The sequence below is a fragment of the Eschrichtius robustus genome, chromosome 3 (genome assembly GCF_028021215.1).
Source record: "Eschrichtius robustus isolate mEscRob2 chromosome 3, mEscRob2.pri, whole genome shotgun sequence".
NCBI lineage: Eukaryota > Metazoa > Chordata > Mammalia > Artiodactyla > Eschrichtiidae > Eschrichtius > Eschrichtius robustus.
Window position 1 is genome coordinate 19,167,537 of NC_090826.1, and position 288,358 is coordinate 19,455,894.

At 45.3% G+C, this 288,358-nt stretch overlaps 6 protein-coding genes, 1 long non-coding RNA gene, 1 other non-coding gene and 1 pseudogene across 14 annotated transcripts in view; 4 read left to right on the plus strand and 5 right to left on the minus strand.

Moving 5' to 3' along the window:
- The first annotated feature begins 30,644 nt into the window (after positions 1 to 30,644).
- On the plus strand, positions 30,645 to 52,815 carry GRHL3 (grainyhead like transcription factor 3). The gene is made up of 15 exons (XM_068537790.1): positions 30,645 to 30,725; positions 33,468 to 33,529; positions 35,557 to 35,902; positions 36,160 to 36,233; positions 36,693 to 36,846; positions 37,052 to 37,163; positions 38,577 to 38,671; positions 40,923 to 41,081; positions 41,668 to 41,746; positions 41,868 to 42,001; positions 43,701 to 43,735; positions 45,093 to 45,181; positions 46,021 to 46,106; positions 48,432 to 48,496; positions 52,701 to 52,815. The coding sequence occupies exons 1-15, from the start codon at positions 30,660 to 30,662 to the stop codon at positions 52,813 to 52,815; spliced, it is 1,671 nt and encodes a 556-aa protein (XP_068393891.1). The 5' UTR covers positions 30,645 to 30,659.
- Positions 52,816 to 58,171: 5,356 nt separating this feature from the next.
- STPG1 (sperm tail PG-rich repeat containing 1) lies at positions 58,172 to 109,034 on the minus strand. The gene is made up of 10 exons (XM_068537791.1): positions 108,952 to 109,034; positions 106,494 to 106,612; positions 99,221 to 99,361; positions 91,324 to 91,442; positions 82,082 to 82,183; positions 77,581 to 77,751; positions 72,948 to 73,056; positions 68,998 to 69,163; positions 60,121 to 60,311; positions 58,172 to 58,326 (listed from the first exon to the last, which is right to left on the minus strand). The coding sequence occupies exons 3-10, from the start codon at positions 99,291 to 99,293 to the stop codon at positions 58,250 to 58,252; spliced, it is 1,008 nt and encodes a 335-aa protein (XP_068393892.1). The 5' UTR covers positions 99,294 to 99,361; positions 106,494 to 106,612; positions 108,952 to 109,034; the 3' UTR covers positions 58,172 to 58,249.
- Positions 109,035 to 110,621: 1,587 nt separating this feature from the next.
- NIPAL3 (NIPA like domain containing 3) lies at positions 110,622 to 160,181 on the plus strand. 5 transcript variants are annotated; one of them, XM_068539166.1, is made up of 13 exons: positions 110,622 to 110,730; positions 111,642 to 111,785; positions 113,610 to 113,942; positions 131,168 to 131,236; positions 132,844 to 133,015; positions 135,584 to 135,643; positions 139,587 to 139,732; positions 143,863 to 143,959; positions 146,354 to 146,489; positions 148,377 to 148,465; positions 150,496 to 150,559; positions 152,330 to 152,424; positions 156,432 to 160,181. In XM_068539166.1, exons 3-13 carry the CDS (start codon positions 113,850 to 113,852, stop codon positions 156,629 to 156,631), a joined length of 1,221 nt encoding a protein of 406 aa, XP_068395267.1. In that variant the 5' UTR covers positions 110,622 to 110,730; positions 111,642 to 111,785; positions 113,610 to 113,849; the 3' UTR covers positions 156,632 to 160,181. The 5 variants fall into 5 exon arrangements, with proteins under 5 accessions (XP_068395267.1, XP_068395271.1, XP_068395269.1 ...); XM_068539170.1 differs by having other exon boundaries at positions 113,610 to 113,915; XM_068539167.1 differs by lacking the exon at positions 110,622 to 110,730 and adding an exon at positions 110,757 to 110,821.
- A 3,194-nt stretch (positions 160,182 to 163,375) lies between these two features.
- Positions 163,376 to 180,224, minus strand: LOC137761967 (uncharacterized). The gene is made up of 4 exons (XR_011073475.1): positions 180,099 to 180,224; positions 165,051 to 165,191; positions 164,343 to 164,461; positions 163,376 to 164,233 (listed from the first exon to the last, which is right to left on the minus strand). It is a non-coding gene; the product is annotated as an uncharacterized lncRNA (long non-coding RNA).
- Positions 180,225 to 180,297: 73 nt separating this feature from the next.
- On the plus strand, positions 180,298 to 212,052 carry RCAN3 (RCAN family member 3). Of its 2 annotated transcripts, none has more exons than XM_068539173.1 (5): positions 180,298 to 180,564; positions 187,702 to 187,953; positions 207,844 to 208,017; positions 209,066 to 209,237; positions 210,225 to 212,052. In XM_068539173.1, the coding sequence occupies exons 2-5, from the start codon at positions 187,759 to 187,761 to the stop codon at positions 210,407 to 210,409; spliced, it is 726 nt and encodes a 241-aa protein (XP_068395274.1). In that variant the 5' UTR covers positions 180,298 to 180,564; positions 187,702 to 187,758; the 3' UTR covers positions 210,410 to 212,052. The 2 variants fall into 2 exon arrangements, with proteins under 2 accessions (XP_068395274.1, XP_068395273.1); XM_068539172.1 differs by having other exon boundaries at positions 180,299 to 180,564; positions 187,699 to 187,953.
- On the minus strand, positions 197,120 to 197,192 carry TRNAS-GCU (transfer RNA serine (anticodon GCU)). The gene has a single exon. It is a non-coding gene; the product is annotated as a tRNA-Ser (tRNA).
- On the minus strand, positions 204,384 to 205,365 carry LOC137761682 (junctional adhesion molecule B pseudogene; annotated as a pseudogene).
- A 35,587-nt stretch (positions 212,053 to 247,639) lies between the features above and the next one.
- On the minus strand, positions 247,640 to 248,254 carry LOC137760530 (WAS/WASL-interacting protein family member 2-like). Its single transcript, XM_068537514.1, has one exon. The coding sequence runs from the start codon at positions 248,252 to 248,254 to the stop codon at positions 247,640 to 247,642; it is 615 nt and encodes a 204-aa protein (XP_068393615.1).
- Positions 248,255 to 281,326: 33,072 nt separating this feature from the next.
- NCMAP (non-compact myelin associated protein) overlaps positions 281,327 to 288,358 on the plus strand; it is a 12,830-nt gene continuing 5,798 nt past the window's right edge. For both annotated transcript variants that reach the window (XR_011073379.1, XM_068537792.1), the window contains exons 1-2: positions 281,327 to 281,441; positions 284,477 to 284,561. Coding sequence is in view for 1 of the 2 variants with exons in the window: in XM_068537792.1 (XP_068393893.1) it covers positions 281,327 to 281,441; positions 284,477 to 284,561 (200 nt within the window). In the remaining variant the exon portion in view is untranslated. The remainder of the gene's footprint in view (positions 281,442 to 284,476; positions 284,562 to 288,358) is intronic.

Below are 288,358 nucleotides of genomic sequence, written 5' to 3' on the forward strand. Positions count from 1 at the left end.
TTCAAGGTTTCCTCATGTACTTTATTCCTTTTTAAGGCTGAATAATACTCCATTGTATGAATATACCACCTTTTGTTAATTCACCAATTGGTGGACATCTAGGTTTTTCCACTTTTTGGCCGTTAGCCCTTGAAAATGTAGCATCCAAATTGAGATGTGTTATAGTATAAAATATATACCAGATTTCAAAGACTTGTACAAAAAAAAGGAATATAAGATCTCCTCATTAATACTTTGTTTATACTGACTACACATTGAAACTATTTTTAATACGTTGGGTTAAATAAAATATATCATTTTTTAAAAAGAGAGCCTAAGAACAAGGCAGGGGAGATGTGAGCTGTTGAGGAGGGGGCGGGGCCTGTCCCCCCAGGATCTCGCCCTTCAGTGCCCCCTGCCCAGTGGTGAGCCTGAATGAGGAGCAGGGTGGGCCAGGCAGCAGCAACAGTCACTCTTGGAGTCACCCTGCCTTGGCACCGAGGGGAGCTGCAGAGAGGACAAGTCCAGGCAGGAGGTGGTGAATGATCTCCCCCCTGGGAGGGGAGCCGGGACTGCAATTATTGGACAAAAGGAGTAATTGGAGCGGCCAGTGACAACAGCGGCTTCTCCTTGCATCTGGCCTGTGCCGGCCCACAGAGTTGCTCAAGTCCCCACGAGCTCCTGGGCTCCTCTCCTCGCCTGGGAGCAAGGGCAGCTATGGGAGAGGCTTTTTTCCTCTGGGCACCAGGTGGCTGGCTCCCGAGCAGCCATTGCGAGGCTGGAGCCCAGGCTCTGCTCTGTCACTACCTTGCTGTGTATCCCTGGGCAAGTCCCTTCCACTCTCTGGGCCTTGTCAGAACTGGATTAGATGATTTGGAAGATGTTTTCCAGCTTTAACTTTTTAGGGTTCTGCAAAAAGTCCTGAGTTAGATGGATGTGAGCTCAGTCCTGGCTTTATCCTTACCAGCTGTGTAACTTCTCTGCTCCTCATTTCCCCGTCTTTAAGATGGAGAAAATAGGGACTTCCCTGGCTGTCCAATGGTTAAGACTCCGCGCTTCCAATGCAGGGGGCGTGGTTTCGATCCCTGGTCGGAGAACTAAGATCCTTCATGCTGCATGGCGTAGCCAAAAAAAAAAAAAAAAAGATGGAGAAAATAATTGATACCTCACAGTAATACTGCAAGTGTTAAATGAAATAGTCATTGCTGACACTTAGCACTCACTATGTACCAAGCACTGTCATAAGTGCTTTGCACGGATGAGTTTATTTAATCTTCCCACCAAACCCTCTAAGGCAGGTCTCATTAGTCCCATTGTCCAAATTCATATAGTGAGGATGCTTCAGAGCAAGGGTTTTGAACCCACAATGCCCAGCTCCAGAGTCTGTTTCCTTATCCGCATGCCAACCTGCCTCCAGCACAGATGGGAAGCATAATAAATCCTCGATAAATGTTGGAAGGGAGAGGAAGGCAGAATCCCATGATTGTTAAAATACCTCTGTTGGAATCACTATTGAGCAGATGAGGACACCAAGCCCCAAAGGATAAGGTGATGTGTCCTGGGCCACCGCCAAAATGGTGACAGTGCGAAACCCGAGTATCCTGGCTCAGAGCTCCCCTAAGTATTTGAAACTGGAGTGGATCTCTAGTTATACATGCAAATCTGCTGGCAGATACAGAGCCCCGGCCCAGGCTGATCTCAGAACTTATCACATGGCTGATTAATATCTGAATATCAGGGCAGTGCTTCCGGAACTGCCTTTGCCTTCCTCTGTGCATAGTCTCTGAATTTCCTCCAGGTACCATTCTTAGTTGTTAGGTTTTGCATTATTAAGAACTGACTGTTCAGGGCACTTAAAGTCACTCTGTCTTCTGAGACTCAGTTCAGATATTTCGTGAGTGTTTATTATGAATAGAGCATGTACTAGGCATGGGAGCTACACATAGAAGGAACTGCCTCCCTGCCCTGCCCTCTGGGAGTTCCCAGTTGAATCAGACAGATAGAAGAAATCTCCTTGCTCAAGAATAATTGCTTATAGATGGACAAAAATGATAAAAGCCAGTGTTGGTGATGGTACAGGGAAACAGTCACTCTCATTCCTTGCTGATGGGGAAGGAACTTGGTGCAAACTTTCTGGAGGGCAGTTTGGTAACAGGCATAAAAAATCATAAAATTGTGCCTACCCTAAAAACCCCTGAAATTCTACTTCTCGAAATTGGCTCCAAGGAAATAATGATGGCTGGGCACAAAGATTTAGCCATAGTTAATTTCACACAGCATTGTTTATAATAATGAAATATTGGATATGACCTAAATATCCATCAGTGGGGGACGGATAAATGAGGTCAGTCTTCCATATAAAGGTCGTCATGGAATATCTGATGTTGGAAAGAGATTCACATTGTTGGCTAGTGGGGGTAAAAAAGCAGGTTACAAACAGTATCTATGGTGTGATGGCACTTTTTTTTTTTTTTTTGGAAGAATACGCATTTGCTATAATAAGAGCTAACTTTTTTTTTTTTTTTTTTAAGAGCTAACATTTGTTGAGTCACTTTTAGGCATTGTTTCAACCGTATAACATAGATTCTCTGTTTAAAATTTAAAACATTTTTTTATATCATAGATGCTCTTTTTATTTTCATTTTACAATTGAGGAAAGGAGGCTCAGAAAGTTCAAGAGACTAGCCCACAGGTATATAGCTAGGATTAGAGTCCAGCCAGAGAGGCTGTGCATTTAATTGTGGGGCGATGGTCTTCCTCTAAACAGAATAAAGGGTAGGAAAGAACAATGGTGGTTCTCTTTGGATGGAAATTTATCAGAATTTAATTTTTTTCTTCATTATATTTACCTGCATTTTCATTTTCTCCCCCTCTCAAAGACCAAGGGTTGCTTTTGAAATGAGAAAAATCATTATTTTATTTCAAAAAACACTGACCTGTTGAATTCTACAAATCAAAGAAACCAAAAGCTTGACCTGTCAAGAGGGTTTTTCCCTGGCAAGTCCTCCACTTGCCAGAGGGTTGTTTCAGGCTGAGGGCAGAAAACCCTAAGTTCTGATCTTTAGAACTGTAATGGGGGAACCTCATCCCCCGCCAGCCCCCCTCAGGCAGAATCCCAAAGGGCAAGGTTCCAGCTGGTGGGTTCCGGTCTTCCCATCAGCCCCTGAATTCCAAGGCCTGGACTTCACCAGCAATTCAAAGGTGGGCACTCAGGTCATAGTGGCCCCATTCTTCATATTGCAAGGCTTCCAACCAATCCATTTCAGAATGAGGTAGGCAAGGAGAAGCCCAAAGCAGGTGGCAAAGATACTTAAAAAACAAAAGAAAGATTTTTTTTGTCCCAGATCAGCTAGGGATCCCCTGGAGTCACCCCCACCAGGGAGTTAGCTGACATTTTTTTCCTCTTGGGCTGACTGGCTGCTGTGATGTGTTTATGATGAAAGTATCTGTCACAACAGCTCTTAGAGGACTGTAGCCTGTGTTTCCACCCTCTGAGGAAGGGAGGGGTTGGGAGCAGGCCAAAGCACTGTTGGGGGAGGGGGAGGAGGAGGCAGGGAGTTGTAATCATAATAAAAACAGCAAAATGATAATAATAATATGCTCAACAAACATTTACTGAGAACTCACACATTCTGAGAGGTTTACATGCATTGTCTCATTGAATGAACCCTCCCTTAAAAGCCATGAGGTAGGCACTGTTATTATATCAGTCTCGAAGGTGGGAGAACCCAGGCTGAGTGATATTAAGTAACTTGCCCATGGTCATGTTGTGCGGCTGATAAATGGTAAAGTTAGGGTTATAAACCCAAGTCCTCCTCTTGTTAAGTACCCACTTCCTGGAGCTGTGGGAGCCCCCCAAAGCCTTTACATTTCCCAGAAAACACATACACACACACACACACACACACACATTTTCAATTTCAGGGAAACTGCTGTTTTCAAGTCTCTTGGCTAGAAAGATGTCACATTTCTCCTGGATTTATGTGATGCCACTTTGGAGACAGTCCAGCTAAATGGCTCTGAGATCAGGCAGTCCTGGGTTTGCATCCTATTTCCAGCACGACACGTTTCTGTGACCTTAGGTCTCAGTATTCTTGGTGTACAATGGAGACTCATAATAATAATACATACACACACACACACACACACGCATACGATCACATAAAGCTTGGAAACAAAGATGCTATTAATTTGCCTGTATTATAATGTAACACAGCTAAACCATTCACATTTGTTATGCATGTTTTTCTGTCTTCAGACTTAATGGCTACTCTGAATTTATCTCATGGGGGTTGTGTGTGTGTGTGTGTGTGTGTGTGTGTGTGTACCTATATATACTTGTGTAAACACATGCATATATATATAATTAAATATATGTGTAAGGAACTTAGCACACAGCTTGGCACACAGTAGGTGCTTAATACATGATAGCCGTTTTTGTTGTTCTTTATTTTTATGAATCTAGCCTCAACTCAATCTCGCAAACATTTGTCAAATACTTGCTGTGTGAGGGCCTTCCATGAATAATTCTCATGGAAGGCTGTCTATGTTGAGTGATGGGCTGCCGGTATAGACAGAGTGCTTTGAGAGAATAACAGACAAAGGAGTGCATTCTTGGCAGGGAGATCTAACTGGTAAGATTTTAATTTTTAGATTAAATTTACAATACAGGGAAATACACAAATCTTAAATGTACAATTCAATGAATTCTGACAAATGTACACACTCATATAACCACCACTGGAGTCAAGATATAGAGTATTTCCATACCTCAAAAGCCCCTTTGCGTCCCTTCCAATCAATCCTACTCCTCAAAGGCAACCACAGCTCTGATTGTTGTTTTCCACAATAGATTAGTTTTGCTTATTTTTGATCTTCGTATAAATGGAATCATTTATAATGTCCTCTTTTTGCGTCTGGCTTTCATTAAACATGGGTGGCAGGTTCTGAACTGAGTCTCGTTGCTAGGATTGAATAAGTATCAGTGGGGGCAGGGGAGGGAATCTGAGGCAAAAAGAATAGCCTGAGAAAAGGCAGGAAGGGAGAAAGACAAACATAATGTGTTTTGGGGGAGGTGCTGTGACTGGAATAAGGGGTACTTAATGGGGAGTAGTAAGAAAGAAGGATGAAAAGGTAGGTTGGAGTTTTATTTTGCAGGGTTTTAAATGCCAGGTCAAGGCATGTGGACTTGATCCTGAAGGAAGCAGGTTGCCACACAGGATTCCTGGACAGAAAAGTGGACTGATGAGATCTGGGTTTTGAGACGATATATACACAGCAGGAAGCATAAAATGGAGTAGGAAGAGTCTGGAGGCCAGGAGACCAATTATTTGATCATTCATTCATTCACCCAAAAAGTATTTATCTGATTCTGGGCTCTGGACTTTGATTATTCTCCAGTACATTCCATCCCTGGCTCTGGTCCTTGGAATAGGAAGTGAATAAGTGTTGTAAACCCTGTCTGCTGGTTGTTTCAAATTCTACTCCTCCTCTTCCCAAATTCTGAAAAATCCCTGATTTTTTTCTGAAAGTTGCATCCTCATCAAATCTTGTTAGCAGAACTTTCATCCCCATTTAGTATGTATTTCTCAAAGACCCTACTGAGCAGACATCACCTTAGCTTATTTTGCATGTTAGACTAGCCCAGAGAAATATGAAGGTCAATTTTCTGCTTTGGTGGTGGGCTGGGGGTAGCATTTCTCTAAGTGTGTTTCACAATGGATCACTGGTTCTATGGGTTTTATAGGCATGTGGTGGAGATGGGGGCAGGGGGAGATGATTTCATGGTCATCTCAGTTTGGGAAACCTTGGGTTGAAAAAATAAACAAAGCAGGATTCCTAACTGCAGAAATTTTCAGAGACTTGACTTGATAGCTGTACATTGTTAATTTCTAATATAAGAGCATCTGGTATGAAGCTTTTCCCAAGTATTTCGATCCCAGAACCTTTTCTGCCTGGAGCACCTTTGGCATTCTTGGGTCTCCCAGAATGCATTTGTAAGATTCCCTGACATGACTTGAGAGGACTCAGAAGCAGTTTGGGTCCAGGAGAGTTACAGAGCAAACTGCCCAGGAAGGTTGAGCCAGAGCAGGGTAGAGCCCATGGCTGTGAAGAAGAGGGAGCTACTTCCTCGGGAAGGCATAGGGAAAGGAGCAAAGGAAGTGGGCTTGAGCTGGGCCTAGCAGTTACACAGAAGTAGGAAGAGGAAAGAAACTTCCAGCTAGAGAAGGAACTGGCTCAGGGCTAGACTGGAGCCTGGAAAGGACATCCACACCGCAGAATTCTTACAGAAACTTTATCTTCAAAACTGGCTGCATCTGGACCCTGCATTTGCTGGACAGGAGGAAAGGGTCCATGGTTACTGGCCATTGGACATGACAGTGATCAGGAAAGAGCGTCCCCCATCGCAATATCTATCCCTAGAACCAGCCTCTTTCCCACAGACAGAGGAGCCCTGAGCTGTCAAAGGACTAAAAGATGATCAGGTGGGTCTTCCCGAAAACAGAGTCTGAGATGTCATAAAAGGTGAGCAGATCTCTGCCTGGGCAGACTTCACCAAGAAAGCTTCACTTAAGTTTGCACACTGAAGTCATGGCTGCAGCAGATGTTCTGCAATAACACAAGTCCCAGCACCACCACTTACTCTAAGCAAATCACTTTACTTCTCTGGACCTCAGTTTTCTCACCTGAAAAATTAAAATAATATTTTTTCCCCACAGTGAAGCCAATATTTTTTTTTAAGTAAGATAATGGGTATAAGATGTCTGGTAGGCTGTTGGGTACACAGGGCTTCATAAAAGATACCTCTGTTTGTTAGTTACCACCAATAAATTCCTCTTAGGCCCACTGTCTCTGTAGAGGGAAATTTGTTACGTTAAAATGGTTAAGTGATGTTTTACTATAGAGGGTAAAAACTGGTAGAACGAGTTGAAACCAATTGCTTTTCATTTTCTGCAAATCCCACACATCTCATCCCCCTGCGGGTTCAAACAGAGCATAAGAATAACTCAGTGGGACTCTGCACTAACGGAGACTCACTGGGGAGGGACTCTTGTTCTTAGGGATGCTGAACGCCTCCTCCATTCCCAGCATCTGTCTCCTGCAGGGGGTGGCTCAGACTGCTTGGGGGGCCAAGAAGGGGGGTAGGGTCAGAGGTCACTAGACCAAAAAGAAAGCGTTCTAGTTCCCTGGCGGGGCCTGTTTTACGACAGATCAGAACATTCCCAGGCTCCAGAGGAAACATCCTTCCCTTGTCATAAACTAATCCATTCTGGTAGAGTGAAGGGTGATGCTTACTCAAGGCACAGAAGGGTAAAATCCCAGGGTATGATGTTGGGGGCTGGCTAGTTCATTGTGACGCTTGCTTTGCTTTCTACACGGAGTCCTGGCTGTGGCTCTAGAAAGCATCTTGTGGTCTTTTTAACAGTTCCTTGGGTCGAGAAGCTTCAGCCTAGAGGCTGCTGGATGGGGTGGCTTTTGAAGATGGTGTCAAGGTCCTGGGATTTGTGAAATGTAGTCTTGGCAGATAAAGTCACCTGGTACTAATTCTTTTTTCCTTTCTTTTTTTTTTTTTTGTACCTTCGAAGTCACAGTTCACAGATCTTACACAGCTAGAAAGAACCCAAGTGACCTTCAAACCCAAAACTTCCATTTCACAGTTGAAGAAACTGTGGCTCAGAGAAGGGAGTTAACTTGCCTAAGGTCAACACAGCCAATGAGCAGCAGAGTTGGAACTCAAACCCCAGTCTCTTGATTCTGGGTCCAGCACTGTCTCCCCCACTGCAAGACAATAGTACTGATAACAACTCTGTGCTGGGCACTATATTAAATGCTTCACATGCATTTAATCCTCATAACCACCCTATGAAGTAAATACTATTATTATTCCCATTTTACAGATGAGGAAACAGACTCCGAGACACAGGTTATGAAGCTCAGGGTCCCAGCTAACAAAAAGCTGAGCCAGGTTTTGAACCTGGGTCTAGGGCTCTAGAGACCTGGAGCTTGTCATCATTAACACTAAACTATCTAATGCACAGTAAGTCTTTAAATTGAGAGCTTTAACTTTCAACACCCCAAGCCACCTCATAGGCTTCAGGGAACCCCCAGGGACTGGAGAGTGGAAGAGAGTGAAACAAAAGCTCCCGAGCTTGTCCCATCCAGACAGGGCTGTGTCTGAGATGCCACTTAGTCCAAATGAAATACTGTGACCCTCTATTGCCTCATCAATCCAGAGGCCACTAGTAGTTTGGAAATATGTACAAACAGCCAAAGCCACTGGCTAGAGAGCCAAGTCACTGTCATCTGCCTATCAAGACTCTTATCTCCATGGAGATTTCCCTAGGGCCCATCAATGGGTAAAACTGTGGGTATCTGCACATGATCTCGGAGGGTACGAATGACTGAGTTTATTGTGAAAGGGCAGTAGGTTGAGGCTGAAGGAAATCTCTCTTTAGGGAGAGCTGTCAAGCCGTGACTCAGATTTCAAAGGCTCCTGGGCAGAGGGGAACACTTATGCTCACGTCCCCTGTGAGGCTGGGGAACCTGGTGACTAAGTTCCATCACCAGGCACACCTGCCCTGGGCTGAGTGGCAGGAGCAAAGGAAGAGGCAAGAGAGGAACTCACTGTTTCACTGGGGAGGCCAGATAGGCCCATCCCTAATGATAGCAACAATAGCTCACTTTATCAGGACTTAGTGTACAAGAGTGGTGTAAATGTTTGGCATGTGTTACCTCATTTAAAACCCTACAGGGGGGCTTCCCTGGTGGCGCAGTGGTTGAGAATCTGCCTGCCAATGCTGGGGACACGGGTTTGAGCCCTGGTCTGGGAGGATCCCACATGCCGCTGAGCAACTGGGCCCATGAGCCACAATTGCTGAGCCAGCGCGTTTGGAGCCTGTGCTCCTCAACAAGAGAGGCCACAGTAGTGAGAGGCCTGCGCACCGCGATGAAGAGTGGCCCCCACTTGCCGCAACTAGAGAAAGCCCTCGCCCAGAAACGACAACCCAACACAGCCATAAATAAATAAATTAAAAAAAAAAAAAAACAAAAAACCCTACAGGGACTTCCCTGGTGGCGCAGTGGTTAAGAATTCACCTGCCAGTGCAGGGGACACGGGTTCGAGCCCTGGTCTGGGAAGATCCCACATGCCGCGGAGCAACTAAGCCCATGCGCCACAACTACTGAGCCTGCGCTCTAGAGCCTGTGAGCCACAACTACTGAGCCCACGTGCCACAACTACTGAAGCCCGTGCGCCTAGTGCCCGTGCTCCACAGAAAGAGAAGCCACCGCAATTGGAAGCCCGTGCACCGCAACCAAGAGTAGCCGCTGCTTGCTGCAACTAGAGAAAGCCTGCGCACAGCAACGAAGACCCAAGGCAACCAAAAAAAAAAAAAAAAACCCTACAAGGTAGGAGTGACTTTAAAGATGAAGAAACTGAGGATCAAAGAGATCAAAGACTTGCCCAAGGTCACACAGGCAGTAAATGGTAGAGTCAAGATTTGAACTCAAGTAGTTCATCTCCAGAATCTAAGCTCTCAACTAGATGTGTTCTACCGTCTGTGCGTGTGTGCGTGCGTGCATGTGCATGCGTGTGTGTGTGCGTGTACATGTGTGTGTGTTGTGTGCTGGGGCAGGTGCTCTGCAGTACAGACTCCTGCATCACCTGGAGGGTGAGATTAGAGAACTCTCGTGGAATCCTCCAACACACATGAATCCGTGAAATTCGATAGCAAAAAAGATTTAGCAAAACTCCAGTTGTAGATAGAGAAACGAGGAAAGGTTTTCCCCAGTAGAGGGATTTGATGAAGGTTCACCCACCAGGCTTCCTTGTGGGCAGAAAGAGACAGTATTCGTTTCTCTCCGCAGCCTGTGGTACACATGCTTGACCAGAGCAGGTCCTCACTAAATTCACTGAATGACTGCTTGTTCAGGCAACAGAAAGTGGTGGTTCGGAAATTGAGCTTTTGAGCCAAACAGCCTGAGTTCAGTTCCCAGCTTGGTCACTCTAGGGCTGCGTGACATGATGAGGTTCCTTCGCCTCTAAGCCTGTTTCCACACCTGTAAGACAGAGGTGATAGCTGTACCTAAACCTTTGGGCGTTTGTGAGGATTGAGTGGAACAGGGTGGGTAACGTGCTGAGTACAGTCTGGCACATCGTTAAGTATTAAAAAAATGAGAGCTACTCATTAAAGAATGCCTTTTTTTTTTTTTAAAGCTTTTAAATTTATTTATTTATTTATTTATTTATTTATTTTTGGCTGCATTGGGTCTTCGTTGCGGCACACAGGCTTTCTCTAGTTGCGGCAAGCGGGGGCCACTGTTTATCGCGGTGTGCGGACCTCTCACTATCGCGGCCTCTCTTGTTGCGGAGCACAGGCTCCAGACGCGCAGGCTCAGTAACTGTGGCTCACAGGCCTAGTTGCTCCGCGGCATGTGGGCTCTTCCCAGACCAGGGCTCGAACCCGTGTCCCCTGCATTGGCAGGCAGATTCTCAACCACTGCGCCACCAAGGAAGCCCAAGAATACCTTTTTAAAATAAGTATTTAAAAAATGAATAATGTGTGAACACAGCTGGGTCAAGAAGTGGAGGAGGTTCCAGAGCAATCGGGGAACGCAAGAGGGGAGGAGATGGAGCCAAATAAATGAGACTGGTCTGGGAGGGAAAGCCGGCCACAGCATGGCACGTGCCCAGGCAGCGTGGGCAGCCTGTCCAGAACACCGGCTGAAAGGTGAGTTGGGGCAAGTGAGGGGCGGTGAATGGCTGGTGACCTGTGAGTGACCACCTTCCCAAGGGAAGATCCCGAGGGGCCTGATCCTGGTGTAAGATATGGCTCTTAGGCCCCTCTAGGCCACAGTTTCTAAATCATTCCCCTTTCCCTTCCCCACTGCTTGACCACCTTACCGCAAACTGAGGGACTTAAAATTCTTCTGGGCAGGCCAGCCATGGATTCAGAAAAACCCTCCCCTGAATGTCCAAGGTCCAAGGTCAAGCACTTAACCTCTGACCACATGGCCTCTGCCTTCCCCAGAAGGTACTGAGCTCAGAAGGCCCTAGCAAATCCCTTCCCCTCCTACCACATCCCCCTCCAGTGAGATCAGATCTAAACAAACACCAGAGGCAGCCTTGGAAGGAAAACCCTTAAGGAAAAGGAAGGGACCTTATGGGTTAATTGTGCCTATTTGAACCTCCCTGAGCCTGAAGCAGGCCACACCCGGCCCATCCGCCCCACCCAGCCCCACCTCACTCTAACCTAGGAAGACAGCCCTGACCCCAGACACTAACTTCTTCCATTCAGCACTGGGGTACCAGGACCCCCTCTGTCCAAGCCAGGCCTTGGACATTTTTCCTCTGTAGTTCCTCAAGGAAATCCTCATCTGAATCCCCAAGTCCCCAGTTTGACCCCTTCAGATAGATGAAAGAGAGGGGGAAATACATTTTTAGCCTTTTTGCCAGGGTGGTAGGGATTAACAGGTGTTTCTCAGCAAACCTCTCTTATTTGGAAGTGGGCAGTATCTTGTTTAATGGCCCTTTTCCGATGCAGGCTGATGATGGCCCACAGTAGCAGGTGGGCTACTAGGGCCCGAGGCCAGGTCCCTGGAAAGAGTGGACCTCAGGGGCTGAGCCAGCTGGGTTCTGTTCTTTCCAGTGGGTCTTCTCCTTCCACGATTGAGGCTACATTCTTCCTGGCACTCCTCTCTCTAGCTGCCTCCTGTTCTGTCTGGTTCCTGGCAACAGAGAAAGAATCTCCAGACAGCACTCTGGCTGCTTCTTCCTTCTCAGCTCAGGGATAAGCCTTCTCTGATTTATTACTCTTTAATAACTGTAAATAGTTTCTCTTTTTTTCTCTATTAACGGAAGAAATAATGTCGACAGATAAGCAAAAAGAATAAGCTATAAATCACCCCTGAGCCTATCACCCATGATACTCTCTGGTGTGTATCTTTCCTCTTCTTTCTCTATTCATGTAAATGGATTTTAAAAATAGGAATGGATTAATTTACTAAAGGTAGAGTAAGTGAAAGACTTAAAGTAGGGAATCAGACCCAGGTTCAAGACCAGCTCAGAGACTCCCTGGAAATGACCTTGGGTAAGTCACTTCACTCCTAGGCCTCACTTTCCTCATCTATAAAATAAGGATAGTAGTACTTACTTCACAGCGTTGTCTTGAGGATTAAATGAGATTAACCAACTAAGCCCGGTGCCTTGCACACAGCAAAAACTCAAAAATGCGAACAATTGTGCTGTAAGTGTAGGAAGTAATTTCCATGGTGCTAAGGGGCCTTCTGTAGCATCCTTTTGAACCATGACTCAGTATCCAACTACAATTCAAGTATCTTAATTTACTTCACTGAGTCTCTGCTGAAGGGTATTTATATTAATTCTGATTTTTCAGGATTGTAACAATGCTCTGATGCATATCCTTGCAGATAACTCTTTGCACACAGATTATTTGCTTAGGCTAAATTCCTATGAGTGAAACTGTTAGATCAAAGGATGGGCTAAAATCTAAAGCCAAAGTTTGGACTGATTCACACTCACTCTAGCAAGCAGAGAGCCTGTTTTCTCTCACCCTTGCCAACACCAGGGTTCAGCATCTTTTCTTTCATCTTTATCAACTTGATAAGTGGAAAAAACAAACAAACAAACCCTACTTGTTTGCTTGTTTCCAGGGTTTTCAGACTTTCTCTTGGTTTTTTTAAGGGGAGCTTTCAGGATGACTTGAGACCCCGTGATTCCTCATGTCCTTCCATTCCTCTAGAAGGAATGTAGGTCATGTTATTGGCAGAACTGTGATAAAAATCTAAAGTACAGAGTGTAAAAGGGCCTAGAGGCTGCCCACTCCTTGTCCTGACTCTTCATGAGCACAACTTCCAGGTCCTTCCAGGCCTTCAAATCAGGGCTATATTCTCTATGTCTGGTGTGTGGCCTATCCCTCCACTTAAGTCCAGGGACAGGGTAGAGAAGAATATTAGGATGAAATAGACCTTTAGGTGAACATCCAGGATGGTACTTATGGGACCCACAGGATCCATAATGGTGTCTATGGTAACGCTTTATCCCAAATTTGAGGTTCCAATCCAAACTCCTTTGCTTAAATAGGGGTGCTTTCTCTGAACCTCAGCTTATGTATCAAATGGGGCCAGTAATACATTCTGCCCCCACCTCTCTGTGGCCTTATCAGAGGAGATAAAGCATAGGAAAACACTTTGTAAACGGAAAAGAGCTTTACACATAGAAGGGGCTATTTCTAAGGGAGGTTGAGTGCTGAGTGCTGTGAACTTAGCTGTGTATTGAGGCTAGAAATGGGTGGTGGCTGGGGACCCCTTCCTAAGCTGGGTGCTCACCTATAATACCAGCTACCTACTCCTTGCCATTGGTTCTACATTGAGATCTTATTTAATCCTCAGGTCAACCCCACTGAGGGATGATGGGGACACTGAAATTTACAGAATTGAGTCACTGGCCCAAAGGTATATGCTAATAAAAGGGAGGACAGGGATTCAAACTTTGGAGGTCTTCCCTGTGGGGTGGGGGTAGAAGGCCACACAGCTGATTTGCCCAGAATGTCAATGATCTTGTGTAAATTATACACATTCACTCATTTTTCATTTATTCAACAAATATTTATTGACCACTTGTTGAGACCTGGGACAGGTGCCATGTGAGATTTATTTTTCCTTGTAGAGTTTCTGCAGTCCAGAAGCTAACAAATCCTTCCCATCTTGCAAGTGTTATCAACTGACCTATCTTTCTTCCCTCCTTCCCTCTTTCCTTCCTTCCTTCCATCCGTCCATCCATCCATCCATCCATACTAGGCTTTGTTCCAAAAAGGAACTCAGGAGGCTGTTTCCATGGCTTTGGGGTCAGGTAGAGGTTGCTTTGATCCTATCTCTGTTACTAAGTAGATAGCCAAGTGACCTTAGATGAGTTACCTCACCTCTCTGATTCTGTTCCTCTTTTGTAAGATGGGGATAATTATGACCACTACTCCATAGGACTCAAGAGAATTACATGATATGCATAAAGCTCCTGGACTGTGCCTGGCATGTACTAAGGACACTGGGTTATCTCCTTTAACCCTCACAGTGATCATTTCACTGAGGAGGAAACATGGGTAATGAGGAGGTGAAGTTGCTTGTCCAAGGTCTCGGGCAGTTGACTCCAGAGTTACTCCTTCAGTAACCTGGCCAGTCTCCAGGAGTTTGCCAATCTCTGTCTGGGATGAATTATGCGATCCCATAATGCAGGGAGGAGTGAGATAAAGCATCTAAAGACAGTATCATAGAGTAAGTGCTCAGTAAATGATAATAATTCTAATTAAGAGCCGATCTGATTCCTGAGCTCACTGCCTAGAGCCTGCAGGTTGGACAGCCCCCCAATCTCTATCCATGGACCTCACAGGGAAGCTCTGGGCAAGGACTGAGTTTTTACTATCTTTATCTCCATCTTTACTCCAGGAAGAATAGGGACAGGATGACCATTTAGTCAAAGGGCATTTATTTTGGTTTAATGACATTTACACTGGGGCTTTGTTTAGAATTTCTAATTACAAAAGCACCATCAATGCAGAAAATTTGGTGGGAGAGGGGAGATAGGGAAACAATTAAAATCCTGTCATTTCGGCACCCACAGAGAAGCACTGTTGACATTTGGGTATTTGTCTGTTCTATATTTTTATATAGGCCAACAAATTTTCATTAAGTTTGGGATAATCATGAAGTGTTTTTTCTTTTTTATAAATTTATTTATTTTTGGCTGCGTTGGGTCTTCGTTGCTGCGTGCCGGCTTTTCTCTAGTTGTGGCGAGCAGCGACTACTCTTCGTAGCGGTGCGTGGGCTTCTCATTGCAGTGGCTTCTCTTGTGGGGCCTGGGCTCTAGGTGTGCAGGCTTCAGCAGCTGTGGCTTGTGGGCTCTAGAGCGCAGGTTCAGTAGCTCTGGCGCATGGGCTTAGTTGCTCCGCGGCATGTGGGATCTTCCCAGACCAGGGCTCGAACCCGCGTCCCCTGCATTGGCAGGCGGATTCTCAACCACTGCGCCACCAGGGAAGCCCAACCATGAAGTTTTAATGTGTTAGAAAAGGAAGGGCTGTTAGCAGGACCATCATGCCCAATAGTGCAGGTCTCCTGCTGTAAACAGCCCTGTGACTGTGCAGTGCACAACCTTCACAGATGTACAAAGCAGCCCTGGCTCTCAGCACTCACTTAACTCATGGTCCTAACCTTTACTCCTCCCCAACATGCCAAGAATGTCACACTCTTTTGGAACAGTGGCTCACGGGCAGTCATGACCCTGGAAAGCAGAGGGAGGAATGAAGGACTGTGCCATCCTCCAGGGGGGCAGATTACGATGTCTGGAGGTGGAATATTTCTTTTACAGAAGTAATCTAGAAAAGAAAACCTAGGTGACAGTATGTACCTCTGCCCTTACAGTGATTCACTCATCTTGTCTTATAGAGAGGGAAACCAAGGCTCTGAGAAAAGAGATTTACCCAGTCACACAAGCTGGCAAGCAGCCAGTGGTTGGGCAGAACTTGAACCCAGGATAATTCCTAACTTAGTCTAGTTCTACAAGAGTGGAGGTAGAAAGATGTGGGTTCAAATCTCAACTCTTTCACTTAATTAGCTTTTGCCTTTTGCCAAATCATTTAACCCCTCTGAGTCTCAGTCTCTCTGCCTGTGAAGTGAGGTAACAGCTTCCTCACTGGGTTTAAATGAGAATTAAATGAGGGAAAAAAAGCTTTCCTAACAATTACTGAGTGCTCTGTGCCAGGCGCTGCACAAGGCACTTCACATACATCATCTCATTTAACTCTCACAATAAGCCTATGAGGGGGATACTATTTTTATAACCATTTACAGGTGAGGAAACAGGCTCAGAAAGCTTAAGTCACTTGCCCAACATCACACAGCCAGTAAGTGGTTGGGCTGGGATTTCAACCCAGGTCTGCCAGTCTCAGAGCAATGCTATCGGATGACAGGTAACTCTTAGCACTGTGTTTGCAAAATACAAACATGAAATAAATAGCAGCCATCATTATTTACTATTATTGTGAATATAATTATTATGTCACATATGATTGGATAGTCTCTGTTTTCAATCTCCTCTGCCAAGAAACCAAGAACTGGGCCAATCTGAGAAGGGGAAGAGATGGCAGCCCAGCCAAGCCCTGGCCACGCCCATGCTACAGAGAAGAAGGAGGGGGGCAAGAGCGGGAGCAAAGCCTGCGTAGTGTCTAAAACCTTGGCGGCTTTCAACGAAGGCCTACAACAGGCAGTACCTCCATATTGGGAGGCTTAGCTCCTGCTGGAGGGGTCTGGTGACCTTATAAACTGGCTCATGGTACCCTGCCTACCTATCCCAGACCACTAGTCCCTCCATCTCATCCAGGGTGCCTTCTGGAGCCTTCCATGTGTGGAGACATAGAAACCCTCTGCCCCATGATTTGGGCCTCTGCTGATCTCTGCAGATGGGTGCGGGTGATTAAAGACGCAAGATCCAGAGGTAGAGGGAAAGGACCCATTTTAAAGATCCCAGCGAGCACAGACACGCTGCCTGGAATCCCAGCCTCCACCTGAGCCCAGCCAGCATGAGTCACCCCCACGGCCCTTTACCTGTGAGTTGCAACACAGCTGACAGAAACTCTACAGCCTTTCAGGAGGTGGGCGGACAGGTACACAGACAAGTGTGCCATCCTTTGGGCTACAGTAAGCTTTGCAGTTACAACTGGCACCAAATGGCCCTCCTGCCACCAATAACCCCTGTAGAGTGCTTGGGTACCCAGGCTCTGCTGTCACATCAGATCCCAGCTCTAGCTCGACCACTCCCAGGCCCTGCAGCTTAAGTAACTTATTTAATCATTTCGTACCTCAGTTTCCTCATCTCTAAAACAAGCATAACAGAAGTGCCCATCGCATAGGGTGGTTGTAAGGATTAGATGAGACAATGTACGCAAAGGCTTAGCACAATGCCTGACGCACACGGTACACTGAGTGCCCACCACGTGCCAGACACTGTGGAAGGCGCTGAAGATACAACAGTGAACAAGACAGACAAGGTCTCTGCTCTTATGGAGTTCACACTCTAGAAGAAGGGGAGAAAGACGATAAACAATTAGAAACATGTCCAAAAGTCATAAGGGATTTGCAGAGAACCAAAATTAAGTGGTGGGATACAGTGACTGAATGTCTACTTTAACAAGGGTGGCAGGAGAGGCCTGCTCTGAGGACGTGGCTGCATTAGCAATTATTATTATTATTTACTATTATTTGTCAGGACCCCCTTGGCTATCCCCAACACAGCCTCCAGTGAGAAACCAACCTCTGACAGTTCTCAAACCCGGTACCCCCTTTCCATAGGCCTGACTGCACCCCAAGGGGGCTCCTCTGGATCCTTACTTTACCTTGAAAACCTCCATCAAATTGGCAGGAGTAGCTGAAACCCCGCCTTTCCCTGAGAGAGGAAGGAGTGGGCCAAGGTGAGGCTCCCAGGAACACAGAGCAAAGAGATAATTTGCCAAAAGGGGGGTGGGGGGTGGGGGGAGAACAGAAAGAGAGAGAGGAGAAACAAAAGATACCAAGATTGGCTTAGATTCAATTTCAAATTAATCCTGGTGGAAGCTCTAAAAAAAAGCTCTAGCATTCTCCTGTTTGTGTTTGTGGATCTTCGGGGTTTACCAACCTTGTTTTTTACAGGAGACAGCTCATGGCAATTATTCCACAATTACTTAGTCTAACGGGCATCTGATTTCTCCTGCGTTTTCAACACAGAACGAAGCACTTATTAGAGTTTGTGAAATGACTGGCGAGCTAAGGCTTTGGAGGTGACCGACTTCGACTTTTCCATCCCTTCTGTGCTGGCCGGAGGTATGTGGTTTGCTCACCCCTCATTCAGATCTGTATCACACCAAATAACAGGCTGCCTCCCACCCTACTGCCCCACCCCCCTGCCACCAACACCCACCCCCCCCAGACTATAAACTCCTCTAAGAGCAGTGACCCTGTCTTTTTGGCCTCTGTCACCTCAGAACCCAGAGTAGGGCCTGGCACACCACAGGTGCTCAATAAATGTCTGCTGAATTGTGGCCACTGACTTCAGCTCAAAGGGAAAGCCAAATTTGCAGTGGGATGACTGAAGATTCAGATCTGGGCTCTGACACTCACTAGCTCATGCCCTTGGGCAAGTCACGTTACCTCTCTGGCTTCCATTTCCTCACCTGTGAAGTGCGTGTATTGGGGAGGAAGAGAGCGTGATAATAACAGCTACCACAGTGGGTCACTGTGAAAGTCAAAAGAAATCACCCGAATAACTGTAGAAGACTATTCAGAAATAAGATGTCGTTATCTTAAAGGGAAGCTTTAGGAAAAAGAAAGGGAACTTCTACAGAGACCCACAGGGGAAGATCTGCTCGCTCCTTTGAGAATTCCCTGGTGGATGTGAAGTAGTTGATGCTGGGTAGCGGAGGGGCCCAAGGAATTAGCAGGGGTGGGGGGATGTTCCGGGGCATCCACGACACTAACTAGAAAGAGGAATCGAGATTTCCTGCAGCCAAGTATCTGTTTGTCCCTGTACTTTTCCTCTGGCTATCTTCTCTCCAACATTTTTTTCTCCTCCCTCCTCCTTAATCTCCACCCCCCACCCCCTCACCAAGGAAGGAATTGGCCAGCTCCACCCATGGCTCCGCCCCCAGCTCGGCAGGCCAAGAGTTAACAGCTGCACCTGTTGAGGTATACCTGCTGTCGCCGGCACCTGTACCTGTAGCCAATCAGCGCCAGAGCTGCCGGGAACCTACCTGTCAGCAGAATCCCGACACTGAAACCTCAACATAAATCAAACACTTCCCTGGGCAGGGAATGTCTGTGTCAGGCAAGAATTAGAGACGAGCGGTCAGCAGAGCCTCGGTGCCCGGTGCCGATCCATCCGTCAAGCCTGGGAGCCTGGGAGCAGGAAGATGTCGAATGAACTTGAGTGAGTAAACACCGGTGGATGCCTGGCGCGCTGTGAGCATGGAGGCTGGATGGGGTTTCTAGAAGGGGAAAGAGCAGGGAGGCTGGCGCCAAGATTCACAGAGCAATTTGTAAGGGTAAATGAATGGGCTGACGATCTCATCTTGGCGTGCTGAGGCAAGCCCCGTCTCAAGCTAGAGCTGAGTGTTTCCCTGGGAAAATAATTTTTTTTCCCCTTTCTCTCTCTGCTGAGCAGTTTCGAGCCAGGTAGGGAAACACAGGACTGAAACTGTGAAGGCTTTCAGCACCACTTTCTGATACTGTGAAGGGGGCCTTGGAAATCAGAGACAGCTCCAATCCCATCTAGGCTTTCTATCTTCTTGCCAAAAGGAACTTCTTTGAGGTGGTTCTAAGAACTGTCTTAGGCAGAGAGTTGGGTTTCTCTAAAGGGACTTGTTTGTTGGGTTGGAACAGTCCCAAGTGGGAAGGTGAAGTTGCTGGTTAAACATGTGCACTCTTTAGTCAGCTTGAACTAGGTTCAAATCCAGGCTCCATTCCTCATGGGCTGTGAGATCTTGATTTGTGCAAGTCATTCAAATGACCTGCGCTTCATTTTCCTCATCTAGAAAATGGGTACAAGAATGTTTTGTAGGATTCTTGAGAGAATTAAGTGTGATAAAGGCTGTAAAATGCTTAGCACAGAGCCAAAGTCTGAAGATGCATTCAATAAAATGTGGTTGATTTCATTCAGAGGCGGTTCTAAGGCTGAGATGTGGTTTTCAGTGAGGTCATCTCTATTGCCTGACAGGACACAGGTGCCTTCCTGCCCATATCTGGGATTTAGAATCCCCGCTGGCTGATGATGACTTTCACCATGGACCCCTGGCTTGGGGTCCAGATCTCAGAGAAGGTGGGATGAGGCTGGGATTCTGGGCTGCTGTAGCCTGGGTTTGGGAAGCTGGCAGAAGCCAGGCTTCTAAAATACAGACTATCCTCTTCCTGCCACCCTCAGAGGTGAGTAGGCAGAGTCAAGGATTGAACAATCTTTTTTTCTAGCTACTCCTTAATAGACTGTTCTAAGAACTTGAAGACCTGAGAGTAGAGCAGTTGGTGGGTCCTGACTGCAGACCAGTTTCCATGATACCAGTCAGCTCTTGGATTCTCTGGGGTTAGCTAACTATGTTCATGGTACAATCACTGGGCATCGGATTTCTCTTGAATGGGCTCCCTGGGGCTGATAACGTGTTAACAACTAGGATAAGAACAGGGCCAGTGGAGCCAACACCTGGGTTCAAGTTCCAGCTGCCACTAATTAGCTGTGTGACCTTGGCCAAGTCACTTCACCTGTCTGAATGTCAGTTTCCTCATCTGTAAATTGTGGCCATATTGGGACCCCCTTAATGGAGCTGTTGGGGTATCCAGTAACTTTAGACAAGCAATTGACTTAAAGGCTGGTAAGGAGCAATCTAAAATAGCCTTGTTACTTCATACAGAAATAACCAATCAATGAGCATTTCTGAACCTCTTGCTTTCTATTTTTCCATACTTTGAAAACAATAAACATCTTCTGATGCGTCTCCATCCCACTCAGATCTGTTAGTTAAAACAGCAGAGGCTGCGGACAGAAATGTATTCATTGGTGCCCCTTAGGGGGTAAATGTCCTGAAGCTGGGTTACTTGAACAAAAAGGTTTCCTGCATTTCTCCTCCTTAATGATTTGAGTTTGAAGTCAGAACTCCTGACAGTAGAGGCTTCTCCGGTTGGGGTGGGGTGAGGGGAACCTGTGCCTGCTGTGTAATTGCTGGCAGACTCTGAAGTCACCACTAAAGATTACAATGACAGCGTCTCAGTGCCTGGGGGCTCAAGTGCCTTTACTGATAAGGGGGGTTGAGGGGTGGAATCCGCTGCTTGGCTTGCAAGTTTTGAGCTCCTGCTGCTGCTGCATTCCCCCCAAACGTGTAGAGTTAAGAGGACTGGTCCTAGCATCCATTCTGATCCCGACAGAATGACCACCTCTTGCTGGGCCTCGGTGTAGTAGGAAAAGCCGGACTTGCACATGACTCTAAATTCTGCCACTTAGCAACGTCAGGATCCTGGTGAATCTGCTTCTCCTCCCTGACCCTCAGTTTCCTCCTCTGTCCAATAAGGACTATAAACACCCACCTGGTCAGGGAAACAGTGAGCTCCCGTATGCAGGCCAGCCGGCCCGGAGGAGCAGCTCCATAAACGTGAGCCCTATTACTAGGCCACTTCGAAGGCCGGCGCTTGAAGAGCATGGAGGCCAAGGTGGTGGAGTTAAAAGCCAGCTCGAGGCAGCTGGCGGGTGGAGCGCCCGGGACTTTAATGTGGTCGGGCTGGGAGCATCTGCCAGCCTCCAGGACTCCGCAAACCTCCGGTGCCTCCATCCCGCTGCTCTCGGCGCCTCGGGGGCTAGAGCCGGTCGCAAGGGATCCTGGGGCGGCGAGGGCGCAGGAAGTCGCTGCCGGACGCCCACTTCTCGCGGGAAAAGAGCTTCCAGAGCGGGCGAGGGGCCGCAGGCCGGCCGCCATGTTTGGAGTCCCATCTTTACAGTGCGCGAGGGCCTGCTGGGTGCCCGGCCAGCCCGCGCTGTCCCGTCCAGCCCGTCGAGGATATGAGGGGATTAAGTGATCAGCACGTAGTAGATCTATCGAATGGAGGAGAGAGAGGGAAGTGAGCGAGGCGCGCCAGGATCCCCCTCTGCAGCCCCGCTCGGGCCGCAGTCTGGGCCCCCAGCCGCCGTCTGGAATCCTCTTCCTCCCCGAAATCTTGGAGAGCCGAAGCGGAGGGTGGGAGGGGGACCCGACCCATCCACCGCTCCACCCAAGCTCCGGGAGCGCTGAGCTGCAGACTGCCTGCAGCGCTGAAAGAGTTAACTAGGAACGCCTCCCGCTGTGGTTTTGTGGTCGAAACCATGATTGCCAGGAGCAAATTTTTGTCGTGCACGAGGTGTGTTATTAAAAGTCGGAGCTACGCTGCTGGTGAATGAAAAGTTAAAAATCCTCGTTAAGGCCGGGCTGTAAAACGGGCGGACTGGACCCACAGTCCGAGAGGCCCCTCGACGACCCAAACGGCGGCTGTCCCTGCCACTTGGCCCGCTACCCTCGCCCAGGAGGCCCGGTCGGTGCCTGGAGCCAAGAGGGTCTTCAGGGCTCCACAAAGAGGAGGAGGAGGGGGAGGAAGGGCCGCAGGGCTGAAAACACAAGTAACATACCCGAAGCGCCCTTCGGTTAAAACAAAAGTAACAGCCAAGCCTTTACTTGAGCGCTGACTCCACATCGGACACAGTGTCCGGTACTTGATAAATACATCATCTCCTGTAACCCTCCCAGCAATCCACTGAAGGATGGGAGTATAAATATAAGGATGAGGGGATTTCAGCTTGCCCCAGGCAATATCTTCCCAACACCTCGCTGAAGAGCTGAGATCTTACCAGGGGCCAAAAGACATCTCGCTGAAGAGCTGAGATCTTACCAGGGGCCAAAAGGATGCCCACACCAATGTGCTACCCTGCTTCCTACCAGCACAGATGTTGAAAAAAGACTAGGAGATATGCCAGACTGCTATCAGTACTTATTTCTGAGCAGAGGAATGCAGGTGAATTCTAGCCTCTGCTTCTAATTTTTCTGTATGTTCCATATTTTATATATTGTGTTTTACAAATCTGTGTTACTTTCGAAATGAGGCAAGGAAGGAAAGAGTCATTATATTTAAAAGAGAGAATTGTTGGTTCCCCTAATTAAAGAAAAAACGGTGTTCTCGAAGTGTGGTCCTTGGACCAGCATCCTCAGCATCATTACCCGGGAACTCCTTAGAAATGCAAATTCTCAGCCCCACCCCAGACCTACTGAATCAGAAACTCTGGGGGTGGGGTTCAGCAATATGTGTTTTAACAGGCCCTCCAGGTGATTCTGATGCATGTTCAAATTTAAGAAACATCGGCCTAGAAGACCTGCCAGAGGATTGGAAGGCAGGAGATTCCCAGATCCACCGCTGACCTACAGTGTAGTAGCTGAGTCAGCAGGCCGAGAGCTTTGCTATGGGGTCACACCTGTGTTTGAGCCCAGCTCTGCCATGTACGGACTGGGTGACTTTTGGATGAGCTCCTTAACTCTGTAAGTGAGCTCTCTGAGCTCTGTAAGTGTCAGTTTCTGCATATGTAAAATGGTGATAACACCCACCTCACGGCATGTATGAGAACGAAAAGGCACAAGGCCTGACACATAAAATAACTTAGCTCCTTTCCTTCCCTTGTCTTCCCTCCCCTTTCTGGAACTCAGCTTTTCCATTTGTAAAATGGAGCAAATAATCCTGGCTGGCTGCCCCCTTCTTCTATTCCTTTTGCCTCCTTAAAAAGGTCAGAGCAACTGATCTAGTGAAAGTCTTGAAGGGAAATTCTCTCACAAACGTTTGATGTTATTTCACTGGGCCTTCCTAGGAGGTCAGCAAGAATTGGGAACTTTTGAGGGTGGGGACAGCATGATATTTACCTTTGTGTCCCAGTACCCAGCACAGGGCCTATTCAGCAGAGTGAATGAATGAATGAAAGGATGTGGTGCCCTGGGTCTAGAGGTAGATTGCAACTTCTTTCACATCTCAATTGAACAATAGAGGAAAAAAATAGGAAAATTGGACAGGAAACCAAGAGGAGAATATAGCATGAAAGAAAAATTCCCATCGAGGAAGGAATTTTCAAAGGGGAGAAAGTGAGTTTCTGGTATAATTAGAAAATGGCATATGATTAATTTACATGCAACTAGAGGCTTTGGCTGGAGCCTGACGCCTCTCAGTTAACTTGCCCACCTGGATCCAGATGATGAAGCTGGCAATGCTTGCCCCTCTTTATCTGGGAATCTCCAAGCATCAGGTCTCCTTCTGCCACTAGTAGAAGGAGAAAGTGAGGCTGTGAGTTGTCATGCAGTTTTCTGGGGGCTACCCCACAAAGTGAGTATTAGTAGTAATAGTTCACGTTATTATGTGCTGGCATTGTGCTCATCACTTTGCCTCCATTATCCCATTGCATTTTCCAACAGTAATACTTCACAAAGTTCTCAAGATTAAACAAAACGATGACTAGAAATTGTTGGGCCAGCACCTGGCACTTAGTAAGCCCTCAGTGAACAATAGCTATCATAATAACTCTGTGAGGTTAGTGCTCTCATCTTCCCCCATTTTTTTATGGGTCAGAAAATTGAGGCACAGAGAGGTCAAGTTGCATAAAGTCATACAGCTAGTAATAGCAGAGCTGAAACTGGAACCCAGATCAGCATAGCTCTGGGGCCCACCCTGTAACTATTAGTTCACACTGCCTCATTCAAACTGGAGTCATTATAGAGCCATGCCCTAGGTGCTGCCATTTCCCAACTGAGGCCCCCAAGTGAGCCCCAGCATGTGATAAGGCACATTTCACAACCTGTGCATCCAGAAACCAGATGGGCCACTGTCAAGCACAACAACCCCGGAGCACTCCTGTCATGCCCAGGGAACACCTTCCATGGGGATGACTGAAAAATGATTCCTCCATGAGCAGCTGTGGCAGGGCCTCCCTGTGGGTAATTAGTGAATGTGATTGATCACTGCTGATGAGGCTGGGTGGCTCACAACAGAGTTTGACAAGTCATTGGGTGTACCTGGGTGTCAACACCCAGCTCAGGCAGCCCCTGGAACTCTTCCTCCTCAGGCTGGAGGGAAGTGGGGCCCAGATCACTGGATCTGTCCTGTGTCAGGCACCTTCTTTGGTGGGGTTTGAGGCTGCCCCCTTGGTGGTGAGTTTTCTTCCCCCATCTGTAAGATTGAGTCAGAGGCTTTACTTTTCCATCTCTGAATTATTGAAATGCCTTTGAGATAAGGTAGTGATTGAGCTGAGTACTGGACAGGAAGCTAGGAGACTTTTGAGTCCCAATCCTGCTCTGTGCTGTGTGTCCTTAGGCAAGTCACACCTGCTCCCAGAGACTAGATTTCTAGGGAATTCTCTGGCAGTCCAGTGGTTAGGACTTGGCTCTTTCAATGCTGAGGGCCTGTGCTCAATCCCTGGTCGGGGAACTAAGAGCCCATAAGCTGCGTGACGCAGCCAAAACAAACAAAACTAAAAAAAAAGAGATAGACTTGATTTCTAAAGTCTCTTTGCACCCTAACTGGAACCCAAAAAATCTCAACTAATGGCTGAGACACATTCACTTACTCTCACTGGGAGTTTTAAGTGGCTCAGCCAGAATGCAGTGAGCATTAGGCTCTGAAAGGACTTGGGATGAAACCCTACTTCACCACTCTAGGCACTTCACCACTCCAGGCTTCTGAGGAGGCAGCCTTGTGAAGCTTCTTGATGATGGAAGACAGAGACCTCTGTTCTAGGCCTGGCACCATGAGATACCAGCTGGGTGGCCTTAGGCAAACCAGTGGCCTTCTCTGTGGCTCATTCTATCCTGCTATCAAACGGGGATAGTCATACCTTCTCTCCCTACCTTACAGGGGCGTTGCAGGATCAGAGGTGATGACAAATGTATGAGAAGCATGTTGAAAAATATAACACGCTATGCAAATGTGAGGGATTATCAAATCTCAGACTTGAGTTTCCTTCTTAATGGGCTGGCCTTCCTTGAAACAAGGCAACATATGCAAAAAACCTGGCTCACACCTGTCACACAGTAGGCAGACAAGCTCTGGGAGCTGTCCCAGGCTTATGCCTTTGTCTTGCCTTTCACCTGGAAAGTCCAAGATCCTCCCCACCCATCTTCACGCCCCTCTCCCCCTCCACCCCTCTTCTCAGCCAACATCTAGCCATTCCCCAAAGTTTAGGCAGGTCAGAAGTCCTCCTGCTTCTTTTCCTTCATAGCTCTCTTCACCTGATAGTAGCTGTCCATTTGTTTTTGTGGTCATGTCTGTCTTGCCTGCCACTAAAATGCAACCTCTATGACAGTAGGGATCTTGTTGCCTTGCCCGCCTAGGACAAAGCCTGGCACATAGTATAATAAATATTGATAAATATTTATTAAAATGAAGCGTAGATGGTTAGGTGGATGGATGCCACCCAGATTTATCGTTTTTTCCCCTCTCTTCTACATCCCTTCTTGGAAACTAGTGGTTGGTGGAAAAGTGACTAGTCATGGAATTAGATTCCAGGAGTCTGGCTTTGTAACTCCCTCAGCCGGTCCCCTGGAACAGGTCACCTAACGTCGCTTTCCCTTGTCTATTTCCTGGTCTGTAAAGTAGAGATAATAACACGTCATATATGTCGGGAGGCTCCAAGAGATAATGAATGTGAAAGTCAAGGCAAGGGGTTATTACACTGTCTCTTTTGTTTTTGATGTGGAACCTGGTTCACAAACAGGAGGCTTGGAGAGGATGTTAGCTTAAGAACCTCAGGCAGAGTCTCCGCTTTACTTTCATTTGGGGGTTCTAAGAAGATGATGATCATGATGGTGATGACGGTGATGATGCCAGTTATTTACTAAGCGATGATTCTCTGGCAGGCTCTGGGCCAAACACATTTCTTATGTTAATGTACTTAATTCTCCCAACAACGCATGAGATTATCCCCACTCTAAAGTAGCCAGCCCTGGTAACTCCATCAGGTGACTGTGCTCTAATTTTCTTCACAGCACTTATCACTAACTAAAATTAACTCATTTATCTACTTGTTTACGGTCAGTCTTCCCCAATTAGATTGCAAATTCCAAAGGGAGAAGAGCCTTATCTGTCTGGTTCTTGGCTGATTCCCCAGTGCCTAGAAGATTCCCTGACTGGCACACAGAAGATGCTCAATAGACCCATTTAACAGATAAGGAAATAGGCTTGGAGGGGCTAAGTACCTTACCCAAGGACACACAGTTACTTGGGTCTGTCAGGCTATGACCCTGTTACTCCTTCCTCCCATGGTGCTACAGATTCTTCTGTGCTGCGGCCTGGTGGAGACCTGATGGCTAGAAGGCTGCCCAGAGCCACTTCCTCTCCCTATACCCTCCTCCCCGGTTCCCCTTTCACCTTCTGATGGCTGAGGAGTTTGGCCTGGGACAGGGACACCAACAGAGAGTTTGTGGAGGCCCTCGGGGAAGGTGACCGCATAGGTTGCAGTCAGCTGGTTTCCCCTCTTTGTTCTGGCTCTGTCTCCCATTAGTAGGGCTCACTCCTTCCTGGAACACTTTCCACATCCTCACCCACTGGGCCCTCAACTCTCAATTCTAATCTTTAAGAGAACAGGGAGCCAAAAGTTTTTGGATCAGTATTTGGCACTGAGTCAATGCTAACTAACCGTATCCATAGCCAAGACTTTCTAGAAGCCAAATGCTTAGTCTTGGAACGTGACACTGATTGGTAGCATACTTGGGAACCAGGACTCTAGAGCTCCCAGCGCCTGGCCAGAAACTCTTCCACTCATCACGCTTCCCCACTTAGTCCCTCTTGACTTGTGTGGGTGGCAAATCCCTTTCTGTCTTGCAGTGGAGGATTGGTTCAGTTTATTCCAGGGGAGGGGAATTGCCAGAATAAAAGAGGCATTTAAAAGGAGACTAGCATGGGGTTAGGAGCTGCATCTTGGAGTCCAACAAGTCCAGGTTCAAGGTGAGCCTCTGCCGCTTACTAGCTGAGTGACCTTGAGCAGGTAATATCGCCTGAGTCTCAACTTCCCCTAAACCTATTGTGCAGAGTAGATATGATGATGCAGAATAATAGGTGGAACAGTATCTGCCTATGGTAAATTCTTGAGGTATGGTAACTGCTGTGTATCAAGGAATCAGACTTTGGGATCCCAACAGGATGGATTGGAGACCACTGTAGACCAGAAGAACCCCCCAAATGAACAGCAAACATTGCCTGTCCTTTCGTTTCTGATGTGACTTTATCATTGTCTTCTAAAAATTAACTTTTGAATAGGGTAAGATAACTGATAGCTCATCAAAGCTGATAATGGTCATTCCACCAGAGTCAGCAAATTGGGGCTCCAGGCCCAGATCTGCCAGTGATTTGCAGGGTGACCATGTCTTGTACCACGTTGCAAGCCTTTGATGTCTAGCTCCAAGCTGGACCGAGAGCATAATTTTTTTTTTTTTGGCATATTACTCCTTTATTAGAAATTATAAATGAGGAATTATTTCAACACCTGAAGACCAAACTACAGCATAAGATTCCATAGGCTCAAGATTTTTGACATTCTGGAAAGAGTGTTCTGTAAAGTATATCCTTTCCGTGGCATGGCAACATCATTCTTTTTGTATTAAGCACTTGTTGTGTGCCAGAGACAGTTTTAAGCATTTTTCCTGTGATGTTGCACTCAATCCTCACATCCTACATGGTGGGTGCTTTTATTAGACACATTTTATAAACAAGGAACGGTGCTAAGCGCTGGGATTCCTTGTTGACCCAGAGAGTGGTCCACCAGGCCTTTCCCTGCTTCTCCTATGCCCCCTTGGCTTAGGAGTTCCGTTTAGGCTGGGACTGGGAGGGGTTGGGGGCAGCCACCTGGGCTTGCTCTGTGAGTTCCTCTAACCCCAGGCCCAGGAGGCAGCTGGGAGGGGCCTTTTCTCACCTCTCCATCTTAAGGCCCTTGATTTATAGAAGCAGAAACTTGAGGTGTGCCTCCCTCTACATGCCCCTGGAGCAGGAAGGTTTCTGTCATCTCTCTTTCCTGTGTGACAGCTCCCTCTCCCTCCCTTTCAGAGCCCAATACCCCACACCCTGGCGCTCAGTGAGATGGGAGACACTGCCCTGGAAGAAGCCCCTGGTTGAGTGCCACCCCCGGCCTGTCTGGCTGTGGCCTGTCTGCTGTTCCCTCTGTGTCTGAGAATGCAGGCTTGAGCCGCGGGGCAGCAGGAGGGCACTTCCTGTGGTGTGATTTGTGACGGTCCTTGCCCACCCACCAGTCTGCCACAGTGCCTGCGATTCCACAACTAGAGCATTTCTCTGTTGTGGTAGGGATTGCCCTCTTGCACTATGGTAAAGCTGTATGGCTTAGTGGAAAATGTGTGGCTTTGGTACTAGACAAGCCTGGGTTTAAATCCTGGTTGTGTCATGGACTAGTTGGGTGATTTGGGGGCATTTTCTTATCTCCTCCGAGTCTTGGGTCTCTCCATCTGTGAACTGCAGCACATGATCCTTACCTCTAAAGTTCTTGTAAGGAGCAGAGCTGATGAGTGGAAAGTGTTCATATATAGTGTAGTAAACGGCAGCTGGCATTACTCCTATGTCTCTAGCATTAGAGAATCTATGAGACTCACCTAGAAAGGGGGGCAGCGGGGCACCAGGACACCAGTCTCAGGAGTTCTCTTTTCTCAGCCTGGCTGTCCCCAGCTTCTCACCTACCAGTATCCTTCACACATTCTTTGCTCTAAAGTGAACATAAGCAGGACTTTCCCACCTCTATGCCCTTGCTCATGATTAAGAGCATGTTCTACACCAGTGATTCACAAAGTGTGGTCCCCAAACCACCAGCATCAGCATTACCAGGGAACTTAGGGGTGGGGCCTGGAAATCTGTGTTTTAACAAGCCTTCCGTGTCATTCTGAGGCAGCGAAAGTTTGAGAACACTATTCTATATTACAGCATCATCCTGCTCAAGCTTGAATCCCCTCTGGGCCACTCACTAACCCACTAACTGGGACCTTGGGCAACTCCCTTAACTTCTCGGAGCTTCAGTTTCCTCATGTATAAAATAGGGAAAATAATACTACATGCCTCACAGTGTTGTGGTGAGAATTAAATGAGATAATCCATGAAGAGTGCTTAGCTCAGTGCCTAAAACATGGTCAGTGTTCAATAAAGATTAGACATTATTTTTATCATCATCATCATTAATCTGTATTATGTTCCTATTCCTGGGACACTCGCCCTACATATCTGAGTGATATAATCCCCGTGCGGAGTGTCCCCAACTAAAATGTCAGCCTCCTCCAAAGAGTCTTTCCTGATCTCTTACCTTTGAGCCTATGTGGCTTGTATTTGTCCAAGTTCTCAGCGCGGTGCCCAGGTTCTGCCTGCCTAGGGGTGCCCTGCAGCATTCCACTCCAGTTCCTGGCATCTGAGCAGCTGCTTGGGCGCTCTACAATAAATGTTGGTCTGAAATGCCATTTCCCAAGACCAGGTTCTGCCTGTGGGCTTCCTTGCTCGGGCTCTTTCTGTCCCTCACCACACTCTCTAAGTTGAAATGATCTCCAGCCTTCTGGGTCTTTCTCGGTCTTGAGGAGAATTTCATCAGAAGAACTCATGCTGAGTTACCTGGAAATTTTATTCTCTGCAGCTTGTCATTGTTACTTCCCATCCTTGTTACACTAATTCCCCTTGAGTAAGTATCTACCATGGAAGCATTTTATTGAATCTTCTCTGAAGCCTTGCGAGGTTGGGATTACAGTCTTCATGTTGTAGATGAGGGAACTGAGGCCCCAGGTCTACAGCTTCTACGTGGTAACATTTGGTGGTGACCCAAAGCATCTGGCTCCAGAGTGTGGATACATTCTACTGCTCCATCTGCCCAGTGATGACAGAAGAAGCAGTTTCAAGTTTTCAAGGCTGGTAACTCTCTGAATTCCTGGGTGTTGCTCTGAGGCTGACCATTCACGGAACTTCTGCTGGGACAGCCTAAATTTGACCTTCCCTACTTGCCTTTCAGTTTCAGATCCGTACGGCTGCTAAAGAACGACCCAGTTAACTTCCAGAAATTCCCCTACACTAACGAGGATGAGGCCTGGAAGACCTACCTTGAAAATCCCTTGACGGCGGCCACGAAGGCCATGATGAGAGTCAATGGAGACGATGAGAGCGTTGCGGCCCTGAGCTTCCTCTACGATTACTACATGGTACGTTCGCCACCTCTGGGCATGCCGCCCTCTAACGGACTGTGTGTCTTCGCTTTCAGGCCTCATGGCTCACTAGCCCACCATGACCACCCCTAACCCCTCACCATGTTCTTTCACACCTCTGGGCCTTTGCACATGCTGTTCCCTCTGCCTGGTACCCTCCCCTTTCCCCTAGCTAAACCGTGCTCTCAGCTTTGGGCCTCAGCTTCAATGTCAGCTCATTCCACCAGAGGCGAGGAAGGCTTTCCGGGGTCTCCCATTCTGTGCCTCCTCTGGGCACCCCCAGCAACCACCATCCTTTTCCTTGAAGCTCTCCTTAGAAACTTGCTGTTTGTGCATTTATTCCTCCATCTCCCCCATGACACTGAGCTCCTGGAGGGCAGGAACCATGCCATGATCATTACTGAGCCCCTAGCACCCCATACTGCCTGCCACACAGTGCTCAATACGTATTGATTGAATGGATCAAGGCCTTGGCCTTACACACCACAGCAATACCCCCAACCTACCATCTTCTTTCTGCCCCTGTACCTTAGGTCATCCCAGTTGCCCTGTCATCCCCACCTGCCTATTCTAACCCCACCACCTAGAACATGCCTTTTCCTCTTGAATCCATTCCCTTCTTTCAGGACCCTTCCCAAGGCCCACCTTCTCTTGGAAGCCATGCTGCCACATCACCTCTCCCTCTCCTGAGTGTCTCACTATCGTTCATACCCTCGCTGCCATTATATGCATTGTAATACCTCCTGACAGACCATCTTTTATTGTTCTCTAATTGTTTCCTGGGCCTTGGCCTTGACTCTGGGAGACTGTCAGTTCCTGAGAACAGGAATTAGGCACTCTCATATATGATAAGTGTGCTTAAAGCTGTCAGTAACCACAAGTACATTACACACGACATCACCCCTCTTCCAGTGCCTGTGCCAGACATTGCTAATGGATTACAAACTGTATTCTCACTGAGGGTATATGAGGACACAAAATCTTTTTCAACCTAGTAGTCCAGGCAGCCACTACCCATCTGTCTGAATTGTCATATGACAGCAAACTTTCTTGCTCTTCCTAGGCTGGGTTATTTCTCCAAGAGACTTTCCCAGATCTGAGGCTGGGGGACATGAATAGCTAAATATTGTGATAACTGAATCTGAACTTGAAGATTTAAAGCCACCTTGTAAATAAGCCCTCAAATTCACAGGCCCAAGAAGTAGTTTACCTATTCTGCTACACAAAGGAAGGTAAACTCTCTGTAAATTCAGAGGCCGAGGGGGGAAGTGGCCTCAGATATGAGAAAGCCCCAAATTATCTCTCTGGCTTTGGTTCTCATCCTGGAGTGGTATGGTTACCCTACCTTACCTTCTCCCCAGCAGACTGATAACATCCTCATAGCATTTGATGGAAAAGAAATTGGAACTAACTGCCTCAGCCTGGCGACATGGTAGGAGCCAGAATTCTAGGTCTGAGCTTAAACTCCAGCCTGGGATATATAGCTTGAGGTTGGGCCGTAAAATAAAATCTAGCATCATCTCCCCTGGGAAAGAGGCCGTTCCCCGGGCCAGAGTGGTGGGGACAGGCTCTGAAGGTGACGCTTGCAGTGGTTTATTGCAATATAGTGTTCCGGTGAGATACACCTACCCCCCTCTTCCCATCCCAGAGCATGTTAGATTCAGAGCAGCACTATGTATAGTAAAGACATGATCTAATGGTGTGGAAAGAGCACCAAGTTGGGAGTTCGAGACCTGTTCCTACCACAAGCTGGCAATGTGGCTTTGAGCAATATAGTCCTAGAGGTGACCACTTACCATTTCTTACTGAATGCTGGGCACTGTGCCAGGCACCTTTCCTCATGCTCTTCCACGGGGTGAGACTAAGAACCCAGGCGTTGGAGTCACTAGGCTGGGTCGGAGACCTTGTTCTGGCTTTATTAGCCTTAGGGAGAAATGACCTGGATGCTCTAAGATACAATATTATGACCATAATCATGAAAGGTAACATTTACATAGTCCCCTCCATGTGTCAGGTGCCGGTCTAAACACTCACAACAGTCCCAGGGGTTGGTATCACTATTATTATTCCTGTTTTACAGATGAGGACAACGAGGTGCAGAAAGGTTAAGGGACTTGCGCAAGATCACACAGCCAATACGTGGCAGATCTAGGAACTAAACCCAAGAGGTCCACACTCCTAATCACTAAGATGACGGAGCCTCTCTTGGCTTCAGTTTCCTCATCCATATAATGGGGATAACATTAGTAGACATCATAGAGTTGTTGTAGGGATTAAATTAGAGGACACAGAGAAGGCACATAGCACAGGGTCCAGTGCATAGGAAGTACTCCATTAAAAAACAGTAAACATTATTTTTATTAATAAATCTTCGCAATCCCCTTGAAGTAGAGTTCATGATCCCCCACTTGACATATGAAGAAACTGAATCTCAGAAAAGCACAGTCATTTATCCAGAGTCACACAACACTTTTAAGTGGTAAAGTTAGAACTTAAGCTAGGCCTGCTTGACTCCAAATTCCATGATTCCTAACTGCTAATCTTGGGGTACTGCTCCCCACTCTGTAACTTGGGGCTCAGACTAAATGATGGCCTGACAACTCGAAGGACTGGTGGGTTTTCTCCCAGTGACCAAGATAGCTACCCTGCCTGGCCAAGTTCCCCGGAGGGGGTTGAGGCTCCTAACAGCCAGATCGTACCCAAGAGCCATGCATAAATCCTTCCTTCCTCTCCTCTCAGGGCCCCAAGGAGAAGCGGCTACTGTCCTCCAGCACTGGGGGCCGGAACGACCAAGGAAAGAGGTGAGGCTCGCCGGCGCCACCATCTCTGTCCCTTTGCCCTTCCCCACCCCCACCTCTAGGCCCCTTATCCCCTGGGCACAGGAGGTACAGTCCTTAGGGCCCACCGTACTCTTAGGGGCCCACGAAGGCACTGTAATCTATTTTAAAGTCAGAAGAAAACAATGAATATGATCCAACCTGGGTTATATTTGTATTTATACCAATGCAATTGTAAAAGGTTTTTAAAATATTTTTATGGAGGAAGGGATCTATGAAGGCAAAAGAGACTAGGGCCCACAAAATCATAGTGAGACCTTGCTTGAACACACAGACACACACACACACACACACACACACACACACACACACACACACACACACACACACACACACACACACACACACACACACACACATCCTAGGTGCCTGCAGGCCACGTGAGCTGGAGTTTACTGAAAACAAACTTCAAAGCCATAGTGGTGGAAAAGCCCTGATGGAAGCTTTTCTGTCCTAGCTCCAAAACCCTCCCTGCAGCCTCAAGGGGAGGGGGCACCTATGTTCCCATATTTCTTTCCCTTGGCTCTCTTGGGCCTCTGCCTGGCATTAGTGCCTTGGGGCACTGATGTTCCTTTTCTTGTAGAAAGCAGCCCAGGCCGTGCTCATGGCCAGATGGGCACTGGAAGGACCCTGCCCCCCTTTCTCCACTTTTCCTTTCCCCGCACTGGGCAGGGCTTCTGCTGGGAAACCTTCTGGTCTCCTCTCTGCCTTCGAGAACATCCAAACTGCTAAGGCAGGCATTGCGACTCTTGCGGCTGGCTCAGGGCCCCTGCACTGCTAGAAACAGTGGGCTTCGGTGCAGGAGACTTTTCTCAAAACTAATTTTTTAAAATGTTGTTAGCTTTTCTGATTATAAAATAATACCTACTTGTTATAAAATATTCAAACTCTGTAGAAATGTATAAAGTAAAAAAGGAAGGAAGGGGAGGAGGGAGGAATGAACTGGCGGATTACATAATATATTTGTTCATCTGAAGAAAATTGTTTATAGGTGTATGACAGTTTTAGGGAAATTATGAATAGATACGTAGAAAATTATAAAATGAAAAAACTCATTAATATCATAATTCCAATAACAACAAAAGTTGTTCTAAGAAAAGTTATAGTAAAATATTTGGCCAGCCAGGAAACAATATTTGTATAATTATAATAATTAAACTATTGTTGTAACTATTTTTAAATTTAGTTTACTTTTTAAAAATAAATTTGGTATAGTAACAAAATAAATATCCATACTGGGGCTGGGCATTGAGAAACAGAAGTATGGTGGTGGGAATGGAAGACTGGCACAATTAAAGGAGAGCACCCACTGATAATAGAATCATCTTATTATAAGGTCTGTGTGTTCACTCAGTGTCTCTGATTCTGTGAATCTCTGGGCCTTATGTGTGAAAATAGTCTATCTGGCTCTTTTGACAACCAAGTGAGGACCATATGTAAAAATTCTTTGGATTCTGTAAAATTAAATGCATTAAAGTCACTGTTATTTTTGCTAAAAAAATAAATAAAGTAAAAAAATAAGTTTCTTGTAATCCTACTTCCCTGTCCCCCTTAATAGTTTGGGGTATATCCTTTCAGACCTTTTTCTCAACGTACATTAACTGTACTCACAAATACCCACTCTTGCCCACACCATGGATGACTCAATACGGTTTTTTTAGTGTGGGGACATTTGACTCTGGATAAGAAATAAATAATTAAACTTTCAGTTTTTTTAATTACCAAGTACTGTAATGGATAAAGCAGACATTTGCCCCCTGAACTCTGAGCCTGTACTTGGTTCCATTCTTGACCCCCTCCTCCCTGCTCATCCCTGTGACACACTGGCTTGCTGCAGTATCTTGTTTCACACATGTTGGTAAGACCTAACATTACATTGGATTAAAGGAGGTCAGTATGTCAGTGTGATGGTCACCCTCCAATCCAGCCAAGGAACCCCCGCCCCTCAGAGAGAAGAGGTGCACCCACTTATCCCTCCTGTCTCTCCTCAGGTACTACCATGGCATGGAATATGAGATGGACCTCACTCCCCTTGAAAGTCCCACGCACCTCATGAAATTCCTGACAGAGAATGTGTCTGGAACCCCAGAGCACCCAGATGTGCTCAAGAAGAATAACCTAATGAGCTTGGAGGGGGCTGCACCCACACCGGGCAAGGCAGCTCTCCTCACCCCAGGCCCCAGCAAGCTGGAAGCTGGCTCTGTGGACGGCTACCTGCTGCCCACCAGTGATGTGTATGATAATGGCTCCCTCAGCTCCTTGTTTGAGAGCATTCATGGGGTGCCTCCCACACAGCGCTGGCAGCCTGACAGCACCTTCAAAGATGACCCACAGGAGGTGAGGGCCCACCCCCATATCCCTCACAGCATCCCTGGGTGTAGTCACACGTGTACGGAAGGAGAGGAGACAGTGAGGCGGTCAGAGCTTTGGAATGCATGGGAGAAAGAGTCCTTGAGCTGAGGCAGGGCTGCCATGTACTGTTGTCCAGGTTGTACACTATACAACCTTCACAGTTGTATGCAGTGGCCCTGGGCTGAGGTCCCAGCAGAACTGAATGTGGTCATTTATTTTCTCTGGATTGTGTTTCTCTGCAGTCGCTGCTCTTCCCAGATATCCTGAAATCATCCCCGGAACCCCCGTGTCCAGAGGACTATCCCAGCCCCAAGAGGTAAGTCAGCCTCCCTGGACCCTTGGCCACCTGGGCAGTGGGCTGCAGAAAGACCCTACTGTCCCCAGAACAGGCATCGTCAGTGAATGAAAAGAGGGGAGTGAAGGCACATAAAAGAATAGAGTCATTTCTACATCCCTTTCCTGGGCTGTGACAAGGACCTCAGAGCTCAGCACCCTATTAGAAAACCAAGGTTCTGTTGTCCTAGTCTTCCCTATAACTTTGTCACCCCTCAGGGGTCTCTGGTTTCCACTATTCATTATTCAGGAGGATTGTGGCTCAATAAAGCCATTAAATAGAAACTCTGAAAAAGAGGAAACTGAGTCCCGAGGAAGTAAAGTGATTTACTGAGGTCACATAGTAAGGCCATAGCAGAGCCTCGGGCTTCCTGCCCCACCGCCATTTGGGATACTCCTGCCTGGGAGCCCAGCCTCATTCTCCTCTCCCTCCTCCCCGCAGTGACTTTGAGTACACCCTGGGCTCCCCTAGAGCCATCCACATCAAATCGGGCGAGTCGCCCATGGCCTACCTCAACAAGGGCCAGTTCTACCCTGTCACCCTGCGGACCCCAGCAGGCGGCAAAGGCCTTGCCTTGTCCTCCAGCAAAGTCAAGGTACTTGGGCAGTTGGTGCGGGGGTCGGGTCAGCCCTGCCGGCCAGGGACCCCAGGGAGAGGGTGCTGTTGTGTGACTGCCCATCGCCACGGAGTGGGGGAAACTAAGCCAAAGGGCTGGGCCGCTTGACCCGGGCTCTGGCGAGGGATGAGGCTGCCTGGGCCTCTTCTGAGGCTGGGGGTCACAGTGACTGCTGTGCTTGCAGAGTGTGGTGATGGTGGTCTTCGACAACGAGAAGGGCCCGGTGGAGCAGCTGCGCTTCTGGAAGCACTGGCATTCCCGGCAACCCACCGCCAAGCAGCGGGTCATCGATGTGGGTAAGAGCCCGCCCGAGCCCTCCGTCCCGGTCTCTCTTCCTCTGTCTCACAACAGACACACACACACACACACACGCACACACGCACACACGCACACACACCCCCCCCCCCCACTTAGGCCTTGCTTGCTGTGCCCCTTTTTCCCAGCCCCCTCTGACCTCTGCAGGACTTATTTCTGACTCCAGCCGCCTGCCTGGCCCCTGTCTCCAGGTCAAACGCTGTGGGGTTTGCAGGGATTTGCATCTGTTGGCTGGAAGCAATGACCTCTTTTCTGTGTTGCTTTGGGATAAACAGGACCCTGGGGACCCTAGCAGTGTCAGATAAATACACCCCTGGGATGCTGACCTGCTTGTCCCCATCAGGGGGCTCGGCCAATTGAGACACAAATGCATAACAGTGCAGGCAGTGGGTGATTTGGAAGGCTTGAAGCACAGTGCAAGGGCAGTTCTGCCTTGGAAGCCGGAACCTTTGGGCTTTGTCAGAGGGAAGGGGACAGGGGGAAGGCCTTCTGTGTGTGCCACCTTGTCCCGGGCCCCGCGATGAGCGGGAGGCACTGTCCATCCTCAGATCTCCAGGTTCTGGCTCTATCACTCTCTTCCTGGCTGTGTGGCCTGTGTCACCTCCCCTCCCTGGGCCTTGGTTTCTTCCGCTGTCAACTGGAAAAACGGCAGCTGCCCTGCCTGCCTACAGAGCTGTTTCTGCCTTGGAGCCACGTGTACTAGAGAACATAGTACAAATAGGGATGATTCAGTGACTTATCTGAGAGGCCAGTTAGTAAAGTGGTTAGGAGCCTGGGTTCAGGAGCCAGACAGAGCCGGGCTCCAGTCCTTACTCTACCTTTTATTAGCTGTGTGACCCTGGGCAAGTGACCAAACTTCTCTGAGCTTTGTTTTCCTCATGTGTAAGCTGAATATTCATAATATTGTCGTGAGGATTAACTGAAGGCTTGCCATATTGTAAGTGTTCAATAAATGACAGTAGTACTATCATTTATTTAATATTACTAGTTCAATACTAGTAGTACTGGTACTACGACTTTTACTATGGCTATTACTACCACTATTACTGCGATTATTACTACTACTACTACTGCTTTGTCTGGGAGATGTCCTAAATCACAATCCCATGAAAAGTATAAGCTCCACCACAAAATCATGAGGGCCCTGGCCTAGTTGGCAAAGTTAAGGAGTCCTCTGGAGTTTGGACAGATCTGCTTCTCAGGCTGGACCTCAGTTTTTCCACCTGTAGCCCAGGGCACAATAACTAATTTCCTCCCTGCATTGAAGCATGGTCCTTGGGGGAGAGGATACAAGTCCCTGCCAAGAACAAGGCCCACCCCCTAAGTGACCCCTCCCCATGGGGCCCCCAAATCCCTTCCCTTCTGACTCTCCTTCTGGTCTCCTGTGGTTTCAGCTGACTGCAAAGAAAACTTCAACACTGTGCAACACATTGAGGAGGTGGCCTATAATGCACTGTCCTTTGTGTGGAATGTCAACGAGGAGGCCAAGGTCAGTGCTGGGGGCATGGCCAGAATGGGGCTAGGCTGCCAGGAAGTCCCCATCCTGGGAAAAGGGCTTGCCTGTACCTATGATTGTGGCAGCTGCTCCGATGAGGGCACCAGTGGAGGAGGCAGGATACATAGTGTGGAGAAGCCAGGAACGCTGGGCCCACTTCCCAGCTCTGTGACCTTGGACAGATGTCTTAGCTGAAAATTGGGGTGTAACCATAGCACCAACTGATAGGTTGGCGTGAGGATCAGGTGCGATAAGGAAAAGGTAGAGCACAGCCTGGCACAGAAGCGGTGGCTGTTGTTAATTAATCCGATCCACCTATTTACCAGACAGGAAAACTAAGCCTTGCGCGTGGCCACACAGCAAGCTGCTGCTGACACCGGGTTTCCTGACTTGTGGGCTAGTGCAGAGAGTTGCAGAAGTGCTTTGGAGTCTGGTAGATGAGGGCTTAAACCCATTACCTCACTTCTTGAGCGCATAGGAAGGGAAGAATAATCTGCCTCTGCCTCCTAGAGTTGTGGTGAAGATCCTACGAGATCACGCACGTCAAAGAGACAGGCACGATGCCAGGCCCATCGGAGAGACCTGAGAAATGGCGCCTCTGGTGACTTTTTTTCACACCAGTGATTAAGCCGTTTAGTGCTTGAGACCAGACTTGAACTCACCTGTGCTGCAGTGTCCCTCTGTGTCTTGGTTTTCTGTTTGGACCGGTGGCATCATGGAAAGGGCACTAGTCTGCAAGTTGGGGACTGGGTAACCCCGGGCCTGTCCCTTCACCTACCTGGGCCAGACTTACCCCATCAGACCAAGGTTGGATCCGGCTCTTGGCAAGGGCCTTTCTGGCCTAGAAAAGCTGGGGACCTAATCCCTGTCTCCCTGCCTTGCCTCTTGGGGCGGTCCAGGCTGCCTGGAGAAAATGGAGGTGAAGGGGCTCTGAAAACAACAAAGGGAGGCACAAAGGCGAGGGATTATTATTATTCAAACAGACACCAGGGACTGAGGGAGGAGCTGGGGCCTCCAGTTCAGGGAGGGGGGAATTGAGTTTCGTGGGAAGGGAGAGGTGGGTTTCGGTTGGGATTTTCTCACAGCCTCTTAAGCCCCCAGGCTTGGGTCTTTCTCAGGCGTGAGCTGGGTGGGGGCTGCATTAGGGCTGAGCTGGCTGAGGGGGAGGTATGTCTGGCATGCACCTGTGGGCCTGGCCCCCCCCAGCCAGGGAAGGAAGGGGGTCTGCTCAGGTACCACACCCCACCCCCACTTGTGCAAGTCAGGGTCATTTCCAAGGGAAATGCCGCAAAGAACAGGGGCCAGCCTGGAGTGGGGTCTGGCCTAGTGTCCCACGGAGGAGTCAGCAGTAGGCAATCGCTAGGTGAGCTTGCCAAGAGATGCCAAACTAAGACTGACCCCAGGCTGCCATCAGCTGCACATAGGCACATGGGTTGAGACTCCAACTGTCCCACTTACAACAACAGTTACAAAATATCCAAGCCCCCTAGATTTTCTACCAGCCTCACAGCCACAAGAGGTAGGTTTAATTGTCCCCATTTTGCAGATAAAGAAACTGAGGCCCGTGAGATTAAAGGACTTATCCAAAGCCACATGGCTTGAGAGGCAGAGGTCTAAGTGGCCCGATGTCCAGGCTCATTCCACCATGCCACCCTGCCCAACTCCCTGTGGAAACGTTAACAAGTCACACCCATGCTCAGAGCCTCAATTTCCTCAGCTGTACAATGGGGGTGACTGGTTCAGCTATGGCTAGAGCTGGTGGTTGCCGCGCAAAGGGGCAGTGTCTCACTCTCTGTGGCCCAGGGCCAGCAGGAAAGTGGTCTTCTGGAGCTGGCGGGGAGGGGGATTTGGCCCTTCTCTACCTCCTTGCTCTGAGTTGCAAAAAAATGGGCTCTGGATTTTAAGCTCCTAAAGGACCCTTAGTCTCCCTCCCAGGGCCTTGAGCCTTTGGGCTGCCCTTGGCAATCTAGTGGAAGCTGCATTGTCCACTGATGAAGACCTGAGCTCAAACTCCGGTTCCCTTACACATTCCCTGTGCCGCCTTGGGACAGCTGCCACCCCTCTCTGAGCATCAGTTTCCCCGTCTGTAAAAGAGAGGTGGTGAGGTTTGCCTTCCAGGGGCGTTGTGGAGTTAAGGGTGCCCACCAGGCACACGGTAGGCTCCATAATTACACAGGGTGGTTATGGGACAGCAGGCCTGGTGACCTGGGTCAGCTGTTTAGCTAGCTCCCTCATCTGTCCCCAGGTGTTTATCGGCATCAACTGCCTCAGCACAGACTTCTCCTCGCAGAAGGGGGTGAAGGGTGTCCCCCTGAATCTGCAGATCGACACCTACGACTGTGGCTCAGGCACTGAGCGCCTGGTACACCGAGCTGTCTGCCAGATCAAGATCTTTTGTGACAAGGTGGCTGCGGTGGACCCTCTGCTGGGCCCTGGGAGGGAGAAGGGCCAGCCCCCACCTGTGCATCCTCCCCAGCCATTCTGGGGGTGTCTGTCTCTGTTTCTTGCTCTCTGAATGTCTCTCCCTGTGTGCTTGTCATTTGTCTTGGTTTCTCTATGTATATTTTCCTCTGCTCTCTGCATTTCTGTCTCTCATCCCTTCCTCTTTCTGAAGATCTCTTTCTAGATCTCTGTAAATAGTTCTCCAGGTTTCTTTTTCTCTGTGTCTGTCTGTCTTTTTCACATTTCTCTTTCTTCTTATCTCTCTCCGAGTCCCTTTCTCTTTTCTGTTTCTCTCTCTGTTCCTCTCTCCCCACACCTCTCTGTCTCTCTCAATTTCTTCTTTCTCCGTCTTTCTATTTCTCTGTCTCTCATGGTCTACCTGACCTCAGGGCTGGGCTGCACTGGGCGGGGCCGAGTGCTGGTACCTTCCCGTTTCCTGGTCTCACTCTGGGAAGAAAGCAACACCAGAGGGCTGGCCCACATTTAAGAGGCAAAGCAGCCAGCCCCTCCCGAGACCATTGGTGACCCCTTTCCCTCGTCCCCCACAGGGAGCGGAAAGGAAGATGCGGGATGACGAGCGGAAGCAGTTCCGGAGGAAGGTCAAGTACCCCGACTCCAGCAACAGTGGTCAGTGGGGATGGGTCACAGCGGGGCTGGGCTGGGGTGAAGGGTATCGGAGACTAGAGCGCAGCGGTCGGAGGCGTGAATGGAGGGACCTCAAGGCACAATGCCTTCCTTTTCCCATCAGGCGTCAAGGGCTCCCTGCTGTCCGGCTTCAGGGGCAATGAGACCACCTACCTGCGGCCTGAGGCAGACCTGGAAACCCCGCCGGTGCTGTTCATCCCCAACGTGCACTTCTCTGGCCTGCAGCGCCCTGGAGGGGTGAGTGTCTTGGGCTGAGAGAGGGTTGTGGCCCCTGGGTGGGGCTGTCTTAGCACAGACCTGCTACTCGACCATTACAGGCCAATTTAGATGTTGATAGGTCCTGATATCATCAAATTATCTTTACTGAATCCCAGGGGACTAAAAAAATATATATATGGTCATATAACTTCAGTGACCTTTTCTACTGAAGAGAAGAATGTTAATAAAGAAATGGACTTCATACCCATCGAAATGTTCACTCCTGGAGCACGCACAGGGCAGGTTTCTAATATCTGAGTCCCAAGTTAGACTGTAGCCGCATCAAAGCTGGGTGGCTAATAATCGTCACAGCAACACTTGTGAGCGCTCACTTTACTCCAGGCGCTGCTCTAAGTGCTTTCCATGCGTTATCTCCTTTAGCCCTCACTACCTCCCTGGGAAGTTGATAATATGATTCTCCCTGGATTCATGGCATGGAGATTGAGGCTTTGAGACCAAAATTACATAGGACGTGGCAGAGCCAGGATTGGGACCCAGGCAACCTGGCTTCAGAAACAGTGCCCGTTACCACGAGTTACACCACCTCTCAACACAGGGAGCCATTTACCAAGCACCTTGACCGGCCAGCGGTGCTGGGCCCAGCCTTTTGCTGCATTGTCTCGTTTCCCCCTCACCTCACCTGGGCAGCCCAGCCCAGCCATCCTTTGAGGTAGAGACTGTCATTCCCACTTTCCAGGCAAGGTCACTCAACAAGTCATTGGCAGAATCAAGACCCCAGAGCCTGTCTGTGAGTTTGCTTTCATATTAAACAATCTGACTGTTGCCTTCCACTGAGCTCCCACCGTTTAGGTGGGAATGTTTGCAGAAATGGCCCTCGGTGTACAGATGTGTTCAGTGCAGTGACTTCAAACAATAAGATAGATTATGGTGCTGAAAGAGCAGCCAGTCCTGAGGTCAGCCCTGGCACACATTCAAAGCCTTCTCTGTGTCCGCCACACAGCCTTCACCGCCCTGAAGTAGTTCTGTGGCCCCCGTAGCACAGGAGGCTGCAATAACCCACTCTCTCTCCCCAACCAGAGGCCTCAAGTAGGGAGATGACCACTTGGGCACAAAGCTCCCTTGTGGGAGGAAGAAGTGGGGCACCAGTGCTTGTACCTGTGAACCTGAGAGAGGGGACCAGAGGAGCGGGAAGAGCAGAAAGCCCGATTCTGAATCACAGTTCTGCCTCCTGTGGCGTGTTACCCCGGAGACTCTGCCCTCTCGGGGCCTGGGTGCCTACCTCATAGGACTGGTGATGGCTGCACCAGGTAGCACAGTGCCAGGCGCACATGAGGGTTCAAAAAGACTGCCTCTTCCCCTTCCACTTCTTTTGCCTCAGCTCCAGCTACCTAGTTACCAGCTGCAGGACAGTCTGCAGTTCCAGCCCTTCTGGGCATGCTGGGGCTCAGATGGGACTCACTGATTCTGCCACCCTTTCCTTAGCACCTCATGTGTTCACTGAGTCCCGACTCATCCAACCGGGGCTTGGTGCTTCCTTTCAACTCAAGGTCTCAGCTCACTTGAGGGGACACACCTGCACAGAATGAGCTAGAAAGCCATTGAAACTGCATTCCCCCGTATCTCCCCACAAAGATGGTTCATCCCAGAAACCTCCAGCAGCTGAGGGCTACTCTCATCTTCCTGTATGTGATGGAAAATGTTTTTCTCTCCATTGCAGGCAGTGCCCTCAGCAGGACACGGCACCTCCAACAGGTACGGAGAGAAGCAGCCAAGGGCCTCACCTCCCTGCCTGTCCCCCCTTTACTGCTCGTAAGCTCCCAGCCTGCCCTTCCCTTTGCTGTCCCCCAAGCCAGAGGCCAGGCCCAGAGGAAGCAGCCTTGAGACTCTGCCCCCAACCCCCAAGCTAGACTCATGCTCCTTTCTCACTGAGATTGCCTGAGTTTTTATGGGTTTGTTTTATTTGAAAAGTTGGAGAATCTTTGGCGAGACACCTGCTTGTAAAATGGGAAAGAGAAAGCCTCTGAGATGGTGCAGATTCGGAGAGTAAGGAGGGGCGCTGTGTGGGAGGACTTAGGGGAATCAACCCCGTGTCCCCTCCCCAGACTCCAGGAGGCCAAGGGGGGTGGCCAGGGCCCCTTGGCCCTTCAGCCTAGGATGGACCTCCACGTCCTTCCCTCTGTCAGCCACAGTCCCTTCACCTCCTCAAGCGTCAGCTAGAAATCTGTCAAAGGAGGAAAATGGCCTCCTGAGGATGAGGCAGACATGAGAAGCGGCATGTAATAGAATCTTTGCAGACGGGAAAGCGCTTCATGAAGATCATGTAGTGTTGGTATCAGTCTCCTCCTTTCTTTTTTTTTTTTTAGAAGAATAAACCAAAAATTTAGTAAAAGAATCCCACATGTTAAAAATTGGTAAAATGTAAAGAATAACCAGAGTAGGTCAGCCAGGATGATCAGGAAGTCCTCTCTCAAGAAAGAGTGAATTCGGGAGAGCCCCACAGGTGAGTCAGTCTCCTCCTTATAAACAAGAAGTACTTTTCATAAGGTTCTTTCACACCAAATTATATCACTTATTACCTCACGACAGCCCCAGTGAGTCAGGCAAGTAGGGGTTTTTGCTCTATTTTATAGATGAGGAAACTGAGGCTCTAGAGGAAGTGAAATGACTTGCCCAAGGTCACACAGCTTTTAGGAAGCAGAGGCAGGCTGGAAGCTAAGTCTGACTCACTCTAAAATCCACAAGCCTCCCTCCTCCCACTGACTCACGTCCAACTCGATTCTTTCAAAAAAGAATAATACTGATGATGAAACAATAGTCCATATTTATGGAGGGTCTACTGTGTGTCACACACTGTTCTAAGAGCAGTGTGCATTATCTCCTTCAGCCTCACAACTTTATGCAGCACCCTGCTATAGATGCAGACACTGAGGGGCTGTCCCCCTGCTAGGGAGGGGCAGGGCTGGGATTTAAACCCATGCAGTCCAGCTCCAGAACCTGCTCCTGTAACCTCTGTCCCACTGCTTTGTGCCCACCCTCATAGGGTCTTCTTCACCTCTGGGGCCCCTCCGACCCTGGGTTCCTCACAGGCCTCTCCCTGCCATCCCCACAGGCTGCCTCTGAAGCGTACCTGCTCACCCTTCACCGAGGAGTTTGAGCCTCTGCCCTCCAAACAGGCCAAGGAAGATGACCTACAGAGAGGTAGCCTCACTCCCACCCCATCCCACCCCCAGCCCCCCACGAGGCTTCCCCAAAGCCTCAAACTGATTCTGGTCCAGGCAGCCAGGGCAGCGCCCACCCCAGCGGGGAGAGCACGAAGGGCTGCTTTACTCCCTGGAGTTTGGGGCTGGGCCAGGATTTGAGTGAGGGGGTGGAGCGGGTAAGGAGGGCATCCAGGGTGCTTGGAGAGACAGCCACGGCGCTGGGGGGCTTCTGCCTCTGACCTTGTTTGAACGTGGGCGTCCTGGGGCAGCTGGTAAGGCAACAGGCTCATGATGTTGGGCAGGTCCCCCCCACTTTCTCTAATGGGGGTAGGAGTGGGGTGGGTTTTCAATACCTGGCTTTCTGTCTTTGACACAGTAAGTCTGTGACTTCCTGAGAGAGGGGTGCTGTAGCTGACCATCAGGAAGAAACCAACCAGCAAGTAAGATCAAAAGCTTCCAGCAACCTGGAACTGAGCCTTGCACCCCACTTGGTGTTATATCAATACTGCCCACAACAACTCTGTGAAATAGTGGCTGGAGCTGCCCTCATTTTCCATCTGGAAAAAATGAGGCTCAATGATATTAAAAGAACTTCTTCAGGGTCACAGAGCTGGCAGGTGGCAGAGCAGGGATTCAAACCCACCAAAACCAGCAAAGTCTGAGCAAGTGTGTGGGACCTGCAGAGCCAGGTAGGGTGTTTCCCAGCTGGGTACAGACCCTCATTAAGGATTTGCTCTTTTTGCAGAAATCAATGTTAGGTTACAAATAATGTTTTTTAAGATTCTCCCACCCCCAGATGTTCCCTTGCACCACTAAAAGCCACCCTTTGCTTCTCAGTGCTGTTGTACGTGCGGAGAGAGACCGAGGAGGTGTTTGACGCCCTCATGTTGAAGACCCCGGACCTGAAGGGCCTGAGGAGTGCGGTAAGAGGCCTTGTGGGCCCCGCCCTCCCTGGCCACTGCCGCTCTGCCGCTCCCATCTCCCCCCGACTCTTCGCCGTAGAGTTCCGATTTCCCACAGGAAGACTCTGGGAAGGAATACGCTGGAACGCTGGCTTTCTGGTGGCCCATCCGTCCCACCCATCTGAGGGCGCCTGTGGGGCCCGGCTGGTGGAGGTGTGCCTCTGAGATGTTATCTCCCAGCCAGAACCCGGGCTCCACCCTGGGAGTCGCACACACCATAAATCCTCCTTAATCTGATGGCTGCTGTCTGACAGGCCAGAGCTTTTTGTTGGCTTTGCAAACCTGTTTCTATTTTAATGGGAATGAAACCCCAAAAGGCCAGGCCCCAGAGATACCCTTTTTTCTTTCCCAGAGGGCCTCATTTCAAGGTCGAACCACACAGAAAAGCCAGATGGTTCTAAGATGTCAGGTTGGGGGAGGGAAAATGAATCAAGTAATAACATAGCTACCTTTTATTGAAGACCCACTGTGTGTCAGGCATCTTGTCAGGCATGCTGCATTTGCTAGCTCACCATATTCTCTTAACAACCCTGAAAAGTGGGTACTATTAATGATCTCCTCATTTCCCATAAGGAAATTGCCTCCCAGAGGTCAGGTGACTTGCCAAGGTAACTAGAAGTGACAGAGCTGAGGTTCCAGCCCAAGGTCTCTCCACTCGGCTATGTTATCCTGTTCTCTTCACACAGCATCAGCCCTGCTTGGCACCAGCCCCAGGAAGCCGGGCTCACAAAAGGCCATTAATGAATATAGACTCAGAAATCTTTGGGTTGGACAGTACCTTAGAGGGTCAGCTCCCCAACTGGTGCCCGAGCTCTCTCCTCAGTACCTCTTCCAAGTGGGTGCCCACTCTTGACTTGCATACTTCAGGGATGGAGAGCTCATCGCTTATGGGGCAGCCATACAAAGCAGCTGTCTTTGTACAACATACAGTTAGAAAGCTCCTAAATTCTTGCTTAGACTGACTTGAGATCTTCCTGATAGCCTCTAGCCACATTGCTTGCCATTAAGATAAGTAGTCTAAGAACTTTTCTTGCCTGGAGAGATCTCTGTCAAGGCAGAGACCAGTTGAGGAGATTGATCGGCTCCTCTTCCTGAAAGGCCCAGAGAGGACAACCTCAACCTGAAGCTTGTTGCTTGCGGTTCCCTGCAGCTCCAAGGCAGCCAGTAGTACTAACCAGCAGCTTTCCCCGAGCTTTGACCGAGCTTTCCCCAGGGATGGCGCTGGGCCGGGCCCTTGACATAACCGTCTCAATTCCTGTGCAGAACCACCTGTGTGTACATCCCATCATGACACCCATTTTACAAATGTGGAAACTGAGGCTCCATGAAGTAAGGTGACTTGTTCAGAGTTCTGCAACCCCAGGTGGTGGAACTGGGACCAGACCAGTTCTGTCTGCCCCACAGGAGACTTCAGGAGGTCTGGGGAGAAATGGGCTGACTCTGTGTGAGCTCAGCCAGGTTGCTGAGGCCTCTGAGCTGCAATTTCCTCACTTGTAGACTAAGCTCCAATGTTCTGGGATGTGATGGGGGCAGGAAATCTGGGTTCTAGGCTAGGCCTTGGGTGCGTACCTTATCTTCTTCAATCTCAGCATCCTCACCCATCAAATGGGGTAAATAGTTCCTGCTAGAAAGGGTCAGTGTTTGGGTTATCCACCCCTCCCCCCCTCACAGCAGGACAAGAGCATCCCTGTTGCACCACTTCTGAAGTAATAATGACTATTTATTTGAGTACTGACATTTATTTAGTACATACCAGGAACTGTCCTAAGTGTTTTACATAGACCAATTCATTTAATTCTGTCAACAACCCTATGAGCTAGGCACCGTTTCCATCTCCACGAGTGGTTTGCACAGCTGGTCAGCTAGCTGGTGAGTGGGGAGCCCTCAGCACTGGAACAATCCAAATGTCTGATGATAGGCAAGGATTGAGGGAAATGGCGGATGACCTTTGTAATAGTTTACAACCACTAAACATGCTGTTGGTCAAGAGTTTGTTGTGATATGGGAAGGCTTATAACATACAATGATAAGTAAAACTATCTACGTGGAATATAAAAATACCCGTGTACATGGCCAAAAGACAGGAAGGAATACACTCAGATGTTATTAGTGTTCATCTCTGGGATACAGGATTATGGATGAGTTATAATTTTCTTCACTGTATTTTTCTACAATATGGGTATATATTACTTTTATAATCAGGAAATTAAAAGTCACGATAGAAAAGACTGATATAAACCCAGCTTTGGCAGCACAGATGGTGAATCTCCTGTCATCCTCTTCCAGATCTCTGAGAAGTATGGGTTCCCTGAGGAGAACATTTACAAAGTCTACAAGAAATGCAAGCGGGGGTAAGTGCCCAGCACAACTCTCCCTCCTCACACCCCCACCCTGCCCCTTTCCCTCTAAAACGTTGGCTCAGGGAGCTCCCAGCAGGTTCGCCCTGCCTGGCAGAGGCCTGCTGCTCGGAGCTGAGCTGTGTCTGTACTTGGCCTTGTGGAGAGGTAGAGGCGATGTGGAGTTGGGGTGGAGAGCGCCCTATCAGGCCAAGGCCACCTGCAGAGACCAGACACTGATCGCTGTTGGGAAGGAAAGGAGTGGGAGACAGATGCAAGGGTCTTCATACACCACCTACTCAGGGGGAGAGGGAAGCACAGGGCCACATGTCAGAAATAACCAAGGTAACCAAGTCATTTGACTATAATGGTAATGATGATAGTGACTGTCATCACTTAACCACCTACTACGTGCCACATACTAGGTTAAGCTTATCTCATTTAACCATCACGGCCATACCATGAGGTAGATACCATTACACACATTTTACAGATAGGGGAGTTGAGGCTCAGAGGTGATAAGCAATGTTCAGAGGGGCAGGAACAGTGGAGTAAAGGCACAGAAGCAGAAGGGCCCAGCAAAGTTGCTACCGGCTGAGTCAGAGGGTCCGAGAAAGAAATGGCTGGCGATGAGTCTGGGGAGGGAGTTGTGATTGGACGTCATCTTGAGGGAGCCCAGCCAGGGATGCTGCACAGGCCTCCTCCATCTTCAAGTCTGGATGAGGCAGGAGGGAGTAAAGCTTTACCTTCCGGGGGGCCGGGCAGTGACTGCCACCTGCCACGGGCTCCAGAGGATTAGTGCTAAGGACCACAGTGGCCTTTGCTCTCTGCCCAGGAGATCTCTCCTTGGCAGGGGCGGCATGGGGGGGTGGAGTTGGAGGGCCACGTGGTGACGGCCCTCCCAGGCTACCACCTCCGTCAGAGCCAGTGAGCCGGGCCTCTGCAGCCCTTGCTGCCTAGGTCACTTCACCAGCCCAGCATGGGGGCCCCTGTGCAGTGAGGAATCGTGACTGCCTTTCCCTGCCTAGAGGATCCTGGACTAGGGCCCTGGGAACCACCCCCACCCCCCAGCCCCTCCCCGACCCTGAGCAGCTCGGACTGACCCTCCAGCTCCGGACAGCCTGAGACTGACTCCCGCTACTCTCCGCGGCTCTTCCTGGAAGGTGCTCAGGCTTTGCCCTGTGGCTACTGTCTGTGGCTCTTCTTTCAGGGGACTGCAAAATGAGGCATGTTTTGTGCTCAAGCTGAGGGCCCATCCAGTCAGGCCCAGGGGCCACCTCCTTCCTCGCAGACAGGCCTCCTTCCCTCCCCTTTGGCTCGCACCCAGCCTCCCATAGAAGGGCCGGCGGTGGGGGGAAGGTGCGCAGCCCTGCAGCCCCTGGGAAAGGATCCTTTGGTTTTGGTTGTCTGAATGTCTAGGGCTCTTTGTGTATTTTTTTCCTTCCAAGTTTCGGTTTCAAACTGGGAACTGGAGCTCACATGCTCTGTGGAGCGGAATCCACCTCATAGCGGAGGGCAGGCTCTGCTTTGCCCAGACAAGCCCAGCCCCACTTCCCCTTTGGTGCCAACGTCCACACCCCCTGGCTGCCACCCCACCTACCACCGCCGTCCTCTCTTACAGATCCCACCTCAGGCTGCGCTGAGGGGCTGGGAAACGCCTTGTGTGTGACTGCGTACAAAGATGCCCCATAGCCCCGCTGGCTGAGTTGCAAGTCTTTCCCTTAAGCCCCAGCCAGATATTTCAACTACAATTATACTAACTTGCACTTGTGCAGCGCTTCCTACACGCCAAGCGCTGGGTTAAGTAACTCCCAAGCATCGTCTCGTTGACCATTTGAATTGGGTATGATTATTTCTACAGATGAGGAAACTGGGGTTCGGGATAGTCCCAGGTTACAGAGTTAGTAACTGGCCGGAGGAATCATGGCCTGTCTAAAGCCCATGCCTGCACCCGCTATTTCATCTTGCCTCCTGCTTGTTCCCTTAACCGCTAAGCAGTGTGCAAATAAAGGCTGTGGCCAGGCCAGCAGATTGATATTTGCCCAGCTCCATAGCCCAGGGCATCACCCAGCGGCCCTTCAGAAGCACCCACACCCCATACACACCCCAGCTATGAAACCTCAGGCCTAGGATTGTCTGCGATGCCTAAATGAGAAGAATCCCCAAAAAAACCTGTTGGGAGAGCAGAGGCAGGCTCATGTGCTGCTTCCCTCATCTGAGGAACAGGAAATTGTAATCACTGGCCTCGTTTATTTTCACAGAACCCTCCAGAAAGTCCTCTGGACAAGGTAGATACAATCAGCTTTACAAGCACCACTGAGTATGCTTGAAAGATTAACAAATACATTGTTTTTGCTGGCGGCTGGCCAGGGGTTCTATGCGAACTAGGACAGAAGACAGCCAGAAGCTGGCAAGTGACAGGAGGCCCACATTCTGGGACAGCAGCTCCTGACAAGCCCCTGCCTCTAGGGCCCGGTTGGCATTGACCTCTGAGAGGAAAGGGTCTGTGGGCCTGTCTGGGGTCCCCTGTGCCCCGGCATGCGCTCTGGGCCTTCTGGGAGGCCCTGCCTGAGAGTAGGCCTTCAAGTTAGTGCACGTAGGGCACTTAGTGCCTGGCACCTAAAGCACTCAGTAAATGCCACTATAGGAGACTAAAAAAAGCACCGACACCGACAAAGCGTCCACCCCTCTGCCCCAACCCTGGTCTCCTCTGGTCTGTTCCCAGCCGGCAGCTCCCAGACAAAGATCCCTCTGTGAAATGAAGGAACTGCACACAGGACCCAAGGAAGCAGGATCTTATAATTAGATGCTGGCGGTCAGCACCCAGGCCTCGGAGCCTGAGCCCAGACCTCCTTCCAGAAGGCAGCAGCTGCTTGATGCTACTGCAGAGACAACTGGACATGGGCCGTAGGCTTCAGCCTACTGCTGTCTCCATTATGCCTCCTGATCTGGGGGATTCGGGGTGGGGGGACAAAGCCACTGCCTCTCCTGGGGTCCCCGGGGAAAGCAGACGGCTGGCTACCTGCCAGGAGTAGTAGTCTGGGATTCTCACCGCCCTCCTTCCTGCCCCACTTAAATAATCTTGCCTCATCTTGAACTCTCCCCAAGCCCTGGATTTTGCCTTCCTTTTATATGCCACTTCCTAACTTGTAATTATAGGGTTTTGGGTTTTGTTGTTGTTCTTCTTCTAAAAAAATGATGCAGTGGAAAGAGACAAGAGTCCAGATTCAAATTCCAGTTCTGCCATCTCTTAACGGTGTGATCCCAGGCAAATGACTTTGCTCAGCTACCCCATCTATGAACTGGGGTGATACGGTTATAAGGATCCATTCTCCTGGGCCCTAGTAGATTCAAAACTCCTGGAGGGCGGGACCTAGGATCTCTATGTGGCCCTTGTTTTTGTTTGGAGCAAGGTCTTGAACATGGAAAGACCTCAGCAGATGCTGGTGAAGTGGATGGAGGGGTGGATGGAGGAAAACACCCGCCCCCATTACAAAGAGGAAGCTGCTGTGCTCAGGTCAGGTCACAGCCCGGTGGGTCCTTCACTGGGGAGGCAGCTCCTAGAGGGGTGCCCTTGGCTACACTATGGCTTTGACCCTCTGCAGAGGGCCACACCCACCGAGGCTCTGTCCCTCTCAGGTTGGCCCAGGTCCTTGCCTGAAGACTGTGGGGGGAGAGACAGCCAAGCTCCTCAAGTCCACGATGCCATTGCTGAGATTTCAGCTTCCTGGGGTGAAACTGAGGGGGCCTTGCGTGGCACCTGCTTGTGGATCAGGCAGGCACAGCTGAGTGACACATCGCAGCCTGCTGTTGAACCCAGACCTCACGGGTCCGCCCGCCACACGTCCTGCACTGGAACTCACACGCCGCGTCCGAGGGCTCAGTCTGGCCTGGTGACTAAGGCGCACTGTGCTGGTTGCTCAAAAGTGTCCACACTCGTGTGTGAGGAGAGGCGATCTGGTGCAGTAGGTGGGCGTGGCTGCCAGCAGGCCTGGGTCTGAGTTGGGCTCGGCCACTGGGGAATTGTGTCCTCCCCTGTAAAGTGGGACAGTGAGTGCCCACCTTGTGGGTTGTTTTGAGGGTCAGAGAGAAAGTCCAAGAGGTGCCTGAAGTGCTGGGGACGCCCGATAGGTAGTAACCGTCCCTGTCCCCCTTTACTCAGAGGTCCTGCAGACAAGGGGCCCAGCCCATTCTACGCATGCCTTCTTTTCTCTTCCAGAATCTTGGTCAACATGGACAACAACATCATTCAGCATTACAGCAACCATGTCGCCTTCCTGCTGGACGTGGGGGAGCTTGACGGCAAGATCCAGATCATCCTTCAGGAGCTGTGAGCCCTGAGCCTCCACAGCCGCACACCTCTTGAAGTGGACTCCAGGCGAGGGGCCAGCTGGGAAGTGGCCCCGCGCCACACACAACCTCTCCGCATGCCTCAGTGCTGTTACTTGAATGCCTTCCCTGGGGAAGAGGCCCTCAAGTCACAGACCTACAGACGTCAAGGCCAGGAAGGGACCTGGGAGGTGTCCTGATCCGAACCTTCATCTCGTGCTTGAATCTATTCTCTGAACTTCCGGCCAGAGCCTGCCCAGCCAGAGACAGTGTCATGTTGCTTAACAAGCCCAGCAGGCTCGTTCCTCCTCGGAAGCCCTTCTCTACAGCCCCTCTCCCGCAGGCTGCCGTTCGGATGGGGGAAGTGGACCCTGTCTCCACAAGCTGACTTGACTCTTCCCGTTCTTGACTCTTCCGTCAACTTCAGACCAATGAGTCCTCACCCTTTGGTCAGTTAGTTAACTTGAAAACACTTGATTCTCAGTGCAAATGACTTTTAAAAGACACTGTAGTGGATATACTCTCCTCATAGACGTACTTCCTCAACACTAGACAGCAGCAGAGCCGACCGACTGGAACAAAGTGGCCTCGGTGTAAAACGACCGCCATGCCTGCTCACTACTGTATACATTTCTTATTTACAGTTTTCATTTATGTTTTATATATATATAAGTATATATTGTATATATATGCAACATTTTGTATTTTTCATGGATACGTTTTTATCATTTCAAAAAATGTGTATTTCACATTTCTTGGATTTTTTTTTTAGCTGTTATTCAGTTATGCATTTTGTATACTCGTATGGTATTTAGTAATAAAGTTCTACGTATGTATTACTTCAAATGCTACACTAGTTCCTTTTGTGAAAGTCTTCCAGAAGGAGAGGGTGAAAGTAAACAAGGCCTCTCTCCTTCTCTATCCTGTAAGTGGTTTGCCTCGAACTTGAAGGGTGCTGGTAAGTGCTGGGCCCTGGTGAAGCAGAGGTGCCACCATGGAAGGCGGCTTGTCCTGATGCCCAGCCTGTCCTGTGTGGCCTGTCCTGTGTGGCCTGTCCTGTGTGGTCCCACAGGCCGAACGTTATGACGTCAGGACCACTGACTCTGGAGAGGAAGAAGTCCCAGGATGCCCTTGCCAAGGACCTCACAGCTGGGGCAGTGGGCAGAGCCCAGGGCCGGGCGCCGTGTGACCGCGCTTTCCTGCCAGTTCTGCCCCCATGCTCTCGACCAACTCACTCTTCCTCTTGCCGGCTCCTACCCGCTCACAGACGCGATGCAGCCCTCTCTCCCCGACTCTGAGGTCAGTGACGTCCTGTCGGTAGGTTGGAGGGAGTGTTTACACCGCAGGAATTGACAAATGCTACAAATCACTGCCTTATTGCCCCTAGAGAACAAATGGCAAATCAGAGCTTCCTCCCTCCCTCGTCCCTTCTGGCTGACCAGCACACCACCAGCTCTAGTCCTCAGCTTCTTTGGCTGTAAAATGGGCGCGGTCTACCTGGGTCATCAGGTAGCTGTCATCTTTGGAGCCCCAGGGTTCACCGGTGGGTCTCAAAGGCCCCTACAATGTGGGGGAGGGGACAGCAGGCAGCCCTTGGGTATCCTCCCCAGACTCTGTCATAGCAGCTCTGCTTTCCTTCGTTTACATACTAAGATTTTTCGAATTAACTTTTGTCTGAACTAAACTTAAAAAAAAGAAGTATGAAAACCGTGGATGTCTCCAAGGGCCTTCCGGCTCTGACAGGAGGTCTAGAGTCCTAGTTCCCAAGGCCCTGTAGCCAGGACTCAGGTCAGGCAAGTGAAGCCCTAGCCTCAGGCGCAAAATTAAGAGGAGCCAAAGAGCTCAGTAATCAAGTTAAATCCCAGTCCGATGCAATGCTTTTGAAATTAAGGCCAAAAAAAACCATGATAGAATATCAATACTTTGACGTGAGGGTCAGTATTACTGATGTTTCCTGTGGCCTCTGACTCCCATACAGCTTGCCTGGCACCGCTGGAGCGACCCCATGGAGCACCCAGAGCTGCTCTGCCCACTCCGGGCCTCGCTGCTGCGTCACCCTGGGTGCCGCGTGAGGGTGAAATGGCAGAGCGTATGCAGAGTATCAGCACGTGGCCAGGCACGCAGAGGTGTCCCGCGTCTGTTCGTTTCCTTCCAGAGCCGCCAGAAGCAGGACGGCGGTCTTCTCAACCTTGATTGCACATGGAAATCACCTAGGCAGCTTTTATCCCCACTGCCCAGACCACACCCTGTAGAAATTAAATCAGAATTTCTGGGGTTGGGGCCCAGGCCTCAGTACTTTTAAAGCCCCCCAGGTGATTACGATGTGCACTCAAGGTCGAGAACCACTGCGCTATGGCCGTCATTCCATAGGCCTTGCTGCCTTTGCAACCTGCCAGTGTCTGGCGGGGCTAATGCACACAGGGAACTTTGGGGACCAGTGCAAAGCCTGCTGCCGAGCTCAGGAGTGGGGCCTGCAGCTCCACATCCACCTCCACCCACGGCCTCCAGCCAAGATGCCAAGGCCCATTTCTCTCCCCTCCACACGAACAGACAGCAGATGAGGCCGTCAATGCCTAGGAAGGCCATTTGGACCTCAAGCAAAGAGAGCTCTGAAAGGCTTGAGGAAATTCTGCCCTGCCCTCAGAGAAGGTCGGGGAGCAAAGGGCAGCTCCTGAGCCCGACAGCAGCCATTCCAGGGTTGTCCTTCTCCAAAGAGTGGAAAGGTGAAAGGAGTGAAGGTAAGTCCTTTCTAAACGGGGGTCACTACAAAGGCAGCTGGTGGCTGGAGGAATTGCCATCCCCTGCCTGCAGGTAGCTTTGCACGGTAGACAGCGAGTGAGTGAGGGGAGAAAAGGACGGATGAGGAACGCAGGAGTGAGGGAATGAACAAATAATGAGGAGAAAGAAGGAGGGAGGGAGGGAAGGATAAATAGGTCGACAGGCAGTTGGATGAACACATGGAGGGCCAGATGAAGAGTTCAACAATTAGGTGTATTCACTAGACCTTTGCTGCTCTAAGTGTGGTCCACGGACCAGCAGCGTCGGCATCACCTGGGAGCTCGTTAGAACAACACCTAAAACTAATACAACGTTTTATTTCAATTATATCTCAATTCAAAAGAAAAAAGAAAAAATACGTAGACTCTCGGGCCCCACCCGAGGTCTTTTAATAAGATCTCCAAGTGATTTGCATGCACGTTCAATTTTGGAAAATACTATCAGTACATCCTAACCCTAACTAGACACTTAACAATCACACCAAGAATGTTAATAAAGATACCACTGCCCAGACCCTGCCTCAGATCAGAACTTTGAGGGTCGGGCCTGGGCAGTCTCTATAACAGCTCCCGAAGTGATCCTACCATACAGATGGGGCTTGAGAACCACAGGGCTGGACAGAGCTGTGAGCAGCCTATGACATCTTCAGAGAGGCTGGGTACAACCCAGGCAGACCCTCTGAGCTCAGGGCCTCAGCTCCAGCCGTGTCTTCTATGGAATACCCCGATTCCAACTGGCCAAGAGCAGCCCTGCCATTCTCCTCCCAGAGTCTCCGCTTTCCTGACCCCACTTGGAGGGGTTTCTATAGAGACAGTCCTCACCTGCTGGTGCTCAGCCCAGCTGCCCCAGGGAGGAGCGGCCTGTCTTGTTTTCTATGCAGCCCCTCAAGCATCTGCCTGCAGTGATCCCAGGGCTGGCTGCTTCCAGCCCAGTGGCCTGCTAAGGTCTCCTAGGGTCAGAGGGACCTAAAAGCCAAGGCTTTCAGGTCTGGCCCTATTGTCAAGAGTCTGGGTTCAAAGAAAGGTGCAGCTTCAAGTGTCAGCCTTAAAGGGGTCTTCCAGAATTTCTAGCGCCGAAGTGGACAACTGATGGTTAGCAGAAGAGTTTCCTTTAGCCTGAACAAAAAATTTTTAATTGAAATATGGTTGTTGACATCTCCGATCAAGAAGTTGCACATTTTAAAATTTCCCAGGTTCTTTTGAAAAGTCTGCAGATGTGGCAACAGGTAGCTGGCCTTTAGATGGGCAGCATTCTCAGCTCCTGGACCTCCTCTCGCCTCACCTGTCTTGCTCCCTTGCCTTGCCCACCCAACCCTGCAAGTGCTTGACCTTGAACCTCCAAATTCGGATCCACCTCTTGACCTCTCGGAGAAGCTAAGGACCTGAGCGGACGCAGCACAAGGTGTCCACCTGTAGGTCCAGACCTTGGACGCTCTTGGTGCCGTGCTCCAGGCTGCCTCCCGGTCATCCCAAAGCAGTGGGGCACTTGCGGGAATCTGGTTCACAACAAGGCCAGCTTTGGTGAGAAATGAGAACTCTTTAACTGGACCCGTTGTTCCATCCTTCTCCCTCCCTCTTCCTCACCCGCCCCTCCCTGAAGGGAGAGGCAGTCAGCGGCCAGTTCTGGACTAACAGTCACGGAGGAAAGTCAAAGGAGAAAGCCAAGGGCAAGGGAGGGACACGCGGAGGGGAGGGAGGTGGCACAAGAGGCTTCCACTTACAAAAGCCGAAGACACGTGGATAGTTGGGGAAGGAGGGGATGTGTGGTTAACTCCAGTTCCTCTTGGTTCTTTGAGAATCTTGTCCTCTTGCTGAGGGGGACCGACTTGGCGGGCCAGAAAGGATCCATTAAAGATCATATTGAACTTGAGCACGAGGTGGGAGGGACGGAGACCAGGCCAGGGAAGGGGAGAGGCCGGGCAAAAGTAAGAACCTGCAGGCGCCCCTCAGCCGCTGTGCCCAGGGCTCTGGCCCCAGAGGGTCCTGCCCACATCTGCCCCTTGTGTGCAGAGCCAACAAATGGATGTGGAGGCCTCTCCTGAAAGTGGGTGAAGAGCTCACGTGACCACGGTGACGCTGCCACGCTCTTCCTAGGGCAAGACACGAAGGCTGAGCTGGGGGCGAGGGCCAGGCAACCCCTTCAGGTCCCTGTCACAGCGCCTGTGGGCCTTCCCGGCTCCTGGAACTCCGGGAGGCGTCTGGAGGTCAAGGCCAGAGCGTGGGAGTGTGCCGGGGCCGCGGCCTTGCGCCGCCCACCCTGTGGCCCCGGAGCCCTGGCTCAGCATCGGGCTTCCAGACGGGGCATCTGCCGTCGGCCACCTCCTCCTGGATCCCGAGCTGCATGAGCTCTGAAGGCTGAGGGGAGGCGGGCCAAGCCAGGCCGGAGGGCACGTGGCCAAGTAACCAAGGGGGCTCTGTCAGGTCCTCACTTCTGCTCAGGAATCCACTGGGGTCCGTGGGGTGGGGGTCCACGCTCCAGGGGGCAGCTCAGGACAAGGACAAGCACGGCAGGCCAGCTGTAACACCAGGCTGGGGGCAAGGCCGTCCCAAGTCATCAGCCGTCACACACGAGATGGGCGCTCTCTGAATGACCGTCCGGGGTGCCTGGGGGTAGAGCTGGTGGCCGGGGGGGGGGGGGTCTCCTTGAGCTCGGATGAGGTGACTACAACACTGGGATCCATTTCTTGTCCTCATTGTAGAGAAAGGACTGCTTTCCAGGGAATTCCGGCTTGTATGTGGCTGTGAGAGGAGAAAGAGAGAGTGTTGAGAGGGAAAAGGCCAGTTCTCAAGGTCCTGGCACCCGGCGTCGGAGCGCGTGAGGCCGGCGGGACCCCTGCCCCGGCCCCTGCACCTGACATGTGGGGAGACAGGGAGGGAGGGACTGGCCCTAGGTCGTCCGGCTCTGAACTGGCCCAGGCGGGACTCGAACTCCGGCTCCCCACCTTCTTCAACTCACTAACTTTTTTAACAGAAGAAAATTTACAAAAGAGTTTTGTAGGAAATTTGAAGAGAAATGAATAGAGCAATACTCTTATAGAAGCAAGGTGTCAGCTTAATGCGGTTTTGCTTTGATTTAGTTCAGAAATTTCCGGAAAACTGAAAGCCATCACAATAGCAGCCAGGACCACGCAGGGCTTGGGAACCACAACCCGGCGTGGCTGGAAACTCTCGCGTTGATGCTGATTTGTTCACGAGGGCCGCGCACGGCCTCCGGTACACCCTCAGGAAGCTGCTGAGGGGTCCAGGTAGACCTGCGCCCACTGGAAGCCAAGAAGGCAGATGTTTGCATGCACTTACTCTGGGAGGCCCTCAGGGAAGCCCACCTTGGCCTAGGTGATCACAGCCGCAGGCCCTGGCCTGCACCTGCACTCCAGGTGCCCGCATGGAGAAGATGCTCGGAGAAAGCTCCTAGAGGACTGGGCCAAACAGGGTCAGACGAGGATCCGGCTGGTCTCCGGGGTCCTGGCACCACCACTCCATGGGGCATTCGTACATTTGCGGGACCAAGCTGAGTTCTGCCTGGACTGACCAGATGACCTGTAGGTCAAACCTCTGCCATCTTATCGGCTTATCACTACGTTTCCAAGGACAGAGCCATGAGAATGATATTCTCCCTGTCCCGCCTACCTTACATTTTACTCACCTGTGTGTGTGGAGGGAAGGGGACGCCTCGGGGGGCCAGCGCTGAGCCTCAGTCATCTTTGCCAACGCGGTGTGGGAGCATCCGCGATGCTGATTGAGAGCCTGACTTTCACAGGCCTGGCGGCCACCTCAGCCCTTGCCTTCCCCCTCCCACGCCACCAGCCCATCAGCACACCTGTCATCCCCCAATGCCATAAACCCTGGCCAGTGTCGGGGGTGGTAAATAGCTAGGGGCTCCAAGTAGGCAGGGGAGTGCAGGGACCACCCACTGGAACAAGTCCCTCAGACTATCAGCTCTCAGGCAGGTCCTGGGCGTAACTATATGGCTTGAAAGAGCTGCTCGGGTGGAGCCCTGTTTCATTTCGTGACAGACAAGGCGTCGAGGGGAAAGAGTCTGGGCCTCTGCCCTCCACTCACCCTCCGCAGGGCTATGACACCTTGCTCTCCGGGCCTTTCCCATCTGGGAGGTGACCCCGCCAGACTAGACCCGCGATTTAAACATTCTTAAGAACATGAACTTTTTAGACAAAAGCTATGGCTCTTTTCCCCAGAAAATAATATCTGCGTGCTTCAAATCTGCAGACAATTTCAGGGTCACAGACCCCCTGGAGCCCAGCTTTGTGTCTCTTGAAACAGTCATAGTCCTCGGTTATAAATCCCTGACCTGGATCATCTCTAAGAGCCCTTTCACCTTAAAAAAATAAATTAAAAAAAAAAAACAAAAACCCACCTTTCATACTCTGAAAGTGTAAGCTGAAAAGTCTTCCAGATCCACTCTAACCCCTGTAAACTGTTTGGCAAACAGCCTATAAATCAGTGGTATTTGATGGCCCAGGAATGACAAACAATTCCAGGTTTGGTTTTTACAATCACTGAAAGCAGTCCTCTGACCTGGGCCGGGCAGGCCTGGCTGGGACGGCGCCACTGTCCACCGGCTGGTGTTGGACACGAAGGATGCACTGGAGATGAAGTGCTTGGGGGGCCCCGTGTAGTCCACGATCTCATACTGCCCAGGGCCTGGAAGAGGCGGCTTCGGGGGCAGAGGCAAAGGCTGGGCAGAGAAATTTAGGATGGCGTTTCTCCTTCAGAAAAGACAAAAATGGGAAGATGTCACTAAATCAGTCTATTGGAGAAATGGCAGTTTTTCGACATAGCCAGGACCTGCCCAGCGCCCAGCCATTTGCGAGAGGACTGGATGAGGCACTGGGAGACCCGTTTCTTCTTCCGGCTCCACTGCTGGTGATCTGGGGACCCTGGACCCCAGTCTTCTCGCCTGCACAAGGGCAATCATAACGGTACCTACCCCGTAGGCTTGTTTTCAGGGTTAAAGGAGATGACACACCTAAAACACGGTATTCAGGACAGGGCCCAGCACAAAGTGAGAGCTCAGTACATTTGTCGTTGTGGATGACGGATGTCGTTGAGCTGATCAGGAATGGCAGAAGGCATCGATGCCATGTGCCAACTCTGATCGCTTGGTAGTGCCTGGCTGGAGCTCCATGTAAAGAACTGAGGCCTCCTTTGGACTCTACGGGAAGAGCATTGGTGAGCCACTTATGATGTCTGCCATGGCCAGGAAATGGGAAGAGGCATCCCAGATTCCAAGGATTTGCCATCCCAAGACTAGTAGATCTTTAGAGGCCATTCCAGCACTGACATCTCAGAAACTTATTAAACATCTTTTTGGCAAGGCAGGATGTAGGAGTGGAAAAATACTGGGTTGGAAATCAAGAGACCTCTGAATAACGATCACCACTTAGATTGCAGTTGTTTTCAGGTCTGTCTTCCCCCCTTCAGGAAAGGGAGTCTTTTAAGCCTGTTATTGAGAGAATAAATGAAAGAGAGAACCTGTATTCGAGCCCTCACTCTGTTACTAATTCACTCTGGGACTCAGTCTCCCCATCTGTAAAATGAGGGGGTTGGACATGACGACCTCTGAGGTCCCTTCCAGCTGTGACCTCCCATCTGGCCTTGATTCAGAGAGGTCCACTGGGTTGCCCAGGAATCCTGGGATTGTTAACAGGGAACGCCCTACCCTCCAGGCCATGCAATAGAAGGGCTGCCCATTTCTGCCTCACATCTGAAGCTTCTTCTAAGGTCTCTCACCAAAATGAAAGAGAGATTTCTCAGAGCCTTGAATGGCCCCAGGAGACTCACCACAGCTCAAAGCCAACCCACCCAAACAGAGGAGGGAACTGGGATGCCCAGCCACCGGAACTCTGCTGCCCTTTGGCCAACACCTTCTGAAGCAGAGGCATTCTTAGACTCGGAGAGCTAGAGGAGACCTAGAGATGTCTTACCCAACATCCTTATTTTGCTTAAGAAGTTGGTGCCCAGAGAGAGAAAGTGAGTTACCCAATGTCACAGAGCAGGTTTGTGGTAATGCCAGCACCGGAACTCAAGTCTTGGTGGCTAGCAAGATGGGGAGGGCATTGTGGCAGAGGAGAATTTTCGAGTTTTAGAGCCACACAGACCTGAGTCTGAATATCAGGCAGCCAAGTCCCTGGACCTCTCTGTTCCTGGCAACAAGGAGCAGTAACACTCACTCCTTACATGCGGGTTCATGACTGGAGAAAAGCTATGTAAGGTGCCTAGCAGAGCGTCCGAACACAGTAAGTGCTCAGTAAAAGCAGGTGTGTTATTACGACGATCCCTTGCAGCACCACCATCCGCTGCCTGGACGGGCAACGGAGCCTCAGGAAAGTGAGGTTAGGGGGCCTCTCACCAGAGTTACCTTGGGGCAGGGTGGACACTCCCGCTGCCAGCGGAGGCTGCTGGAGGCTGCCTGCTAGAGGCTCACATCTTGGGATGGAGGAACAGCTGGCTTGGATGTGTATACTTAGGATAAAGGTGTCCACAGGAAAAGGGGGGAAAACGTTGTCTCCTTTCTTTCCCTCCAGTCTGCGTGGAAGAACTGGTTACAGTGTGTGATCCACCACTCTCCCCTTACAAACAGAAGCTGGCGTCTCCTTGTTCCGGCTGCATCACCCCTTCAGAGCACCCTCAGAAATCTGAACATTGAGAGACAGGCTTGATTCCTGGAAGTCAGAGGCGGAATGAGCCAACCACCGCATGAGCTTACTCCATGGGTCCGGGTCGCCCTGAGTCTTTGAGGAAACTGTGAGATGTCTACTCTCCTGACCAGGGGCAGCCTGCAGGGAGCTGGGCAGCGGGGGTCAGCGTCTCACCAGATTCTTGCTGAGAGTGAGTGAGACATGTCCCTTACCCTCCCCTCCATCCACATGCCCAGGAGAGGCTTGGCCCCACCAACTCAGCTCCCTGGATCTTCGGACAGTGCCAGCCCCATGTGCAGCTCTGTGCCAGGCACTCTGGGGGGTCCAGGCTGTTCTGTGCTAAGACACAGACCCTGAATGCCCCGGAAGGCTTGACAATCCACTGCCAGTGACAATCATGACCGGTGACAACTTACAGGCTTTGCACTCAGACAGACGTGAGTTTGAATCTCTGCTTCCCCATCCACTAGCTGTGCATCCTTAGAAAAGTCTCTTAATCTCCCTAAGCCTCAGTTTCTTTGTCTGTAAAACGGTGGATAATAATACCTGCCTTCCAGGGTTGTTATGAAGATTAACGAGTGCTTTACTGGTACCATTTTTTTTTTTTTAACATGAAATGTTAGAATAGAGGTGAGAGAGACTAATTCCAACTGGGTGAATCCAGAAATCTACCCTAGAAGAGGTAACATTTGCTCTGAAAGGTAAGCAGGAATTCTTCGGGTAGAAAAGGTGGAGATGGGGGCATTTCCCACAGAGGAAACAGCAGGGGCAAAAGCCTGGAAGAGGGACAAGCCGTGCTGCATGGGGCCGGGATTGGGGCACAAGGAGCCAGAGGCTAAGCCCCTGGACCGCCTTCAAGCCTCCTTCCACCCGTGAATTCTGGGTTGTTCGTTTGGTTTTCCAACCAACCCCCATTACAGGCCCTGAGGAGGACCTAAAGGAAAACTCCTACCAGTGGCCTCTCAATGCAGCCTAACTCCCAGGTCACCTCCCAGAAACACCCAGCGCAGGAACTTCCCTGGTGGTCCAGTGGTTAGGACTCCGCGCTTTCACTGCTGTGGCCCCGGGTTCGATCCCTGGTTGGGGAACTAAGATCCCACAGGCTACCCTGTGCGGCCAAAAGAAAAAAAAAGAAGTGACCAGAAATACCCAGCACAGCGTTGTCCAACGACTCCATGCCTTTGCCGTGCTGTTCCTTCTGCCAGGAGCACCTCCTTTCCCTGCCAACTCTGATTCCCTCTTTGCTTCTCACCTCCTCCAGGGAAACTCCCCCGGCCACAATCCTCCCCCTTCCCCGCCTCCCTTCCTGGGCTCCATAGAGGAGCACCGGTTTTGGAGTCAGATGAACCTGGATTCCACCCTCTGCTCTACCACCCGGGAGAGTCTGTGTCCCCTGTAAACTCTATGTAACGATCCTGACCCGTGGGAGAGTTGGAAGATGATGCTGTAGAAAGTCTGTGAAAACTCTGAGCTGGGGGAAGCTGGCACCTCAATACACTGTAGCCATTCTTCTCTTCTCTGCACGAGACACATTACTTTTCTATGCTTTTTACTTGCCTAGCTCTTTAATGCAGGGGATGGTGTCTTATCCATCACTGAGGCCCTGGTCCCTATTCCCGAGGACATTTGCCTAACTGCAGAGAGAAGCAGAGGGGTTGAAGCAAGTAGGGGAGCCCAGGCATCTGAACCCCACCTGACAGTTTTATCCTCATCCAGGGCTGGTCCTTCCATGTCATCATGGGGCTGGGCAGATCACTGAGGTCAGACTGAATCAAACCCAGGGCAGCCACAGTGCATTGTAACCAGGGCTTTTATGAGCCTCATCGCCCAGTGTTAAAAGCCAACCTGGTCCTGCCCCGTGGAAAAAAACATCTGTCAAAGGCTCTGAGTTGGCCACAACTGGATTAGGTTGTGTTTGCAGCTTCCAGTGTGAGCTGTTTGCAAATCACCAAAGAATAAAGAATGTCTCCGAGGACTCAGCAGGTCACTTGGGGAGGGCATCCGAGACCCTCGGGACACTCCCAGGCACAGATTCACTCTGCCTCAGGGATTCCCAGGGTCGGGAGGGATAAAGGGGCAATTTTTTTCTCATCATTAAAGGGCAGCCGATTGCCTCTGGGGTGGAATGCGGTATCTGTTTAACAGGGTAGTGGGTGACAGATTACAGCTGCTTGGGAAGAAGCATCCCATATCTAATTGAAAATCCCAGGGGAACTTTAGGTGGGTCCAACGTAATTACCCAAATTGGAGTGGGGCCGACGGGGCTTGATTCTTCGGCTCTGGCTGTGACAGGACAGCGTGTCTGAGCAAAACCAGTGGTTTAAAAACTCCAGGAAGCAGATCAAGGGTTAGAAAGATGTCAGTGGGTGTTTCACCTCCCTGCTGGCGTGAGTTGGAAGGCAGCACCTAGGAGGAAGTATTCTGATCTCCAAAAGCCCTTCCCCTGACTCACCCTGATCCATTGAGTCATCGCTGTGACGGATGCTGAAGACCTACAGAAGTGAAACCCTGGCTGATAGCCTCCCCCAGAGACCCCCTGGAAGCTGGTAAATCCTCTTAGCTTTTGAGTCAGCAACGTGGCCATAACAAAGAGACACTCTGTGACGTGTTCTTCAGCTGAGGAGCCCAGAAATGGCCACGCCAACAACCCCACAGCCCCTCACAGCATCCGTGCTGCGGGGCCACTCAAGAAACATCAGGTGAGTGCAGAGGGCTCGCTCACACGTTTCGATAAAAGTACAAATCACGCACGTCAAAAGCTTACAGTTTGCCAGATCTGGTGAGTTATGCGGGTCGTCTTTTTTTATCCTTGCAAGCCTGTTGTAAAGTGTGCTTGCCCCAACTCACAGAGGATGAATTTGAATTCCCAGGGAGTTAAGTGACCACCCCCCCCCACGCCCCTACCCACAGCCTCCCAGGGCTGGTGAGAGGGGAAGGCGGGAGTTTCAGCGGCCTGACTCCCTGCCTGTGCTAATGCCCTCGGTGCCCCGGCCTCTGCAGCCGGTTCCCAGCTCAGGAGGCCAGCAGGGGTCGGTAACACGGCACCAGCGACCCCAGCGAGAATTAACATCTCCCCCGGTTCTCCCTGCATCCTGAAGAAAGCAGCGCCGAAATATCATTTTTGCAAACTGGAACCCCACCCATGAATGGGGAGCCACACACTTCCAAGCAAGAGAAACAAGGGCAGGCCTCACATCCTGTCACATGCGTGTGACACCTGGGCAGCCCGTGCTTCCACAAAAGAAACACTGTGGTGATTCTCAGATTCTCCACCACTGCCCCATGCAGCCCCCGGAGATCTGAGTATGATTAGGCTTGATGTGGACAAAGTCTCAGCATATCGATGGGGAGGAAACAACGCAGACCTTCTCCGGGGCCTGACAACCCCAGGATGGGCCCTCAGGTGCTCCTGCCCCTCTCTTCCCTCCAGGGTCACAGGAAAGGAAACAGAATTTGAATTTGAGAGACTGGAGTTTGGATACTCCTTCAATACTATCATATTTGGCTGTATCTTTTCTTTATATTACATCCCTTTCTCCATCATCCCACATAAATGGATGGATGCTATTTTGGAATAAACAACAGCACACTTTAGTTTTATCTCTTTGCTTTTAAATGAAATTACAGACTTCTCAACTTCATCCTTTCCATGTCAACTCAACAATATATACTGGACTTCCTCTGTGGGTCCTGGCTGGCCCCATGTTCACTGCCTCCGTACGCTCTCCGAAGTGACATGGTGAGCAAAGCTGGGGTCACAGAGTGTGAGAAATGGAAAGATTTCCCCTCTTTTCACACATGGAGAAACAAAGGCCCAGGGAGGCGCTGAGAGCAGCCCCAGACTGCAGAGCCTGCCGTGGAGGCTGGGGCACTGTCCACTCACCAGGGTGAACCCAAGTTTAAGAGACACTGGGTTTGACAGGTCTCTTTACTGCGGGCCTTCTCAGAGCCTTTAATAAGCTCATGTATACTGTGATGCACCCATGGGCAGAGGGATTGTATGCAGTGCTTCCTAGGTTTATTAACAGAGGATCCACCAATCACGAAGCATCACAGAGAGCCAGTGCGCCCCAGATACCCCCAGACACACCAGCACTACTGCACTGCTCCCACCAGAAAGCTGGCGCCCTTGGGGGGGGTGTGTGGTCATGCAACCTTGGGGCCCACACGATCCGGCGTTTTGTGGCACGTTCCTCTGCCTTGCTCTGGAGTTGTTGCCAGGTGAGCCTGAAGGTATGGATGGTGCTCTGTCCACGTGAGCTCCCCCATAGCCCTCAGCACAGCACCAGAAACCTCCAGGGCCTGCTGACTGACAGATGCAAATGCCATAAAATGAGGCTATTTCAAACCACTGGTCCAAACTCGGATGCAGGCCAAATGACACTGCTCTGGGGAAAGCGGTTAAACACCGAGGGTTCCTCACTCTCCTCTCATCGTTTCCCTGAAGAAGCTTCCAGAGTCAGGGTGGGGGCTTGAGCCTCCATGCCACAAAACAGCTGCATCCGCTATCGTCATATATCCTCTCTAGGATATAGAATAATAGCTGCTGTAATAAGAAGAGTGAGAGCTATTTTCAAGCACTTTCTCATCTAATCCTCACAGAACCCCCATGAGATAAGGTTCTTATCTCCACTTAATACATGGAAACATGGAGGCTCAGGGAAGAGAAGTCTCTGCTAGAGACAGAGCTGTGATTCTCGCTCAGGTCTGCTAACCCCAAAGCCCGTCCTCTCTCCCACTCCATTTGGGGGCAGCATAGGGAAAGGTTGTGCGTAGTGGTGCCCAAGCCAACCCGGAGGCAGGAAGTCCCTGACGTTTGGAGAGAGCCTGTTTCTGGAGACTTTCCCGCCCCGGTCCCGAGTCCTGCAGCCTATGAAGGGTCAAACTGCAGAACCCCAGATCCGAAGGGCAGAAGGGACTCAGCGGGTGGACTCCATCTGAGGTCTGAATCCCTTCCCCAGGTCCTGGGTTGGACTCAGCAGGCTCATGTCCTGCGCCTCTCCCTTACCCCTGACCCCTTGCCCTGGGCTGATGGTCCAAGTAGACCCTGTGTTGCCAGCCTCCCCGGGCCACCCAGGCTTCTGACCCCCCTGTGGCTATGCGCCCAGCCGGCTGCCTGACCTCTCTGGAGGGTCCCAGGTGGCTATACCCTTAGTCCCAGCCCCGCTGGTCAGCCCTCCCAACAGCCAATCCTGTTGACAGTGACAGGACAGCTGACCTTAATGGCACTTAGTTCTAGAAGTTCTAGACCCATTTGAGGAATATTAAGCCCTGTGAATTTTTGAGCCTCTGAGGTGAAAGTAACATTAAATGTACAGGAGATTGAAGAAAGTAACACAAATCCCTGTCTTTTAAAATTTGTGTTATTGACTCACTATTTGTACCTACTATATCAAATATATTATTAAAATCAGAAAGCAACTTTCAGACAAATTATCCCCCCTTTACTTTACAACCAAGGGCATGCAGGCTCAGAGGGGTTAGCACAGTGCTGATGGTCACACAGCATGAATAGAGCAGAGCTGAGGTTAAAATCTAGCAGGTCTGACCAACTCCGAAGTCTAGGCTTTTAACCTATCAGTACAAAGCTATGAGAGTTTCACCACTTTCGTATATCCTGCCACCCCAGTGGAGATTTTATATTATAAAAATAGAATAATATCAGCACCAGGAGAGTACAGCAACATGGGGAATGTTGGAAGATCCAAACAGTCCTGAGCCTGAGTCCCAGGGGCATCTCAGGTTAGCTGTGTGGACTTACGCAAGCCTTTCAGCCTCGCTGAGGCCTGGCTTCCTCCTCTATGAAGTAAGAATAATCATTCCTACAATAGTTGTTATGGGGACTTCCCTGGTGGTGCAGTGGTTGAGAATCCGCCTGCCAATGCAGGGGACACGGGTTCGAGCCCTGGTCTGGGAAGATCCCACATGTCGCGGAGCAACTAAGCCTGTGCGCCACAACTACTGAGCCTGCGCTCTAGAGCCCATGAGCCACAACTACTGAGCCCGCGCGCCTAGAGCCCGTGCTCTGCAACAAAGAGAGGCCACCGCAATGAGAAGCCCATGCACCGCAACAAAGAGTAGCCCCTGCTCGCCACAACTAGAGAAAGCCCACGTGCAGCAACAAAGACTCAATGCAGCCAAAAATAAAATAAATTTAAAAAATAAATTAAAAAAAAAAGTTGTTATGATCATTGAAGAAGATGTTAAGTTCCTGGCATGCAGTAGTTACTCAATAAATACTACGTATCCGGGGCTTCCCTGGTGGTGCAGTGGTTAAGAATCCGCCTGCCAATGCAGGGGTCATGAGTTCAACCCCTGGTCCGGGAAGATCCCACATGCCGCGGAGTAACTAAGCCCGTGTGCCACAACTACTGAGCCTGCGCTCTAGAGCCCGCAAGCCACAACTACTGAGCCTGCGAGCCACAACTACTGAAGCCCGCACGCCTAGAGCCCGTGCTCCACAACAAGAGAAGCCACTGCAGTGAGAAGCCCGTGCACAGCAAGGAAGAGTAGCCCCCGCTTGCCACAACTAAAGAAAGCCTGAGTGCAGCAACGAAGACACACACACACGCAAAAAAAAATACTACGTATTCAACAAGTATTTCTTGAGCACCTGCTATGTGTCAGCAAGGGCCCCAGGAGAGCAACTCGGCCTGTGTCTGCCAAGCTGTGACACCCCTTCTTTTTCTCCCCAGGTTCGGGTCCTTCCCCAGAACCACCTTCCAGGAGAAACATCAGGTTGGTCAGGACTCACCGGATAAGAGGCTTTTTCTGAGCTTTGGTGTGACCTTTCGGGTTGTAATAACCGGGTCCTGGGCCTGTCGATGTCAGTGTTAATCCACGGCCAGTTTTTGATTTAAAACAAGACATTAATATCTTCGGCGACTGCTTCACAAGGGATTCGTTGACATTATAATGCCCTGAGCAGAAAGAAATTTTAACACAGAATAAAGAACTCCTCTCAAATAAATAAAAAGCAGTAAGAATACATTTAATGACTATAAGGCAGTATCACTCCAGGATGGTCAAGTAGAAGGGGCCTGGAATAACTGAAAATAACGCTCACCATTTAGAGAACATGTGTATGTGCATCACATATGTAGCTCATTTAATCCTCACGGCAGCCCTGCAAGGTGGGTATTAGCACCTCCATTCTAAACATGAGGAAATAGACTCAGAGATATTCAGGAATTTGCCAAAGGACATTCATCTAACCAGGGCCTAAGCCCAGCTTCCTCCTCCATAAACTAAGGATAATAATTCTTCTAACAACTGGGAGGCTATGGTAGAAAAAGAACATTTTAGGTTCCTGGCACATGGTAGCTGTTTAGTAACTATTATGCAATCAACAAATATTTATTGAGCACCTACTATGTGGACCCAGAACCACCTTTCTACAAGGTCCATGCTTTCCCACCATGCCTTGTCTCAAGAAACTGTCAGAATATAAGTAATTTGGTTGTGCACAAAGCTTTAAGGAAGAAGAGAATGATCTGAGCTGGGGTAAACAGGGAGAAGTCTCACCCTAAATAATAAGTAACCCTGTAAATGGGGGCAGGCATTTTGGGGTGCAAAGCGGCAGTACTAGGCAAAGGCCTTCAAGATGCTGCACACTTTGACCCTGGCTTCCTATTACTTGGAAATTAAGGAAATTATTCAACATAATGGAAAAGCTCTAAGCCTAAAGATGTACACAACAGCAGTAGCTACAGTGTGAGAAACGATGAATAGCCCAAAGGTCCAAGTACAAGGGCACAGTTATGGGAAAACAGCCTAATCTGGTGGACTATCAGCCCTGAGGGTGGTAAATGCAAAGGCCATGAAGCCTATGGCAATGTTCTCGAAAATAAAGGTGAGCGAGAAAAGTAAAATAGAGCCTAACAGTCTATACTGTATATACTGTGATATCAATGTGCAAATGGATACATGTGAATAAAAATAGGTGGGAACCCAGAAAAGTGGGAAAAACTATATTAATGGTGGTATTGTGGGTGGGAAAAATATTTCAAATTTTCTAAACACTGTAAAGTTAATTTTTTAAAAAATAAAATCGACTTTTTCATTGCAAAAGCACTGAAAACAACAATATGGGACATATTAGCAAGATTTTATTTAAATGGGAATACTCAATGATGGCAAAGGTGAGGGAAAGCATATTTCTCATAGAAGCAGGAGGATAAATTATCTCTGTGCTGAAGGGCAATTTGGTCACAAATATCAAAAACCTTAAATATTTTACATACCTTTTGACTTAGCAATTTCACATTAGGCAATTTATGTAAGGAAATAATCTTGATTGTACACAAGTTGTGAGCTATAAGGATGTTTGCTCCCACTCTATTTATATGAGTGATCCATTTAAAACAATCTAAATGCCAGCAAGAGGGCATTTGTTCCTTAACTGATGGTACCACCAGATAATGGAATACTATGCATCCATTAACAAAAGATGTTCTAGGAGGATTTTTAATAACATGAAAAGATGGTCCCAATATATGCTTAAGTCAAAAAAAACCAAAAAACAGATGTCCAGTCAGCAGAATTTATAATACTGGTATATCTCTCAAATTACCTTTCTGGGTTTTTTACATATACATATACTTATTTTTTATTTTTATTCCCCCTACCAAAAAAAATAGTTTAAAGCAACGCTTGATTATAAAAATGTTAAAAAGCAGAAGCAAGGGGGAAAGGCATTCATGCTCCCACGGCCCAGAATAAACCAGGGTTGAACTCTGTGCTGTATTTACCCTGGTCTTTCCATCGTGCACTGGATGCTGTCTCATGGTGTTGGGCCCACAGCGTGGATTCCATTGTGTCACCCACGTTTTTCAAGTGACACTTTACCGTAGTTGTTTCCCCATGTTCTAATAACTTTTTTTTTTTTAAGGAGAAATAGAGAGGTGGACGTTGGGGAAGTGCTTGGCCTTGTGTTTGATGCAGCCAGACTTTAGAAAATCCAGCCAGCCAATGTGTAAAGGTGAGCATTTTGCTCAGAACTGAAGGCAGACCAGACCTGGCCCTCAGCCCCTGAGCCCGGGGAATTCTGAGCGGGCGGAACACAGCAGGGATGCCAAGCATGGCTCCACATCTGGTTTCTTCCCACAAGGGGGAGAAGCAGAAACCACAGCATTTTTCTGAGAGGTCAAAGCAGATTGTTTCTCTCAGAGAAGCAGATTCCCCAGGCTGTGGCCCCTGGCAAATTTGGGGGATGTGGGGAGAGTTCTGAAGGCACCAGGCATCGAGCTGGATGTAGGGGGGGCCTGGATTCAAATCCAGCAGTGGGACCCTGGACTAGTCACCTGCTTTCTATATGTCATTTTTGCTTGTAAAGTGGGAATATAATAATATTAATAATAACCCACACTCTCTGAGCACATATGTGCCAGGCAACACTCCATGGAGTTTTGAAAGCTCCTGGCACACAGTAGGAGCTTAAAAGATGCTGGTGCCCACCTCTCCCCTTCCTGCTGTGGTACAAGGGGCCCCTCTGGACCCTCCCAGAGGGAGGAGCTGCCCACTTCCCCAGGCTCTCTGGTGGAACCTCTGGCCAAACCCCAGGGATGCCGGCTTTGTTCTCCTGTATAAACAAACAAGGTGGGGTTTTGCCTGTGGTGATGCAAGGCAGGGAGCTTTAGCCAGGCTTAGCCTCCTAATTAGGGCTGGTTTTGTTATTCAGCCTCAGACTGATCTTCTCAACTTCAATCTGGATTTGCTGAAATCTGACATGCGCTGCGATTTTGTCCACACCCCCATCTGAGAAGCATGATTGCAGAGGTAAACCCTCCCTGCTCCTCCTCTGGGCTCTGGGGCCCAGAGCTCCCTCGGGGGTCTTCTGGACCTGTTTGGGAAGGTCTAGTCTAACCAGTGCTCCTGGAGTATGGACTGCTATGTCGCCAGACCCCTCTGGAAAATTTTCACTAAGGCTGGTGCGGGGAGGAGGTCTGAGGGCACAGAACAGGTGCAATGTCTCTCCCCAGCCCAGCGGGGAAAACATCTGCAGGTGAACCCTTGTGTGTTCCTGAATCCCGGAGGCTTCAGAAGTCACACTGGGATGACGGGGTTAAAAGGTTCCTCAGTCAGACACCTCTGGGCTTAGGCCTGCCATTTATCAGCTGTGTGACGCTGAGCAAGTTGCTTCAACTCTCTGGACCTCCATTTCCTCACCTGAAACACAGGACTAAGAGTGTGGCCCTATGAGGACAGATGTGTGAAGACCGCGTGGAAAAACTTAGCACTGAGTAGGTGCTCTGTGAACAGAGCTATTTCCCATCATTTGATGATAGATGATGAAGCCGCTTTGTAGGCATGGGAGGAAAGGAATATTGCAGCCGAGTGTCCAAGGATCAAGACGTACTGTGTGCCCCGCCTCCCCCCAGCGCCTGGGATGGCACCTGGGGTATGCGCACGCGCACACTTCTGGCATGAGAAGCCCCTCCCCAGCTGGCTGCCCAAAGCAGGTGTGCTGGGTCTGGAAGGCAGGCCAATGTGATAGGCCGCCCCGGGGTCCATTTCCAGAGCCAGCCGTTCTTCCTCTGAATGGGGAGCCAGTCTTCTCCTCTCTGTACAATACCTGCCTGCACCCCCTCTTCCCCCAATGCCTAACTCCTTCCAAAGAGACTCCCTGTGAAGGAATGGGTGCCCTGATGATCAGATCTGGTACAGGAAGCCTTAGGTCAAGGCCAGTGAGAGGCAGCTGCTTACCTGGGGCAGGTCCTGTTTTAGTAATAGTGAAAAGTCCTCTCTGGGTTTTGGACATGAACCCGGCTCGGGCACAAACGTTGTTTGTCTGTTTGCAGCAAGAGACAGAGGCCTGGGGGAGAAAATAAGCACGGTGTGCTCAGTGTCTTGCCTTTCTTTGTCCTTGTTGTTGTGTCTGGACGAGGGGCACTTTGGGGTAAAAAAAAAAAAAACAAATTTAAACGTGTCTTCAGAAAATGAGCAGACGTGAGTGGAAAAGGTCACACTGGCTGTGCCTTCACCTTCACCCCAGCTGGAGTGGGGGAAGAGTTTGTCATCACCAGCCAGTGTCTGGTGACCCAACACAACACAGAGGACGGTGCCCTGAACCAGCCGGCGGACCTGACTTCTGGGCTCGCTCCCCGCACACAGGGCAGGGCATCCTGCTCAAACGGATTAATTTCTCTGAATTTGAGTTTTCTCATCTGTAACGTGGATCAGATAATCCCTGCTCGACTAGAGGCAGAGTGCTGTTGGGTTGGGGGTAGGGGACAGCCGGTCAACACAAATCATCTGTTTTTTTTAAAAAAGTGTGTAACGTTACACAGGCAAATTATTTTCATTATTTTTTCTACGATTTTCATTCTTTTCGGAACACTTAGTCCTGCATATCCCCACCCTGATTCCTCACTGCTCAAATAATCCTTCTATACGTGCGGGATTTAGGACGTACAAAGAAATTGTGTAATTTAAGATTATGGTCAGATTTGTAAGCACTGTCTTGACTTTTCTGGGCGGACCAGAAATTTAGAATTTTGGTTGACCCAGGCAATATACATTAGAGAGTGTCCAGTGAGTTCAGAATTCTAAAAATAATTTTGGAAAAAAAAAAAAAAGAACCCTGAGATCATTCTTAAGATGAATCGTAAATATTTTAAAAGCTAATTTGCAGTCAGTCTCCTGTATTCATTAGATAAAAGATGCAATAAAAATTGTGCCTGCAATGGCTGGAATATTTACTGAACGAGTGAAACTATTTGCTGGGGCCAGGATGGCTTGATTTTCTGTGCTACTCCTTTGTCAAAAAAAATGTTTCTCGAGAAATGCAGATGGCATTTTGATTTTGTGTTGACAAAGGCGGAGGAATTTAGTTTTTCCCAGGGTCCTAACGGCCAGACTGCCTGCAGAGAGGGCAAACAAAAAGATCAGATGGACCAGGCTAATTACTGGACACGGGGAGAAGAGCCAGGATGCCAGAGAGGAAGTAATAACAGGTACCAAGGGACAGGCTTCCAATAGAGAAGCGGGGGATCGCAGTAAGCAAAGGTAGAGAGGTCTTGACAGCCTCAAAGCACAGTGTGGCTAACAGGATTACCGCATTTCTGCTCCTCGCCAGTTGACTCAACCATTGTTCTCCAGGTCTGAAAAAAGCCTCCTGTAGACAAAACACTACTTCAGCTTTATTCCTCGCCCAGACAGAAAAGCAACAGGAAAAGGGGACATTTTTGTATACACTGAGTGTGTGTGTCGCTGGAAGATTTCACCATTAGACTAAGAAGAGTCAGCTCCACTGGCAGGTTAAAAAAGAATGAAGCAGATTTATTGTATTGCCATGGGAAAAAACAAATCCCAGATATAATTAAGTAGAAAATGCACGCGTACCGTGGACAGCATAATCCCAAAACCAAGGGAAGGACCAAGGGAGGAAGAGAATATGAACAATATTGCCCCTGGTTTTTGATGTTTGTTTGCAGAGCAGAATGATGAGGGACTTCCACTTTCTGGCTCATGGGTTTCTGTGATGTTTGAAGATATTTTATGATGAGGATGTATTATTTTCAGAGCCACATTAACACAATAATGAACAAAAACCATGCAAACTAAAATTGATCTGGTGGCAGAGTCCTGACGTGGGGAATGGTCATTTCTTGATTAACAAAGGAAGTTATTCCTTTGGAGTCATAAACATTTATTGCATGATTACTGCATGCCAGGACCTGAGCTGGGCCTCGGGGATAGGAAGCCAGGGTGAAGGAGCAGTGCGCTGGGGAGGTGAAGGCGTGAAGCGCTAACACTACAGTGCCCTTCAGCGGCCCCCGGGAGGACGCAGAGGGGGCGCTCACACGGAGACAGCCTGCACTTGGGTCTGTCTCCCAAGGAACCCGGCCCTCTCTCAGGAATGGCAATGGCACAATGGCCAAGCACCTTCATTATCACTTGCCTGGACCAGACCTCGACCTCTCTTTTGTCAGCATGACAGCTTCCTAACTGGTTTTTCAAAATCCACCCTTAACCCACACTGCAGTCCATTCTCCACACAGCAACTGGAGGGGTCTTTTTTAAAAGGTACATCAGAAGACATCACTCCACACCTCCTATCCTCCTTCAAGGAGGGCTTCCCAGCACACAGAGAACAAAATTCGAACTCCCTCCTGGGGTCTTTAGGGCCTTGCATGAACTGGTCCCTGACTATCTGTCTGGCCTCTCCTCGTCCCCTCTCCCCCGAGCCCCCCTAGTTCATTCTACTTTAGATACTTTGGGTTTTTCTGGCTGCGCCACGCGTCTTACAGGATCTTAGTTCCCTGACCAGGGATTGAACAGGGACCCACGGCAGTGAAAGCGCCGAGTCCTAACCACTGGACCACCAGGGAACTCCCTCTAGTTACCTTCTTACAGTTCCCCACGGGCTAAGGTGTTTGCTGTCCCAGGACCTTTGCACATGCTGTTCCCCCAACTCTGGCTCTTCCCTCAATCCTTGAGTCTCAGTCTGAGGACCTTCTCTGACCACCCAGTCTAAAGTACATGGTATTGCCAACCTCCACACCCCACACATACTCTCTTTCTCAGGCTCTAACTGTTTGTCTCCCTCAGAGCTGGCCACAGGAATCGTTTTGTTTGTCTGTCTCCTAGTTCTCATCTTGAGTTCCCCACTGGAATCTAAGCTGTATCACTGGTCTGGCACAAAGCAGCCACAGGATTTATGAAGGGAAGCCCGGCAGGGCTGGAACATGGGGACTCTGCTCACTCCCCAGCTTTATACCTCGGCACCCGCCCGTGCTCACCGATGCGGGAACAGTCCCTTCAAGCTGGGTAACTTTGGGCAAGTCCCTTCCCCTCTCTGAGCCTCAGCTTCCTCTTCTGTAAATTGAGAATAAGAGAATCCACTTCCCGGGTTCTTGTGAGTATGAAATAAGTGAATACACGACTCTCAGAACAGCACATAGGCCATGAAAAATGCTTCATCATATCATCATCATTCTTATTTTCAGGCTCTGATTACCCTAGGGTAAGAGTATCTAGAGCTATACTACCCCAAACAGTAGCCACTGGCCACATGTAGCTATTGAGCTCTGCAAACATGGCTGGTCCACATTCAGGTGTGCTGCAAGTATAAAATATACACTGAATTTTAAGGACTTAATAGGAGGGAAAGAATGTAAAACATCTAATTAATAATTTTTATATTGATTAGATATTGCAATATCTTGAATATATTGGGTTAAATAGAATATATAATTAAAACTAATTTCACCTGTTTCTTTTTACTTTTAAATGTAGCTACTAGGAAAACTTAAATGACGTATGTGGCTCCGGTTATACTGATATTCCTTTTGGACCGTGCTGGCCTAGCAGGCACTTATATTGCTTTGAACATGTTATAATTGATTGGATTCATTGTAGAAGGTAGGCAGGATCTTTGTAGTCAGAAAAATAAATATTATTTATAAATATTATAAAAGAAAAAGGAAATGTAAAACTTAGAAGTATTCTAAGACCAAAATATTCTTAAATATGGTGTAATAATATTACTACCTTACATACAATTCATGTCTTAGGTATTTCAGAGTGTTTTCACATTTGTAGTCTCATATGCTTCTTATAATAACCCTGTAGGGCAAGTATAATTAATTCCCTTTTACAATTGAAACTCAAGAGGTAACGGGGCTTCCCTAAAGACAGTTCTACCAGTTTTCATGTATTGTAGAGTCCTCGTGCACCAGATATTGTGCTAGGTAAGCACTCAGCCTAGACTATCTCATTTAATGTTTGCATTAACACCATGGAGTAGACATATAACCCCACTTTACAGATCAATAAACTGAGTCCTGAAAGGTTAAGAGACTTGCCCAAAGCCATACACAGTTAGAAAATGGCAGAGTTGAGATTTGAACCTAAGTCTGTCTCTTACCTGTTAACCACACCATTCTGCCTCATTGACTACAAAGTGATGGGAAATGGCGAACCACTGCTGTTAAAAAACCCAATTTTCTGATATGGAAAGACAGAAGTTTATTTTCCCTGTAAGACTATAATAGTGTCTGCAGATAAAGTGGTACGTAATATAATCATTGTTACAGATGAGAAAACCGTCCCAGAAAGCTTATGTGATAGGAGTAATTGCAGTAAGTATTTTCCTGGGCAGTGGTCTTCCCACTGTTCCATACTGACCTCTGTGTTGCCCACATTTTTCTCTGGGTTCTGCAAATTCCCTATGAGAGTTTTGCCCAGCCTCATGTAGCCATTGGGTAGTCAGCAAATGCTAACTGGCTTACCAATTGCAGTAAATGCTATTCCCCAAAGCTCCCCCCTTCCTTTCTTTTATTTTAGTAAACCATTAATTCAATATATATTTAAGAAGCATAGGCAGTGTTCTTACATTGTAATGGTTTGGTGCAGGAGTTTCAAATTTGAGAACTTTCACGAAGCTTGGCAACTGGAACATGCTGGAACAGGAATTACTGAAGTCTTTCTTCGAAACAAAACGTGATGGTATAGTGTACGCGTTAGCTGCGGGGTATTTAGAGACGATGGTGTCCAATCGGGCACACTGTGAGGAGAAAGTCAAAGGAATCCACATCATCACGTATCTTATGGCTCCGAAGGACAGATGTCAAAAAGATGGTGCCCAGCACCAGGTCTAAAAACATTTTATAAAAGGTGAAACCCTGGCAGGTAACAATGATAAAATGACCTTGGGCTTTGAGAATTTGCTCTTGGAAAATGCAAGTTCAGACCTGTGTTAACTTCTGTAAACTAACTCTAATTATTCATCTTATGTTTGGGACTTGGCAAAGATAATTCTTCCATAAAAGCATTTCCACCCAATCTCATTTCAGGCCACTTATACTTGACTCATCAGCTGGTGGGTGATTTATATGATGGGACGCTTTAGACTTGCTTCTTCCAACCTTGGTTTTCCTTTGAGTAAAACCCTCACTTTTTGTTTCTAAGTTTAAATAATCCAAATTTCCTAAATGACAAGTTTGCTTCTAACATCTTGAAGGTACAAGGCTCCATAGGGCTTGCCTCCCACCCACACCTCCTATCCACCACCTAATCACTGATTTCATAAAACTCTACGATATTTTTGCTGTTTCAACAGAAACCAATCCTACTCCTTCCAGGAAGCCATGATAAACTATTTTCAGTTAAAAAAACAAACAGAATCAATGTTTGCCAAATGAACAGGGACAAAAGCTATAAAAACTAGGCGATAACATCACCTTACCCTGGGATAGTATGGCAAGTATTGAAGTCTGATAAGACAACAACAAAAAAATCTCATTATTTTATGGTTAAAAGCTTGAGAACATTGCCCTGGGTTTCCTCCACTTGACAGGGGTCAACAAACAAGCACAGAAAGTGGGGGAGGTGTGGGAAGGCATTAGCCCCTCGCCCGACTTCACTCTGTACGAGGCGGCAATGGTTCTCACCATCTGGTTCATGGGCCACCAGTAATGTGGGTGGATGTGCCACCAGAAGCAGGAGTGTTCTTTCCAGAGTCTCAGCTGTCCTGAGTCTAACCTGGGTTCGAGTCCCAGCTCCACCTCCTCCTAACTGTAAGGATTCATTGATGTTCCCAGAAGTAAGGTCACCCCAGTCTTGGACTCACTTTACCTTTGCATTTGGGGCAATAGTTAACCCAGTACTTTGCAGGGGGTGTTGCATTGGATCCTCATGACAACCCTGGGTCGAGGATATTATGATTATCCCCACTTTACAGATGAGGACACTGAACTTCCTCAGCTAGCGAAGTGTTGGAACCAACATTCTCGCCTCCATGAGAGGATATGGATCAGATACCCATTCTGAAGAAGAATGAACCAAGAGGAGTCACAGCAATGTGTTCGCATCTACAAGATGAACAGCTGATAAATGCCTGTGGGAGGTGTTAGTTCTGGAAGAATCACTACCCGAAATCTGCTGTGCCCAACAGGGCAGACACACCTCTGCTCTTTCCTTCTAACTTCCACAGAAGAAGGGTGGCAAGGTCAGACCTTCCTTGGTACTGCCATTTGTAGCGTGTCTATCCTGAGTCACCCAACAGAGTGGGCAAAGCGTGTTCTTCTAAAGCGCTAGTTCCCAAAGTGTGTTCCTCGGCCTTCCAGGTCTGTGAGATAAGGTTGTGTTGGTGGTAGCGGCAGCAGGGAGAGAGTTCCAGGGTCAAATAAATTTGAGAAATTTCACGCCATGTTCCCATTTTGAAGATTCATAACACACGTTGGTGTAGTAAATGCTCTGGGAAGGACTGCGATAAAGAAACCTCTCTAGCTTTGGGTTTTTTTCTTTTAAAAAAAGACTGGGACTTAGTTGCAGCATGCAGGGACTTAGTTGCAGCATGCAGGATCTTCATTGTGGCATGTTTAGTTGCAGTGTGTAAGCTCTTAGTTGCAGCACGTGGACTCCTTAGTTGCAGCATGCATGTGGGATCCAGTTCCCGGACCAGGGATTGAACCCAGGCCCCCTGCATTGGGAGTGCAGAGTCTTACCCACTGGACTACCAGGGAAGTCCCATGTCTAGCTTTGTTTAAACAGCCTTTCCCAACCTTCTTCCATCATAGACTCTTTTGGCTTAAGATACCTACTAACATACTCTTTGGGAAAAACTGTTCTAAAAAATTCCTATTCGAGGCAAAGTTTCATAAAGCATTGCAGTAGAATTAGTCTGAGTCTAGCCGAAGTTGGCAGTCACTCACCAACCCTCCCCGCCCCTTGGCTTTCTTTTCATTGCCAGGCCTCTGGTCTCCAATTTGGCCACATGCTGGCATTTATGAACCTCTCCCCAGCTCTTCCAGAGCCACTGCTGCCACCACACAAATACAGAAAGGCTATGGACACCTCCTCCCACCTGCCCCATTTAACTTCCTAGTCCGTCCCGTGAATAATTCTGGAGCAAAGCTTTGGAATACAGTCGTGAAGCTCTTCAGATGATTTGAATTTAGGCGGATGACAGGTCCTCTCAGAAGGCTGGGTGCTGTCGCTCCAATAGTCATCAGGAAGCTTTTAAAACGTGTTGACCCACAGAGTCTTTTGGTCAGCCTCACCCAGGGAGGCACGCTCCTGCTGGCCGTACTAGCTCCAGTAAGGCAGACCTTTCTCTGATGGGGACTACTTTTAATTCCCTCAGGGAATTGGGATCCGGAAACAAGAGGCACTGAATGTGAAAGGCAGCAAAAGAAGGGGCGGAGGAATGAAATTCTCATCCAATTTGGGAAGGAACTAGGCGAGATGTGGGGATCTCCTGACAGACTTCCACCAACCACTTAAAGTCCCTTCCCAAGGATATAGGAACTTATGTGTTTGTAAACATAAATAGAAACCCCCATATCCATCACAGCGGGGAGAGGAAGACTGAACAACTCATCTTCTGCCTTCTTTTGGGTTTGGTCTGAATTTTTTAAAGACCTGATTAGATCCTGTCATGCACAGAGCTTCCCTTGGACCCCTTCTTCTCCAGGCGGCCCAACCTCGTCATTTGGAAAGTTACTACATGTAAAGCCTAGCAGGGAATTGATGGTGTGCTCTGATTCAGTGCCTTCTCTGGCACCAGGCAGGAATGGGCAGTGCCACTATTTGGCAACGTCTCAGAGAGAAAACCTAGGTGCTGCAGGAAGTCTTGTTTGTGACTCAGATGGTGACAATCATAACATTCAACATGTTTATAATGCTCCGCAGTTTCAAAGACTATTTTACTCATTGCAACGTCAATTTGCCCATCGCCTCCAGGGAGTCTCCACTCGATGAGGCACCTGGGACACGGAGGGTGACGTGCTTGAGGTCACATCGAGAACCCACAGCTGAGTCAAGATTGGGTCTTAAGTCCTGTCTCCTGTGCCAGGCCATCGTGAGACGGCACTTCTTTTGCAGATCGCTTTGGAGTCTCTTTACTCTCAGGGCTTGGGACAGAAGGAGAAGTAGAGGCGTGGTTATTCTGTGAACTCACTGGGGGCATGTGCAGCCTCAACGTCTTTGTTAATAAGGAGTTAACTCCAAAGTCGGTTTTCTCCTTGAGTATTCAACCCTGCCAAGCTTGAATTCCAATAAGTGGCTGCATTCAGTGTGTCTTAAATGGTCTCTTTGTGTGTGGTTTTTAAAAAAAAAAAAAAAATCAATTCCAGTGTCAGGTATCGTAATACATTTTTGCAAGAGATTATTATAACTTTTAAAGGGACAGACGGCATACGTGTTTTGTTAATGCTGGAGTTTGGGTTTGCTTTCTTTTTCACTTTCCTCCCTCAGCTAGTCTTACCCTACTTTGACCCTTTCCCCTTGTTATATCTATTTTTCTTGCCAACTGATAGATGTTCAAATAAAGACTATCCTTGCCCAGGTCTGGTCAGAGACACTGGAACTTCATTTAGCTACTTGACGGTTGTAGCCTTCCATAAAGATAAAGATCCACATCTTACAAAGGAGAGAAATGGGGAGGAGAGGAATATCACTAAATTACCGGCCTGCTGCCTGTTTTCTTTTTGGTCCCATCCGATTTCTCAGTAACTCGAATAACCCAGTTAGATTAAGCAGTGTAAAAAGTCCTATTAGGGCAAGATGTATAATAATAACTTTTTTCCTGGTTTGCCTAAAAATCTCAAGAAAACATTTGTAAGTCCATTCCACACTGACAAAATTGGTTTTGAATGATCAGGTTCTGAATATTCTTCTAGCTTCTCTTCCCACTCTGGCAACGCGTAGCAGTGGGGAAAAAAATTCCTTAAAGACATAGGCTCCAGTTTACCTGCATGAAATTTGAGGAGGCAATTACTCTCCTAATTAGAACCACGGGCCTTTGGAGAGAAGGGACCAGTTGTCCAATGTATGATTATGCAGTGAATGAAGGAAAGTACCGAGCAGTTAATGTTCAGAGAAGGGGTTCTCACCACAGAGGGAAAAGTACACGTCCCTTTCTTAGACAACGACACACTGTCAAACACAGGCGACTGGTGAATGACGTTGTAGAACCCAGGACCTGGGATATCATCCTGAAAGGGAAGAGAACGTAGTGTCATTGGGATACTTTCAATTCCATGGCGCTTTTCTGCAAGCTTTACATCCATTAACACTAAGCCTTACTGTGATCCTCTGGGACAGGCAGGGATGCCACCTCGTGGATGACAGCCTGGCTCCACCAGTTCCTGACCTGCCCAGCCACCATCTCAGTTAGCAAGCGCTGGGGCTGGAATTCCAACCCGGCTCTGGGACCCCCCAGGGCCCTTGCTCTTTCCACAGTGCTGTACTGCATTCCAGGAGAATGCTGTTGTTTCTTTGTGCCATTAGAGATATGAGCAGAAAATGCAATCCTGAGTGTGGCAGCGGCTGTGCAGTGTGTGTGTGCAGTGTGTGTGTCAGTGTGGGTTGACTGGGTTCACCAAACCCACGGCGAGGGAAGGGTGACCGATTTCATGTTCACCACACCCCACCTGACTCAGCTTCCTCCCTAGCCTTTCAGAAGAGAAATCAGGGAGTGTTTCTGTTTATAAAGCAAAATGAAACAAAAACAACCTTCATCCCAAACAAGACCATTTCTAACTCTCAGACAAAAAGAGGCGGGTTCATGGGGCTCAAGTCCTAAGTGATGCAGGTACGTTAGAGAGGAACAAACAAAAGCTTGATTTCTAAGCTCATTTCTGCCGTCGCAGTTAATTGGGCTTGCGTCTCATTTCCCATGCTAGTTGCCAGGGAGAAGTAAATGTTGACAGAAGTTGGCCAGGTAAGTGACATGAAATGATAAGGATGCCCCACCGTCTCGAGAGTTTACTGGGTGCCTCCTTGGTGCCAAGAGCTTTTCAAAGGTTGTCTCGTTTAATCCCCCGGTGAGAAGGGGATGCCCCCATTTTATACATGGAGACACTGAGGCACGTAGAGATGAACTTGCCCAAGGTCCCACTGCTGTCAGTGGCAGCACCTGAATTCAGTGCTACATGATGGTATACACAAGCCTTTTGCAGTGGGGCTATTATCAGGTCCATTTTAAGGAAAGCGAAGCCCGCAGACGTTGGGGCTGCAGCTAGTAAATGGTGAAGTGCAGATTTAAACCCAGGCAGCCAGACTCCAGAGCTTGCTACCTCCAAGATCTGCCACCCAGGCTCCTCCTGTCCCCACCATCCCTACTACCTTCCTCAGAGCAGAGAGAGAGCTCAAGGCACCATCAGGGCCTTCAAGGACTCTCCAGTGTGGCCCAAGCAGTGTGTGATTATGGTTTAATATAAGGGCTATTAACAGGTTCTTCTGTGCTGAATTTTAAATGCAGTGAGCCTTTGAGCCTTGCAGGTGGGGGCAGGGGAGCTGAATCCTGCCTTGTAGGTGATGATGGTCCCTGGTAGACAGAGGGGGAGCTGACTACCAGGAGAGTGAGGCAGGCTGCAGGAGATGCAGCCCAACCAGAAGAACCCTAGCATGTGGGTGCGATTTGAGGTGCTACAGGAAGGAACAAGAAAGAGGTTTTTCTAGGGGGCTGTTTGCAGGACTGGCATATGTTTATTAATGGTCACTGCATGCCGGGCACTGTTCTGAGTACTTTATACACACTAGCTCATTTAATCCCCATTTTAAAGATGAGAAGACAGGGTCCAAAGGGATAAGGACCAAGGTCACGCAGCAAGTAACAGAGCCAGAATTTGAACCCAGGCAGTGTGAGGACAGTCTACTCTTGACCACTAAGCCAAACTAACTCTCAGACGAGTGCAGGATAAAAGGAAAAACAATCCCGCTGAGTTTTGAATTAGGATTCTAGCATCAGTGCTGCTACTAGTTAAGTAACCTTGATCTAGTCACCTCTCTAGACCTCAGTTTCCTCATGTGTAAATCGAAGGTGTTGCACTAAATGCCTTCGGGCACCTTTTAGCTTCCAGAGTCCCTACAGTGAGGGAAAGCTGAAGCAGGAAATGTAACTGCGACTCTTCTAGGTTTAAAGAATAAACAGTCTTGGACATCTCCAGCCCCCAGTCTACTGCCACACTCCCAACACCAGCATCAGCCCACAAGAATTTTCTGGGCACCTATATGTGTCTGAGGATCTAGGGTTGCCAGATAAAACACAAGCCTGCAAGGCGGCTCCATCCCACCCTGCCCAGTTCAATGTGAATTTCAGATAAACAACAAAAAGCTATTTTAGTATAAGTAGGTCCCAATCAATATTTGGGATATACTTATACTAAAGTAGTTTGTTATTTATCTGAAATTCTTTTTTTTTTTTAAGGGGTTGGAAGGAAGGCATGATCTTCTTTTTATTTTAATTAATTAATTAATTTATTTATTTATTTATTTATTTTTGGCTGTGTTGGGTCTTCGTTTCTGTGCGAGGGCTTTCTCTAGTTGCGGGAAGCTGGGGCCACTCCATCGCGGTGCGCGGGCCTCTCACTATCGCGGCCTCTCTTGTTGCAGAGCACAGGCTCCAGAGGCGCAGGCTCAGCAATTGTGGCTCACGGGCCTAGTTGCTCCGCGGCATGTGGGATCTTCCCAGACCAGGGCTCGAACCCGTGTCCCCTGCATTGGCAGGCAGATTCTCAACCACTGCGCCACCAGGGAAGCCCCTATCTGAAATTCTAAATTAAGAATCCTGTATTTTTATCTGCTAAATCTGGCAACCCTACTGGACCTTGATCACATTTTAGTTCTACCACATTGCAAACTGTTTTGACTCCAGGACAAATAGGAAGAGAACTGTCACCTCTTAGCCTGGAGGGAGCGCGTGCTGCCTATTTGCTCTTAATGAATATCCAAGAAGGGTCCTCCAGGCAGCAGGATGCTGGGGCTTGCCAGTGGCGGCTCATGAGGGCAACTGTTAAATATTCAGAAATGTTGCTCGTGGTAGCTTGAAATTGACCAGGGTGGGGGGCGGTATTTACACCACAGAGATTGGCCAATGCTCTACATCAGAACTTTCTTTGTGGAGGGGAGAGCTGGTTTACCAGCACACCACCACCTGCGCTCCACACCAAGTAAGTTTCAAAGCTGCCTAGAGGGAAAGGTCCAGCTGCAGGGAGTTCAAGCTTTCTCCTGCAAAAGCTAGAGGTGGTGGATGGCTCCCTGGGAGGGCAATAAAAGTCCAACCTTTGGCCTCTGGGATAACAGCTCATGTGACTAATGTTACATGAGGCTGATGAGTTCTGGCCTCTCAGCATCTCCCAGAGAGGAGAATCCAAGTCGAAACTGGTGTGAACTCAGCCAGCCCTTGGCTTCTTGGCCAAGACCACCCCAGAAGGCAAAAACCAAATAAACCAACCAAATAAAATGGGTGTGGGGAGGGAGAAGGGAAGAGAACTATTCATTTGAGCTCTGCTGACTGCCTGTTGTGTGTTCCACGGGGAGCTCTGGGCCAGGGCGACACCCGTTGTCCCCTGTGCACGCGAGGACTGAATGAGTCAATGCACGTCCCCTCAGCCACATTACCAGTCCTCAAGTTGCCACAACAGCCTCAAGGGAGCCAGGACCTTCCCTTGGCGGTTAAAGACCCTCAGGGTGAGGTGGAGCAAGAGATGATTGGCTGATGTTGCTGGGCAACATTTGGTGGAAATGCACTTTGAGAGCTCTTTTGAAGGATTAAAGTCCCAAATGGGCAGCACGTGCCAAGGGCGGGACACAGATTGACATTCACTTGACCTTGGGATAGGCTTAGAGAGGTCAGGAGGAGGAGGGGAAGAGAGGGAGCAGGGCATTGACCCCCTCACCCCAGACAGCTCCTTAGGGTAGGGGAGGGCCTGATGTCCACAACCTGGACCCAGTCACATATGCACACAGCCTGGATTTTCTAGTCCCGATTTCATAGATTCTGTCCAATTAAGACTTTCAGGTTTGTCAACCCATTTCCAGGTTGGAAAATGCGGTCTCTGCTGGATCATTGGCCAAAGCCCACAATACTAGAGCTGCCTTTTGACTCTTCAGGGATGTTCCACCCTGCTTTGGTCTATTTTGGGGGTGGCCAGCTGGGGTTCTCAGCAGTGCACAAGATGAATGAAAACTAAGAGTCTGCGGAAGGGCTAGCGGTATATAACAGGAGGAAGACACGCCTGAGGTGGAAACAGAGCCCTGTCTAGTGGTTAACCCACTGGCAAAAGTGCCCAGGAATTTGGGGTTCCTGCGGGAACAATTTCCTTTTACAAATGCCTCTGGTCTGAGGGTCTCAGGACAATGCATCCATCCACCCTTTTGTCAGGCTGATGTGGCCAAAGTGGTGATAGCATGGGCCAGAAGACAGGAGAGCCAGTGTCTGCCCCCAGGGCACGTCCCCTCCCTGGGCCTCAGCCCCCTCATCTGTGAACCTGCAAAGAGGCAAGTGCGGGTGTGGAGATCTATAGTTTTCAACCCCACTCCGGGCCTCCATGAGGAACTCAGGGAAAGGGGGCCCGAGTTGGCAGTGGCTTCGAGCAGCAAGTCCCCTTTACCCGCTCCACCGACGGGCCTCAGCATGGGATGCTGTCACAGATGGGGCCCCTCTGCTGAGCCCAGGGATTTCGGTGTCACTGAAGCCCTTCTGGTTCAAACTGTCTACAACCCTGAGAAGTGCCCCTTGTAAGACGCCCTTCCTCCTTTCTGCTTTCTCCCCTCTCCCCGCCCCAACTCCATACACTAATGTCTGGCATCAAAGTTTCCACGCCTCTGATAGCAGAGGAGAAGGGAGAGGCAGGGAGCGTACTTCAAGCAAGAAAATGACACTTTTTTGTTCAGAATGGGGATCTCAGAGATGAAAGATCCCTGGGTGCCCTCAGGGAGCAACCAGGAAAACTGGGATGAGTTCTCTTGAGGAGATTGTTTCTTAGTGGCCCAGGTGAAGAGCAGGTGTGGGGGAAGCCCAGGGACACTGGCCACCTGGGCAGATGAAAATGGGGACCAGGTCTTTGCCCATCGCTGGCCTGGCTGGGTTGGAAGCACGGTCAGACAAGAGAAGCCAAACCTGCATTTTCAAAGCATCGGTTCACATCAGTATCGTCTCTGAGCACCCGTGCTCCTCTTTTGCAGAGCCCTCCTCTTTGTTAACTCTGGTGTCAGCTCATTAGCAGGCCCTTGAAATCCCCTGAGTGGAATGTGGGCCAAGACTCAATTCAACAAGCACACACTGAAGTCTGCTGTGGGCCAGGGCCCGGGCGGGGGCACCAGGATACAGGTGGTTGGCAGCTTAGATGTTCTAGGAATGGGATGCAGGAGACGCAGCAAAGCAATGCAAGATGGATGGGACAAGTTCTCGTGGCTCGTAGACTTGAGTTGGGATCATTCATTCGACCCACTTTTGAGGGGCTTTGGGGGTCTGGAAAGGACAATGACTGCTGCCCGAGGAGTTCCGGCCGGGTGGAGACAAGATGTGCATGCCCATTACCACCCTGCCAAGCCAAAGGTGCTCGGGCATTCAGGGGAGGGTGTGCTGGCTTCCACCCGCCAGGAAGACGTGTGGACGCCAGGAGACGCCAGGAAGCAGTGTGGGAGCCTGGAGCTGCTGCCAGGTCGTCCTCACTCGGCCTGACCCTGGCTGTGCCACTTACTTAACCCTCTTTGTGTCTCAGAGTCATTATCTGAGAAGTGGGGATAATAACGGGACTTAGCTCCCAGGGTAATCGATTATGGGGATTAAATGAGTTCATAAAGGCAACATCTTCAAGGGGAGCCTGGCACACCGTCTGTGCCAGCCAAGTGTTTGCGATTTCCACCAGCGTGTCCTGCAGACCCCTGAGGATGGGGTGCTGATGACTGATATGGAAGAGGTCAGGCTTCTAGAGCAGGAAGGTCGGGCAGACCCCACTGTGGTTCAAACACGCAGCTGAGTGCACATGTGGGGAAATTATCCCCTTGAACATGGCGGTCTCTGCAAACTGAACTTCCTTTCATTGAAAAATCTCTGACATTAAAAAATTCATGGGCTTCCCTGGTGGCACAGTGGTTGAGAGTCTGCCTGCCAATGCAGGGGACATGGGTTCGGGCCCTGGTCTGGGAAGATCCCACATGCCGCGGAGCAACTAAGCCTGTGAGCCACAACTACTGAGCCTGCGTGTCTGGAGCTTGTGCTCCGCAACAAGAGAGGCCGCGACAGTGAGAGGCCCGCGCACCACGATGCAGAGTGGCCCCCGCTCGCCGCAACTAGAGAAATCCCTCTCACAGAAACGAAGACACAACACAGCCAAAAATAAATCAATTTTTAAAAAATTCATTAAAAAATATCCCTGGTCTGGTGCCTTATCAAGGTAATAAGTGAACCGTATTAACTTTGTAAATTTCACCACAAATTAAACACTGTCCTGCTTACCGCTGGGGAGGGTGGATTTGCTGTCAGGCTATGTCTGAAATTAACATGTATTTTAAAACTGTGCGTCTAGAGGAAAGGGTGTCTGTATCCTACCAGTATCCCTTCATGTGTGCCTGGAAGGGATTAATCAGGTTTAGGATCATGGAATAGTAATCCCTGGCAAGGGCCTACCTATTATAACATCCTTATTTTTAAGATGAGGAAACAGAGATGCAAAGACTTTAAGGGAGTGTCCTTAGTGTTACACAGCTTGGGAAATAGTGACCACAATCCAGGGTGGCATGGGGACAGAATCGGGAGGTGGGGGAGGAAAATATCCCTCGGGTGGCTGGGCTATGCTCGGTACCAGATTAGGCATGTCTCTTCATGCACCCAGTGTCAGCAGCACATCTGTAAATAACTGTAAAATGTTCAGGCAAGCAGACTTCATTTCTAGCAGCCAAAATTGCCAGTCCGGACACCGAGCTCAGTGAAGGATTCCTCGTATGCAGCAGTCAGATTCTCACGGGGAATGTGAGCTGGGCAACGAGGCCCTGAAGTTTCTCTCCAAAGTCAGACTGATAAGGTAAGTGCACATTTCAGAGGGCACTGATTCTCTGTGTTAAAGGTGTGCTAGATGGGTCACAGAACGAATGTGAGGACACAACCAAGTCATGAGATGAGGCACAGGGTGTGTACGATTAATGTGATAAGAAGGGTGGTGAGACACCAGAGTTTTAAAATCTGCTTTTAATTTGTATTGCCTCACTAAATTATTGGGTGATGTTAAACAGAATTCTTAACTTCTCAATGCCCATTTCTCTCAGGAAGAATGAGAATAATGAGCAGGCAATAAGACATTTTCTTCCTGTTTTTATAGCTTGAAGAACCTAAAAATGTATAATAATCCAAACTGTACATTTCAGATGAGGAAACTGAAGCCCAGAAAAGTCAAGCAATTAGTCTAAACCCAGTCAGCTAGTAACAGAGCAGAACCCAGGCGACAGGGTTTATGGATCCCATGCCCATTCCAAAAAATTCCATACTTATTTACAAAATGCTTTCAAATGCTTAGATGAATGTTTTCACATCGTCAAACCAACGCAACCACGTTTGAAAAGTACTAATCAAATTTCTGAGCTATTTCTCTCTATATCGGATGCTGCCTATAGCTTTTGCTGGCTGCCACCTTGGTTCCTTCAGCAGAAAAATTTCTGAAAAGTAATAGTCGTTTAAAATGCAAACTTTAAACGCCAGACCATTCAGTTTCTGGATTTGAGTCTTCAGAACATGATCATGTAGAATGGGGCCTACACACACGACATCTTCCCCTATCTTGAGCTTGGTCTGTTTGGCGGAGGCATTTTCAGAAATGCACTCGCTGACTTTCATAGATGGACTTGATGGGTTTGCGGGCCACAGAGGGAGGTGTGGTGCCATGTGTGGACAGAGCATGAGGCTTAGGAGTGAGCTGGGCCTGGGTTTGAGGTCTAATTCTTTCAACATTGATTCACCAGATAGGCATGTGGGGCCTCTTATGTGTCAAACCGTGCATTGTGAGACCTCGGGTGGGTCATTTAACTTCCCTAAGCCTGGGTTTCCTTTTCTGTTAAATTAAGGTATAAACCCTTCCTCTTAGCATTGTTCAGAGGATTAGAAATATGGTCTAAAACTGGTTTCACGCATAGTAGGGATCGGTAAATGGTGGCTGTCATTATTTTTATTGGAGGTTGGCTGCAGATATCTGAGAGATGGACAGTATATTATCGGTAAATTGACAAATGGAAAACCAGACAAAAAAGAGACAGAGAGACAGATGGACAGTTAAAACATAGAGAGGAAACTCCTGAGCAGATAGCTTATTTATCACTGTTGGAGAAAACCTACAAGTAATTAAAAATATATGTGTGTGTGTACACACACACTATATTCTTTACTATTTGCATTCTTGGAATCCTAAAATATCAGAAGTGGAGGGAACTTAAACATTCTCTAGCTCAGCGCTCTTGTTTACAAAGGAGGAAACAGGCCAAGGGGCACTGGGCTTGTGGAGGAGTCACCTGCGTTCAGGACCCAGATCTCCCCATCCCCTCTCGCCATCTTGGCGAGGGGGTAGGATGAAAAACATTTTTAGAATGCAGCAAAAGGTAACTGACATGATGACTCCTCCAAAAGAATGTTATTCTAAAGGTCCTAGTTAAACGAAAAAAGGAATGAAGATGTTAAAAGACTCTTGCGTCTGCGAGTTGCTTCCGCCCCCTGCTGGTGAGAGGGGAGAACATCAGACCTGGGCTTTCAGCCAGTGAAATTACAGAAGTTAGGTGAGGACCCACCAGGACCCAAGCAGAACGTTCCAGATCAAAGAGAAAAAGAGACACAGATATTTGGGGAAGAGGGTAAGGAAGGGGGAAATGCAGGAACAGTTCTAACACATTGTCAAAGGAAGCTTAAAAAAAGGGGGGGGCTGTCACCACAAAGGTAATTTTACGTTTATTAGACACGTTTATTTTTCCTTTTATGTTATTTGAAGAAAGTCTTGTTCTTCCTGTCATGTTTTGAGTGAGGCTGGGGGGAGGGGGGAGGAAAGGATTTTTATCTTTTACTTCATACGTCTGGGATTTTTGCATTTTTGATTTTTATAGTAATTTTAAAAATACATTTCTTGTTAAAAAATGTTTGGTTTCAGTGTGGCCCCATAAGTCCAGACATGTTTTCCACTGGATTTAATATCTTTCCAGCTCTTTCCTACAGCCCAGTCAGAGCACACAGCTGGAGAGGGTGCTGCAGCTCCTTGGATGACACTGCCCTCTACTGGTCACAGAGACAGACGCACCAGCCAGACTCACGTGTCTGTCCCCTGAGGCTAAAATCCAGACTAAAAGTAAAGCATCTCTAAGACAACGCCATTACCTTTATATGGTAAAACCTCTTGGCTTGACTATTAAATCCTTTTTTTTCTGATTCTGGAATTCTGGAAGGCTGATATTTAAAAGGAATGGAGGATTGTGTTGGATACGCAGCAGTAAAACCTAAACAACAAAAATAGAATAAAAAGTAGCACAAAACACAGAACTGACGAATGCACAAAACACAGAGTTATCTGTTAACATTTTATTTTAAATGGAATAAAAAGAGAAACTTGCCTTTTGACAAGAGATAAACATGAAACTGGATTTTTTTTTTTTTTAAAGACCCTCTTGGTAATTTATTGGTTCCCGCCCCACCATCCCCCACCCCCCCACCATCCCCCCCCACCCCAAGCACCTCCAGCTCTTAAACTAGTGAGACTTGGTCACACAGCTGAAGCATAGTATCAAGGGAAGAAGAAGGATCCGACAGGAAAGGTGTTCTTGCCAAGGAGGAAGGGGACACAAAACCATTTGGAGCAGCCTTGGAAGAGAGCCAGGCAGGGGGACAGAGCAAGAGTCCTCACTCATCCTCAGCCCAGAGTCACAGATCAGCGAAGCACCGTAAAGATACAGAGAGGTCAGGAAATCCCAGAGCAGAGCGGGGCTCGCTCTCATTCTTCAGGACACAGTGCAACACAAGTGTAAGTTTAGGTTTCTGCTTTGAGCATACTTGGGGTGAAAAAGCAGAAGGGGATCATTTATAGAAAATCAAGTTAAAATTTTATATGTCTGGGTTGTGATGTATAAATGATATACAAACTTCCCCTTTTCCTTCCTTCCACTCCCAATGAATGGTGCAGAGAACCAGAGAAGAGAGAGCTATACAGAGAAAGAGTTCCGGAGACCTGCACTAGGTTGCCCTCAAGTAGTTTCCTGAGTATCAATCAGCCCAGGAATGTGGGAAAACTCCCCAAGGCTGGCGAAAGATTTACCTGAAAAAGTTAGGGTAAACAATACCTGAACACTGGGAACAGAAATAGCTCCTGTTCCCACAAGTCAGAGTGGAAAACCTCATAATTCATGGAACACAAGGAGAATATGCAGAAGGGTTTTGCCTCAGAAATAGGGTAACATTACCCTTAGGCTAAATGCTTCTCTGGTTCCAGCTAACAAAGCTTAAAAGCAAGACTTGAAAAGATCAAACTTCCCAAGTAATTTCACTGCATCCCAGAACAAAGCACAAGAATTCATAGGACTACTAAAATATACAGTACCCAACAGGTAAAAATAACTGGCATTTGATAAAAAATTAATGGGCATACAAAGAAGGGAAAAAATACAATTCACAATGAGGAGAAAATAAACAATCAATCAAATCCAACTCAGAAATGATATAGATGACAGAATACAAGAACATTACATTATTACAATAATAATTGCATTTGATATGTTCAAGAAGCTGGAAAAAAGATTGAACTTATTAAGTAGGTACATGGAAGATATAAAGAAGATCCAAATCAAACTTCTACAGACGAAAACTAAAAAGTCTGAGATTAAAAATACACTAGACACTGCAGAAAAAAGACTACTGAACTTGAAGACATTGAAATACAAACTGTTCAAAACAAAACACAGAGAGAAAAAGGAATAAAAAATACAGAGTATCAATGAGCTTTGTGGAAGCTTCAAGGAGCCTAATATACGTTCCAAAGAAGAGAGGTGGGAGAGAGGAAATAGAAAAAAATATTTCAAGAAAAAAGTGGCTGAAATTTTCCAGATTTGATTTAAAAAAACATAAACCTGCAGATCAAAGAAAGGCAGTGAAACTCAAGCACATGAAACAGGAATTTAACTACACCAAGGCACATAATAATCAAATTGCTTTTTGTTTTTTTACTTTTTATTTATTTTTTAAAAGTTTTTGGCCTCACCACGTAGCATGTGGGGATCCCAGTTCCCTGACCAGAGATTGAACCTGTGCCCCCTGCAGTGGAAGCACAGAGTCCTAACCACTTGACCGCCAGGGAAGTCCCCATCAAATTGCCTTTTAAAAGTGATAGGAAATCATAAAATCAGGCAGAGAAAAAAAGACACATTACACACAAAGCAACAAATATAAGAATAACAGCAGATGACCATCAGAAACAACATCTGTTAAGGCACCAGAAGGGAAAAACTATCGCCCTAGAATCCTGTACCCTGTAAAAATATCTCTCAAAGATGAGAGCAAAATAAAGACTTTTGAAGATATACAAAAACTAAAAGAATTAATCACCAGTAACCTGGAACTACAAGAAATGGAGGGAAGTCCTTCAGGCAAGAGAAAAATGATACCGGTTGGAAATCTGGATCTACATAAAGGAATGAAGAGCTCTGGAACTAATAAATATGTAGGTAAATGTAAAACGTAGAACCCTGAGTATAAATTGATGCATTTAGATATAAACATAAAATTTAAATCATTTTTAAAATAATTGACTATTTAAAGCAAAAATAGTAACACTATTGTGACATTTATAACGTATGTAGAAGTAAGATATTTGACAGCAACAGTGCAAAGGCAAGGAAAGAAAAAATTAAAATATACTGTTGTAAGGTTCTTCTACTATGTGTGAAGTGTAATAATATCACTTGATGGTAGAATGTGATAAAACTAAAGATGTATATTATAAACTCTGTAGTACAGATCAGCAAACTTTTTCTACAAAGGGCCATAGCCATAGTAAATATTTAAGGCTTTGCAGGCTATACTGTCTCTGTTGCAACCATTCAGCTCTGCCATTATAGAGTGAAAGAGCCACAGACAACACATAAACAAATAGAGGTAACTATGTTCCAATAAAATTTTATTTATAGAAACAGGCAACAGGTCAGATTAGGCCCAAGGGCCAAAGTTTGCCAACCCTTGCTCTAAAGCAACCACGAAGAAAACACTGCAAAGAGTTATTCCTAAAATGCCAACAAAGTAGACAAAATAGAAATAAAAAAATATTCAATACAAAAGAATCCAGAAAATGTAAATAAAGAACAGATGGGACAAATAGAAAGCAAATAGATAGATGGTAGGCTTAAACTCACACACCAATAATCACATTAAATTTAAATGGTCTAAACATCCCAATTACAAGACAGAGATGGTTGGATTGGATAAAAAAGAAAGACCTAACTACATGATGTCTACAAGAAATATACTCAATATAAACCCATGAATAGGTTAAAAGTAAAAGTATGGGGAAAAGATACACTATGCTATCAAAAGAAAGCTAGGTATTAATATCAGACAAAGCAGATTGCAGAGCAAAAAATATTACCTGCAATAAAGAGGGTAATTTCATAATGATAAAGCGGTCAGTTCCTCAAGAGAATATAAAAATTCTAAGCACTGATATACTCAATAACAAGAAATTCAAAATACAGGAAATAAAAACTGATAGAACTGCCCGAAGAAATAGAAGATTCCACAATAATTGTCAGAGATTTCAAAATCCCTCCCTCAATAATTTAAGCAAGTAGATAGAAGATCAATAGACATACACGACTTGAACAATATTATTACCTAACTTGACCTAACTGATATTTATAGAACACTCCACCTATCAATTCTATACAATCTATCCTAGAAAACTGAAGAGAAAAAGACATTTCCCAAATCATTTTATGAGGCCAGTTACTACCGTGTTACCAAAGCCAGACAGAGTCATTACAGGAGGTGAGAGGGAATCGCTATAGATCATTAACCCTCATAAATATACATGCAGAAATTCTTATAAAAATGTTAGCAAATGAAACTCAACAATATATAAAAAAGATAATACATCATGATCAAATGAGGTTTATCCCAGTGATCCAAAGACAGGTTAACATTTGACGATTAATATAATTCACCATATTGACAAACTAAAAAAGAAAAACTATATGATCATGTCAATAGAGGCAGAATGGAATCATACAATATGTACTCTTTTTTGTCTGGTTTCTTTCACTGAGCACAGTTATTTTGAGATTCATCCATGTTGTTCAAGTATCAATACTTCATTGTTTTTTATTGCTGAGTAGTATTCCATTGTATAGAAATGTGACACTTTTTATCCACTGTTGATGAAAATTTGAATTGTTTCTAGATTGGAAGTATTACAAGTAAAGCTATTAACAACATTCAATCCCAACTCTTAAAACGGACATAAGTTTTCATTTCTCTTGGGTAAATACCTAGGAGAGGAATGGTTGGATCATACTTTAACTTTTTTGAGAAACTGCCAAACCCTTCTCCGAAGTTGTTGTATCTTTGTATATCTCCACTATTAGTGTATGAGAGTTATTGTTACTTCACATCCTCAACAACAATGGGCAGTCTTTTTTTTTTTTTAATAAATTAATTTATTTATTTTTGGCTGTGTTGGGTCTGTTGCTGCGCGCGGGCTTTCTCTAGTTGCGGCAAGCGGGGGCTACTCTTCGTTGGGGTGTGCAGGCTTCTCACTGCGGTGGCTTCTCTTGTTGCGGAGCGTGGACTCTAGGCGTGCGGCCTTCAGTAGTTGTGGCTCATAGGCTCAGTAGTTGTGGCCGCGGGCTCTAGAGCGCAGGCTCAGTAGTTGTGGCGCATGGGCTTATTTGTTCCACGGCATGTGGGATCTTCCCGGACCAGGGCTCGAACCCGTGTTCCCTGCATTGGCAGGCGGATTCTTAACCACTGCGCCACCAGGGAAGTCCCATGGGCAGTCTTTTTAATTCCAGCCATCCCATTAGATGTGTAGTGGTATCTCACTGTGACTTTAATTTGCATATCTCTAGTGACTAATGATGTTGAGCATCTCTTCACATGCTATTTGCTATCTGTTTATCTTTTTTTTTTTTTTTTGGTAAAGTGTCTGTTTAGTAAATGGAGAAAGCACTTTGTAAAATTCAGTGTTCTTTTATGATTAAAAGAAAACCCTAGCAAACTAGAAATAGAAGCAAATTTCCTTAATCTGATAAAAGGTATCTATGACAAAAGCCTACACCAAACATGATACTGAAAGCTTTCTCTTGAGACAGAGAACGAAACCAGGTTGACTGCTTTCATATTTCTGTTCAACATAGTACTGAAGAACTTTAACCAGTACAAAGGCCAAGAAAAATAAATAAAAATACATAGATCAGAAAGGAAGGAAATAAAGCTGCCATTCATAGACAAGACTGTATATGGAGAAATTTCAAAAGAATCTGTAGATAACCTATTAGAGGTAATAACTGAATTTAGCAATGTCAATATACAAAAATCAATTAATTTTATTTCTATACCAGCAGCAAACAATTAGAAAATGAAATTAAAATAGTACCATTTACAAGAGCATAAAAATCAAATGCCTAGAATAGATATATAGAAGATATGCAAGGCCTCTACATAGAAAACTATAAAACATTATTGAGAAAAATTTAAGAAGACTTAAATAAAAGAAAGGATACACATGGATTGGAGAACTCAATATTGTAAAGATGTAAATTATCCCCAAGTTGACTGCTAGAATCAATGCAATCTAAATCAAAATGACAGTAAAGATTTTTTCAGGACATTAATGGGATGATTCTAAAATTTATATGGAAATTCAGTGTGGCCAAGAGTAGCCAAGATAAACATAGTACATAGTTGAAGGACTTATACTAGAAAAGAAAAAAACTTGTTATAAAGTTACAGTAATTAGAGGTGGTATTTGAACAGCATAAAAAAATCCAGAAGCAGACCTGCATATACATAGACATGATTTACAACAATGATAGCACGCGGAGTAGTAGAAAAAGAACACTCTTTCAATAAATGGTGCTGGGCAATTGGATATACATACTGACAACAATAGATTTGGACATCTTCATACCATGCACACAAACAATTCCAAGTGAATCGTAGGTCTAGATGTGAAAGGTAAAATAATACAGTTATTAGAAGAAATTATTTTGGGATAGGCAAAGATTTCTTAAATAGGACAGATGTATACACTAACTATAAGGGAAAATATTGATAAAATGGCCTATAGTAAAATCAAGAGCTTCTCTTCATTAGCACACCATTAAGAGAATGTAAAGGAAAGTTACAGACTGAGGGAAGATATTTACTTTACCTGTAGCCAACAAACGGATACAGTTCTAGAATGTTTTCAAGAACTCCTAAGAAAAGAAAAACCCAATAGAAAAAATGGGTAAAAAACTGGAAGAGTCACTTCTCCAAAGAGGATATCCTAAAAGTCAGCCAACACATGAGAAAGTGCTCAATCTTTTTGATCAAAGGACAATGCAAATTAAAACCCTTATGAGCTGAAAATGTTGGTGAGGATGTGGAGCAACTGGAATGATCATACATTGCTTGTAAGGAAGTAAAATTGGCGCACTCACTTTGGAGAACTGGTGGTATCAACTAAGCTGATCATAAACACACCCTATGACCCAGCAATTCTCCTAGGTATAGACCCAAGGAATATATACATATCTGTCCCAAAAGACATGAACAAGAATAGTCATAAAAGCTTTTAGTCATAGTACCTCAAAACAGGAAACAATCCAGATGTCCTTCAATAGTATAATGGATAAACTAACTGTGGTATATTAGAACAAAGAATGCTATACCATGTTATGGCAATGAAAATGAACTAATCACTGATACATGAAACATGAAGTTAAATCTCTCAAACATAAGAGAAAAAACCTGAGACAAAAGAGTTCAGGGCTTCCCTGGTGGTGCAGTGGTTGAGAATCTGCCTGCCAAAGCAGGGGACACGGGTTCGAGCCCTGGTCTGGGAAGATCCCACATGCCGCGGAGCGGCTGGGCCCGTGAGCCACAACTACTGAGCCTGCGCGTCTGGAGCCTGTGCTCCGCAACAAGAGAGGCCGCGACAGTGAAAGGCCCGCGCACCGCGATGAAGAGTGGCCCCCGCTTGCCACAACTAGAGAAAGCCCTCGCACAGAAACGAAGACCCAACACAGCCTAAATAAATAAATAAATAAATATTAAAAAAAAAAAAGAGTTCATATTGTATGATTCCAATTTATATAAAGTTCAAAACAGACTAAAGTAATTAATGATATTAGAAGTCAGGATAGCCATAGTGTTTACATTTGCAGAGAAGGGGGACAATGCCCAGGAAGGGACAAGACAAGGGCTTCTGGGATGCTATTGTTTATCGCGGGGTCTGAGAAGTGATTCCATAGGTGGTGGTTGCTTTGTGAATATTCATTAAGCTGTACAATTATGATTTGTTTTCTGAATATATATTAAGCTTCAATTTAAAAGTATTCAAGAAAAAGAGAGAGCACTAAATCAAAAGATGGGAGGAAGAAAGAGAGGCCCAGCTGTGGGTTTGAGAGCAGCAGGGACTCCAGAGGCCCACCAGGGAGGTGGTAATACCCCTGAAAGAAAAAGCAGTGGAGTGAGTGAGGATCTTGGAACGAGGTTTCCAGCCTCAGCAATGATTCCGCAAGCCCAGAGGTAGTCCAGGATTAGTGCATACTAACAAAACCAAAGGAATACATGGGCTGAGACAGTGGAGCTCTCATCTGTCTGGATGGATGACCCATGATCTGAGTACCTCTCCCCTCCCTCACCCAGACTCCCATCATCACATCACCTTTTTCCACTGAGAAAGATCCAAAACTTGAAATAAGGAGGAATAGCATTTGTGTCAGTAATGGCTGGAGTTTAACTTTCCAACAACCTGGCAGAATGGGGGCTTGGGTTAAGTTTTAGGAAATAAAGTAAGATCTCTTCCTCCTTCTTGCCCCCCTCATCCTTTCTTCTCATAGTTTCTTCCCAATCATCACCCTAGAGGCAGTGGGAGAATGACCAAAGCAATCTATTTGATATACTTAAGAGTGGCCTTGTGGGTATAACCCAGGATTTACTATATTCCCCTAAAATTTGCTCTTACGTACTAAAATGAACATATGTCAGGAGCTCTCGTCCCCAAAGACCTCTGTTATAAAATTCACTAGACCTTTCTGTACTTTGTCAGCCTTTCTGGAATATTTTTTGCCAGAGTGTTGGTCTTTTTGCATGGAATTGTCCATCTTAGCAAAGTTCTGTGATATATTCCACGTGTTTGATGAAAAACTTGACTGTGTGTTCTTCTAAGCACCTGAAACAGCAAAATACAGCATTTGTAGGGATCACTTCACAATCTTGGTAAGTATGTTGATTGGGTTCTGTTGTATCTGCAGGATAAACTGAGAAATCTTGTGGGTAGAGGCTGAGATTTACCAAGTTCTACGACCCCAAATCCCAAACACATTGCACTGCTTGTAGTAGGAACTCTGTAAGTGTTCTCTGTTGATGTTGCTTACAGAGCTCTTGTAGGTTTGAATTTTATAAATTTATTTCTACTGAGATAATTTACATACAATATAATTCATCGGTTCAAAGTGTACATTTTTAAGTTTTGGCAAGTGTTTACAATTGTGTAAAATACCACAACAATTAAGATATAAATATATCCATCCCCCCCCCCACCCCAAAGCTCCCTATGTCTCTTTGCAGTCAATACCCTCCCAACCCTGGCATCTGGAAACCACTGCTTTTCTTTCTGTCACAATAGTTGCCTTTTCTAGAATGTCATATATGTGTAATCATACAGTATATACTGTTTTGTGTCTATTTTTTTTCACTTCGCACAATGCTTTTGAGATTCTTCCATGCGGTAGCATGTGTCAATAATTTGTTCCAGTTGCTACACATTCTCACAAACACATTTGGTAAGTCTTACTAATTTTAGGCATTCCAGTGATTGTATAGTGGTATCTCATTGTCATTTTAATTTGTATATTTTCATGTGCTTATTTGCCATTTGTTTACCTCCTTTGGTGAAGTGTCTGTTCAAATCTTGACTATTTTTTTAAACAGTTGGGTTATCTCGCTATTGAGTTATAGAAGTTCTTAATATATTCTGGATACAAGCCCTTTATCATATATGTGTTTTAGAAATATCTGCTCCCAGTCTGAGGCTTGCCTTTTCATTTTCTAACAGTGTCTTTTCAAAAGCAAAAGTTTTAATCTTGATCAGGTCGAATTTATCGATTATTTTTTTTATGGTTTGTGATTCTTTTTTGTCTTGTCTAAGAAATCTTTGCCTAACTCAAGGTCACAAATATTTTCTTCTAGAAGTTTTATGCTTTTAGCTATTATGCTTAGGTCTAAGATTCATTCTGAATTAAATTTTATATTTGGCATGAGATATAGGTCAGGTTTGTTTTATTGCATTTAAATATTCAATTGTTCTAACACCATTTGTTGAAAAGAATATCCTTTTCTCTATTGAATTATTTTGGCATAGTCATCAAAAGTCCAAGAATTCTGTTCTTTTGACCTATATGTATACCCTTATACCAACAGCGCACTATCTTGGCTTTATAAGTTTTGAAATCAAGGTAGTTGCAACTTTGTTCTTCACTTTCAAAATTATTTTGACTATACTAGTTCTTTTTAAAGTTATTATTATATAAGTTTCAGGAGTACAGAATTGTAATTTGACACCTGTGTATGCTACAAAATGATCACCACCACAGGTCTAGTTACCATCCATCACCATACAGTTGATGCCCTTCACACATTTCACCCACACCCCCAACACACTTCCCCTCTGGGAACCATTGGTACTAGCCCTTATAAGCTCTTTCGAATTACCATGCAATTTATACAACTAGCAGGTCAATTTCTACCAAAAAACCTCTTTGGATTTGAATTGGGATTGCACTGAACCTATAAAACAATTTAGAGAGAATTAATATCTTAACTTTGTCGAGTGTTATGATCCAGTAACGTGGTATATTTCTCCAATTATTTTCAACATTAAGTATGACGATGTTAATTGTAGGTTTTCTTATAAAAGCATTTTATCACTTCCAATCCTAGTTTCTTCAGAGTTTTTAACAAGAACAGGTGTTGAATTTTATCAAATACATTTTCTGCATCTATGGAAATGATCATATTATTATTCTTTTTGAGTATTCTATGGGATTATATTGATTGATTTTCAAATGTTAAAACAACTTAGTATTTCTGGAATAAATTCTACTTGATCATGATATACTATCAATTTTGTATATTGCTGAATTCAATTTACTAAAGTTTTGTCAAGGATTTTTTTGCATCTGCATTCATGAAAGATATTAGCCTGTAGTTTTCTCTTTTTTGTAATGTCTTTGGTTTTGGTATTAGAGTAATGCTGGCTTCATAAAATGAGTTTCTCTTTTATTTTGTGGAAGAGTTTGTGTAGAATTGGTATTATTTCTTCCTTAACTTTTTTTTTTAATTTTTATTTATTTATATTTTATTTTTGGCTGTGTTGGGTCTTCGTTTCTCTGCGAGGGCTTTCTCTAGTTGTGGCAAGCGGGGGCCACTCTTCATCACGGTGCGCGGGCCTCTCACTGTCGCGGCCTCTCTTGTTGTGGAGCACAAGCTCCAGACGCGCAGGCTCAGTAGTTGTGGCTCACGGGCCTAGTTGCTCCACAGCATGTGGGAACCTCCCAGACCAGGGCTCGAACCCGTGTCCCCTGCATTGGCAGGCAGATTCTCAACCGCTGTGCCACCAGGGAAGCCCTCTTCCTTAACTTTTTGATGGAATTTATGAGTAAAGCCATTTGCGCCAGGAGTTTTTTCAGTGGGAAGGTTTTTATAATGACAAACTCCATTTGCATGTTAGATATAGGGTCTTCAGATTATCTATGTCTTCTTGAATGAGCTTTGGTAATTTGTGTCTTTCAAGGAAGATTTTCCATTTCATCTCTGTCATGTAATTTATTGGCATTAAGTTGTTCATAATAGTCCCTTATTATCCTTTATGTCTGTAAGTTCTGTAGTAATGTCCCTCCTTCATTTCTGATGTTGGTAATTTGCATCTTATATCTTTTTGTTAAAGATATAAACCTCTGGCTAGAGGTTTATGGATCTTTTCAAAAGAAAACAGCAAGGGGTTTCATTGATTTTTTTCCCATTTCTGTTTTCTATTTCATTTACTTCTACTATTACCATTATTATTTCCTTCTTTCTATTTATTTTAGGCTTTATTTGCTCTTCTTTTTCTAGCTTTTTAAGGTGGAAGCTTAAATCATGGAATTTAGACCTTTCTTCTTTCTTAATATAAGCATTTAATACTGTGAATTTTCCTCTAATCCCTGTTTTAACAGCATCTCATGTATGTTGAAATGTTGTGCCTTCATTTTCTTCCTAAACTAGCTTCTATTTTTCTTATAATATCTTTTGACATATGGTTTATTTGGAAGACTGCTGTTTAATTTCCAAGTAGCTGGAGGGATTTTGAGTTTTTCTGCTCTTATTGGATGGAGGTTTTTTAAAATAAATGTCAATTAGGTCAAATTGGTTGATAATTTTGTTCAAGTCTTTTATATCCTTATTGATTTTCTCTTTATTCATTCTATCAATATGGAGAGGAAAGTGTTGAAATCTCCCACATTATATTATTGTGAATTTGTTTATTTCTTTTTTAAGTTTTGTCAGTTTTTGCTCTATGTATTTTAAAGCACTGGTGCATGCACATTTATAATTTTTACCTCTTCTTGGTGAATTGAACCCTTTATCACTGTGAAATGCCCCTTTTTATCCCTGGTAATATTCCTTGTTCTGAAGTCTATTTTTTCTGATATTAATATAGTCACTCCAGTTTTCTTTTGACTACTGTTAGCAAACTGTATCTTTTTGCATCCTTTTACTTTTAACCTATCCGTGTCTTTATATTTAAAGTTGGTTTCTGAAAGGTAACATATAGTTGAGTTGGATCTTGGTTTTTTAAAATCTGTTCTGGTTATCTCTTTTTGATTGGAGTGTTTAAAACTTTTACATTTAATGTAAAAATTTATATGGTTGGATTTAAATCTACCATTCTCCTATTTGATCTTTGTTCCTTTTCTCCTTCATTCTTTTGGATTAAATGAGTATTTCTTATGATTCAATTTTACCTTCATTGCTGATTTATTAGCTATACTTATTTTATTTTTGGCAGTTGCTTTAAGGTTTAGCGTTTACATCTTTATCACAGTAAAAAAAAACACCACTTCACATATAACGTAAGAACTTTACAATAGTATACTTCCATTTCCCACATTCCATACTTTTTGTTATTTTGAGATACATTTTAGTTCTACATGTATTATGAATCTCACGTTATTATTTTTTTTAAAGACTTGTTTTAATTTTATTCATTTTTTGGCTACATTGGGTCTTTGTTGCTATGTGCGGGCTTTCTCTAGTTGTGGCGAACGGGGACTACTTTGTGTTGTGGTGCACGGGCTTCTCACTGTGGTGGCTTCTCTTGTTGCAGAACTCGGGCTCTAGGCGCGCAGGCTTCAGTAATGCAGCTCAGTAGTTGCAACATGCGGGCCCTAGAGTGCGCGGGCTTCAGTAGTTGCGCTGTGTGGGCTCAATAGTTGTGGCGCGCAGTCTCAGTAGTTGTGGCACATGGGCTTAGTTGCTCCACGGCACGTGGGATCTTCCCAGACCAGGGATCGAACTCATGACCCTGCATTGGCTGCCACCAGGGAAGTCCCTCATGTTATTTTTCATTTAAACAGTCAATCATTTTTTAAGGAGATTAAAATAAGAAAAAATGTATTTTATATTTACCATTGTCAGTGTTCTTTAATTCTTTGGGTTTATCTAAGCTTCTGTCTGGTATCATATTCCTCCTGTCTGCAGAACCTATTTTAACATTTCTTGTAGTGCAAGTCTTCTGATAATGCATTCTCTAGGTTTTTGTTTGCCTAAAATAATCTTTTTTTCTTTCATTTTCTTAGTCATTTTTATTGGTAATAGAATTCTGTGTTGACAGTTTCCCTCCTCTCCCCAACTTTAAAATATATTACTCCATTGTCTCCTAACTTGCATAGTTTATGATGAGTGATCCATTGTAATTCTTATCTTATAGTCCTAATATATCTTTTTTACCCACTATTTTTAAGTTTTCTGTTTATCACTTTTATTCAGAAATTTGATTTTGATGATGACTGCATCATTTTATTATTTTCTTTATGTTTTTACTATTTGGGATTCATTGAAATTCCTGAATCTGCAGATTTATAGTTTTCATCAAATTTGGAAACTATTCAGCCATTATTTTTTCAAAAAATTTTCAGCCTTTCCCCACCCCAGTTTCTTTCCTGGAGCTACAAGTATACGTATATAGATTACTTAATATTTTCCCACAATCACTGAGATTCTGTTCTTTCCCCTCCCCACCACTTTCATTTGGGCAGCGTATATTGCCTTCAAGTTCAATGATCTTCTGTAGTTTCTAATCTGTTAATCCCATCTATTATATTTTTATTTCAAATATTGCATGTCTCATCTCTAGAAGTTACATTTGGGTCCTTTTTAAAAATATTTTCCATTTCTATCTTCATTATGTTCATGTTTTCCTTTACATATTTGAGCATGTTTATAATACCTGCTTTAATGTCCTTTTCTACTAATTTTTTAAAAATTTATTTATTTAATTTATTTATTTTTGGCTGCATTGGGTCTTCATTGCTGCACACGGGCTTTCTCTAGTTGCGGTGAGCGGGGGCTACTCTTTATTGCGGTGCGTGGACTTCTCATTGTGGTGGCTTCTCTTGTTACAAAGCACGGGCTCTAGGCGTGCAGGCTTCAGTAGTGGTGGCTCAAGGGCTCTAGAGCGCAGGCTCAGTAGTTGTGGTGCACGGGCTTAGTTGCTCCACGGCATGTAGGATCTTCCCGGACCAGGGCTCGAACCCGTGTCCCCTGCATTGGCAGGCGGATTCTCAACCACTGCACCACCAGGGAAGCCCCTTTTCTACTAATTTTATGATCTCTGTCATTTCTGGGACTGCTAATATTGACTGCTCTTTCTCTTGGATATGTGTCATATTTTCCTGTATTTTTCATGTCCAGTAATTTTGTACTGGACACTGGACATTGTGAGTTTTACACTGTTGGGTACTGGATTTTGAAGTATTTCTGTAGAGTGTTGCATTTTTTTTTTCTGGCACAATTTCCAGTAACTTACAGACCCATATGCTCCTTTCCAGCTTTTTAAGCTTTGTTATAGTGAATCCAGAGCAGCTTTTACTCTAGGAATAATTTATCTCCACTACTAAGACATGATATTTCTATAGACTCTGCCCAATCAATCCTCATCTGATACAGTGTCTCTCTATTCTGGTTTATGGGAACATGAAGTAGTCCCAGTTCTGTGTCAGGCCCAGAAATTGTTCAGCCTACTGCTTTCTGGTGGCTCTTTCCCCAGTCTTAGTTTCTTCTCATGCATGTGCCCATCATTCCTCAGCCAAAGACTTGAGGAGAGCTCTCTTCCTATTTCTGAACTTTTTATGTGCAGGTCCCTCCTTTATGGTGTTCTACCCTGTAAATTCCAGCCGCTTTGGTCTCCCTGAACTCCGATTTCTATCTCCCCAGCTCAGAAACTGAGGTTTCCCTCACCCTGAACTGTGGCCTAGAAACTGCCCCGAGCACTAAGCTGGAGCAATTGTGGGGCTCACCTTGTTTTTCTTCTCTCAGGGATTACAGTACTGGGCTCCCTGTTGTTCAATGTCTAAAAACCGTGTTTCCTATATTTCTCTGTTTTTTTAGTTGTTAACAGCAGGAGCATGATTTAATTTTCATAGAAGTTAATCTTTCATGAACAGACTTTTTATTTTGTTCACCTTTTTTCCTAAGGAACTTACATCATTTATAAATACTAAGGAATGAAGGATTGAATAAATGATGTTATGCTCTACCAGTCCTTTGCTCCTTCAGTATTTACTCTTCACTTTATTCTATCACCCTCACAGCAGCAATTCTCAATCGTTTATGGTGGACAATCTATACTAAAAACTTAATATTTAATATAATTATTGGCAACACACTCAAAGAAATTAAGAAATTAAAAACAACAGAAACAAGTCAATATTGATCACAGCACAATCACTACTCTAGTATAAGAATGTCTTTTAGGATCTATAAAAGCAGCCACTATTCACTTGTCACGTCTCAGTGCAGTGTTGTTGTCTTAGTAATAACCATCTACTTCCCTAGCTGCAATACAGCTGTTATTTTTTAAATGCATTAGTGTGCTAGAATTATGAGTAATTAGAAGAGATTTAAGCTGCTTATTACAATGGTAATATGTACATATTGTCAAATTTTTGGAAAGATAAATTTAAAAGATTTAAAAAAACAATTCATATTCCTACCACCCAAGGACAACACTATTAATAATGTTTTCCAGCCTTGTTACTGCATACCTGTGAAGCCAGGATGAGAGAAGGTGCAGCCCAGGTGTGAATGGAGCACTGTGCAGATGTGCCTCACTGGTGCACTTGCTTGTATAACTGTTCATGACAGGATGTCAGGGGCCTGGAATCTAAGAAAGAGCAATGAAGATATACTACCTTCCTAATCAACAGCATATGTTTAAGCAGTTCCCAGGTGAGGGCCAGTGCAGTGATCAAGAGTATCCAGTCCTCTGTTCAAGGTTAATAGTCCTGGGTTCTGCCACTTAATAGTTCTGATTTGGATGAGTCACTTGACCTTTTAAATCCATTTCCTCCTCCATAAACGGAGATTGGTAACAGTACCTTCCTCTCAAGTTGCTTGTGAGGATCAAATACGATGGTCCACAAGTAGTAAATGCTGCCTAGCCTACAGTAGGCTTGTATTAACATTAGATTTTAATACATGAACGGGGATAATATATTAACAGCTTAAAAGAATAGCTGTCATTTCTTGAGCCCCTACACTCCTAAATCCCTTGTATAGAATACTTCACGCAATCCTTACAATAATCCAGTGAGGTATTATCCCCATTTTACAGATGAGAAAACTGAAATTCAGAGGGAGGGGTTAAGTGACTTACTCAAGGTCACACCAGGAGTAAGAGGTGGGATCAGGCTTTGAACCCAGGAAGTCTGACTTCTGCTTGCTCTGAACCACTATAATAACCTCTAAGGCAGCACACACTAAATGTTAACATGCTAAATGTTGACATTTACTATCCTTGAGTGTGTATGGTTGGTTTTTTAAAAATTAGGACATTGCATAGAGTCCTGTGCAATGTACTATGCAAATAGAGTCCTATGCAAATATTGAGGCTGTCTTGAATTTTCACAGGATGCTGGGGGTCCCCAGAACTCAGTTTGAAAATTCCTGAGGCAGTTCACTGTTGGGTAGTTCTAACTGCTAGAAAGTTCCTGCGTGAATCAGCTCAGAATAAGTCTCACTCCTCTTCCACGTTGGTGAGTTTTGAAATGCAGGTCATAGCTTGTAGTGTTTTGTGAAGCTTTTGTTTGTTATGTGCATGTGTATGTGTGCTGGATCACAATATAAAATGCATTTCTTACCATGGGTCATAGTCAAAAAGTTTGAAAGCCACTGTTCTATATGACTATTCTTCAGGTATTTGAAGGCAGCTGTCATAACCCACAACCTAAAGACTAATCCTCTTCTCCACAGGGGACCTCTTCAGCTTCTGCAATACCCTTGTAACATGGGGATTCCTCCTTTCATTATACTGGGTACCATCCTCTGGCCCTGTCACCAGATTCATCTGGGCCTCTCCTCAAATTGCCTTTGGGATGACTTCCTTGACCACTCTCTCTTCAGAAGCACCACCCATCTCTCTCTAGCCTCTGACCCTGTCTAATTTTCTGAAAGCACTTTTCACTACCCAACATGATATTTTATATGTAATATATAAAATTTTTTTTTATGATCTTCATCAATAAGATGTTCATCACTGAATCCCCAGTCTGTTTCCTGGCACATAGCAGTTGCTCAATAAATATTTGTGGACTGAATGAATGGATGAATACTAGGAGTAGACACATTTTATCCATAATGTATATAGATGTACTCATAATATTAAATACAACTCTTTCCATTAGGAGCTACATTCTAGAAAGATTTAACTCACAAAACTACAACTGTAGGCATGTTTTCATTCTACCATCTCTATGTTTTAAAAAACCCTTATTACTTATCTTATAGTATTATCACATATTTCATATATTTATGCATGTATTTTACTGTAGTATATCAATATATACTACCTCATGTATACTGTTACCTTTATGTGGAATTTTATGGGACTTGCATGAGTAGTTTTGACTATATGAGATTTTTATTGATTCACTTACAATGCTATGGTGCATCTTGGAAGTATTTTACATTTTTCAAAGCACTCTTGGGTAAATAATCTATTTGATATTTTTCTGAAGCCGAGAAAGTGTGTCGGAGAGCTGGAATAAACTTCCGCTGCCGGCTAGTGACCTCTAGATTCCAATCACAGCCTATCGTTTCACAGATGGGTAAACCGAAGCCCCGAGCAGGGAAGGAGATGGAGTGGACCTGGGATTAGAATTTAGCTCTTTGTGGCCCACCCGCTGCCAGACGCCCCCAAACGTTTGTACACTCGCCGGGGCTGAGGCAGGGGAGTCAGATGCCCACGCCCCTCACCGGAGCTCTGTGGGGAAGGCATGCCCTGGTTATTATCACCACTTTTCAGGTGGGGACTCTGAGGGCACACCTCCAGGGAGGGGAACCTCCAACAGTGGCTTCTTCCGGCCCTCACGGCACCACCTAGCTCGGCAGCGGAATTCCGCACGCACCGGGCAGGCGGCGGTCTCAGCGGGCGTCCCATGCGGTGCGCCGGGTCCTCCTCCCCACGACCCTGGCATCCGTCCCCCAAAAGGGACATCTTCCTACCTTATCGGGTCCCCCAGGGCTGAATCTGGCCTGTCAACCTCCTTGTCGCTAGCTATGGCAACCACAGGCCTAAACATTCTAACTTCCACCTTCTGCCCGCCTCCTGATGAACTCGAGCCAATGGTGTCCTCCGTTTCTTTAGCGTGAAAAGTTGTTGGCCAATGATCAGAGGCATTTCAAAAACCGCTGGGAAGCTGCCAGAATTTTAGGGTTCAGGTTAACTACGTCAGGATGGGTGGGGAACCTTAATAGGGCTTATCTAGGCAACCCCCCAAAATCTTGTGATAGACCCAAAGCCTTAGACTTCTGCTCACCCAGAAATCCTACTTCAAGGAATAAATCTAAAAGAACTAACATTCATCGAAGCCCTGTTTATAAGAGCCAAAGAAAAATGACTGAAACGGGCAGCATACGAGGGCAGCCATGCAGTGTTCCAGGAGCCCCTCTTTACACACTTAAGAGCAATCACAGTGATCTTGTCATTCTCCCTCTTAGAACACTCCAAGGGCTCCCCTTTAAACTTAGGATGAAATCCAAACATCTTCATATAAGCTGTCCCTTGCCCGTCCCGCTCCTCCTTCCCACGCGCCAGAAAAATCTCGCACCAGCCACGCTGTCCTTTGGGCAGTTCCTACAATATGTCAACCTCGTCCTGCTCTCGGGTGTTCCCTCTGAGGTCGCTTGGTGTCAGGGTCTGAACCACAACTGCCTCTTTCTCATCATCGAGGTCTCTGTCCAAATGTCATGTCTTCACCTGTAAAATGGGCATGAGCCCAATGTCTCACTCAGGGGGTTGTTGAGAGGATCTGAAATGAAATGCATGTGAGTGAAAAAGCAGAAGCTCCATGCACGTATTAATTATTTTTTAAATACAACTCATTTTTTAAAAATTTAATTTTTAAATTGAAATATAGTTGCTGTACAATATTATATGTTACAGGTGTACAGTATAGTGATTCACAATTTTTTAAGGTTATACTCCATTTATAATTATAAAATATTGGCTATATTCCCTGTATTGTACAATATATCCTCGGGACAATTATAATTATTACACTTGTACATTACGGAAGCATTCAAGTGCTGGGCTTACTGGTGGACCTTAAGTATTGCTGAGCTGTGGACGTACCGGGAGGGTTGGTATATTGTGCTGCCAACAGGTGTTCCGGGAGGACAGGCAAGGAGAGATTTTTATGGCCCCGCGGCTTTGGGAGGAACCGGGCCTTGAAAGATGTGTGGGATTTGAATACCTGGTGAGAGCGTGGGGTGGGGGAACAGCAGGAGCAAAGCCCGGGAGGGGGCTCTGAGGATAAGCAGGCAGGAGACATGGCAGGCTGCCCACCTGTAGGGCAGGTGGAGTGAGCAAGTCACCGGAGCTTTCCAGACACAGCCCGAGGAGGGAGCGAAGTTTTCTTCCAACGTCCTTCCTGTGGCCGCTAGAGGGGACCCTCTCCAGGCGAGCGCAAAGCTCCTGCGGGGCGCCGCCTCCTCAAGGCTCTCCCGCTACGCTTCAAGCAAGCTTCTCGGCGGAGCCAATGCCGGAGGTCTGTCCCGCCCACCCCTCCTCGCAGCCACTCGCCTGCGCCAAATGCCCGCCAGCTTTTGACTGGCAGGCGGCCTGGCAAATCAAATCGCGGCCTTTGAAAGCAAAACACTGCAGCACTCGGGCACCTCTGGGTTGGGGAAGGAATCTAGGAGGCTGTGCCTCCGGGTTGCGCGAAGAGTCGAAGTCATTGCTCAGAAACCTCTGATAGGTGGGCCTTAGCGGAAACGCCGCCGGTGAGTAGTGATTAAGACTAAGGGCGGGGGAAGGGGGACTTGAATTCACCCTTCGTTTGAGGAAAAGCGAATGCATTTGTGATCATCTACCGTAAATATCTTCCTTCTTGTCATTTTGGGTCTCATTGCCTCAGAATGCTTTTTCCATTTTCGCATCGAGGAGAGGGGCATGGATTTGCCTTAGTAAAGGTGATGCCAGGCGTTACCAAATTAGGAAGTGAAATAGAGTAACTTCGCCTAAATTGTTCCTATACACGCCGGCTTGGGCGATAGCAGATGGTGGAGTTAGCAGGTGGATGAGAGAAGGCCTTCTTGATCCATGCTGGCCTCTGGAAGTTGCTTCCAGCGCATTGGGTGGGGACTTTAGCGTGTAACCCTTTAGTGAGACAAAGCCCAGGAAAGGGAAAGCGCTTGGCCTGTAACTGGCACTCAGCAACCGGAAGCTGAATTGGCAGGTGGTGGGAAAGGGCGTGTTTGAGTTCTTTGTTCAGGCAGAGCCAAATTCTGTCAGTAGGGTCTAATACAGACCCTACTCTTAGCAGCCACGAGCTGCGTTTCTCTAGGCTGGGAAACCGTACTCTGTGGGTCAGTGAAGTAATTCATTGAGATGAGGGCTGGGGGATGGAGTGGAAGCCATCACCTAGTGAATTATCTTTCCTTTTTTGAGTCAGCGACCCTGTGCTCACTGGTGGCTGTGAGGGCCTCAAAATTAAGGGGTGGCTGGCAGCACAGAGTTGGCTCCTTATCTCTAGGGCATATGTTAGTCCTGGAAAAGTGCTTTGAAGTCAGGAAAAGAGAGTCGCTGGGCAAAGAATGTGTGCCTTATAAGGAAGGGCAACTTGCAGAGAGTTCCTCCAAGGCTTTTAGTCCCAACGGCTACACAGCTGAGGGAGAGTTTTCTGTCTTTGCAGGCCATGATGCCTCAGAGGCCTGGGGTTCCTGAGGCAGAGAGGGAAGCTGCTTTTTCAAAGCGAATTAAATGAGAGTAACCACAGCTGCCACAAAGGAGGGCAAAAAAAGAAACCCACCTGGAGGAACCAGCTGATCCAGAGGAGGTTAGTTAGGGGCCTGGATTCCCATCAGCCCCTTGGCACATCCCTGTGGTCTCTCTGATGTGTTGTGGGCGGGGCTGGCTATACGGGCTGTATCTCTGGAGTCGTGGTTGGTTAGGCCTGAGTAAGCCGTTCTCTTCTTGCCCGTGAAGCAGCCACGGTGCACCAGGTGCTTCACAGGCCTGTCTATAGCTAGTCAGCAGGTATGTATGGAGGTCACCGTGCCAGGCTCTGGGCTAGATCTCGGCGGGGAGCAACGGAGCAGGGGATTCAGCAAACTGCTTCCCAGAATTTGTGCTCCAGTGCCCCTTCACCTCCAGGCTGAAAGACTCTAAGAGGGTCTCAGAGATCAAGGGAGCCCTGGGCCACCCTTCCTTCCTAAGGCACAAAAGTATAGTGAAGAATAATTACACTTTTCACAAGATTACAAACAAATATTCGTAGAGCTTTACAGTCAGGGAGGTCTGGTTATGGGACGTGAGTTACAGAGTTGTCTGATGAGTGTACTTCAGGTATATATATACTGAATATATAACCTCATCTAGAGGCAGCAGCAATCATTTAACTTTGAGGCCCTTTGACAAAGTGAGACCTGGGCTACATTGTCTAAGTGCTGCCCCTGTGCTAAGCCCTGCATCTGATGTCTCCTAGATACCGGACTCAGTGTTAGTCCTATAACATAAGACTGTGCTGTTCACACCAGGAACCAGAATTCCAGGGCCTAGGGCTAGATAACAGAAGGAACTGGAAGCTACAGGAAAGATAGGAGGCAGCTTTCTGACACCTTGAGGCACAGCAGAGACTTTGTTTGGCACGCAGTAAGCCCTCAAATATCCGTTGCTTGAGAGAAAGAAAGGTGTATTCATAGGCAAATTAAATAATTAGACCGGTAATAATAAAATTAATACTAATAATAACCGACATTCATTGACCATTCACTGTGCACACATTTTATATGCATTATTTCACCAAATTCTCATAACAACACATGCGCGCGGAATATCCGTATTTCACAGCACAGGAGACTGGCTGAAAAGTTAAATGACTTGGCCAAGGTAAAACAGGTAGCACATGGCGGATCAAAAGTAATTTTAAATATTTTTATATTAAAATAAACATAGACTTTGCAGTAAAATCCAAATTTGTATTTTTTTTTTTGTTTTTTTTTGTTTTTAAATACAAGAAGACCTCAAAGAAACCCTTAGCACTTGCAGAAGGTATTTTGGCCATGCTTCCCATAACACTAAGGGTGTACTTCCTCTTTCTCTATTTGGTAGAAAAGCTTGAGATGCCCTGAAAATATCAGTCCAATGAAATTAATGGAATTACCGTCATTGCTGGTTTTACTTGAGGCCACATTTTACCCCTGTTCTACAGATGAGGCAACTGAGACTCCCAGAGGCAAAATGATCTGGTCACTTAGGTCTTCCCCCTCCTGGTCCAATGTTGTATCACCTGTGCTAGGCTGACCCTCAGGAGCAGGACAATTCTTCCATCTTCCATGGAGATAACTTTTCCTCTCATTCTTTCTTTCCTGCATCAGAATGTAGATGGTTCCTTTTCTATGGCAGTGGGATTTTTTTCTTTTTTTGGAGTCCTGGAGAAGTAGATGTAGGTAGTGTTCTACTTCTTATGTAGGGGAGCCTATAGAAAAGTAGCATTTAAATTAGGATATGATGGAAGGAAGGAAGCAAAGGAGGCGAGGGAAGGGGTTTTTAAAGGGCCGGGAAAAGGCTTTGAGGTAGGTGAGCCGTATCTTTATTTGAGATGATAATGTTTCAGTGTTTCATTGTACATGCATTTTTAATGTTCTTCCCCACCCTCTAGAGCACCGCGAGAATCAGGAAACGCATCCCTGCCTGTCTGCCTGGGAAGAGACCTAGAAACTGGCACGTCTTTGTGGGAAGATGAGGAAAAGGCTGTAAATCGGCCAAAAGAGCCTTGAAGTACTCTTTCCGCATGGGAAAGTGATGGCTGGTGGAAGGAGGCGAACCCCACAAGGAAAGATGGCTTAGCAGCAGCTGCAGCTACCGAACCAGGCCTGGTGGGATGCGCCCTTAGACCACCATGGACGGAGCCCACAGAGCAGCCCTGCAGCTGCAGCAGCTCCCGCCCGCGAGCAGTGCTGACCCTGTGAGTGAGGCTTCCTTCTCCTACAAGGCAAGAGCTTTTATTTTTTTGGTTTGGGAATTTTATATTTTTCTAACAAGAAAGTAACACGGTGCAGCATTGGCTAACAGATAGGTCCAGGGTCCGCGTGCCTATCGCTGGCAGAAACAGGCAGACCCTCCAAGCGTACAAGAGAAAGTGTAATCAAAAGAAATGTTCATTAAAATACATAAAAATAGGAAGGTAGAGAAATATTTTAAAAGGAATTCATTCCCACTTAGAAGACTTGATTTTTAAAAAAAATCACCTGCTCCATTACTCGGAGACAACCTTTGTTCATATTTCTGTATATTTCCTTCCTGTCTTTTTCTGGTATTACAGATTGGGGATCAGATTGTACAGAGAGTTTTGTTTCTTGGTTGTTTCCCTTAACCTTGTTTGTGGACTATTTCCCCACGTCATTGAGTAGTGATTGAAAGCATGCTTTCTGAATGATTGCGCAGTAATCTGTTGAGCTGCTGTATCAAAATTTGCTGGAAAGACCTCCTATTGTTGGATGTTTAGGTTGTTTCTAATCTGGGATGACTGTAAATGCTGCAGTGAACATCCCAGAGAGCATGCCCCTTTGCTATCTCTAAGAATTGGATAGCCCTGGAAGAGGCAGTCTCTCCCCAACAAGCAAGGTCACAAATGCCAGTGCATCAAGAATACAGAAAATAAGAAAATATAGTTAATATAATTGCCCTTGTGGTGAATGGATGCCAAATAGACAAACACAGAATTTAAGAAAACACAGAACACTCTCCCTGATGAGGTTTCTAATAAGTTTCCGTTTTAATCACAAATATTATTCAGTTACTTATTACAGAAATATCTTCATGCCAGAGCAAAGGTAAATAAGTCATAGTGACTCTACCAAAGAGCTTAAGAATTGAGGTGGCAGACAGGCATGTGAACAAAGGGTGATGAGCTGACCGAAGTACCAGGGGGGATAAAGGGAAGAAGGCTAGGCTTCAAATCCCTACCTGTTCCTATCTAAGTGATTAGACGTAGGGCTTAGGTAACCCTCAGAGCTTCTCTTACGGGTAGGATGGTGGTAGCAACACCTCCCTCCATCCCTCATCCCTCCTCGGCTGCATGGATCAATGAGAAAGCACGTAGCCCAGTGCTAGGCATGCAGGAGGGGCTTGACTCACCGCTTGACTCAGAAATGTCTCCTGGTTACAAACAGGAACAGATGAAGGTGCACAGAGCAGAGGAAGGAGTAGTTAATTCTGCCTGGGGGAAGGGGAAGGGGTTTCTAAGGGGAAGCTGTCTCTTTCCTCCTTGATTTTAAGGCTATTTTGGTTGCAAGGAATAAAAATCCATTTCAGAGACGCTGGAGGGAAAGGTAAAATTATTATAAGGCTACAGGGTAGCTCATGGAACCCAGGGGCAAGAAGGGCCGTGGGGCTTGAAAGGTGGTAGAGCTCTTATTAATCACACGTTCAAAAGAGGGAGGATCTGATTGGCCCAGCTTGGGTCAGGTGTCTACATTCGTCCAATCAGTAGTGGCCAGGGGTGGGGTCCTCCAGCAAACGTGGTGTCTCCACACTGTGGGCTTGTGGCTGATGCACTGTGGGCATCTCCTACCTTTGGCGGAAACATTGAGAGGCCCCAAGTCCACGCTGATCGGGGGATGGCGTTAGAAACAAGCAGTTTGCCCTGAGTTACAGCCCCGCCCTCGCCCTACCCAGCAGGGAATGGATTCTGGTTGTTGGGGGAGGGTGGTCTGTGAGACCAACAGGCTGAGCTGCCCGAGGGGCGGCATCCCTGCGGGTCTCTGACACTGGAGGCTCTGCTTCAGCCTGCAAGAGTCGGGCCTCACTTTCTTCTATTTAGCAAACAGGTCTTTCAACTGAGCACCTGCCATATACGTGCCTATGCTGGGTGGGGCGGGAGCTATGTAGGTAATTGAGATATCTCCTCCCTGAAGGAGTCTAGAAGGGTGGCGGGGAAGCCATTTCCACAAGTATCTATCCCTCAGGACAGAATTTGGCACAAAAAGAGAGATTCAGCAGGGTGTTAAGAGCATGGCCTTTGGAATCAGGGAGACCTGGCTTCCAGTCCCAGCTCTATCACTTTGTAGCATTATAACTTGGGGAAAATCATGTAATTCCTCCGCACATCAGCATTAAGTTCATCCTATAGGGTGGTTATGAGGATGACCTGAATTTACAGAAAAGGGAACTGAAGCTGCCTGCACCATCCCCTGTTTTCTGCCTGTGGTAATCCTACCCACCCTTCCAGCTCCAGCTCAAATATCACCTTTTCCATGAAGCCTTTGTCAGTCTTCCTGGCAGGAAAATATAGGTCCTTTATCCACACTTTTATAGCCAATTCACAACTACTATGGTAATCATCATCATAATAATAGCAACTAACATTTGTTGTGTTCACTGTAACAGGGACTGTGTTAATCCTCACAAAAGTCCCATAAGGTAAGTACTATTATATCCCCATTTTACAAATGAGGAAACTGGCACAGAGATGTTAATTAACTTGCCCAAGACTACACAGTCAATAGGTCATAAAACTGGAATTTGAAACAAGCCTGTGCTCTGCCAAAGCCCTTGGTTTTATCCACCACTTCCTCTTGCCTACATTGTGCCGGGCACTCTGCAAGGCCCCTTCTCTCCCTGGTACTGGTTATTAAGTGTCGAAATAGCAGTCGTGGATAAGGTAATGCCTTACCTGCTGGAGAAGGTAAACGTCAGGGAGCTGGCCTGAAGCCAGGTCACAGGTGTAGCAGAGCCCGTTAGCCAGCCTGCTGCATCCCTTGCATTTGAATATGAGTAACCCTCAGAGCAAGCCAGAATGCAGTTTATACTTAACTGTTAGCATTTTAAGCCCAAGGGACTATGAGAGTTCAGTTTAAATAGCAAGTGATGACACTGTCTTGTCTTGTCACTGCAGTATGTAAGTAGATGCTGTTGTTGGCAGATGTAAAGCAGGCGCTGGAACAGGAGGTCTGAGCTGAGGTTTCACTTGGATACCAATATCCAAGGTTTCCTGCCTCTGCGACCTTTGGCTGCTTTTCTGCAGTTTCTTTTCTTTCAGAGTTGCAGCTGGTGAAAGATCAATTCTTGGATCAGAGAATATCAGAGCCAGAAGGGTCCTTAGAGCTGTTGCTAATGCTAATGATGATGATAAAAATGAAAATTGTAAAAATAATAATGGTAGCAGCTAGAATTGTTTTAATATTTATTACATGAGGGTTTACAGTCAGCTTCATTTTTCAGAGGGGAAGCTGAGGCTTCAGCGTGATTGCCCTGAAGTCACACAGCAGTAAGTGGCAGAGGCAGGACCCCAGCCCGGGTCTGCTGGTCTTCAAAATCTGTATTGGTAAGCTGAAGCAGAGAGGGAAGTGACTTTGGGTCTGCTGCCCCCTTCCCTTGATGGCTGGGTCTGTTGGAGCCATGGCTTGAACCTGCCCCTCAGTGGGAGCACCGGTGTTTCAATCTGCACCTTTTTGTAAGGCACAGAGTCAATGATCCCAAGATCGAATCCCTGTCCTGGGTTAGCCGTCAGCATGTACTTATGAGCACTTAACACTTTGAATAACTTTGGTGAAAACCCCCGGGTGGTTCCTCAGCCAAAAGCAGAGCATGCTGGGTCGAGAAGTCTCCCAGCAGTGTCCAGAGCTGGAGGCTCCCGTTGCTGTCCTCCTCCCTCCCTGCCAATAGACCTGGACACCACCATTTCACAGTTTCCAGTGCTGAGGTTTGGAGGAGGAACTTAATATCAGGAGCCCTGCTGGTTGTCGCCTCAACTCTGAATTGCCCTCCACCAGGCACTTGAGGGCGGCTGGTAGGTGTGTGTTCAAATTGTGTAACCCCTGGGCTGCTGGCAGCTTCCTTGCTTGACTTTAGATGCTCATAAAATTGAACCAAAAAAAAAAAAAAAAAACATTGAACCAGTCACCACTTTACAAGGGTTTGGGGCATAATTAGTGTTGACAAAGCCCTTTGAAACCCTTGGATGCGAGGACGTGAAGTTGTACTGAGCTGTTACTGTGTCTGTAGCCAGTCATTATGAGTGGAGATTAATATGCTTGAGGTAATGGCTTTTAAAAGAAACCTCAGCTTCCTGTGTCATTAGTGGGAATGTAGCCCTTACAAGGTGGGGATCTTTTTTTCTTTATTTTGCCACCTTTGAAGGACACCCCAGAGAATACAGTGGGAGACAGATTCTCATCAGGAAACTGGAAGTCAGACCTCTAGCTAGCTTTAAGTTCTCCCATTCTCACCTTGGACAGGTTATTTAACTACTCTGAGTCTTCCTTCGTTCATCTCTAAACTCCTTCCAACTTGTGTGCTAAATATAGGACTCATAGCAGTACCCACTTCATAGGGTTATTTGTGGCTCAGAGGTGATGCGTAGAAAGGGCTTAGTGCCATGCCTGACATATATATATAATACCTGTGATATAATATATAAATGCTCCATAAATATTATTACGGTAACCTTTTAACCTCGTTTTTGATGCTTAGACTGGTTTATCCCTGTGAGCTTCACGATTTCATTTCCTGGTTTCACCCCTCCACAGCCTCCTCCCTGAAACAGCATTGACTTGTCTGTGTGGCCACAGCTGCTTGTTTCCCGTCTTCATCTCTTTACTTCCCCTTGGCGAGTTGTTAGCAACACTGTCGACCTAAATAGACTTAGGAGGCAGTAATCAAGCAAAAAGAGTTCACGTGGGGCTTCCCTGGTGGCGCAGTGGTTGGGGGTCTGCCTGCCGGTGCAGGGGACACGGGTTCGAGCCCTGGTCTGGGAGGATCCCACATGCCGCGGAGCAACTGGGCCCGTGAGCCACAACTACTGAGCCTGCGCGTCTGGAGCCCGTGCTCCGCAACGGGAGAGGCCGCGATAGTGAGAGGCCCGCGCACCGCGATGAAGAGTGGCCCCCACTTGCCGCAACTAGAGAAAGCCCTCGCACAGAAACGAAGACCCAATATAGCCATAAATAAATAAATAAATAAAAACCCAAAGTTTAAAAAAAAACAAAAAAGAACAAAGTTGAAGGATTTTCACTACCAGATTTCAAGATTTACTATAAAAAAAAAAAAAAAAAGAGTTCATTTGGGATCCAAGAATTACAGTTCAGGGCATACAGATTCAGGTGTCAAGTCGAGGGCTTTTAAAGGTGAAGAAGGGAAGTTTGCATCACAAGGGATTTTCATTGGAGTTGGAGGGAGAAGCTAGTCTTGGCTAAGCGTGACTGAGCGCTCAGGCCATCACTTGGGGGGTGGAGGGGGGCAGTTTGGTACTGTGACAAGCTGCAAGCGTTCTTGCAGAGTCCTTGGAGTATTCATGGTTTGGCCTGGTTCAGAAGTTCATGGCTCCAGCCGATGAGGACATATACAGGGTCCACCTCCTTAATGGCCTCCCAGCCCCATTTCATTTTTTTTTTTTAAATAAATTTATTTATTTATTTATTTTTGGCTGCATTGGGTCTTCATTGCCGCGCACAGGCTTCCTCTAGTTGCAGCGAGCGGGGGCTACTCTTCGTTGCAGTGCGCGGGCTTCTCACTGCGGTGGCTTCTCTTGTTGCGGAGAGCAGACTCTAGGCGCGCGGGCTTCAGTAGTTGTGGCACGCGGGCTTTCGTAGTTGTGGCTCGCAGGCTCTAGAGTGCAGGCTCAGTAGTTGTGGCGCTCGGGCTTAGTTGCTCTGTGGCATGTGGGATCTTCCCGGACCAGGGCTCGAACCCGTGTCCCCTGCGTTGTCAGTGCCTCTGCCACTTACTGCTGTGTCACTTCAGGGCAATCACTCTGAAGCCTCAGCTTCCCCCATTTTAAAACCCTGACTTAAATGACTCCATTTTATGTCACATTTCACAGCACATTCTCCAGCAGCCTTGTGGATTCAGTCTCATCAGAGGACAGCTTGGTATCTCTGGGTAGTAATAATGTAGTGGCTATCAGTTATAGGTCGAACCATAAGAAACTACCACTTTTGTAGGTCAAAACTGGTTGGATATTGGCAATTTCTATGGTTCACCCTAATTCTTAGTTACTGAGTTAAGTGTTTCTTCCAAATGATCTCAAGAAGTTCATGCACCAGCTCTGACAGAGGGGCACCGTCATCCCAACTAGCAGAAGAGAGCGGAACCGAGGCTTAGTGAAGCAGACCTCAGCAGCCTGCCTACCCTGAACCTGCAGCTGTCCTCTGAACAGCCCCCGCTCAGGTCTCCGTTTCTGCCCAGTTCCTGGGGCCTGTTTCCAGCTCTTCCCTGTCTCCCACTAAGGTGTTAAAGCAGCTTTGAAGTGTTTTTGGAGCAGCAGCCAGAGTCTTTTTGTCTCCTACCTGCTGAAGGCAGTTCCTGCAAAATCACTGCCACTTAACGCTTTGTAACAATTTACTCATTAGCATAGGTAAACTGAGTTATTAGGCAGAGTGCCTGCCTGGCCCCAAGTTCTTTGCCTCCCATGAGGTTGAGGTCCTTGCTTTCAATCCGTAGGAGCCACATGTAGTGAAGGGCTTCCTTTGAGGTCTTCAAACTTGCCCCTCTAAGGAAACACTGTGTATTTCCTCACACTTTCTTTTCATTGACATCTAAAACTTAAAACTTTTGATTACAAGTTTAAATATTCACAAAGTATGTAATTCCTGACACATTTAAATTCTTTTTTTTTTTTAACTCTTACACGTACTTAACTAAAGCCCCCAGAATATAAAGACCACTTGATCCCTACCATCAGACTTCTGAAAAGACTCTTCTTTAACAGTTGGAAAGTTTACATCATTCCTTTTCCTTCTTGAATTTCTATTTCCCTTCCATTTCCCCACAGAATTTTATCCCCAAATTGTGTCAGCTTAAAGAAAAACACACAACCTAAGAGTTGTGACTTAAGTTTATTTCAGAGACCTTACTGAGGACTATAGCCTGGGAGACAGACGCTCAGTAGCTCTGAGGAAGCTGTTCTGAAGAGGTTGAGGGGGAAACCAGTTTATACGTATGTGATTTTTGGCTAGGAAACACATGCGGTAAAGTGTACATCTTGGTAAAAGATGACTGCTAGTCACCGAGAACAGATATCTCAAATTAATGATTGAGTGCTTTTTTTTATGTGTGGGAAGATGCAAGAATCTGGGTTCATTAAAATTCTTCCTGAGATGTGCATCTAACTATCTATGGGGCCTGCTTGTCCAAGCACAGAGCATCCTGTCATTGTCTTAATTTCCGTTCAGAGTGTACTGTCGGTCATCGACTGCAACAAATTACAGCTTAATCCTTGCAGAATTAGGTGGCGAGCAAAAACACTCTTGTTCTTCTTTGTTTATATGTGTCTGTCTTTCAACACTTAAAATTTTTACGGACACCTATCATACTTCTCTACAAGAAAGAATGTAGAGTATGTAACCAAATTTCTTTTTTAAAATTTCCTTTGATATAAGGTTCATAGGTATTGATTCAATACAGAATTTTTTATACAATTGAATAAAAGCAATTGATTAATGCAGTATAAATTTTTATCATCATTATTGAACAAAAATAACTTTGTATTAGAAGAATGTATCTGAAAAGATTTGGACTTGATTTTCAATATTCAAGGTAAATATTATTAATTGGTAGAATGAGATAGAGTTTAGCATCAATCCTGTTGCAAGCTTTGGTTTTTATGGCTAGAAGTGCTGAGCCTCTTCATGTACCCCGAACGGAAGAAGTATTGTTACAGCAGTATCACTGAATTCTTTCAACTCCTTCCAAGTTATGTGCTAAAAATCACGTGGTGATAAACTAGTTTTATTGACCTGTCAGCTAACAATATGATTAGGACCTCATTCATTTTTGTTCAAAGCAACGTACTAGACACACTTCATTTAGAACAGGATTTGTTTTTGCTTTTACAGTTTCCGTGAAGTTTACCAAAAAAGCATGATCAATTATGCCAGTCACTTTTTTCACTTAGAGACACATTGGGTTAACCTCATATATCCAGAAAGGATTGGGGAAATTGAAATATTACTAATTTTACTACACCTTTGCCCTTACTGTATTGTAATACATATATGTGTACATATATTTTAACTCTAGAATATAATGCAAATATTTACTATAAATATTTGTACATGTATTTATCCCTTGCTTGAATATATTTTTGTCAAAACTTAGAACTGTAGGTGTAACCTAATTAACAAAGCTAGTCTTTATTGTACAAACATCAGTTAAATCAGACTTTCTGATTTCAGAATATCTTAACAAGGGCCAAGTTATCCCATTCTGATATCTGTCATGCCTTACAAGAATACGTATGAGAGACGGAGAGAAAACAATTCCTAGAATGGGCATTTATCACTAAAGAAATCTCCCAGGAAACAAAATTTCAAAATTCCCCTTGGTTTCTTAGTGGTTTTACAACTTGGGGCAATGTACCAGAGTAAGATTCCACATGAGTGAAGGACAAGCCTTTCTTTGATAAAGTAGGTGGAAGCTACAGAGAAAAGTAAGAAAGGGGAACTATAGGAAGCTAGCAAAGGGCACAGATGGAAATGAGGATATGGTGATTGAATCCCTTAAAACTGTCAGTGTCAGCAAAACCTTTGTGGAAGGGAGTCTCTGGGCCCCCCAATCTGAAGGATATGGCCTTGTAGACCTTGCTACCCTGATTTCTCTTTTAGAAACAGTCCTAATGACATCACTCAGAGCCTCCCTATCATCTCCAAGCCTAAATCCAAACCCTTTGAAGTAGAGAAGGCCCCTCCCAATCTGACCAGCCCACCCCTAAGCCTTATCCCTCTACACTCAGGTTTCTTCTGTCTTCCGTGGACCCTTGCCCTAGCTATATAGAAGCCCTCATTGGTCCTCAGGCTCTCACACACACATCCCCTTTTACCTCTCAGTGCCTTTGAGCCCATTTCCCCCTGGGTCTTGTCCCTCCACATCACCTTCTTTCCATTCCTCAAAGGCACCATGCTCATTCCCACCATGGGGGCTTCCCATGGGATGTAGAATGGCTTTCTCCACCCCACCCCCATCACTCTACGTCTTCAGATCTCTCTCTGAAACCATTCTTCAGAGATGCTTCCCTGACTTCCCTTAATCCTGGGTCTCTCACACACTAGGTCAGGCCTCTGTGCTTCTCCTAGGTAGCTCTAACTGAAGTGTGCTTAAAAATAATCAGGTGTTTAATATATACTACATGAGGACCGGGACAGTGCATGGCACGTTGACAGTCAGTGCATGGCACACACTAGGCACTGAATAAGTGAATAAGTGTCTGGAATGCTATTCTTCCCTCCTCTGTAAAGTGTCTGTAGTCTGTACTAGCCTAGGAACCTTTGAGTGAAGAACCAATTCCCCAGCCCTTGGTAATAGCTACTAATTATTGAATACCTATCCTGTGTCAGGCATTGTTCTAGAGCTTTAAATATTCCATAGCTTGACATAATAGTTAAGAGCATGGGCTCTAATGTCAGACTACCTGGGTTCCAGTCCTGCTTCATCCACTTACCAGCTACCTCATACCCTCTGTGCCTCAGTTTCCTCACTGTAAAATTAGATAATAATACTACCTACCTTATAGGGTTGTTATGAGGATTAAATGAGTTAATATATATGAAGTACTTGGAATAGTACTTGGCATGTAGTAAGTGCTCACTAAATACTGTTGTTTGTCATTATTGCTGTCATGATTATTTCTAATATTTACAACAAACCCAGTCTGTCAGTTTCCAAAGGCTGAGCTCTCTCTAGTAGAAGAGCTGGCCAGCCACGTAAAAAGAACTCAGGCTGGGACTTCCCTGGTGCCGCAGTGGTTAAGAATCCGCCTACCAATGCAGGGGACACGGGTTCGACCCCTGGTCCGGGAAGATCCTACATGCAGCAGAGCAACTAAGCCCATGTGCCACAACCCTTGAGCCTGTGCTCTGGAGCCCGCGGGCCACAACTACTGAGCCCATGTGCTGCCACTACTGAAGCACACACCCTCTAGGACCCGTGTGCCGCAACTACTGAGCCCACATGCTGCAACTACTGAAGCCTGCACGCCTAGAGCCCGTGCTCCGCAACAAGAGAAGCCACCGCAATGAGAACCCCATGCACTGCAACAAAGAGTAGCCCTAGCTTCTCTTGTGGCTTCTCTTGTTGTGGAGCATGGGCTGTAGGCACGTGGGCTTCAGTAGTTGCAGCATGCAGGCTCAGTAGTTGCAGTGCATGGGCCCTAGAGCACATGGGCTTCAGTATTTGTGGCGCTTTGCTCAGTAGTTGCAGCGCGTGGGCTCTAGGGCGCGCAGGCTCAGTAGTTGTGGTACATGGGCTTGGTTGCCCCGTGGCATGTGGGATCTTCCCAGACCAGGGATCAAACCTGTGTCTTATGCAGGGAACCTGTGTCCCCTGCATAAGAATCCTGCAGGCAGATTCTTTTTTTTTTTTTTTTTGATTAAAAGTTAACTTTTATTTTTATTTATTTATTTATTTTTAAACATCTTTATTGAAGTATAATTGCTTTACAATGGTGTGTTAGTTTCTGCTTTATAACAAAGTGAATCAGTTATACATATACATATGTTCCCATATCTCTTCCCTCTTGCATCTCCCTCCCTCCCACCCTCCCCATCCCACCCCTCTAGGTGGTCACAAAGCACTGAGCTGATCTCCCTGTGCTATGCGGCTGCTTCCCACTAGCTATCTATTTTACATTTGGTAGTGTATATATGTCCATGACACTCTCTCACCCTGTCACATCTCACCCCTCCCCCTCCCCGTATCCTCAAGTCCATTCTCTAGTAGGTCTGTGTCTTTTTTCCCGTCTTGCCACTAGGTTCTTCATGACCTTTTTTTTTTTCCTTAGATTCCATATATATGTGTTAGCATACTGTATTTGTTTTTCTCTTTCTGACTTACTTCACTCTGTATGACAGACTCTAACTCCATCCACCTCATTACAAATACCTCCATTTCATTTCTTTTTATGGCTGAGTAATATTCCATCGTATATATGTGCCACATCTTCTTTATCCATTCATCCGATGATGGACACTTAGGTTGCTTCCATGTCACTGCAGGCAGATTCTTAACCACTGCGCCACCAGGGAAGTCTCAGGAGCAAAGTTTTGTTGTATACTACCGAAATTAAGATGGTAATTATAATCACTAGTATAACCACTAAGAAAATAACTCAAAAATATATAGTAAAAGAAATAACAAGGGAATTAAAATGGTACTCTAGAAAACATATCTATTTAACACAAAAGAAGACAGTAATGGAGGAATTGAGGAATAAAAAGAGACATAAGACATACAGGGGAAAAAAATACCAAGTGGCAGAAGTCCTTCCTTATCAGTAATTATATTAAATGTATATGGATTAAACTCTCTCCAATTAAAAGGCAGAGATTGGTAGAAATGATATTTTAAAAACATGACCCAAGTATATCCTGTCCACAAGAGACGCACTTTAGATTTAAAGACACAAATAGGTTGACGGTAAAAAGATGGGAAAAGATATTCCATTCACAGTGGAATATTCCAAAAGACAGCTTGAGTGGCTATGCTAACATTGGACAAAATAGACTTTAAGACAAAAGTTATGTTATGAGAGACTAAGAAGGACATTATATAATGATAAAAGAGTCAATCCATCAAAAAGATACAGCAGTTGTAAAATATATGCACCTAACAGAGCCCCAAAATACATGAAGCAAAAATTGACAGAATTGAAGGAAGAAATAGTTCAATAGTAATAGTTGGACACTTTAATACCACATTTTCAATAATGGATAGAACAACTCGACAGCAGATCAGCAAGGAAATAGAAGACTTGAACACCACCATAAACCGATTAGACCTAACAGACATCTATAGAACACTCCACCCAACAGTAGTAAAATACACCTTCTTCTCAAATGCACATGGAGCAGTCTGTGGGATAGGCCATGTGTTAGGCTACAAAACAAATGTCAAATAATCATATAAGCATGTCCTCTGATCACGGCGGGATGAAATGAGAGATCAATAACAGAAGGAAATTCACAGCAGCAAAGAGGGAAATTCACAAATATGTGAAAATTAACCCATGGTCAATGAAGAAATCACAAGGGAAATTAGAGACAAACTGATCCTAAAATTCTATGGAGGTGCCAGGGACTCCAACTAGCCAAAACAATCTTGGGAAAAGAAGAACAAAGTTGGAGGACTCATGCTTCTTGAATTCAAAAATTATTACAAAACTACAGTAATCAAAACAATGTGGTACTGGCATAAGGACAGACGTACAAATCAGTGGACTACAATATAGAGACCAGAAATAAACCCATACATCTATGGTCAATTGATTGTTGACAAGGGTGCTAAGACCACTCAATAGGGAAAGAATATAAAGTCTTTTCAACAGATGATGCTTGGACAACTGGATATCTACATGTAAAAGGATGAAGTTGGACTCCTTCCTCATACCATGTAAAAAAAATTAATTCAAAATGGAGCAAAGATCTAAGAGCTAAAACTATAAAACTCTTGGAAAGAAACATAGGTACAAATTTTTGTGACCTTGGATTAGACAACAATTTTTTAAAATGATGACACCAAAAACCATACAAGAAACAAAAGAAAAAAATAGATAAATTAAACTTAATCAAAATTAGAAACTTTTGTTCATCAAAGCACACTGTCAAGAAAGTAAACTATAACCCTCAAAATAGGAGAAAATATTTGCAAATCGTATATCTGACAAGGGTTTAGTATCCAGACATATAAAGAAATCTTACAACTCAATAATAAAAAGACAACTCAATTTAAAAATAGGCAAAGCATTGCACAACATTGAAAATGTACTAAATGCCACTGAATTGTATACTTTAAGATGATTAATAGTCAACTTTATTATATGTGAATTTTTAAAAATAAGCCAAGGATTTGAATAAACAGTTCTCCAAAGAAGATAAACAAATGGCCAATATATACCTAAAAAGATGCTCAACATCATTAGTCATTAGGGAAATGCAAATCAAAACCACAATTAGATACCACTTAATGGCTATCATAATTTTTTTTTTTTTTTTAAGGAAAATAACAAGTGTTGGCAATGATGTGGAGAAATGAGAACCCTTGATTGGTGGGAATGTAATTTGGTGTAGCCACTATAGAAAACAGTTTGGCAGTTCCTCAAAAAGTTAAACATAGAGTTACCATATGACTGAGCAATTCCACTCCTAGTGGAATGTACCCAAGAGAACTGAAAACATATGTTCATACAAAAAGATGTACACAAATGTTCATAGCAACATTCATGATAGACAAAAAGTGGAAATAATTTACATGTAACTGATGAACAGATAAACAAAATATGGTATATCCATATAATGGAATATTATTTGGCCATAATAAAGAATGAAGTACTGGTTCGTGCTATAACATATGAACCTTAAGAACATTATGCTAAGTGAAAGAAGCCAGTCACAGAAGACCATATATTGTAGAGTCCCATTTATATGAAATGTCCAGAATAGGCAAATCCATGGAGACAGTGAGTAGACTAGTGGTTGCCAGGAAATGAGGGGAGGGGAAACAGGGAATGAATGCTAGTGGGTTTGGGGTTTCTTTGAGGAATGACAGAAATGTTCTGGATTTAGATATCAGTATGGCACAACTTGATGAAATCTGGGCATTTTCAAGATTATGTGGCAACTCTGGCTGTTCGGTGGTTAGGACTTGCGCAGCCAAAAAAAAAAGAAAAAAAAAAAAAAAGATTACGTGGCAACTCCGGAAATCAGATCCACACCCGGCCCCCTGTTTGTTGTTGCTGCTTGTTGTGGTTTCTTATTGTTTGCTTGTTTAGTGATTTTTCTCAACTTTTTTTGTAAAGTCTGTGTTTTCTGTTGTGTGTGGCCTATCCAAGTCTGTGTCTGTTAGCTTGGTGGTCAGTTTGTGTTTTGATAGTTTCCTTAAACGCCTAGAGCCAAAAAAAAGGAAGAAAGAAAAAAAAAAACGTCTCCCCGTCTTTGCAGACTGGCTCTGTGCTGGGGCACTACTCCATCGTTTACCAGTCTATTTACAGCTCTGCCTTAACTTTTACTTGCTGTTCTGCCCAGCCTGAAGGCCACCTGAGGTGAAGGCTTAGCATCTTCTCAAGTGTTTTTGGAGCACGCATCCAGCCCTGGGTATATGAGTAGTCTTGATTCCCCAGGATACACCAGAGCTTTTAAAAGCCCTCTCTCTCTCCACCCCGCACCCCCATATCTTCTTTCCCAACCTCTTCCTACTCAGGCTTTTCCTTCTGTGTATTGTTCATCCCAGTGCTGTCCCTTGCCTCAGGATGCTGCAGCCAATACTTGTGAGTTTAAATTCTTTCAGCAAAAGCATCCCGGAAGCTGACCCCCCAGCCCTGGTACTGCTCCAAGTCAGGCAAAACAAAGGCAAGCCCTTGGCGCTGTTCCTTCAGGGAGCTGCCAGACAGGTTGGAATCCACAACCTCAATTTTTTTTTAATTTTAATTTTATATTGGAGTATAGTTGATTAACAATGTTTTGTTAGTTTCAGGTGTACAGCAAAGTGATTCAGTTATACATATACAGGTACCTATTCTTCTTCAAATTCTTTTCCCATTTAGATTATTACAGAGTACTGAGCAGAGTTCCCTGTGCTATATAGTAGGTCCTTGTTGGTTATCTATTTTAAATCACAACCACAATTTTTAAAAAATAAGGTCCTTATTGCTCCCTGTGTCCTCATGACTGCCATAGGTCTGGAGTGTAAGGGATGGTTGGCAGGCAATTTAAAATGCCACATTGCTCTCTGACCATAAAGCAACTGCTTCTTTCTTCACCAAGCCTTCTCCTTCTTATTAAAAGTTTTTAATTAGACTCCAGAGTTCTAGAAAAGTTGATTCAGACAGTGTTTGCCGGTTCATTCATTGTTCTACTGGAGGGATGGATCCCTGGAGTTCTCTATTCCACCATTTTCAATGGCATCACTTACAACATTGTGAAGATACTAAAAAAAAAACACTGACTGGTACACTTTAAAAACATCAAAATGCTGACTTTTATGATTTTTGAATTTGTCTCAATGAAAAAGGTAGTGACACATTAAATAAAGATATTCTGGTTTCATAGAATGGCCTTAAAGAGCATTTAGAGCCAGGCATTAAGATGGGAAGACATTAAAATACCTTAACTGAGCAAAAAAGGGGGGAGATGACCAAGCAGTAGAGTGACCCATACTCAAATCAGATGGATGATCAAAGCCACCCACTAGTAAATGTCTGGAATAGAGTCACATCTTGAGTCCCAGCCAAAAATTGCTGGATCGTTAAGCAACGTTGGTCCACTAAGAAAGCACATCAGTTAGCTATTGCTGGGTAACAAACCACCTGAAAACCTAAGTAGCTAAAAACAACAACCATTTTACTGCTCACAATTCTATGAGTCAGGAGTCTGGACAGGATCTAAAAGAATTGAAATCAAGATCTCGAAGAGATATTTGTACTCTGTTGTTAATTGCAGCACTATCGACAGTGGTCAAGATGTGGAAACAACCTAGATGTCCATTGATAAGTGAAGAAAGAAAATGTGGTTTATACTACAATGGAATATTACCCAGCCTTAAAAAAGAAGGAAATTCTGGAACATGCCACCACATGGGTGAACCTTGAGGACATTATGCTAAGTGAAATAAGTGCTAGACTGAATGTGCCTCACCTCCCCCCTACCCCAAATTCGTGTGTTGAAGTCAGAATCCCCAATGTGATGGTATTTGGAGATGCAGACTTTGAGAGGTAATTAGGTTGTGAGGGTGGACCTCATAAATGGGATTAGTGCCATTATAAGAGAGAGAAGACAGAGCTCTCTTTCTGTACCATGTAAGGACACAGCAAGAAGGTGTCCATCTGCAGACCAGGAAGAGGCTCTCACCAGGAACAGAATCAGCCAGCACCTTAATCTTAGACTTCTCAGCCTCCAGAACCGTGAGAAATAAATGTCTGTTGAGCCACCAGTCTATCGTATTTGTTATAGCAACCCAAATTGACCAAGGCAATAATCCAGTCACGGAAGGACAGATACCGCGTGATTCCACTTATATGGGGTATCTTAAGTAGTCAAACCAGTGGGAGGAGACTCTTGAGCAAAGGAGGAGTTGGGAAAGCCCATGCTGGGAAGAGAGGATTCCTATTTGGTTAAAATGATGCATCCCTTTGGTGTTTAGCGGGATAATGCTGGAGGGTGTGTTGAGGACGTAACATAGTGTGGTTTAAATGCTGGGCCACTTACACTTTGACCCAGCAGTCCCACTTCTAAGAATTTATCCCAAGGGAATAATCCTCATAAGTGCACAAAAATGCATGAACTAGAATGTTCGATCACAGCATTGTTTTTAAAAAAGGAAATAGCCTAAGTATCCAATAATACAGAAGCAATGATAGAAAATATGGCACATCCAAATGGTGAGTTATTTGACATTTATTAAAAATGGTGAATTAGATATGCCTATCAAGAGAATGTATTTATAATATCTTAGTTAAAGGAACAGGTTATAAAACAAATTATAATACTATTTTTATAAAAATAAATTAACATTGCCATTGACATCAAAATTCATGGACAGAAAAAAATTTTTACAAAACCCAAAATGTTTGCAGTAACTATCTCTGGGGGTTTTAGAGTGACAGGTGGCTTTTTATCTTTTTGCGTTATTGTTCTTTTCATTTATATTTCCTAATTATTCTACAGTGAATATACGTTTGGTAATCATTGTATAAAGTTTAAAAAAAAATGCCGTGCTAAGGAATCTGAACCTCATTCTTAAGGTGACGTAAATTAAATTTTTACAAATTAAATAATTAAAAGTGCCCTAAGCAACTTTGCCACTTAAAAGAGTCTCATTGAGACCCCTCTGGGAATAGGAAGACTCCATTGATTAGATGGCAAATAGTATCCCCGCCTGTGTTTTTCTTGTAAATTCTGATTTCTGAACATTGCTTTTCTGCGCAAGACCGTACCAAGTCCATACATTAAGGGGACTGGAAGAGCAGATTTAGGCCTTATCAAGTCCTTGTGACTGGAGGACAAAGGATGGTGCGTTCTGGTAGTGTCCCATTGCAGGCCGTGTTCTGTAAACCAGCAAGGCAGCCAGAGTAAACTCGGGTAGAAAAATTCCAGTAGAGTGTCTGGGGGGCGTGGCTTTGTGATGGATGTTGTTGGTTTTGTTTTGGGACAACAAACAGTTGGATTCAAATGTGTCCTGGGGCCCCTTGGCTTAGGCCCAGCTCATGTCTGCTCCTGTGAACTTTCCTTACAGGAAAACTTGATCGGCGCCCTCTTGGCGATTTTCGGACACCTTGTGGTCAGCATTGCGCTTAACCTCCAGGTACGTTTCAGTCACCAGCACTGCCTGGGGCAGAGATACAGCCGACAGCCAGGGTATCTGGTGCAGGCCCGGCTGCCTCCTCTCTGGGGGACATTGCCTATTCCATCCCAGGGCTGGGACAATACCTTTTAGGTTGTTCCAGAATCTCCCTTGATTCTTTGCCCCCGCTTCATCCCCCATCACCCCTCAACTATGAAGACAGTGCTCTCCGTTACTTAAAAGTCTCTGGGGGGCGCCTTGGAGCAGCTGCTGTGGACGCCCTGCCCCACAACTCCTCGGCCTAGTTGAGCTCACAGGCAGCTGTGGTTTAGAGCCAGTTGACGACACCATGGGAACTGGCCCCACTGGCTGCAGGTGCAGCTGGGAAGCCAGCTGTGTGTGTTGGGTGCTGGTGGCGGTTGTTAATGCCCCGGGGGCAGCCTTCAACCAGTGGGGGATGGGAGTCAGTGGATAAATGCTCCAGGCCCCCGTCCTTGGGTAGGATGGGGAGTTCACAGGGTTTCTCAGAGGGACTGAGCCCCAGTTGCCCAAAGCACTAACTCACCGTGAAAGCACCCTTCCCTGATCCTCCTCCCTTCCCTGTCTCACTTTCCCACTCCCTGACTTATGCTTCCTGGAATCACCTCCCAAATCAACTCCCTGCTCCCCAGCCCTTGTTTCAGGGACTGCTTCTGGGAAACCCAGTCCAAGACTTGACACCTGCCAGCAGGACAAATCCCACAGCACACTGGCCAACGCTTTCCCCCAGCGCTGCACAGCTTCCAGCTTCGGCGAGCCGCTCTGCCCCTCTGGAGCAGGCACATGAACACGCTGCTTCCACATACGCACATGTGTGTTTCTGTGTGTTTCCGAGGCTGCATGGTCTCTTAGCTCCTTATATGGTTCCCTCTCTTCTCTCTGCAGACCAGCACCTCTGCTTATGCATCTGCTTCCGTGCAGCCCTCATCAAGATCCTCCCCACATGGCAGCCTTGACTCTCTAAGTCAACATGCCTTTCTGGCTTTCCTTAGTCATTGCCTCAGGGTCTGTGTCCCAAGTTCACATGTCCAGAACCAGGAATATTGTCCATGCTTGGGCCAAGTATCCACCCGAGGGAGGGCAGGGTCCACTAGCACCCACAGGGCTGCCCAGCAGAGCTGCCAGCATTTCTACAGAAAGGAGTGTATCCAAGTGGGCACACTGAACACGGGAACTCCTGGGCATTGCTATTAGAGGGAAAAGTCAACCCAAGGGCCAGGCTAAAGTGGGGGTCCTTAGATCATGGCTCCCACCCCAGACTGCTCGTTGCCTGTGATGTGCATCAGAAATGCACATTTCCAGGCCTCACCCACATCTGCCCGCTGAGGATGAGGCCCAGACACATGTATTTTTTCAAAGCTTCCCAGGGAATTTAAGGCTTCCCAGCCAATTTGAGAACTACTGTCTCAGAATAGCAACGTAAGATTTAGATCACTACTGCTTTACTCTTGTCTGAGTCAGAACTCCAAAAAAACTTGACAGATCTCCCCAAACTATTTTTAAAAGTAGGGGGTGGATTTAGGATTCGTGCATCTTAGCATCTTTTCCCCGGAGATCTGGACAAATCGCATTCTTTCTCGGATTTCTAGAAGTACTGTCACATCCGCCTCGCGGGCTCCAAGGACCCTCGGGCCTATTTCAAGACCAAGACATGGTGGCTGGGCCTGTTCCTGATGCTGCTGGGTGAGCTGGGCGTGTTTGCCTCCTACGCCTTCGCCCCACTCTCGCTGATTGTGCCCCTCAGCGCCGTCTCCGTGATAGGTAAGACCCAGCTCCCACCCCGCCCCTCCCTTGGGACTTGCCCACCTCTGTGAGCAGGTCACCGCCAGGATCAAAGAGACTCACCAAACCAGCTTTTGCTTTGCTAGTAATACCTAACACTTACAAAGGGCTTCATACTCAGCAGGACTTGCTCTAAGCACTTTACAGATAGTGATTCTTCTAATCCTCCTGGCAGCCTTTTGAGGGAGATACTGTTATTATCCCCATTTTACAGATGAGGAAACCGAGGCACAGAGTGGTGAAGTTACTTTCCCCAAATCACACAGCTAGCGAGAAGCAGGGCTAGGATGCAAACTGGCTGTCTGCCTCCAGAATCTGTTTAAGATTGGGAAAGTTTATCAGAATTGCTTTTTATTTCTACTGCAGAAGGAAGATAAACCTTGACACATTCATCCTAACACTGTCAAGATAAACTAAGCTTTCAGAGTTCAGGTATTTCACACCTCTAAGAAATGCACATTCAGCTTATTCTCTGATCTTTTTACATCAACTGATACCATTTTTAAAACATCACTAACTTTCTCATCTGCCATTTTTCTATGATTTCTGTAATCACTGAACCAGTGTTTCAGAACGTTTGAACCAACTGGAAGACAAAGGAGTTTTAATGTCCATGAAGTCACAAATAAAATAGAATTAGAAAAAAAATTCTTTTCTTCTTAAGTAAAAGATGTTAGTAGATTAGTGAACAATAGTTTTTTGTACATAGGAGCAGGGACAGTGAACTTGCTTTGAAATGTTTCCTTCCATCTTGCTGGTAAGCATTACAGTGCCGAGAAGCTCTTCTCTGCTCCTAAAGGAGAAAATCGTATTCTGAGTCTTAATCCTCCTGGAATTAAGAGGGCCTCTTCAATACCAGGGATGGCATATGCATGGCATTTATGTGCCCCTGCAGTACCCATGGCAGACATCACTAATCAATCATAGTGAGCCTGGATGGGCCCTCAGAATTCTCAGAGCTTCAGGCAGTCATTACCAATTACTAGGAGTTGGCAGAGGAGCGGAAATCTATTTGCTTTCCCTGATCCTATTTATTGAAAGCCCCTCTTTTTCTTGATCAGGGTTGGTAAACAGGCAGCCTACAAGGTGACTGAGGTCCTCAGGCATGCTGTGTTCTTTCCCACCCAGTATCGTTTCAAAATATCATTTGAGTGCCTTTAGTTGAGGCAAGTTGTCTGCCGTAGTCTCAGCTTCTCTCTACTGTCTTACATCTGGCCCACTTTCTACATCTGTGTTGTTGCCCAGCCCCAATAGGTATTTAGGTTTGTCCTCTGCCCATTGCTCATCTATCCAAGGGGCTCTCAGAACCTTTATTGACAATGAGGAGTATGTGACTGAATGACTAAGTGCTTTAAATCTTAGTCTTTGAATTTTAATAAGGATCAAATAACCAAATTCTTAAAAATGGGCTGAATTATAATGATGGGACTTCACATATCATCCCCTAGAAATTAAGGGGCTCTTAGAGTTTCTTAAGTTAATATTCAAATAATATTAAAAATAAATATTAAAATAATAATCACCATTTATTGGGTACCTATTACTTATTAGTCACTGTTCCAGGTACTTTAATAATAATAACTCAGTTATTGAGCATGTACTAAGTGATTTGCATATATTATCTCATTTAATTACCCCTATGACTCTGAGAAGTAGGTATTTTCAGTGATGTGCTGATAAACCAACTCGAGAGAATGGGAGAAGAAAAAGAAAAGAAAGAGGAGGTGGAGGGAGGGAGGGAAGAAGGGAAGGGACAGAAAAGTGGGAAGAAAAAGAAGACCTGATTTTTAATGTTTTTGATGTAAAGGGTATAAATACCCACACTGTCGCTGATTCCAAGCTACCGATGGTTTCCTGACTATTAACCCTCGGCAAGCTGGTGAAGGCTGGATGCAGCACACGATTTCAGAGACTAGGAGACTGACTCTCAGGTGAAGTGACCTACCCAGGTTACCCAGCCAGAGGAGGCAGACCTGAGATAGTAACCCAGGTCTGTTCACGGTGAATGCCAGCCCCATCCTTTAGGACAGTCACAAGAAAGTTTGAGTACATCTGCAAACGTGGAAGAGTCAGGGAGTGAAAAGAAAAGAAGCAGGGGGGAAATGTCAGAGGTAGACATTGCCTTCTGAAGGAGCAAGAGCCCTGGCCTCCAGCAGTCCTAGGTTCGAGCCCAGCCTTTCCTTGCCAGCTGCATGGTCTTGAGTGGGTCCTTTCCCTCTCTTAGCTTCAGTGTCCCCGTTTTTCACATGGAATCATAACAGTGCCCACCTCAAAGAGCAAACACGCCAGAAATAACTTGTGTAAGTTGCCTGTCACACAGCAAGTACTCAACCCCCGGTGTTCCTGGCCTTGTAGGAAATCCTCAGGGAGGCTCAGAGAGGAGCCTCTGTTTCTAATAACAAGAGACTGAGCTCTTGGGAGCATGAGTGAGAGCTTAGGCAAGCTCCAGTGCAGATGAGCCAACCCAAAGGGCACTGGCGAAGGGACTCCATTTGACTGATGGCAGCCTCAATGCTCTTCTCCCTGTGCTTTTTTTTTTTTTTATAGCCAGCGCCATCATAGGAATCATATTCATCAAAGAAAAATGGAAACCTAAAGACTTTCTGAGTAAGTTCATGGATTTGAGCTCTGTTCTTAATTGTTATGCTTGTGCTTTTTTTCATTATAAAACCAGCTCACCCCAATTTAGAGATCCTTTGTCTCCTGCTCCCCAGTGTGGTTCTGTATCCCACCCTCATCAGGGTCCTGAGAGCTGGGTTTTTTAATCAGTGGTTCCCAAACTTGGCTACACATCAGAACCATCTGTGCAACTTTTTTAAATGGGCTTTCATTTATTCCATTCAATCAATATTTATTGAACATCGACTGCTGGGATTTTAGGAGGCCCAGTAAAAGGCACCCTCTTTCCCTAACTGAGTTTTAAAACAGTGAGAACTAAGCAAGGAAGTCAAATACAGGAGATCAGAAGTTATGCTTTATTACTAATAAAAGCTAGATTAGAACGTGCAGCCACATGAACTCGCTTACACTCTCCCCCAATGCGCTCCAGCCCACAGCTAGACCTTGGGCCAGTCTCCCAAGGAAATATTTGGGTTTACAGAATGGAACGCTTATCCTGAATTACTGCCGTACATATCCTGGGGCAGAGAAGGGAGAAAAAAAGATCAGAGCCTGGGTGTTTAAATTATTTCAACAGATTAACTCCATTCGGTCGAGAAATACAGACCAGTGGGGCAAGAGGCAGAAGTGTCGGTTCATTGGAGCTTCCTCCACATAGAAACCCAAGGAGTGGGGAAGAAGTTACCTGCTGAGTGCCACCCTCTGTTGTAGGCGCTGGAGATATAGCAGTAGGACAGATGAGGATCCTACTCTCATGGAGGTTACCCTCTAATGTATATGTGTGTTGGAGGGGAGAACATACAGTAAACAAGTTAACTATACAACTAACTAAATAAAATAATTCTAGATCTTAGCGAGTGCTTCAGAGAAAATAGAATGCTTTTTGTTGGGGCACTGGGGATGTGGGGATGCTTTTCCTAGACTGGTCAGGGTTAGACTCTCTGAAGAGGTGGGGCCCAGACCTAACTGATACTAAGGAGACTACCAATGCCAAGGTCTGTGGGCAGTGTTCCATTTAGAAGGAGCAGCAGGTGCAAAGGCCCTGAGGCAGGAATAAGCTTGGTGTGTCCGGTATCAGTAAGGCCAGTGTAGCTGGAGGGTGATGAGTAAAGGAGGAAGCAGGACATGAGAGCAAGGAGGCATGGAGGAACTGGGTGATGCAGGGGCTTACAAGCCACGCTAAGGAGTTAAGGAGTGACATGATGGTGGGTCCAGGCTCTATCCCCAGAGACTTTAAATCTGGGCTGGGGCCTGGGCATTTGCATTCTCATAAAGCTTCCCAGGGTGAAGTATATTAGTCTGCAACTTGCTTTGAAATGTATCCAAAAATAACCTGGCTTGATGAATGAGTGGAGGGGTGAAAAAATGGATCGCGATATGGGATAAAGCAAGTATAATAAAATGTCAATTTAGAATCTAGGTGGTGGGACTATGGGTGCTTACTATTAAAGATTTTTTTTAATATAAATTTATTTTTATTTATTTATTTTTGGCTGTGTTGGGTATTCGTTGCTGTGTGCGGGCTTTCTCTAGTTGCGGAGAGCGGGCTTTTATTGCAGTGGCTTCTCTTGTTGTGGAGCACGGGCTCTAGGCACGCAGGCTTCAGTAGTTGCGGCACGTGGGCTCAGTGATTGTAGCTCGCAGGCTCTAGAGCGCAGGCTTAGTAGTTGTGGTGCACGGGCTTAGTTGCTCCACAGCATGTGGGATCTTCCCGGACCAGGGCTCAAACCCGTGTCCCCTGCATTGGCAGGCGGATTCTTAACCACTGCACCACCAGGGAAGTCCTTGTGTCTGAAAGTTTTTAAACACAAAACGTCAGGGAGAAGAAGCTCACAAGATGCTGCAGACACACAGCCACATTTGGGAACCACGGTTCTGAATCATTGGTGTAGAGTAACAGCAAGATTGGGCCAGGAGGTGGAAAAAGAAAAGGATCTTACACTGAAAAAAGCAGAACTACTGCTCAGCAAACAAATGACACCACAAAGACCAAAAGACTCAGAATGATTTGTAGTAATTTTGCTGGGGGAGGGGCGGGGCTGGGCTGGTTCTGAGATCAGTGTAGAGGTTTATGTCCCTTCCAGGGTCATGCTAGGTAGTCCTGGAATGAGAGGCATGCCCTATGTGAATTAGAAAAAGATGCCCCTCTGGGCGTCTGTAGTTCTGTGGGCAAATGCGTTGGTGAGCAGAGCATGAGCTGGATTTTAGCCCTCTTCACTGCCCTTGCGCAGTGAGCAACCTGCACAACTGTACCTGGCTGCCCTGCTTAGAGTTCTATTAAGTACAGCAAACATTCACCCAGTGCTAGACCTTTGCTGGACAACGCAGGCATATTGATGAGTAAGACCTGTCCCTGCCTACGGAGAACTTAAGACAATAGACTTGCCCAGAACTTACCTTGTTGAGTTTAACCATGGTTCATTCATTCACTGAGCAATTGAACAACTGGTTTTTGAACACCTTTTGAGGCCTAGAATGAAAATAAAGGACATTTAATATGGTATCACATTTCCTCGCGATAGTGAAATGAAACAGGTAGAGTTAATTCTATCACAGAAAAATCCAGAAGCCTGTGGTCACAATATGTGCAGCTCAGAACTCACAGCCCTTTTCAGCTTGCCTGGGGCTGGGCTCACTCAACTTCAACCAGAGGCTTTTCACCAACCCCACAGGGTTCAACTGGAGTGTGACAGGACCCTGGGGAAGAGTCAGGAGACTCTGGTCCTTCACCCAGGAGCATGCCTCCTGGGCCACCAACAGTTTCTGTCAGGTCTGAGGAGTAGAGTGTTGATAGTATTTAGATAGTTCCCTTGGGAGTAAGTTAAATAGCCAGTTGGGAGAGGCTGAGACAGTTTTTCAAAGGCATACCGTAGGCTCTGAAGGTTTGCTTTTGAGGTTTTTTTGTTTTTTGTTTTTATCTAGCCCATCTAGCTTTAGAATGTTCCTTGTAAAATGCATATTAAAACCAGAGTGCAATACCAGAACGGCTAAAATGAAGAAAAAATATGCAGTTTTGCTCATATGCTACTGGTGGGAGTGTAAATTGGTATAGCCACTTTGGAAAACCATTTGACAGTACCTACTAAACTGGACATCTACATCTCCCGTGACCCAGGAATTCCACTTCTAGTTTTGTACCCAGTAGAACTACATGCATATGTTTTCCAAATGACATGCACAAGAACGTTTGTAGCAACGTGATTTGTTATAACCCAAGACTGGAGACTACTTAAATGCCTATCAACAGTAGAAATGATAAATTGTATCCTATTCACACATGGACCACTGTACAGCAGTGAGAATGAAGAAACTACCACCACATGCCAGGATACAGATGAATCTCACATAGTCTTGCATGAACCCAGACACAAGAAGACGTACTGTACGAATCCATTGATATAAAGTACAAACCCAGGCAAATGGTCAGTGCTGGTAGGAGTCAAAGTGTTGCCCTGGGGGTGGGGGCTAGTGATTGGCAGGGGACACGAGTGGGGATTTGGGGGTCCTACCAATGTTCCCTTTCTCGACCTGGGTGCTAGTTACATGGGTGAGTTCACTTTGTAAGAATTCATCGAGCACTTTTTTGTATGCATGCTATCTTATTAAAAAAATTTTTTAACACTAAATGTATCTTAAAAAAATGGCATTCAGGGGACTTCCCTGGCGGCCCAGTGGTTAAGACATCACACTTCCTCTGCAGGGGGCACGGGTTCAATTGCTGGTGGGAGAACCAAGTTCCTGCATGCCTTGAGGCGTGGCCAAAAAAGTAGAAAAAAAAAATGACATTCATGAAGATACTCTATTTTTTTTCAAGTAAAGAATAACCCAAAATTCAAGCAATAGCACGTCCCCATATGTTACCCCAAAGACACGTGCTGGCCTGGGGCGGGCACTTGCAGTAAGCCCTGTGATGGCCTCCCCCTCCCTGCAGGGCGCTACATCTTATCCTTCGTTGGCTGCGGTCTGGCCATCGTGGGCACCTACTTGCTGGTGACATTCGCACCCAACAGTCACGAGAAGATGACAGGCGAGAACATCATCAGACATCTTGTGAGCTGGCCTTTTCTCCTGTACATGGTAAGAGAAGCCTCCGGTCCTTCCACCTGAGATGGTGGGGGTGGGGATGGAGTCCTAGAAACCAGAAACCCAAATTCCCAGCAAGATGCGGTTCACGGGAATCATGACGTATTTCACAGCGCCGAACACCACGCTCGCAGAGAGCATGTAGTTCCTGGGGAAGTGCTTTTTTTCACTTGTGTCCTGAGTAATGTCTAAAACTGCATGTATAGTATGATAACTTGATTTTTTTAGAGGTATTTGTAGGTCTGTACGTTACCTGTAAAAGATTGGATAGAAAAACAGAAACTCCATCAGTAGTAGTCTCTGGGAGATGGAATTATGATTGTGTTTTTATTTCACCTTCGTCTTTACATATTATCCAAAATTTCTACAGTGAGCATTTAACTGTTATGGTAAGAAAAAAAGTTAAAATTTTCAACAGTTAAAGAATGTAATTTTTTTTTTTTTGCCCGCTATCACACAGCTGATAGAAGCTGATAGAAACACGGGAGACACTGCAGACTTTATCTCCTAAACCCCCAACCAGAACTAATCAAGGTTACAAATAGATTACAATTGACTAATTGTAATCTAAATTGATTACAAATAGACTAATCAAGGAAAACATCTAAGGTATTTGATAAAGCTACTGGTGTATTCCTGCTCCCCCCCACACCCCCACCCCCACCCCTCCCCCACCCCCCACCCCCCACCCACCGCCCCCGGCACCATGTTAAACACTTTTTAATGTATTATCTATCAACAAAAATAACCAGTAAATGAGGAGTTTTATTTGAGCCAAACTGAGGACTATAGCCTGGGAGACAGCCTCTCAGATAACCCCGAGGAAGTGCTCTGGAGAAGCATGGTTTTCAGTACAGTGTTATATCTTCTCAGGTCAAAGAACATTAAACAAGTCAGGGATACATTCCTTTAAGGTATAAAACAACAACAACAAAAAACAGATCAGCATGTACACAGCAAGTCGGTTTGTCCTTGGTACCTGGGAAGGGAATCTTATCATCGCAGGGGTACTAGCATTGGCATCCCATGAAGGGAGGCATTTAATATATACATATATATATTTATTTATTTATTTATTTATTTATTTTTAATATTTATTTTTAATGTGAACATTCTTTACTTCTGGTCAGTGTACCCTTTTCTTTAATAATTAAAGCAGGTGGGCTTCTCTGGTGGTGCAGTGGTTAAGAATCTGCCTGCCAATGCAGGGGACGCGGGTTCGAGCCCTGGTCTGGGAAGATCCCACATGCCGCGGAGCAACTAGGCCCATGCGCCACAACTACTGAGCCTGTGCTCTAGAGCCCGCGAGCCACAACTACTGAGCCCGCGTGCCACAACTACTGAAGCCCGCACGCCTAGAGCCGGTGTTCCGCAACAAGAGAAGCCACTGCAATGAGAAGCCCGCACACCGCAACGAAGAGTAGCCCCCGCTCGCCACAACTAGAGAAAGCCCACGTGCAGCAACGAAGACCCAAAGTGGCCATAAATAAATAAATAAATAAATTTATTTTAAAGAAAAATAATTAAAGCAGGTGTACAATGTATGTTTGAAAGGCCACAAATAGGCCGTTTTAGTTAACACAATTTTTTTTTTTAATTTCTCCATTTTAATCTTTTTTTTTTTCATATTTATTTATTTACTTGGTTGCACCAGGTCTTAGTTGCGGCAGGCGGGCTCATTAGTTTTGGCATGCAAACTCTAAGTTGCGGCATGCACATGAGATCTAGTTCCCTGACCAGGGATCGAGCCCGGGTCCCCTGCATTGGGAGCTCAGAGTCTCATCCACTGCACCACCGGGGAAGTCCCTGTTAGCATAAAATCTGAGTTAAATCATGTATAAGCCAGAATGACTTCCCTATACCTCAATGTGTGAAAATTTGTTTCATCACATCTCAGACTCCCTCGATAGTCCTATAACATAGGTGTTTTTCTCCCCATTTTATGGATGAGAAAACTGGATCTCAGGGTTAGCAAACTTGCTCAGACTCCCGTGAGAGCAGAGCTGGACCTGAAGCCTGCCTGCCTGCCTGGCCTCACGTGTCACCACAGCCTGCTAACGAAGGTGTTCACTGTTTTGCCTTGACTCAAGCAGCCTGGGCCTGCTGTAGAGGCCCCGAACGTCCTTTTTCCTCCGATTGCCCGTGAGGCAGATGATAGATTCCCCCAAGGTTGGGGCTGTGTCATCTCCCTAGCGCCATCCAGCCCCAGCGTTGACCTGTAGGCATGGAGAAGTGTCTGCCGGGCAGAGCCAGAGACCCACCTCTTCAGGAAAAGCTTAACCCCAGAACACAGGCTTCTCTTCCAGAGAGTCCTGGGCTCGAGTCCATTACATACTGTGTAGCCGTAACCAAGGCACTTAGCCGCATGCTCTGCCTCCTTCTCTGTACGTTAACTGGCGGGGTCCCTGCACCCGGGGTGGCTGTCAGGTCCACCCAGCACGTGACAGACGCTCAGTGACCAATTCAGTTTGGCTTCCTCCATCGTCACTGTGAGGCAGTGCTGCCAGCTGGAAAGATTTGGCCAAATCAAATTCAGTAAATATTTATTGAGTGTCTGCTATGTGCCAGACACTGTGAGTATAAAAACTAAACGAGACAAGCTGACAGAACTCATGGTCCATCAGGAAGCACCAACACATATACAGCCATCTCGCGCTAGAACGCCAAGTGCTCTCCCAGCGTGCGTTTAAGCATCATGAAGAATTGGTGGGGAGATCGGCCACTCCCACCCCCCTGCCCAAATGTGTGCACATCAGTTGGGAATGTTGATGAGTAACTGTACATCTGCTTGACGGCGTATTTTGCAACAATTAAAGATAATTCTGGCAACTCCATAAAACATGAAAATTGTTTACGGTAACTAACAATGGCCCAGCACAAAACTGTGCTTTGACTGTGATGACAAGTAGACAAAGTATGTATTCAGTGTGACAAAGACAGGAAGAAACAGGAAAATGAACGCAGCTGTGTTTTATGGTCTCTAATTCTGAGGAATTTAACAGTTTTTTTTCTTTTTCAAATGCCCATTAATGTTTCTGCACTGGTTTTTGTGATAAATGAACTTCGGTAGGAGGTTGGGATAGGCAAACAGAGCTGAGCCATTGCTTTAGTTTTGCTGGGGCTTCACTGCTTGGGAAAGTATTGCCAAATGTCTGGACCTTTAAGGACTAGAAAGGACAAGCTGTTGCTGCGAAGGCGGGGAACTTCGCCAACTGCAGAGTTTTCAAACTTGCTCTTGTCTAGTAAGATTCTACCGCTGGAGCACCTTCTGAACACCAGGCCCTGGGCCCCCGTCTGCAGGCAGTGTAGCCTAGTGGGAAAGCACATGGGTCCTGGAGCCAGACTCTCCGGGTTCAAATCCCAGCTCTGCCATTTGCTAGCTTGGGATTCTTCATAGAATTATTACGCTGCTTTGGTGAGTTGAGTAAAGATAGAATGCTTAGAGTAGAGCCTGGCAGATCAATGAGTTCATTAAGTATAAGCTGTGATTATGGCCCTCTAAGTTAAGAACTCTTTTCCCTGTTTCACAAAGGAGGTAACTGAGGTTTAGAGAACTTAAGTGACCTGGCTAAGGTCACACAGCTAGTTTAGAAGGGGATCCAAGCTCATAACCGGGCCTCCCTGACTCCAGAAGTCCTCTTTTTTCGACTCCACCAAGCTGCACGCAGTGGAGGCCTGGTTAGCAGGCAAGTGGTGTATCTACTTAACATACTTAACCAAAGAGCTCTTCTCCTCAACGGACAAGCAGCTCCCTCTTTGACCACCTCCCAGTTTTAGCGGGGCTTACCGTGGAGCAGTGAGATGGGACACCAGCTCAGCCTGATGAATCTTGACCATCCAAGACAGGGTGGACCTGAGGCCAGCACAGCACCCTCAGAGCCTCTCCACGAGGTGAACTGCTCCTCAGAATTGGGAGTAGAGAGATTCAGCGTTCCCTGCTTTCCTGCAGGATATGTATCAGCGGTTTGGGAAATACTGGATGTTTCAATCCCCTTTCAACTCTGAGGGCCTGTGACCGATGCAATCAGCAGCATAAACTCCAGCCCAGCCCTCCAGGGTCTCCTGGTCTTGTGGCCTGTGGCCTGTGGCCCCCACTGACCTCCCCCCCTTGCTGCTCTCTGTAGCTCGTGGAGATCATTCTCTTCTGCTTGCTGCTGTACTTCTACAAGGAGAGGAACGCCAACAACATTGTTGTGATTCTCCTCTTGGTGGCGTTACTTGGTAAGTGAGGGTCCTGGGGATTGAGTTTTGCCACCACTAAGTAGCACCAAAAGGAAACGTGGGTTTTGTTTACTGAGCTGTGGCATCTGGACCCAGGAGCTGCTGGAGGCCGGCTCAGGCTGGTCCCTCTGCATCGGCGGCTACAGGAGCTGGGTCCCTGCTAACCGGACGCAGGCCTTGTCAGTTCCATCGTGCTGCTGACGGCATTCGGTGTTCTTGCTCAAATACCGCATCTCCTAAGTGCCAGGAGCGGTGCTGCAAACTGGCTAGAGCAGTGGGCCAGACAAGACACCCGTCCCCTCAGGGTGCCACCCATTCGAGAGGGAGGAAATGACAGTAAACGAGTCGACAAATACACAGATAGTATAAGTTTGGGTAGCGACAATTACAATGACGAAGAAGAAAGCAGAGTAAGGGTAGGGGTGGGGGGTTAAGAGGTTATTTCAGAGAAGTCAGGGGTGGAACAGGTTCCAACAAGTGAGTCCCTAAGGGTCCGTGTAAGACCTATCAGAGGTTAAGACTTAATTCTGGATTCAAAGGCAAGAATTGATTTCGATTTTGCTCTCTTTTTTTTTTCCTTTTAAAGGCATGGGTGCAATGGGGGAAATGGCTCCTAAATCAGATTGGGGCAAGGCTCTAACCCCACATAGAGTTAGATTTACCAGGTAGAGCTGTGAGAAGCACCCTTTCTTCCTGGAGAGGGAGAGGTGAGTGCGGCCCTGCCGCTACCTCCTAGTGACTGTCCCTGTGTCAGCCACGCTGTCCTCTAAAAATGGGCCTAAGAGAACACCCAGATCTCGGGGGGGAGAGGCGATTAAATGAGATGAGCACCGGTCCCCAGTGTGTGTTGTTTCCTTCTGTCCTTCCGACAGCAAGCCCCCATTCCAGCGACAGGCCATAAAACACACAGATATGTCATCGCAGGACAGGGTTCCATTTTTTTTTTTTTAACAGCTTTACTGAGATATAGCTTACATACCGTAAAGCTCACCTGTTTAAAGTATACCATTCAGTGATTTCTAATATATTCATAGAGGATGCAACCATCATCATAATCGAATTTCAGAACATTTTTGTCACCCCAAAAAGAAACCCTGTGCCCACTAGCAGTCACTCCTCATTTTTCCATCCTCCCAGGCCCTGGCCAGTCACTAATCTACTTTCCGTCTCTATGGATTTGCCTTTCTGGACGTATTACATAAACGGAATCGTACACCATGTGGCTGTTTGTCCCTGGCCTCTTTCACTGAGCATCATGTTGTAGAGGTTCATTCCTGTTGCAGCATGACTCAGTGGTCCGTTCCTTGATGATTTTGTTTGCAAAGTGGATTGGAAGATCACGGTCCCAAAACGTTCTCTCCTGGTGAGTTGGAAGGTCAGAAGGTTCTGAGGCACGTTGGCCAATTCCTTTCTGCCCCCTCCTCACCAACAAGGACAGCCTGGAGAAAGTGCTTGTCTTAACTGCCTGCCGATGTTTGAAAACTGTAGTCTAAGTAGCTGAGGGGCCCAGAAGCCGCTGTGTCTGCTGGGCTGTTGGCAGGAGAAGGCAAAATGAGCAGACGCTGAGAAAAATAGGAAAGCAAAACATTTCAGCCAGAACAAGGAACTTCATTTGTACCGTACTTGGGAGTTCCTTTTAATTCCTGCTCTGGCAGGGGGATTCAACAGTTTAGAATTAGAAGTTTCTGCAGCACTGGGTAAAGCAGTGGTCTCCATAGTGAGGTGGGTGTATGGGAAGAAAAAATATTAGAACTGGTATTTATTTTTTATCTCCACCTTTTAAATATATTTCCTACACATGTTTTATGATGTATATACCATATAAGCACAGTGTTACATGACTACAATTTAACAATAAATAAACGTACATATATTTGAAAAGTATATACATATGCATAGGGATATGCATTCCAAAACATGTGGAGACCTCTGGTCTAAAGAAATGTTTTTAAAAATACCAGTGAGTAAGCATTTTAAAAGACCAAAAAAACAACACAAAAAACTCCTGAGCTCTGTACACACCACATTTTTCTTGTGATTGCCGTGAGAATGATACTCAAAAGAAGTTCATTTATACATTCGATTGTTTTGACCTTGCATTGTGTTCCAGACACAGTGCTGCCACTCTGGAGTTCAGAGTGAACTCACTACCCTTTCTTGGTAGAGTTTAGAAGGGCGTTTGGAAGTACCCTTCGGGGTTTTGCTTTCCTCTCTGCTTTTACGGGAGGGTACAAAAGAACCGATGCCAATAGGATCTTCTCACTGTGTAAATCACTGGCTGGGCTCTGCCCGTGTTCCCTGCATCTTGGTCACCTCGTCCTTTGAGTTTATAAACTGTCCCCCCCCGCCCCCATGTCTCTGAGGCTCCCACACATCCTTGTTAACCTTCTGCAGGCTCAATGACCGTGGTGACAGTGAAGGCTGTGGCCGGGATGCTCGTCTTGTCCATACAGGGGAACCTGCAGCTCGACTACCCCATCTTCTACGTCATGTTCGTGTGCATGGTGGCAACTGCTATCTATCAAGCCGCGTGAGTTGCAGATTCTTTTCCTGCTGGGCCTCCCCACAAAGGTCTCTTCCAGCTTCTGGGCCTGATTACAATTGTTTTTGAAGCTGTAGGGCAGGTAGAACATTCAAATGTTCTGTCGCCAGGGTTTGGCATCCACTGTGGAGAGAGTGGGGTCGCTAATTTGCTGAGTTATCACATGGAGGGGTGCCGTGCCGCTTGAAAAGCCTGGAGTGGATGTATTTCTCCCTCTGCCTCAAAATGTGAGAACCGCGCAATCAGAGGCAGCCTCGATTCCCATCTGGACCAAGGCAGGTGCCCACTTCCAGGGCCTCAGAAGAAGCTGTGCCATCCCCGTAAGGCACCTATTTGTGTGCCCGGTGGAAGACAGAAAGTTGTCTCCAACTTTCTTGTCCTCAAGAAATCTTTCCAAGTAGAAGAGCAAGGCGATGGTTTCTGCCTCAGAAGCAGCAGTTCTGAGGGTAGGCCTGGGCCTTGCTCACGTCAGAGATCCGGTGCCCAGCAGGGGGCCTGGGTGAGCATGTGACAAACCTGCGTGGGGACGGAGGGTGGACAGTGCCGGTTTCAGTGTGGTGCCTGGGGCCGGTTCACCCCGGACAGGTCAGGCCCTGGACTCCAGCCGCTGGGGCTCACCATCCACCAGTGGTGCCTGCGGGGAACATAGCGGTGACCGCTGCCACCCGGGTGCCCAGTGCAAGCTGTGCTCTCACTGCCTTCACAGGAACTTGAATTCATTTGGTCCCCACGACAATGATATCATCCTCACTTTGCACGTAAGGAACTACTGCGAGAGGCCAGGAACTGGCGGAGCTGAGACTGGAACCCCGGCGTCTGTCTCCCTCCCCATCCCGCGCCCCTCACCCCTCTGCCCTAGGCCTGCTCCTCAGCTCCTCTAAGACACAGATTCCCCGTCTGCAGTGACAATAACAACAGCCCCTACCTAACAGAATCGCAGCAGGCTCTAGTAGGATACAGGATAGCGTCCAGTAAATAGTAGCTTCTTTTATGACTTTTGTTACTATTATTATGCCGATTATGACTATGCTTAGTCCTCCTACGGCGATTCTGGTCATCACCCCTGAGCCCCTGCCCAATGCAAGGCTCTGTGCTGTGCCCTCCAGGGCTTACAAAGATGATCAGGTGCCCCGCCCTCCTCGGGAAGCTTCTCACTCACACATCACACATTCATCGAGGCCTGCTGTGTACCGGGCCCGTGCTGGGCCTTCCACGCACAGAGACGTGAGCGATAGTCACTGAACTCAAGGTGCTCACAGCCCTGGTCCGAGGACAGCCGGGCAAACAGACGATTACAGTTGGGTGGGAAGTGTGTTACGGTGTAAGGAACGTTGCAACAATAACCAAAATGCAGAGAATGGACAAAGAATATACTCCTAAATGATGGAGTGTTTATCCTAGGTGGAGAGATTAGGAGTGACTCTAATTCTCTCTCTCTTTTTCCTATATTTATTGCAGTGAGAGTTGAATTAAGAAGAAAATTTGTTTAAAAGAATAATTGCAACACAAGGCAGGACGTGATAAGAGCTACAGGAGTTTCTTGGAGTGTTAAGGGACCAGGAATGGCTTTTTAGTGGGTAGGGGAAGCAGGGGACACAGAGGTGAGGAGAAGGGCATTGCGGTGATAAGAACTGTGTGGTCAGAGGTGTTGGATGGGGAGAGGGAGGGGCCTCAGGCTGTGTGTCCAGAGGAAGAATAGGAGCAAAGCGTGGACCCCAGCCCAGGAGACACACAAGGCTGGCATCTTTATAATCCCAAGGAATATTCCTTCATGCCTCATCTTCGTATTTTCAGACCAAGCCTGCGGTCATCGGCTTTCACCTCGGCCTTCCGACATCCCCACAGCCCACTGACCAGAGTGCTTTTGTGTTGAAGGTTTTTAGGTCAAGCCTCACAGATGTACGACTCCTCTCTGATTGCCAGTGTGGGCTACATTCTCTCCACTACCGTGGCTATCACAGCAGGTAAGGGTGTGGTCGCAAGATTTCTGTCTTCTACCTTGACAGCAGGGACATTACCCCAGTGTGGAGGGAAGGGGCGCTGCCACTGTCAGAAGGCCAATTCTGCTGACTTGTTCTGCCCGTCACAGTTGTAGATGGTTTTGCGGGGAAAGCGCAGGATTTAGAGCCAGAGAGGCCTAGGTTTGCACCCCAGCACAGACACGGAGCTGTGTAGCTCTGGGAAAATCACTTCACCTCTCTGAGCCTCAGTTCCACATTCATAACATGGGAGTAATAATACTTTCCTCCTAGAATTGAAATATGTATAGTCCAAATGTCCCCTACCTTGTACTGCTTGTGTTAGGTTTCTTTAATAGTTTCTACCATCATCTGCTAACTCCACAGCCTCCACTGGCCAAGTGACCACACACTTCTTCTGTATAATTTTTAGAGATCATGAGTATGTACATAACACGTGCTCTGTAAGTGATCATCGTCATTATTACATTCCCCTTTTCTTCTACTCCACCCCTCTATTTTTTTTCTTTTTCTTTCTGAGGTGGCTTCAGAGGCTGCAAGCATATCTCTCTGTGTGTGTGTGTGTGTGTGTGTGTGTGTGTGTCGGTTATTTTGTTTGTTTGTTTTTAACTGGCAATGGTGACTAAGATTTTCAGAGTAAAAAGACCGGTAAGAACCAGTGTGCCTCCCTTTGAGGAAGGCCCAGCCGGAAAGCCATATATTTCGCACTGCACCTTGGACAAGTGGTGCCCAAACTGGTGTTCACAGAGGTTAGAACAAGAGCGCACACAGCCTGCCAGGGCCTGTGCCGTGAGCGGGACCAGGGATTGAGTGGGGCTTGACCCAGAGCAGCCAGAAAGCTAACCTCATGCAGAGATTTAAGTCATGGTCAACAGCTTCGGTCCAGGCAAGATTGAAAGGAATAGAAACACCGTGGTTGAGTCCACAGTCAGGCAGGGAATCAGGAGCTCCAGGCAGGGTCGGGGTGGTGGGGTGTGAAGTGGGTCCAGACAGACGCTGGCTGCAGGGTGAGGGCGGCAGGCCTGTGGCACTGCCACACTGCAGGGTGTGACATCTGCCAGTCTCATGAGGTTAGAAAGCTCCGGCGGCTTAACCACGAAGCCTTGGTCTTCCATCTTAAGAAAGATGGGGGAAAAATGTGGTACATATATACAGTGGAATATTACTCAGCCATAAAAAAGAACGAAATAATGCCATTTGCAGCAACGTGAATGGACCTAGAGATTGTCATACTGAGTGAAGTTAAGTCAGTGAAAGACAAATATCATATGATATCACTTATATGTGGAATCTAAATAAAAGATACAAATGAACTTCTCTACAAAACAGAAATGGAGTTACATATGTAGAAAACAAACTTATGGTTACAAGGGGGTAAAGGGGAGGGGAGGAATAAATTGGGAGATTGGGATTGGCATATACACACTACTATATATAAAATAGGTAACTAATAAGGACCTACTGTATAGCACAGGGAACTCTACTCAATACTCTGTAATGGCCTATATGGGAAAAGAATCTAAAAAAGAGTGGATACATGTATATGTATAACTGATTCACTTTGCTGTACACCTGAAACTAACACAACATTGTAAATCAACTGTACTCCTATAAAAACTTAACAAAAAAGAAAAAGAAAGAAAGATGAGGGAGAGGGGTGTGTAAAAACTGGTAAGTCTCTAGTGTAGCTCATAGTGTCGTTTCACTGGGGGAAGCTGGGCAAAGGGTACGTGGGAATTCCGTACTATTTCTGTGCATCTAATATTATCTCAAAATAAAAAGTTAAGAAAAAAAGATGGAGGTAAGAGGGGCCTAGGTGGGGGAGAAAGAGAAGACAGTCTATTCCCCCCAAATGGCTTTTATTCCATTCTGCTAATTTCTTACTAGGTGCAGTCATAGTATTTTGGACCCCTTTGGTATTCTGTAGGGAAGGGAGCTTCGCCAGATCCTAAACAGACTGGCAGGTGGGTGATTTGAAAACAGCTCACCCGCATTTTCCATCCTTTGCTGCTCAGGCGCCATCTTCTACCTGGACTTCCTCGGGGAGGACGTGCTACACGTCTGCATGTTTGCACTGGGGTGAGTCCCATCCTGCTCCCTGGCCCCGAATTCCAGGCAGGCTGCGCCTCTCTCCCCACCCCTGCTCCAGCCTCTCAGGCAGTCCCTTAGAGCCAGAGGAGCAGCTGGCAGTGGGAGCTTTGTCCCCAGAGGTGAGCGTTTCATTCCCCAAAGGGCTTTACTTTTCTTTTCTTCTCTTTTGGGCTTTAATCTCCTTGTCATTTCGAACACATCACAATTTGACCCATGAAAGACTCTCAACCTCACCTCAGATCAAAGAAATGTATACTAAAGCTAAACAAGATGCCATCATTTTGCAAAAACTAACAGGAGGGGTAACGTCCCATGTTGGCAAAAGGATAGGAGCCCAGCTCTCTGCCACAGTGTGAGAAGTTCTTTAATGTGGGAGGATAATTTGGCAATAACAGTGAAATTTTTAAATGAGCATGCTTCTTGATGCAGCTTTCCATTTCTAGTCACTTATCTTGGAAAAGTAAATGATGGACGTAAGGACACACGTATGAGGGTGTTTATTATTTTAAAAATTAATTGTATAAGCAAATAATTGGAAACAACCTAAATGCCCATCAGTAAAATACAGGTTAAAGAAATTACACTATCTTCATATAATTAAGTACCATACTGCCATTTTGAAAAATTGAGGTCAGTCTATTGGTGCTGACGTAGAACCATGTCTAGGATACGTTGAATGAAAAAAGTTACATTTTTTAAAATGTATAGTATACCCTATGAGCCAGCAATTCCACATCTAGATACAGACCCAAAAGAAATTAGTTATATATATTGACAGAATGACTTGTACATGAATATTTATGGTAGCTTTATTCATAATATGCCCAAACTGGATACAACAGGAGAGTGGAAAACAAGTTCTAATATATTCAGACAATGGATCAGATAATGCCTTCAACACAACAATAAAAAAATAATGAACTACTAATACACACAATGAAGTGGATGAATCTTAAAAACACTTATCAGAAAAAAAAAAAAAGAACACTTATCAGGTGAAAGAAGTCAGACACAGAAGAGTACATGCTGTATTGTTTAACTCACAAGAAGTTGAAGAACAGGCCAATCGATTCTGTGGACGTCAGAACAGTGGTTTCCTCTGGGGAAGGGTCTGCCTGAATGGGGAAGGGGCACAGGAAACTTTCTGGGGGTAAGGGATGGAAATGACTTCTCTATTGACCTGGGTGGTGATCCCACGAGTGTGTACACAGGTAAGATTCATCGAGCTCCACATTTAGGGACTGTGCATTTTATTGCCTGTAAATTATACCTCAGTTTTTAGAAAGTATGCTCGTTTATCTAAGCTCTGGAGAGAAGAAAAAAACAAAAAACGACTCTGGAAGAACAGACACCTATGGTGGGGGCGAGTGCAGGGACTTTCTAATTTTTACTTCCTAATTTTTACTTTCTCTGCTCCTGTATTGATTGAATTTAGGCCATAAAGAACTTTTTAATTAAAAAAAAAAAATCTTTAAAGGCAGGGTTCTGAGATGCAGGGTAAGTGGAGGTGAGGGTTTGGCCGAGGATGGCCTGATTTGTTCTCATTGAGGCTTGTGTGGGCTGCACGGGCTGTTATTATTCATCTCGCATCGGCTTCCTGCTGATCCCAGGCCCGGCCGCCTCTCAGGGCCGCTCAGCAGTGAGCCCACCTCCGCAGCCTGCCACGCTGTTTTCCCCTTTTTCCCATTACCCACGTTTGAAAGCATCCCCCCCAACCTCACTCTGGCCTTGTTTCTCTTCTTCGTCTGTGTTCGCCAGGTGCCTGATCGCATTCTTGGGCGTCTTCTTAATCACACGTAACAGGAAGAAGGCCATTCCCTTTGAGCCCTACATTTCCATGGATGCCATGCCAGGTAACATTCAAATCCAGCTGGCCAGCCCATCCACATAGGATGACTGCTACTTCCTGTTTAAAAAGAGACAACCAGCCTCTGGGTTTGGTGCAGGGAAGGTGTGCTGTGCTATTATGATGTGACTGTCTCTCTTTTTTTTTTGTTTCTGTTTTTTGTGGTTTTTTTGGTTTTTTGTTTGATCTCAGTTTGCAAAAGAGGAGGCAATGGCTGAGGCACCTTGATTGGTTTTGGGCACATCTTGCCAGTTCTCATGTCAATTTGGGGATCTTTTAAAGACAATCCTGATTCACACTGGTTGTAATTATGATCTGCAGCACCAGGCTTCATGCCTGCAAAAGGAAAAACCCAGTTCATCTCAGTGGAATGGAATGATCAGAGAGGGGAAGGAAAATAGGATGAATGAAATTCAAATACTATAACCTCACTCCTTAGATTCCGCAAGGGAGTGGATTGTTTTGGAGAGCCTATTTCCCCAGGGAGCTCAGGGTTCACACTGAGAAGCACAAGTTCAAATGGCGGGAACATAAATGTGTGAATCAGCTGAGTACTGCACAAAAGGGAGTGATGGGGCTTGTAGAGAACTGGAGAGCACTTTCCAGCCTCAAGGGATTCAGATGAGAAAGTTAAGATGTTGGGCAGCCCCATCTAGATTTGCTGACCTAAATTCTATAGGATACTAGCGGCCACTAGCTTTCACTCTTTAACTCAAATTTAATTTTTATTTTAGATATATAAGATGGAACTCTCTCCAAAGCATAATCTCCCGCCCTCCATTAAGACAGTCTTGTGAGCAAAAGACAATCACAGTGATGGAGTAGAGTACTACTTAATAAAGTACTCGGGAGGCAGGCGTGTTCTCAGGGCTGACCGAGGTGCCCATGATTTAAATGGCCCCAGGGTTTATGTGTCTACTTTTTATATTATTTCCTCATCTCTTGCTATTAAGCTGTTGTCTGTCATTCTTGCTGTTACCAGCCTGCCTGTGTATAGCAGCTCCGTGTCAGTCTTCTCATTTGACCCAAGTTGTTTGAATCATGTATAAAATTAAAATAAATAAGCTCTGAGTTGGGGCCTTAAGGTTTCTCCTACGAGTTAAGTGCATGAGCTTTAGTGCATGAACTTTTGAAACATCTAATCTGGCTGCTCAGATGCCTTTTTTGCTTACTTCCTTGTTTCTCGGCTGTGTTCCGGATAGATGAGGGCGCTGGATAGCTGAATTCCAGATAGGTGAGGTGTCAACTCTGTGCAAGTATGTGTATGTACATGTGTGTTTGTGTGTTTATAAACCGTGTATGTGTATACATCTATATAAGTATTTGCATTTGCGTATATACAGATGTGTTTTCTGGTAGAAGATAGAAGGTAACCTAAGGTAATCTTAGGTATCCGCGTTCTGTGATCTGTTTGTGGACGTGGCTCTCGCTTCCTCTTTGTGCCTTGTGACCGGTGGGAAGTTGGATGTTGGAGAAAGGAGACCTGCCCTCGTGCCGTGGCACGACAGGACTTCTGAGTAGGCCTGGCTTCTGTACTTTGAAGCTGAGCATGGGCTTGGAGTTCAGATGACCTGGATTCAAATCCCAGCTCTCAACCACCTACCTGCTGAGTGACCTTGGGCGTGTGCCTGGACCTCCCAAGGCCTCTGACCCTCACTTGTAAATTGGGATTCCTTTTCCCAGGGTAGTGGGATAATATGTTGAAGGCCCCTTGCACAATGTCTGGGACCTGGTAGATGCCTGGTTGAATTTGGTTTCACTTCGTTTTTACTTGAAAAAAGACTTTGAAAATTTCGAACACTTGTTTGACCTGATGCCAGGTAAAACAAGAAGAAGAAAACTCTTAGACAGAGACGCTTTTCCAGCTGCTCGGTTTCCCTGGTCAGCGTCAGGACCTTTCTGGCTCTGGGTCTAACCAGATTGATATCTTCACAACCGACTAGTAGCCACGGTTCAAGAGGCATTCAAGTTCCGAAAATTAGCTACACGTCACAATTAGGAGAGGCTTGAAATAATTCTAGCACCTGGAAGACTTTTAGAAAATGAGAAGGAGAAAAACAGTCCCTGACAGCGAGGAGCTGGGCTGGCTCTCACAGCTGGGCCTTGGTGTTCCTGGCTGAACATAGACCATTTCACAGAACATCAACAGCAGACAAGGTCATTCTGGGACTGTGATGGATCAAGACACAAACAGGACCACGCCATTGTCATGTCCAAACACAGACAAACGTGAACATGGTCCAAACCATAAAAAGATCAACCATCCCCCTCCCATGAGTGGCTGCTGCTTCTTTACCAATCACAGCTTTAGTCTCCATCTAGTCTTCTTTCCTTCTAGATAACAATCATTAAGATCCCCAGTTATAGAATTATCCCCACTTCCTGACAGCATCTCATCCAAAGCAAAGCCCTGCTTCCTTAAGCCCTCCTGAAATCACCTAACACAACCCAAATTCTGTAGTAAGTCCTTTCTAATACCCTCTTACTGAAACAGCTCCCCGTGATGTACATCTCCTTCACTGAAATGAGTCAAGAAACCCAAATTTGTTAAGACTATAGGTATATTCCTGGTGGGTTTTGGCTGGGGAACGTTGACAAAGCTAAACCATGCCTGGTAAGCCAACTGTTCTCCCTGAGGAATAGGCATCCCCTCATCTCCTCCCAATTCCCTCCCCAAAATCTAAACCACAGACTCTTAAACTGTACCCTTCAAATTCCCGTCAGCCAAGGCTTGTGTAATGTGGAAGCAAAGGTCCTTCCACAGGTGGGGTCTTCCCAGGCCATTTGCAGAGTAGATAAGAGCATGGGCTTTGGTGTCAAATCCCAGCTCTGTCTCTCATTAGCTATGTGTCCTTGAGCAAGTTACTTTACCTCTCTGAATCTCTGTGTTCTTATCTGGAAACGGAGGATAGACGCATATTTCTGTCATAGGATTTGGGGGGATTAAGGTCTATAGGGAGCCCACACAGCATTCTGGTTAAGAGTGTGGGCTTCAGAATTTAAACCACCTGAGTCTGCACCCTAGAGCCGCCACTTGCTAGCTTGGCGACCTCAGGCAAGTCCCTTAACTTCCAACTGCCTCATTTTCCTAATCAATAGTTGTGCAAATCAAATGAGATAAAACTTTATAACTATTTAGAACAGTGTCTGCCACCAACTAAATGCTCAGTCCTCATCAGCCATTATCATTATTGCTGTTGTTGTTACTATTACTATTTAAAGCACTTAGCCCAGTGCATCAGGCATAGGAAGCAGTCAGATGTCAGCTGTTATTATCATCATGGTTTCATGGAAGATAATTTGCATTCAGTTTTTTTATTACTCAACCAGGGGGCAAGAGAATTTGAAGGGTCTTAATTCCCTACCGGGAAAAGAACTGGCCTCAGAGGAGGCCAGGTCCTACTTGGCTAAGGGAATTGTAGAATACATTTAAAGGAATTAATGACTAAAGTCTTTGCCCTCAAATGTAAGTAGAAATCCGACATCAATGTGCCCAGAGGTAATAAGCAAAATTGCACCTTACTCCATATGTGGATCAGGGATGTTACTGTCAAACCTCTCCCTCTGAGCATCAGAATACATGTGTCACCATCATGTATCCATGACACAAAAGTTATCGTCTTCTCTCAACAGTATAATGAAGTTTTCTGGATCCTGATTTAATTCAGCAAAAAGTGTTGGCATCTACCACGTTCAAAACACAGTGCTGGTTCCACTTGCCCTGTGGCCCGGACATTCCCACCTCATTCTAAGCCAGTGGTTTCGTTTGACAGTGGCTGGTCTGTGTGCGTATTTCCTGAAGATTCATCCTTTGTTGCTTAGCAACTATAACGTTTCTAGTGTATATTTATGGGCGCTCTTTTTTTGTTCAATCCAAACCATTCAGGAAGTTGACAGTGCACATGCTTAGCTCCTGAGCACGGTGATTAGTCTGTGGTGGGATAGAAGAGGATGAGATGCAGCCTCCTTTGGCCCCACTGCATAATGATTTGGGGGAAATGGATTTCATTTCAGGTATGCAGAACATGCATGACAAAGGGATGACCGTCCAGCCTGACCTCAAAGCTTCTTTTTCCTACGGGGCCCTGGAGAACAATGACAACATTTCTGAGATCTACGCTCCCGCCACACTGCCCATCATGCAGGAAGAACATGGCTCTAGAAGCGCCTCTGGGGTTCCCTATCGCGTCCTGGAACACACCAAGAAGGAGTGAGCCCACCCTGAAGGAGACTCACCTTCTCTCCATTTACAGCTGCTCAAGCCATGCTGATAGCGGTTCAACCCTTAATTCTAAAACTTGCCTTTCAAGTCTTATTTTTTTAATCCAAGAACTCTGTGGACGGGGATCTTGAAAAGCCTTTGTCTCTGGCACAGGGTAGATTATCTTGGTCCTGGAAGTTTCAGATGATGAGGGTGGGGCTGGGGTGGGGGGCTGAAAGCAGTACTCTAGGTGGGCAGTACAGAGTTCAGCCTCTGCCTGGTTTAGCCCAACAAGATTTGGAAAGCCGTTGTCATCCTTGAGAATGGTAGCTGGGTTTCCCCAGTCAGTGACCAAAGGTGGCCACATTCTTTAGAGCTAAAGCAAGGCAGAGATTCTGCCCTTACTTTCCAAATCCACTGAAAGGCTGGAAACCTCCGAATCTAGTCTTCCCTCACCTTATGTGCAGGCCTGATCTCTACCCACCTCCCTCTTGATTCTGTACTTGAGATAACCTTTGTGTCGCCCTCACATGGCATGGTGAACCAGCCCTGCGTGTAACATCCTGCCACTCGCCTGTAAGAAATGCACATCTGCTTTCTGGTGGTCTGTGCCTCCCCAGTGAAAGTGTGCTTGATGTGTTTGTACTGGATCCACTCTGGAAACTAATTTGGTTTTGGTTCTGTGAACTACTTGGTTGCTTTCTTTCCCCTCAAAGGAACTGAGAAATTAAGAGAAGAAGGGGAGGACTAAGAAAGACAGGAGCAGGGGTGATGAGCCTTCAGCCCATAAAGGGAGAAAAATCCCTTTTGATTTTGCAGGAGGTGATTGCATCACCTGTAGAAGGACGGACAGACAGTCTGGCTGTTGTAGGTGTATTTTCCTGCACACCAGTGTCCTCTGGGAAAACCAGGGGTGCTCATTTCAGAGACAGCCTCACTCACCTCTCCTCTCTCCTCTCCTTTATAGATTGACGAACCAAGCTTGAGTCATTGGTTCACTTCCTTGGGGTCGATAGACTCTTTGGGTCCTCATCCCCATGCACATACATCTGGGAGAAGTAGGCATTCTCAGAAATGGGGCTCTGCTGGCTGGCTGGCTGGCTGCGTACACGATTGTCTTCCCCTAGACTGACTGTATGCTTTTGAGAATGGCAGGTAAAGGTCTGCAAACTTTAATGAAAATAAGGATCCTCTAGGGAGTTTATTTAAAATACAGATCCCTACACCCCAACCACAGGTACTCTGATTAAGTGGGACTGGGACCGGGCCCAAGAGTCTGCATTCTTAACTGGCAGCACAGGTGATTCTGAGGCAGGTAATCCAAGTATCACACACCTTGAAAGCCTAATACCTGAGAAAGACAGTCTGCTGATACCCTGACACAACCCTGCTGGAAAGTTGGAATTACCATTCCTTGCTTCCGCTTGGGGGTTCATTTGGCAGGCCAAATCATCCCCATAGAATCCATGGCATTTCTGCATCCAGTGATTACTTCTTAGAACTACACTTCCTGCTTCCCTAGGCAGCCTTGAACTAACCGGCAAGATAACAGTGTTAATAGACCAGTGTTGATAGATCATTAACCTTTATGGATTGTGCTTAATGCTGATTTAGTACCTTGACTTCAAAGCTGATGTCTGTTGCCTGTGATAACCACTTCTGTATTGTGTCTTAACCACTTCTGTATTGTGTCTTACATGCCTAAGAAGGCAACAGACAATGACTTTTCTTTTCCTTTAGAATAGGTATCAAAACAATATTTATGAGGCACTTACTGTGTGTTAAGCATTTGGACAGTGAGGGCTACAAATAATAAGACCCGGTTTCTGCCCTCCAAGCCAGCCGTGAGAGACACAAATACCTGGTCAACTATGGCAGGGCAGGCCGAGTGCAATAGCCGACCACAGAAAATGACAGTTATGGAGGTCCTGCTAAAGGTCAGGCCCTGAGCCCAGAACTGGGTATTCAGAGTTGGAGATGATTTAGGCTCCACTCATTGATGGGTGGCAAATCTAGCTAAGATTTGGGCAAAGCATAGAAAGTAGAGTGATCACCCCCAGGCAGAGGGGCCAGCATTTGCAAAGACAGAGATGGGTTGAGGCGGGTGGCAAAGGAAGAGCCGGGGTAGGTGATGGGAAATGAGCCTGGAAAGATAAGCAGTGGAGGTAGAATCATGGAGGGACTTGAAGGCCTGGCCGAGGAGTTTAAACATATCCTAGAGAACATGGGAGCCATTGATGGTTCACGAGGAAGAGAATGGCAGGATCCGCACTGATTGGAAAGGAGGCCCTATGCAGTTTGGAGGAAGACTCTGAAGGGGTAATAAAAGTCACTTTTCAAGGTCCGGCTGCACAGCTGCAGGAACAAAACACAGAAGGGGAATTAAAATCCAATTTCGCTGCTATTCACATTTTCCCAGTGATGTTTCTAACGTGGGCCGGGAGGGGGTGTGAGGGCAGAGTGGGTAAAGGGAAGGTGAGCGGGGAGGCCATTTAAATGTGTCAAACCCAGGTGATCATTTGGTATCTTATGTGCTCCCAGCCTTACTCTGCCCCCTTCCCTTGGTTTTGTGTTGGGTCTTTTAACCTGGAGTCAGGCAAGAGTGATGAATGGATGAAAGCACATTGTAATCTCAGGTCAGCTGACGATCATGGGTTCAGTGCCGCCCAGGAGCTGCCTTCAGGTTTAGGGCAACAGCCCCAGAATTCTGACTCTGTCTTGGGCTGGCATCTCCCAGTCTTTGTCCCTGAGTGTAAATGGACGGTTTGCTGGTGGCAGATAGGCAGCACTTGCTGTTAGGGCGGGGCGCAAGGGCATCAGCTTTCCACTCACAGCCCTGACTATTTTTCTCATGGCTCTCACGTCGCCAAGCCCTCTTGAAGGCTCCAAGCAACAATACGTATCCTGCCGCCATCTCCCTTCTCACAGCCAGTACCTAAGGCAAGGTCACCAAACTTGGGTTTCAGCTTTCCACTTGTTCTCTGGCTTCCTCTCCCCACCCCACTCTGTTCCCCTCTTCTGAAGGCTGGGATTCTGGGGTCCCTAATCAGATAGTAAAAGCAGTTCTTCACAGATGGGTGCCTGCAGCTTTTGAAGGGAGCTTAGCCCCACTCCACCCACCCCCACCCCTCCCACGAAGCTGCAGGTCTGACATGCCATCACGTGAAGCCTCAGGTCATGCGAGGGTTTTGCAGGATGGAATTGAACACTGGGTAGGCAAGGGAGGATTGACATCTCCATTGCTTTTCTGGTGGAAACGAGGCAGCTTGATGGCACAGTGTGGAGACAAGATGTCCATCAGGGTAGTGTTGGGGAATCTCCAACTCGCAGCCTTGTGAATTCCAAATCTGGTCCAACACTGGCTGACAGGCAAAAAATTTTACTGTGTGTTCCTCTGAGAAGCTGTGTAAATAAAGTCACCTTAGAATATATTCTATGTGGATGCTCACATTTTGTTAATTTAGTGACTGATGTATGGCATGTCTTATTTTTCAAAAACATGTGTGTGCTATGTGCAAATAGCATTATGAAGTGGTATTTAATTAAAAAGAAAATCCATGTGATGCCTGTTGAGTTTGAGTCTTTTTATGTTTGGTTAATACTTTCCAGAGTTATCTACGACAGTGCCGTCCAATAGAACTTTCTGCAACGATGGAAATTCTCCATGTCTGTGCTGCCCAAACGGCAGCCACTATCTACGTGTGGCTATTGAGCACATTAAACATGGTGAGTGCAACCTAGGAATTGGATTTTTAGTTTTATTTAAATTCAATTATCTTAAATATCCACATATAGCTAGTGGCCGCTGTAGAAACCGTGCAGATCTAGAGATGCCCATGATTGCACTTAAGGCTGAATTAAGCACTTTTTTTCTTCCCTACAGTGGTGAAGAGTATACACTCGTGGCCACACTGCCTAGGTTTGATTCTTGGCTCTACTACTTATTAGCTGTGTGGTCTTGAACAAGTTGTTTAAACTTTCTGTGCCTCATCTGTAAATCCAGGATAGTAACAGTCACTTCTTAAGGGTTATTATGGGGATCAGGTGAGTTAATAGCTGTAAAGTCTTAGAACTATGTCCGGCATCCCATCAGGACACTGTATGACACTGAAGCGATGGTTTCCGTATTTACCTATTTATTTACTTATTCACTTTGAAATTGTATAATGAACACTTGTGATTTTTCTTAAGTAATTCTAAGCAAATGTGTCTCTCTTCTTTCTAAGTTTCCAATCTACAAAGACAGGTGTGGAATAGAGCTTAAATCTTTATTTATACACACACACACACACAGAATAATGTATACATACTCATACATTTAATAAGCACTTATTATATGCCACACACTATACTAAGAATTCATGTACATCTCAATTCTCCTTTATAACAATTCCATGAGGTAAGTTTTAATATTATCCCCATTTTACAGATGAAGAAACTGAGACTCAGGTCATATAGCTGGCAAATAGCAGAACTGCTATTTGAGCCCAGAACTGCCTGACTCCAAAACCTGAGCTCTTCATCCCTCTGCTGTGCTGCCTTTCCTGGTGTGGTTGAATTTCCATGGGGTAAGTTCACCACACATTAGGATTTCACCTTTATCTGACAAATAAAAAGGATGTACAGTTTCTAAGAAGGATGCAGACTTAAAGAACAGATGCCCCCCTGCCCCCAGTTCATATGTTGAAATCTAATCCCCAGTGTGATGGTTTTTGGAGGTGGGGTTTTGGGGAGGTGATTAGAACATGAGGTTGGAACCCTCATGAATGGGATTAGTGCCCTTATAAAAGAGACCCCAGAGAATTCGCTCATCCCGTCTGTCTGGTGAGAACATGGGAAAAAATACCCTACTATGTACTATTATTTCTTTGAAACAGGACATCAACGCCCAAATAGTAAGGGCAAAATCTCACAACAAAGGATAATCCTTGAAACTGAATAATTTAGCTTTATGAAAAATTTAGGACAGCCTCATTATTTGCCTCATTTTCTTGCAGGCCTGTAAGATGAAACCAGCATTAGGGAACCTAACTTGGTTTGACGCAGCTCAAACTTGGTATTACTTGTGAGGAAAGGGGGGCTAGTTAGCTGTAGACACAGGACTAGAACCGTCTTATGAGCTCTAGTCTGTCCCCTTTCCACTGCGTCACTGAGTCCTGCTACATCCTCCATCCTCCATCCACCCCATTCATTGAGTTTTAACTCTGTGCCAGGCCCTGTGCCAAGCACTTTACATCGATTATCGCATTGCATTCTCTCAACAGCCCTGCAAGGAACCTGTTCAATCCCGTTTTACGAATACAGAAACTGAGGCTCAAAGAAATTCAGTCATTTGGGTGTGTAAGCCACAGAGCCTGGATTCAAACCCAGATATAACTGATTCCAAAGTCTGTATTTTTTTTTTTTAAATCCCATCCTCGGTATGTCAATAGACAATACTTTTGTACCTTTACATTCTTTGTTCATTTTTAAGCATAAAATGCAACTTTCTCTGAGTCTGGAGGAGCACAAGAGCATTAGCTTTCAACCTTCACCGTTGCCCTGGGCCAAGGCATCTTTCGTTCCTTTGGTACACTGAGTATATGGTATTTTAGGCAACTATTGTATCAATCAGGGTCCAGTCAGGAGACAGAAACCACGCCAGTTTTTGGAACAGAAATTTTAATATAAAGAATTGGTAACTAGGAATAAAGTTGTTCACTAGGCAACTGAAAGAGTACAGAGAGACCGCTAAGTATCATACAGATAAGACGCAGCTCCCACCCCGAAGGCTGGGGGGAAAAAAGGAAGAGGTTGGAATGATTACAACTTAGATGCTTGGAGGAGGGGCCCCGCGGAGCTGAAACTCAGAGGACCTGAAACAGAGGCTGATGCTGTGCCTCAGAGCTTGGAGAAAGACCCTGGAAAACTGGGACCCAGGCCCACGAGCCTCTGGATGAGCCCTGGAGACCACAGATGAAGAAGCCACACCCTCTGAACTTAAGTGGGAGAAAAAAAAATTTAATTATGCCAAAAATATTTGTTAAGAGTTTCCCATTCAATATGGAGCCTAAGCCCATGCATTCATCTCCTCTCCGTCCCAGAGCGGCTTTGGGCTTAAAGTCAGTAGGTATCAAGAACAAGAGTGCTCTGGGCAGCAATCAGAGGGATTGCTGTGCCAACAGGCACAGAGCAGCTATGCCCCAGTTGAAGCCCTAAGAATTACTCTAAACAGTGGAAGTGATTTGGCTGTAGAGAGCCCATGGTAAGGATACTGGGGTGGGGGGGGCGGGGTCAAGATGGAGCTGAAAAAATGAATGGACCTCTAGAATAACCAGGAGGAGAAATAAGGAAAGACAGCCCTGTGCAGGCATGATAGACACTGAAGCTCCCTGCCCCTAGAGTCAGTCTTGCTTTTTTTTGCCTGCGTCCCAAGGCAGCCTACCGGCTCCTCACTCACACACCTGAAGGGGAAGCTGATGGAGAGACCCTGTTCACATCCTCAGAGACAAAAATTACCCCTCCCACGGAGGGGACCGTAAGCCTTTGAATAAACAAACCCACACGACTGCGAAGGAAACCCACACAGCTGCAAAGGAAACCCAGCCAACTCTCTGCAGGAAGCAATATAGCTCTTCATTCATAAGTGGGAGTTGTCCACCGAGAATTACAAGGCATTTGAGGAAATCCAACAACACGAAAGAGAAAGACTAAAATTGTTGAGGTGAAACAAGAATGGCAGGATAGTGTAGTCATATAGCTGGCAATAGTCCACAAGGATTCATTAAATCGTCATCTCTGTTTTTGTGTATGCTTGAAATTTTCACAATAAAAAGTGAAAAAATGGTGTTTTGAGCACTTGTCATGTGCTAAGTACATACATACAGCAATGAAAAAAAGAGAAACTCCATACAAAGGAGTCAGAAAACGAAGCAAACAATATAAAGTGTGATGGTTGATACAATTGAGGGACTGATGATGAAATTTCATGGGGCCAGGACTAAGCAGGAAACAAGAGGACCCAGAAGGGGAGACGGAAGCTGTGGACATGGCCCTGGGTGTGGTGGAGAGCAGGCACTGTGTCTCAGCCCCAGAGCCCGGGCTGAGCTGGACAAGGCGGAGACGACTTTTCAGTCCAAACTAGGATATCTGCAGGGCCAGCTGCATAACATCCAGGACCCAGTGCAAAACGAAAGTGCAGGGGCTCAAAAAGTGAGAAAAAGTGCCATTAAAGGGACCATTTTTTACCATTCATTTTTATTTTATGCAATACCCATTTTTAGACACAAATATAAGAGCACTAACTCATATGGAAATCACTGATATGACACAATTCGTATTTCATTGCTTGTACATGAATAGGTATTGTGTTCTTACCCGAACAATGGAAATCCTACACAAAACTAACTCAACTGTTTTTATTTCTTAATGGGTATACACATATCCTACCAACATTCTCTGCCTTCAGCTTATTGATGAGTAAAGAAATAAAAAGAGAAGGAGCTGTGGGTGGCCTGAGCCTTCCCTTTCCATCTAGGTCATCATTTTCAGCGGAAGTGGTTGTCTGATAGGCTGATACAGGGAAGTAACACGTGTAAGAAGGACATGATGGGGATCCTTGTCCGTTGCCTTCTTCCTGCATTGAAAGAAAGTTTCAGTTGGAATGGAAAGTGTAGCCTCTCCAGAATGTCAGTCCTTCCCCACTCCCACCCCTGCCCCCACTGAATCACAGGCCTAACGGTCACCTAGGATTTGCCTTGAGCACGCCTGATGAGGACGTCAGGAATGCTATGTGCAAAGAACGCCGCACAGACGTTGCTTTTAACTCCTCTGCTCACACGCATGTGGCACCCATCAGACCTTGCTAACAAACAGAAAGATGTTCAAAGATAAAATTATTAAGAACTTCAAGATGGCAAACGCAGAGCATTAAACCAAGTGTGAGGCCCCTTTGAGTGTGAGGTCGTGTAGGAGTGCACAATTCACACGTGCCTGGAAAGCTGGCTCTGGCTCTCTAGGGGCTTTCCCAAGACCCCCACGTGGTGCCCACTTATGTGGACTCATAGTAGCAAACTGATGGGTCCTCAGTGTGAAAGCTGCTCTGAATCCAGATCAATCTGGGCCTCATCTCATGAACGACAGCAAACTCCTTTTACCGATCTGGGTTTTTGCACTCTTTAATCAATAGAAATTGATGAGGCCAGACAAGGAATTCAGGCAAGGCTTTATCGCTGCAGCACAAGGGAGCAAAAACATGTAACAGGTGTCCTTGCTCACTCCCTGAGGGGGTGACAAGCTGGTCCCTTAAATGGGGTGAGGGTGGGGTGGATCGGTGGGTAGGCCAGAAGGGTGGCTTAGGTGGCCTGCCCACCCCCTTGTAGGGATCATGTGTAGTACCCTGCTTTTGCTCCCGGCACCTCAGAAGTGGCAGTTGGGTTTTGGCCTTTTTGTACCTCATTGTTCATATTTTGCCCCAACTGCACATGTGGGCAGTTATTTTTAGTTCCTTATAGTTTCTTGTGTTCTGCTGGTCGAGGAGATATTTGTCCAGGTGCAAGTACTGCAACAAAGGGTCCCAGGTCCCAGGTCCCAACCTGTAATAGGAATAGAAGAGAGTTTTACTTGAGCCAAACTGAGGGCTATAGCCCGGGAGACAGCCTCTCAGATAACTGAGGAACTGCTCTGGAGAACCATGGTTTTCAGCACAATTTTGTATCTTGTCAGGACAAAGAAAACCAAATAAGTCAGGGATACATTCCTTCAAGGTTTAAAAACAAACAGACAAACAGATCAGCACATACACAGCAAGTCAGTATGGCCTTGGCACCCGGGAAGGGAGTCATATCATCAAAGGAGTACTAGCATTGGCATCCCAGGAAGGGAGGCATTTAATCTTTATTTTTAACATGGACATTCTTTATTTCTGGTCAAGATGTCCTTTTCTTTAATAATTAAAGCAGATGTACAATGTTTGTTTGATAGGCCACAAACAGGCTGTGTTAGTTAGCATAAAATCAAGTTAACCTATGTATAAGCCAGGATGACTTCCCCATACCTCAATATGTGAAAATATCTTTCGTTGCTCTTAAAAGGTGTTGGTATCCATTCTGACTGAAATAAATCACAGATTCAAAGAAAGAAAGATTCAAAGAAAGAAAGAAAACAGACTCTACTCTGTGGGCATTTCCAGTATGCTGCTGCCACTTTAAAAACTGAAAAACTGTAAATTCAGAAAATGGTCAAAGCTACCTGGGATACTTTTTTTTCTTCCAGTTTTATTAAGATATAATTGACATACAACACTGTATAAGTTTAAGGTGTACAGCATTATGATTTGACTCACACACATCGGAATGATTATCACAGTAACTTTAGTACACGGCATCCTTTTGAAGTAAAGGAGCAAGGTAGGTGTCTGAGTCAATTCCTCTCAAGTCAAATCACCTAAAGCCGACAGCTTGATTTGTTGGATAAATGTGCTTATCTAATTTACATTTCAACTGTAACCCATTCAATCCAGGCCTCACCAGACCATGACTTTGGCTAACGATACTTTTCCTTTTTATACCCAGATTATTATGGCACAAGCTTCTAATAGCTGGAAATTAACCACTTCAGTGTGACATTCTCTTCCCCAGCCCCATCTTCTGCTTTTTTGAGAGATTCTCGGGAAACATTTCAAGTGTACTGGGTGCTCTGTAACATCTCTTGGGTTTTCCTTTCTTAATGACTCCTCTTGCCATGACCTCTGCTCTACCAGCCGCTTTGAGACCATCACTGAGCTGGGTCAGCTGCCCCCTGCTGGTGACCTCCCACTGATATATACTCCCCCTACCCTCCCTGGTCCTTACCGTGGGCCTCCCCCTCCAAAGCATGGGTCAGGCCTCCAGCAGCCCCTGGAAATAGCTTCTTGTGAGCCCACAGGTCCAAACAGAACCTCAGGAACCCTTCACAAGCAGGACTCTCATCTGGTTCCAGGTAGGCCTCCACACCATGGGGCCAGCAGCCCATCCCCTTTCTCCTCCACCAGGTTTCTCTGAGCACCTGAGAACCCAGGCCTGACTAATCCCACTGAGCCCTGAAAGAACAAGTCTTTCCTCAAGAATTTGGCTTCGTCAAAAAAAAGCCCAACCCAGTGGTCCCTCCCAGAACTGAGGCAACTCAGCCTGGTCCTTTAGACACTGGCAACATCAAGACGAATGCTGGTAGCATTTGAAACCCACTCAGTGGCCACACACATTGTAGTACAGCTGTGCACATGATCTCTGGTCTGGTCATTTAGGTGGGGTGTTTTCAGTGTCTTCTAGATCTCCGGGGATGTTGCTCCCTGACTGAAGGAAGATCACGTGGCCTGTCCAATGACCGCTAAGAGAAGCACAGAGCAGGACACAGGGAGGCAGCACAGTATCAAGGCTAAGAGTACAGGCTCTGGAGCTTACTGTCTCTGGAACCTTAGGAAAGTACATAACTCCTCCAAACCTCAGTTTCCTCATCTGTAAAATTGGCATGGTAATACTGCCTCCCTCGCAGTTTGTTGTAAGGATGTAATATAGAACAATGCCTGGCACTGAATGACGTCTCAATAACATTAGCTCCTGTTATTATTTTTCTTTAAGCTAGGGAGCAGTATAAGTAGAGGCACAGAGCCACAGGCCAAAGTCAAAGAGCTAGGTGCTTAGATTTTGGCTTCTTGCATTGTATTTGGGGCTTGGCCACCTTTGGGAGGCCTTGTGAATAGACATGTATCTCATCCACTCATGAACAGATTTTTACAAGTTTAACCTTATCACCAAGCTTGTGGGTATCTTTTTGAAGACGCCCTTGCACACACAGTTTCTGAAACTACAAAGCTAGTCTCAGTCGTACCGAAGGATAAAATATTCCAGTTGCCAAGGTATGCAAATGCAATGGACAGAATGTTTGTGTGACCCCCGAATTCATGTGCTGAGACCCTAATCCCAATGTGATGGTATTTGGAGGCGGGGCCTTTGGGAGGTAATTAGGTCACGAGGGCAGAGCCTTCATGAATGGGATTAGTGCCCTTATAAGAAGAGGTGATGCCAACAAATTGGACAACCTAGAAGAAACGGACAAGTTTCTAGAAACCTACAGCCCACCAAAACTGAATCAAGAAGAAATAAACAACTTGATCAGACCGATCACTAGAAGTGAAATAGACTCTGTAATAAAAAAAATTCCCTGCAAAGAAAAGTCCAGGACTGATGGCTTCACTGAGGAATTCTACCAAAACATACGAAGAAGAACTTATACAGATGCTTCTCAAACTCTTCCAAAAGACTGAAGAGGAGGTAACACTCCCAAAGTCATTCTATGAAGCCACCACCCTGATAAAGATACTACCAAAACCAGACAAAGATACTACCAAAAAAGAAAATTACAGGCCAATATCTTTGATGAATATAGATGCAAAAATTCTCAACAAAATACTAGCAAGCCAAATCCAACAACACATAAAAAAGATCATAGACCACAATCAGGTTGGGTTCATCCCAGGGTCACAAGGATGGTTCAACGTACACAAATCAATCAATGTGATACACCACATCAACAAAGGAAGTGACTACAACCACATGATCATCTCAACAGATGCAGAAAAAGCATTTGATAAAATTCAACATCCATTCATAATAAAAAAAGGAAAAACGTTACCAAAGTGGGTATAGAAGGAACATATCTCAACATAATAAAAGCTATTTATGACAAAACTACAGCCAACATAATACTCAATGGTGAACAGTTGAAAGCCTTCCCACTAAAATCTGGAACAAGACAAGGATGCCCACTCTCACCACTTCTACTCAACATGATATTGGAAGTCCTAGACAGAGCAATCAGACAAGAAAAAAAAATAAAAGTTATTCACATTGGAAGGGAAGAGGTAAAATTGTCATTATGTGCAGATGACATGATACTATATATGGAAACCACTAAAGACTCCACACAAAAACTACTAGGACTGACAAACGAATTCAGCAAGGTAGCAAAATACAAGATTAACATGCAGAAATCTGTTGCGTTTCTTTACATTAACAATCAAACATCAGAAAAATCCTTTTTAAAATCACATCAAAAGAGAATAAAATACTTAGGAATAAACCTGACCAAGTAGGTGAAATACTTATACACTGAGAACTATAAAACACTGATAAAAGAAGTTGAAGATGATTTAAAGAAATGGAAAGATATCCCATGCTCTTGCACTGGAAGAATTAATATTGCTAAAATGGCCATACTACCTAAAGCAATCTACAGATTTAATGTGCTTCCTATCAAATTACCCATGAAATTTTTCACACAACTATCGATAGAACAAATAATCCTAAAATTTACACGGAGCCATAAGAGACCCAGAATTGCCAAAGCAATCCTGAAGAAAAAGAACAAGGCTGGAGGCATAACCCTCCCAGACTTCAGACAATACTACAAAGCTACAGTAATCAAAACAGCATGGTATTGGCACAAAAACAGACATATGGATCAATGGAACAGAAAAAAGAGCCCAGAAATAGACCCACACACCTATGGTCAATTAATCTTTGACAAAGAAGGCAAGAATATACAATGGAGAAAAGATAATCTCTTCGGCAAGTGGTGTTGGAAAAGCTGGACGGCCACATGTAAATTAATGAAGTTAGAACACACCCTCACGCCATACACAAAAATAAACTCAAAATGGCTTAAAGACTTAAATATAAGACAGAACACCATAAAACTCCTAGAAGAGAACACAGGAAAAACATTCTCTGATATAAATCATAGCAATGTTTTCTTAGTTCAGTCTTCCAAGGCAATAATAAATAAAAGCAAAAATAAGCAAATGGGACCTAATCAAACTTATAAGCTTTTGCACAGCAAAGGAAACCATAAACAAAACAAAAAGACAATCTACAGACTGGGAGAAAATATTTGCGAACAATACAACTGACAAGGGCTTAATTTCCAAAATATATAAACGGCTCATACAACTCAATAACAAAACAAACAAACAAACAAACAGGGCCTCCCTGGTGGTGCAGCAGTTAAGAATCTGCCTGCCAATGCAAGGGACACAGGTTTGAGCCCTGGCCGGGGAAGATCCCACATGCCGCAGAACAACTAAGCCCGTGCGCCACAACTACTGAGCCTGAGCTCTAGAGCCCGCAAGCCACAACTACTGAGCCTACGTGCCACAACTACTGAAGCCTGCGCGCCTAGAGCCCGTGCTCCGCAACAAGAGAAGCCACAACAATGAGAAGCCCTCGCACCACAACGAAGAGTAGCCCCCGCTCACCGCAACTAGAGAAAGCCTGCACACAGCAACGAAGACCCAACACAACCATAAATTAATTAATTAATTAATTAATTAAAAAAAACAAACAAACAAAAAAAACAACCCAATCAAAAAGTGGGCAGAAGATCTAAATAGACATTTCTCCAAAGAAGACACACAGATGGCCAACAAACACATGAAAGAATGCTCAACATCACTAATCATTAGAGAAATGCAAATCAAAACTACAATGAGGTACCACCTCACACTGGTCAGAATGGCTGTAATTAAAAAGTCTACAGATAATAAATGCTGGAGAGGGTGTGGAGAAAAGGGAACCCTCCTGCACTGTTGGTGGGAATGTAAATTGGTGCAGCCACTATGGAAAACAGTATGGAGGTTCCTTAAAAAACTAAAAATAGGGACTTCTCTGGTGGTCCAGCGGTAAAGAATTTGCCTTCCAATGCAGGGGACGTGGGTTCGATCCCCGGTCAGGAAACTAAGATCCCACATGCCGCAGGGCAACTAAGCCCGCACGCTCTAGAGCCCACGCGCCTCAACTAAAGAGAAGCCCATGTGCTGCAACGAAAGATCCCGCATGCTGCAACTAAGACCCGATGCAGCCAAATAAATAAATAAATAAAATATTAAAATTAATAAAAAGTAAAATAAAATAAATATTAAAATAAAAACTAAAAATAGAGTTACTATATGACCCAGCAATCCCACTCTTGGGCATATATCCAGAGAAAACCATACTTCGAAAAGATACATGCACCCCAATGTTCATAGCAGCACTATTTACAATAGCCAAGACATGGAGGCAAACTAAATGTCCATCGACAGATGAATGGGTAAAGATGTGGTATATACATACAATGGAATACTACTCAAGCATAAAAAAGAATAAAATAATGCCATTTGCAGCAACGTGGATGGACCTAGAGCTTATCATACTAAGTGAAATAAGTCAGAACGATAAAGACAAATACCATATATCACTTATATGTAGAATCTAAAATATACTTATTTACAAAACAGAAACAGACTCACAGACATAGAAAACAAACTTATGATTACCAAAGGGAAAAGGGAGTAGGGAGAGATAAATTAGGAGTTTGGGATTAGCAGATACAAACGACTGAATATAAAATAGATAAACAACAAGGTCCTACTGTACAGCACAGGGAACTATATTCAATATCTTGTAATAACCTATAATGGAAAAGAATATGTATAACTGAATCACTTCACTGCACACCAGAAACTAACAACAACAAAAAAAGAAGAGGCCAGAGAGCTGGCTTGCTCTCTCTCTGCCATGTGTGGATACACAAGAAGACATCTGTAAACCGGGAAGAAGGCAGTCACCAGAACCTGACCGTGATCTTGGACTTCCACCCTCCAGAACTGAGAAATAAATGTCTGTTGTTGATAAGCCACCCAGCTTATGATATTTTGTTACAGCAACCCAAGCTGATTAAGACAGCATGTCATTAAGATCTTCTCTCAGTTCTAAACCCACACTTCCAGCGGATGGCTTTGGGGTGCCGGGGCTGAAAGCGCCTTTCTGCTTTGCCAGCTGCTCCCGGTGAGGGAGACTGTGAGGCTGCACGAGGAAGAAGGACTTACTCCTTCCTATTTCCCGTTCATACGTACATCACTCGGCAACATTGATTCACTCTAGGGCAGCAGCAGCTGAATCTGGTTTTGCAGTTCTTTCCAGCACCTGGACAACCAACTTCATAGCAACCCCTCAGAGACATCAGCACCCCTTCCTCAGAGGTCTGGGGCCCAGGTCTGCTGTGCCCTCCTCTTACATATTTAACGCGCTTATTGACGTAATTCACATACCATACAATTCACTCATCTAAACTGTACAATTCAATGGTTCTTAGTATATCCATGGGTATGTGCAACCATCACCACCATTAATTTTAGAACATTTTCGTCACCTCTAAAAGAAACCCTGAAAAGAAAATAATAGGTGGACTTTCTCACTTTCTGAGATGGCCCGCACTCTGTCTGTGGAGTGTGTCTCTCTCTAAATAAATCCACTTCTTACCGATCGCTTTGTCTCTCACTGAATTCTTTCTGTGACGAGACATTGAGAACCTGAGCTTCATGAAGTCCTGAAACCAGTTGTTCGACAGGAACTAAGACCCCCACACTCACGTGGAGGATGGCGGCTACCTGCTGAGCACAAGCACTAGACCCCAGGCTGTTCAGAACCAGAAGGTTGATGATTAAGATTCCTAAAACACCACACTGTTACTTCACAACCAGTCAGTGAGAAGAAAGTCATGAATCCTTCAGCCTTCCCCTCAAAATGTTGCCTTTAAAAATGTTCCCCTGGGCTTCCCTGGTGGCGCAGTGGTTGAGAATCTGCCTGCCAATGCAGGGGACACAGGTTCGAGCCCTGGGCTGGGAAGATCCCACATGCCGCGGAGTGGCTGGTCCCGTGAGCCACAATTACTGAGCCTGCGCGTCTGGAGCCTGTGCTCCGCAACAAGAGAGGCCGCGATAGTGAGAGGCCCGCGCACCGTGATGAAGAGTGGCCCCCGCTTGCCACAACTAGAGAAAGCCCTCGCACAGAAACGAAGACCCAACACAGCCATAAATAAATAAATTAAAAAAAAAAAATTCCCCAAGTTTAAAAAAAAAAAAAAAATGTTCCCCTGAAAGCCATTGGGGAGTTTGGGTCTTTTGAGCATGAGCTGCCTGTTCTCCTTTCTTGGCCCTGAAATAAACCTTTCTCTGCTCCAAAAGAAGAAAAAAAGGAAATAACAGGTGTTGGTGAGGATATGGAGAAACTGGAACCCCATGCACTGCTAGTGGGAATGTAAAATGATGCAGCCACTGTGGAAAACAGTATGGTGATTTCTCAAAATTTTAAAAATAGAGTTACCATATGATCCAGAAATGCCACTTCTGGGTATATACAAAAAAGAACGGAAAGCAGGGACTCAAACAGATATTTGAATACCCACGTTCACAGCAGCATTATTCCTAATAGCCAAAAGATGGAATCAACTCAAGTGTCCATTGACAGGTGGATAAACAAAATGTGGTGTATACATACAACAGAATATTATTCAGCCTTAAAAGGAAGGAAATTCTGACATATCCTGCGATATGGATCAAACTGGAAAACATTATGCTAAGTGAAATAAGGCAGACACAAGAGGACAAATACTGTATGATTCCACTTACATGAGGTACTTAGTCAGATTCATAGAGACAGAAAGCAGGGAATGGTGGCTGCCAGGAATGGGGGGAGGAGGGTGGGGAGTTGACTGGGTAGAGAGATTCAATTTGGAAAGATGAAAAATGTTCTGGAGATGGATGGTGGTGATGGTTGCACAGCAGTGCAAATGTACTTAATGTCACTAAACTGTGTACTTAAAAATGGTTAAAATAGTATACTTTGTTACACACATTTTACCACAATTAAAAAAAAAAACCTGTACCCTGTAGCTATCACACTCCCCCCCCCCCCACCGCCTCAATATTGCCTATACTCCCTATCCCCACCCTCCCAGCCACTGGCAGCCTCTAAGCTATCTTCTGTCTCTGTAGATTTCTCTGTTTTGGACTTTGACGTGAATGGAATCGTGCAATATGTAGACTAGTGTGACTGGTTTCTTTCACTTAGCATAATGTTTTCACTGTTCATCGAAGTTGTAGCATGTATCTGTGCTTCATTCCTTTTTATGGCTGAATATCCTCTTATCTTCTAAGTTTTAATAATTAAACCTCTTCCGTTGGTTCCTTTCATCCTAGGAATGGGAAGCTGCTTCCTGCAGTTGCTACCTCTGTGATCCCTTTTTTTTTTTACCTGTTTAGTTACTAGTGAATAACTTTATATGTAGGTAACAATTATTTATATTAAATTCTTTCTGTTCGAATCACTAGTGTGACTTCTGTCTCCTGATCAAACCCTGATAGTCAAGAAAAATCAAGATAATTTGAATTCCTGGGCTATTCATGCAGCTGCCTATTTTTAATGTTCCATTTTCTTCCTTTCTTTTCTGTGCCCCACCCCCTCTCCTGATGATGGTCATCTAGCTCTTATTATCCTCCACCCATCTACAGCTCAAATTAATCAGGAAATAATATCTCCTCCTAACAAATTCAAGAAATGCAACATTTAAAGAGCGGCTCCTTCCAGCGTGGAGTAGCCCTGCTGCTCTTGAACCCATCTGCAGTGAATTCTGCAGCCTCTGAGTCTGCAGGCAAATAGGACTGATTCTTTGTAATTTAGAGGAACATAGCTGGATGAAATCTTACACAGCATCCAGGCTTCAGAAGGCACTGATATACCTCATCTTACAAAAAAGATTGTAAGGAAATATATCAAAATATTGAATAATCTCTAGATCATGGGGTTATAAGTGATTTTAATTTTCTTATTTATCCTTTTGTCTTCAAATTATCCATAAAAGCCAAGTCTAGTTTTTATAATGAGAAATTTTAAGTATAAAAAATCGACATCACTCATCTCCCAACCAATGGTGCTGGTAACAAGCTTCCCCGCTTCCCAGCCGGCTCTTGGATCATGTTGTAACTCTCTTCTTTGGGGAATGACTGATTTTCCAGGAAGAGGAGATAAATGAGGGTGTTACCAGGGAGGCTGGGTAATTAAAGCCTCTTCAGGAAAAGGTGTCATCTACAAGGCAAATCCCATAGGAGATCTAGAGTGTGTGGCAGGCCGTGAATTTAAATATCTAATATGCCTGGGTTCTATGAGCCTTTGAGACAGAGAGACCGAGACAGAGACCAATTGGCAGGCAGGTAGGCAGGCTTCCATCTTCAGGCCTCTTCCTTTCTCAGTATGTGTTCTCTCATGAGGTGATCTCTCTCACGATCAGAAGCAGCTCTGCTTCCTCCCTCCCTTTCTCTCGTCCACATTTATTGAGCACCTACTATATACCAGAACCAGATATTGTTATAGGAGCTGGGGATTTATCAGTGAACAGACTACTCCCTGCCCCCATGGAACTAATATTCTAGTAATGGACTTAGGCCATTAAATCAGTAACTGCATAATTATTCTCTTAAATACAACTGTGATAGATGCCATGAAAAGTAGTATAGAGAACTGTGGGTCACTCACAAGGCATATCATTTGGGATTAGGTTTGGCTGCAACATACACCTAACAGTATAGAAGAATATTTCTCTCCCAGGTAAAGGCAGTCTGGATACAGGCAACCCAGGGCTGGTATGGCAGCTCCAGTGTCACAAGGGATCCGAGATCCACATCTTTTGGATCCACCATCCCAGCATGTGGCTTCCATCTTCAAGGTTACCTCCTGGTCCAAAATGGCTGCTGGAGCTCCAGCTATCATATTCATATTGCAGGCTAGAAGAAAGAGGAACAGTAGAAGTGCACAGGGTACCTCTCCCAGCTAAGTCAGCTTCCGTTTGCTCATATCTCACTGGGCAAAATTAATTTATGCCTAGCTGTAAGGGAGGTAACACATTGCTGCCTTGAATAACATTTACTTGTAAACTGGTAATAAACCAACTAATGTTTACTGAGCACCTGTAATGTGTCTAGCTCTTTAGAAAACAACCCTGCAATGCAGATATCATCACTGTCATTCAACAGATTGGAAAAGTGAGGTTCAGTGGGTTTCAAGAAACTGCTCGAAGATCGCACCACCAGTGATGGTGGAGCTGACTTCCTGAAGCCCATGCTCTTTCCACTGTATTTTGCTGCCTTCACACCAGCAACTAAAAAAATGGAGAAGAAAGTTCCTCAGACTTGTCATTGATTATATTTAAAGAAAGGCCACTTTTTTCTATTTAAAGTGCATTGATGCTACACAGCCAATGAAAAGAACTTAGATCTGTATAAAAGCAGGGACATGGTCTGTTTTGTTCACCACTATCTTCTCAATGCCTAGAACAGTGCTGGGCAAATAGTAGAAATCCAATAAATGTGAATGTTCCCTGAATGTTCTTTTGTTCCCCTTTCCAATCAATCTCCATCCTTCAGATGCAACCACTATTCTGATGCTGATCACCATAGATTAGTTTGGCCTTTTATTTAACCTCATGTAAATGGAATCATACATCTATAACTCTTTGGTGTCTGCCTTCTTTTTGCCCAACAATTTTTTGAGATTTATTTATGCTGTTATGTGTATCAGTAGTTTATTCTTTTTATGGCTGTGTAGTAGTCCATTGTTGGAATATACCATAGTTTGCTTATCCATTCTTCTTTTGATGAACATTTATAATATTCCCAGTTTGTGCATATTATGAATGAATAAAGATGTTAAAAGCATTCTTGTACAACTCCTCCCCCTTTTGGGGGATATTTGCTGACACTTTTTGTGAATATATAACTAGGAGTTGAATTTCTGAGTCACAGGGTAGATGTACATTTAGCTTGAAAAACTGGCAAAAGTTCCCAAAAATTGGTTGTCTCCTTTTACATTCCACCAGCAACACTGGAGTGTGAGATGGAGATCTTTTATCATTTCTATTAATTCCATAGCACAAACCTAATAAGGACTTTTTAAAGTATTGACTTTTAAGTCTACTCAGATAAGAGTAACAAAATCTGAAATGCAATCATCTGTCTGGAAATTCTCCTCCAAGGTAAGAGGTGAGCTACTCAGGATCTGTAGCCTCATCTGACGGGTTCTACTTGAGTTTTTCAGGACAGCAAAAATGCTTATCAACCTTGGCATAGGTTTCAATGGATTGAGTCACAAGGGATCGATTTCTCTCTCTTTTCTTCTCTGCCTGTAACTCAAACCTCACAATGATGAGGAGGAGAGGGAGGGAGTGTTTGTTAGAAATGTAAAACTACGTGAAGTTCATTCATAACAAGCACTTATTATACACTGTGGGCACAATGTAAGAGGGAAGATGTGGAAGATGTAAGAGGGAAGATGTGGAAGATTCCATTCTTGTTCTTAAGTTGCTCACAACCTAGTTGATAGATATAAGATGGCACCGCTTCCTCTGCCCACCATGTAAAGATTGATGTTGTCCTGGATTCGGCCCTTTGCCCTTTTTTGTGTTTCTTTTCCACCTGCTCCTCCGGGGTCATCTCACCTGAGCTAATGATTTCAACTACCCCGCACACCTCCTTCCAAAATCACTATGCTTGGTTTGAGCCCACTCCTAGGCTCCAGACCTGTGTCTTCCAGCTGCTTCTATCCCAACTCCTCTCTCATGCTCATAACTTACATATAATTCATCAGTAAATTTTGTTAACTTTGCCTTTAAATTCCACCAGGAACATACTATTTTTCACCACTTCCTTTCCTATAACCCTTGTCCAAGCAACTGTCATCTCTGGTCTGCCTTACTGTAATAGCTCTACCATAATTCATCAGTAAATTTTGTTAACTTTGCCTTTAAATTCCACCAGGAACATACTATTTTTCACCGCTTCCTTTCCTATAACCCTTGTCCAAGCCACTGCCATCTCTGGTCTGCCTTATTGTAATAGCTCTACCAAATCAGTATTGCTATCTTATCGCCTGTTGCCTGCTCTTAACTCATTTCCCTTTCTTTCGGTAATAAAAACTTGAATTACCGTTGGTGAATGTAACCGTCAGGGTTCCCGCAGAAGGTTAACCTGAGCTGAGTTTGGTAAAGGTTATATACAAATGTGTGGGCAGGGTTGAGGGAAACAAGAAGGAATGATAGGATGAAACTCCGAGGCTGCCAGCAGAAGGGAGCTACTACCACCTCTAGGCCAGGAGAAGGGAGACTCTACCAGAGCTAGGAGAGACCCGTATGAAGAGGGGCACTAGGGAGAAGACTCAGCAGAGAGGTATGTGGCCAACATGCAGTGACCCAGAAGGGAAAGGGCCTGCGGAAGGGGCCTTACTTCATCCTCCTCCAATCCTCTGCACGCTTCCAATGTCTTCTATGGATAAATTCAACTGTAAGCCAGAGAATTAGGGACCCACTGAAGCAGTCCACGCTGGTATCTCCTGAGGCACAAATCAGGAAGAAAAAAAATGTAGATAGTAGATAAAGGGACCAAGAGAAAATTTTTGGTCACACAGGAAGCCACCTTTCCCTAATTCTCAGTCCATGAGATTTAAGAGCTACTGACCACACCTTAGCTCCAGAGGTTAGCACATGACCCAGGTCTGGGCTATCAGAATAGTCCACGCCCCTTCTGAAGAGAGTGGCTTAATGATGCACGAGTAACCCAAGTTAGACCAATGAGATGCAGTCCTGGGACTTTTGTTGACAGCACTGAGGAAAAGAAACTCTCTAATGGTAAGGATATGATGTGAAGTTGTTAGCAGCCATTCTGCTATCTCATGGGGAAAGGCAGCCTGAGAAGGAAGTCAACACAAAGGAAAACAGAGTTAAGAAATGGAGATCAAATCCTGATGTCATACTTTTAAGCCCTTAGATCCAGCCATGCTTGAAGCCCACAACTTTTCTGCATTACATGAGGTAATGAATTCCATTTGTTGTTTAATCCAGTTTGAGTGGTATACTGCATGCAAAACAAAAACAAAAACAAAAACAAAACCTCTTGAATAGTATTTAATACTTATCCCAAAGACCAACATAAAGGCACACCTTTATATCTCTAAATATGCCATTATTTCTATGGAATGTCCTTTTCCGTATTCTCCACCTAGAAAAATCCTACTCAAATATCCTCTTATTGCAAAGCCTTCCCTCAGTTTTCCAGGTTGGATTGCTCGATTCTTCCTCTGCTTTGTCGGCACTTTGCAAATGCCTCTATCAGCGTACATATAAAGTTGTGTCATAGTTAGTTGTTTGCTTATCTGTCTCCCCTATCTGTGAGCTCCTGAAGGGGTAGATTTGCGTGGCCCTTACCCCTGTAAGCCTAGTACCCAGCACAAGGCCTAAACCCTGAGTTAAAAAGGCTAAACCAGTCTTTTTACTTTAGGACCTCTCAGAGCCATTTCTGTGTTAAGATGCATTAATGGATCCCCATGCAGGGGTACAGAATGCAGCAATTTCCAAATTCATTTGACCTTAAAAAGTCAATTTTTGCTGAAGTTGCTGTGTTTGAGAAATTTAGAGAAGAAAAATAACTGCGGTTCTTAGGGTGACCTTAACGCATGAAGTGGCTCTCAATAAATATTTGTTAAGTGAATGAAAGGGAGAACTTGGTGGGGAGCAAGGGGCAGTAGGGTTGGAAGCAACAGAAACAACACAAGCAGTGAACAGGAAGCCAGAGGGGTGATCCGTTGGACATATCTCTGTGATGGTGCCAGGTCAATTGTTAAAGAATGATTGGGACCATAATGCAATCCTGTTTCCTTAGTTTAAATCTAACAGAGATTAGATGTATTCTACACACTTTAATCCTTCTTCCTGTCCCATGACCCAGGGGCTAAGTGCCTAACGGCACTGCTTCCTTGATTTTGACCTTCAATTTGCTTCACTTTGCCTCAGAGGGGACTATGTGGGAGATCAGAGCTGATTTTCCTCTAACTGCACACCCTTAAGACACATTCCTTTCCTGTTCTGTGCCTCTGTTTCCCTCTCTGTGAACACAGGCTCCCTTCCAAGCTTGGCTCAGACGCCTTGGGAAAAAAAAAAATTTTTTTTTTTTTTAAATAACCTGACAAAGGAAGCCCCAGTCCTACCACTGTAACTTTGGATAACTCATTGAACAGCTTAGGCCCTTGGTCTTTCTATTTGTAAAAGAAATGGAGGCTTCTGAGAGAATCAAGCAAGACTGTGCGGTGTAAAGTGTTTTGCAAACGGGAAATAAAACATTAGAAATGTAAGTATTATTAGGATTGTACATACGATGAAGAAGAGGTGGAGGGAGAGTGGGGGGGGGGGAGGAGGAGGCGGCGCCTGCAGCAGAAGCCCACCGTGGTTCAGAGCCCAGGACAAGGAGTCAGCACCCGGACGCAACCTATAGCTCAACCACCTAACTAGCTGTCTCGCCTTGGGCAATTAAGCACAGGGAAGCCCTCTTCATCTATAAAAGGAGGATAATAATGTTCGGTTCGCTGGTTGTGAGGTTAAATGAGGTGAATCCTGCAAAGCACGCGTTGCAGTGTACATAGTAACTAGCCCTCAGTAAATGTTCATTATATTCCTACTAACTATTCTTGCCACCGACTGAATGGGACCAAGCATGAAGAGGGGATAAGCCATTTCTGGTCACGGTGCAGGACCATTAGATCGCCAAAGGTCCCGTCGTCGGGGGCACCTAAAGGCCCCTCCCCAGCTAGACCGCCCAAGCCCCTCACCTGCGCGGAACAAGAAAACCCGGATGCAGGTCAAGTGCGAGCGCGCAGCCAGCCTCCCGCCCCGGCCCCAAGGCCGCACGCGAAGGGCGGGGCCGCTTCCTGCCGGCTACTGGGCCCCGCGCGCCCCCGCCGGGCCGTCGACACCGGGCGCCTGCGCCGCGCGCGCTCGCCGGAGGTGGGGCGTGGGGGGCGGGGCGGAGCCGCGCGGGGCCGGGCGTGCGCGCGCGACGCCGACGGCCTCACTCTACAGGACGCGGCTCGCGCCCCGGCCGAGGCGGTCGCTCCCGAGGGCGTCGAGGGCGTGGCGGCTAGGCTCTGGGCAGCGGGCACCTAACAGACTGTACTCCGGCGGCCGCTCGCGGCGTCTCCCCAAGCGCGGCCCCTCGCGGCGCCCCGTCTCCCGCGTAGCCCGTCCGGCCGTCCCGGCCTCTCCTTGCCTGCCTGCCTGCGGCGGCCACGGGAGCAGGTGAGTCTCCCCTTCGCAGGGTGGGGCCGGCACCCGGCTCTCGGGAGGATGGGGGGCACTGGGTGTGGCAAGTTAAAGAAAGAAACGGTCCGCAGGTGCCCGGTAGGGGTGGGCGCTCCTGTGCCCGAGAACCCAGAGATGCTGCGCCTTTGCCTTCCGGGTCCAGCCCCTCTGGCGTCCAGGCTCTTCTCTGACAGCTCTGGGGTCGTGTCTTGGAAAACAAAACCAAGAAAAATGTTGTCTCTCCCAACAGCTGTTTGACTTTTTGAAAAGCTGACAGAGCCGACGTGCTCCTGAAGGCAGAAGGGTGCAGTCCAGGGGCGACCAGAAGTTGGAAGCCCCTCCTTTTTTCTTGCTCTCCTTCCTCCGTGATGCGCGGGGTAACCATCGCATTACCTATTCGATAACTTCTTGAAACTTGTCTGTCTGCTTCCATCTGCTGCCGGGACCAATAGAGCAGTAGTGATCCGTTTTCAGGTTGCTTCGTCCCAGCTTCCGTGCAAAATCTGATCAGCTCCTTCAGGGATTAGGAGTCTAGTGCAAGGAGCAGTTCAGATCCGTGTTGCAGATACAAACTAGGATTATTTAAAGTGATGTTTTAGTGCAGTGCTCAAAGCCAGAAGTATTTGCTCCTTCTTGTTGAAAGTTACCTAGCACACCACATTTATTCGAACGTTTAATAGAAGTCTCTGCATTTCATAGAAGTCTCAGATGTACAATTTCATAAGCGATTAACTTATTTGTAGCTGTGATTACAATAGGATTTAAAGTGATTAATTTTAAGACTGTTTCATTAGCTCTGATTCAAAATACTAAATTGTAAAAACACACAATACTGAGACTCAGATGTTTGTGTATCAACTAAGTTCGTGCTTTTTGGTGGGGATATTATATTGGTTTTCTAGAAATGGATTTTTGATGCAGGAAGACAGTGAAAGGCCTGAAAACTCAGAGCCCCTTCTTTAGCCACGCTGTCAGCTTTATGTTTTACCAGGTTGGCAAAGCTTTTCTTTCTTAGCGTGGGAAGAGATTTCAGTGCTTTTCAGGAAAACAAGATTTGTCCCACTATTGAATTGTAACATATGTAAAGCTTTTAAATGTGTTCATGTTAAGGATTACAAATGAGTACAAATTTTGTATGGTACTAGAGGATATGTTGGTTGAAAGACTTAGGCAAAACATCATGAAAAATAGTGTGATTTGGAAATCTGTTAGGCTGAAGCCTGTGAAATAATGGGAGGTCTAAAGTTCAACACCATTTGTTATTTAGACCCAAAGAACTACAGAAGGTGGAGGTCAGACAGTGGATCTCCACTTTTCCCCTAGAATGTAGAGGTTATAGTGAGAGGAAATGAATTACATACAGCGAAACAAATAGCATCAGTCTTTATATCTCTACTTCAATTATTCTTTAAAACCTGTTATTTTCATTTGTTCTGACAAATGTGAAAAGAGGGCATAGGTCATTGAAACATATGAAATTCAAAAATCTAATTTTCATCTTTACTGTTGCACCATTTTTTTTTCTCACCACAGCTACTAAAAAGTAGTAAGATTCTATCTAAAAGTAGTGAGTGGGGAGGAAGTGGGAGATAGAGGCTTGTAGGATAGCTATTCAGAACCCCCGCATTGACAATGCAGAGGGTTTTTTTTAAAAAAGAAATTTAGTCTAAATTTATAATTTAGATGTTTTTAAAAGGTATTTAGTAGTTCAACATTATCTGTGAGCATTTTCCTCATTTTATATTGAGAGGACAAATGTAATACAAAAAGCCAAGTGACTGTTCCAAGGTTATTCAGCAGGGCACTTGTAGAGCTGGAAATGGGGTATTTGTTTGCTTCCAGTATTGATCAGTAGCATTTTGAGCACATCAAAACATAATAAAGTGCATCTAGCTAAGGTATTTTAAATATGCACCAAGTTGAGAAGCATACTATTTTGAAAAATTATTATTTTTTTAATCCTGGAGGAGGAGGAGGAATTTACCTTTTCCTGATCAGAATTTAAAATGCAAAGTCAAATCCATGTGCTTGACATTTTCCCCTGATGGATTACTTCTGTCACAAGGCTTGTAGCAGAGCAGAGGGTCATGCTACTTGGAGTTTTCCACTCATTTGATATTTCCATGAAGAAACAATTTGCCAGAAGCCAGCCACAGCTACCGTTGCGCTGCAGATGATGCTAAACCCTGATTAGCACAGACCTTTGCTTACAAAAGCTGGTGGATATTGGTTCAGCCCTTTCCAATCAATATCTCCCTGAGTTAGTAAACTGAGGGACAGCTTAGTCTTGTAGGAGTTGCAGTGGGGCAGAGTTAGCGACAACTCCAGTAATATCAGCATAGAAGCTGTGTACTTCTGTAAATTTTTTTCTTTTCCTTAATAAAACCAAACAACTTTTTAAGTACCAGCTGAGTTACCTTATAAGATGATTTCTTTACAGATGTGCTAGGATTGTCTTTTCCAATGGTTGACTCTGATCATATCTCTCTGTTCAAATCTAGCTACATTTATGATGTCAGAAAATTGTGAAATGGTTGACGATGTTGACTTAAGCTTTATCCAAAAAAGTCTCATGGCAGGCCTTTAGCAAGAGAACCATCATATGAAAGACAACATCTCTAATACTGTGTGCACTGAATTACAACATAAAATTCTTTGAGGCCCTTAAAAAGTGCACCATGGCCTTTGTTCAGCTAGCTCTCTGTTTTTAAATCTTTAAATGGTTTCATACTGGAGCTATATTACAACTACCAGTGGTTGCTCTGGAGCTGATTTTATTGATAGATCTGCAACTGAACAGTTTTCTTGAAATGATACAAAGTGTTAGTTTTATTTTTTTAGTTTTATTTTTGTATCCTTTTTGTTGCTTGGAATTAGATCATTTGGGTGTGTATTTTTCTCATTTTGTTATTTTAATATCAGTTCCACCAAAGGTTCTGATATTATTGGGATCCTTTCGACCCAACAATACATTGACATAGATTGTGCCTATGTAAAAATAACTAGTTATTGACCACCAACTGTATGCAAAGCATTATTCTGAGCACCCAGCATGTATTCTCTCATTTAATGCTTCTAACATCGTTATTGGATAAGGATTACTATTATCATCCCCATTTTATAGTTGAGGAAACAGAAAGGGAGGCAAAGTAATTTACCTAACATAGAATACAGGGGACAGAGTTTAAATCAAGAGGAGTCTGATTATGGAGCCTGAATCTTTCTGAGATATATTTAAATATTGTTCAAACTTGTTTGCAATTACTATGGTATTTCATTAATCCATCCTTTTAAGCTGTATCAAATATACACTACTGTATAAGTGAAGAAAATATAACAGTACTGTAAAGATTATTGAAATATCTTGGGACAAAATGCAAATCATTTAACAATAATGTAAAAAAATTGAAGGGAAAATACCTATAAAGATATTATAGGGAATAACTGACAAAATTTGAAAATCGACTCTGATTTAGATAAAAGTATTATATCAGTGTTAAAGTACTTGGTTTTGATAATTGAACTGTAGGTTGTATGAGAAAATGATCTTGTTCTTATACACTGAAGTATTTGAGAGTAAAGGGGGCATACCCTATCTTAGTCTCAATGGTTTGGGGGAAAATGTATATGTATAAAAATGAGAGAATGATTTTTAAAATAGGCAAAAATGTAAGTAATTGTATACAGGAAAAGGGTACGCAGGAATTCCTTGTACTATTCTTGCAACTTTTCTGTTTGAAATTATATCAAAAGAAAAAGTTACCCCAAAATGAAGGTAGAAAACAGGAAATGAAGGTGTAACATTCTAAGAATTTTTTTTTTTAAGTCAGGTGAAGGATTGTTTCTTGTGCTCTGATTTTTTTTTTTTAGAGGTTGGAGGAAGGAACTTGAGACAAACAGAAAATCTTATCAAAAATAGCTTGACTTTCTCAAATTTCAAAATCTAGCCATTCAGAGCTCCCTAACTCTCCAGCCAGGCCAGGTGTTTTCCTCACCTCTTTTTAATGGGGAGGGGGAGGATAAAGACGTTAGTGTCTCAGAGATAAGAGGTAAAGACAGCCCACTTTTAGTGATACTGAAAGTTAAATTAGGTTGGTTATATCATTTCCCTGCCTAAAACCTTCAATGCCATGCTAATATTGACTAATTTTTATGTCAGAACTCTGTAACCCTACTTTCCAGGCAGCCTGGCCCAAACCTACCTTTCTCGCTTTGTTTCGTGCCATCCCCACCAAACCTGGTCCACTCTGGCCGCACCAGATCTCATGATCCTGTGCCTGCTCCTCGTTGTGTCTTCCTGCCTTTGTCCATGAACTGTTGGCTTCGCCGGGAATGCACCCCATTCTTTTCCTGCTGAAATTCTGTTCATCCTTTAAGTCTAACCATAACCTCCTTTGGGGAAGCTGTCTCTAATCTCATGCAGGATTAAATTTTCCTTTGTCTGTGCTGCCGTATCAGAGGGGTGAACACAATACTACCTGCTTTCGGTTCAGTAATCCTTATTAAGCATATACTCTGAGCTAGAAACTGTGCCAGGGACTGGGGATTCAAAGGTACTGAAGCTCTGGTAGCTTAGGAGTGATTTGTAAACAAATAATCAAGTACATAACAGAAATGAACAAAGCTACGGACTCTAGCTGACAACTTAGTCTTAAAGAAAAGATTACAGGGCTTCCCCGGTGGCACAGTGGTTGACGGTCTGCCTGCCAGTGCAGGGGACACGGGTTCGAGCCCTGGTCTGGGGGGATCCCACATGCCGCGGAGCGGCTGGGCCCGTGTGCCACAGCTACTGAGCCTGCGCGTCTGGAGCCTGTGCTCCGCAGCAGGAGAGGCCACGATAGTGGGAGGCCCGCGCACCGCGATGAGGAGTGGCCCCTGCTCGCCGCAACTGGAGAAGGCCCTCGTACAGAAACGAAGACCCAACACAGCCATAAAAATAAAAAAAATTTTTTTTAAAAATTTAAAAAAAAGAAAAGATTACAACGGAAGTCACAGTGAGATACCATTTTCCCCCCAGCACGCCCCTTTCCAGATCGGAGATTTCCAGCACAATCATCTACTTAAAGGAATAAGTTTTAAACAGTTGTAGCACCAGATAGGTATATTCAAAGGAAAGCTAAAAATACAAGTCTAGAACTCAGGAGAGAGAGGTGGAGTTCAGTGTGCACAGGCAGGAAAGACCTGGGGGCAGATGAGAATCTTTCGGGATCCTGTCGTTTTTCAACGCACCATCCCCTCCGATGCCCAAGATTCTGCTCTTGCTTCCCCCTCAATTTCGGTGACATCTTTCCCGGCTTAAGAATTATTGAAGCGAGAGACTGTATTGATATACACGTGTTGTGTGTGTGAACCCCGGGGAAGCAGGAAACAAAGTTGAGAAACACTGGTGGTGGAGTAGTTAAAATGCTTGGGCCTGGATAAAACCACCCAGGAAGAGTAAGATGAAGAAGAGGATGGGGTTGAAACCTCGAAGAGACGTTGTAAAGGGTGAGTAGGGAAAGAGGAGCCAGTGACAAGGGCAGCTGGCAAGGAAGGAGAGCCAGGAAAGACGGAGCTCGGGAAGGGCAGGGGCACAGAGACATCCCAGAAGGAATGGGTAGGCGGTGGGTCCCAAGCTGCAGAGACAGGCAGAGGCCTGGGGTTAGGACACCACGAAGAGGCTGTTGCCGTCCAGTGGGGGCAGTTTTAGCTGGAGGTGGGGGGGCAGGAGTCCAGCTGCCCTGAATTCAGGGGTGACTGGAGTTCAGGAGACTCCTCTTCCCAGGAAGCTGGTAGGAAAGGGGAAGCAGAGACAGAGGGAGGTAGATCGAGGGGCAGGCAGACTCCAAATGGAAGGTTTTCTTTTTTCAAGATTGGGCCGGGGTGGGGTGGGGAACCTTGAAGAGGTATGTTTGCTGAAGAAGAGGAATGAATGAGTGGAGACGGAGAAATTAAAAGTATAGGAGCCAGTTAATGGAACAAGGTCCCTTTGGGGTATTATTGAAGGGAAGAAATTCTTGCTTTGGTGGGATCTCCTTGAGGATAGGAACCATGTTTTATTCATCTCATAGCTCCGTGTACCTGGCATGCAGTAGACACTCGGAAAATGTTTCTGAAAACAAGTAAAGATTTTACTTTTTAGAATTAGTCTTTCCTGATTGATATAGTGGAATAACGGGGAAAAAAATCACTATTTTTTCCCATAATTAACATTCTGTACTGCTTTCTATATAAGCAATATATTTGCAACTTCATGTTCTTTGAAATAAAAGAGAAAATCACAAAGGTAATATTGAGGTAGTAATAATCATGCTCACTTAATTTTTCTGTGCCTGATAAGTATTACTTAAATTCCAGCATCTTGAAATGTGTTATGTTCAAGGCACTCTGCTTGGTGGGTGTGGAGTGCAGTTCATCAGAAGAGAAAAAAATGCACATAAACAGTCCTATAAGACAGACTCTGTTCATTATTTAACAGTGGGACACTATCAGCTCCATGCTTTGGGGTTAAAATTATTGATTTTTAAGCATTCAGAGAAAGGACATTTTAAAAATTGTCTTCTATGTCAGATTTTGCCTGTTGTAAATATTTCTGATATTAGCAAAGACCAACTTTGTATAGAACTTTTGGTTCTGTGTAACTTAGTTCTTCGAGAGTGTATTCAAAAAGAACAAAAAATTGGTTAAAAAAGGTAAAGTCAGCTTATTGCAGACCATATTTTAGGGTGCAGATGGTGAGTGAATCAGTGTGGGTTTTATTCTGCTCTGCCAATTTCAGTGTTGCAGACCTAAATCCCAAACAAATATGCAAAGGCAGTTCTGGTTCACATTTTCCTTCCTACTGCTTGTAAACTGGTGTACATGTTGATAATATTTCATTTCGTATTATTCCCCCAGCTCCATTTCACTAGAAAACTTGCAGCCTTTTTTTCGGAATATGTCGCTGCCAGTGAAATATATTACATAAAGTATGCTAAGCAAAGCAAATTAGTAGGTATAGAATTCATTTATGAGGACTGTAATGAGGTTTAAACTTTGATTGATCTTTCCTGAATAAAATTGCTTCATTTGATGAGTCGCTGTCTTGAGAATTAATTGGAGCGTTATTGGGCCTTCAAAGTCTTACCTCTGTTGTTTTCTTTTTTTTAACAGTAGATGCCTGGTAGACATCTTAGAACTTTAAGAACGGAAAAGACCTGCTTTTAGGGGATAATGCTGAGGGACACTATGAAATCTTGGAATGATAGCCAGTCAGATCTCTGTAGCAGTGACCAAGAGGAAGAAGAAGAGATGATTTTTGGTGAAAATGAAGATGATTTGGAAGAAATGATGGATTTAAGTGATCTGCCTACCTCACTTTTTGCTTGCAGTGTCCATGAAGCTGTGTTTGAGGTGCCAGAGCAGAAGGTAAGCGTGTACCCTACCTTGCCCTGCCTTTGGTAGTGTGTTAAATGTGTGCGGGTTTGGGGAAACAGCACGTGGCTGCCCGTTTGCAAAGTTTATTACTGGTCCGTGACAGGTAGAGAAGTGTGCACCAAACTTTAGACATTGCTGGGGCATTTTTATTATGCTTTATGAGACTATCAGTCTGCAACAGATAGGAAATATTTAAAATCCAGTCCTTCCCCACAGGCATTTTGAGAAGTACTGGGTTCTAGCGAACTCTGAATCAAGTCCTGTTAAGTTCATCCATTTATTCATGCAGTCATTCATTTTTGGAGCCTGTGGTTAAAGAGAAGCTAAGTGATTTTTAGCCTGGCTTCCTATTACTTGGGAGTAAATTCACAAAAGAAGGAATTATTTTAAGCCTTTTTCTAGGGCTAATTACATAATTAGGACTATTTATGATTTCATTTTAACAGAGTTGTTAGTATTTCTTCTTTTACTTTCTACAGCCTGGCCAGGGCAAAATGATTGAGTTTATTTTTTTAAAAGGTTACTCTTCTTTAGTTCATTCATTATTTAACTGGAAAAAGAGATTGTGTGTGCGCTTTTGGTTCCGTCGTGACCTCACAAAAGCTTGTGGGTCTTAGTCCTACAAAAGTAAAATATTTCTGCCACTGGTATGAATTTTGCATGTTCTAAGACTTCGTTTAAAAATCCTATCATGATCCTTTTAATTTGCTATCTATGCCCTCAAAGTATTTTCCTTCCAGTGACTCTCATGGAGCAGAACTTGATATAGTTTGACTCAGTACGTACTTGAGTGCTCCAGTGTGCAAGGCACTGTACCAGTTGCTTCAGGGAATTTAAACAGCTTCTGCCACAGAGAGTTTACAGCCCTGCAGTGGAGATGATCAGTAATTTGATGTAAGATAGAATACTCGTGCCTTTAGAGACACTTGAAAGTACTGAGGTAACAGAGGAGTAGGATCACAGCCAGCTGGAATGAAAGATCTCACGGGGAGACGGCATTGCAGAGGAGCTGTGTGAGTTGGGTAGGAGTTTAGCAGGGAAGGGAAAGGCAATTCCAGCCAGAGGGAACAGAATGAGCGAAAGAGCTGAATCAGGAGAGCATGGACCGCTTCCTGCAGGGAGTAGCGAGCAGTTCTGTGTGGCTGGCACTGAGGTGAGATGTAGCCACAGTCAAGAGCAATCGGGCTGGGAAGGTGAGTGTGGGGCACCCTGCAGACTCAAGGAGCTTGCCCTTCTGTGGTCAGTAGCCTCTGAGCAAAGGAGTGGCAGTCAGAATTACACATTGGGAAGGTCAGCCACAACCTGTGAAGGGCAGAGTGGTGGCAGGAGAGCCAAAAGCAGGGCCCGTTGGGGTGCGCTTGTGGAAACCAGCCTAGAGGTGCAGGAGACCTGGAAGGGGAGCGGGAGAGGGTGGCAGCCGCCAGGTTTTTACCGTTTGGGTTTGTTTTCATTTACAAATGCTATTTTCTTTCCCAAGTTCAGTCACAGTGTAGACATTGTGAAATCATACTTCCTAGTTTTCTCATACGTTTTAAGAGCTCTAAATTTTCATGTAATAAATAATTACATTGACTTTGTTGTTTGTTGTTGTGAGAAACCACATGTATTGCTAGTTTATCTTAAAATTCGTAAGAATTTTTCAAGAAACCTCACAATCTTATCTGTCCCAGGTTTTTCTTTTTATACTGTAGCCTAGGGATTTGTTTAACTTGCTGAAGTGATGATTTCTGGTTGGTTTTCAATTTTTCAACCACTTGAGGTTGTATCTAACCTAAATTTATATTGGAAGTCATATCACCAGAAATTCTAGCAGCAGTTCAGTGGACTTCACATTACATACCGTTCTTAACTCATAGTAAATTTCATATAAAAACCTTCATGATAATATCTGAAGCTGCAGAATATAAAATGTTTATATAATAAAATTATATATGGATCATTAATTGGATATAAAGTGTAGGGAGAATCAAATGTTTTCTTTATAGTTTGCTTCTCACTATCAGTGTCTTATTTTGCTTTCGTTTCTTCTGGAATAACCTGTTTGTGCAGGTCATCCACATACGTGCAAAAAACAAAGCAAAACAAAAACCACGTCTGACGGATTATGGGCAGAATAATTCTGATTGCAGTTAAATGCTTTATTTTCAAAAGAAATTTAGTTTTTTCTCCTGGTTTGAAAAGGTTTTTGTCTTGATAATTTTATAATTGTTGGAATGAGCTTTTACCCTCTTTTGAATGGTAGACTGAGTAACACAGGTGCCATTGTCATGTGAAGGTGAATCTTCATTTTAGATCGCTGGATTTGGGCTCTACGTTTTCATCAGTTTTTCTTGAAAATTGCGTGAGGTGGGGGAGGAAGAGTAAAGAATATAGTAAACTGTAAGAAGAGTAAACCGAGGAAAAGGCTTATCTCGTGATTTCTGTTTCTGCAGCAGCACGGTCGCTAGTTTTTATACATGTGCTCAGCTAATCAGTGGCTCCATCTGGAGCACTGCACGTTTAGTACCTAATTTTTCTGTAACAGATTGGAATTTGTTCCAGTGTGATTTTATTAACTTGACATTTTTAACCCCAGTTTTCCCTTTCTTAAAAGAAGGAAAAATTGAGCAGCCTTCTGGTTTGAACATGAGAGGTCTTCAAAATGCAATTTAGGTTTTTATGATGGGAGAAACTGGAGTGATTCTCCTTTCTGATTTAGGTCTGTGTGTCTGAGGGGACTCAGTAAATGTTGATGCGAAGCAGCATTCCAGATAGGACTGACTTTATAAAGAAACGCATGTGGCTTTTGGATTAGTCTCTTCGCAAAGCACTACCCTTCGCACATGAAACTGTTTCCACTGACCTACTCACCATACGACATTTGATTTATTTTTCTAATGATGATGGTTGGGGTATATTAAGACATCTCTACTTGCTCTCCTGGTCCTGCTTTTTGATCAGTGACACTTAGCATCTAATACAGTTCCCAGTACGGGGCAACACCTGTTAAATGTTTGTTGAATGAATGGATTATGTAAGATGTTTGTGGAGGATTAGTGATACAGAGCTGTGGTAGAGAAACAGACTTATAAGCTGAGTGAGGTTAAGTAGTATGTAGGAGATTTAATCTGAAATTGTGATTTCAGATACACTGGCGCAAATTCTTCTGTGGTCTGTATAATCATATGCATAATATAATCTTTCTGTCGAGCATTTGGTTTCTATACCCTCCATTTAAAGAAGAATAGAAAATATTACTTAAGAAAAATAAATGATATCTGGAAGTTAACTGAAATACCCTGAGTCTCTGGTTTTTAGACCTAATCAATTGTTGAGTGTTTCTAATACAACCTTCAATCCAGGAGAAATAAATCTTTTGAGGAAAGTGATTTGTTTTAAATTTGAGAATTGAAAAAGGGGATTCAAAGGAAGAATGTTAAAGTGAACTGTATTTTTAACAGTGCCTAGAACATAATATGGTTTCAGTAAATATTTGTTTAATTGAATCTGTAGTGCCATTCTGGCCAAGAATTAGTAAAAATTTAGTTAACTTCGAGGCTAGATTAAACACTAGAGAATCATAGAAGTTTAGAGCTGGAAGAAATCCTAGCCAAGTCTCATACAGTAGTTTCAGAGTAACACAGTAATTGAGCTTGCTTTAGAACCCATTTTTCAGTTGTACACTGAAAACTACAAAGCATTGCTGAAAGAAATTAAAGACAACACAAATAAATGGAAAGATATTCATATCCGTGGACTGGAATACTTAATATTGTTAAGATGTCAGTGCTGCCTAAAACAGTCTACGGATTTGGTGCAATCCCTATCAAAATCCCAAAGATGTTTCCTGCAGAAATAGAAAAACTCATCCTAAAATTCATAGACTCTCAAGAGACCCCCAAATAACCAAAACAATTTTGAAAAAGAACAAAGTTGGAGGACTCACACTTGCTGATTTTAAAACTTAATACAAAGCTGTAGTAATCAAAGCAGTGTGGTACTTACTTGTCATTTATATCTCAATTAAAAAAATAACAAACAGTATGGTACTGGTATAAAGATAGACATATTAACCAATTGAATAGAACAGAGAGTCCAGAAATGAATCCTTGCATATATGGTCAAATGATTTTCAGCAAGGATACCAAGACCATTCAACGGGGAAAGGACAGTCTTTTCAACAAATAATGCTGGGAAAACTGGATATCCACATGCAAAAGAATGAAGTTGGACCCTTACCTTACACCATATAGAAAAATTAATTCCAAATAGATCAAAGACCTAAATGTAAGAGCTAAAACTGTAAACTCTTAGAAGGAAACATAGAGGGAAAGCTTCTTGACATTGGATTTGGCATTAATTTCTCAGATATGACACCAAAAGCACAGACAACAATAGAAAAAATAGATAAATTGGCCTTTATCAGAATTTAAAACATGTGCAGAGAATATTTTCAAATCGTATATCTGATAAGGGATTAATACCCAGAATATATAAAGAACTCCTAAAATTCAACAACAAAAACCAAAGGGGGTATATACAACTAATTGAAAAATGGGCAAAAGATTTGAATAGACATTTCTCCAAAGATGTATAAATGGCCAATAAGCCCATGAAAAGATGCTCAACATCATGAATAATTAGGGAAATACAAATCAAATTCACAATGAGATACTTCACACCCATTATTGACAAGGATATGGAGAAATTGGAACCTTTTATGCATTGCTGGCGGGAACATAAAATGGTATGACTGCTGTGGAAAATGGTATGGCAGTCCTTCAAAGAATTAAGCATAGAATTACCATACGATCCAATGATTTTGCTTCTAGGTATATACACAAAAGAAAGCAGGGACTCCAACAGATATTTGTACACCAATGTTCACAGCAGCATTATTCACAATAGGCAAAAAGTGGAAACAACTCAAATGTCTATCAACGGATAAGTTAATAAACAAAATGCAGTGTATACATACAATGGACTATTATCCAGACTGAAAAACGAATGAAATTCTGATATTGTGGATGAACCTTGAAAGACATTATGCTAAGTGAAATAAGCCAGACACAAGAGGATAAATATTGTATGATTCTACTTACATGAGACAGAAAGTAGAATGGTGGTTGCCATGGGCTGTGAGAAGTGGGGAATTGGGAGTTACAGCTTAATGGGTACAGAGTTTCAATTTGGGATGATGAAAAGTTCTGGAGATGGGTAGTGGTTATGTACAGCAGTGTGAATATACTTAATGCCACTGAATTGTACACTTAAAAATGGTTAAAATGGTAAATTTTGTGTTTTGTATATTTTACCACACCAAAAGAAATGCAACTCCCCCTTTTTCTTGACTTTATCATTCTTTGTAATATGCTTTTATACATATATAATACATATAAATATGTACATATGTGTGTGTACTATGTATGTGTATATGTATGGGCACCTCTTTTGCCCCACTTTGCATGCTTTTGGCCCACGTTTTCACTCCACCTGTTGTGAGAGTACTCACCTGTGTGCAGGTGTAACCTCACAGCAGCTGGCCTCCGTGGCACTATGGATATCGTGCTCTTTGTCCCAGTGTTTCTCTGCTGACTGTGCACAGATGCTCGTCCGTATCGATGCAGGTGCAGACGTAGCAGTGTGAGGGAGTTAATTAACATCTCACAGGGCAAGCCTTGACCAGTGGGGGGCTGAAGCCAGTGAATAAGTCCCTTCTCCTCTACTCTCCAGCCACCAATTCCTTGGCTTCTAGCTCCTCAAGAGTGCTCCTAGCAGGATCAAGCCCCAGTTGCTCACAGAGGTGACCAGCTTGGTAACACAACCTGGACAGAAGGAGGACGGGCTTTCCCTTCTTCCCTGTTCCCACCTTGTCACATGAGGTCACTTCCCAAAACAAGCTCCCTGTGTGTGCCCTTGCCTTGGCCTCTGCTTTCACAAGGAGCCCAGGGAGGACACGGGTGAATAACTTCCAAGTTTGGTTATTCCTCCTGTGTAAAGGCACTGTCTCAGGCTCTCAAAACAGGGGCAATTTTTAGCTTGTGCAAAAAGGATAAAGACTAATATAAAGAAAAACCACATGCCCACCCAATTTAGCAAAGAAAATTTGACTAATAAATTGAACTCCTTTTGTCTTCTCCCAGAGGTAAGCGTTATCCTGAACTCCGTGTTTATCATTTCCCATGCAATTTTAACTTTTTATTAAGTTTAACCATATGAAATTGGTGTATCTGTAGGCCAAAATGGTCAAATACAGGTTTCCCCCTTTCTGCAAAAGTAGAGTGTTTCTACAAAACCTTTTGTAAGCTGAAATGGTATAAAATGAAGAAGCAATTCCTTAGGGCACATCTTACCAAAGGATGCACAGAATAAATCGAGGTAAAGCACAGATGCTCACAGACACAGTTCAAAGCTAGGGTGGCTTGAGATGCTGAGATGCTAAGGATAGTTCCCCAGGAAGGAGCTTGGTGGTGCCACTCTCACCGCTTGCGGTGTGCACTGCCTCTATAACAGCTGCTGCAAAACAGATGCTGAATGCGATTTTCGCCTTTTTTTTTGTAAAAGGGAAACATCCTCTTTGGATTTCTTTCAGTTAGCGAAAACAGGTACTAATATAGGTCTTTTGTAAAAGCAAAGCAGCATAAAGCAAACTTTCAAAAAGTGGTGGATACCTGTATTGGCATTTCTTCTGGTTCAACCAGAATACTGTGTGTATGTATGTATACTATTTTTAAATTTTGCTCTGTTTGCAGTTGACATGATTGTCTATTTAGAAAGGAATCTACATAAAAACTCTTAGAACTAATAAGTGAGTTTAAGAAGGTTGTAAGATACAGGGTCAATATACAAAATCAACTATATGTCTCTATACTAGCAGTAAACATTTGGAAATTGAAACTTAAAAAACATTACAGTAGCACCATGAAATACGTAAAGATAAATCCAACAAAATATGTGCAGGATCTGTATGCTGAAAACTATAACACTAATGGAATACATAGAATTTTACATTATTTAAAATTTTCTATAAATGGCATAATTATATGGCTTTTTCTCCATGTTATATTTGTAAGATTTTTGTTTTTTAAATACCATGACTCTCCCTTTTGCTCTGCAAAGTTTTGTGTTTTTTAAAATTAATTAATTAATTTTTGGCTGCATTGGGTCTTCGTTGCCGCGCACGGGCTCTCTCTAGGTGTGGTGAGCAGGGGCTACTCTTCGTTGCGGTACGCGGGCTACTCTTCGTTGCGTTACGCGGGCTTCTCATCGTGGTGGCTTCTCTTGTTGCGGAGCACGGGCTCTAGGCGCGCGGGCTTCAGTAGTTGTGGCTCGTGGGCTCCAGAGCGCAGGCTCAGTAGTTGTGGTGCAGCTAAGCGCGGGCTTAGTTGCTCCACGGCATGCGAGATCTTCCCGGACCAGGGATCAAACCCATGTCCCCTGCATTGGCAGGCGGATTCTTAACCACTGTGCCACCAGGGAAGTCCCCTATATTTGTAAGATTAATCCATGTTGAGATATGTGTTCAGTGTCCCTTGCTGTATACTGTCCTGTTTTACAAATATACCATTCTTTATTTACCCATTCTAATGTTGGACATTTAGGTTATTTTTGAGATGTTGTTATTGCAACAGTGATGTTGTAAATGTTCTGTATGTGTCCTGTATATGTGAGGGTGAGAGTGGGGGGTCTCCTCGGGGTATGTAAACAGGAGTGATGTTGCTGGCTTGTCAGTTTGCACATTTTCACCATCTTAGTGGAGATTGTCAGATAGTCTCTAAAGTTGTACCTGTTTGCATTCCTACCAGCCATGCAGAAGAGTTCCCATTGTTCCATCAATTGTTGCATCACCAATACTTTATACTTTCAGAATTGAAAATTCTTGCCAGTCTGGTAGTTAACATTTTTATTCCTTTTTAACACACTTTTGCATAAACTGTAGATGAATGCTTCTCAAATTTATCGCTTAGTGAAGGACCAGGTTTTTCCTCCAAACTGTCACAGATTTGTAAAATGCAATAAGAATGTCACAGCAGGGCTTCCCTGGTGGCGCAGTGGTTGAGAATCCGCCTGCCAATGCAGGGGACACGGGTTCGAGCCCTGGTCTGGGAAGATCCCACATGCCACGGAGCGGCTGGGCCGGTGAGCCACAATTGCTGAGCCTGCGCGTCTGGAGCCTGTGCTCCGCAACAAGAGAGGCCGCGATAGCGAGAGGCCCGCGCACCGCGATGAAGAGTGGCCCCCGCTTGCCACAACTGGAGAAAGCCCTCGCACAGAAACGAAGACCCAACACAGCCATAAATATAAAAAATAAATTAAAAAAAAAAAAAGAATGTCACAGCAGTGTAAACTTGCTAAAATGTTCCTAGACCCTTTCTCTCAATTTCTATACCAAACCTTGTTGTGGACCAGTAGCAAAGTTCATGGACTAGCGCTGGGTCCTCAGACCATCGCATCGGATGTATAACGTTCAGGAAATTACAAATATAAGATTTTGAAATGGAGAAGCTATCTTCAGTTATCTTCAATTATATTTGTAGCTTCCGTTGTAAATACTTTGTCTCAAAAACAAGAGTTAAAAAGGGTCTTAGGTCATTTAGGTAGGTATCCTAATTATCGGCCATATTGAGAGATCACTGAAGAGTCAGGTTAGCTGTCATGTTCTTAGAGACAATTGGTTTACAGATTCCACGTTCGATCTTGACTTGTGTATTCAGTAAGTGTTCACTGAGCATTGTGCCAGCCACAGTTAAAGTTCTGGGGAGACAGTGGTGAACACAGTGACTCTCCAGCCCTGATGGAACATTAAGGAGATAAAGATATTTAACATGCAAACAAGTGAATCAGAAGTTCAGATAATAACAAGTCTTGCTGTGAAGAAAATAAAATAGTGGAGGGGTAGAGAGTGACTTGATGGGTGACAGTTTTTAACTAGAGTGGTTGGGGAACGCCTGTCTGAAGAAGTGACGTTTGAAGTCACTGAATAATGAGAAAGAACCAGTATAATATTTAATACTTCCTATAATTTAATTGAGATTTATCCTAACATAATTTTTTAAATATTTATTTATTTATTTAGGCTGCTCTGGGTCTTAGTTGCTGCACGCGGGATCTTTGTTGCGGCATGTGGGCTTCTTAGTTGCGGCTTGTGGACTTCTTAGCTGTGGCATGGGGGATCTAGTTCCCCGACCAGGGATCAAACCCGGGACCCCTGCATTAGCAGTACAGAGTCTTACCCACTGGACCACCAGGGAAGTCCCCTAACATAATTTAAATAACTTTTCTCTAATGTGTCTATATAGTTGAAATGCCTTATAATTTTCTTTTTTATCTTTCTCAAAACAAATAATGCATTGAAGCTTTTTTTTCCCCACTAATCTCAATTTCAGTTGGAAAAGATCTGCCAGTCCCCAAATCAAGGTAGGATTTAAGGTCCTTGGGTTCTAAGAAACATCTAGATTACCCATGTGTATGTGTTTCTAATCTCTCCGAAGCAGGGTGCTCCCATGGGGGAGGGCGGGATAATTCAGGAGTGAGCGAGCTCCGATAGGCATGTGTGTCGCCTCTATACTGCCTGGCACACAGCCCAGCTTTTGAGCCTTGCTGTGCATTAAATATGTGATGAATAAAAAACTGGGAAGATTATCTACAGGGTCAGGGTACCAACACTCGCCAGCGTTTATGTTGAGCCCTCCTAAATTAATTTCAGTAACCATGTCTTTTCTGTTTGTTTTATTTTCTTATCTGATTTACATTTCTATATTTATAAGTTTTATAGGGCATATTATATTGGGATAGCACAACATATCCATAATATGTGTGTGTATGGGTATGTGTGTATGTATATAAATTTAAAAGTAGATAAATAAAGTATATTGGCAGTGCATATTGAAATACTTTTACTGGTTTGGGTGTACAAAGGACTTTTTTCCCAAAACCATTTTAAGAGTAAGTTGCCAGCAATTGTAGCCATCACCCACAATGTTTTAATTTGTATTTGCTACAAACAAGGGCATTCTAAGAGAAGAAACAAAATTCAGGAAATTAACATTGATACATTGTTCTAATTCTCTGACTACATTGATACATTGTTCTAATTCTCTGACCCCACTCAAATTTGCCAGTGGTTCCAGTAATGTCCTTTATAACAACAACAAAAATCCAGTCCCTTATCAAGCAGTGCGTTCAGTTGTCAGGTCTCTTTCAGTCTGAAACAATTCCTAGTCCTCCCTGCCTTTCAGGATGCTCACACTCTAGGAGACTGCAGGCTGATCGTTTTGTAGCCCGTCTCTCAGTTTGGGTTTGGCTGATGTTTCTTCAGGGTCAGAGTCAGGTTGTGCACCTTCGGCAGGAACATCATAGAAGTGATGCTGTCCTCTTCTCACATCCATCTTTAACCTGTCCTATTACTGATGAAATTCACTTTGAGCCCTTGATTAAGACAGTGTCTCCCAGGTTTCTGCACTGTCGAGTTATTCTTTTTTTCCTTGTAATTAATAAGTACTTTGTGGGAGTTACTATGAAAGTAAATATCCTGTATCCCCGTCAAGTTTTAAACATATTTACTCATATCAGCAAGATTCGTGGTTTCCTATTTCATTCATTGGTTATAATCTGTTACTGTCATGATTTTATGCTCACTTTCGTCCCAGGTTTGGCCAGCGCTTGCCCCTTCCAGGTGGTCTCTGTGTCTTTTTGACATGTGCCCATCACTCTTCGGGTACCTCTTTAAACTTTCTAGCATAACAAACTATTCCAGAATTATCTTGTACTCTCCCTGCCCCAGCGCTGGAATCAGCCATTCCTCTGAGGAGCCCTGATTCCTTTCAATGGGGAACAGTCATATTTAGGAGCTGAGATAGGAGTTAGCTGTGTGTGCCGGGTGCTCTCGGAGTCTCACTGTTCTTAAGCCTCTGGCACAGAGGTGGGAACTATGTGCATATGAACATATTTGCATACATACCTGTGTTCACACGTATACTTCCAACTCCAGTCCAACACTAAAGAATTGTTTCTAGTTTTCTTCCTTTTCAAATCTGTAACTCCTTTCTCTGACAGAGAGAAAACTAGTTTCCATTATCTTATTATAGTTACTTATTCAATCACTTCTTCTGTATCACCTTAAATTAAATCACCACCCACCCCGTTCCCATGAGGACACCCACCTGTGTTCCAACACCCCATGCCAGGTCCCACCCTGCACCCAGACCCACCACAGGAAAGTCCCCTTCACCCCACCTGTGTTCTGATACTCCCGCGGGTGCCCTCCTTACCCTGCTCGGGATCCAGTGTCCTGTGCTGCCCTCCTGCAGACACATCCCTACCCACTTGGGCTCCGAGCTCCAGGCTGGATTGCCTTCCTGAGCAGGTCCCCTCCTCAGCCTTCTCACGCCATCAGCCGCCCCTTTGCTGGATACCCTCCCTCTTGCCCTGCTCTGGGCAGTCTTCCCGCACGGACACCTTCCTCACCCCGCTGAGTTTCAGCGCCCTGTGTTGGGCTCCCCCTGTGTGGGCACACTGTTCTCATCCTTGTTGGGCTCCTGCACCCCATGCTGGGCCTGCCTCCCTCCCCGGTGTCTGCCCCCCCTAACCCACCTGTATCTGACACCCTGCTCCAGGCCGCTGAGGCCCCCTGCTCCCCATCAGCGTGGACACACCAACCTTACTTGGCTACACCTGAAGGCTTCTGAACCGAATGTTCAGGAAGAGGAAGGATGCCGTATTCTTTTTAAAGGAACAAATAATATACTTCCTTCTCAGACTTGTTTCTGACATTCTTTCAAGTTTACATGTCTTTGGAAAGATGGGTCCCTAACTTGAAAAATCACCTTCATTCTCTAATGTCCATGAAGAAAACACCACCAGAAAGGAAATGAACGTCCACCCTGGAATAAATCACACAATCAATATTGTTCCTTGTTTTAGCCTCAATATCTAAGATAGTACCTGACCTTATTGAATGAGTGAGTGGATGAACAGCGAGAAAGAATTTATCAAGACATGTACACACAAAGATCTAGATGGAGACCAAAGAAATAGAACAGAGCTCAAGTTACTGCCAATCCTTAAGCACCTGGACAAGCCCGAGAATGAAATGTTTCTTGGTCTTTGTACGTAACTGACCTTGATGAAGAGGAGTCGTGTCTTGCTCCTCCACGTTTTCATGCATACCGTGTTAGCTTCATATCAGCCGTTTCCATTTGTTTTAAGTGGCTTTTCATTCTGTGCAAGCTTGGCGCCATGAATACATACATAGTAAGCAACTCCAAGGCCATCACCCAACAGTTGACTTTATGAAATAGAAAACAAAACAAAAAGACAAAATTAGTAAGGAAGATTAAAAGCCACTGGCATGGAAATAGTGTATTTTTTCAGTATGTACAATTCAGTTGATTGCTACAATAAAAAAAAAACCCTGGGCTTCCCTGGTGGCGCAGTGGTTGAGAATCTGCCTGCCAATGCAGGGGACACGGGTTCGAGCCCTGGTCTGGGAAGATCCCACATGCCACGGAGCAACTGGGCCCGTGAGCCACAACTACTGAGCCTGCGCGTCTGGAGCCTGTGCTCCGCAACAAGAGAGGCCGCGATGGTGAGAGGCCCGCGCACCGCGATGAAGAGTGGTCCCCACTTGCCACAACTAGAGAAAGCCCTCGCAGAGAAACGAAGACCCAACACAGTCATAAATAAATGAATGAATGAATGAATGAATGAATGAACGAACGAACGAACGTGAATTTCTTAAAAAAAAAAAAAAAAAAAAACCCTGCTATCCTCTCCCTCAGTTCAAGTCAAAGTTCATAGCAGAGTAATGCAGAGTCCTCAGTGTCATAACAGAGAAGCAGGGTCCTCTGCTTCAAAGGGTCAGGGTCATAGGTCAAGTTCAGAAGAATCCTGGGAAGATGGACACTGATTCTGTTAATCAGTGGTTCACTGTATCACCCACTGCAACCGAGCCTCCTGGGAGGGCATGTCTCCTAGGTGACTGCTCCCTCAGCTCGACGCATCTGAATTACACTAAAGGACTGTCAGGAAGGGCAGGTTTTAATTTTCCACTGGCGACCTCCGTGGTACCTGCTCTCTAGTTCATACTGTTATCGCTGTGTATTTACCTCCTTCCTGGGGAATCCACATCACACAGTAGAACAGCTATTTTTGCGACCACAGAATGGCAAATGGATTATTGCAACAACTCTACCTATTTCTGTTAATAATAGTGATGATACTCCCTATGTATTGTTCTAAGACCTTTAAATGGTCTCTCTTTCTATCACCAATAACCCAATGAAGTGAGTACTTTTACTATCCTCAGTTAATGGATAAGGAAACTGTAGGCACAGCAAAATTGAGTAACTTGCCCAAGGTCACACAGATGTATAATGGAGCCAGGAGTTAAACGCAGACAGCCGAGCTCCAGAGTTCTTTGCTCAGAAGATAAGTGGCTGGTAGAAGCCATAAGACCTTGCTGAAGTGATCTGTCCAGGCTGTGAATTCCTCCTTAGGTCTTCCTTTTGTGGTCTCATGTTTGAAGAAGTGAAGAGTCTGTTACTAGATGCAAAAAGGAGTGTTTTACCCATGCTGAAGGCCAATGAGCAGAGAGCCTCTGGTCCTCAGGAATGGATGGTGTGTACTCATGTCCCCCTCGCAAATGCAGAGGTGGCTTTCGTACTTGTTCATCAAAGCCAGTGCTCGGTCACTGAAGTCACAGGAGAGATACCACCATGTGGACGACATTGTCCCTGACGGGGCCATCCGACCATCTACAGGCTGGCACGTGCAGTTCTCTCTACTCCAATAGAAGCCTGAGGCTGGATGTGAAGTTCAAGCTGAACCTGAACTTCCCTGAAATTTATTTGAAATTTAAGAAACATCTAAACAATTCATGAGACAAGGAAGAATCATAATGGAAATTAGACTAAAGTATTTAGAATCAAATGATAGTGAAAATAATATATATTAAAACGCGTGGGGACAGCTAAAATAATACTGAGAAATGTATATTTTTAAAATGCTCATATTAAAAATGAGAAAAGTTGAAAAACTAATGGAGTAAGCATCCATCTTAAGGTGATAGAAACAAAACTCAAAGAAAAGAATAAAGAGCAGGAATTAATGAAATAGGGAATAAACATACATGGAGAGAGCCAGTAGTGTCAGAAAGGTGATTCCCCAAGGAGAAGAGTTATATCTCTCCACTTATATGGGTCTTTAATTTCTTTCAAACTACGTCTTATAGTTTTCAGTGCCCAGGGGAAAGGATATTCATTTCAACAATGGGTGCTGGAACAAAGGGATAGCCATATGGGATAAAAAATGAACTTTGACCCTTGTCTCACATACAAAAATTAACTTGAAGTGGATCATAGACCTAAACTTAAGAACTAAGCTATAAAACATCTACAAGAAAGCATAGGAGAAAATCTTAGTGACCTTGGGTATGGCTGAGATTTCCTAAATATGACACAAAAAGCACAAAGGTTTTTTGTGGGTTTTTTTTTTTTAAATTAATGTAGACTTTAATCAAACAACACCACCTGTGAGGTGAAGTTTTTTGCAAGGCTGTATTGAAAAACAGTTGTTCCAGATTTAGTTAGGTTAAACCCCCAAGTAAAAATAAATCTAGTTACAATGATAATAATTAAAACAAAACAAAACTTGCTATTAAAGATACTAATGCCCTAACCTTTATAAAACACAATTTTACTTCACGAAAACGAAATCAAAATGTTCTAAGAATTATAATGATAGTTTTTTGTTTTTTTTCTTTTCATGCTTCACCACCGAGAGTTGGGAAACTATGCATGTGGGCCAGATCCTGTCTGTGCCTGCTGTTTTAAGAACACAAACGTGACCATTTTAAAAGTATTGTCTGTGGCTGCTTTCATGCTACAATACAATGACATGAAAAATGGCAGAGTTGAGTACAGTACAGGCAGTTATAGCAGGGACCATATGGCCTACATGTCTTAAAATATCTACTACCAGGCCCTTTACGGAAACTGTTGGAAGGGGTCTGGTGAGAATCACTGAATGTCACAGACAAGTGGGGGCAGTGTGACAACAGGCATCTTCCCAGTGACCTGGTGTCCAGGCACATATTCGGCACTTGGTGAGTACTTAATCCAATTGCCTATCCTGTGGATCCTGGCGATATGCTCCGCCTATTGGGCAAAAAGAGTGGACTCCTTTAAAAGCAGTTTAACCATGTTCAAAGTTGTCAAAGGTAGTGAGGGACCTTTTCGTCTAGATTTGCCTGGAACTGGAAGTGCCCTAGCCATATTGTCTTTTCAACATGAAACGAATAATCAAAAGTTCTGGATGATTATGCTTTTAACACAGTCTAATTACTCTCCCTATTGCATGCATCATTGGAATTTTCACTTCGTAACACTAGCTGGAGGTCTTTTTGATCTATCAGTTTAGAAACCAGATGATCGGACCCATTTTTCATTTCATTTCTCCTGTGTTTTCTATGTATCAAGCGTAGCACCAGGTGCCAGGAGCCACACTGAGCTGTTTCATCTCATTTTACTTGTCAGGCAACCACTCCTCCCCTCCATATCGCTGACTTTGCCATAAGCAGGGTTGGAAAACCACTGGCCGTAACAGCAAGGGACTCGGCTCAATGCAAAATTTCACTGCACGATTTTTATAGACAGAGAGATGTGAAGTCACCATCACGCAGGGACAAGTATCTGTAGGGTTATGTGTGTTGGTTCCAATGGCGAGTTCTGATGTCAAAGTCACTGATCCTCTTCAGAGGGGTCTTAGGGGAAGGAAATAGCAACAAGCAGCTCTGGGGGTGAAGTAAGACACTTGGGTTTGTGCTTAACTCTCAGAAAGATGTTTAATGAAGAAGTCAATGACACACACCAGGTGAGTGAGCTCTGGTCCTTAGGTGTTTTTCTTCATGCTGCTTTTGGTTCTCAGACATGAAAGTAAACAAAAAGTACAAATCCTTGGGTATAAGACCCTTCCTGCCACTTCCCTTCTGTGAATATATTAGTGATAAATGAGCAACAGAATAAGCATTGTATTAGGGGGAAAAGGAGGATTCTGGGAGAAATGAGACCAGAGGTTCCTTTTGCATCTGTCAGAGTATTTTCTGAACCCTCTAAATCAGACTCTTGCACAGAGGGTGCATACAGCTTATATTTTCATGCTCTGCGGATTAATTTCACAACCAGTATGATATATTTTTAGTAACTTACTCTAGAAGTTACGATATTGAACATTTCACAAGCCCCAGAATATTACATAGTATTTTGACTCCTTTAACTTTGTCCAGACACAAGAAGCCAGACTGTATTTTAGCTGCTGACAAAACTATTTGTGTAAAATAAAAATTTCAAGTGATGTAGCAGTCATAAAGATTATAATGAAACACCAATTTCACCTCCTCATGTACCTCTTTGCAAATGTAAGACAAAGCAGAGTTTTATAATCTTTTAATAGTGCAACAACTGTGGTTTTGGTGCATCGCAAAGGTGGACTTCTTTTAAGGATTTTGTGTGCTTGAAATCATTTTCACTCATTGCAGTGGCTTTAGATGCAGAACTACTCTTCTGGAAGGAGGTTTCTTTTGAAAAGTAGCCTTTCCTCTGAGCATAGCACACACCAAGGCCACAGACAGAAATCACTAAGGCCACAACTACTACAGCTGCTGTGACGCCACTTATGTTGAGATCATCTACTTGCATTCGTTTCCCAGGACACCTGCGATGTCCAGCAGAATTACGGACTTCGCAGGAATATTCTCCACTGTCCAGTTTTGAAACAGTATTAAATTGCAGAGTTCCAGATTTTGTATTCATTGTGTATGAGCTGTTGGCACTTGGGGAGCCAAGTTTTGGATTCTCTAGCAAACGGATGCCATCCTTAAACCACGTGTATTCAGGAGCCGGGTTGCCTTCTTTGTCCTGACATCGCAACTCCACCACAGTTCCACGCAGTGCAGAACTGGGTACTTCACATGATGGAACTGCCGGAGCCACTAATACTTCTAGAGTGAGTGTATCCTCTTCCAGGTTTTGACCTTGTTCAGATGGGGCACTAACTTCACAACGATATTTCCCGGCATCATTTCTCATAACATTTTTGATCCGTATGCTGAAATCTATCATCTCAGCTCGATCTTTAAAATCTCCTTGAAGAGCCTGTTGATAGTAGACAAAGGAGACACTGTGCCCCAGTTTCTTCCACTCCAATCTGGAGGAAATGGTCTTCTTTGGATATTTGCAGGCTAAAATAACCTCTTGATACTCTATTGCTGTGACTACTTGATGATCTTTTGAGGCAGAGAATCCATAGGCCTTATGATAGTCCAGGGCGACCACCAGGTAGCGCAGCAGCAGCAGGAGGAGGCGGTGGCGGCTCCTCCTCGCCATCTTTGCAGGGTCGGGAGCTGCCGGCTCCTCGGAAGCCGAGGGCCCGGCGGCGGGAGCGCGGGAGGCAGCCCGGGGTGGGGTGGGGGGGGCACTGAACTTGTGGGGTTTTTTTAAAGTTATATATTGTCTTTAATTTTTATACTTATGTGCATTTATACTTGATACATTTCTTTTTTTTTTTAACATCTTCTTTGGAGTATAATTGCTTTACAGTGGTGTGTTAGTTTCTGCTTTATAACAAAGTGAATCAGCTATACATATACATGTATCCCCATATCTCTTCCCTCTTGTGTCTCCCTCCCTCTCACCCTCCCTATCCCACCCTTCTAGGTGGTCACAAAGCACCGAGCTGATCTCCCTGAAAAAGCACAAAGGTTTTTTTTTAAATCAACACATGGAGTCAACACTTCATCCAAAAACAAAAAACAAAAAACAAAACAAAAAAACTTGCTTTTCAAAAGATACTCTTTCAAAATGAAAAAGGAAAGCAAGGACAATATTTGAAAGACATAGACTTGACAAAGGGCTTCTATATAGAATACATAAAAGAACTCTTACAACTTAATAAGAAAGATAGCCCAAGTTAAAAGTGGGAAAAGATTGGAATAGACACTTGACCCAAGAAGTTATAGAGATGGCAAATAAACTTAGGAAAAGGTGCTCAGTATCAGTAGTCATTAGGGAAATGTGAATTAAAACTACAGTGAGATAATACTGTATCCCAGTACAATGGCTGAAGTTAAAAAGACTGACCATACCAAATGTTGGTGAGAATGTGGAACAGCTAGAACTCTTATACACTGTTGGTGTAAATGTAAAATGGTACAATCACTTTGAAAATCAGTTTCTGAAAAGTTGATCATATACTTGTCACACAATTCAGCCATTCCACTCTTAGGTGTTCACCCAAAAGAAATAAAATCATATATCTACTCAGAATCTGTACATGAATGTTCATAGCAGCCTTATACCTAATAGTCCAAAACTAGAAACAGCCCAAATGCCCATCAGCAGGTACATGGGTAAACATCCTTACAGTGGAATTCTACTTGACAATAAAAAGGACCACAAAAAACCCAGTAATACGAATCTCAAAATGATTATGCTCAGGGAATACACCTGGACCTCTCCCCCCCCGCCCACCACCAAAAGTACATTTATATAAAATGCTAAAAAATACAGTCTAATCTAGAGCGATAGAAAAAGAGATAGTGGTTACTGGGGTGAGGGGGGGGGCACCTCATACACATCTGTTTTATGTAAAGTAAGGACTTAAACATGAAAGGTAAAACCATAAAACTTTGAGAAGACAATCCGGGAGAACATCATTGTGATCTCAGAGTGCAGAAGGATTTCTCAAGGCACAACACAAAAGGAAAAAGTGGATACATTTAGTAATGTTCAAATTTTAATATTTATGGTACCTATAATTGACAAAGAATTAGTATCTTGATAGAATTCCCATGACTCAATAAAAAAGGACAACCCAATAGAAAAATCGACAAAAGATATGAACAGATACATCACATTAAGAGGAGCCCCAAATGGCCAGTAAACATGAAAAGAGGTTCAACCTCTTTATTATTCAGAGAAATGTGAATTATAACCAAAATTAGAGCCCATTTCATATTCCCTACTTCACATTGATAAAAATTTAAAGGTCTTTATCAAATGTTGGCATAGATATGATGCAACCAGAACACACATTCACTCTTAGAGAGTAAACTGATATAAACTCTTTGGAAAACTATTTGGCAACATCTGCTAAAGTTAAAGATGTGCCAGTGCTAAGGCCCAGGGATTGCACTTCAGAGAAACTCATGCTTATGGTACCAAGAATGTTCATAGCAGCACTGTAGTAGCAAAAACTGGAGGCAGTTCAGATTCCAGCAGCACTAGAGGAATTGTGGTATGGCTCTACAATGGAATACTATACAGTCATGAAAAGGATGGCTCACAGTTAGTTACACACAGCAACAAGGAAGAATCTTAGGAACAAAAAGCAAGTTACAGAGGAATATGTGCAAAATGATTCAGTATTTAAGGATCCATATAAATGTTGTAAAACTATAAAGAAAAGCAAGGGAAAGATAAGCACAAAATTCCAGAAAATGGTTACTTTGAAGCAGGAAAGGAATAGGATGGGGGTAGAAACTCTGGCACTCTGCGGACTTCAAAATGATAGTAATGTTTTTGTTCTATAATTGGGAATGTTTTTACGATTTTTATACCTTACATTTATTTTATAATACTTTACATTTGATTTTATAATATGAATCTACACTATATTTAATAAGGTTATTTTTAGAATAAGTGCAAACTGCAGAATTTAGCATATGATTAACAGGATACCTGTTCTTGTATACCTACAAGAAAAAAATGCTTTTTTGGGGAAAAAGGCAAATTATAATGAGTTCTATCCCATTAATTATGTTTAATGACTTAAATTTCCTCTTGGTAAAGGTTTTTCGTTTCTCCCCTTGCCCGCATTCTCTCTGCCTGGCTGCCCCTCGATTTGTAGGAGAGATTTGAAGCACTTTTCACCATCTATGATGACCAAGTTACGTTTCAGCTGTTTAAAAGCTTTAGAAGAGTCCGAATAAATTTCAGCAAACCTGAAGCAGCAGCACGGGCTCGAATAGAACTCCACGAGACAGACTTCAACGGGAAGAAGCTGAAGCTGTATTTCGCACAGGTACTTCATGGTGCAGACGGCAGTGTTCTCTAAACTTGTTTTCTTCCATCCAGAAATACTGTCAGTTCTCCATTTTCTCTATTATTATGCCAGAGGTCTTTGATATGAACAATCCCCAAGGAGAAAAATATTTTTTCCTTTATTTTACAGATACATACATTTATTTATTAAGCATATTTGCCGTCCTAACTTTGTTTTGTTTAAACATGAAAAGAGTTTCAACCTCTTTTTTATTCAGTTTAAGGAATTCATTTTTCTGGCAGCTTTTCTCAACTGGGGTTGAGAAGGTTAAGCCCTAACACCTTAAGGTCAGTGAATTAACTTTTCTCCTGTGCATCTAGAATGGCACTCGTGCTGGGACATCCTTGGAAGAAGTGAGAAAGTAGTCTCTGGAATCATTTCCGTGCGCTGTGATTCATATGAGGCACCCCTCTGAAAATGGGGTGAGCAGGGAGGAGGCATGGCACATACGGAAAGACTGTTTTAGACTTTGGAATTGAAAAGGATCCTCTGGGTTGCCAAGAATTGGCTATGCTTATTTCTCGGAAGAATTAGTGAAATAAAGGCATTAGATGATGTGTGTTAAGGGCACTGTTTTATTTTCAACACAGCATTTTTTCCCTTGGTCTTAGCTTTCAAAGTAAAAAAAAAAAATTAAGGGGTTTGTCATCTCATACTCCAAATGAAACCCATATTTGGACTTTTCTTGGTGGAATTGATGGAGATGGTATAACCTAATCTCTTCTAAAACTGGGATTCAGTGCTTAGTACCATTCATTGTTCATTCATCTCTTTACCAATTTATTTTTCTAGTCAACTAATATTTATTGAGCACATAATGCTCTGTGCTGTGCACTGAGTGTTCAGTGGTGAACCAGACAGGCACAGACCCTGACCCAGCCACTGGGAGATGTACTGTTAAAGAGAAATTTTTAATTTTTAAAAATTTTCTCCCAGGAGATGTTCTCCCAAGAGATGTTACAGTTAATGTAAAGATGAAAGTGAAAAAAATAGTCCAGTCAAATTTTGAACATCTCCCTCCCTGCAGGTACAGATGTCCAGCGAAACACAGGACAAATCGTATTTACTGCCCCCGCAGCCGGTCAAACAGTTCCTCATCTCCCCTCCTGCGTCGCCTCCAGTGGGGTGGAAGCAGGGGGAAGACGCGATGCCTGTTATAAATTATGATTTACTGTGTGCTGTTTCCAAATTGGGACCAGGTAACAAACTTCTATCTCTGCTGTTTTATTCCCAAAAAACTTTTGTATTAAAGACTGTATTCAGCAATTTGTGTTCTAGCCAACTAGTAACAACATGGTCAGCATGGAGGATAAAGTCACACAAACCTGGGTTCAAATTCTAGCATTTGCTAACTTTGTGATCTTGAGCAAGTTACTTAGCTTCAATTTTCTGAGCCTCTGTTTTCTCATCTAAAATAGGGATCATAATAGCTACCTTTCAACGTGGTTGTAAGGATTACATGATATATATGTAATAATTAATCTAACTGCGGTTTTTACCGCTATAAATTCTAGTATATAACAAGTTGTTAGTGAGTGTTAGTTGCCATCAAAATAGCAGACAGATGTCACATTGACTAGTATATCAGGGAATTGGTGGTGATACCAAATCATCCCTTCCAGATTCTTCTCCTGTATTTATTTTTCATTTCTTCTTTTCCTTCTCTTTTATTTCTCTATCTCTCTCATTCCTTTAAAACAATATAAGAAATCGATGCCATTGTTGTTCATACAAGTTGTCCACCTAAGATAATGTTATGTCTTTTATAGGGGATACAAAAGGCATTTTGAGGGGAAATGGCTAGTTGTTGTTTTTAGACATCAGAGCTGTATCTTGGATCTCTGAGGTCCTATAATAACGAGATTGCTGTTGCTGCCCGGAACCTTACAGGTGTCTACCAAGGGAGAACCAGAAACCGTTATGAAATTAAGCAGATGTACTTGTGTTATTCATAGAACAGTAATTAGCACTTACATTTTAATCCCCAAGACCTCCTTACTAGCTAATGTCTTAAAATGCCAAAACTTTTTAAGAACCTTAAAGCATCAATTCTCTAATGCCATAACAAGATGAAGTTCTCTGACACAGGATTTAAAGATTGAAAAACCAATAATGAGCAATGAAAATATGAGTAGAGCAAGAAGTTTCAAGGGACAGAACCCTTCCTTTGCTGTTTACCTCCACAGGAGAGAAATATGAACTTCACGCGGGAACCGAGTCAACACCGAGCGTGGTGGTTCATGTCTGTGAAAGTGAAACTGAAGAGGAAGAGGAAACAAAAAATCCCAAACAGAAAATCACCCAGACAAGGCGCCCTGAACCTCTGACTGCAGCACCGAGCAAGCCCCGGGCCTTCGACTGCACACTGTGAGGCTTTGGTTGTGGGGCGAGGCTGCTGCCACCTGGGCTGGGGTGGCGGGGACATGCCTGCCCGTGACCGTGACCGCTGCTCAGCCGAGGCGAGGACAGGAGGGAACAGAGCGCCTGCCCTGGGGACAGGGGAGTACAGAGTAGCAGCCGGGTTTACCTGTTCAAAATTTTAACTGATGCTCTGAGCAGCACGTTAAATGAAAGGATTAGCCCCCAACGTGTGGCAACTCTTGACCATTTTTAACAATAGCAAATTAGGAGAATGGCTCCCTCCAGCAACGTTGATTTCCCTGCTTCCGTATAGCATGGGGTACCCCAAAATGAAAACTCTAGTCACTGAGTGCAGTACCATTTTTAAGAACTTAAAAATAGTCTTACAATTTTAATAATGTAGTACGGGGTTTTTTTGTAATGGTCTATTGGCTTCCAACTAATCTATTGGTCAAAGGTTAATTGCTCTTCAATATACATGGAATTTTTTGCACAGAAAGAAACCTGACATAGAGAATAATTCATAGAAAATCATTTTTCTCAAGTGTTTTTTCCTTAACTTTGGGGAAGAAACGCCCAATTCCCTTTGACTGTCAGAATCAAGGGATCCAAATCTATATGCACATTGTCCTCGTCCCGAAAGTGATACACAGACCCCAGTTTCTGATGTGCCATCCCTCCTGGACACAGAGCTGTTGCTTTGGAAGGCAGGACGTATCCCTTGTGAGCTTGATGACTGTGACCTCAGGTGGCCACTGCACTCTACCATTTGTGACCATGTCCTGGCCTGTAGCTCGGACTGTCTTCAACCACCAGTTGAGTTTTTGTTATGCATATTTGTGTGTCATCATTCATAGGCTTTGAATTAGAAAAGGTCATGATAAGATTTTCCATTTTTACATTGTCCATTTAAACATTTTTCAGTTTGATTTGAAAGGAAAGTCACACACATTTTTTTTCTGTGAATTAGGGAAAGATGGGGCAGATGGAGATCGTTTTGTTAATTGGACTTTCTTTTGGGTGAAATGTTTTTACCCTGGCTGCCAGTTGACATTTTCCCCTAAAATAGAAGTGTTTCCTACCTGTGTTTCAGAGTGTATCGTTGAACCTGCTAAGGTAGGAGCAGACATCTTCTTAACTCTTTGTGGTCTATTTGGACTTTGAGGTCCCTTTTGTAGAAAAGCATCAAAACTAAGAATGCTTTGCTTCAGGTCAAGTGGCTCTGCTGAATCTCTGGTCACTCTGAGGTTTTCTTTGTATGGCAAGTGTCTGGGGTTCCCTGGTGTGTCTGTGCAGGGACGTGTGAGTTTGGACTAATAAACCAATATGGCTGCCACAACAAAGAAAAATGCAGAAATTCAGACTGTGCTGTCTATGCATTTTTGGTAATGTGTTTCTGTGGTCTAGATGTTCTTATTATGGTAGAATTTATTTCTAAGGACATAAACTTTATTGCAAAAAATAAAAGTTTTCTATATTTTCCTTGCCCTCAAATACTCTGAGATGATCAACTCTTCTATTTGTATATATCCACCACTGGTAAGCCTCAATGTAAATTCAGTTGAAACTTGTGACTCTGTAAACAGTTTATTAAACTCATTATTTGGCAGTTTAACTGGCAGCCACTTAATAAATTTACTTTGCAGTTCTAAATTCAGCATTTTGTCACTTTTTCATCTTATCTGGGTGTACTAACTTAGCGTTGCAGGACAGACCCTAAGTCAGGAAATGTATGTATTTTCAACATTTGGGAATTTTTGAATTTCCTTTTAGATAATATTTATTTGCTATAATTTTCTAAGTGGTCAAAAGTCATGATGTTTTATTGTTTGGCTTGGCTTTCATGCTCTACCTTCCAATTAAAGAATATTCTATCCCTAACTTAAAACTGTCTTTTAAAGTCAAACAATGCAAATTACCTGAATATTTCTTTTTCTCTTTTCTTTCTTTTTTTCCAATGTTGAATAAATTGAAGAAAAACTTAAACCAAAATTAAATATATATTAAGTAATATATATTTTTATTTAATATATAATTATTTAATATATGTTAAACTTTTCCGAACGGAAAACATTAATATTTTCGTTCTTTCTAGTATAATGTTTCCACAAGATGAACTCTAAAACAAAAACTACTATATGCCCATTAACTTTTTTTTTTTTTTTTAATTTTTGGCCATGCCCCACGGCTTATGGGGCCTTGACCAGGGATGGAACCCAAGCCCTCAGCAGTGAAAGCACCAAGTCCTAACCACTGGATCGCCAGGGAATTCCCTCCCATTGACTTTTAAATATTGTGAAATCAACCAGGATCTCCCCAGGTATTATGAGCTCTGTCTTTTTTTGGCTATTTTGTATCCAGTTCATGTATCCATCTTGTGAGAGATAAGTCTCATGCATCTTTTTCTTTTTTAAGTACCTTCTAATAAGTGTATCTACTTCTTCTTCTTTGAAATCGAGTCATTGCTTAGATTTAACTGATAGTATAGTAGCTATGTTTTCTTTAGAAATGATAACCTCTTCTTGGGAATCAATTTATTTAGACAGTTATGAGGAAAGAAGATGATGCTTTTTGTTAGGAAAAAACATTTGCAAAGGATAAGAAAATCGTACGACAATAAAAATAGTCGGCAGAACCTGTAATGCATGGGCTATTATGGTCTAGGTTCTTTCAACTTACCCAGCGGATGAAACCGGAAGTTAATCTATCTAAAAGTGTACTCCCCGTGAGCATCTACTAGTTTAAGGTGCTAAGAAGCAGAAATGGTAAGAACAGTTCCCTTGCCTTGGAGAGCTGAAAACCAGGTGAAAGCAAACTAGTCTTTTCACATTCTCCTTCACCAAAATATTATACACTAAAACCTATCAGTAATTAAGAGCCAAATAACAGCTCCTGGGAACTTCTAAGTTCAACATAAAGGTTTTTTTTTAAATTGAAGTTTAGTTGATTTGCAATGTTTTGTTAATTTCTGCCATACAGCAAAGTGATTCAGTTATACATATATATATATATATATATATTCTTTTTTATATTCTTTTCCATTATGGTTTATCACAGGATATTAAATATGGTTCCCTGTGCTGTGCAGTAGGACCTTGTTGTTTATAACATAGAAGTTTAGATAAACATTGTGGTTTACGGGATGTTCAAATCAGAGATGCCAGGAGACAGAGTCACTTTCATTCTAGAATACGGTTGTTTTTGTTTCCCACTCACAATAATTCTTTTTAAAATGTTGTGATATAGGGAATTCCCTGGTGGTCCAGTGGTTAGGACTCTGTGCTTCCACTGCAGGGGGCGTGGGTTCGATCCCTGGTCAGGGAACTAAGATCCCGCATGCCTGCGCAGCAGAGCAAAAAAAAAAAGTTGTGATATAAAGTGAAAAGATTTGATTTCTCAGAATCTCAATTACAGAACTGAAGATGACTTTGGAAATCATAATCTACTCTTCGTGTTACTCAGATTAGAAAACAGGAGCTGTGACTTGCTGTGAAGCCCACAGAAGGCAGCCCTGGTTCTAGAATTGGCAGTCCCAACTCCCAGGCTAGGGCCTTCTCTAGTTTTTCTCACCTTAGCCTCTTAAAGACACTCAGAGGCAGTGAATCCCAGTCATAAGAAAAGAAACAAACAAACAAAAGGGAAAAAATTCCTTTTCCCCTGATGGGATACAATGAATAAGAAAAATCTTATCTGATGAAGTCAGTGACTTCGTAATTTTAATGACTGAATTCGATGTTCCGTGTTTTGTGTCTTTGTTGTCATTGTACCATTGGGTTTGGAATCTACTTAAATAATGTTTTATCTTGGTAGCAAGGAATTGTGTTGACATTTTATCAATATGTGGGCTTTCCTAGATTTCATAGTAATGAGATTAAAATATAAATAGGCATACTTGAGATGTGACCTCATGAAGCAGAACAAGATCTAATATGATTTGAAAAGAGCTTGCAGTGGAATGGCACGCTCCCTCAGTGCTTGTAAGATGGAGTTCTGTTAAAGATTGAAGGCTGTCCTGTGCTTCAGGTTTCTATATAGACTCTTACAGACCATGGCTTCATTTGTAAAAGGGAAAATCTCACACCTAATTAAGCATTGGAAAAGGTACAAAATTCTTTGGTTCATCAGGCTCACTGTCTGCTGGATCTCTCTCTTTTCTCCAGAGTTGTGTACTTCATACCTGTCCTACAGGTGAGCTTGGTCAGTCTTTCTCTTCTTGGCACACTTGCATTTATATCTTCCTGTAGGAAGGGAAATAAATTACTGACAATAAATGTGACAATATAAAGAAACTAAAGACTTGGAGAAGTAGTTGCCTCCTAGCTGAGGAGGTAAGTCCATGTTGTAGAACCTCGCCTTTTAAAAGGTTAAATAAATTTAAAGAGTAAGATTTGTGAACCTTGTCCAACAATTTGATAAATAACCTGTTTTTTAAACTTCCTTTGAAGTGGGGTCAGCCAGAACATCTTCATTGGAATGCAGTTTTTAAAAATTGCATGGTACAGATGAACCAATTTGCAGGGCAGAGAGAGAGACCCAGATGTAGAGAACAAACGTATGGACACCAAGGGGGGAAAGTGGGGGGGGGATAAATTGGGAGATTGGGATTGACATGTATACACTGATGTGTATAAAATGGATAACTAATAAGAATCTGCTGTATAAAAAATAAATAAAATTCAAAAAAGTCATAAATCGGGGGAAATTGTAAAAATTTGTAGAGTGTTATTATTATTACCAAATATATAAGTAACAAAGCCACTGAAATTTGCAACAACTCCTAGGTTCACTGACCAAAAAAAATTATAAAAATGGTCAAGTTCAAAACAGAAGTTTCCAGCTAGGGTTAAGAACTAACCTTGGACTGAGTCAAAGTGTCTCTGTCCATTTAAACAAAAGTTTAAAGGCCTTTTACTAAATCAGCCATGTGGTCCATCTTGTAAACCTGCATTTCCTTTTGAAACAAAACCACGTTCTGCAGGCGCTTGGAACTCCAGCGTAGCTTTGACTGAATGTCGATTCTTGCCATAAGGGAAGATATATATCTATGCAGCTAATATGTGTTTTTCTGTATTGTTTTCTGCGTAGTCCCAAATCATCCTAACTCAAATTGGGGACTGAGGAGAGATGAAGGTGGCTAATCCTGTTATTGTGCCATACTCTTCTCACTGCTTTCTCAGCCAAGTCGGGGCGCCCGTGACTTGATTCCTGCTGTATTGTGCATATCCTCCAAGTTTAAGAAACGTTTCTCCACCATTTCACTTCTCTGTTAACTGAACCCAGGAGTTGAATTTGTTATTTTATCTGAACACATGTGTGATCTTGTGTTACATTTTGGGGCACGTTACCTTTCTGGTACTATCGACTGTAGTGAATATTATTGTACTTCAAAAAGCTGGTCAGTAATTCACATGTGTGTATTCCACATTTTAGTGTGTTTGAAGTGGCAATTCGTAGTTTGTAGTGCTTTGTTATTTGTCAACTTTGGCTCTTCTGTATTTTGAGGACATTTAAACATTCCTCATCCTATCAAGGTGATAAAAGCAGAATGTAATTTGGGGGGGAGTCTTTGTGATTAATTGTAACAGTTTTGTTTTTAAAGCTAATAAAGCTAGTTTTTTTTTTAATCCTTTGAACTGAGTTTTCTTAGTAGTATTTTCAATAAGTATCACATTTAGGTAATAACACAAAAGACAGAAAAGTGAAATATTATGTTTGATTCTTTAACTAGATCCCAGCTGGACATTAGTGCTGTGTTTGTGCCCAAGTTAAAGGTGGTGACTCACCGCTGACTCTGGTTTGCGTTCGTCACCAAGAAAAGCTTTTTACCCTGGTTTGTTCCTCAGTTAAAAATGATTTACTCTGGGAATTCCCTGGCGGTCCATTGGTTGGACTCTGCACTCTCAGTGCCGAGGGCCTGGGTTCAATCCCTGGTCCACAAGCCACGGGGTGTGGCCCCCCAAAAATTTGGTTTACTCGTTAAAGGCTTATTTTCTGTCTTGGTTAAAAAAAAAAAAAAAAAAAAAAAATCTCCAAATCAAAATGTTGAAGCTAAAAATGACTGTAGAGGTTATCTAGTACAGTGATTATATATATATATATATATATATATATATATATATACACACATACATACACACACACACCAGTTTTAAGCTGTTGAACTCTGCTCTTTGTTCAGAAAAAGTCTTATGTAAATCCCAGTGTAAAAGTGATTACCAAAAACAAAAGTAAACAGAGCTGCTCCTTTTGAAGGGAGGCAGGGGGTGGGGAGAATGGGGACCCACAGTCCCCTCCAGCCCCTGTGAGAGCTCATGGAACAGTTCAGAGCACTCCACAGGGATCTATTTCAGTAGCCTGCACACCCCTGCCCCCATGCTCCGCACTCACACCTTTACAAGCAAACGGCCCAAGAGACATTGCCAGGTTCACACATCTGGATGGTAGGCCACCTGGGACTAAAATCTCAGTTTCTTGCCCCTGTCCCAGGTTCTTTCTACCACACTCTCCTACTCTGTTAAACTGAAATCCTTAATTTTTCAGGAGAAGACGTATCACGATTCAGAGGTTCTTAAAATTATTAGTGTTTTTCTTTGTTTGTTTTAAAAGAACTAAGCCAGAGTTGTTGGGGACGTTGCCATTGTCACACGCGCTTTTGAAGCTGTGTTCTGGGGAGCGGCCTCCAGGTGGTGCTGGGCCTCCAGGTGACCGGGGCCTGGCACTCTTCACTCTAATCTGTTGCACATAATGGCCTTAAAATAAGATCTCACTGGAGCTAAGGATTCCTTGGCTGAAACAGCAAGTTGGAAAACCACTGCAAATAACCTAAAGGTAAAACACTCTTTTAATGGAGGAGAAAATACAAGAATAAAGGTTTAAGTAATTTACCTCATAAAATTAGACTGAGATAAAGGATTTAAAAAAAGAGAAAAAATAGACTGACTTAAAAGTTAGATTCAACAATGTGTGTATCGGGGTCCTATTATCACCAAGAAACATGTTGGAACAGATATGGGGAGTGAGCAGTAACCCACTATGCTTTCATTGAACGCATCAAAATATGGTTCCAATCTAGAAAGAAAAAAGATTTAAATTCTTAAGCTCATAGGAAAGATCTCAAATCTTGCCAAACTTCCCCTGGTCTTCTGAGACATAGAAGGTATAAATATAAGTAATTCATGGATTAGGTATTTAAATAGGGTGTATCAAAATTCGTTATATATTTGGGAAAAGTTTGTGGTCTGAAATATTTGGAAAAGTTAAACAGCTTCTATATTGCAGTGCTTCTAGGAACTTCTTTTTTTCATCAAGCATGTTATTTATTTATTTATTTATTTATTTTTGGCTGTGTTGGGTCTTCGTTGCTGCGCACGGGCTTTCTCTAGTTGCAGCGAGCAGGGGCTGCTCTTCGTTGCAGAGCACGGGCTTTACGCGCACAGGCTTCAGTAGTTGTGTCGCGTGGGCTCAGTAGTTGTGGCTCGCGGACTCTAGAGCGCAGGCTCAGTAGCTGTGGCGCACAGGCTTAGTTGCTCCACGGCATGCGGGATCTTCCCAGACCAGGGCTTGAACCTGTGTCCCCTCACTGGCAGGCGGATTCTTAACCACTGCACCGCCGTGGAAGTCCCACTTCTAGGAACTTTTAAATTTGCACATTCTGAGTCTCCAAGAGGATAATACTGTACTTATCAAGTCTAATAAACTATGGAGCCATTTTGCCCAGAAGTGTTTCATTGCACTGGTGCGCAAAGAACATTTAGAGAAACTTGCTACTGAAATCCTGACTTTAACTTAATCAGTTAAAGGATAGGTTTGCAAATTAAAATTTCTTTATTAATTTCTCTAAACAAGAGTATTATTAGATTGGGGCATCAGAAGGAGCCTTCCTGGTTTAATGAATGGAAAAACCAATGTGATTATTAGACTCTCTAAGGAGGTACAGCAAAGTTGCCAAATATAAGAATTACTTAGAAAAATTGGTAGCATTTCCTTCCACTATCAATAGCCAAACTGTAAGCAATAAGATACCATTCGGGCCAATGCAGGGGACACGGGTTCGAACCCTGGACCGGGAAGGTCCCACATGCCGCGGAGCAACTAAGCACATGCGCCACATATACTGAGCCTGAGCTCTAGTGCCCGCGAGCCACAACTATACTGAGCCCACGTGCCACAACTACTAAAGCCCGTGCGCCTAGAGCCCGTGCTCCACAACAAAGAGAAGCTACCGCAGTGAGAAGCCCGCGCACCGCAACGAAGAGTAGTCCCCGCTCGCCGCAACCAGAGAAAGCCCATGCACAGCAACGAAGACCCAACGCAGCCATAAATAAATAAATAAATAAATTTATTTTTAAAATAATAATAATAAGATGCCATTCATAATTGCAACAGAACATCAGTGGAAAAAACTTTCAAAGTCTAATAAGAATATGGTTAATTATCTAAGTAATGCTTTTAAATGGGGTAGCAATATTTTAGGAATGTCAGATTTTCTCCAAATTAACCTATGAATTTAGTGAAGTCTCTGTCAAAATTCCAGCTCTATTTTTATAATAAACTCATTAAGCTTATTCTAAAATGTTTATGGAAGAATAACAAAACAAATAAGACAACCTTAAAAAGAAATAAATGGAGATATGCCTTACCAAATATTAACCAAAAAGTCAAATGAGATTGGTACAAGAACTGGCAAATAAAGTAAAAAAAAAAAGTAATGGAGACCAGCCCATGTACATATAAGAATTTAATATACAATAAAGTGCCATCATAAATTTATTTTATTTATTTATTTTTGGCTGCACTGTGTCTTCGTTGCTGTGTGCGGGCTTTCTGTAGTTGCAGCGAGCGGGTCCACTCTTTGTTGCCGTGGGTGGGCTTCTCATTGCGGTGGCTTCTCTTGCTGTGGAGCACGGACTCTAGGCGAGCAGGCTTCAGTCGTTGTGGTTCACGGACTCTAGAGCACACGCTCAGTAGTTGTGGTGCCTGGACTTTGTTGCTCCGCGGCATGTGGGATCTTCCCGGACCAGGGCTCGAACCCATGTCCCCTGCATTGGCAGGCGGATTCTTAACCACTGCGCACCAGGGAAGACCCTAAAGTGCCATCATAAAAAAAAAAATGGAGAAGGACTGGATTGTCTAGTAAATGGTGTTGGGGAAACTGGCTTAGCATATGTAGGTAAATAAAAATTGGTTCCCATCAAACACCACATACAAAGATGGACTCCAGATGAACTTAAGACCTAAATGTAGAATGTAAAACTATAAATGTAACAACAAATTGTAGGAGAATGCCATTGTGACCCAGAGACTGGAAAAGACTTCATAAAACTTTAAAAGCATTGCTGTAATGTAAGTATAATTTGACTACATTGACATGAATGATTTAGGTTCAGTGAAGACTGCCATGGCCAATGTTGACAGACAATAGGGAGAAGATATTTGCAATCCTAACATGGGATTAATAAAAATTTGGAAATCAAAAGGAAAAGCAGCCCAACAGGAAAACTGGCTAAAGGATACAAACAGCATTGACAAAAACGGAAAAAGTGAGCCTATGAAGAGATACTCCAACCCAGCAATAAGTGTAAATTAAAACAAGATCCCACTTTACACCTATTGGATTCTCAAAAATGTGAAAAGCAAATAACGCCAAGTCTAGCCAGAGGGTGGGGATATAGGAAACCTGATATAATACTGGTGGGAATGGAGACTGTTATTCTGAAGAACTAGCTGGTAGTACTTTGTCATATCAGTAAGAATAAAGTCTCTGGGGACTTCCCTGCCGGTCCAGTGGTTGAGACTCTGTGCTCCCACTGCAGGGGCCTGGGTTCAATCCCTGATTGGGGAATTAAGATCCCGCAAGCCGTGTGGTATGGCCAAAAAAAAAAAGAACAAAGTCTCTGACTCAGCAGTTCTCCTGGAGATATATATATCCCAAGAGTATCCCAAAGATGTTCTCATGCAGGTCCGTAAGGAGACGTCTTGAAAATGTTCATTGTGCCATTATTTATGGAGGCAAGCTGGTGTCCCCAACTGGGAAATTGATACTGTGGAGAACTACACATTAAGAGAGTAGCCATGTACACAACAGCATGGATGGGTCTTAAAAACAGAGCTGAATGACAAAAGTGAGAGTCAGTGAGATGTATATAACAGTTGCATTACACAAATTAAAATACAAAGACAGTAATCACTATGCAAGAATATATACAAATAAAAAGACATTAAACACATATATACATACATAAGAGGCATCCTGCATGGATCAATGATGATAATGTGCTGGGAACTGAGAAGTCCGATTTACTATTAGACTTTACATAACCTTTTTTTTTTTTTTTGTCAGTGTTTTTAAATGCCACTTTTTATTGACAGCCATCGAGTGGGGATGAGGTGTGTTTTATGACACTTGGCTGAGGTGATGGTTGGCCCATATTATTTCATATTTTAAAAAAAATTTTATTGGAGTATAGTTGATTTACAATGTTGTGTTAGTTTCAGGTGCACAACAAAGTGACTCTGTTACACATATACATATATCCACTCTTTTTTAGATTCTTTTCCCATATAGGCCATTACAGAGTATTGAGTAGAGTTCCCTGTGCTATACAGTAGGTCCTTATTAGTTATCTGTTTTATATATAGTAGTGTATATATGTCAATACCAATCTTCCAACTTATCCCTCCTCCCACCCTTACCCCCTGGTAACGGTAAGTTTATTTTCTACATCTGTAACTCTGTTTCTGTTTTGTAGATAAGTTCATTTGTACCCTTTTTTTTAGATTCCACATAAAAGCAATATCACATGATATTTGTCTTTCTCTGTCTGACTTCACTCAGTATGACAATCTCTGGGTCCATCCATGTTGCTGCAAATGGCATTATTTCATACATAACCTTTATATAGACTTTAAGAAACTACTAATACATACCTCAGTCTCTTTCCTCCCTTGATTCTACATTAAGTTTAAAATTTGTATGTTATTTTTCTTTATTATTGCTCTAGAAGAAAATATTTTGCTGTGATTTGTTTAGGTGAAATGCAGATTTTATTGGAGGTATTTGCCTTTTAGGATAAATATTTCAGAAAAATGTCAGGAATGCCTATTCTGATGCTAGATGTGTATATATTAATGCTTTCTCCAAGTAAGTTACATAGATTCTTTATTAACTGTACTCCCATATGGATGGAAAAAGATATACCCACCGTTCATGGTTCTCTGAGCTACAGATAAGCATTGCATGTGGTTTGACTCTAGATTCACCATTTCCTTTTGCTTCAAAGAAGTAATCAAGTTATTTCTTGGCCTGGTGCTGCCTTTCTTCCATGTGTTTTGAATAATTGAGATCTTTAATGGAAAATTACACAGTCTTCTGTCCTGAGAGATCTGAGTAGGCCCCCTGGCCCCAGAGCGGGTAATTAGACCACAAATGATTTCTCAGAGGTTGCCTGGGTAAGTCCTGTGAATAAAAGGTCTTTAATGGGCCACATTTACAAGTCTTCTATTTCTTATTTCCTTGATAACTTGAGTCATTTCCTAGACTATTTATTAGAAATTTCTAACAACTGTTGGAAAGTCTAGAATGGAGATTTGTCTCCTTTCCAAATGAGAAGCAGCCCTTGGGCGCTGATTGACCAGTGCCACCTGCTAATTCTAATGAATTAGTGGTTTCCTTTGTGAAAGAGACAGAGCTGCCCTCCAACTCGGTTCCAGTCTTCAGTTTCCCTTCACCATCCATACAGGAATGGAGCACCTTAAAATGTGTTTTCCTGGAGAGGGGCTTATGAATTGTTCATGCTGGAATAAAATTAAACTGCAGGCTTAATAAAAACCCATTGAGGAGCACATTAGTTATCTACTACTGCATAATAAATTACTGCAGAATTTAGCATCTTAAAACAACAGAGCATTTATTTATTATCTCACAGTCTCTGAGAGTCAGGAGTCTGGGGCTGTCTGAAGGGGAAGGCTCAGGGTCTCTCAGAAGTTTCCATCGAGTAGTCAGCCTGGGCTGCAGTCACCTGACGGGACTGCAAGACCCGCCTCCGGGCTCACCACAGGGCTGTTGGCCGGAGGCTTTGGTTCCTCACCACAGGGCCTCCCCGTAAGTGCACACAGGGCATGGAAGCTGGCTTTCCCCAGAGTTGAGGGATCAGAGAAAGCACCCAATATGGAGTCTTTTTTTTTTTATAAAGTATTTTTATTTTTATTTTATAAATTTATTTATTTTATGGATTTATTTTTTGACTTTGTTGGGTCTTCATTGCTGCTCCCGGGCTTTCTCTAGTTGCGGCGAGCGGGGGCTGCTCTTCGTTGCGGTGCGCGGGCTTCTCGTTGCGGTGCGCGGGCTTCTCTTTGCGGTGTGCAGGCTTCTCATTGCGGTGGCTTCTCTTGTTGCGGAGCACGGGCTCTACGGTGCGCATGCTCAGTAGCTGTGGCGCACGGGCTTAGTTGCTCCGAGGCATCTGGTGTCTTCCAGGACCAGGGCTCGAACCTGTGTCCCCTGCATTGGCAGGCAGATTCTTAACCACTGTGCCACCAGGGAAGCCCCTGGAGTCTTTTTATAACCTAAACTCAGAAGTGCTATCCCATCACTTCTGCCGTATGCTGTTGGTCACACAGACCAAGCCTGGTACCAAATGGGAGGAGAGAAAGGGTGCTCAAACAATCCTGAGAGGGAAATGTAAAGCTCTAAACACCTAGATTAAGAGAAGGGTAAAGAATTAGATCTTTCCCTTCATCTCTCAGCTCTCCTTATTCTCTCTTTAGTGGTCACTTCATCCCCTCTTATGGCAAAAAGGACTTTCCCCTCAGAGTAGAGAACAAGGCAGTGAACAATTCAGGTAGAAGGAGAACTTCCTAGAGTCCCAACCTAGGGAAGGATTCTTATTGGCTAGGTTGGGTGACATGCCCATACCTGTGGCCAGGTGGTCAAGTTCTTTACCCCAGAAAGGGAAACAGAAGAAGGGCAGACAAAAACACCATGTATGTACTTCAACATACTGATGAGTGTTATAAAGGCTAAAAGGTGACAGCATTTTACCGATTGGTGAATTGGTCAGATTTTAGCAATCTAACAGATAAGCAGTGTTTGTTTTTTAATCTGGTATTTATTTTTTACCATCCAACTGATTCCAGGCAAGATATGAAGAGTAAATTTTAAGTGAGTCTTTTTTTTTTTTTTAATTTATTTATTTATTTTTGGCTGTGTTGGGTCTTTGTTTCTGTGCATGGGCTTTCTCTAGTTGCGGCGAGCGGGGGCCACTCTTCATCGAGGTGCGCGGGCCTCTCACTGTCGCAGCCTCTCTTGTTGCGGAGCACAGGCTCCAGACTGAGCGCAGGCTCAGTGGTTGTGGCTCACGGGCCTAGTTGCTCCGCGGCATGTGGGATCCTCCCAGACCAGGGCTCGAACCCGTGTCCCCTGCATTGGCAGGCAGGTTCTCAACCACTGCGCCACCAGGGAAGCCCTTAAGTGAGTCTTATAAACGTACCCAAAATAACTTGTGATACAGAGGTTTCCGACACAGATCTTCCATGATAATTTACCACAGAACTTCCTTAGGATCTTGACGTCAAGTGACAGGCAACAACAGTACCACAGTCTTCCATGTTACACTGAGAGACATGTACTCAGAATCCATGAAGAACGTTATTTTATCACTAAATTTTTGATAGGGTAAGTCACTTTATATTATTTCACCTATTAAATACTTAAAGATCCAGAGAAGGAAACATCACAGCTGTTTTTTGTTTGTTTGTTTGTTTTTAATTAATTAATTTATTTATTTTTGGCTGAGTTGGGTCTTTGTTGCTGCACACGGGCTTTCTCTAGCTGCAGCGAGCGGGGGCTACTCTTTCCTGCAGTGCATGAGCTTCTCATTGTGGTGGCTTCTGTTGTTGCAGAGCACGGGCTCTAGGCACGCGGGCTTCAGTAGTTGAGGCATGCGGGCTCTAGAGCGCAGGCTCAGTAGTTGTGGCGCCCGGGCTTATTTGCTCCAAGGCATGTGGGATCTTCCTGGACCAGGGTTCGAACCCGTGTCCCCTGCATTGGCAGGTGGATTCTTAACCACTGTGCCACCAGGGAAGCCCTCACAGCTTGTTTTTATTTAGATTTTCTGACTGTATCAAATTTTACTCTCACACTGTATCCTTCCATTCTTTTTTCTCAGTGTAATTTTTATTTACAAGTTTGCAAAACTATTACCAGCATCTAATTCCAGAATGTTTTCATCACCTCTAAAAGAAACCCTGCACCCATAAGTAGTCACTACCCATTCTCTCCTGCCCCCAGCCCTTGGCAACCACTAGTTTATTTTCTGTCTTATAGATTTGCCTATTCTGGACATTTCTTATAAATGGAGTCATACAATATGTGGCCTTTTGTGTCTGGCTTGTTTCACTTAGCATGTTTTCAAGGTTCATCCATGTCATAGAATGAATTCTTCATTCCTGTTTGTGGCTGAAAATATTCCATTTAATGGATATAGTACATTTTGTTTATTCATTCACCAGTTGGTGGATTTGGGATATTCCCACTTTTTAGTTATCTATAATGCTCTCATGTACATCCTATACAAGTTTTTGTGGGGACATATGTTTTCCATTCTCTTGGATAGATATACCTGGGAGTGGAATTGCTGGGCCATGTGGTAACTCTGTGTTTAACTTTTCGAGCAAATGCCAGACTGTTTTCCAAAGGTGCACCATTCTACATTCACCCCAGCAGTGTATGAGGGTTCCAGTTCTCACCAACACTCTTTATTAGCTGTCTTTTTTTTTTTTTTTTGGCCGAGCTGTGCAGCATGTGGGATCTTAGTTCCCCACCCAGGGATCGAACCCACGCCCCCTGTACTGGAAGCTCAGAGTCCCAACCACTGGACCGCCAGGGAAGTCCCTTTAGCTGTCTTTTTGATTTTAGCAATCTGAGTGGGTGTAAAGTGGTGTCTCATTGTGGTTTTGATTTGCATTTCCCTGATGACTAGTGATGTTGAGCACCTTTTCATGTACCTATCATAAGCTATTCGTATATCTTCTTTAGAGAAATGTCTATTCAGCTCTATAATGGATTGAGTAGTGTCCCCCCAAAATTCATGTCCACCTGGAACCTTATGTGGAAATAGGGTCTTTGCAGATGTAATTAAGTCAATGTGAGGTCATACTGGATTAGGGTGGGCTCTGAGTCCAGTTTGACAGGTGTTCTTATAAGAGGAGGGAAATTTGGTCATGGACACACACAAAGAGAATGACATGTGGAGACAGGCAAAGAGACTGGAATGACATTCCACAAGCCAAGCAATGCCAAAGATTGCCAGCAACCACCAGAAGCTAGGAGAGAGACGCGGATCAGGTTCTCCCTCAGAGCCCCAGTAGGAACCAGCCCTGTCAGACAACACCTTGATTTCAGACTTCTAAAGCTGCTAAAAGTGTGAAAGAATGCATTTCTGTTGTCTTAAGCTATGCTGTTTGTGGAAATTTGTTACAGCCACTGTAGGAAACTAATACAAGCTCTTTTGCCTATTTTTAAATTGGGTTATTTGTGTTTTTATTCACAACTCTAACTTATAACCAGAACATACTACATAGGACTTAATTCTTTCCTTACAGTTAAAGTTTTTAACAAGAGTCTGATTTATATCACTAGCTTTAAAAGCAAATTTTTGTATTTTGGTTTTAAAAGGACTATATTTGTGCTTATCTCTTTATGTTTATTTTTTTCCCACTTGTCCTCCTGATACTGACCAAGGTTCTTGGCCTTCCCCAATCAATAGAAATTGAGTAGAGGCCAGACAAGAAATTCAGACAAGGCTTTACTGGGCCTCCTGAAGCTGCAGGAAGGAATGAAAACAAGTAACAGGTTCCCTTGCTCGCTCCCTGAGTGGGGGTAAGCTGGTTCCTTATGGGGTGAGGGTAAGCTGGTTCCTTATGGGGTGAGGGTAGGGGTGTGACCCGGGCTCTGGCCGGAGGGGTAACTTAGGTGGTTTGCCCACCCCTTTGGTGGTGTTGTGTGCAGGGGGCATGCGCAGTACCCTGCTTTTGCTCCCAACACCCTGTTTCGGTTCCTAGCTCTTCAGAAGTGGCAGTTGGGTTTTTTGGTCTTTCTGTATCTTTTTGTCCGTAATCTGCCCCAACTGTGCATGCATGCAGTTATTTTTGGTCCCTTATAGTTTCTTTGTATTTTGTTGCTTGAGGAGAGGTGCATTCACGTGCAAGCACTGCAGCAAAGGGTCCCAGCTCCCAGCCTGCCTCACTCCTATCCTAGGAATGACTTTAAACACGTGTTATTATATTTGTTAGGAAAAGTCACACAATTTGTAACGAAATGTAAGAGAGAAGAGAGAGAGAGGATGAATGTGGCTGAGCTCCTTTGAGTAAATGCCTGACTCTGTTCTTGGCTCCCATTCATTCTTCATTCATTCTTCATTCATTCAACAAGAATCTATCATATGTCTTCTCAATAGATGACTGAGGCATCTGTTTTGCCCTTGAGCATGCGTTCTAGTGGGGGAAACACTAGAATGCAGACATATAAACAGATATTCACCGTCATTCAGAGTTAGTTACTGCTATAGACTGAATGTTCATGTCCCTTCAAAATTCATATGTTTAACTACCAAATGTAAAATAGATAGCTAGTGGGAAACAGCCGCATAGCACAGGGAGATCAGCTCGGTGCTTTGTGTCCACCTAGAGGGGTGGGATAGGGAGGGTAGGAGGGAGCCACAAGAGGGAGGACATATGGGGATATATGTATACATATAGCTGATTCACTTTGTTATACAGCAGCAACTAACACAACATTGTAAAGCAATTATACTCCAATAAAGATGTTTAAAAAAAAATTCATATGTTTAAATCCTACCCCCCAACACAATGGTATTAAGAGGTGGGTGGGGCCTTTGGGAGGGAATTAGGTCGGGAGGGTGGAGCCCCCATGAATGGGATCAGTGCCCTTATAAAAGAGACCCTAGAGAGCACACTAATCTCTTCCACCATGTGAAGTTACAGCAGAAAGATGGCTGTCTATGAACTAGAAAGCTAGTTTTCACCAGACACCAAAGATTTATGGAATCTGAGTCTTGCTTCAGGGAAAGCAGGATATTTAACCATTATGTATTTTGTGATTATATCTTGATCATAAAAAAGAATGTAGTTAAGAAGTAAAAATAAAAACCATTCCAACAAAAATAATTTTCACTGGAGGGAAATCTAAAAATGTGGCTTTCATGTAACCAGTTTAGGACAGGAAAACCGTTCTCACATATCACCCACAGTAGAAGTATCACTGTAGGTGATAAAACATTCGGAAAATACAGGTAACCTGGAAGAACAGGGGGAAGTCAGGTAAGGAAATATAAAAGAGAAAAGCATATTAATATTTTTTAAAATGTCGTATCCCAATCGCATCTACTGCATTCATGTGACCTTGAATGTGTGCCTTTGCCTAAGTCTGTTTCCTGATGTGTAAAATGCAGATGCAACATCTGCCCCATATCTCAAGGTGTTGTTAGACTCAAGTGAGATGATGTATATGCGTGTGCAGAAATTTTATAAATTGCAAAGTGCTGCACATATAAAAAGAATTGTTATGCCTAGATACCAACTCCTTGGAAGCAGAGGACATAGTAATCTTGTGTCTCTCATAGTACCAAACTCAGTTCCTTGCCCCTCATATACTCTCAGTGTGTGCTTACTTAAATGAATCCACATGTGGCTGAGTTAACACATGTGTGTCCTGGAAAAGGTGACTTCCACTCCCCATAGAATAAGTTTAACAAAAGCCAACTCTATACATCAAGAGGAACTTTCTAGAAGCAGTTTGGTAGTTTTCCAGATGCAGCTATTTCTACAGAAATTGTTTTATATTTAGAACTGTAGTCATATATAACTCTAAAGACATGCCTGTATTAGTTAAACCAACAAACTTAAACTAGGTTTAATACCAAATATTTTCCCAAATCACATGAACCTGAAATTCATTTGGGTTAGTTTCTATTATATTTCTGAGAATTTATATAAGCCCTTAATCTTCTTTAAACCAATTAAATGAAACACTTTTACAAATTAATTTTGGCAATGCCATCCAAAGGTAGAAAACATCACATCTACAAGACACATACCAGACGCAAACAGAGAACCCATAGCACCTGTTCCAAAATTTCAGCCATGAATCAGGTACAATAACATAAACCCCACAAGTTACAAAAGAGGTTTGATTCAAACTGGATTTCTGGCAGATGGAACAAATCAAGGTCATCTGTTCAGATGGCTAAAGCCCTTTTTACTAATATTTGTGGAGGAAACTTAAGATTTGCATTTCTCCTTGACAAGTCAAGCTCCAAATGACCTTTATCCCGTTTGGGTTTTTTTCTTTTGATAAGTTACCTTCCTGAAATTTGCATTTTTAAATAAATGGCCTGGGGACTTCCCTGGTGGCACAGTGGTTAAGAATCCACCTGCCAATGCAGGGGACACAGGTTCGATCCCTGGTCCGGGAAGATCCCACATGCCACAGAGCATCTAAGCCCATGCGCCACAACTACTGAGCCTGCACTCTAGAGCCCGCAAGACGCAACTACTGAGCCCGCACGCCACAACTACGAAGCCCACGTGCTTAGAGCCCATGCTCCGCAACAAGAGAAGCCACCGCAATGAGAAGCCTGCACACCGCAACGAAGAGTAGCCCCTGCTTGCCTCAACTAGAGAAAGCCTGCATGCAGCAATGAAGACCCAATGCAGCAAAAATAAATAAAATTTTAAAAATAAATAAAAAAATAAAGAGATGGCTTGAAAAGAGTTCCTGGAGAAGACCGGGTAGAACATTTACATCTCAAAGGCACAGGGAGAGAAATGCAAGCTCCATGTCTTTGATCCATGAAGAGGTTATTTTTGTAGGTGGTGTGATGAATGAGGACATGGAGATGCATGATCCGTTTGGGGTTCCTGTTTGTCTGAGGTATGAAATTTAGGTCAAGGGTTTTTTGGTTTGTCGTTTGCTGGCTGGCTTGCTTGCTTGTTTGGGTGTTTTGCCTGCAGATGTCCGATGGCCCTCCTCCCACTGGAAGGAGAGGCCATCTTTTTGCTTTTGCACTTTTGCCAAACATATGGGCTTGGGCATATCTTTCTGGGTCTCCATTCTGTTCCACGGGTTGATCCACAAGTCTCTGAGTCTGCCATCATCAATACGTACAAGCCTCTTAAGATAAATAGGGGAGATTTGGGGAGTATTTAAAAAAAAAATTGGTGGGCTTCGAATTGTTTCTGGAGCCACACCTCTGGTCCTGTAAATACTGCCATCATCAATACGTACAAGCCTCAAGATAAATAGGGGAGATTTGGGGAGTATTTAAAAAAAAAATTGGTGGGCTTCGAATTGTTTCTGGAGCCACACCTCTGGTCCTGTAAATACAAGATTTGTAAAACAAAGACAGCTGCTTTTAATTCCTCAGAGAATTAGGTGGCTACCTAAATGATACTAAAGGACTGACGCAACCATCCACTTATGTTTTTCTTTCTCTCTGGGTACATTTAGTTCCCAGATTAAATGCTGTAGACTCTGAGAAATTTTCTGAAACCATCCAGGCAGAGCTAGATGATATGCTCTCTGGTTCTCAAAGCCTTCCTTGACCATCCGAAGAAGTCCAGGTTAGGGCCCCTCCCATTTAATCGCACTGGAGTTCTCGCCCAGCAGGCTGTGAGCTCCACTGGGACAGGAATCATGTTTCTCTCATTCATCACCACATTTCCATGGTGCTTGGTACACTGACATAACTTGAAATTGGCAAGTGCTGTTGAATTGGATTGTAATTACCTGCTCATAATTCTGTAGTCAAGACTGTGTCTCTATCCCTAGTGCCTATACTGTGCCTCAGCTCAGTCAGCTCTGGATGAATGCATGGATGGATGATGGATGAATGGATGGATGCCGTGGAAATTCTGAGGGTGGAGAGATCACTGAGATGTGAACTCAGCAAGAAAGTCCTCATGAGAGAGAAAGGATGAGTTAGGCTGTGAAGAAAGAATAAGCCTCACATAAGTAGAGAAAAAGAGGAAAGATCCTGCAGAGAAGAGGAAGACCTAAGCAAAGGAGCAGCAAAAAGCAGAGTCACTGAATTGGCCTGGACTGGACTTTGTACAATAAAGGAAACAAGCCTGGGGATGTGGGGGTCAAAGTCTGATTTGCGAAGGATTTGGACTTCACCCTGAGTAAGGTTTTCAGGAAGGGTGGAAGTGAAGAAGAATTGTGCAAGGTGGGGCTGCAGGACAGTTGATCTGGCAGAAGTGGGTGGGATACCCTGAAGTAAGGAGGAGGCAAGGAGCCCAGGTAGGAGCCTTCTGATGGAGTCCAGGTGGTGAGAATCTCTGCAGGGGATCATAGGACCCAGGTTTTGGAGTCAGACAGACCTGGGCTCAGATGCTGATTCACCACTGTGCAACTTAGGACAAGACTCCTAATCCTAACCTCTGTAAACCTTAGTTTCCTCACCTGCAAAATGGGAATAATAAAATACTGCAGTAAGGGTTAATGATAATGAAACAGGAGGGAAGGAGGCAGGGCACAACCTTTGAAAGAAAGACATAGCCCAAGGACATGACATAAACTGATTAGAACCAAATGGGTCCAAGATGGCGGACAAGTCGACTTCCACTAGACCTTGAGCCTCAGTATACGCTCACATCAGCAAGCTAAATGACACACCCGCAGGCGCCATGACAGTTCCAAGACAGACCAGAAGGATCAAAAAGTGGGCGGTGGTCCAATTCCTGGAAATCCCTGCCCCTGTCTAAAATAGCTGGAATACTCCTCCCACTCATTAGCCGATGAAATTACCCACTCCTATAAAAACTGACAACCCCATACCCTGGTACCTTTCTCACCTTCTGAGATGGCCCACACTGTCGAGTATGTTTCTCTCTAAAAAAATCCACTTCTTACCTATCACTTTGTCTCTCACTGAATTCTTTCTGCGATGAGACATCAAGAACCTGAGCTTCGGGTTTCCCTGGTGGCGCAGTGGTTAAGAATCCGCCTGCCAATGCAGGGGTCACGGGTTCAAGCCCTGGTCCGGGAAGATTCCACATGCTGCAGAGCAACTAAACCCATGTGCCACAACTACTGAGCCTGTGCTTTACAGCCCACGAGCCACAACTACTGAAGCCCATGCACCTAGAGCCCGTGCTCTGCAACAAGAGAAGCCACCGCAATGAGAAGCCTGCACACCGCAACAAAGAGTAGCCCCCGCTCACCGCAACTAGAGAAAGCCTGCACGCAGCAACGAAGACAAAACACAGCCAAAAATAAAAATAAAATAAATTTATTAAAAAAAAAAAAAAAAAAAGAACCTGAGCTTCATTAAGTCCTGAAACCAGGTGTGTGATCTCAGTTAGAAGACTGGGGGTTTTGGCTGGGTTCGAGTCCCAGACGCGTGGGTTCAAGTCCTAATCTGAGGTGCACGATTTCAAAAACACTTGCAGATCATCTAATGTAACAGGGAAGAGCCACTTTTGACTCCATGTTGGGTCTGTTTCTTTGACTTTAGCCTTTGCTTTTCGTTGCTTTTGTTATTATAATCATGCATAATGGCCTGCCTCAGGGAACCCTACCCACCTGTGAATGGCTGCGAGAAAGAAGAAATTAACACATCCCCTCCCCCGAGGCTGGCCATTCCAGGAGATGTTTTGCAAGACTGATGGCCCTTTTTACTTCCTCCTCGCCTCTCCCTCTCTATTCTGCCTTTTTACTTTCCTTCCCTCTCTGATTCTATAAAGGAAACTGGCATCCAGACCCCATAAGATGGTTTTCTTGGGGACCCTAGTCCGCCATCTTCCTGGTCTGCTGGCTTTCCGAATAAAGTCATATTCCTTGCCTCAACACCTCGCCTCCCAATTTATTGGCCTGTTGTGCAGCAGGCAGAGCGAGCTTGGACTCAGTAACACTAGCAGTGTTCTGGTATCTAATATGCTCTAAATAAGTAATAACATTATTTGGAGTATTTGGTGGCTGCCCTGGTAGGAAGAGAAAAATCAGATCAACTTCTTTACATTATTCTGACTTAAGAGGCAGGATTATTCTCTCTGCTTCTTTTTTTTTTTTTTTTTTTTAAATTAATTAATTAATTTATTTATTTATTTTTGGCTGTGTTGGGTCTTCGTTGCTGCATGCGGGCTTTCTCTAGTTGCGGCGAGTGGGGGCTACTCTTCTTTGCAGTGCGCGGGCTTCTCATTGCAGTGGCTTCTCTTGTTGTGGAGCACGGGCTCTAGGCACACGGGCTTCAGTAGTTGTGGCACGCGGGCTCAGTAGTTGTGGCTCGTGGGCTCTAGAGTGCAGGCTCAGTAGTTGTGGCACATGGGCTTAATTGCTCCACGGCATGTGGGATCTTCCCGGGCCAGGGCTCGAACCTGTGTCTCCTGCATTGGCAGGCGGATTCTTAACCACTGTGCCACCAGGGAAGCCCCTCTCTCTGCTTCTTAAGTCAGAAGAAAAAGACTCTTCCTTGAAGGCTTTATATTTCCTTACAGTACAGAAGCATTAAAGATACCCACTGGGAAAATAACATCTTTGGTTGAAATTTAAATAAAGAACCACCAAGTTTTACAGAAGAGAAACAAAACTTTGACCACATTCTTGCCAAGCGTATTTCTAAGAGCAGCGTCTGACCTCAAAATGCCATTCCATGATCAGTTGTGTAAAAAGAGCTCAAAGGATGCTTTACTTTATTTCCTAAGCCAGCCTCATCCTTGATTGACAGGCGTCCCTCAATTGCTGTTAACAGTTCCGGACAATATTGCCCCACAGCAGATTCCACACTAGGCCATAACACAGTCACGATGTTTTGTGTTCCAATCATTATGGGTCTAATTATTAATTACTGTAATTAATTTGACATTTGTACCTGAGAGTTTTCAAAGCATTTTCACGGTCGTTATCTCCTTTGGTCTTCACAGTAACCCAGAAGGTCAGCCAGGCATGTGTGATTACTGTTTAACAGACAAAAACACAGTTTGTTGAGCTCAACAGAAACTCAAGGAAGTGCCTGGGGAAGTCACGAAGAAAAAGAAGAACACAATGTGGATCTTGAGAAGAGGTGAGCACATAGGATAAAGAGGAGAGAGGAATGGCACTCCAGGCTTGGAGGAAAAGGGACCCAGGAGGACAAATTCATGCTTAGGGTACCATCAACCCGTCTAAAAATGGGCTCATCTCAGAGACAGCAGTCAGCTTTGAAATAGCCTGCCTAGGGCATTCGGAAGAAGTTCACAGAGGATATGGTATATGAACAGGAAGGGAAGATTTTAATATATATCAGAAGATATATGGTAGACAAAAAAGAAATATAGATAACAAAATGTTAAATAAAAATTAAACAGCTTAATTACATATTATATGTAACATAAATATATATTGCATTACACAAAATATACCTTGTGTAATAATATAATCTAGTATCATGATACATAATTATGTGATAGATTATATAAATACATAGATTATGTGTGTATCTTTATATATAACTTTGTACCCCAAAAAGCACATTCTTTTCAGGCATATATCTAATATCACTAATGATTATCAAGTATTAGTCCACAAGGAAATTTTCAACAAATCACAAAAAGCAGAAATCTCATAGTCTTAATTTATTCGGGCTGCTATAACAAAATACCATAGACTGGATGGCTTATAAACAACAGAAATTTATTTCCCACAGTTCTGGAGGCTAAGTCCAAGATCAAGTCACCAGCAGATTCAGTGTCTGATGAGAGGCCGCTTCCTGATTCATAGACTTCTGTCTTTTCACTGGGTCCTCACACGGTGGGAGGGGCAAGGGATCTCTCTGGGCACTCATTTATAAAGGCATGAGGGGACTTCCCTGGCGGTCCAGTGGTTAAGACTCTGTGCTCTCTGTGCTTCCAATGCAGGGGCATGGGTTCCATCCCTGGTCAGGGAACTAAGATCCCACATGCTGTGTGGTAGGGCCAAAATATATATATATAAAAATATATATTTGTAAAATATATATAATATATATTTGTAAAATGTATATAATATATATTTATAATATATATATATTTATTATATATAATATATTATATATATATATAAAGGCACCAATCCCATTCATGAGGGCTCCACCCTCGTGACCTAGTCACTTCCCAAAGGCTCCACCTCCAAATGATATCACTTTAGGGATTAGATTTCTACATATGAATTTGTGGGGGAGGGGAGACACAAATATTCAATCTTACAGCACCCATGTGCCACATTCATTGACCATAATATAATAAAATTCCAAATTAACCATAAAAGCATAGAAAAACCAATCTAACCACTTGGAAATACAAAACTACCCCTCTAAATAGTTCTTTAGTTAAGAGGAAAACAAAACTGTTTTTGGAAATGAACAGTGAGAGTGCTCCCTAGTAAGACATTTGGGATGTGGCCATGGTTGTATTCAGATGAAAATGCATAGTAGCCTTAAGTCCATGTATTAGCAAACAAAAAGAATTAAGTCTAAATAAACAACACATTCAACTCAAGAAGCTAGAAAAAAGAGCAATAAAATGAACCAGAGCTTACAGGAGAAGCAGGAATTTCACAAAGTGGGGTTGGGAGGACCGGCTATCAGGACAGAGGAAACAAAAGCCTAAAGATAGTGTTCAGCATTTGGGGGAGCAAGTGTAGCTGGTTGAAGGGTTGGGTATAAATAGGTGCATAGTAGAAGGTAATGCTGGAGAGATGAGCTAAGGACAACTAAGGCAGGCCCTGAATGCTGACCTAATGACTGTTCTTGATCCTAAAAGCAATGGTGAGCTGGATATTGGAAGGTGGTTCCATCAGCAGTGTGCTAAATGGTTTGGGAATTACTTTGATTTTGTGCCATGGCCTCTGAACTTGGCCATTATAAACTCTTCTGTGTTTTGCATTTGACAAACAGCAAAGGGCATGGTTTGAAACAAATTTTGGTACATTTCCTGTTTGACCAATGTTATATTTGGGGCACTGCCACCGGCTTCTCAAAGCTGGCTGCTTCCCTGCGATCCCAGCAGCTGTCCTGTTGGATCGTCACTCACTACCTGCCCCAATTTGTGAAATGATTTTTCTCTGAAACAGGCTCTGGTTTCATTGGTCATGGGTTTTTACACTTGACACCTGTGTAGGAAAGAGCCAGTTGAAAGCCCAGGTTCTAACCTGGACTCCTCCTGGCTCCCCAGGTGACCATAAGCAAGTCCCTTTCTCATTGGTGCAGTGGGAAGAGCTGAACTAGGTGACGCAGTCTAAGGAGACGCCTAGGAGAATAACTGGCTCCCCTTAAACTCAGTCTGATGGTATTTAATGGGATGTCAGTTAGGGGGTGGAGGAGAAGCAGGCTGGAGGATTTGTGTGCTTAAAATCTGGAAAGAAATTGGGATTCAGAGTTGAGTTGCTGTGCTTCAAGTTTTGCCTTCCTGGCATCTTGGCCACATCATTTTGTGGCCCTTTTTCTCGTGTGTAAAACAGGGGTAATGATCCTTCCTGCCTCACAGGTTAACCGTAAGAATAAGTGACCAAGGAGTGAAAAAATACTTGGCAAGTGCAGCTGGCCAGTGTCAGAGGTGCCCAAACTTGACCTGACCTGCTGAACCTCCAGACTCTCGCTTCAGCAGAGTGAATGAGCTGTGTGAGCTGTACAAATGCCACAGAAGTAGAGGACATCGTCATTTGACCCACGCAGGCTGTTGCAGACTTGCTTCCCCTGTGCTGTGCCCCACTCAGTTCACCTTGTAGAGAGGGACAGAGAAGAAGGCTGAGGCTCAACCTGAACAATTCTCTAATCCGCCCATCCTGGGAGCAGACCCCCCCCGCCCCGGGGACACCAGTCTTTCTAGAAAATTCCACAATGTCCAGGACTGTGGGCAGCCAGGATTCTGTGATCTTTAGCACCCCTGGATGACTGGGTCCTTCCTGCCTAATTCCTCTGGGTGCCTGATAAGTAAATCCCAAAATGGTTTCCTCTCACTGGAATGTTTTGCTTTTCCATCCCAAGGCAGAGCAGTTCCAGGCAAAACGAGAAGCCATTGGCAAATCTTCAGATTGGTCCTGGATATCCTGTAGCCCTACCAAGCGTCTTCTGTCAATCCCCTGCTGGCTGCCTCTCCCTACCATGTCCACAGCTGGGAAAGGCCAAGTCCATTCAAAGGAGAGGGTGCTATAAGGCAAATGAGTTCATTTTGCAAACAAACACATTTTTAAAAATCTGTTTAACATTAAATGCTCTGGGAGGGACTTCCCTGGCGGTCTAGTGGTTAAGACTCCATGCGTCCAGTGCAGGGGGCACGGGTTCGATCCCCGGTCAGGGAACTAAGATCCCACATGCTGCATGCTTCACGGCACGGCCAAAAAAACCAAAACAAAACAAAACAAACCAAAACCTAAATGCTCTGGGAAATATAAACTCAGGCCTCCAAAGCCCAGAACAGAACAGGAGAGATGGGTCTGCAAATAGCCAGCTGTGGTGCAAGACAGAATCACAGGTGATGGTTTGGGGACAGACACAGTGCTAGGGCTCCCCAAGAAGGGGGGCCAGACTTTGGCTGGGGGCTTAGACGAGCTTCATGGAAGGATGTAGGATCTTGAAGGAAGGCCATTTGTGACTAGGAGGGGCAGGAGAGCATCTCTCTGGAAGGAATGGCCGGCTCTGACCCAGAGCGCAGGGCAGGTTTGAAGAGCAGAAGCCGCCCACGGGGCTGGGGAGAAGTCCAGATAAGACTGGAAAGGAGAGCAGGCCCAGAGAGTGATGGCCACAGTGATGGGAGCAAGAGACGAACAAATAGTCAGATCAGGATCGTTAGTGAAATTGAGGATGGAGGGCACGTGTCCCTGAAGATCAAGCACCATCTTAATCTCCAGACTAGACGGGCTCTTTCTGGTTCAACTCCTACTGTAGGGCTAACCTCATGGTGGGTAAGCCTGAAAGCCCTGGGGCCAGATGAACTGGGTGACCTTGGGCAAATTGTACTGACTTGTTCAAGCCTCAATTTCTTCATGTGTAAAATGCAATAAATAACAGTACCTACTTCACAGAATTGTCTAGACAATCAAATGACTTATGCATGTAACACATGCTCCCTAAACATGACCTATAATTTTAATTTTTATTATTCACTCTTACCCGATGATCCGAGAAACCCTGGCCAAAGACTGTATTTCATCTCTTCATTCATGACTTTCCTGGACATCTATTTTTTTTTTTTTTTTGAATAAATTTATTTATTTATTTATTTATTTTTGACTGTGTTGGGTCTTCGTTTCTGTGCGAGGGCTTTCTCTAGTTGCGGCAAGCGGGGGCCACTCTTCATCGCGGTGCGCGGGCCTTTCACTGTCACGGCCTCTCTTGTTGCGGGACACAGGCTCCAGACGCGCAGGCTCAGTAGTTGTGGCTCACGGGCCTAGTTGCTCCGCGGCACGTGGGATCCTCCTGGACCAGGGCTCGAACCCGTGTCCCCTGCATTGGCAGGCAGATTCTCAACCGCTGCACCACCAGGGAAGCCCTGGACATCTATTAAGTTTAGAGAATTGTGCTTGATGCTGTGGAGGACACACAGGTGAACAGGACCCGAGAAGCTCATGGTCTATTCGGAGAGGAAGAATAACATCCACCGTGTCCATAACAGAAGCTAGTGAAGGTACATGCGATTGGGGTTATAAAAGTTCCCTGGGAACTGACAGTTGAGATTAGTCTTGAGACTTGAAGGGTACACAAGGTTCTCAGGCTGCAAGGGAATCAAATACGCTTTCTCCTTCCAGTGCCACAGCGGACGGGATGCCCCGTGATGTGACCAATTTACGAGGTGGTATGAGTTTGCTAGGGCTGCCAGAACAAAGTACCAGAGACAGATATTTATTCCCTCAGAGTTCTGGAGGCTGGAAATCTAAGATCTGGGTCCGTTTCTTCTGAGAACCTCCCTCCTAGGCTTGTAGATGGCGGTCTTCTTCCTGTGTCCTCCCATGGTCTTCCTTCTGCGTCTGTGTCCTAATCTGCTCTTCTTATAGGGACACCAATCACATTGGATTAGGGCCCAACCATACGACTTCATTTTACTTTAATTACCTCTTTAAAGGCCCTATCTCCAAATACAATCATATTCCAAAGTATTAGAGGTTAGGCCTTCCAACAGGAATTTTCTGGGGGTGGAGGGGGGAGTGAGTGGGGGGGACCGTGGGGGACAATTCAGCCCATAACAGAAATTGAAGCTGGAATGATCAACAGCCTGGCCATCACTGGGAAGTAACACATTTTCTTAGCCTTCAGGTAAGAGGGCCACTCCGGCTTGCAGGAAGGTGGGAGGAGTGGCTGAGACGCCGTGACAGCCCTCTGGGGGCTCCCAGCATGGAAGGGAATGAGGTGCTGAGCGGCACACAATGACACTGGGCCTGGGAGAGGAAAGATCTCAGGCCTGGGTACCATACCAGCCTTTAGGCAAGTCACCCCCGTCTCTATGGTCAGATGCTGCTCTCGACCCTGATCACAGATAGCATCACCAGGGCAGCTTGTAAGAAACAACGTGGATGCCTGGCCCTGCCCCCAGAGACTCTGGTTCAAGGGAATCTGCAGTGTGACCTTGACCTCGGCAGTTTTTCAAAGCACCTGGGTGATTCCGAGGGACAGCCATATCCCTGGGCTAGCGGATGTCCAAGTTCCCTTCCAGACACAGGCCATGATTCAAGCTGACTTGGGTTCTCCATCCCTGGATCACCACATTCTCTGGGCCTTTAGGATCTCTGTAAATGCTTTCATTGAACAAAATGTTCACTTATATGTTATAATTATTCTTTATATTTGCACAGCCCATTACTGTTTGAGGAAGTAATTTTATGAGCATCAGCTCATTCACTCCTCATCACAACCCTTAGGGGTAGGCAGTAGGCAGACATCACTATTCCGACTCCTTTTTATTTTTCTCCAGATCACTTACCACCTTCCGACATGCCATATCACTGGCTTATTTATTTTTATTGTTTTCCCCTCATCTCAGGATGTCAGCTTCATCAGGACAGGGATTATTGTCTCTTTTGTTCATTGCTGGTACATAGCAAGCACTCAGTAAATATTCTTTCAATGAATGAATGAATGAATGAATCATAGAAGAGTACACTAAAGCCCAGAGAGGTTAGGAGATCTGCCTGAGGTCACACAGCAAGTAAATAGAGTAGCTTCTCTGTGTGTGTGTGTTCTTTCTACTCCTGCTCTGGGTTTCCTAGGGTGACTGTGATATTAGGGTGGACCCAGGAGGTACCAGGGGAGAGCGAATCCAGCAGCAGAGATAGCTGCAAATGGACTGACTGCTGTCAGGAATTGCTCCTAGAATCCCAGATAAAAGCACAATTTCCTTGCCAGGGTGAGGAAGTGCAGCTTCTGCTGGTGGCCGAAGGGCTTAATTTACAGCCTCTCATTTTCATTTTGGGAACAGAAGTTTTTCCCTTGCACCCAGTGAAATTGAATCATGGGTTTCCTAAGAATGTAGCATAAAAATGAAGAAGCTGCCAGGTAATGACCTGGGCTGGCTATTTAAAGGGGCAGTCATGACAGTCAAACTCACTGGAAGAGGCCTCAGAAACCAAACAGTCCAATCTGCCATTTTACAGATGAGAAAACAAAGGCCCCAAGAGACCAGGTGGCTTGCTGGGGGTTACAGAAGCCTGGCTCAGCCTTCGTCACTCTCTCCTGTCTTCACCCTCCATCACCCAGATTTTCTCACAGCTGAAATGGGAATTACCCGAATGCAGGACCGCCGCTCAGCTTGTGGATCACATCTCTGGGTACCACAGGGTACACATTTATCTGGGTAGCAGTCACATGAAAAATCACACGGTGTGCTCTGTAGCTAATTAAGAACCATGGCTTCTGAGCCTTTTGCCCTTTGCTGCTCCCTCCATCCCCTTGGCTGAGAGGCAAGGAATTGATTTCAGAATCGACCTGCCTGGGTATGTTTGCTTCCTCTTTTTTCCTGGATGAATCAGTGTGGACCTGTATGTCTCTGGATTCATGATTCTCTGTGCTTCGTCTCCCCCTGAAATTGCCTTCTAGTCCTACAGGACATTTGTCTTGTTTCCCCAGCAACCATCTCAAAAGCCAAGAATAGCAGATTAAGGCTTTGAGGGCAGAGGTGAGAGACTACAAGGTCCCGGCCAGGAGATGAAAACCCGGGGGCTCAAAGGCTGGTTTGCAGCAACACCCTCTGCTAACAAGAAAGGGAAGGTTAGCTTGGTGCATCTGAGTATTTTCTATGTGGAAAGAGCAGTTTTTTTGTTATTTTTAAACCTCCTGGTGCCTAAGCATCCATATGGTACATCTGAAACAGGGGTGGTTTGTTGGGTAATTTTATAAGCCATTTTCATTGACTTATAAAACTGTTTTACATAAATATCATTGTCTCTACAGAAAAAAAAAGAACACGGAAAATCCCCACGCTTTATTTATATTCCACCAAATTCCATTCAAATCTTAATCAGTATATGGACATACATTTTATATAGTTGTCATAGTTTGCACGTGCTGTTTTCATTTTCTGTTTATACACTCTTATGTGAAAGCGTAATCTTGTGTCTCCTCTACTCTCAATACCCTGCTTTACTTCTGACACTTCTGACCACCAAATGTGTGTGTGGGGGTGGAGGAATGGGGTGGTTTTCTCAAGCAATTCTGCGACACCAGCTGGGTGTCCTACAATGTAACTCAATTCGGACTCCATCTACCTGGAGATAGCATCAGATCCCCCAGGTTAAGGGCTCAGTCCTACAAGACTGACCCTCACTTCAGATGCCAATCAAAGGTCCAGGTTATTACCTGTGCTTTTGACGACCTGGTATAAACCAGAGGTTCCTGTGACCCCCTCCTTGGGCTTGATTAATCTGTTAGAGTGGCTCACAGAACTCAGGAAAACAGTTTACTTACTAGATTACTGGCTTATTACAAAGGATACGAATGAACAGCCATATGAAAATATACATAGCACGAGGTCCAGAAGGGTCCTGACTACAGAAGCTTCTGTGCCACCCTCCAAGCACATGGATGTATCCTTATTTGCCAACTGGGAGGCTCTCTGAATCCTACCCTTTTGGGTTTTTTATGGAGGCTTCCTTATATAGGGCACAATTGATTAAATCTTGGCCATTGATGATTGATTCAACCTCCAGCCCCTCTCCCCTCTCTGGATGTTGTTCAGGGAGGGCTGCACTGAAAGTTCCAACCCTCTAATCACTTGGCTGGCCCGGCAACTAGCTCCCATCCTTAGGTTACCTAGCGGCTTTCCAAAAATCACCTCATTAACATAAACTCAGGTGTGATTGAAAGGGGTTTGTTGTGAATCACAGAAGACACTCATTTCACTTTTATCACTCTGAAGCTATTTTAGGAACTGAGGATAAAAACCAAATATTATAATTAAAGATGCCCCTATGGCTCTAATCACTTAGGAATTACAGGGTTTGGGGAGCTGTGAGCCAGAAACCTTGGATGAAGACCAAAATACATATTTCTTATGTATCTCCACAGTTGGAAACACCTGAGCATTTACATGTCTGGTGCATCTGTTATGCAGCACAATTGGCTAGGCCATTCTCTGTCGCTTGGAATTGTGGTCATTTCTAGCTTTTACATCCAGAATATCACTCGATAATCCCTTTGCCTGGTACGGCACCTTAGATGACCAGTTCCTGGTTTGCCCAAGGAATAAATCAAGGCCAGTGGGTCAGGCAGGTTCTGGACCGGGAGCTGCCTTTACCCGGGCACGTTTCCCCACCTCCCCGGGCTCACACTCTGTGGATGTAAGATCCGGGGGTGACCTGAAGGTCTCCGAGTTGCATCCAGCTCAGCAGAAGGAGGGTCAGGGATTCTGGTAATGGAAGCTTCCACTGCTCAGGGCATGAATTGACTCAGCAGCAAACAAACCACCACATGGCCTTCTTTGAACCTTCCTCTCCATCAGAAATTCTGTCTGCCTGTCCTCCAGAATATATCGCAAATCTGATCACTTCTCTCCTTTTCCACTGCCACCCCCTGTTCCACACCTCCCTCCTACCTGGGCTCCCTTGATCTGTTCTTCTCAGCCAGCCACAGTGGTCTATTTTTTTTGGCCACACTTTGCAGCTTGCAGATTCTTAGTTCCCTGACCAGGGATTGAACCCACGTCCTCAGCAGTGAAAGCGCAGAGTCCTAACCACTGGACTGCCAGGGAACTGCCTAGAGTGGTCTGTTAAAAACATAGGTCAGATCAGGCCATTGCCTTTTTTAAACCCTCCCATGGTTTTCCATGGTTCTTGAAATGAAATCTGAACTCCTCACTCTGACCTATAAGATCTCACAAGATCTGACCTCTGCCTGATTCTGACCTCATCCTGTCCACTCTGCCCTCTACCCCCACTCTGGTCCACCATACTGGCCTTATGGGCTTTCCCTCCATCCAGAGTGCTCCCCAGCCCCAGCCTCTCCCACACCAGCCTGCTTGTCCTTTAGATCTCAGCTCACCTGTCTTCTCCCAGCAGATGGTCCTTGCCCTTCCCTCCTTTTCTGAAGGATCCCCTACCCTCCCACGGATAATGATCAAAGACGGCATGTTATTTCCTTCGTAGAACTTTTCACAGGTTGTCTTTCTCTTGTGTTACCATCTTTTGTGCTTGGGTATCAGCTGTCCTCACAGCCCCACTGGAAGGTGAGGTCTACTGGGTGGGGCAGGGCCCCCACTGACTCTGCCCCACCTTGCAGAGTGCCTGGCCTGTAGTGAACATTCAGGAGGACTTAATGAATAAATAAACTGAGAGATGAAGGTTACCTAGAGCCTTTTTATGCTTCTGCCTCACTGAGCTTGGCCTGTGTGTCTGACCCTGGTCAACTCCTTATGGGGAAGGCTGGTGAGAGGAAGAGTCGTTACCGAACTGAACTCGGGTCTGCTCAGTTGACACCAGCAAAGCCAATCTACTGGGTTGTGGTGAAGGAAAGTACAGTGTTTATTGCAGGGCATCAAGCAAGGAGAATGGGTGGCTAGTACTCAAAAGACCTGAACTACCCTGGCCTTCAGGCAAGGGTTTTAAAAGTAGCATTAGGGGTAGGGCTGCAGGGTACATGATCAGCTCGTGGACATTCTTCTGATTGGCTGGTGGTGAGGTGATGTTTTTCAAATCTCAGTCATCAACCTTCTGGTTCCAAGCAGTCTGAGGTCTATGTCCCTGTGGTCAGCATGTAGTCGCCATGCTCCAGCAGGTGGGACGGGGTCTTAGTTTCTGTAGGACAACTCAAGGATATGTGTCAGATTGTTATCTATATCCCTTCAGGAGGAACTAGGAGTCCTTTGACTCTATTTTCTAATCATTAACTGCTTGAGTCTGCTTTTTGGAGCCCAGGGAAGGCCAAACAAGAAGTGGGGGACACGGAGGGACTTGTACCAGGGAAGGCCCTACAGGGTCCTGTTTGGTTTCAGAGTTTCATTCCCGAATCCCTCACGGCAGGTGTGTGCAAAGCCATTCTGACATGGCAGGTGTCCTATGGCTTGGCTGGCCTGGGTTAAGGGAGAAAGCAGAAGGTGGGGTAGAGCCATGGATGACAGAAGTCTGAAGACCACTGAATTCCTCAGAGGGGAACCTAACAGAGATGCTAGGTCCCCTTTGTGTTGGCGTGTCCACCTCCCCAGCCCCTACCACTTAGCATAATAATTCTTCCATTTATCTAGACTTTTATAAGCATTATCACATTTTTTTTTCCACACACACACTGTATTTTATTTTTACAAGAGATAAATAGACTGACACCAAGCATTGTACATGGATGACCACAACAAAAGCAACAATGATTGCAATTACCAAACATGAAACACACTCATACTATGTCATAATATTGACATTCAGTCCAGTAATCCTCCCCTGTAACAGCTCCTTTACTTTGCAGTGAAAATTGATTTGTATATTCTTTGCCTCTGAGTCCTTGTGGGATTTTTGTTTTTTTAATTCAGACAGAAAGTCACAAAAATTATACTCATCCTCATCAGTTCACTCAGTCCCATGTAATTAATTTTTTTTTTCATCTTGATCTTTTGTTAGCACTTTTATGAGTTCATCAGTTTTTCATTAGAGTTCTGAAAATGCTTATTCATTCAGTTCAGCAGTACAGTCAGTTACCAGAAACCTGTACTTGTCAGAGTCTTTTCCATGAATTTCTTAAAGATGAAACCATTTTATAGGAACATATTTGCAAGAGCATCAGAGTACACCCAGAACTGTCTGTAAATGACAAAAGACTTAAAAAAGACCACAGTTAAAGATTTGATGAAAGTTCATAATAAGCATTATTGCATTTTTAATTCTCACCACAACTATACTGAGGGAAGTATACTATCTTCATCCAACCGAAAGAAACTGAGTCTCAGAGAGGTTAAAAACAACAACAACAACAACAAAAAACCTGCTCCTGCCTTGCAATTAGTAAGCAATTGAGTCAGGATTGAAACTTGAGACCATCTGACTGCAGAGCCCTTGACCCCATGCACAGCCCAGCAAGAGCTTCTGGAAGTATCTTGAAGTGGTCTCATAGATCTCAGGTCTCAGGACCAGAGCAATCTCTCACGGGGCTCTCTCTGCCTTCTGCCTTCCTTCACAGCCCCTGCTTTGTGGACAGATCTGCCTCTCCCACCACAGAGAAGCTCTTTGAAGCCAAGGATTGTGTCTCATGTATTTGGTGAGAAGTAGAATCACAGGCTGCTCTCACTTTCCAAGACAACCTCATGCCCTGGGGCTGCTCTCGCCTTCTGAGATGGACAGCATTCTGCCTTTGGAATGTGTATCTCTCAATAAACCTGCTTTCACTTAAAAAAAAAAAAAGTAGAATCACAGAATTACACTTCTTTTTTTAATTGAAGTATTGTTGATGTACAATATTATATAAGTTACAGGTGTACAATATAGTGAGTCACAGAATTTCACTTCTTAATCAATCCTTGTTAATAAACACCACCTGAGTTGCCCGTGAACACACAGTGGGCTCTCTCTGTTTTCAGCCAACTTGGGAGGAAGTTATCAAGGCTTTGACAGCATCTCACAGGCACCAGTGACATAGCATTAGGCCCCAAACCAAACACTTTCTAGAAGTAATTTGAAAACACAATGGGGAAACCTGGCTGTACTCTTGATTCTGTCATTCCCCTGCTGTGTGATTTTGGGCAACTTACCTCTGCTTCCTGGGCCTCAGCTTCCTGTTTGTAAACGGGGAGATCCCCTGAGAGACCCCCTAAGATCTCTTCTCTCTTTTTATAAATATTAATTGAGGGCCCATTGTGTGCCCGGGATAGAGTACTGGGCTCCAGGGATCCAGCCGTAAACCAGTCTGATTCAGGAGACTGCCGGATTCTACAGGGCAGAGTTTTTGACATTTGCTAGCCCGCAAACCTCCTGGTGTAACATTCTGTGATTGTCTGGACCCCAACCTCCCCCCAAAGCCTTCAATCAAATTAGCACAATCCCACTTAATTAATTAATTAATTAATTAATTTATTTATTTGGCCTCACCATGCAGCTTTCGGGATCTTAGTCTCCCAACCAGGGATCGAACCCATGCCCCCTGCAGTGGAAGCCTGGAGTCCTAACCACTGGACTGCCAGGGAATTCCCAGTACAATCCCACTTTAAAGACACCTAAACAAGTACAGCCACTATGGAGAACAGAATGGAGGTTCCTTAAAAAACTAAAAATAGGACTTCCCTGGTGGTGCAGTTGTTAAGAATCCGCCTGCCAATGCAGGGGACACGGGCTCGATCCCTGGGCCGGGAAGACCCCACATGCTGTGGAGCAACTAAGCCTGTGCACCACAACTACTGAGCCTGTGTACCACAACTACTGAGCCTGTGCTCTAGAGCCTGCAAGCCACAACTACTGAAGCCCAAGCACCTAGAGCCCGTGCTCCACAACAAGAGAAGCCACCGCAATGAGAGGCCCGCGCACTGCAATGACTCGGTGCAACTAGAGAAAGCCGGTGCGCGGCAACGAAGACCCAACGCAGACAAAAAATAAATAAAATAAATAAAATGAAACTTTAAAACAGCTTTAAAAAAAACTAGAACTACCATATGACCCAGCAATCCCACTCCTACGCATATACCTGGAGACAACCATAATTTGAAAAGATATATGTACCCCAGTGTTCATTGTAGTGCTACTTACAATAGCCAGGGGCCATGGAAGTAACCTAAATGTCCATCAACAGAGGAATGGATAAAGATGTGGTACATATATACAATGGAATACTACTCATCATAAAAAAGAACAAAATAATGCCATTTGCAGCAACATGGATGATCTAGAGACTGTCATACTGAGTGAAGTAAGTCAGACACGGAAAGACAAATATCATGTGATAACGCTTATGTGGAATCTAAAAAAGGGGTACAAATGAACTTACTTACAAAACAGAAGTAGAGTCACAGATGTAGAAAACAAACTTACAGTTACCAGGGGATGGGGGGGGGAGAGGGATAAATTGGGAGATTGGAATTGACATATACACACTACTATATATAAAATAGAAAACTAATAAGAACCTGCTGTATAGCACAGGGAACTCTACTCAGTACTCTGTAATGGGCTATATGGGAAAAGAATCTAAAAAAAGAGTGGATATATGTATATGTATAACTGATTCACTTTGCTGTACACCTGAAGCTAACACAACATTTTAAATCAACTATACTCAAATAAAAATGTTTTTTAAAAGGCTATAAATGGGCTTCCCTAGTGGCGCAGCGGTTAAGAATACGCCTGCCAATGCAGGGGACACGGGTTCGAGCCCTGGCCTGGGAAGATCCCACATGCCGCAAGCAGCTAAGCCCGTGTGCCACAACTACTGAGCCTACGCTCTAGAGCCCGCGAGCCACGACTACTGAAGCCCGCGCGCCTAGAGCCTGTGCTCTGCAACAAAGAGAAGCTACCGCAATGAGAAGCCCGCGCACCGCAGGGAAGAGTAGCCCCTGCTCACTGCAACTAGAGAAAGCCCGCGCGCAGCAACGAAGACCCAGTGCAGCCAAACAAACAAAAAAAAAAGTCTATAAATATTATAAATTAAAAGAAAAAAAGCAACAGACACCTATACAAACCCCCTGCAGCTCACACCCGGCCTGGTGTATTCGTAAGGCCCCTTCTCCCCTTCTGCCCTGGCAGAAGTCTGGCCTGGGAGACGTGGCCTTGGTGGGCTGAGCGCCTGGGGGTGGGGGTGGGTGTGCCAGAACTGGAATCTCAAGAAGGACCCAGGCCAGCATTAGCGCGAGGACACTGCGGTGAGGCGCCGCCCAGCCAGCGTCCCCAGCCTGGCGCCCCCAGGATGGCCCCCGAGGCAGTGACCGAGGGGGCAACTCGGCCCCTCCCCGGGATCACCTGCGCGGGGCGGGGCGGGGCGGAGCCGCGGGCGGGATCCCGGGCGGCCGGAGCCGGGGCGGCTGCGGAGGCGCCGGCGGGAGGCGGAGCGGGCGGCGGCCGGCGCGCAGGGCTCCCCCGAGCAGGTAGGAGGCGCGGGACGCAGGGGACGCCGGGTCTGCGGGGGGCACGGGCGGCCCGGCTCAGGCGCAGCGGCTCGCTGTCCACCTGCCGCGCTCCGTGGAGGGGTGACGGGAGAGGGAGGGTGAGGGGTTCCCAGTCCCACCCACACCTTCGTTGGAAGAGGTGCCTGGGGTCTGCGCGCGAGGGCGGTGGGCGGTGGTCGGGGTGGAGGGAGGGATATCGGTCACCTTTTGCGGGTTTTGGAAATGGGGATGGGGCATGCGTACAAGTGCCCGGAGTGCCGAGCAAGCTCGACCCTCGCGGAGAAGTGCCCCGAGCGCCAGCCTGCGTTTGGGGGGTTGATATTACGGGCATCCCGCAGGCAGGTCGTTTCCTTGTCCCACCGCCCTCACCAAGCCTCCGGCTGAGGGTCCGAGACTCCCCGGAAGAAAAGGGAGCGGACTCGGCCAGCCAGGAGGTAAAGGGATTTTGAACCACTCGGGACCTGTGTTGGCTTCATCTGTGAAATGGGCGTCTGGACGGGTGAGCCCTGTGTGGAGGCCCCTCCAGGAGGAAGATCTGCGATGAAAACCCACAGCAGGGGGAGGAAACCAGTGTTCTAGCTCAGATCAGCAAACTCAGCAGCTCCGGGGTGGCTCACTGGACTAGCTGCTCCAGAGGAAAGAGGTGGGGACACGTTCTGTGGTCTGGATATTTGGCAGGAGGAGGACATGGGTGTGTCAAATACTAGAGCAGGCTTAGAGGGACCGAGGAAGCCGTCTAGTCTGGGAGGAGGATCTGGAGGGGCGCTTGGAGGAGGTGGGATTGAGTAGGGGTGGGGAAGACAGCATAGTGCTGGTGCTTTAGAATCAGTCAACCTGGGCATTGGAATCCCTGCCTTGCCCCTTAGGTGGCCAATAACTTAGTCTTGGGAAGGACCCTGCATTTCTCTACAGTTCCCTTTGCTCCGTAAGTGAAGCAATTTCTTTGACAGAGTGTCAGCTAGTCCATATAAAGTGCTTAGTACAAGGTCTGTATATTATAGGCACTCAGTAAATATAAGCTGTTAATTTGCACTAGACTGTAGCTTCTTTTTTTAATATATAAATTTATTTATTCATTTATTTAATTTTTGGCTGTACTGGGTCTTCGTTGCTGCACGCGGGTTTTCTCTAGTTGCTGAGAGTGGGGGCTACTCTTTGTTGCCGTGGCTTCTCTGTTGCGGAGCACGGGCTCTAGGCGCGCGGGCTTCAGTAATTGTGGCACGTGGGCTCAGTAGTTGTGGCTCGTGGGCTCTAGAGCGCAGGCTCAGTAGCTGTGGTGCGTGGGCTTAGTTGCTCCGCGGCATGGTGGGATCTTCCCGGACCAGGGCTCGAACCCGTGTCTCCTGCATTGGCAGGCGGATTCTTAACCACTGCACCACCAGGGAAACCCTAGGCTGTAGCTTCTTGGGGGCAGGGGCCATGTCTCTTTGGTTCACCATTATATGGTGCCTGGCATATAGTAGGTCTCACTACATATTATTGGTTGAATGAATGAACAATGAATGAGTATGTAGTACAACAGTTGGCATGTGGTAAGTAGTCAATAAATAGCAGTGAATTTAGAGATGATCAGATCCTAACAGATGGGATGATGTAGGAGACGGTGGTTTAGGTGGATGGAGCAGTGGAACAGATTAAGATAAGCCCAGAGTAACAGATTTGGGGCACCCCCTCTTATGGGGGGCAGGGGAGTAACATGATAAGCTCATCCAGAGCACAGAGGTAGGGAGGGCACACAAAATCCTGGAATCCTGAGTCCCAGCAGCCACATGGGAGTAGATGAAGGAGCTGGAACTCTAGGTAGGTCAAATACCTTTCTCACATCCTCTAAGAGTCCACCTCCAAGTTACAGGGGTAAGGGGAGGCGGGGGGGCGGGGGGAAGACACAGCAAAGGACTGTGGGTGCCTGATGGGAACGGAAGATGAAAAGGGAAGGGGGCTCCCATGGCCCCTTCATGGGGGTGGGACATTCCTCACCTTGTCCTGCTGTCTCCTGGCTGGTGGTGAGGTAGCTGAAGGGGGCAGTGTGGTGCCAGGTGGGCCAACTACTGTGGGTGTGCTGAGCCAGGCTCACAGTGAGTTGGGCTAGGGGAACGTGTTGGGTCTCTGGGGGAATCTGCTGCAGTGGATTCAAAGCTTATCCCCGTGGCCGGTTCCCACACCCCTTGTCACCCCTGTGGACAGTGGCCACTGATGCCTCAGGCTGGGAGGGAGCTATGTCCTTGAGGTGGAGCCACTCTTAGCAAAGTTAGGGACCTTCAGCCTGTCTGACGTCCTGGCAGGCAGCCTCATTGGGTTTCCATCTCCCTGTGGTGACTAGGAGTCTGTGAGAAGCAATTGAAAAGTAAATGTTTAATGGAACATTTGATGAAGGAGGAGGTGAGAATGAAGTGGAGGTGAGAGATTTGGGGGAACACATCAAGAGGAGATGGGAGCCACTGTATCCCTCAAAAGAGCCAAGTTCAAAGCTTCTCCTTTTAGCACTTTCCATAATTGCTCATAATCATTTAATGTCTGTGTTTCCCACCGACTGTAAACTCTATGGGAACAGGGAGCAAGCCTGCCTCCTTCCTTACTGTATCCCCACCTACGACAGTGTCCCGCACGTGGTAGGCATTCGGTGAATGTCTGTGGAATGCACAAACCTGGGCTGAGGACTGGGGCTCTTGGCGTTGAGAGAGGAGAGCACCTCCTGACAGAACTGAAGTAAGCACCGCAAGTTCTTTTTCCCCTGTCCAATCCCTACCCCACAGCTTGAAGGGTGCGTCCCCCCGCCACATGTTCTGTGCCTCCACCCTGTCTCCTGCCACCATCAGCGTCTTCTCTCAGGGAAGAATCCACTACTAGTAGACATTTACACCTCAGGGGGAGGCCTAGGCACTGTGCTGCCACTCCCAGCCCTGCTGCCCTTGACAATCAGCCCCCCGGAGCCCCCCGGGGCTTTGAGAGGAGGAAAGCAACATCCAAGCTGATCCCCATCCCATTGCTCCTGGGACTCAGGGTCACAGAAGGTAGGAGCTACAGGGACCCTTAAAGGTAACAGAGGGCTCCCTCCATTTAAAGGTGAGAAAACTGGGGTCCGGAGAGGATGAGATACACTCGGTCAATGGAGAGTTAGGGGAGACCTCAAGTCTCCTAATCCAAGTGCTTTGTCACTACAGTGGGCTGTGAGAGTCTCTGGGAATTGTAAATCCTGCAACGTTTCTCTTTACTTTACAATCTTCCAATAAAATGGAATGGAAGCTTAAAAAAAAGAATGGTAAAGTGGATTTTAAGTTGCCCAATAAACCCTTTTAATTAAAAACAAAAACCTCATATGATGAAAATAGACCCCAAATTATGTATGTTCATTTTACTTTTTAAAAGATGTATGTTTGATATTGGAGAAAAATAATCCAAAATAGGAACCTGTCTAACCTAGGCTAAGTATTGCTGGCCAGCAGTGCCTGTGTTAAGATGCCCCCTGCACGTTGCCATGCGAGAGCCTCTGAAGGCAGCCCAGAAGCAGCGGCGTGTTTGTTTCTCCTGGACAACCTCCAAGCGCCGAGCACACCGCCCTATTGGGTTCCCCATCTCCATCCATCCGGCCTCCTGATGCGGTCATTGACATCTGGGCTTCTGGCATCCCACTCTTTGCTTTGGGATCTGGCAGGGTGGATCCCTCTTTGCCTTCTTTCAGAGGAATTCCTTATCAGGACGATAGATCCTCGGTGGGCAGGAGGGGGCAGGAAGAGGGGAAGGGGACTGGGCCAAGGCAAGAGCCTGCCAGCAGGTCTCTGGATTCCTGAGCAGGGCTGGGTGTAGGTAGAGTTGAGGGGGTAGGGCCAGTGGCAGCTGGGCTGGAACCTCTCATGTGGTTTGAAACTCCTGGGGGTGGTGGCTGCAGTTTGGCCTAAGGAAGGAAAAGAGGGTGTGCCAGTCTCTAAGACAGAGAGGCCTGTTCTTCAGCCAGCTTCCAGGCCTCTTGTGAGGGGCCTCCTGCCTGGGCCAGATACTCCTGAGCTGTTGGGGCCCTCAGTGGGGCTGCCAGATCCTATGGTACATCCTGGGCAGCTTCAGGAGGTGGAGGGGGCGGTCTTAGAAGCTCCTGGCATCTCAAGGACCCGTGCAGACCCTGGACTGCCAGCACACCTCGCTGCATCCGGGGCAGCCTCAGCCAGCTGTGAGGATGGGGCACAGAGCAGGGACATAGGCCTCTGCTTTTGAGCCGTGGGATCTTGGCCAAGCCACATCGCCTCTCTGAGCCTCAGTTTCCCAATGTATTAAAGAGGATACTATCCACAGTCCTCCCTTAATAAATATTAGTTTCCCTTCCCCTTCAGAGAAGCTTGTGTCTTGGGACCTGTCGAGCCAACTTTTAGGGCCAACAAGCCTCAGGATTTTTCAATTCCTCCAGAATTCATTCATCATTCATTCATTCATTCACTCACTCATTCTCCAAGGCTAACACCTGCCTCGGGCCTGCACTGGAAATTCAGCTGTTTTTCCTGGTGTTTGTCTGGTTTCTGGCAGACGCTGGCGCACATGGCCTGGCCTTGAAGCTTCCATCTGTTCCTCCACTGAGGATGATCTCTTTCAGCCTGTCGTGCAAATTAAAAAGCAGTTGTGTAACTTGTTCCTCTGCTGCTGTCCCTAATCCCCTAACCCTCCTCCAGGTTTCCTAAGGTTTTAGCCTGCGGGTCTCAGAGGGAAATAAATGGTTAACGTCTGCTTGCTGAGAGCCTGTGTTTGCTGGTGCCCACACAGTGCTAAATGCTCCACATGCCTCAGTCCCTTTAACACCCACGGCAGCCCAGGAAGTGAGTAGTATTATTCCCTCGGTCCCTGCTAAGGTTCAGAGACCACTTGCTGGTGGTCACAGAGCTTACCAGGGACGCAATTTTGCCTTCGTGGACCCCTTCCTCCCTAAAAAATATTAACAGTTATATTAATGACAGCATTGGTGTATTAAAACATTTTCTTCAACCTAAAAGTTCCTGTTTTCTTCTGATTTTGACAGAAATGAGAACATTTTTGTGAGCCCGGGAAAGTATTGTGAGCCCTGGCACTTTGTCTCCTGGGCCCAGGAGGGACGCAGGCCCTGAGGCTAGGGAGAAACAAGGCTGAGATTCCCGCCCACACTGTGGAAGTTCTAACCGCCTCCCTGTACTGCCCTTTAGCAATTAAAAAAAAAAAAAAAAGAACAAGCAAGAAACTGTAGAAAAGGGACTAGATATCTGAAATCTTAATGCCTATGGTGGTATTAATAGTTCTCTCTGGAAAATGTAACTTGATTTTTTTATTCACTCCCCCACCAAACTCCCACCCTCTGCCTCGCTCCTTCTTGACCAAAACTTTTCAAAGAGCCAAGACCACTCTATCCTCTTTTGTGGAAATTCTAGACACCCCATCTTGGCCTTGTATCCAGTCTCAGACCTAAAGGTTGACTGGTTTGCCCAGAGGACAAAAGGGGATTCATTTATCTTATGGGAGCAGCTCCAAGTTCCTACCTAATCCCCAGAAACATTATCATTGGTCATGGTAATAATAACAACAGTAATTCATATTTTTGAGAGCTCTCAATGTGCTGGGCATTTGCTAATCACTTGGCATGAACTGTCTCATCTCCATTTTACAGATGAAGAAACTGAGACTTAGGAAGACTCAGTGAGGTGCCCAAAAGGAGGTGCCAAGATAGGGACCTTAGTAGGGAACTAAGCTGAGTCTGTTAGACCGTTGTAGTTACAGGTCCAAGCTCTCTCTGCTCGCCGCACGACAGGCCAATAAATCGGAGACGTTGAGGTGAGGCATAACGACTTTATTCAGAAAGCCGGCAGACCGAGAAGATGGCAGACAAATGTCTCCGAAAAACCAACTTACCAGGTTCGGATGCCATTTTCTTTTATAGAACAGAGAGGGGAAGGAGGTGAGGAAGTAAAGTAAAAAGGCCATAAGATTTGCAGCTGTCCCCTGGAATGGCCAGCCTCGGTGAGGGGACGTGTTAATTTCTTCTTTCTTGCAGCCATCCACAGGTGGACAGGGTTGGGATGTTTCCCTGAACAAAGGCACTTTGGTTTAACATTCAGGCAGAGGGGCAGGGTTCCCCAAGGCAGGCCATTTTGTAGAGACAATATCCTTTTAAGGAACAAAAGCATCTGAAAGCAAAGGTTAAAGTAAAAGAAACAGATCCAATCTGTAGTCAGATTTAGCTCTTCCCTGTTTCATTGTCAGAGCATGACCTCCACGAGGGCAGGGTCCATTTCCCACGGTCTCCCCCGTCGCCCAGCACAACTTTCAGTGTGGAAAGACACACTTTCAGTGTGGAATGAATGAATGGTGGACTGACCTCTCCACTGTCCTGCTCTCTAGGACGCTTACCCACTTCCTGTCCCTGCTCCTTGTCTTGGGACAGTCACTATCTCCTGCCTCTGTAGTGCAGAAGTTGGCAGCTACAGCCCTGGGGGGAGTCTGGGGCAGCTCAAAGCCCTGCTGGAGTAAGGGACTGACCAAAACAGGACAAGCTTCAGGCATTCACTCCCCCATCAATGCCCGTCCAACCCCACCACCCAGCCTAGCCTGTGAGATCCCACTGGAGGATTCTACCTCCTGCCAAGGCTGCTTCTCCCTGGAACTCCAAGGTGAAGCCTGACACACACACAGGCAGAGTGCCAACGGGAAGGAGGTAGCTGAGGGAGTCTGTGTGGCTCTCTGGCCCCGGGCTCATCTTTTTTCCTCTTAATGCCTTTGGCCCTTCCCCAGGGCACATTACCAAACTGAGAGCAAATACCCCCAGGGGGACATGAATTCACCCATGAAAATAATCAGATGCCCGAGAAGTACAACTACTATACAAGAAAGACAATAAATCAAGCTGCATATGTCATCTAAAGCAGAATGATTGAAGTAGATGGACCAAGATTTTGAAGTAAAGCATGATAATTATGCCTAAAAAGATAAGGGAAGACATTTGTAAAATAACGCAAGGGCAAGAAGTCACAGGAGAGAACCAAGGCAAAAGATTAGCTATGAAAGATACACTCTTTAAAACAAAGGGCACAGTAGATGGTATAAATATAAGGTTGGATACAAGTGAACTAACAACTAACTAGTAAAGAGGAAAATCAGATTGAGAACTGTCCCAGGATGCAGGAAAAGACAAAGAGAGAACAAATGAAAAAGAAAACCTAAGAGATGGAGGGTAGAAGTAGGTGTCCCTAAAGGAGAGAAAAAGAAAAATGGAGAATAGGGAAAAATTGAAATAATGGAGATTAAATGTTCCAGAATTAAAGGAAAATGAACTCAGATTGAAAGGACTCATGGAGTAGCCAACAGTAGAAATAAAGAAATTTCCACACAAAGATATCATGGTAAAATTGAGAATATGACAGACAAAGAGGAAGGGCAAAGAGAAATAGCATCCCTTACAAAGGACCAAGAATCAGATTGACATTATACATCTCAATAACAGCCCTTGATCCAGGAAGTCAAAGAGTAATGTTATTATAAGAATTGAAAGAAAAGAACCCTTTCAATCCAGAATTTTAAAGCCAGCCAAATTGTCATTCAAACATGAGGTCATACTAAAAATATTCTTAGGCAAATAAAGCCTTAGAAGGTGGAATACACAAAGACCCACATTGAAAATACTCATGAAGGAAATACCTAAATAATAAAAGAAACAAGTTCCAGGACGTGCTGCAAGAGCTATGAGAAGTCAGGGTGTTTAAGTCAGGGGTCAGTGCAAGAAACAGAAGCAGAACTCAGCATTTTCAGTAGGAAGGGATTTTATGCACCTAATTCTTTTAAAATATTGGAAAGGCTGGAGGCTTCCAAAACAATACAGAACTGGCCAGACTGGAGAGCTATGGCACCTGCCGTAATCAGGAAAGTGAAGGAATCACAAGGCTGCCTGGAGCTGTTGAATTTAAGGATACACAACCATGGCCATGTGATCCAGGCATCTGGAAGCTGGTATGCTGTAACTACTCAGATTCTGGAACTCAGAGTCTGGCTACAACACTTGCTCATCTTTTTAACAGAGGACCAGCCTTGGGCCCAGACACTTTGGGAGGTAACACTGTCCAGCTAGAGTTTAATGACATTGATCCGTTTCATCTATTTTATTTTGTTACTTTCTGTTGATGGCAAGTGACATTGGTTTTCCATTTTCAGAAATGATAGAACATTTCTGTTTAGAGCACACTTTTAAATGTTTTAAAGGAAAAGTGGGTCCAGGGATCTCACTGCAAAGCCATTGTGATTGGTGCAGACAATTATTATAAGTAGTCAGAGGTGGAAGAGGTGACCTAGGGAGGAGGGGACAGTTGGGTCTCATGACAGAGGAAGGTTTAGATTGGTGTAGCACTGGGAAGAGAGCACTGGACCAAAGACCAGTGTGCTGATTATTTATCCCTGTGTGACCAACTACTCCAAGACTTAGTGCCTTGATGCTGTCTGTCGCGTGGTTTCGGTCAGATCTTCACATCTGAAGGCTCAGCTGGCCTGGGCGCCCACAGTGGCTCACTCACGTGGCTGCCTAGTGACACTTGGCTGTCAGTTGGGAGCACAGCTGGGGCTGTCAGCTAGCACATCTACCTGTGGCCTCTGCACGTGCCTTGGGCTCCTCACAGCATGTCAGCTGGGTTCCAAGAAGGAGGTTTCCAGGAGCAAGCATTCTGAGAGGCAGGAAGCAGAAGCTGCCACTGAAGGGCTATACCTGGAACTTCCAGTGTCACTTCTACCGTATTCTAGTGGTCCCAGCAGTCTATAGGGCCCACCTAGATTCAAAGGAGTGGAAAAATAGACTCCACCTCTTCAGCGGGGAGCAGTGGGATGGGAAGTACTGTGCAGCTAGCTTCCCAGTGCTGGGGAGCATGGGTGAGTTTAGGAGACAGGAAGTCACTCATTCCCTGCCTAGGGCCGGGGAGAAAAGGAGGAGACAGGTGCTGGTGGATAAAACTGGAAAAATTTCATGGAACACCTTAGTTGATGAGACGAAGAATTAGGGCTTTATTCTGTAGCCAGCCGGAAGCGATTGATGGTATTGGAATGAAGGAGAGACACCATTCAGAAAGCCAAGGTCTCAGCAATTCTTTCTGCAACAAGTGGGTCCCCAGGGAAGAAGGCTGGTAGCTTCTGTTCCTTTACAGTAGAATATCCCAGCAGCACGATGGAGTGAAAAAACACACTGCCCCCAGTCCACTAAGCATTTGTTAGACAGTTATCGTATGCCAGGTGCATGACCAGGCCAGGCATTGTGGAAGTAAGTCTACAATTCATAAACCTCTGGACTATCCTGCAAATTCCAGTATTTCTACATTCATTCTATAGCTTCTAGATCTCCTCTTGGACTCCTCATGGACCCAAAATCTTTTGCTAGGACAAGTGTCCTGGGTTTTGACTAAAAAATTATGGTGCAGGTCCAAGTCCAAGCCCCATAAGCACCCAGAAGAGGGTGTGGCTTGCCCCTGGAGTCTGCATGGAGCTGAGCGAGGGCCTCTGATGGCCATCAGCAGAGCTCGGGCAGCCAGAGCCCAGAGAGTTCAGTGTATGTTCAAAGCCAACCCATCCTAGGGCATCTGCGAAAGCCCATCTCTTCCACGCAGCCTCTCTGTGTGCATGAATTTACTCCCCATGGAGCTCCTAGAATAGAAGGGAAGACAGACCTGTCTACTAATTACAACACTTTCATATGATAAATGCTGTAAGCAAAGTACCTATGAGATGCTGTGACGTCTCAGAAGACATCGACCTACTTGAGATTGGCGGGGATGCTTTGGGCAGGTCTTGGAGAAGGAAAGCAGCATTTATCAGTGACCACTATGCATCAGGCACTCACTTTTCTAGAGGCTTGACATGCATTGCTAAATGACTTATACACGCAAAACCCTCACACGTTTGTGCGTTAAGGCTAAGTAATTGGCACTTATTAACAATTGTTATCTCATTTGATCGTTGCAACCAGGAAAAAGACAGGAATCACCAAGCCCAGTTTACAGATGAGGAAACAGGCCCAGAGAGGTTAAGTCACAGGCCCAAGGCCACTCAGGCCGGAATTCAAGCCCATGTCTGACTCCAAACCCCACACCTCTGTCCGCACCACCATACCACCATTTCGAGGGAAGGGGAGGACTTCCCGGGAGACGAACAAATCCTGTTGGGGGGGCGTGGGGGACCCAGTAGTCCCAAAGAGCCAGGGTTCGTAGTGTGTGGGTTCCAAGGTGGGATGGGGGAGAAGGCAGGAGAGAGGGCTTTGAATGCCAGGCCAGGGTGCAGGGAGAAGGCTGGATTCTCTCCCCAGGGAAGGTCCCACCACTCCCTAGCTCACACTGTAATCTCTCCTCCCAGGTCACTCGTCGCCTGACGTCCACGTCCTTCAAGTCAGGGCTAGGCCTGGAACACGGGCTCCTGACTCCCAGCCCAGAGCTCCTCACCCAGCTTCCTCCTTGTCACGGCGTCCCTTTCAGGCTGTGGTGTTTGCTCAGAACCCGAGCCTGGGGCAGAGGGCAGAGAAATATTTACTTATGTCACCGCCAACCCTGCCTCCTGGCGGCCCCAAGGGCTACCTCACAGAGAAGTTCAGTTATATAACCCCGAGTTGACACAGCAAGAAGGAGAAGGAAATAAGTTATAATTATTCTTTTTCCTCAGTCTTGGACACACTTTGGATAGCTTGACGTTTGCTTCTCTGCTTCCTCGTCTTATTGACCTGTGGTCTCCAGGGACCTTAGTGGTTCTCGATCAGCTGTTGATTTTAGCCTTGATTCTGGTGAGGCTGGGGATTTGGGGAGGTCGTCCTAGAGGCCGGGGAAGGGAGAGAAATGAGATATCAAAGGGCTGCTTTATGCCAAACTCTGCTGGGGCTTTGTATGCATAACGTCATTTTACTCAAGCAGGAGCCCAACGAAAGATGTCCCGTTTATTACCTCCCTTTTGCAGAAAAGGAATGGAGGCACAGAGAGGTTAAGTAACTTCCCAAAGGACACTCAGCAGAGCCAGGTCAGAAGCTCTGAGGCTCCTAGTTTTCAAACATCTCACATGGAATCCGTGACGTAGGGATCCTGGAGAGAGCGGAGCATGCTAGCATCTCCCTGTGGAGGAAGTTCCTCCATCGCTTAATCCCAAAACATCCCTCACATCTCATCTCCTCTCTGGCCTTCCCTGGACACTCAGCTCCACCGTGCTGGGACCCTCACTGTCCCACCCCCCTCACCAATCTCACACTTCCCTTCCTGAAAGTGTTCATCCTCACCCGTGCTGGGACCCTCACTGTCCCACCCCCCTCACCAATCTCACACTTTCCTTCCTGAAAGTGTTCATCCTCACCCCCGCCTCCCAGTCTTCACACCCAATGTTCTTCCCAGCTAGAATGTCACTCCTCCCTTCTCCACCTGACAAAATCCCAGCAAAATTATAATAATAATAATGCACCTTCATAGAGCAGAAGCTGTGAAGTGGAGTGGTTAAAAGAATGAACTCTGAGTGTTCTGCATGGTTCCAACTAGTTTCATCACTTTTGCTGGCTGTGTGACCTCAGGCAAGTTAGTTAACCTTTCTGGACTTCAGGTTCTTCACCTGTAAGATGGAGATAATGATACCCAGCTTACTTATAAGAAAGAGATAAAATTATGGGATGAAATGAGTTATAAAAATAAAAATGATACAAATAAAAACTTACTTGTAAAGTTTTTAGAAAAGTGCTTGGCACCTAGTAAGAGCTCATCAAATGCTTATTCTTATCATCAAGGCTTCAAATGTGGAGCAGACTCTGAAGTCGGATTCCTTGAGTTCACATCCCATCCCAGTTGGTGACCTTAGACAAGTTAGTTAACCTCTCTGGGCCTCAGTGTCCTCTATAAAAAATTTAAACTGTAATGTGCTTTCCACTTAGGGTGGATGAGACAATCAAATAGACATAAAGCACTCAGAGGGCTTGGCACTTAGAGACAGGTAAATATAATATACTATTATATTACTGGGATTCAGACCCAGATCACTGACTCCAGAGCACAAGGGTTTAATGACCACATGGTGCCACTCAAATTTTGCCTCTCCAGGCAGCACGCCCTCTTCCCCGGCCCCCTGCTCAGCACCCTCTCCCACTCCGAGCTCCATAGCACTCACGGCCTGTCTTGTCTCTTAATGTCATGTCTGCATTACCAGCGGCCACATGTGGTGGGAAAGCACAAGACCCATGACCTGTGCTTGGTCCTTGTTCAATGAGGCAGTTCAGTCAGCTGCTATTAACCCCTCACTGCTCATTCACTTAGCGGGGGTTGATTTCATTTGACAACTATGTGTTCATACCTGCAATGTGCCAAGCAGTATTTGAGGAACTAGGGATTCAAAGGGTGAATAAAAACTGACACATCCCCTACACTCATGGGGCTCAGAGTCTGATACAGGACACAACCATTCATCAAATGGAAGGTGCTAACTACAGCCAGTGGTGACAGAGGGACACAGGGCTGTGACAGTGCACAGCATGGGAATTTGAAGTGACGCTTGGGTTGAAGTATCAGAAGTGTCAATAAATGAGGAAAGAGTGCTCTGGCATATGCAAAGCCCCTGTGGCAGCGACGGGACAGAGTGACAGAGGGCAGAGCTCAGACAGGGAGGGGACTGGAGGGGTCTGAAGGATCCAGATCCTGTACAGGGGACTTGCTGACCATCATAAGTTCTAGTCTGAAGTAGTCTTGAGGTTTTTAAAGATTGCTGCAGCTGCTGTGGAGAAGGGTTGCAGTGGCCCAGAGCAGAGGCAGCCTTGGCCTGTTAGGAAGCTATTGCAGCATCCAGGTGAGAGAAGACAGAAGCCTGGACCTGAACAGGGATGGGGAGGATGAGAGAGGTTAGTAAGAAAATGTATAAGACTTGAAGGTAAATCTGAAACGCCTTGATGATGGGGGTGGAGAACTGGTGACAGGTGGTGACTTTAGGTTTCTGGCTTCAGAGGCTATGTGAGTGGCAGTGGCATTTCCTGCAATGGGGAACCCTGGAAGAGACCAGATTCTGTGAAGTGCTGGGGCATGACAAAGCCCAAGACACTGCCTGGGCCCTCAAGAGGGGGAAAGCAGACATATAATAACAACGACGATGGTGATAACAGTAGCTAATTGAGTGCAGGATTTGAACCGAGCAGTCTGGCTCCAGAGCCTCTGTTGTAACACCCTCTACTCTACAGCCATCATGCCATCATCTTTATTTTCTAAGTGCCTACTAGGTGCCAAGAACTGTGCTAGGCCCTGGGATGTCAGCTCTGAACAAGAAAGACAGTAGCCCTGCCTGGCCGAGCTCCCTGCTGGCTCAAGACATACCAGCCCACGGAGGCAAATGCTGGCATGCTGACCTACCGGCGGCCTCCCGCCCTGCTCTCACGGAGCTTAGGATCTGGGGGTTGGATGGGTCACAAACAAGACAGTTTCAGCTGGTGGTTATTCTGTGAAGAAGGTTAAAGAGGGTGAGACAATTCCTGGGGTTGTAGGGAAAGGGATAATCTTAGAGTGGTGACATTTAAACTGACACGATAGTAAAATTGCATAATCACACAGTTAATAGTTCAGAACCCCAGCAGGGAGTGGGGGTGGGAGTGAACAAACTGTATGAGGTAGATTTTTTTTTTTTAAAGTGTTAGATTTTTTTAAAAAAAATAAATTTATTTATTTATTTATTTATTTATGGCTGTGTTGGGTCTTCGTTTCTGTGTGAGGGCTTTCTCTAGTTGTGGCAAGTGGGGGCCACTCCTCATCGCGGTGCGCGGGCCTCTCACTATCGCGGCCTCTCTTGTTGCGGAGCACAGGCTCCAGACGCGCAGGCTCAGTAATTGTGGCTCACGGGCCTAGTCGCTCCGCAGCATGTGGGATCTTCCCAGACCAGGGCTCGAACCTGTGTTCCCTGCATTGGCAGGCAGATTCCAAACCACTGCGCCACCAGGGAAGCCCGATTTTTTTTTTTTTTAATTGAAACATTTGACATAAGTGCTTGAAGTGTTTGGCGGTTTGGGTTTTGAAGTATAAATAGGAGTTCACCAGGCAGACTGGGTTAGGAAGTCGTTCTAGAGAGAAGCATGAATATGAGCAGAGGCAGGTAATGCTATGCGATGTGTGTGTGTACAACACAGGTTCTTTGGTATCTCTAAAGTATAGTTCATAAGCTCCATGTGGGCTCAGGCCTATATTGTTTCCTTTTTGTCTCCAGTGTTTAGCACGTAGCTTATGATTCATGAATTTTTACTGAATGAATAAATGCATGAAGAAATGAACAAATGAATGAGCTAGTGTTGATAGGAGAGGCAGCAAAGAGAGAAGGACATAGTATAAATCGGTGTTGTTCAATATAAATGAGCCACATTTGTAATTTTCAATGTTCTAGTAGCCACGTTAAAAAAGTAAAAAGAAACATTACATTTTGATAATATATTTTATTTAACCTTGTATATCCCAATATTATCAAACATCTAATCAATATTTTAAAACTACTGAGGTATTTCACACTCTTTCATTTTGTGCTACGTCTCTGAGTTCCCGCAGGTATGTTACACATACAACACATCTCAATTCAGACCAGCCACATTTCAAGGACTCCATAGCCACATGTGGCTACCGTATTGGCGAGCACAGGTCTAAATGCTGCTGGGCGGTAAAAAGCCTGCTGAGGGGTTTGGACTTCATTCGCCTTAGCCGGTGAGAGGCTGCTGAAGGCCTCTATGCAGAGGTCAGCACGGTCAGATTTGTTGCTAGAAAGCTCTCTGGGGTAGCTGTGCAGCCGATGGGCTTTGAGACAGAGAGTCCCTTTCCAGCCTCTCCACTCTGGCATGGAAAGGTCACACTCAGGGCATACTCCACTCCCCCTGGCTGTGGTGTGACTGGTGTGGAGACGGGCGCCCTGTCCCCAGCTAAGAATCTCCCTCCTTTGGCGAACGGCAGAGCCCGAGGTCCCCAGCCCGCAAGCAGCCACATTCTCTTCTGCGAATCTGAGCTTCTCTTTCCCGAGGCAGTCAGTGCTCGCTGAACAGCGCGGCATCTGCTGTGGTTTGTAGCGAAACAGACATGGCTCTGGGCAGTTTGGAGAGAAAATGAAGTGCCTATTAGCATGTTTTGCAGTAGCCCCGCCTGGCCAAGCACCTTGCCGGCTCAAGACACGCTGGCCCGTGGAGGCAAATGCTGGCACGCTGGCCCCCGCCCTTGCCCCTGCACAGCCCCCCACCCCCCGGGGTACCCAGGTGCCCCTGGCGCGCTCAGTCCCTGACACACCCACTCCCTTCCCCACAATGCTCTCCTGCTCACTTTCATATTTCCTTGGACCCCGGACTCACACTTGCCCTGCATGTTCTGCACACCCTCAAAGCCTGCTTCATGTTCCCTCTGACTCTTCAAGGAGGCCGGGGTGGGTGCTGGGAGGCCCCTGGTTTGGGAAGCAGAAGACTGGGTCCCAAGCCTGCTCTGGTAGCTCTGTGACTTTGGGTGAGTTACTCGGCCTCTCTGAGCCTCAGTTTCCTTGGGTGTAAAGCGGAATGGGTGTGACGAGGGGTAAATGAGATTATGAACGTGAAGCCCCAAGCACAGTGCTAGACACAGAGGAGGTCCCAAAAGGGAGTGGTGGTGACCGTGAGTGGTAAGTGCCCATCGCCCCCCACCCCAGTTCCTTGAGAGCCAGGCCAGCTTACACACCCAGGGCCCCTGGATTCTCCCTGCCTCCACACCTGCCATGCTGCTGGGGCCTGTCATCCTTGTGTGACAGGGCTCGGACTGCATTGACACTGGAAGATTTGGCAAAACTGGAGGACCGTGGGCTCAGCTCTGGGGTGGGAAGCATCAGTGATCCACGGGAGATTCTTCAGAGATGGCACTGGGGGCTCTGCCCAGGACAGGTCAGCACTGAGAAGACCCTGATCCAACATCAGGCCGACTTCTCCGCCGGGCACAGCAGACACAAGGCCCACAAGACTTTCAAGGGCCCCCGAAATGTTTTAATTTCTTTTAAAATCGGCGGAGGGGGGGAAATCCCATTTTAGGGCAGAAGAAAATGTTTCCATTTTTTTCTCACATCAGAAAAAATAAACTGTTTAGAGCCCATGAAACTTTATTACGGTGAAAGCAGCCCTGCGGCCACACTGAGGCCCTGACCAATTCTTCATTCATTCAAATGCGTTTTTTGGGCAGGGTACGTCGCATCTGTTCTTTTTTGTTCCTTATGATCTTGTCTGGCTGCACACACATCTTTTTTTCCCTGAGATGAGGAAGATGAGGCTCATGGAGGGTAAATAACTTGCCTATAACTTAGAGGTGACAGAGGTGGGATTTGAACCCAGGTCCACCTGAGTCCAAACTCGTTTCTTCCCTAGACCACGCTATTTGCGAGTTCATCATCTGATTTGATTTACAGCATAAGGGCAGGATAATCAGCTTTTTTTTTTTGCCTCACTGCGCGGCTTATGGGATTTTAGTTCCCTGACCAGGGATTGAACCCGCACCCTCGGCAGTGAAAGTGCGGAGTCCTTACCACTGGACCGCCAGGGAATTCCCAGCCCCATTTTAAAGCTGAGGAAACTGAGGCCTGGAGGAGAAGGGAGCATCTTGCTCACGAGTCCCTTCCTCCTAGTCAGTGAGGGTGGGGAACCAGCCCCTCCTTCTGAACCCTCCCTACTGCCCCTGCCCTGTCCAAAGCCCTTCCTGTGCCCCCCACACACTGTCCCCTCCCAGTGGCCACACCCCGTGCGGCCACCCTGCACATGTGTCTCCCCTGCCCTTCTTCCCACCTTCCTCCTTTTGTCCAGTTTCCCAGCCCTTAGAGGGGCTGCTCAGGTCTGCATAGCATCTACATCCCGCCTCCTAGCAAAGCTGGGGGCTGGCGCTGCCACCTGAGAGGGAGGGAGGAGAGAGAGAGCGAAGGTTTAGATGAAACCGTGGGTCTCCCAGACAAACGCCCCTCTGTATCTCAGGGCCTGTTGTGACTGGCTGCGGGCCAGCTCTCCCCGCGGGCAGCTTGAATGGCTGGGATTGTTCCCCCACCTTCTGTCCTGTCTGCCGCCCAGCGCCTGCCGCCCAGGGCCTGCCAGGCCCCAGCTTGGGCAGGAAAGGGGAGGGCTGTTCCTTCTGGAATGGAAGGTGTAGGAGGCAGGCGAGCCTTGGGGAGGGTGAGGGGCCACGTCCTGAACCAAACTGGGAGGCGGGAGAGTCACACGACGGAAGGAGCGTGAGAGAGAGGTCACCAGTCCCTGCCGTGCACTTTGCAAGAGAGCAAACTGAAGTCCAGACAGAACAAGTGACTTGCCCAAGGTCACACAGCAAGCAAGTAACAGAGGTAAGACTCGAACCCTGAGCTCCTAACTTCCAGCCCAGGGTTCTTGCCGCCCCCTGCATCAGGCCTCCCTGTCAGGGTTTTGGTGGTGACCCTGCTGAACAGGTGATGTAATGAGCTCCATAGCCTGGGACACTGAGACTCAAAGAAAGAACGTCACGTGATAAGCTTACACAGAACTAGGTTCCCTCGAATTCTGTAGTAAAGTGCAGATGCTCGAAGACAGAGTTTACATCCTTAACTCATTCATTACAAAGACCTTGAGGTTAACCAAGCCCTTGGAAAAGGCAAAGGGAGAGGCAGAGAATCAAAGCGAGGTCCCTGAAAGGTCAGCGTTAGGGGTAAACTCAGATGATTGGATTTTGTAGGACAGCATTTGCCTGGGTTCTTTAAAAAAAATAATGAGTTAGCCAAGGGCACTGGGGGTCAGGGCATCTGGTTCTGAGGAGACTTGGTTTTTTCCCCTGCACTCCCACCCCCCATTTTTTTTCTTCCAGAGGTTCACAGTGGCCTGTCCATGGTGTATACAACTCAGGTACATCTCTGTGTTCTTGCTTTCATAGGTGGCAACGAGAAGTAACTCAGAAACCTCAGCTGGTGTGTTTTAGAAACGTAGTGCAGTTACCAAGTGGGGTGGTTGAGGGCAAAGCTGAGGGGGAAACGCAGGGCCCGGTGGCACCTCATCGTGCTCACGGGCCAGAGTCCCTTCGGGTTGTCTTTGGTTCTTGCTATTGTTATTACTGATCTTGTCTTGAATGAATCAGAAAGGAGTTCTGGAAAATGTACCAAATGAACTACCAATGAACCTTCCTGTCTGTGTGCCCTGGGCATCCCCACCGGCCCTCAGCTTCCCCGTTTGTAAGGAGAGGGCGGTGGACTCAGCAGTTTTCAGACGACTTCCACCAAATCCTCTGATCACAGGAGTTGCCTCCTAGGGCCATCGCAGAGGGTGTGGGGACCAGTAAAGAGAAATTGTGGGGGGAGGAGTAGAAGGGAGCAGTTTGGCTCCTTAAACCTTTTGGAGGAGCTGAATTTTCCATCATAAGTTCATCCCCCAAACTCTCCAACAGAAGAGTAGATCTCCTTTCACTCTGGACAAACACATAGAAAGTCTACCGGTTTCACTTTTTCCTGGCTGGCAGAATCCCCCTGCACCTCCCTCCTCCCCCTAGTTGGACTGGCTACCCCCAGGCTGCTGCGGGGCACCGCCCTGGGTACTCCTCGATCCCTGGGTCCCTTGAGCTTCTCATGTTCATTCGCTCCTCCACGTTAGTGGGGCACGTCCTACAGGAGCATCCCAGGAGAAGGTGCATGGGGTGGGATGGATTTTTTGTGAAGCGTCCTATGTCCCAAAATGTTGTTCTTCTACCCTTACACTCGATATTTAGTTTGGCTTCTGTCCACTTCTAGGCTGGAGATTATTTTCCCTCAGAATTTTGGAGAGTTATCTCAGAGCTTCCCTGCTGCTGCTGTCAAATCCACTGCTGTTCTGGTTTCATCTGAGTGTTAATCCTTTTAATGGTATTTGACCTTTTCTTTTTTTGTTATCTATAGATGTGTGTGGGATATTCTCTTTAGGCCCTGTGTTCTGAAAGGTCATGATGATGAGTCCCACTGCAGGTCTTTTTTATTCATTTTTCTGGGGACTCCGTGAGTCTTCTCATTCTGAAAATTCATGTCCTTCATTTCCAGGAAATTTCCAGGTATTCTTTGATAATTTCCTCCCCTTGATTTTTTCTGCTTAATCACTTCTGGAACTCTTATCATTAGAATGTTGGACCTCCTGGAGTAATTTGTTTTTGCCCCTTTTCTCTCCCAATCTTTTTTTGTTCTGCTTTATGAGACATTTCTTCAACTATCTTCCAATGCTTCTATTGAATTTTTAACTTTCTTTTGTCATATTTTAAATATCCTAGCACTCTTTCTTGTTCTTGGAATATTCTTTTCTTATAGCATTCTGTTCTTGTTTTATTGATGTAGTATCTCATCTCTCTGAGGATTTTGAAGTTTTCTTCTGCCCTTTGAAGGGCCCTTCTGCCCTTCTGTCTCTGTTTGCTTTAAATGCCTCCCTCTGTTCATTTGTTTGCTGTCTGTTCATCGTGTTTGAGGCTTGTACCCTCAGAGGTCTGTTGACCCTTAGCTATCTGTTCCTATTTAAGAGTAAGCCACTAGAAAGATCATTGAATAAAAAAAGTTCAGGGGAAGCTCTGAGTGTGGGGGCCGGCTTATCAGCTAGTGGCCTCCCCATTGGCTGATTGGCAGGAACCTGGTCATTTCATTGGAGGATCGTGTAACATCAATCAGTATCTGTCAGTCTGTTCTCTTTAGCTGGTCAGTCTCCCAAGAGCCTCTAATTTCCTGCCTGGAGGTTAAGCCCAGTGGCCCAGGGGGTTAAAGGGACTAATGAGCCCCACAATGCAGGACTTTACCTCAACGCCATTTTTCAGCCAGAGATTAACCACCACCTTCCTTTTCCTTAAGTCTCAAAGTCAAATGTGCCTATGAATCACCTGGGAATCTGGCTAAATAAAAGGCGTATTCTCATTCAGCAGGTCTGAATGGGGCCTGAGATTCTGCCTTCCGAACAGGGTCGGAGGGCTGCCAGTGCTGCTGCTCCCAGGACCGCGCTTTGGATGGCCAGGGTCTAGAGCCGTGCCGTCCAGTGGAACCTTACGCAGTGGTGGGCACGTTCTAGACCCACACTGACCAATACAGGAGCCGCGAGCCCCAGTGGATGTTAGCACTTGAAATGTGGCTAGTGCGACTGAGGCCCTGAGCTTTTAATTTTATTTAATTTTCCTTAATTTCATTTAAATTTAGATGGCCAGAGGTTTGAGCCTCGGCCTTTGCCAGGCTGCTAAGTCACACTCAGCCATGAGCTTTTCCAGCTTTCAAACCTTGACTGGCCTCTCTCCAATGTGGTTGTCGTCTCTCCTTTCTCTTTGGCCTTATGGATCCATACGTCTGAATTCCTTTACTGTCATTCATGGGGGGGTTTCAGAAGGAAGCAGAGATGAAGACTTGTGTTCCGTCTGCTCTGTTGGACCAGAATTCCCTCCTGCATTTTAAAAAAGACAAAGATAGATCCCACACTTTGTTTCTCCCAGGATGAAGCAAACCAGAGTTTGTCCTTCTTACCTGTCATCTTCCTCTGGGCCCAGAGAAACCATTTCTGAGTCACTGCAGAGCCTGAGAGCTATTGGAAGAGGCCGAAGGCTCTGCCTGTCTGGGGGGAGAGCCCGGCTCACCCACTCGGTGTGGTTTCTCTATTCTGTAAAGGGAGGGGTGGGCTCATGGAGGGGCCAGGCAGCCAAAGGACATCCTTGCAAACCAGAGCTGGGCAGGGAGTGGACTTATAGAACTAAAGACATTCTAAGCCCTTGGCAGGGAGGAGATTTGTCTGTTCAGGCAGGACAGGGCAGGGGAGGCAGGAGTGGATTAAGTACAAACCTTGGGGTCTGACAGATTAGAGTCTGAATCCTATATGCTAGCTCCCTCAGCAGGGAGGAGATTTGGACAGGAAAAATTGAGAATGGTCACCATTTAATTGTGCGAATAAATCCCACCGATGGGACCGAATCCTGGCAGGCAGGGGCTGGAGTAGGGTGGTCCTTCAGGACAGGATGAACTGCAGATGTGTTCGTAGTTAGTTTGGAAGTAGGTGCTGAGACATGTGAAATCAGCTCGTGCAGCAGGGATGGAATCAGCCCTGCCCGGTTGCCTCCTGAGCCCACGCCCCACACCCCTACCTAGCTGGCCCAGTGTCTTCAGGACCCCTTCTCTGCTCCTCTCACAGCACCAGCACCTCTCACGTACTACCTCCTGATGTGTGCTCATGACCACCACTCCCTGGACGTGTCTGATCAACCTCCGCATTCCCCACAGCACCTGGCCTGTGGCATGTGTCTGAACAGACACAGGCAGGGCAGGGGAAGCAGGTGTGGTTTGAATACAAACCTTGGGGTCCAACAGATAAGAGTCTGAATCCTATATATGAGGCAGAGTAATGCCCCCTCAAAGATAGCCACATCCTAATCCCCCAAACCTGTGCCTATGTTACCTTGCGTGGCGAAAGGGACTTTGCAGATGTGATTAAGTTAAGGATTTTGAGATGGGGGATTATCCTGGGTTACCTGGGTGGGTCCAGTGTAATCACAAGAGTCCTTATAGGAGGGAGGCTGGAGAATCAGAGAGAGAGAAGGAGATGTGAGGTTGGGAGCAGAGGTCAGAGAGAGAGATAAGAAGATGCTACACTGGGGACTTCCCTGGTGGTCCAGTGGTAAAGGATCTGCCTTCCAACGCAAGGGACGCAGGTTCGATCCCTGGTGAGGGAGCTAAGATCCCACATGCCGTGGGGCAACTAAGCCCGCACGCCACAACTACTGAGCTCATGCCCCTCAACGAGAGAGCCCACATGCCGCAAACTACAGAGCCCACGTGCCCTGGAGCCTACGCACCACAGCTAGAGAGAAGCCCGTGCGCCTCAACAAAGATCCTGTGTGCCACAACTAAGACCCGATGCAGCCAAAAAAATAATAAAAGAAAAAATAATAATAATAATCATAAAAATAGTTAAAAATAAAAAGAAGAAGAAGGTGCTACACTGTTAGCTTGAAGAGGGAGGTAGGGGCCACAGGCCAGGGAATGCAGGTGGCCCACAGAAGGCAGAAAAGGCAAGGAGACAGTCTTCTCTAGAGCCTTGAATGGAGCATGGCCCTCCCAACGTTTTGAGTTTAGCCCAGTGAGTCTGATTTTAGGCTTTGGACCTCTAAACTATAAGAAAATAAATTTGTGTTATTTTAAGCTGTAATTTGTCACAGCAGCCATAGGAAACGAATGCATCCTAGCTCTGCCATACATTAGCACTGGGACCTTGGATGAGTTACTTAACCTTTCTGAGCCGCACGCCTTTTTTTGTTTGTTTGTTTGTTTTTTGTTTTTTTATACTGCAGGTTCTTATTAGGCATCAATTTTTTTTTTTTTCACACACACACACTGTATTTTATTTTTACAAGAGATAAATAGACTGACACCAAGCATTGTACATGGATGACCACAACAAAAGCAACGATGATTGCAATTACCAAACATGAAACACACTCATACTATGTCATAATATTGACATTCAGTCCAGTAATCCTCCACTGTAACAGCTCCTTTACTTTGCAGTGAAAATTGATTTGTATATTCTTTGCCTCTGAGTCCTTGTGGGATTTTTTTTTTTTTTTTAATTCAGACAGAAAGTCACAAAAATTATACTCATCCTCATCAGTTCACTCAGTCCCATGTAATTAATTTTTTTTTTCATCTTGATCTTTTGTTAGCACTTTTATGAGTTCATCAGTTTTTCATTAGAGTTCTGAAAATGCTTATTCATTCAGTTCAGCAGTACAGTCAGTTACCAGAAACCTGTACTTGTCAGAGTCTTTTCCATGAATTTCTTGAAGATGGAACCCTTTTATAGGAACATATTTGCAAAATCATCAGAGTACACCCAGAACTGTCTGTAAATGACAAAAGACTTAAAAATGACCACGGTTAAAGATTTGATGAAAGTTCATAACAATGCAGTTGACAAGAAAATTAGTTATTTCTGAGATATACATTTTAAAGTAATAACTAGGATTATTACTTATAACATTATACCAGAACATATAAGATTTTTAGAAATTTCATGTAATGTCTGAAACATTTATATTAACATATTTCCATACATATTTCCATACAAATACAAATATAAGATTTTTAGAAATTTCATGTAATGTCTGAAACATTTATATTAACATATTTCCATGCAAATAACCCAATGAAAGTTTAGTATTAGTTGTTTTGTTTGTTTTTTTATACTGCAGGTTCTTATTAGGCATCAATTTTATACACATCAGTGTATACATGTCAATCCCAATCGCCCAATTCAGCACACCACCATCCCCACCCCACCGCGGTTTTCCCCCCTTGGTGTCCATATGTCCATTCTCTACATCTGTGTCTCAACTTCTGCCCTGCAAACCGGCTCATCTGTACCATTTTTCTAGGTTCCACATACATGCATTAATATACGATATTTGTTTTTCTCTTTCTGACTTACTTCACTCTGTATGACAGTCTCTAGATCCATCCACTTCTCAACAAATGACTCAATTTCGTTCCTTTTTATGGCTGAGTAATAGTCCATTGTATATATGTACCACAACTTCTTTATCCATTCGTCTGTTGATGGGCATTTAGGTTGCTTCCATGACCTGGCTATTGTAAATAGTGCTGCAATGAACATTGGGGTGCATGTGTCTTTTTGAATTACGGTTTTCTCTGGGTATATGCCCAGTAGTGGGATTGCTGGGTCATATGGTAATTCTATTTTTAGTTTTTTAAGGAACCTCCATATTGTTCTCCATAGTGGCTGTATCAATTTACATTCCCACCAACAGTGCAAGAGGGTTCCCTTTTCTCCACACCCTCTCCAGCATTTGTTGTTTGTAGATTTTCTGATGATGCCCATTCTAACAGGAGTGAGGTGATACCTCGTTGTAGTTTTGATTTGCATTTCTCTAATAATTAGTGATGTTGAGCAGCTTTTCATGTGCTTCGTGGCCGTCTGTATGTCTTCTTTGGAGAAATGTCTATTTAGGTCTTCTGCCCATTTTTGGATTGGGGTGTTTGTTTCTTTAATATTGAGCTGAATGAGCTGTTTATATGTTTTGGAGATTCATCCTTTGTCCATTGATTCGTTTGCAAATATTTTCTCCCATTTTGAGGGTTGTCTTTTCGTCTTGTTTATGGTTTCCTTTGCTGTGCAAAAGCTTTGAAGTTTCATTAGGTCCCATTTGTTTATTTTTGTTTTTATTTCCATTACTCTAGGAGGTGGATCAAAAAAGATCTTGCTGTGATTTATGTCAAAGAGTGTTCTTCCTATGTTTTCCTCTAAGAATTTTATAGTGTCCAGTCTTATATTTAGGTCTCTAATCCATTTTGAGTTTATTTTTGTGTATGGTGTTAGGGAGTATTCTAATTTCATTCTTTTACATGTAGCTGTCCAGTTTTCCCAGCACCACTTATTGAAGAGACTGTCTTTTCTCCATTGTATATCTTTGCCTCCTTTGTCATAGATTAGTTGACCATAGGTGCGTGGGTTAATCTCTGGGCTTTCTATCTTGTTCCATTGATCTATGTTTCTGTTTTTGTGCCAGTACTATATTGTCTTGATTACTGTAGTTTTGTAATATAGTCTGAAGTCAGGGAGTCTGATTCCTCCAGCTCCACTTTTTCCCCTCATGATTGCTTTGGCTATTCGGGGTCTTTTGTGTCTCCATACAAATTTTAAGATGATTTGTTCTAGTTCTAGTTATCTGGAAAATAGAGAAAAGGTATGTGACAAAATATGTATGAAGTACTTAGCTTGGTAACTGACACATAGTAAGCATTTGCTAAATGGTAGCTGCTGTGTTTGTGGGCATCATAATTGCCATCATTCTTGCTGTTATTGGTTGCCTACCCACACATGTAAGTACAGGCTGGACATTTTCCTGTTTGTCTAGACCTTCATGGAGAGAAAGGATAGGAAGCTGTTATGAGACAGGCCCATAACTCAACTCCAGTAGTTCTCAACCAGGGGCGACTTTGCCTCCCAGAAGACGTTTGGAAATGTCTGGAGACATTTTTGGTTGTCGTAAGTGGGGGATTCTACTGGCATCTGGTGGGTAGAGGCCAAGGATGTTGCTAAACGTCCTGCAATGTACAAGATACCTCCACGACAAAGAGCTGTCTGGCCCAAATGTAAACAGTGCCAAGCTTGAGAAACCCTTCCATTCTCTGAGGTTTTGTGGTAACTTTTGGGCTCAACATAACAACATGTAGTAAAAATAGTGAGCAGGGTCCTGCTGTAGCAGGGCTGCTGACCCTCGGAGTGCCCCCAGGAAAGTTGCTTACCTCCTGGAAGACTTGGCAGCCACCACAGTTTGGAGGTAGATCTGAATTTGAGAGTCAGCGTCTCCACTCATTTGCTGTGAGACTTTGGGCAAGTCAGTTAACCTCTCTGAGCCTCCATTTCTTACCAGCAAAGTGGAGATAAAAGACCCGCCTTGTCGTATTGATTAAGTGAGAAAATGTATGAACGCACAGCGTCTGAGTCTTCATTAGCGTCCCCTTAAATGTTAGTTTCCTTTCCTTCCTGATCAGAATGTCGGGGTGGAATTATTTTCCTCTGAAATATTCACTTAGGGGCATAAACTCTTTAACCTTGTGCCTATTTCCCTTGGGGACAGTGGGACACCTGGAGATTTATGTAGGAACTCGGGTGTAGTTTGAGGACTCCGTGGCTGGGCCCTTGGCTTGAGCCCAAAAACTGAAGGGCAAATGGAAGGCACAGGTCACGTTCCAGCTCTCAGTCAGTCTCAACCAGGGTACCCACTGGTCTCTTCCTCCCACTGACTCCTGGCACGGCCTGTGCCACCCTATTGGCACTAGGTGTAAATCTGCCTTGTGACAAGTTTCATCTGGGATTTCTATTTATAACTCTTCATCCATGAAACTTATCAGAGTTTCAGGTCTTGGGCTGGAAGCTCCTTGAGGCACCTTTCTTTACAATGTGGGCCACAAAAATAAGAAACAAAGGATGTTCAAGCCAGAAATTGACAGATGGGTAAATAAGACTTTGTAGATGTGGTGGGCCTGGAACCCAGACTTCCAGAGCCACAGGCCACTGCCTTTTCCATAGGACTTCAATCTGATGTTGATCAGCCACCTCTCTGATCAGGCTGGACCAGGCGTGAGGGGGGATGAGCCCCACTAAATACTGATGGAAGGAAAGATTCTTTTTTAATTTTTTTTTTTTTTTAAATTTTTGACTGCGTTGGGTCTTTGTTGCTGCGCGTGGGCTTTCTCTAGTTGCGGCGGGCGCGGGCTACTCTTCGTTGCGGTGTGCGGGCTTCTCATTGCGGTGGCTTCTCTTGTTGCGGAGCAGGGGCTCTAGGCGCGCGAGCTTCAGTAGTTGTGGCACGCGGGCTCAGTAGTTGTGGCTTGCAGGCTCTAGAGCACAGGCTCAGTAGTTGTGGTGCACGGGCTCAGCTGCTCCGCAGCATGTGGGATTTTCCCTGGACCAGGGCTCGAACCTGTGTCCCCTGCATTGGCAGGCGGATTCCCAAACACTGCACCACCAGGGAAGTCTCAGGAAAGATTCTTAAAGGAAATAATTCCGTTTCTCATCCTCTTTGTCTGAGCTCTAGATACATGATCCCCATGGCCCATCTTTGAATCGTCTCAGAGCTGTGTACATGGTGGGCGCTGGCTGAATGAATGACAGGGAAAATGGACAGAACAAGTGGGAGGATGAATGTGTGCACAGTGGGTGGGTGGGTGCATGAGTGGATGGGAGGATAGAAAAGTAGATGGATGAATGGAACAAGAAATGGGCTTCCTAATTTCTGGGAACCAACCACAAGGAACATGTATTCAGTATGTAATTGTGTCTGGCCCCAAGTTCAAGATAGCATTATGCCAACTCAGACCCCACCTTTGGAAGCTGTGACACACAATGGGACAGAGCCAAGCACAGGCAGGGCAGATGGAGTGGGGGGAGATGATGTGGAACCCAACAGGAATGGAGGGTGTAGGAGGGGCCAGCTAGGATTCAGGCAGACTGGGGTTACTATGTACTCAACAGAGCATTTGGAGTTTCCTAAGGGTCCCGTGTGCAATGCTGCTGCCATGTCAAAACCCCTCTGTGGAGTTCTCGGTTTGCTCTGGTCTCACCGGCCTTCCAGCCTGAATTGTACACACCGTCTCACAATATCCCCCAAGTACGTAGCTACAAAGAAAGATGAGCTTTTGGAAGACACTGGTTCTTGAGGTAAGCTATGAATGGCTGGTCCATGCAATAGAACCACAAGTTGGAAAGGCCCTTAGAGATCATCTCCAAACTGGGCCATTTTACAGGTGAGAAAACCAAGGTCCAGGGAGGGGAGATGACTTTCCAAAGTTGTATGGCAAAGAGTAACAAAGGGGACCCAGGTGTTCTGATTCTCACCCCAAGTTATGAGTTCATTATTGCTCTTTTGCTGCACACCCAGCAGCCCCCGTGCCCTACCAGTTCCATTAGGATTTTTGCCTCCCTGGGGGTGGTTTCACTATTTCCTCTGTCTCTACCCTCAGTGGAAATGAAGGAGAAGGTCAAACCTCTGGAAGTTCTGAAGTATCCCTCCTCAAATCACCTCCTTGGGACATCAACCTTCACGGCCTGGCTCCTTGACCTCCCTGTTCATACTTGAGCTTGAGCAAACGCAGCAAACACTTGGCCAGGTGGAGAACTGGGGGCTCCAAGAAGAGCAGGGAGAACACAGACTGGGGACAGGGAGGAAAGGAGAAGAGGGGCTGGGATGGACATTCACCCATCACCCACCATCCAGCAGGCACCGTGCTGGACAGTTATAACATCTCATTTATTCTCGTAACCCCACAAGATAGGGAGTGTTATTCCTGCTTTATAAATGAGAACACTGAAGCCTAGAGAAGTGGCTTGGCTTGTAGAGCTGGTCAGCAGGGAGCCCAAGATTAAAACCCAGGGCTACCTGACCCCAAAGCCCTTGCTGGGCCCTGAGTTCCTAGACAACATGCTCTGTCACAGTCCGTCAAGAGTTCTCAGGAGCCACCCAGCAGGAGCTGGAGTTTCTCTCCTGAGGGCTCAATCAACAAGGTCAAGGCTAACAGGGATCAATGCAAAGTCCTGCCCTTAAGTTCAAAAAGACAGCTGCACAAGAGTGTAATGGAGTTCTGGTTACTGGACCGCAGCTCATCATAATACTGTCACCATGCATAATGCGGCTGTTATTACCTTCTAGTTCCATAGCACTTTGAGTGTAGAAAGCCCTTGCATTTACCGATCTTAGGGCTTTGACCGTAAACAAGCACAAGAATAAGTCAGAAGAAGGTTTGCGGGTGTCCCAACAGGGTATGGGTGGAGCAGTGTGCTGTGGCTGCCTGTAAAGCTAATGAGCTATTTGTCTGCGTTAATCCAGTGCAATATCAATAGGTTTTGTGTGCAGCCACTGTGCTAAATATATCACATGTTTTATCTCATTTAATTCTCACACAACCCTATGAAGTTTGTAGTTCCTGTTTTACAGATCAGAAAACTAAGAAGTGAAGAAAGTTGACGGAGGTCACACAGCTAGTAAATAGTAGAATTCAGGCTCAGGTCTGATAATTGTCAAGAAAAATGTCATTCTGGAGAGCTCAGTCCCCCTCTGGAGTCATGTATCCAGTTTGGGGTGTTATATTTAAGGAAGACATTGACATACAGAGAAACAAGGAGCCCATCCATGAGGGAGACTATCACCCTAAAGATTGTTTGAAGGAGCTGAGAATATTTATCCCAGAGAAGAAAATCACCAGAGAACATACAGTTGCTGTTTTCAAGGGCAGAAAGCTCCTCTACTTAGAAACAGGTTGGGTTCACGGGACATTTGCCAACGATTTGTTGGTTAAGTCCAAAAGGACATACTATGGCCAACTGCTATTGCCACCTACTGGTGGGAGGTAAAATTGATGTGCTGATTTCAGCTACTGTAACTGTTCCATTCATAGAACTTTAACTTTTCATACATAGAAGGGCTTTTAAGCATGATCATTGTCATGTGTAAGAAGTAGCAGATTACCTTTGTGAGAAGAGATTTAGGACCAATGGGTTAAAATCACAGGGGGAGAGCTTTTGGTTCCAAAATGAAAGTTAATTTTCTGATAATGAAACATAATTATCAAGGGACTGCTTGGGAGCAGTGAGGTTCTTGTCTGTGGAAGAAACCAAGTCATGCTGAATCTCCCATCTCTCAGGTGAGTGGGAGAAATCGATCCCAATGTTTTGGTGGGTCTCAGGCATTCATGGCTTACCTGTTCTGAGCTATAGTTGGACGTTTGGGTAGGGGTCTGCCAGGGTTGATAGCATCTGGGTTGTCTTATCCAGGGAGGAACTTTTAGGCTAGGCCAGAGGAAAAGAGGGTACCACAGGGGCAGAGCAGAAGGGGGAAATATTTTGGACAGGTGGGGTCCGGCAACATTTATCCTCCAGTTATGGCCCTTACACTTGACCAAAGAACAGTCAGAGAGGGGTGGTTCAGTGAGGTTCATGACCCTCCATCGCTTCCCAAACTGACCTCCCACACGGGGCCATTTGTAAACAACCCAAGGAAGAAGTTTCTTATAGATTCTGCAAATGAGATTAAGGCTCTGCTGGAGACAGAGGTTCAGAGTATAGGCAAGGTCAGGGACCAGTCAGGTAGGACCAGTCTGGGTCAGGGTTAGATCAAGGGCTCTGGCTCTCTCCGCCACAGCCTGTGAGGTTTTTCTCATCAAAGCCCTACATTGATTTGGGCCCCAGATTCACTGGGAGGCAGTCCAGTGAGAGTTTATGGAGAAGGGGCTGTGAAATCAGACAGACCCTAGCGTGAATCCTAGCATGGCTACATATTAGCCTTGTGAGCTTAGATTGATTTCTTCTCTGATCTGAGTATCAGTTTCCTCATCTGTAGAGTGGGCACAGTGACTGCACCCTCCTAACCAGAAAGGTATGAGGATTAAATGAGACCTCCCATATAAATCACTGAGTGCAGTGCCTGGGGCACATAGTATATTATTATTATTATTATTATTAATTATTAAATTAACCTCTGTCAGTAAAAACTAGCTTCGCCCTCCCTGTATGCTCCCCCATTTTCTGTGGCCATGGATCCCGGTCATGGGCACATCTGATACTGAAATCCCCTGCTGGATCTCACTTGGTTAACAAGAATTGCAGGGGCCCCACACATGAAAACACCCACATCCTTGGCCATCAACGCTCCACCACCCTCCCTCCCACCTTCTCTGATGCGGCAGGAACAGAGATGTAATTTAGAGCCCTCGGTCCTTAGATGGGGCAAGATATGCTCTGGGATTACTCACTGTTCTCTCAGAAAGAAGAGTAGCTGGGCCCATCTGAAAAGGAGCCACACCTGGAACTTGGCACCCAGGAGGTCACCCTGAAGGACCTGCAGAGGAGCCTGTGTCCTGGTGGCCTTAGGCGGCTCCATTACTGGTCAGTATGTGTCTGTGAGTGCATGTGTGCGGGTTCCTGTAGTGACTGTTCATTCCCCCCTCCCCACCGATGTGTACCAGGGGCAAGTGGTGTAGAGGGAAGGATACAGTCTTTGAAGTTTGCAGAGCCAAGTGCATACGCCAAGCCTGCAGCCTCCAGGCCGTATGAGCATGGAAAGTCTCAGGGTCCTCATTTGAAACAAGGGGAGAGGAAAACCTACTTTACATGGCATTTGCTAATTAAATCAGAGGATGGATAAAAAATATCTGGCACAAGGTCTTGGCATGTGGCAGACACTCAGATGGTGGCTTCCGTCATCTTTGTGCCTGTTGGTTTAACGGGGGATGTGTCCATGGTAGGGTTTAGTTTATCTAGTGATTATGCCATGTCTGTCTCCTTAAATGACCTGTGACCAATGGCCACCTATTTGCCTCTTCTTTCTGTTTTTGTTTTTATTTTTGTTTTTCTTTTTTTTTTTGTGTTTAAAAGGAATTGTGAGAAAGCGTTACTGGTGAGTGTTCTCAGCTTGATATTGGTGGGGATAGAAGCAGAGGGTCTGGGAAAATGCATATTAAAACTCTTTATGTGCTGAGACGGGGAGTGTGTGTATGTGTGTGTTGAGGGAGGGGTTCAGGCACCTTTCCTTAGGAGTAGGAGTGGAGGTGGGGGGCTGGGGAAGACTTTTATTCCATGTTCTCAAATTGGTCCATACCTTTTTTTTTTTAAAATAAATTTATTTATTTATTTATTTATTTTTGGCCGCATTGGGTCTTCGTTGCTGCGTGCGGGCTTTTCTCTAGTTGTGGCGAGCGGGGGCTACTCTTCGTTGCGGTTCGCAGGCTTGTCATTGCGGTGGCTTCTCTTGTTGCGGAGTGCGGGCTCTAGGCACATGGGCTTCAGTAGTTGTGGCGCGTGGACTCAGTAGTTGTGGCGCACGGGCTTAGTTGCTCCACGGCATGTGGGATCTTCCCAAACCAGGGCTCGAACCCGTGTCCCTTGCATTGACAGGCGGATTCTTAACTACTGAGCCACCAGGGAAGCCTGGTCCATACCTATCTTTATAGAAAGAATTTTTTTTTCCTGTTTTGAGCTCCTGTCTCTAATTAGTTCAGCAAGTATTCACTAATACCCAGTAAAATCCTGAGGGCTATCTACCATTTATTGAGCACTTTCCATACTTAACCTTGAACCCTCAGTTCCCTTGAGAAAAGCTACCTCATTTTACAAACAGCAACCCCAGCTGGGAGAGGTTCAGCCCCTCACTCAAGTCCTTCCACTGGCAAAGGTGAGGAGAGCCAGACAGGAGAGAAAAGAACCAGAACCAGTCTCTACCTCAAGGACCTGACAATGAACGTGGAGAGTTGACTGCCAGACACAGCAACTGAGACACAAGCTGTGGTGGTGCTTCTTTGCAGGGCACTGCTATGGGAGGATGGAGGGTAGCATCGCTAATTCTGACTGGCGGGAAGTCTTCCTGAAGGTGACTGGGCTGAGTCTGGAAGGTTCTGTTCCTTTTGGAGGGGGAGCGGGCAATGGAGCGTGGCCAGCAACCCAGGTCTGTTTAAGGTAGTCGGGAGTCAGGAAACCCAGCCAGGCTGAAAGGTTGAAAGGTTGGCCGGCGGGGGGACGTCAGAGTCACAGACACGTCCTTCAGGAAGCCTGAGTTGTGAACGTCCTGAGGATGGGTGTTTGGGAGGAGGGGACGGACAAAGCTGGGGGTGCAGCAGTAGTTTAGGCAGGATCTCAAGGCTTAAAGGAGGGCAGAGAAAGTAAAGGCAGAGCCTATCCTGTGGATCAACAGGGCCTGGCCACACAGGGTCATTCTGAGGCTGAGGCCCTTGTTGGGAGGGTTGGCAGGGGAACAGGTCATAGCCACCAGAGCCCCCAGCCTGGCTGCAGATGACCTGACCCCACTGGAGGGGTGCTGACCCCTGTTTCCATCATGAGCTGGCAGAGTTGGGGGACCTGGGAGGCCAAAGCCTGGGGCCGCAGCCCAGAGACAGCAAAGACCAGGAACGACGGGGGAGGATGGAGTGGCCCGTTGTCCCAGCAATTTGGCAGAGGTTGGTAGGAGGAGCCAAGAGGCTGAAATGGAGGGTGGAAACAGCCAGTGAAGGGCTTTCACTGCCAGATATAGAAGTGTGGGTACTGGGGAGATGATTGTTTTTAGAGCCCGAGAATGCTATGGTCAAACCTACTGTCTCTCTCACTCTCACCAGAATGTGAGCTTCCGGAGGCAAGGAGTCTGCCTTTGGGCCAAGCTCCACGTCTTCCTAGCTGTGTGACTTTGGTCGATTCACTCAACCACTCTGAGCCTCAGTTTCTCAGCAGCAAAATATGATGATTGAGAGGATTAAGTGAGCTGACAGATGTCATTTGTGAAGGCACCTACGACAGCCTTGTGCATGGGAGATGCCCTCTTCCCATTGAGGGTTTTGCGCAACCACACCTGTGTTCTCTCTCCTCCACCCCCATCCCCAAACCACACTCATCCTTCAAGGCCCATTCAAATTGATCTCCTCCTTGAAATCATTCTTCACAACCCAATGGCTCATGTCACTGACTGCTTAATAGTCAAGTAACCGTAATTTTTTCATTTGCTTTCATTCTTTCCTCCTTAGATTGTAAAGCTTTTGAAAGCAGGAACACAATTTCAAGCACGGTTGTGGGGTGGCCAAAGTCCCACTAGCATGGGAAGTAGACGCCCAGGGTTCAGTTCTTCTAGGTAAACTTGGGGCTCCACATGGCACTGGGGGCTTCAGTTTCATCAGTCAAATGGCAACAATAACCTCCCTCACAGTTTCCAGAAGATCAATTTAGACATTCTGTGTGAAACATAGTTAGGAGGAGTTGAATAAATATTGTTGAATGAATTGAAAGTGCTCTGAAAAATGAAGTTCTTTACAAATGTCAGACCTTATTTTTAATTCCCCATGGTGTATAGTAAAAGGCCTTATCTTTAATTGCTGCTAAGAGAAACTGCATGCTTAAATATTTTCTCCTGTCATCCAGATGAAGACCAAAAAAGACATCATACAGGGGTTATAAAGATTACTCTGGTTTTAAATGATATTTCATCTTCCTTCTCAGCAGGTCGAGATGACCACAGCTACCCCTTTGGGGAGTACCACCTTCTTCTCATTGAACATGACCACCAGAGGAGAAGACTTTCTGTACAAGAGTAAGGTCAACTTAGCTTGGTGGCCAGGGGAGCGAGGGCGGGACAGGTGTTATGGTCAGCTCCTGGTGTCGAGGTCAAGGGCGTGGGCCCTGGAGACAAACTGCCTGGGTCTCAGTCTCAGTAATATACCACTTGCCAACTACATGACCCTGAGCACATGACTTCACCGCTCTGGGCTTGATTTCCTCATCTATAAGATGGGAATATTAACAAAGCTGCCCCATAGGTAGGTGTGAAAGCTAGAAGGGATAATCCATGTAAAAAACTTAGAATAGCCTCTGTGCATATGAAACATACTAAGTACCTAATGAGTATTATTATTATTATTACTATTACTATTATTTTCATTAGGGAATTTTGAGGCTTAGAAGGCGATGGAAATTTGTATCTCTTGTAAGATGGCCCTACACGAGTCACCTTAAAATGCAGCTACTTTCGTACTAGTTTTGCAAAGCAAAAACATCCCGTCAATTTACCAAGGAGTAAATGAATGTAGGTAGGAAGAGTTAGTCCTGGGGAGACATTTGCCAAGAACAAGGGGTCCCTAGAAGGAAAAATTTGAGGACCATTCTTCAGAAAACCAACTGACTGTATTAGGTGAAGTTTGGGTCCATTTCAGTCATCTCAGGTGACTTGGTACGTACCTCCATGAATGGAACAGACCTCCCGACACACATGGAGCAGTGATGAACAGTGACAGACAGCTCCAGGCTGGGGTACCGGCAGGAAGCTGGGTTAATGGCAGGATGTGCCTCTTCTATGGAGACCCAGAGAGGGTCGCTCTTGGGACAGGGTCCCACATGTTAGCCTGCTCTTTTCTGGGTGGGGAGACCTACAGAGGCCTGCTGAAATATGTCTCAAAACAGTTCTGAAGTGAAATGCAGGGTAGATAGAATCGCTGTCAGCAAGATGGGAATAATACTGTTTTTATTTAACTAAAAGTCATGTTTCTCAACTAGGCAATTTTGCCCCCTAAATAAGGTTGCCAGATTTAGCAAATGAAAGTACAGGATACCCGTTAAATTTGAATTTAAGATAAACAATTAATAGATTTTTAGTATAAGGATATACCATGCAATATTTTGAAATTATTCATTGTTCATCAGATATTCTAATTTAATGGGTATCCTGTATTTTATCTGGCAACCCTACCACCAGGAGACACTTGGCAATGTCTGAAGACATTTTTGCTTGTCACAGCTGGGAGTGTGGGAGGAGAAGTGCTACTGGTATCTAGTGAGTACAGGCCAGGGATGCTGGTAAATACCCTTCAAGGCACAGGACAGTCCCCACAACAGAGAATTATCCAGCCGAGGTTGAAAAACCCACTGGACTCCCCAGGAAGGAAAGAAAAACAAGTAACTCCATGATGGATTCCCCACCCCCTCCCTTTTTCCCCTCTGTCTTTCTTCCTATGAATAAATGCACAGTTGTTGTTGTTTAGTAAGTAAACTTTTTATAAAAGCATTACATATGTTCCAAAAAATGCCCAAATGATAAGTGCACAGCTGGACGAATTTTCACAAAGTGCACACAGCTGTGTAGCCAGCCCCCCAGATGAAGAATCAGGCCACCATCAGTGTTCCAGAAGTTCTGGTGCCCTTTGCAATCACTATCCCCCACCCACTCAAGGGAACCCACTGTTCTGACTTCTACCACCATAGATTAATTCTACCTTGATTTTGAACTTTGTATTCGTGGAATCATACCACACATACTCTTTTGTATCTGACTTCTTTTGTTCAATGTTATGTCTGTATGCACATATTTAATGGTTGCAACATAATGTATATGTATGTATATGTGGATGTGTACATAATATCATATTCTATATTCCATACTTTTCTATCATCGAAAGTGTTCCATGTACCATAGTCTTCATAATTATTATTTTAATTACAGTATATTTCATGGGATAAGTGTGCCATACCTTATTAAACCCTTCCCATATTTAGAACATCAATAATGTAATAAACATTTTCATTCATGTAGCTTTTTCTGTATTTGGGATTATTCCCTATGATCAATTCCCCAGAATCAGATAGATCGGTTTAAAGTATGAAGCTTTTTTATGATTCTTGATGTTTTCAGTATCAATTCTGGCAAGGTTGTTGATCTTGAACCTAATATTAGAGTTTGACTTTGGGACTGGGAGCTGATATTGAAATTAGAATCTGAGATATTAAGCTACAAGGACATTCATCATAGCCTTGTTTTTAAGAGTGTAAAATTGAATGCAACATAAATATCCTCAGTAAAGAATTGGTAAACAAATTATGGCACAGGCAAACAATGGAGTACTATACAGCCTTCAAGAGTCATGAAGAAAAATATGTACTTACATAGCAAGAGGATCAGGGTATTTTGTTGTAAAACAGTATACGGAATATGGTTCCATTTTTATCAAGTGCATATTTTTCCATATTTATGAATATTTTCTTAAGATGGATTTTCAGACATAGGATTAATTATTCTAAAAGATGATAGATAAATATGCACATATGCAAAAACATGATCACATTGGTGAATATATACGTATGTAGACTATCAGTGGTTCTTGGGGTAATGAGGTCTTCGTCTTCCTCTCCTCTTTGGCTTGTATGTATGTTTTCAAAATTATCTACACAGGGCACAGGGCTATTGTTGTTGCCCATGCGTGTCCTGTAGGAAAAAAAATTATCTACAAAAACCACATATTACTTTTATATTATCTGAAAGAAGGAAGGATGTTTTATTTCACAAAAGAAGTTCGAAGCTATCTTGGGGACGATAAGAGCAGGACTTAGCCTAAGGCAGGATTTTGGCAGGGAATGTGCTGAGGATATGGCCCTCCAAGTCCCATTGGAGGTAGAGGTAACTGCCACTCTAGATGTGACTCTGTCCTGGGGTCAGCAGTGAGTGTGCCAGGATTTCACATTCTCTCCTCTCCTTGACCCAGTGAGGATGCCAGGTGGTGTGTCTTCCTCCCAGCCTCCGAATCCTTCCTTGCCTTTCAGTTTGCACATTAGCCATCTCCACTCCTCTCTTCCTCGTAGGTTCTGGAGCCATCGTTGCTGCCATTGTGGTGGTTGTCATCATCATCTTCACCGTGGTTCTGATCTTGCTGAAGACGTACAACAGGTATGGGATGCCCTGGGCTTTGGAACTGTCTGGTCCCTTCAGTGATGCCAGAATGAATGGGAACTAATGTTTGTGGGTGCCTATTATGTGCACAGCAGTATCTATGAGTCCATCATCAAATGCTCTAACCCTCTGTGGGTCCTTTTTTGCTGTCTGTTCTACTGGAAGAACTTCACAGTGACCATATATTTTTGTATTTGGAGAAATATTTTTAAAATATAATAATATAATGACAATGATAATAACCTTGAGCTGTGTAGTAAACTCTTATATGTAATTTACAGATAATAGAGGAGTGTTTCAATCCTCTTCTCCTGGAGAGCCCTCTGCTAGGTTGTATTGTGTGGACCACATGAGTATTTGAGGTGACAAATACTGAAATGCACATACCTGCGACTTTACTTTCTGGGACCAAATAAGAGGAAATAAAATCATATAAATTGATTGTAAGAAGAGTAACTGCTGTGTTATCACTTATGTGTTATCACGTGTAGTCACAGCTTTGCTAGAACATTATTCTTTTCAGTGAATAAATCAAAATTAAAAGACTAAATTCAATTACATCATAGAAGACCTGGAAGCCATTAAAAAATATTGTAGAAATGTATAAATTGATGAGGAAAGTTGTTTACTACATATTGTCAAAATTTACAAAGCAGTATGTACATCATTTTTTAAAAATCAATTTGTTTTTTGGCTGCATCAGGTCTTAGTTGTGGCACATGGGATCTTTCGTTGTGGCGAGTGGCTCTTCGTCGCGGTGCGCAGCTTCTCTCTAGTTGTGGCACACAGGCTCCAGGGTGCGTGGGCTCAGTAGTTGTGGCGCGCGGGCTTAAGTACCCTGCAGCATGTGGGATCTTAGTTCCCCTACCAGGGATCGAGCCTGTGTCCCCTGCATTGGAAGGCGGATTCTTAACCACTGGACCACCAGGGAAGTCCCTAAAGCAGTATGTACATTATGATCATACACATGGGTTACGCACATGCACCCAGGAAAAGTTCAAATGATATACCACAAGGTGTTAACAACCAATATGTCTGCATGATGGGATTGCTAGTAGGTTAGTTGGTTGGTTGGTTTTTGCAGGGTCAAGAGGTATGCTTCTTTATTTCTGCATTGTTTTTATAATAATATTAATGTATTTATAAGGGTAGCTAACATATATTGATCTCTTACTATGTGCTGGGCACAGTTCTAACCTCTTTACATGTATTAACTCATTGAGTCTTCATAACAGCACCACAAAGTGGGTGCTTCTATATCCCCAATTTTATAGGTGTGAAACAGGCACAGGAAGATTAAGTAACATGCCTGAATTTACTCAGCCCTAATTGGCAGAGTTGGGATTCAAACCCAGTTCATCTTGTTTCAGAGAAAATACTCCCACCAGTACACATATAATAACAGTAATAACATTTCATATGTTATTTTTAAAAATCTTTGGGCTGTTACAATTTGGGTCTATTTCAAACCAGGAAGTGACATCAGACCCCAAGTTCTACCCGCCATTCCTCTCCATCATTGCTGGAGCTCTCAACCCCTTTTCTAGGTTGAAATTTGGATGGAGACTCTACTCACCCCATCCTGTTTACAATGATACGTGGGCTGGGAATTGAGAAACCTGGGTTCAGTCTTTGGTCTGTCAAAAGTAAGCAAGTTATTTAGCCTCTCTGTGCTTTGATTTTATCATCTTTAAAATGGAAGTGTCTCTAAATAGACATTTCTCCAAAGAAGACACACAGGTGGTCAATAGACACATGAAAAGATGCTCAACATTGCTAAATATTAGAGAAATGCAAATCAAAACTACAATGAGGTATCACCTCACACTGGTCAGAATGGCCATAATTAAAAAGTCTATTGGACTTCCCTGGTGGTCCAGTGGTTAAGAATCCACCTGCCAATGCAAGGGACATGGGTTCGATCCCTGGTCTGGGAAGATCCAACAAGCCATGGGGCAACTAAGCCTATGTGCCACAACTACTGAGCCCGTTCTCTAGAGCCCGAGAGCTGCAACTACTGAAGCCCGTGCACTCTGGGCCCACGTGCCACAACTACTGAGCCCGCGTGCTGCAACTACTGAAGCCTGCACGCTTAGAGCCCATGCTCTGCAACAAGAGAAGCCACCGCAATGAGAAGCCTGTGCACCTCAAAGAAGAGTAGCCCCCGCTCGCCGCAACTAGAGAAAGCCCTCATGCAGCAATGAAGACCCAACGCAACCAAAAAAAAAAAAAAAATCAGTTAAAAAAAAAAAGTCTACAAATAATAAATGCCGGAGAGAGTGTGGAGAAAAGGGAACCCTCCTCCACTGTTGGTGGGAATGTAAGTTGGTACAGCCACTATGGAAAACAGCCACTATGGAAAACAGGTTCCTTAAAAAACTTAAAATAGAGTTACCATATGATCTAGCAATTCCACTCCTGGGCATATACGGAGAAAACTATAATTCAAAAAGATACTTGCACCCCAATGTTCATAGCAACACTATTTACAATAGCTGAGACGTGGAAGCAACCTAAATGTCTACTGATAGATGAACAGATAAAGAAGATGTGGTATGTATACACAATGGAATACTACTCAGCCATAAAAAAGAATGAAATAATGCCATTTGCAGCAACATGGATGGACCTAGAGATCATCATACTAAGTGAAGTAAGTCAGACAGAGAAAGACAAATATCATATGATATTACTTATATATAGAATCTAAAATATGATACAAATGAACTTATTTACGAAACAGACTCACAGACATAGAAAACAAATTTATGGTTACCAAAGGGAAAAGGCAGGGGTTGGGGGAGAGGGATAAATTAGGAGTTTGGGATTAGCAGATACAAACAAAATAGATAAACAACAAGGTCCTACTGTATAGCACAGGGAACTATATTCAATATCTTGTAATAGCCTATAATGGAAAAGAATATGAAAAAAATATGTATATGTAACTGAATCACTTTGCTGTACACGAGAAATTAACACAACATTGTAAATCAACTATACTTCAATAAAAGAAAAGAATAGGAGGACTTCCTTGCTGGAGCAGCGGTTGAGAATCCGCCTGCCAGTGCAGGAGACACGGGTTCAAGCCCTGGTCCAGGAAGATCCCACATGCTGCGGGGCAACTAAGCCCGTGCGCCACAACTACTGAAGCCCGTGCACCTAGAGCCCGTGCTCCGCAACAAGAGAAGCCACTGCAATGAGAAGCCCGCGTACCGCAACGAAGAGTGGCCCCCGCTCGCCGCAACTAGTGAAAGCCTGCACGCCACAAGGAAGACCCAATGCAGCCAAAAATAAAATAAAAAAAAAGAATAGGCAGAAATTTTAATTCAACAACAACAAAAATGGAAGGTTCTTAAAGTGTGATAATTGTGTTATGGTTACATTGAAGAACGCCCTTGTTCTTAGGAGTATTTAGGGTTGAAGTGGCATGATGTCTGCAACTAACTCACAAGTAGTTCATGATTTTTTTAAAAACTGTGTGTGTGTGTGTGTGTGTGTAAATGGGGCAAGGAAAAGAAAGAAAGCAAATGTGGCAAATTGTTAACAATTTGTCAATTGTTTAGTGAAGGGTATTCAGGTATTAGTTGTACTATTTGTGTAACTTTTCTGAGGATTTGAAATTTTGAAAAAAGAAGCATGATAGGTCAACAAGATGAAATTTCATGTAGACTTTAGAATGAATGATTGTTGTTAGTTATTGAATTTTATGGCATATGAAATGAAAGCTAGGATATATGTTTTAAGTCCATTCTCTTCTCAACTATGTAAAAAGTTCTTCAATACTTCTAGCA

Coding starts and splice junctions, on each gene's coding strand:
- LOC137760530 (XM_068537514.1), bottom strand. CDS start 248,254: ATGCCCGTAATATCAACCCCCCAAACGCAGGCTGGCGCTCGGGGCACT.
- STPG1 (XM_068537791.1), bottom strand. CDS start 99,293: ATGGACAATTCCATGCAAAAAGACCAACACTCTGGCAAAAAATATTCC. Junction 91,443..99,220: donor GGCTGACAAAGTACAGAAAG/GTCTAGTGAATT, acceptor TTTGTTGTTTAG/GTTTTACTGCTGCGTATCCA. Junction 82,184..91,323: donor AGAGGTTTTACCATATAAAG/GTAATGGCGTTG, acceptor CTTCCCTTTCAG/GATGATATCCCAGGTCCTGG.
- RCAN3 (XM_068539173.1), top strand. CDS start 187,759: ATGCTGAGGGACACTATGAAATCTTGGAATGATAGCCAGTCAGATCTC. Junction 187,954..207,843: donor TTGAGGTGCCAGAGCAGAAG/GTAAGCGTGTAC, acceptor CTCGATTTGTAG/GAGAGATTTGAAGCACTTTT. Junction 209,238..210,224: donor TGTTTCCAAATTGGGACCAG/GTAACAAACTTC, acceptor TTACCTCCACAG/GAGAGAAATATGAACTTCAC.
- GRHL3 (XM_068537790.1), top strand. CDS start 30,660: ATGATGAGAGTCAATGGAGACGATGAGAGCGTTGCGGCCCTGAGCTTC. Junction 35,903..36,159: donor TCAAAGATGACCCACAGGAG/GTGAGGGCCCAC, acceptor GTTTCTCTGCAG/TCGCTGCTCTTCCCAGATAT. Junction 43,736..45,092: donor GGACACGGCACCTCCAACAG/GTACGGAGAGAA, acceptor CCATCCCCACAG/GCTGCCTCTGAAGCGTACCT.
- NIPAL3 (XM_068539166.1), top strand. CDS start 113,850: ATGGACGGAGCCCACAGAGCAGCCCTGCAGCTGCAGCAGCTCCCGCCC. Junction 133,016..135,583: donor CAGCGCCGTCTCCGTGATAG/GTAAGACCCAGC, acceptor TTTTTTTTATAG/CCAGCGCCATCATAGGAATC. Junction 139,733..143,862: donor GGCCTTTTCTCCTGTACATG/GTAAGAGAAGCC, acceptor TGCTCTCTGTAG/CTCGTGGAGATCATTCTCTT.